A 288,358-nucleotide genomic window follows, 5' to 3' on the forward strand; every position below is an offset into this window, starting at 1 on the left:
CATGTACCCATCCAGATCCTTTTAAATGTTGTAATTGTACCAGCCTCCACTACCACCACCTGTGGCAGCTTATTCCAAACACACACCAACTCTTATCTAAAATGAAGCAGTTGACCATGCTTTCAAAGAACCATAGAATTCCTACAGGTCCTTCGGCCCAACAAGTCCACACCAACCCTCAGAGCATCCCACCCAGACCCATCCCCCTATAAACCCATCTAATCTAAACATCTCTGAACACTAAGGCAACTTAGCATGATCAATCCATCTAGCCTGTGGGAGGAAACTGGAGCACCCAGAGGAAACCCACGCAGACACAAGGAGAATGTGCAAACTGCATACAGACAGTTGCTTGAGGGTGGAATCGAACCCAGGTCACTGGGGCTGTGAGGCTGCAGTGCTAACCACTGAACCACTTTGTTAACTTCAGCAATGCTACTCAGCAAGTATCTGTTCAAAATACATGTGTCTTGGCTCAGTGTGTAGCAATCCTCCCTTAGATTACAAAATTACAGGTTCCAGGGCTCCACTCCAGAATTTTGATCTGTACTGCCGGAGGGCTCACCTTTGGTATGTGATGTTAAACCAAGGCCTTCCAGGGAGATATAAAACACTCCCGGATTGACTCAAAGAGGGGTGATCAGTCCAGGCTCAATATTTATCTCTTAACCAATATTATTCAAAAAACAGATTGCTGTAACATTCCATGTAGGGATAGGTTTGTGTTGCTGTGTGATCGGTATAAATCTGGTGATTCAAGTAAGGAGGGGTGATGACCAAGTGGTATTTTTGCTAGACTATTAATCCAGAGACCTAGGTAAAGTTTTGGAGATTACACAGTATAGAGCTGAATGAGTACAGCAGGCCAAGCAGCGTCTTAGGAGCACAAAAGCTGATGTTTCCGGCCTAGACCCTTCATCAGAAAAGGGGGAGGGGAGAGGGTTCTGAAATAAAAAGGGAGAGAGGGGGAGGTGGATCAAAGATGGATAGAGGAGAAGATAGGTGGAGAGGAGACAGACAAGTTAAAGAGGCAGGGATGGAGCCTGTGAAGGTGAGTATAGGTGAGGAGGTAGGGAGGGCTCCATCTCAGGTAACCACCTAGAAACCGATATCCATTTGAAGCCCACCAACTCCCACAGCTACCTAGAATACATCTCCTCACACCCACATTCCTGCAAAATTGCCATCCCCTATTCCCTCTTCCTTGTCCTCTGTGCATCTGCTCCCAGGATGAGGCATTCCACTCCCATACGTCTCAGATGTCCTCGTTTTTCAAGGACCGCAACTTCCCCACTGCAGTGGTCGAGAACGCCCTCGATCATGTCTCCTGCACTTCCTGCAACTCATCCCTCATACTCCATCCCCGCAATAACTGCCAAAAGAGAATCCCCCTCGTCCTCACATACCACCCCACCAACCTCCGGCTACAACACATCATCACCCGACACTTCAGCCATCTGCAATCCGACTCCACCACCAAAGACAATTTTCCCTCCCCACCCTTGTCTGTTTTCCAGAGGGACCACTCTCTCTGCAACTCCCTTGTCTGCTCTACACTCCCCTCCAACCCCACCACACCCGGCACTTTTCCCTGCAACCCCAGGAAGTGCTACACCTGCCTCCACACCTCCTCCCTCATCCGCATCTCAGGCCCCAAGAAGACTTTCCACATCAAGCAAATGTTCACCTGCACATCTGCCAATGTGGTATACTGCATTCTCTGTACCCGGTGTGGCTTCCTCTACATTGGGGAAACCAAGCGGAGGTTTGGGGACTGCTTTGCAGAACACCTCCACTCGGTTCGTAATTAACATCTGCACCTCCCAGTCGCGAACCATTTTAACTCCCCTCCCATTCCTTAGATGACATGTCCATCCTGGTCCTCCTGCAGTGCCACACAATGCCACCTGAAGGTTGCAGGAACAGCAACTCATATTCTGCTTGGGAACCCTGCAGCCCAATGGTATCAATGTGGATTTCACAAGCTTCAAAATCTCCCCTCCCCCCACTGTATCCCAAAACCAGCCCAGCTCATCCCCACTTCCCTAACCTGTTCTTCCTCTCACCTATCCCATCCTCCCACCTCAAGCCCCACCTTCATCTACCCACCTACTAACCTCATCCCACCCCGTTGACCTGTCAGTCCTCCCTGGACTGACCTATCCCCTCCCTGCCTCCCCACCTACACTCACCTTCACTGGCTCCATCCCCGGCTCTTTAACTTGTCTGTCTCCTCTCCACCTATCCTCTCCTCTATCCAGCTTTGATCCGCCTCCCCCTCTCTCCCTATTTATTTCAGAATGCTCTCCCCATCCCCTTTTTCTGATGAAGGGTCTAGGCCCGAAACGTCAGCTTTTGTGCTCCTAAGATGCTGCTTGGCCTGCTTTGTTCATCTAGCTCTGAACTGTGTCATCTCGGATTCTCCAGCATCTGCAATTCCTGTTATCTCTGATACAAAGTTTTGGGGGACCCAGGTTTGAATCCCATCACGACAGATGGTGGAGTTTGAATTCAATAAAATTTCTGGAATTAAGAGTCGTATGATGGCCAGGAGTCCATTGCTGATTGTTGGGAAAAAAGCCATCTGGTTCACTAATGTCCATGAGGGAAGGAACCTGCCATCCTTTGGAGATAACAAGAAATGCAGATGCTGCATTCAGAGTCAATATAGTGTGGAGATTGAAGAACACAGCAGGTCAGTCAGCAACAAAGGGGCAGGAAAGTCAACGTTTCGGGTTTACGATACGAAAATCTACGTATACTACTCCCAAGGACTCTCAATTTTGATACTAACATCTTCAAAAGACACAATCTTCCATCTGTAAATCTACGCTGACTGTACCTAATCAGAGCATTGTCATCCAGGTATCTGTTTATCCCATCCTTCATAATAAATTCTAGCATTTTTCCTGCTACTGATGTTAAGGCTAACAGGTCTGCTGTTCAATGTTTCTCTCTCTATCACTTCTCAAAGAGTGAGGTACATTTGTTATTTTCCAATCTGCAGATATCATTCCAGAATCTAAAGAATTTTGAGACATCATCACCGGTGCGTCAATAGTCACCTCCCTCGACACTCTGGGATGTGGACTATCAGGTCCTGTGGATTTATTAACTCTCAGCCCCGTGAATTTCTCCAGTACAATCTTCTAATTAACATCAATTTATTAACATTAATAAGGCACTCTGTCTGCCAGAAGGCAGTGGAATAGGGCTCCCATGTCGGACCATGTCTGCTCTGTCCATATTTTTCGCTTTATCTTGCCTTTGAGTATTTTAAACTTTTTAAAACTTCTTCCAAAAACCTTTTAAAATTATGTGGACAGAATCGATTGTGAATGGAGGCGAGGTCGCGCATGGACTGGAGGCCGTCATGGAGAGGCGAGTCTTCATCAGGGACAGAATCGATTGTGAATGGAGGCGAGGTCGTGCATGGACTGGAGGCCGTCGTGGAGAGGCGAGTCTTCATCAGGGTAGGCAAGGCCCCTTGTGGACTGGAAGTGAGGGACAGGAGGCTGTCCCAAGGAGATGAGGCCCCTTTGAGGACTGGAAGCAAGACTTCAAGCTTTGTGGTTTGGAGACTTAGTTCAATGAGGTCTGAAGGCTAGGTGTTAGCACAGAATGGGTTGGAAGGACTGTAAGTTGTGTACTTGTTTTATTTTTCCTTTTTATTCTTAGCCTAAACTTTTTATATATTATTTTTTCTATTTAACACCAAATACTTAAATCTCTGCACCTCAGTACCTTGTGCCTAAGATAACACTGTCAAGTGGCGACTCGTAAACGTTTCACTGGACGCATTCAAGTACACATCATAAAAAAATCAATTCTAAGAATGTTTCCTTCATCTCCTCATTCTCACTAACCACTTTGATCTCTACTGATGAGAGGTTTCTTGTAATGTCCTCAGTGTAAACAGACACAAAGTAATCATTCAGCTTTTCTGCTGTTTTTCTCTTCGAAACTAAAATTTCTCCTGACTCAAGACTGTGAATGATCCACATTGGTTTTATCCCAATACTTTTTCCTATCTACGCATCCATAAATACTTCTGCGGTCTGGGTTTTAATGTGCTTCTGCTAGATTCTACACTTATTCTACTTTCCCGTTCTTATCATTTTCTCAGTTCTCTTTATTGTATTCCATTCCTTGGAATTACTGCTATTTCTAGCAACTTTGTCGGCTTTTTCTTTTAAGCTTGTACAACCCTGAACTTCCTTTGTTAGTCATAGTTGGTTATTTTTGAGTTTTTGCATCTTGATGGAATATACTGTTGCTGTTAGCCATGTAATACTTGTGTAAAGACTGTCCATTACCTATGTACTGTGATATATTTTAAAGTATTTTCCCAATCCAAATCAGCCGCATGCTTTAATAATTTCCCTGAATCAAATGTAACGTCCTTGCTTCAGATTGAAGTTCAAACATAATTTAAAATTCTATTGCTTTGTAGCCATTCATCCCTAACAAGGTTGTTAATTAGCCCTTTTTCATAACACAATACTTGAGTTAAATAGCACATCCTCTCATTATCCCCTCAATGTACTGTTCTAGAAAACCATCCCAAGCACACTGCACAAGCCTGTCCTCGATAACAAAGTGTGGAGCTGGATGAACACAGCAGGACAAGCAGCATCTCAGGAGCACAAAAGCTGACGTTTCGGGCCTAGACCCTTCATCAGCCTGTCCTCTGCAGTTTTAGTGCTCAGTTGTTTTGCCCAATCTGAATGCAGATTGAAATCACCCGTGATAACTCATTCGACATTCTTCTGTCATCTCCCGATTAATATCAGGCCCCACACAATCAGTGATATTTGGTGACTAATAAATAACCAATGCCTGCTGTGCCTTCCAGTTTCTTAGTTCCAACCAAACAGGTTCCACACGCAGTATGCTTCCCATCTGAGACCCTGTCGTCCTGATCCTATTTTGATTATCATTCAAACTCCACCTTCTTTTTCAGACCTTCTCACCAGGACGCCTAATGATATTTCTCACTGGATCTTACCAAATTCTAATTAACTATCTAGACTACCTTTACCTTCATCCAATTCTAACCCTATTCTACCACTTGCTGTTCCCAAAGCAACTTGCCATTCAAAGGATATCTGCTGTAAGACCAGCATCCCTAGCCTTTGTGCACCACTGTCCACCCGGATGGCATTCCCAAACCTGCCCTCCTCGTTGAAGAAGAGGTTCGGAATGTGCTGAAGAAGGAGAAGGGGAAATTGTGATTCTCTGGTAGAGACCTGGAAGAGCTGGTGGAGGTTGTGGTGCAAATGAGGGCCCTCCTCATTCTGGCAGACCAAAAAAGAAGGTCCTGCCAACAGATACTGGCAGAGGCCACCAGCGAGGAGAACAGTCAATAGTACTGTAGGCCAATGGCCTTCTCCCCTCAATCAGGATAACTGTGATGCTCTTCTGCCCGCTATCTGACGCTCTCTCTATCTCTGCTACTGCGGTCACTGCTCACCAAAGCTCATGTCTGCTCCTCTAACTATTGCCGTAAGATTTCCACTTGCCCGCTGTCACTCTCTCTAATCTCCTACACTGTGAACTCTGCATAGACCCTGAACTGTCTGCTCACTCCTTCTGAACATTTCATTACTTTTGTCCACCTATAACAGCGCTAACAGCCATGACACCCACTTTCATCTCCCTCAATCCCTTCCTTTCTCTCATTCCAAGAGACTTGTGCAAAATAGGGTAGGACTGTCCACTGCCCGTTCAGTTATTTTGATGCTGTTTGTGGGAGCATGCAATGTAGCTGTTGAGTTTCCTATGTTTACAATGGTAGCTACAATTCTAAAGTACTTCATTGTCAGTAGACATGGTGACATAGTGTTCTGGGCTAGTCTATAAATTCAAATCCCCTCACCAAAGCTTACCATCTGTGGTAGTTAAGTTACTTGAGAAGATTCTGAGCGATAAGATATACATGCATTTAGAAAGACAGGGGCTGATTCAGAATGTCTCTGGCTTTGTGTGTGGGAGATCATGCGTCATAAATTTTTTAGAGCTCTTTGATGAAGTAACCAGGAAGGTTCATGAGGATATGGAGGTAGGCATAGTCTATATGGATTTTAGTAAGGCTTTTGATTAGGTTCCACATGGTAGGCTGCTCTGCAAGGTTAGATCGCATGGAATCCAAGGAGAGCTGGTGGTTTGGATACAGAATTGGCTGGTTGGTAGAAAGCAGAGAGTAATAGAGGAAGGATGCTTGTCGGACTGGCCTATGACTAGTGGTGTGTTTCAGGGGTTGGTGCTGGGCCCATTGCTGTTTGTTATCGATTTCAATATCAGAAATTGCAGCAGGGTCTCGATCAGCTGGGGAAATGGGCCAAGAAATGGCAAATGGAGTTTAATATAGGTAAGTGTGTGATGTTGCATTTTGGAAAGTCAAATCAAGGTAGGAGTTTCATAGTGAATGGTAGGGCCTTAAGGAGTGTAGTGAAACAGAGGGACCTTGGAGTGTGGGTGCACAGTTCTCTGAACGTGGGGTCACAGGTAGATAGGACAGTGAGGAAGGCATTTGGCACACTGGCCTTTATCAGCCAGGGCATTGAGTACAGAAGTTGTGGAGTTATGTTGCAGTTGTACAGGACATTGGCGAGGTCGCACTTAGAGTATTGTGTTCAGTTTTGGTCACCTTGCTACAGGAAGGATGTTATTAAACTGGAATGAGTGCAGAGGAGATTTACAAGGATGTTGCCAAGACTCGAGGGAGAGGTTGAACAAACTAGGATTTTTTTTTCTTTAGAGCACTGGAGACTAAGGGGGGATCTTACAGAAGTGTATAAGATCATGAGAGGCATGGAAAGGGTGAATGCACTCAGTCTTTTTCCCAGGGTTGGGAATCGAGGACTGGAGGGCATCGGTTTAAGGTAAGAGGGAAAAAAATACATGGGAACCTGAGGGGCAACTGTTTTGCACAGACGGTGGTAAGCAAATGGAATGAGCTGTCAGTGGAAGTGGTTGAGGCAGGCACATTAACAACATTTAAAAGGCATTTGGACAAATACATGGATGGGAAAGGTTTAGAAGGATATGGGCCAAGTGTAGGGAAATGGGGCTAGCATGAATCGACATTTTGGTCAGCATGGTCCAGTTGGGGCTGAAGGCCCTGTCTCTGTCCTGTAGGGCTCAATGACTCTAAAGTTTGAGAATTTAAACAAATTGGGAATTTAAAATAACTTGTTCAGGCTGTGCCCTGTGGTCCTAGCAGGTTCCAGGTTTTATTTCTCTCGTTAAGCATCTTAGAGATCTCCTCTAAATTTGCAGCTCAAGTCATTTTTTACATATCATTGTTTCACCACCTGAACTTGTCACTGGATGGGTCTGTTATCATCACTGTGACCAGTTCTCCGCACAGTACCGTAACTGTGGCATGTTGAAGGCTTTAGACATTGAACATTAAACTGCTGTCTGCCCTTGAAGGATCTTCAACCTATTGATCAGTGTCATGCCTTGTTGTGCTGAACATTGGATTTACTTTCAACGGGAGAAAGCTCCCCTATATTCTGGGGATGACAGCCTCATTGTGACAAGCTCTGTTAGATTGCAAATAGCTAAATTTTCTTTCCATTTAAATGCAAAAACTCCACGTGCCTTACAATGTAGCTTTCTGCACCAAGTGCCATCCTTTCCATGAGGTCCTATACCTATGCCCTCTCTGACTGTTACAGATTCAAATACAGCACCATTTAGCAAAGACTAACAAAGTTTTCTCCAGGATCACCTTCCTCCATCAGTCTCTGGTCAAGACTGACTGCGTGGTTGACCATCTTATTCCTGCAACTAGGATCGCAATCAGTAAAAAAAAAATTGACTACTTCCCAAACAATGCTCACAGCATCTCAGCAAACGAAGTGGACTTTAAGACATTGAAATGTCTGCTTCGAAATTTTCGGGTTTGGTTTAATTCGTTCTCCGAGTGACCTTGAATGTGTTAATAATTCACCCGAGTGAGGAGAATTTGAATAACCCATCTCCTCGTTAACGTCATTGCTGGTTTCTGCAGCTCCAGCAATGAGTGTTTATGCAATGCCGTTTACACAACACAGACCTGGCCCACGTCATCTTACTTCACACTTCCTCCAAGAGTGGTCAGGCAGTCTGCCTGTTGGGAAGAGGTACAGAAATCTGTTTTTTATATTAAAAAAAGCAGAAAAGTCAGGATAAATTGTATAAATGCTGAAATAGAAACACGGTGCTGTAAAAATCCAGGCACCATCTGTGAAGAGAGAAAGAGAGTTAAAATTTTGAGTCAGAAACTACTCCTCCTCATGAACTTGAATTACTTCCTACCTACCCTGTTTTCCACAGTTACTAAAATACCAAGACATGGATTTATATAGTATAGATCAAACAGCCCCATGTCAAAGTAATTCCTGTGCTCATAGAATCCCTACAGTGTGCAACCAGGCCATTCAGCCCATCGAGTGCACACCAACCCTCCAAAGAGCATCCCACCCTATCCCTGTAATCCTGCATTCCCATGGATGACCCACCCAGCCTGCATATCCTTGGACACTACGGGGAAATTTCCTATGGCCAATCCACCTAGCCTGCACATCTTTGGACTGTGGGAGGAAACCGGAGCACCCGGAGGAAACTCATGCAGACACAGGGAGAATGTGCAAACTCCACACCCGAGGAAGTCACCCAAGGCTGGAATCGAACCCGGCTAACCACTGAGCCACTGTGCCACCCCAAAATAATCAGCACATCTCTAACAATGGCTACTTCCCTAGCACATGGTCATCCAACGAGTATTTGAAAGTTTCATCCTTGGACATCTCCTTCACTTCACACCTTGTGTAGCTGTGATAAGTTACATTCTGTGGACAATCTCCCCTTCTTCCAGCACCTCAAGTCTTGGATCATTATCATGCCACTGGATTGCTTGACTGACATCGAGACATGGATTTATCAGGATATTTTCCTATCGAAAGTGAGGAGCACTGAACCCATTCAGTTTCATGTATGCAAAGAAAAATGACTGTGTGCTGAATATTACCTTTTATTTTGGCTAAGAGCTTTGTGTCAAGTTTTTTTGGAGGGATTTCCACATCAAAATCTAGTGAGATTTTTCATCACATCTCACTAAACTCAGCTTAGTAGCTACCTAGCTTATCCCTACGGCATCCCTATCTTCCAATTCTAGCTCCCATTTTAAACACGCGTCATTCCTGGAGCAGCTTACCACTCATCCGATATCCCAGAATTGATTGGCATCTCTGTCTGTTGTGCACCCAGACAGACACTGCCAGTCTAGCACTGCTCTGCACAGCTCCTGACATTTGTACTGGACATGACAAGCAGGGGAAAGTCAGTGCCCCGCTCTATGGGCAAGAACCTGGAGGTCCTAGTGAATGGAGCGATGCAAAGGTGATTTGTTGTCTTTCCCCATGCCAGCAGATGAGGCTATGCCATCCAACCATGCCAGCCCAGCAAGAGCAGTCTCAGTCACCCAGAGGAATGCTCAATGCTGTGAGAAAGAGGTTAATAACCTCCTTTACTCTTCCAGTGAAAATACCACCATCTTCACTTCAACACGTCATATACTCTATCTCTGCTACTGTTGTACTCAGCTCCCAGCAAGAACTATGCTCTGTCACTCTCGCTATTGCCTGCAATATTTCCCTCACTTGCTATCACCCAGCCCAGTGCCTGACAACATTAGCCCTGTATGTCATCTGTGCTGCCTACTCACTTGCTTGAGACACCTTCCCACCAAAGATACTGCTGTGTCACCCAGTTTCAGTTCCTGTCACTCTCACTCTCTCTCAACCCAGGAGGAAAATTGTCCCAAATAGAGCTGAAAGAGTCTGAAAATGGCTCTTCGCTCCTTAAGTGGAGAACATCCTGACTCTGACCACCACAAGTCACTGATTGACTAAGTTCAAGCCCCTGGATTGATACCAAAGGCTGCCCTTGATTCACTGTGCTGGGATTCCCAATCAAAGGCTGACTTGTTTGAGGACTGCTAGCAACCAAGACCAGCTTCCTGGTTTTGTGTTGGCACTAAAGAGCAAGGCTTTACAGTGGTACAGTGAAGGCAGAAGGTGCCCTGAGATGCTGGTGCCAACTGTCCAACATGGAGGTCCCTCGGAGCTGAAAACACTAAATATCTGGCATGTCAAGAATTCTCAATGCCTAGCCAGTTTATTAGGATTGGTCAGATAGGAAACTGCATAATAATGAGCCAAGGCATGTTGTTAGTAATGTCATTAACAAGCAATAATCCCCTTTTACGGGGAATTTGCTGCTACTTGGCAAGAAACTCACCTTGACACCTGGAACTTGCATAAAAATGGAGCAAATTGAACCTATTGTCCAATTCTGACCATAACCCACTTCATTCAGGCCCCTTGAAGATTCTCTCTACACTAATCCTTCATCTAGGGCTGAACCAGATCGTCCCTTTTACTCTTCTACCCTTCCAACTTCACCTGATACCGACTTGAAAACTTCAACACTCAAATGTCCTCATGAGTGCTTTTTTGTCCTTCAACTTTGATCTCTTGTAGAGTTCCCATTTCTCTAATCTACCATCAATAAGGTAGGTAACATAAAGTCACCCTGTTCCCAGAGGACATAGGGCTTCTCTCTCTCTTTAGAGAGAGGGCTAACTGGCTACAGTTTAACTTGAGGGCCACCATGTCTTAGACAGATGGAGAGGATGAGGAGGACAGTCCTTCCTGGTAACCTCAGCTGGTGTGGAAATTGAACCCATGCTGTTGGCATCTCTCTGCATCACAAACCAGCTATGCAGCTAACAGAGTGGCACAGCCCAGTATTCAGTGACGCTTTACAATTTGGTAACTTTCTCACCCTCTTCATAAAAAACTTTCACAAAATTTCTCTTTTACCCATGCCCTTCTGGTTTTGCAATATCTGAAGCTTCTGCTTTTATGAAGTTATGGTTAATAAGGTAAAGGTATCTGAATGCAAGATATTTTCATGTTAAACTGTCCTCGTCTTGTTGCATGTGAGAGAAAGCCATGTCGTGCACCAGTTCCTACGCTGGTAGAACTTTGGACCTCAATCTCATAGGAACAAAAAATGTTGTTAGCCTACTTTCTAAGGCCACAAACTTCAAAAATAAAACATGAGGATTAACTTTTCTTTTGCTTCTGCCAGGTAGCTCATTTAAACCATTTTCGAGATTCCTCCCACAGCTTAAATTCCAGATCCCCTCACAATGAGAAAAAGGACACACATTATTTTTAAACCCAAACAAAATACTGCATATGCTGAAGACCTGGATTAAAAACAGATAATGCCAGCGGCTTAGACAGCATTTGTAGAGAATGGAACAAGTCGTGATTCTGTTTTTCAATAGAATGGGGAGATGCTACAAACAGACAACTTTTAAGTGTTTGTTAAGTTGGGGAAATGGGAGCAGGGAAAAGGCAACATTTGTGAGTGAAGGGTGGAAGTCAATAACTTCCAACAATGACAATGGTGTACAATAAAGGGAGATAATGAGACAACTGAAATAACTCTGTCAACGCCAGTGGTCCGTCACCAAGTCACTCTTTATTTACACATGGAGAGCCCTTAACACTGACCCAGCTCTCTCAGAGCCAGCTCTCAGAAAGAACTGAACCTCTGACACTCCTGTTTAAATCTGTCAGCTAGGGCTCCCTGATTGGACCAGATTAACAGCCCCAACGAGGGAACTCATATTCTGGAATGTCGCAATAATCTCTACAACAAATGTAGGGAATAAAGAGGGTAAAGGGTTAGATGAGCAGAGGCGCAGTGCACAATGGAAATGTTGGCAAAATGAAGAAGGATTCCATGGCACAGGAATGTGGTTGAGAACGGTGGGTAGACACCCTCTCCCCTGCGTACACACCAGTATTTATGATTGGGTAACCTCCAACCAAACAGCAGCCCATATCACCACCAGACATCCTCATGTTTCTGGCACAATCATTCTTCATGACCAGTACCTGCTGGCAAGAGGGGCACAATAGTTCCTGGAAATGAGAAGGGTTTCCTGGGTCGGGGGAAGAGACTTAGCACAGTGGGCCAATATTCACTGGAGTCTGAAGAAATGAGGAGCTATCTCACTGAAATGTGTCACCATCATCAGAGACTGAGATGCAGGTCACTGGATGTACTAAAAGAGTGGCACACATGCATCTAATGTCTTCTGGAATAGGCAGATCAGATGATCAACTGACCTGATGCCAATACTGCCAGTTTAAAGAACTGCCCTCCAGTGTACGTTGTCTCTTTAACCTCACAAATCTGAACACGTCATCAAAGGTGTGATGGGGCCCTCAGTCAACACCTCTTTAAAAAGTCCATTAACAGCCCTCTCTCACATGGTAGGTGCGGGATTATTCGTCAAGTCATAGACCTGTACAGCACCTTTTGGTCCAACTCATCCATGCCAACCAGATATCCCAATCTGACCTGGTCCCATTTGCAAGCATTTGGCCCATATTGCGCCTCAACCCTACCTTTTCATATACCCAGCCAGTGTAATAATTTTACCAGCTTCCACCACTTCCTCTGGGGGCTCATTCCATCACCCTCTGTGTGAAAATGTTGCCCTTAGGTCCTTTTTAAATCTTTCCCTCTCACCTTAAACCTATGCCCTACAGTTTTAGACTCCCCTACCCTGGGAAAAAGACCTTGGCTATTTACCCAATACACGCCCCTCATAACTCTATAATCCTCTATAAGGTCACCCCTTCGCCTCCGACACTCCAGAGAAAAATGCCCCAGTCTATTCAGTCCCTCCCTATCATGTAAACTCTCTATTCTGGCAACAATCCTCGTAAATCTTTTCTACACCATCTTAAGTTTAGCGACATCTTTCCTATAGAAGGGTGACCAGAATAGCATACAGTATTCTAAAAGTAGCCTCACCAATGTTCTGCACATCTGCAACATGATGTCCCAATTTCTATACTCAATGCTCTGACTGATGAAGGCAAGCATGCCAAATTCCTTCTTCACCCCCCTGTCTACTTGTGACTCCACTTTCAAGAAACTCTGTACCTGCACCTTTAGGTCTCTTTGCTCAGCAACACTCCCCAGGACTCTGCCATTAACTGTATAAGTCCTACCTGGTTTGCCAAAGTACAACACCTCACATTTATCTAAATTAAACTCCATCTACGATTCCTCAGGCAATTGGCCATCTGATTAAAGTCCCTTTGTTCTCTGAGATAACCTTCTTCACCATCCACCATACCACTCATTTTGGTGTCATCTGCAAACTTACTAACCATGCTTCCTATATTTGCATCTTGGTTTATTATCTCATCTGAAAGACAATACCTCTGACAGTGCAGTGCTAAAGTATCAGCTTATAATATGCCCTCCAATCGCCTTTTAACTGTTCCTGTACTTTTCATCATTTTGGGTTCTTTTCCATACTTTTTAGAAATTGCAGTAGCCTGTAGGAGTTGGTCTCATTGATGCTGAAGTAGTTTAATTTGTGATTATCAAAGTTTTCTGCAAAACCCAGTTCCTTCCAGGCATTGATAACTTAGTAACCATTCTCTTGACATTGAGCGCAAACTGAGAGAATGAACAGACGAGCTTATGGGACAAGTTGCTAGGAGATGGAGGAGGGGGTTGATTAAGTGGAGGTGAGGGAGAGTGAGCAGAAGTTTTCCCAGCAGGAGGCCATATCTGGGGAAAGACTTAAGACTTGAATGTATGCTATGATACTCGGGAGCCGTTTTGAACACTGGAGTTCGAAGCCATAATAATGGCAGTCCGAGTTACAATTGACAGTGAGCTAAGTGTGCAAGACTGCTGATTTTTCCAATAAAAAAAATCATTCATTCATTCATTCATTCAAGGGGTGTCTAGACCTGCATTTATTGTCCACCAAGGGGCGGTTAAGAGTCAACCACAATCCTTTGGGTCTGGAGTCACATAGAAGCCAGATTGGGTAAGGACAGTAGCTTCCTTGCCTAAAGGGGTATAATGAACCAAATGGGTTTTTCTGACAATCGAAAGCTATTTCAACGTCATCAATGGAGTCTTAAATACAGGTATAGATTCCAGATGGGCTGAATGGCCTCCTTCTACATTGCAACACTTCATTGAATTCCATTTCTGAAGAAGGGTCTAGGCCCGAAATGTCAGCTTTCCTGCTGCTCTGATGCTGCTTGGCCTGCTGTGTTCATCCAGCTCTACACCTGGTTATCTCAAATTCTCCAGCATCTGCAGTTCCTACTATCTCTGAATTGATTTCCAGTGACAGTTTTCTATTTATTTCCAATTTCCAGCATCTGCAGTCTCTTCCTGCACTATACTGTGACCTGCACTGGTTTAAGCAACTCTATGCACAACTTCTCACTGTTTGTTGTTTATCATATGGTCAGTATCTGAGTTGATGCCCATGATTGTGAAATCAAATAATAACTTGTCTTCATTTTCACCTTTATTTTCCCTCTTGCTGCACTGCCGGAGCGAGTCCCATTTTTTAGGCATCTGACTAGGTCATGGCATTATATCATGTGACTCGGCTAGTCTTTCGGAACCCTGGTCTAATGTTCTGGGTAACAGAAACAGAAATTGCTGGAGAAACATGGTGGGTCTGGCAGCATCTGTGGAGAGAAGGCAGAGTTGATGTTTTGAGTCCAGTGACCCTTCTTCAGATGAGCTCCTCCAGCAATTTCTGTTTTTGTTTCAGATCTTCAGCATCCACAGTTCTTTGCTTTATTTTAATGTTCTGGGTACGTGGGTTTGATACTCAGTGGCAGACAGTAAAATTTACATTCATTAAAAGTCTGGAATAAAAGGCATCTGCATCAATTGCCATAAAGCCCCATCTGGATCATTGATATCCTTCAGAGAAGGAAAGCAGCCTTTTTAAAAATCTGGTCTGACTCCACGCCACATCAATGTGATTGATTCTTAACTTCCCTCTGGGCAATCAGGGGTGAACAATAAATGCTGACCTGGCCAGTGACACACATGTCCCATAGATGAAAAAGAAAACTTGGGTGTCTATGTTAGACCTAGATGCCTAGACCCACCTTAACCTCTTATTCAGAAGAGATTGCTCAGTCATACACCATCCTGATTTGGAACTATCTCACTGTTCTTCCATTGCCAATGGATCAAGATCCTGCAGCTCCTTCCCCATAGCATTGAGGACGCATCTACACTAGACAAACAGAACATAGCTGAATTCTGAAGCGCAACTATAAATAGGCAATAAATGCGGTCCTTCTCAGCAATGCTCACATCCCAAAAATAAAGGATCAAACAAGAAAAGTTAGGTATGTAGATTTTTTTAGACACATTCAAGAACTGTGAAGGAAATAGCAAAGCCAGAATTTATTTTTTCACCATTCAGAGCAATACACTTTTATCGTTTTCACATCCAAAGTTGACAACTTCATAATTTCCACATTGAAATCCATTTATCACAGTTTTATTGACTTGTTAATATCCCATCGTAACTCTTGAGTATTAATTTACATCGCCCACAACGCTACTCACTTTATTTTTCTAACAAGATACAAGTGACAATAAATAAATCAAATACAGTGCTGCCCAACTTTGTGCTATCAACAAGTTTGGATATGTATTTGATATTCTGTCCCATCATTTAAATGATTAATCAATATGTTGAATGTTTGAGGGCCTGACACAGATCCTTTTGAAACAGCAGTGGTCACATTCTGCCAACTGCCTACATTGCATCAGTGGCTACACTTTACAAAGTACCATATTGATTCTAAAGTTCTTTGAGACATCTGCTGGTCATTAATAGTGCTGTATAAATGTAAGTTATTCTTTATAACAGTGTATATTATGTCTTCTGCCACATCTCCAACATCTGGGCCAGGCAAACAAACTGCCTTCAAATGAGCAAACTGCAGCTTTACTCAATAGGCTTTCTGGAGGACTTTATCAAATACCATTTACATAAATAATGCTTCCCTCTCCAGCACATTAGTCACCTCGAATTCATTTTGGCCAATAAGGTGTGCTCTGTCTATTGCAAAAAAATGCTACCTCATTGTGATCAGATGAAAATTCTCACTCTTCAGTTGTTATTCTTAATTATAAATTATTGCAATAATTCTTAATAATGAGCCCTTGTGGGGAATTCTCATTGGTAAGGGAATATGAGTGCATATAGGGAGTTAAATACCTGTGGAAAAGGTTCTTCGGCATATTCCATGTATCACGTGGGCAGGTTTGAAATCAAAACACAACGATCAGTGTGACTTAAGTACTCAAATAGGTGATTGCCTGCTGCTTTCACTGGGGATTTTGTACTGAACTGACAGAGGAGCCCATTTCTCAAAGCTGTCAGTGATTGACCAGGGTCATCATAATGGGTCAGGAAAGTTTTAATGAAACTGACTCGCTGAGAAGCCTTTGAACAGTGAAACAGAAGAGCTGCAGCCATGGCCAGTTCAGAGCCTGTCAAACCCTTTCCTTTAGCTCCAGCACAGTGCCTACAGGCTCCAAACTTGTCTGAGGCCAGCCTTGCTCACCATGGCTATTGATATCTGCAGACTCCTGGAATGAACCTGCTTCCCAATGGTGCAGTTCGGCATGTGTTGCTATTGGCTGATAAGGTGCCTGTCACTAGAGGACCACCCCTAGACTTGTGTCTTTCCCTGAGGTTGTGTGCTGTCTCCTGCAAAGAGAGAAAGCTGAGAGTTGTGTATTGCTGAACTGTGGACAGAAGGGTAGGACAACATTGATGCAGGCTAGCTGTGAGGTAAGAGTGTAAGGGGTCAATAAGCTGAGGCTGTTTCAATGTTGTTTGTTCCTGTGGGTATGTGAGGAGGTACAAATGGAAATGGCCAAGGAATTCAGCAGCAGGACTGAAAGAGGCCTGTTTGGAGCTGTAAGATGTGTTGCCTTCAGGAGGACCATGTAGGGGAATGCTCGGGAGATTAGAATTGAAAGTGTTATTAGAATCATAGAATCCCTATAATGCGGAAACAGGACCCTTGGCCCAACAAGTCCACACCGACCCACCCAAACCCATCCCCCTAATCTAAACACCCCTGAACACTATGGGTAATTTCCCATGGCCAATCCACCCTAACCTGCATGGCTTTGGACCGTGGGAGGAAACCGGAGAACCCGGAGGAAACCCACGCAGACATGGGGAGAATGCGCAAACTCCACACAGACACCCGAGCATGGAATTGAACCCAGGTCCCTGGAGCTGTGAGGCAGCAGTACTAACCACTGAGCCACCATGCCACGGTGTTATTGCCCTGACCTTTCCCACCCTCCTTCTCAATCCTCTTGGTGCACTGCCTCCAGTTTGGGAAGAGTACAGTCCTGCTGCCGAATTCCTTGGCCATTTCCACTTGCACCTCCTTGATTGGAGATGATGTCTTCTTTTTCTCATTTTCTTTTTCTTTCAAGAGCTCATCACAATGCATCCACTCTGCTTCCACAGCAGGAGCTACAAGTAAGAGTCCAAGAAGGGGGATCCACTACTGCTCCTTTCTCTCCTCTCTGTTCCTCCTGTAGATGCAACCTCAAAAAAATCAGGTCCGAGACCAATTGAGACTTTGTTACACATGCCATGTCTTGCTGGCTCACTGAGAACCCACTGGTTGTATTTTAATCCAAGTTAGAAACGGGGCAAAGTCCATTAGAGATCCCACTGGATTCTGACCTATTATTTCTGCAGAGGGACCATCAATGTGAAGTTCCACTGTGACAATTTTCTGATAACTGATGCAAACTATTAGTCTGTAGACTCATACAGTCATACAGCATGGAAACACACCCTTTGGTCCAACCAGTCCATGCCAACCACGTTCCCAAACTCAACTAGTTCCACCTGCCGATGCTTGGCCCATATTCCTCTTTCCTTAACAATTTCTTAATCATGTACTCATCCAAATCTATTTTAAATATTGTAACTGTAACTCCATCACTTCCTCTGGCGGTTCATTCCACAATGAACCACTCTCTGTGTAAAAATGTTGCCCCCATGCTCTTTTTAAGTCTTTTCTCCCCTCACCTTAAAAATATGCCCTCTAGTCTTGAAATCCTGCACCCTAGGGAAAAGACACCTCCCATTCACCTTATCTACACCCCTCTTGATTTTGTAAACCTCTAAAAGGTCACCTCTTAATTTCCGATGCTTTGGTGAAAACCGTCCAAGCCTTTTCAGCTTCTCCTATTAACTCAAGCACTTCATTGCCGGTAACATTCTGGAAAATCTCTTCTGAGCCATCTCCAGCTTCACAACATCCTTCCTATAACAGGGAGATCAGAACTGGACGTAGTACTCCAGAAGAGATCTCACCTATGCCCTGCACAACCTCAACATGACATCCCAGTCCCTATAATCAATGGTCTGAGCAATGAAGATAAGCATTCCAAACACCTTCTACATGTGACACAACTTCAATTGTAATGACCCTCTCAACTTGGAGACCAATCTTTTAACCCAAAGGGACAGTTTCTGAATCAAGAGAGAGCTTGGGGAGATTATAGTTAAGGCACCTCAATGTTCTCATTTAAAAGTCTCGGATATGGACTAGGTTTAAGTACTGTTGGAGATATAGGGCACCCTGCTGGAGGCTGCAACCAATGTAAAGTGTGGGTGCTACCGAGCTTGTGCTGAAACTATTACAACGAGTAGATTGCAGGGAGGTGAACACTATCTGCATTCTATTCACGGGGTGTAAATTAATCCTGTATCACAATCCCACATCCATTTTCAGGGGCTAAGCAATTTAACAAAACCCTCCCCGCTAAGTCTCGGGATAAAAAGGATTAGCCAATTAGGACATGGCTAAGGAAAAATTTTTCCTCTGAGAGCCTTGTGGCTCTTTGGAATTCTCTACTCCAGAGGGTTGTGGTGTTCAGATGATGAACACATTCAAGATGGGGAGGAGGAGGAGATGATCAATAGATTTTTGGACCCTGAGGAAATCGAAGCATATGGGAACCAGAAAGGAAGATGAGGTTGAGATCAAAGATCAAGCAGGATCTTAATGAATGGCTGAGGAGGCTCAAGGGGCTTGGAATATGGCCTACACCTGCTCTCCTTTCTTATATCTCCTTTCTTATATCAGGGTATACCATTCGTCCCCTTAAGCCCTTCTCAGCATTGCTCAATTGGTGGTGCAGTCACTTCTGTGCTTAAAGAATGATGTTCAAATCCCAGCCTAAAGCACCAGCAAAACCTTCAAGGCTGGAACACAATGTAGTGGTGAGGGAATGCCATTCTGTTGGAGGTGTTGTCTCTTTGACGAGATGAACAATCAAGGCTCTGTCTGCCCTCTTGACTGAATGTAGAAGATATAATGGTAGAAGAGCAGAAACACATTCTAGCTAATATTCTTCCTCAGCCTGTATCAATAACATGGATTCATCATAGAATCCCTACAGTGTGGAAACAGGCCCTTCAGCCCACCAAACCCATACTGGCCATCAGGACACCCCACCCAGGCCAATCCTGCATAACCCACCTAAACTACACATCTTTGGACAGTGAAAGGAAGCCCACACAGACAAGGGGAGAATGTGTAAACTGCACACAGACAGTCATCCAAGACAGGAATTGAACCCAGGTTCCTGGCGCTGTGAAGCAGCAGTGCTAACCAGAGAGCCACCGTGCCATCCTTATCTGGTCATTATCAGATTGTGCTTTCCGAGACTATGCTGCATGCAAATTAGCTGCAATTTTTCTTCACATTGGTGACTACACTTCAAATTTACTTCATTCAAAGGCAATGCCACCGGGCTAGTACTCCAGAGATTCGGGGTAGATCTATGGGGACATGGGTTCAATTCCCATCATGGCAGCTACTGGAATATAGGCTTTTATTCTGTTGTAAGATGTGGCCTTTTATTGTCCTTCCCTTGTTGCCCTTAAGAAAGTGGTGGTGAGCTGTTTCTTGAACTGCTGCAGTCCATATGCTGTAAGTAAACCTATAATGCCCTTAGGCAGGGAATTCTAGGATATTGACACAGTGACAGTGAAGGAATGGTGATATATTTCCAAGTCAGGCTGGAGAGTGGTTTGGTGAGTTCCCATGTATCTGCTGCTCTTGCCCTTCTAGATAGAAGCTGTTGTGCATTTGGAAGGTTGTGGCCAAGGAATCCTGATGAATTTCTGCAGCGCATCTTGTCGATAGTACACTGAGTGTCAGTGGTAGTGGGGAGTGAATGAGGTACCAGCCAATTGGGTGGCTTTGTCCCAGATAGTGCTAAGCTTCTTGAATGTTGTTTGAGCTCCACCATCCGTGCAAGTGGGAATTATTCCATCACATTCCTGACTTGTGCTTTATAGGTGGCTATCACGTTTTGAGGATTCAGGAGGTGAGTTACTTGTTGTAATATTCCTAGCCTCTGACCTGCTCTTGTAGTCACTGTGTTTATGATGTGAGTCCATTTCAGTTTCTAGTCAATGGTAATCCTCAAGATGTCAATAGTGGAGGGATTCAGTGATGGTAATGTAATTTAATGTCAGGGGGTGATGGTTAGGTATGGGCTTGGGATGGGCAAGAAATGCTAGCCAGCCAGTGACACCCACATCTCATAAATGAATAGAAAACCAGAAGATTGTCCCTTATGGGAGATGGTCCTTGCCTGAGCTTGGTGCGGTCTGAATGTTACTTGCCACGTGTCAGTTCAAACCTGGGTATTGTCCAGGTCTTGATGCATTTGAAGATGGACTACTTCAGTCTTAAATGGTGCTGAACATTGTGTAATTGTCAGTGAACCTCCCCACTTTGACCTTTTGATGGGGAAAAAGTCATTAACGAAAGAGTTGAAGATGTTTGGATCTTGGACACAATCCTGAGAAACTCCTGCAGAGATGTTCTGGAGCTAAAATAGCTGACCTCCAACTACCAGAGCCATTATCTTATGTATCAAGTCTGACTTCAACCAGTGGAGAGTCTGCCCCATGGTTCCCATTGATGCTAGTTTTGCCGGGGCTCCTTGATGCCACATTCGGTTGAATGCAGCCTTGATGTCAAGGGCTGTCACTTTCGCCTCACCTCCGTTGTTTAAGGCATGAAATCTGTTGTTCTTACCCGGTCTAACCTCATTGTGACTCCAGACACACAACAATGTTGGTTGACTCTTAACTGCCCTCTGAAATAGCTGAACAAGCCCCTCAGTTCAAGGACAATTGGGGATAGGCAACAAATGTCAGACTGACTGGTGACATCTAAATTGGATGGAAGTATAAATGAATCAGCTGGAAAATCCTAAAGTTAGAAAACGCAGACATTTTCTTTCTCCCTTTCTTTAAGAATCCTCCTCCCCAGGGGTGGGTAAGTGTGTATAGCTACAAGTTCATTGCTGCTGGGGTAGGTGTGGTTGTTGATGTGAAAGCAAACTGAAATGAGCTGAAAAGTGACTGCTCAATGGTATAGTGAATGATTCAGCACCAGGAAGCTCCAGCTCGAGCTGCAACTCCCACTCACTGCCCTTTGCCCACGCTGTCGGCGTTCCATGTACGCTTGAGCTGCTCTCGAAAGCATTCACTTCCACAGCTGCTTTACCTGTGCATCGCGCTTTGGCGATTGGCTAAGGACCAGAGAAGATAGTCCGCACGTGTAAGCTCTCAAATTAATTTTTTAACTTGAGTAAACTGAGATTATTCACATTTTTTAAGTTGTTTGTATTACTTCTTCGGAATAAGATGGAAAGGCATGTTTTCATAACGGTGCATTATTTTCTCGGTCGCTTCCAGCTTGTTTCAAACGTTTTGTGAGTTGTGAGGCACTGTATTTCAGTGCAGGAAAATGCTTTGAACTAGTCTTAAATTACCAAGTTATTTTAAGTCTGAGCATGGTTTGGCAGGCTATATGAAGAGGACCACAAGAGTGTGCCATGAAATGTAAATATGGGATTTGTGAACTGTGAGGAGTACAGCATGAGTGCCAGTGGTCCTGTAAATATGTTGGTGCCAGAATATTGAGTACTGACAGTGTACTGAACATTGTGTGAGTATGCAGCACACTACATTAATGTGGTGGGTTTGCCTTGAAAACCAAGGGATTTCTCAATGGAGCAGTGGTTCCACACTAACTGCTTATGTACAGCTCCTTAAGAAACACAACATGTTTCTCTTTTGCTGTCAAATTCAGCAACATCAACATTGCATTATGTATTTTTACTCATTTAGGGATGTGGGCGTCACTGGCTAGGCCAGCCTTTAATTGCCCATCCCAAAGGGCAGTTAAGAGTCAACCACATTGCTATGAACACAGAGCAATATTTAGGCTAGACTAGTTAAGGAAGACAGTTTTCTTTCCTAAAGACACTAGTGAACCAATGGCTTTCTCCCAACAATTGGCAATGGTTTCACGGTCATCACTAGACTTTTAATTCCAGAATTCTTTTTCCCTTATTGAATTCGAATTCCATCATCTGCCATGGCGAGATTTGAACCCAAGTACCCAGAACATTTTATCGGTCTCCAGATTAACAGTCTCATGATAATTCCACTAGGCCATTGCCTCCAGTAAACAACACCCATTAGAAGATGAACTGGGAATGATGGAGACTGAAGAACTGTAAGAATGTGAGTACCACAAAAGCATTGAGTGTCTCGTTAGCTGTTCCTGTCCATGGTGCATATGTATCACCATCACAGATATTGTTAACACTGAAGTAGTGAGGAATTGCTGAATGATGGGCATCCACCCATAACTGTAGAAAATAACTTACAAGGAGACCATTATAACTCTTTGAAAGTGATATCTGTTTAGTTCAGTTCCCTCTGCTCTTTCCTCACAACATTGCAATTTTCTTCCATTACCTGTTTATCCAATTTGACAGTCACTGTTTAATTTGTTTCAAAACTTTCAGGTCGTATTTCCCAGGTCTTAAAACTGCCACAGAAAATAATGCTCTCTCTTTATGTTTTAACTTTAAATCCATGTTCTCTGGACCTGCTGATGGAAAGAGTCTCTCCACATTTAACGTTTTCAAAACCACACATCCCATTCCAGAAAAATCTCCTCTGTGTCCTCTCTGAGTTTCTGACACCCTTCCAGAAGTGTGGAGCGTTTAATCCCGTACCACTTTTCATTGCAAAATCACCACTTCTACAGAACAGTCAAGTGTCAAGTCCTGAAATAAAGTTTCTGTTTTCCAAATAGTGCAGACTAAGTTATCGTACAGCAGCGTGAAGTGTCTCAGTCACAAGAAGGAATGTAATAGTCAGGAACTACAACTGGACAGCAATTCATTGCACAATGAGTCTTAGAAGGGAGGGCTGAAGCTGTAAAAAGTCCTGAAGAAGGGTAAAACCTGAAACTTTGACTTCTCGAGATAACAAAGTGTGAAGCTGGATGAATACAGCAGGCCAAGCAGCATCTTAGGAGCACAAAAGCTGACATTTTGGGCCTGGACCCTTCATCAGACAGGGGGATGGGGAGAGGATTCTGAAATAAATAGGGAGAGAGGGGGAGGTAGACCGAAGATGGATAGAGGAGAAGATAGGTGGAGAGGAGAGTATCGGTGGGGAGGTAGGGAGGGGATAGGTCAGTCCGGGGAGGACGGACAGGTCAAGAGGGGGCAGGATGAGGTTAGTAGTTGGAAGTGGAGGAGCAGCTTGAGGTGGGAGGAGGGGATAGGTGAGAGGAAGAACAGGTTAGGCAGGCGGGGATGAGCTGGGCTGGTTTAGGGGTGCAGTGGGGGAAGGGGACGAGCTGGACTGGTTTTGGGCTGCAGTGGGGGAAGGGGAGATTTTGAAGCTGGTGAAGTCCACATTGATACCATTGGGCTGCAGGGTTCCCAAGCGGAATATGAGTTGCTGTTTCTGCAACCTACGGGAGGCATCATTATGGCACTGCAGGAGGCCCATGATGGACATGTCATCTAAAGAATTGGAGGGGGAGTTGAAATGGTTCGCGACTGGGAGGTGCAGTTGTTTATTGCGAGCCAAGCGGAGGTGTTCTGCAAAGCGGTCCCCAAGCCTCTGCTCGGTTTCCCCAATGTAGAGGAAGCCACACTGGGTACAGCGGATGCAGTATACCACATTGGCGGATGTGCAGGTGAACAAGTGCTGGTTGTGGAAAATAATCTTAGGGCCGGGGTTGGTGGTGAGGGAGGAGGTGTGGGGGCAAGTGTAGAACTTCCTGCAGTTGCAGGGGAAAGTGCCAGGTGTGGTGGAGTTAGAGGGGAGTGTGGAGCGGACAGAAGATTCGCGGAGAGAGTGGTCTCAAAGACATTGGGAAAATGTCTTCAGTGGTGGGGTCGGATTGTAGATGGCGGAAGTGTCGGAGGATGATGTTTTGTATCCGGAGGTTGGTGGAGTGGTATGTGAGGACGAGGGGGATCCTCTTTTGGCAGTTATTGCGGGGGCGGGGTGTGAGGGATGAGATGCGGGAAATGTGGGAGACTCGGTCAAGGGCATTCTCGACCACTGCGGGGGGTCGTTGTGGTCCTTGAAGAACGAGGACATCAGGGATGTACGGGAGTGGAATGCCTCATCCTGGGAGCAGATGCGGCGGAGGCGAAGGAATTGGGAATAGGGCATGGCGTTGTTGCAGGAAGGTGGGTGGGAGGAGGTGTATTCCAGGTAGCTGTGAGAGTCAGTGGGCTTGAAATGGACATCGAATTGTAGGTGGTAGCCTGAGATGGAGACAGCAAGGACCGGGAAGGTGAGGGATGTGATGGAGATGGTCCAGGTGAACTTAAGGTTGGGGTGGAAGGTGTTGGTGAAGTGGATGAACTGTTTGAGCTCCTCTTGGGAGCATGAGGCGGCGCCGATACAGCCATCAATGTAGCGGAGGAAGAGGTGGGGTTTAGGGCCTGTGTAGGTGCGGAAGAGGGACTGGTCCACATAAGCTACAAAGAGGCAGGCATAGCTTGGGCCCATGCGGCTACCCATGGCCACCCTCTTTGTCTGTAGGAAGTGGGAGGAATTGAAGGAGAATTTGTTGTGGGTGAGGACGAGTTTGGCTAGGCAGTTGAGGGTGTCAGTGGAGGGGGACTGGTCAGGCCTGCGGGACAGGAAGAAGCAGAGGGCCTTTAGGCCATCTGCATGGGGAATGCAGTGTATAGGGACTGGACGTCCATGGTGAAAATGAGGTGTTGGGGACCAGGGAATTGGAAGTTCTTTATTGGAAGTTTACTTCTCCTTTCCTCCAGATGCTGCCTGGCGTGCTGTGTTCTTTTGGCCTCCTGTCTGACTACAGTAGGTACCTTCTAGTTTATCCTCAGTTCAACAAGCATAACATTCCTATCTTGCCACTGAAAGTGCGAAAAACTTCACAAAATTTAGAGGCTGTTAACTAGAGGAAGAGTGACCCCATTACAATTTGTGTGCAAGCTTGTATGTGGAAGTATTCTAATGATTTTCCATGAAAGCTTCAACTTCTTCTGCACCAAGCAAATCCAAAGTTGCTACCTAGCGCTAGGCGAAATCCCTAACATGAATTGGATTGTTTGATTTGACTTATTGATTGTGAAATGCATTTTGTTACAGTGGAAACTGTTGCATAGGGTTGCCACTCATAGACGCTAACTTCAAACACAGAAAAATAAACCACGACATGGAACATAAAGGGAGAAAAATGAAGGAATAAAGCAGAAATGTCCAACATTACTGTCCTTCTTGTTAAGTGCTCCGTCAATGTCTATGGGGCTTGAGGCCAGGCATGAGTTCCCCTTAACCATATTGCTGCTGCTGATATAAAATTCGCTACTCTTCAGTGCCATCTCGCCTCCAGCGATGCCCGCGCCATCCTCAATGGGCCTTGCCAATGCAAGTATCACCAATGCCACTGGGTAACACACCAGTTATTGATGAAACTAAGAATTTCCCATTGTCAGTTGGATTTGAATACCTGACCGTGTCTGCGTCACTAAGCAGTACAAACCTGAAAGCATTGAAAGCCTCCAAAATCCGTGCCCACGCTTCCCATTAGATCCTGCCCATGGAGCTAATACTTTGTCAGGGATCCCACCTGACACCTGTGGAGAGCCCACTCCTTCACTACGAAGTGACCCAGCAGCCATTTAGCATTAAGTGGTTTTGAGGCAAGACTTTCATCTCCATCTGAGAGGAAGCTCACTCCTAAGAGCTACCAGTCTGTCAGTCTATGGTTTCAGTAGTGCCACATGGATTGGTGGCTGTCAGCGGGACTAGACTTGGGCCCCCCTCAGAAGACCATCGCAGCATCTGGATGGAGAGAAGAGGAAGGAGGACATGGCAGGGCCACAGTAAGAGGTCCCAGTGAGGGACCTTAGGGCTAGGGGGGTGCATGATTGGTGCAACCCTTTGGAGGGAGCTTCGACATGTTCAGGTAGTCAATAAGGAAGTACCATTCCTTTTCCTGCCTCAGGACGGACCTGGCAGGCTTCAAACTGGAACACTACTCAGCCAACCATGGGAGAAACTGAAGTGGCTGGGGAATACTCTTCTGAGGGCCCAATGTCTTCCTTGCCACATATTGAATTGCAATGGACCTGGGGGCAAGTTGCTAAGCATCAGGAAAGGAGTCCATGGCATCACATTTAATCTTAGTATTTCCTGACTCCACCCACTGCCTGCCAGCCATCGCAGAGGAGTGTAGAATTCTGCCACATATTTGTCTCCTCACCCCAGTCATAATCCTATCAGTGCCACACACCTGAACAGCTCTGATCAAAGTTACAAATGACATTGTATATAACTGTAACCATCCTTCTTCTTGACCAATAGTAGTCTGTCACATGACTGATAACCCACTCTTTCCTCCAAAATCTCCTCTCTGACGTACCATGGATGGGATTGTTCACAGCTCATTCCAATTCTCTGCAAGTTTTTAATGCTGGAATCTTGTGGTAGTGTCCTCCTTGAGCCAGGAGTCCCAGGTACAATTCCAACCTGCTCCAGCGGTATTGTAATAACTCAGGAAGCCTGACTGGAAGGGAGCATCATTTCTTGTTGAATACCAAAATAGAGCAAACTAACGAACTAGCTCAGCAAGCGAACCAGCCTATGACCCGAGCTACAAATCTACTCAAGAACCTTAAATAGAGCCACTATTCATGACATACATAGTCTAGTGCCAGATGGGAACAATCAGTTCATGCCTGGGTCTGCTTTTATTTTTTTTTCATTTTTACATCCAGAATAGCTCTTACACACAACTGAATTGTTTTATCCATCACCAAATCACCATGACATCTATTAACTGCCACCAAAAAATACCCATGTAGCCATTTAATATTTACTTGCAAAGCTCTTTAAAAACAATTCTTACCATTAGAAGGTGAGGGAGAGGTAGAGAGAGCTAGAAGGGTCTAATTCAAACTGGAATTTTAAGAGGAGACTGGGTCTGCTTTCTAAAGGGCTCAGGTGATGAGTCCCAACAGGGCAGGCCATTGCCTGTTACCAAGGGAACTCAGTGTCAAAGAATTCCATCAGAAGATTAATTAATAATTCTCCATGGGCCTTGTAGGAATTATCATAGGTGTGTCGTAACATCCCTGAACAGATCAATTAAAAGTATTTATTCCAATATCCAGTTATGAGGAACACTAGGATCCAAAAATATTCACACAATTCCTGGCAGAGGAAAGAAGTTCTAGAACGATGTGGCTGGCCCTTGTAGGGTAATGGTAGTGTCCTACCTCTGAGGCAGGAGGCCTGGGTTCACATCCATCCTGTCCCAGACGTGTGTAATAACATTTCTGAATGGTATAGTTAAAAACTGCTTCATTTTGGCCTCCTCCACTCTCCCAATTTCCATTGATTCCCTCAGCACTCCTCTATTATTGATTGGATGTAGGGAAATTACTGACTCCAACTGGATATTGTTGTACCAAGAAATGTAAAATGTTAACTTCTTCTTAATCAGCCTGGTCATTGTGGTATTGTGTTGTGGCCTGAATAGTATTATGTTTGGATTGGTTCAAATATGGGCCAGAATGTTACATCCCACTGGGAGCGGGTTGCTGGTAGGCAGGAAGGGGGTAATATTCGGGAGGGATGTGGTAGGCATTAGTAAGATTAAACACCATGCTATGGGCTCCCTTTCCTGGTGTCTATCCACCTACCCTGCAAACTCACTGCAATTTGGTATGTACTAAGGAAGACGTTAGGAAGCCCACCTGCCATTGGCCAAATGAGGCTTTGGATTGACCACATAAGATTCTCTTCGTTCGTCCAATATCCCGAAAAGCTGACAGGGTAGGGAGTAGGTTTGACGGTTCCCTCTCCCGGGGTAGGAATGAGGTATTCCTCCTTCACAGGTCACCTGAACATGTCAGAGATTCTTCCAATGTGGGTCCCCAAACTCTCGACCTATGTACCATGGCCCTAACCCTCTTCACTAGGAGCTTCTGACTCCTTCCCAGTTGTTATCTCAGTGGGTGGGATGAGTTACGTTCTTATATATTCCGTTGTGACCAGAGGGTCACTCGCAATGAATTGTCTTCCAACTTCCACGTTGATAAATTTGGAGTCTAGCCAGGATCTACCCTTGGCCCACTCTGCTATTGCTTAATTATGTGTGGCCCCCTCGAGCCACCTTCAGCATCACATCACATTGTAAAGGAATGCCGATAACAGCCCATGGCGGTCTGTTGCATCCAGCAGCTGCCTGCAGGACCTGAGTGTCAGTTGGTATCTGCCTGCCTTGTCAGGTCTGATGCAGCCGAGCTCTGTCAATGCACAAGGAGAGCTTCCTCCATCTCAACATCCCACCCTTCTCCTCAGATGCTTCGTCCCATTCCCTAGCTCCTCAGCATCTATCACATTGCCTCAATGGCCACTCTGCATGGAGCAGAGAACAGCACGCCAATACACTCTGTCCCGTTTGTACGGAGAGGCCCTCCATACTGCTCCAGGCTGTAGAACCATGTCTTCAGCAGTGCCATTGTCCACTCGACCACAGCCATGCTCACAGCATGGACGGCAACTTGGAGAAGCTACCAGCTGAGTGACCAACACATTACAGCAAAATGGGTGCGTCTGCTCCAATCCAGCCCCATCCCAGATCTACCTCAGCCCTGTCATATCACATTCATCACCTACATGACTCTGATGCAGCAATGTTCCTCCCTTTGTCACACAGGAGATAGCAAGAACTGCAGATGTTGGAAATCAGAGTCGATACAGTGTGGGGCTGGAGGAACACAGCAGGATCAGAGAAGCAGGAAGGTTGATGTTTCAGGTCGGGACCGTTTGGGACCAAAAACGTTGACTGTCCTGCTCTTCTTATGCTGCCTGACCTTCTGTGTTCTTCTAGCTCCACTCAGTATCAGCGCTTGTCACACAGCAGTTTCGCAATTGATAGGATGCTTTTGACCAGCATTCCTTCTCTCTTTGGATAGATGCAGGAAACTTTCCCATTTCCCCAGAATTTGTTGCAGCCTGCCCGGTTTGATAAACTTCTTTTCTCATCAGCTCAGAGATCATTTGTATGGAATATTACCAGAAGTGTGGGCTGATAACAGCATGGCAGTGGTTACAGGGCATCAGGAATCTTAGCAAAGAACAGGGCTAGCAATCAATCACCTTAAATAAGCAGATTAGGCGTTGAGAAAGCAGCACAGCAGGAAAAGGAAACGGTGTGAATGTGAGTAAGTAATAGGGAGATAAAGCAGAATGAAGAAGGGGTAAGGAAGATTTAGTTGTAGAAAAAAAAGTGATAGGATAAATAAGGAAACATTTTTAAAATATTAACACTTTGACAACATCTAGAAATGAATTACTCATCACGAGAATGAATCTCCTTCTCTGCCTGGGCCAGCCAGGTGAGTGGCATCTCAGGAACAGGAATTCAGGATTCATTACAAGGTTCCTGGAATACAGGCTTCAAATTAAGTCAACAAACTTAAATGTATAGTCTGTATCTTTTCATTGAGTTCTGTGTTTTTGGTTTAGATTGGGATGAGAAAGGAACTTGTTACAAAGGCAGAAATTTTTAAAATATTACTGCATTTTTAAGAATCAAATGAGCTGATAGCCATTGTCAGTGAAGTTTACACAGATGTGTATTTAAACAGGAGGAAAAGAGCTAGTTGGAGCAAGCTCGAGTTAAGGAGTGTGTATAGGGATTGTGGCTGGCAACAAGTAGCTGATTGGTCTGTAGGCTAATGACCAGTTATCAACAGTTATGTAATAGGCTCCCAGGTAGCTGAACAGCTTGTGGGTGTAAATGTTCAGGTCAGAAGCCATAGGGACCTCAAGAGGGGAAAGAAACTGTTTCTGCTCAGCTGTCAGGCCTGAAGATTATCAGTTTATTTTCCCTCAGCAGTTGCAATAAGCCGTGGCTTCAAATTAAAACATCTGAGACCTTTGTAAGTGTGAAGCAGTCACCCTGTGCCTCCTGTAAAGGAGTGAAAGCATCTGAAGAGGAAAGATAAAAGAGCAGCATTCTGATCATCAAAATGATGGGAGTTGCTGAAAATGCCCGCTTAGTCTTGCCCTCCACCCATGACACTCTGTTTGTTTTGTGTTTATCTGTATAAGTGTATAGAAGGGGAGCTTACAAATTGTTAGTTAGGCTGAGTTATATGACTAAATTTCATAATCATTTATCTGTAACTTCAAACTATTTATTTGCATCATGTTGTAGTTCTTGTTAAGTTCAGAAATCTGTTTTCTGTCAACCTGGTTCAAAAGGAGCAGTAAATTGGGCAATTTTGCAACCTTTTAAAAATCTTTGCTTTTTCTGACGACTCCTGGGATAGCAGAACTTGATTTCAACCATGTTACCCCCAGAGATGCGTACCATTGACAACACAAATGCAGCGATTTCTTGAAGGCTGTGTTTACTGTGAATGCCACCACCAGGGGCGCAAGGAGCAAACATGTGCAGGAAAAACACTACGCCTGGTCTTGAATGTCAGCCATTTTTGTTGGCATCTGGATGAGGAGAGGGAGCTGGGCTGGGGATGTGGGGGGGTGAGGTAGCGGGAAGGGAGAAGGGTGTGGGAACAGTCCCACACCCCGCGCATGATCTCGTGCTCAGGCAGCAGTGTCTGAGGACACCTGATAACATGACACACAGAAGTGCTTCCTGTAACTCATTGTGTCTGACTGACATCATGGGCCATGTTTGCAAATGCAAGCCGCCACATTGGCATTATGGATAAATACTCTGTTCCGTGAAGCGATTGGGGAGCTTGATATCATGTTTTCATGAAGCTACAAGTGGGGAGACACAAAGAATTCAGCAACTCGTGGCAATTCGATGCTTGTATCTATCTCACAAATTACAGGGCTGTTTACACACCACATTACACCTACTGTAATTCTTCCACTGATTCCTCAGAGATGAGCTTTTGCGAAAATAACTGGAACTCCTCATGCAAAATTTTGACCTTTCAGATGTGGGTTTACAGGACACCCTTTCTGCAATTCCCAGAGATACAATCTGTTATGGTTAAAAACATATTTGATGTTTCCTGCTTTAAATAATAAATATTGCCAAATGACATGGAAGAGTGTTTGGAGTGTAACTATGAGTGACACAGCTTCAGGCTATCTCTGCCTTCAGTCTGTCCTTGTAATTAGCCTAATCTAGCTAAGACTCAAATGTGGATAAAGCCAATGGAAATGTGACTACAACCAGTGTGCTTCTCAAATCCTTCACAACTTAATCAGATGGCATAAAATCATTTATCTAAATGATTTGGATGAGAATTTAGGAGGTATGCTTAGTAAGTTTGGTGGTAACACGAAAATTGTTGTTGTAATCGATAGGTGGGAAGAAGGTTATCTAAGATTACAAATGGATGTTGATCCATTATGACAATGGACTGAGAAGTAGCAGATAGAGTTGAATTTAGATAAATGTGAGGTATTGCATTTTGGTAAGACAAACCAGGGCAGGACTTATATAGTCAATGGTAGGGCCCTGGGGAATATTGTTGAACAGAGAGACCTAGGGATTCAGATACATAATTCTTTGAAAGTTGAGTCACAGGTAGACAGGGTGGTTATGAAGACATTTAGCGCACTTGCCTTCATTGCTCAGATCTTTGAGTATAGGAGTTCAGACAGCACGTTGAGGTTGTACAGGATGTTGTTGAGGCCACTTTTGGAGTACAGCGTACAGTTCTGGTCACCCTGCTATAGGAAAAATACGATTAAATTGGAGAGGGTGCAGAAAAGATTTACCAGGATGTTGCCACGACTGGAGGGCGTGAGTTATGAGGAGAGGCTGGGCCTTTTTTACTAGAGTGTAAGACGTTAAGGGGTGACCTTACAGAGGTTTATAAAATCATGAGGGGCATGGATAAGGTGAATAGCCAAGGTCGTTTCCCTAGGGTGGGAGAGTTCAAAACTAGGGTACATATTTATAACATGAGAGGAGAAAGGTTTATAAGAGAATCTGAGGAGAAACTTTTTCACTCAGGGGGTGGTTCATATGTGGAGTGATCCGCCAGAAGGAGTTGTAGATGCAACTACAGTTTACAGCATTTAAAAGGCATTTGGACAGGTATGTGAGTGAAAAAGCTTCAGAGAGATATGGGCCAAATGCGGTGGTACTAGTTTAGCTGAGGAAACTTGGTCAGCATGGACTGAAGGGTATGTTTCTATGCTGCATGATTCTATGACATTGAGACATGGCCATTTGGTTGAAACAGGTGCAGTGTATTTGTTGGATAAGCTGTTGGTACCTGCTGTAGGAATGAGGTTGACGTTTCACAGTTCACGAGAGCAACATGTCCTCCTCCTTGACTGATCACTGCTGCCACCCATGACCAGCTGCTTGGTTCTGTGTCTGTGCTAAACTGTAAGGTACAACAGAAATACTGTGAGTCTTTAAGCTCCACTGCGGGGCAATGCTTGTGAACAATATGTGAACCTGACAGGAGTTAAAAATGCAATTAATAGTGCATATGGGATCCTTAAGCCCTTTAAAAATAGAAGCACAAAGTCAGGAAGTTATGTGAAACTTTTAAAACTTCATGTTAAATTAGCTTGACTCCTCTGCCAAATTGTAACAGTAGCAAGTTCTCCATGAGAATATGAGAGTGTCAACCCCAACATCATAATGAGATTTTGAAGGCGTCTAAAGAAGACAGCTCCTGCAATTAATTCTCACGTATGTTATAAAGGACAAACAGTTTCTAAAGAATGTCAAAAAGGTAAAGACAACACACTGTATTGGCACGAGCTCAAATGTTACAAACTTTTCTGCCCATTTGTTCTTTCCTGGTTTAAGCTAACTCAGCAAATGTCCAATGTATCAGATTTTTAAACTATTTGGTGGATTTTCCTTTTGAAGACCTTAAAGCACTCTATATTATAACAGTGATTTTAGTTGGAATCATTCTGGTTTTTGGGAGGAGGTTCTGATCATGTGACAGTGTCCATGTGAACTTGATCAGATGACACCAGGTCACATGATTTCTCCAGATGTTACTGGATTTGCCTTGTAAAGGTTGTGGTCTTTGCTGTTGAAAGCTTGTATTTGCGTTATCATGGAAGTTATAATGGAAAGTTTCAAGAAATAGAATGGCTCAACCAGTAGTTGAAGAGTGGAAGTAAATTACTGGTAACTCAATTAAAATGCACTGGTATCTTCTTTTTTATTTGTGGGATGTGGCGTCAGTGGCTAGGCTAGTGCTTTTTGCTGATTCCATAATTACTCTGGAGAAGGTGATGCTGAGTTGTCATCTTGATTTGCTGTATTCCTTGGATTGAAGGTAGCCCACAAGGTTGATAGGGAGAGAGTTCCATGAATTTCACAAAACAGCTATGCAGGAACAGCATTGTACTTGTAACTCTGGATGGTGTGTGGCTTGGTGTTCCTTTGCATCTGTTGCCGATTGCCCTCTTGAGGGGGTAGGCATTGCTTGCTTAGATGATGTTGTAGGATTTGCTCTCTGCCGTTTTGTAGATATGATGTTGCTGCTAATATGTGTTGATGGTTTAGGCAGTGAGTGTTAAAGGTGATGGCTGTGGTGTTGAGCTTCTTGAGGGTGTTGAAATTGAACCCATGAAAACAAGTGGGTGTATTCTACCAGACTCCTGACTGGCACCTTGCGGACAGTAGTTACTTACCATAGAATTCCTAGCCACTGAGCAGCTTTTGTAGCCGGTGTATTTACATGGGTAGTCCAGTTCATCTATGGTAGCCTCCAGGATTTTGGTGGCGCAGTATTCAGTAATAGTGATACCATTAAATATCGTGAGGTTTAATTAGATTCTGTCTTGTTACAGATGGTCATTGCCTGGCACTAGTGAATGTACTTGCTTTTATCAGCCGTACCTAGATGCTGTCCAGTTCTTTGCGTTTGAACGTTTGTACTGCTTCAGTATCAGACGAGTAGCGAACGGTGCTGAAGACTATGCAATCTTTGATGAACATCCCCATTTCTGACCTTCATGACAGAGAGAAGGCCATTGATGAAGCATCTGAAGATGCTTCAGCCTAGGATAGTACCCTGAGGAACTCCCCAGAGATGTCCTGAAGCTGAGATTCTTTTGAGCTAGATATGACTCCAATCAGAGGAGTGTGTTGGAGAGAAACCAATAGTCACTCGCCTCACTCCTGGAGTTCAGCTCTTTCATTCAAATTATGATAATGCTCAAAATCAAGTGCATAACCTAAAGTAATGCAATTTAAGGGTCACTTGGGCTGAAATATTTAAATTGGCTTTTCCCCCCAGTGCTCAAATTTGTTTTACTTTCAGATCTCCAGCATCTGCAGTTGTTTATTTTGTTTTAGTAAATCAACATGGTTGTTGTCTTTAAGAAATAAAAGGTCTAATCCTACCAGGTAACTTACAATTTTCTGAAACTGTATTGGGAAACACAGACCAATGAGCTGATATTTGCAGTTTTTCTATCTCTGCCAATGTTTGTGTGTGTGTGTGTGTGTGTGTGTGTGTGTGTGTGTATGTGTGTGGATTTATAAGGCAATTTGAGGGCAGGGATAGAGTGAATAGTCGTATCTTTTTTCCAGGGTAGGCTAGTTTAAAACTAGACAGCATAGGTTTAAGGTGAGATGGGAAAGATTTAAAAGGGATCGAAGGTGTAACTCTTGCCACACAGAGGGTGGTGCATATGTATGGAACAGGCTGCCAGACGAAGTAGTGGAGGTGGGTACAATTAAAACTTCTAAACGGCATCTGGATGGGCCCGTAAAAAGGAAGGGTTGAGAGGAATATGGGCCAAATGCTGGCAAATGGTACTGGATTAATTTAGGATATCAGGTCAGCATAGACAAGTTGGACTGAAGGGACTGTTTCCATGTTGTACATCTCTCTTACCCTGTGTTATATGCCACTATCTGCAGCTAGAGTTTAATCACTAATAATTGATTCATGTTTAATACTGGTCTCCAGTCTTCACTCTCCATCAACCCTGGTCTGAAAGCCAGATAAATTGGTGTACTTGTGTGTGTCTTAATGAAAACATTTAATGTTTGGTATGACGCCAGAAATAGTGAACTCGATGTACAGCATGCTACTTCAGTGAGTTGTAACAGTATCGCTTACTGCCCTCATTAAATCTTTTTCCCCAGTGAAACGACGGAGGGATGGCATCCTTATTCCGAAGTGAGGAGATGTGCCTAACGCAGCTCTTTCTGCAGGTTGAGGCTGCGTATTGCTGCATCTCCGAGCTGGGAGAGCTTGGCTTTATGCAGTTTCGAGATGTAAGTAAGCATTTTACAGACTTGTATCTGAATGCAGACAAGGCCAGCATTTAATGGCCATCCTAAGTTAGCCTTGAGAAATTGTCAGTTGACTATTTTAGATTACTGCAGGCCATGTGGAGAAGGACCTTCCACAGAGTTACTCACTAGTGAGTTCCCAGATACTGACCGAGTGATGATAAAAGTCTAACATGAGTTGTTTAGTGAGTGGGTCCAAGAGTGATCCAGAGGCAGCTGCGTTTTTGAAGTAATTTCCTCCCTAGCTCCTTTGTACATGAGCTGCAGGTCTTTTACCTCCTTTCCTTGCATGATGCTCATACGCGAGATGGGCCGTGACTTCTGATCTTACCCATCACCCCTCTGTGATTGACCTTACCCAGACACCTTAATGCTCCCCCTGTTGCTTAGATTATTTTTCCAGCTTTCTCTCACATTCTTGGTGTTAGAAATAACACTCTAGCATCAATAGAGAGAGAAATTGCACACAAGTAAATACTTAGACATCACATCATTGCAAATCCTCTTCCAATTTCTTCACGTGAAGCTGTAGCCAACTTCTGAGATGAAGGTTGGCCCTAATTTAGGACTGAGTTTAAAGTTCACTTATTCCATCTTTACAGACGCAACAAACTTATCTGTGTTTGAGGAATATCTTATTCAATGTTTTTTGTCTGTGCTTTCTCAGTTTTGTTTCTCTCCCATGTTAATGGAGAGTCATTTTGGAAAATGGGCCTTGCTGGGATGTTCACTTTTTGACCAGATGCTGTTGTTTTGCCTCATGACTACAACATGGAGTGCAATTTGTGGGACAAGAATCCTTTTTCTTCATTCGCTTGGCTTAATTACCCTGAGCGTTTTTGCCTTTCCTCCCATGGGTTTTGACTCCTGCAGGAAAGCGTTAAGTTCTCTCCGACATCTTCCAAAGCTTTACATCTGCTTTTTCTTAAAGCTGTGAGGCTTGAGAATGTGTAAAGCAAGCTGCAGATGTGGGGCCTGTGTGAAATGGTGTGAGCATGTGTGTGAGAGGGAGAGGGAGAAAGACCATTTGCCTAGCCAGTATTCCCATGTAAAGGTTCTTTCCATCTTGTGATGACAAGCTGGAATGTTATCCATTTTACGAGATGCATTACTCACCTTCTCCAAATTCCCTTGCATCCTGGTCTGGTCTTCAGTCTGAAAGAGATTATTCTAGCTAAGATCAAGAATTATTATTTGAATCTGGGATCTTCCTTATCTACATAGCCAAATGAAACTTTAATGGAGTTCCCTATCTAATTAGCATGTGTGCATTTATGTTTATATGAATACATAAATATACATTTTTGTTGTTATTGTCTATGTCTTCAGATGTTTGTTGCCACTCTATCACTTCACATGTTAGAATTGATCTTGATTTGGAATACTTGTTGCATAAGCATAGAAACACCAGAGTGGTGAAATTGAGAAGTTTCTACATTTAGAACCAGCAGTAGTGGGGAGCAATACTATATTGTCTGTCTCTTTTATAGCTGAATGCAAGTGTCAACTCATTCCAGCGGAAATTTGTGAATGAAATCCGACGCTGCGAAGTGATGGAGAGAATTCTTCGTAAGTGTGCAAAAGTATTTTGCTGAAAATAATCAAGATATTTTCTTTTTAGAAAGTTAACATGGTTGAATCTACAGAGATCCTCCTGAATCCTGCATTCCTGATGAAAACAATAACTCAAGCAGATACTTAATCCAAAATTGGGACAAATCCAATCCTATATATTAAAGATTTTTCAGGCTGATGTTTTAAATTTTATTCTCTTTCTGCCCTCATTCAACATCCTAATCATATTCAACTTCTTTGACCTTGGCAAGGAACATATAGGCTATATGTTCAATAACATTCTTCTATTCTGTAAAATCGATTTGGATTTTATGGAGTGTATTTTAAATTTATTTTGCTGTTTGAGCATTGTTACCAATATACACTGTCAGATGACTAAAGCTTGCAATCATTTTTTACAAGTTTGATACCAAATCTATTGATCTGCTGCTGTGCAGTTCCTCTTCCAGTCTCACCAAAAGCAATTGAGAATTGTTCATGAGATTAGAAAGAACTGCAGATACTGGAGTCAGCGATAACAATGTGTGGAGCTGGAAAAAATCTTCTGAAGAAGGGTCCCAACCTGAAATATCAGCTCTCCTGTTCCTCTGATGCTGCCTGGCCTACTATGTTCCTCCAGCTCCACGCTTTGTTATCTGAGAATTGTTCATACCAGCTGAATAAAGGGATAATTCATGTAATGAGAGCCAAGTTATATTGTGTTCCATGTTGTCAAGTTGCAAATCCCACTGAGACTAGCGAAAGGTGTTTGCATAGATTTTAGCATCTGTGATGATTTGGCTTCATTTATCTCATTCACTTTGAGTCAAAGTTGGGAGTTGATGGCAGAATTTGATGCTTCCTCTCGAGGGAGGTTACACATGATTGGTTAATTCCTGTCCACTTGAGGGCCTCATTGCACTGGTGCTTGGACAGGCAGGGAGACTAAAAAGCAAGCTATTTTAGTGCCCGATCTGAGGGAATCGGAAAATGGTAGGGGTTTGACCAGTTAGGAGATCCCACCCCCAATCCTGTGATATCCTCCTACTACTTTACGTGTGGCATTGGTCCCTTGGTAACTCTAAGCATTTCCCTGGGAGCTTGACTAGCAGCAACCATTGCTCCCAGTGACGCTATCAGCTGCAGACAGCTGGAAATCTCTACTGGCTTTGGGTGGGAGAAGGGGTTCTGATTACTTAGTCCTGAGTAAGGCTGGTTTCTGTAAGATCCTCCCCTGAAATGGAGCCATGTGGTTCTCTCACTGAGATGATTGTCACTAGGACTAAATTCCACTGACTTTTACCCAAGGGCCCAAAAGCACCGTGTCTGTGAGTTACTAGAGTTCTGGGTGTCCTGGTCTACCCATGTTTATGCTACAATCAAGAAAGCATGTGAATGTCTCTAATTCCTTAGGATGCTAAGGGAATTCGGCAAGTCCCCAATCACTCTTGCCAATATTTATAGATGTACTATAGAAAGCAATCTACCTGGAGGCATCACAGCCTGGTATGGCAACTGTTCTTCCCAAGACTGTGAGAAATAAGTGAATTATGAACACAGCCCCGTCCATCATGCTAACCAGCCTTCCTTCCATTGACTCTCTTCGCACTTACTGCTCCCTTGGGAAAGCCATCAACGTGATCAAAGATCCCTCCCATACAGGTTACACCCTCTGCAAAAGTTTGAAGACATGTCCCAACAGATTCAAACTCGGCTTCTCCCACGCTGCTATCAACTATATGATAAATCTCTCATTCTAGAGTTCTATCTGCACCTTCTCTGCTGTAATGCTATATTCTGCATTGTGTTCTATTACCCTGATGTATTTATGTATGGTAGGATTTTGTCCAAATGGTTCACAAAACAATACTTTTCACTGTATCTTAGTACATGTGACAATAATAAATCAACTATCATGAAGTGCTGTCCTTCCAGTGAAGTCTTAAACCTGATCTCATTTGAAAAAAGAGCAATGAGGTCTCCAGATGTGTGCTTTTTCTCCCGCGCTTTATTATTCTGTCTAGAAGGGAAAATGCAAGAGATACCAAGAACTGCAGGTCAACCAGCTTAATCTCAGTGGAAGGAAATCTGATTTCTCTACTGAGATAGAATAGAAATACATCCAGATACCAATGATTTCATGGAGATGACGACTCTGGCTTCAAAAAGGAAAATCAACCTTGACGAGCCTTAGATAACAAAGTGTGAAGCTGGATGAACACAGCAGACAGATCAAGGGGGTGGGATGAAGTTAGTAGGTGGGAAATGGAGGTGCGGCTTGAGGTGGGAGGAGGGGATAGGTGAGAGGAAGAACAGGTTAGGGAGGCGGGGATGAGCTGGTGTTGGGATGCAGTGGGGGGAGGTGGAGATTTTGGAGCTTGATACCATTGGGCTGCAGGGTTCCCAAGCGGAATATGAGTTGCTGTTCCTGCAACCTTCAGGTGGCATCGTTGTGGCACTGCAGGAGGCCCATGATGGACATGTTGTCTAAGGAATGGGAGGGTGAGTTGAAATGGCTCGCGGCTGGGAGGTGCAGTTGTTTGTTGCGAACTGAGCGGAGGTGTTCTGCAAAGTGGTCTCCAAGCCTCCACTTGGTTTTCCCAATGTAGAGGAAGCCACACTGGGTACAGCGGATGCAGTATACCACATTGGCAGATGTGCAGGTGAATATCTGCTTAATATGGAAAATCATCTTGGGGTCTGGGATGGGGGTGAGGGAGGAGGTGTGGGGGCAAGTGTAGCACTTCCTGCGGTTGTGGGGGAAGGTGCCGGGTGTGGTGGAGTTGGAGGGGAGTGTGGAGCAGACAAGGGAGTCACAGAGAGAGTGGTCTCTCCGGAAGGCAGACAAGGGTGGGGATGGAAAAGTGTCTTGGGTGTTGGGGTCAGATTGTAGATGGTGGAAGTGTTGGAGGATGATGCGTTGTATCCGGAGGTTGGTGGGGTGGTATGTGAGGATGAGGGGGATTCTCTTTTTTGGCGGTTGGGGCCGGGTGTGAGGGATGTGTTGTGGGATAGGCAGGAGACATGGTCAAGGGCGTTCTCGATCACTGCGGGGGGGGGAAGTTGCGGTCCTTGAAGAATCTCCCCTTGCCCCACTGCATCCCAAAATCAGCCCAGCTCAGCCCTGCCTCCCTAACCTGTTCTTCCTCTCACCTATCCCCTCCTGCCACCTCAAGCTGCACCTCCATTTCCCACCTACTAACCTCATCCCATCTCCTTGACCTGTCCGTCCTCCCCGGACTGACCTATCCCCTCCCCACCTATCTTCTCCTCTATCCATCTTCGGTCCACCTCCCCCTCTCTCCCTATTTATTCCAGTTCCCTCTCCCCATCCCCCTCTCTGATGAAGGGTCTAGGCCCGAAACATCAGCTTTTGTGCTCCTGAGACGCTGCTTGGCCTGCTGTGTTCATCCAGCTTCACACTTTGTTATCTCCGGATTCTCCAGCATCTGCAGCTCCCATTATCTTTGAGCCTGAGAGTTTTTTTGTGCAAGTAACAAACAGTAGATGAGTAATACAGTAAGTTTTTAATACAATATATGTGGACTTTCAAGGGGCCTTCAGCAAGGTTCAATTTAGTACAATCGTGTCGAAGGGCAAGTCACGTGGAGTCAGGGAATAAGTAACAAAATCGAATGATGGTTACAAAAATTGAGAGCTGTTTCAGGGTTAATACTGGATAAAGTGACACAGGAGTTGGTTCTGACATCATCACTATTCACCACTCGAACAATAAACCTAGTCTCTGAAATCCCAATCGCACTTTGAAATTTGGTAATGCCATCAATTTTTGGTGATTTATTTTAATAGACAGTGACAAAACACAAGACGATACGAGTAAAAAGTAGTAAATTAATATCAAGCCTGTAAGTATAGTGGTACAGTTTATTAAAGGCAATGCAAGCTACTGAGGCAATAAAACAACATGCAAACAAAGCACTTCATTCTAGAAGAACAAAACTGACAAACAGAGAGGTTACAAAATCTTGGTTAACCCATACTTGGAAAACCAAGTACAGTATTCCTTCATAGTACAGAATCAGAGGCACTGGAGAAAGTCAAAAATTGATTTGCAAGGATGATGGCAAAATGGAGAGTTCCAAACTATGGAACAGGCTGGGACTCTTAGGGTGTGAGATAATGGAGGTGCTCAAAATTACACATGAACTTAAGTAGTATAGTGTCTCAGCGGTTAGCACTGCTGCCTCACAGCGCCAGGGACCCCTGGTTTCAATTCCACACTTGGGCAGCTGTTGGTGTGGAGTTTGCACATTCTCCCTGTGTCTGTGTGGTTTTCCTCCCACAGTCCAAAGATGTGCAGTTTAGGTGGATTGACCATGTTTAGATTAGATTCCCTAGTGTATAAACAGGCCCTTCGGCCCAACAAGCCCACACTGTCCCTTGAAGAATCCCACCCAGACCCATCCCCCAATATCCCACACACCCCTGAACACGACCGGCAATTTAGCATAGCCAATCCAACTAGCCTGCACACTTTTGGACTGTGGGAGGAAACCGGAGCACCCGGAGGACACGGGGAGAATGTGCAAACTCCACACAGACAGTCGCCCGAGGCTGGAATCGAACACGGGTCCCTGGCGCTGTGAGGTTGCAGTGCTAACCACAGAGCCAACGTGCCACCCTAAATGTTAAATTACCCATAGTGTTCAGGGATGTGTAGATTAGGTGGGTAAGAGGGGGATGGACCTGGGTGGGATGCTCTGAGGGTTGGTGTGGACTTGTTGGGCCAAAGGGCCTGCTTCCACGCTGTAGGGATTCTGTGATAATGTGAAGGAATGAAATGTTACACTTGAGAGGAGTCCAAGGTCAGCTCTTGTAATTGTAAGTTATTCACCAATAAACACAATGAGGAATTTAAGGTCTTATTTGCCCAGAAGGTGATTATAATGTGGAGCTTGCACTGCGTGGTGTAGTCGAGCTGAACAGCAAAGATATCTTTTGTAAGGAGAGGTGAAAGAAGCACGTGAGGGAGAAAGTGGGTATTCAAATAGGTTAACAAGAAAGAGAGGCTGTTCCTGAATCACACTAACATAGCACAAACCAGGGTGAGCTGAATCATTTGTTAGCGCTGTTTTATCTTTGAAGTCAGAATCACTGAGTGGATCAGTCTCCCTGCTGACAGTGTGCAGCTCTCAAATAACTGCTACATTTGCCAAGCATCACTACACTTCAAAACGCATTGGGAGAAATATTTTGTGACGTTCTGACATTTGACATGAACGTAAGATGACTCTTAATTCAATATAAGCTGTTGTAGTATGATTAACTGCAAGAAGCTTATGGAAATAAACATTGAACCGATTGAACTAGGAGACACAAAAATAAATTCACAACCAGGTTTCTTAAAGTAAGAAAGAAATACTTTAATCCTTCGCTGAGTGGAGAAGCTAGTTAAAATTGACAACTAAAGAAATTAATCTTTTAGTAATGAGAATCAGAATTGGTATACAGCGGAATGAGGCCATTCAGCCTGCCAGCTCTGTACCAGAGAAAATTAGTTTCCCATTCCACCCTTTCTTCATAGCTCTGCAATTTCTTTTTTCTTCATGTACTTGTCCAATTCCCTTTTGAGAGCCACAACTGAATCTGCCCTGGAGCAGTACGATTAAGATTCTAGAATTTGCTGTAGTTTATATATTTTTCTTAAAGCTTCTCCTTTATGATAGTGTTTGGATGTGGATTCAGTGCAGAGTCCCTGATTGTGAGAGCAGAACATTAGTCACCAACTTACTTACTGTTAACTTGATTTTGCAGGATTTTTGGAGACTGAGATGGAAAAGGATCAGATTGTTGTCCAAGATGATGGGGAGAATCCCCAGGCTCCTCTTCCAAAAGATATGATTGACCTGGAGGTAAGGAGGGAAATATTGTACAGTCCAAACTATCATTGCATCCTATGGAATGCAGCCACTCTGGATCCAAATGTGAAATCAAATCTCTCATTAGCTGGTTGGAAGTGTTCTATGTAAAACAAATTGGGTGTAACAACCTACATTCTAGGTACTGACTCTGAATGCTTTATGGTAGAGAATAGGATATGGTGGCAGATTGTCCCAGAATGGTGCTGGGTAGCTGTCATAGGTTGTGGAAGGTTCACAGAAATGTGGGCTCAGTCTGTGGCCTGTATGCTCTCACTGTGTGACAGTGGAGGTCCATTCTTCATTATGCTTGATGATGAGCCTGCTACCTTCTTCTGATTTGAATCCTTGCCACCAATGATGATGTGCTTGTGACTCTTCATTTACAAAATGATCTCCTCCTGGTTTATTTTTAACCAAATAAGGAATTTTCCAGTTTCCACTCTCCATTGACTTGGATTTTTATCGTGTGCATGTCAAGACAGACAGATTTTACAATACGCATAAACAGAAATTGCTGGAAAAATTTGGCATGTTCAGCAACACCCATGGAGAGAAAAGATTAATGTATTGAGTCCAGTGTCCCTTTTTCAGAACTGGACTTGAAATGTTCATTCTACTTTCTCCCCACAGATGCTACCGGACCTCTGAGCTTCTCTAGCAATTTCTGCCTTTGCATGTATCAGGTGTCCAGCATCTGCAGCTCTTTGTTTTAGAGTAAATTTTTTTCTTGTCTGGCATTTATGTGCATTCACATTTCATAAGACTGCTGCATAAAAGGAACATTGTTAGATGGAGCTTTACTCAAATTCAGTTCTTGCAGAGGACTAGTCTAAAACTTCACTCAAAGGAAGGTCTTGTGGGTAGATCTTTTATTTCAGGAACCTTTTATTTCAGTTTGCATTTGCTGTGTGCCACGTTCATTGTACACAAGGGCACACTATTTCAGGAGGTTACAGCACGCCCATTGGAAGCAGAAACAAAATGGGTTAATGTCTGGGTAAAGGCCTGTCTGTTACAGTTTAAACTCCTTATCTGACATTAACCCATGTTCACAGGAAAGCTGACCTTTAGCCCTATGAATGGAAACTTTGCAACCTTATGCATGCCATCACAGAGGTACATTCATAAGATGATGAATGATCTATCATCACATACTGCAGTGAAAACTATTCCGATTACTGCTAGTATTCTATCCATAGCATTGAGGATTAGTGTTATTCATTTATTTTTACAAATATAATTATTTCACAAGTGGAAAACGTGTAACAAATAGTTGCACAATTCTTGACTTATCCAGTACTTATTATTCCTCATTGGCCATTGACCAGTTTATTCATTCACCCATCCAAATAAGTCCAAACATCCTTTCCATTATAGTTTCTAACTGGCTCCACTTAAGAAACAATGTTTTTGCTACTTTATATATTCAACTTATTCTACAAATTGATCAATCCTAATATGAAAAGATGTAATTGATTGTAGAATTGCAACCCCCAGTTTATACTCTTAGGTTTGTGGTTCCAACTTAGCTTTTATATCCTTAGTTACCCTAAAAATAACAGCAAAATAACCTCTTGATTCTGTTTCCCTGGATGACAATTCCAAATATATCTAATCTTTTCTCAACATTTAAACTTGTAGCAGAGAATCAGCTTTCTGTCTTTTTCATGAAGTGCCTATTTCACTAGTGTACGTCCTTTGGCTCCTAATGATTAGAAATGGACTCCACATTGAGAAGCAAGCTCTGGTGCTTAAACCTTCCTTTGGTTGACTTGTGTTTTGGTTATGCAGTTCGACATCTTTCTTTGTTTATTGCATTCTTCCCCCATGTCTCTTCTTAGTCTCTGACTGATGTGTATCTCAAAGATATTTGTTTCTACCTGTTGACTTTGTTCTCCCTTATCCTCTGTCTTGCTAGGGATCCTGTACTTGATCATCCTTCCCCCAATCTGTTCAGTTCAAATGATTTCCTCCTCCTGCCTTAATACTTTTCCCAAGACTTTTCTAGCTTACTTTGTTTAAACAGAACTTATTTCTGCTGCACCAGTTCTATTCTGGAATCATTCCCAATTGTTTAAGATGCCATTGTTTTTCTTGTATCTGCCTATACACTCATTTAATTTTTGATTTCTTTTGGCAAAATTCCCTCCTTCAAACACTGGGAATATGTTTGTGCATCCGCTGTTTTTTGAATTGTGAGCCAATTCTCATTTATGGCTTTTAAGGCCTTTATATTTGTTTTTGTGGTTATTTATCCTTTGTGGTGAACAAGTCAAATGAAACAGAAAATTGAAGCCCTCTCTAATGTTAGTTGCATTAAGACACTCCATGGCACCCTTTTAAAGAGTTGGGAAATTCTCCTTGTCAATTATTCGTTCACCAACACCACTTTGTTACGGACCAGATCAGACCCCCTCAAAAATATTTTAAGCAGGTAGCCTAGACCCTAATTTTTTTCTTATTTTAAAGGCAAGTGTAAAGTGTCTGTTCCAAACATAATATGACTGGTCTGAATAATTGACATTAAGCAAAAGACAATTTATTTAAATACTGTTGTTAAAATACAACCAAAGAAAGAGGAATTTAGAATAACGACTCTATTGGAAACTTGCCAGAATAATAGATACAGTAACTATTACTAATTAACTATTCCAATATAGTAACATCCCATAAACTTGGCAAAAAAGGCAAATTTGGAACAGATTCTCGCATGCAGTTCTCCAGTCCAGGAAGGAAAAAAAAATCTAAAGAAAATTGAGAAACACCAGTAGCGAGAAGAAATTCACTGAAGCTTCCAACACTTCAGACCTCAATAGTTTCTGCTGTTACTCGGAAATCCTGATATACAAGAGCTGGCGACACCCAGTCGGGCTGTTCTCTTTAATTAAAAAGCCCAAGGTCTCCCAAGCTGCTTACAGAAGTAGTCCTCAGTAACCAGCTCACTCCCTTTACCTTACAACCTCTCTTCAAAAAAAAGACCACAATAAAATAATCTCTTAAAAGGACAACATTGTCACAACTAAAACAGATCATTTGTTGTTGTTATATTACTATTGGTGGCAACTGTTTTAGATATTTCCTTCCTATATTGTAACATTGACTGTACTTCAAGAAAGTATTTTCTGGGCTTTGGGGTATCCTGGGGCCATCTAAAGTTACGGTCTACTTGTGTCTTTAATGTTAAATTATAACTTGTAATATTGACATCTCTTTTGACCCTAATATCAAATTTTACTGCTGTAGCTCCATGCAGGTAACTATACCAATTTTTGAAAGACTAGAGAACAACTTTCATGGCCTCCAGAGCTTCTCAAATTAGTCTACAGTGAATTAAACATTGCTGGATGTGTTGTCATTGATGTGCTGCAAAGAAACTGTTTTTATGATGCACCTGCTTCCCTATTGAAGGAGTCATCAATGTCTATAGCCTCGCTTGTGATCTTCAATCTGTCTCTGTCCGGCCTGAATTCTTCACTTCTATAACTTTGTAGCTTTTGCAACATTTGATAGTGCCTAGAATAGGTTGTTAATATAATCTCTTGGATAACCTGGTTTTTCATATTTCTTGATTTGAAATATTTCCATTACAAATTGTCACTTGGTGGTATTTAACTTGAGGCTTGCTGAAGAAAGACGTGCTGTTGAAGCTTTTTGCCTTGCAGTCATCAGGACCGATGCATGATTACCAAAGTAGGCATCAATTTATCTTGTGCGAGAAGAGAATGCTGGTTGGTTGGCAAGTTGACATTGGTCAAGCTGCATGGAGACTTTGCCAGGGAACCATTGGTCCTCCAACCTTTTTGGTTCAAAAAAAACAAACTAAACAAATGGTGGTCAAAAACTCCTTGGCGCATTCTTTGTGGTAATGTTTTGATCTGAGTTGACCAATCCAAACACACTTTCTTCTCATGCAGAATAAATGTTGTTCCCTTTGAAATTTTATCTTCTTGTGTGTGTCCTGATTCATGACACAAGTAAAGCTTCAATAGCATGTCTCTTCTTTTCCAGTGTCTCCAGTACCGTAGCTTCTTTAATATTGCTCCCTTGCTGCACTTCCCCCGGATTTTGCCACACTCCATGTCCAGTTCCTGAATTTTCCTCCCCAGTCCAATATTGTTTTTTTATTGCTGGGCTTGGGCAACACCCTTGCAAAATTTAACAGAATCATTTGCCTTCGAAACTTTGTCCATCTCAATGTTCCTTTAGCCTCCATTGTTCCCCAATGTCTTTAAGCTTTTGCTGATTAACCAACTTCCACATCATTTCTCCCCCTTTGTCCACTTCCTTCATGTTATCTCCTTCCTTCACAGATGCTGCCAGACCTGCTGAGATTTTCCAGTAATTGCAGTTTTTGTTCCTGACTTACAGCATCCACAGTTCCTTCGGTTTTTATTTCCTACAAGATTTTTGTTTGGTTTTCATTACTGTTCCAATGCCTAGTTGTACTGGCTGATAGTCAGTGAGAGTTAACTCAAAGTTGCACTTTTTTTTAGTATGTTGCTTTGCCTTTCCCAGGTGGCTCTGGAAAAACTCGAGAATGATTTGAGGGAGGTGAATCAGAACCAACAGACTTTGAAACAGAACTTTCTGGAACTCACTGAACTCAAACACTTGCTGAAAAAAACACAGGACTTCTTTGAGGTAGCCTTAAACAAAAACTGTGGCCTGAAGTGCAAAGAGTATTGGAATTTTGGATTGTAACTGAAAGTTTATGATATTTTCACATCTCGTGTTTGGAGGAATTTTTAACCGAGTCTGATTGAAGCAATTAAATAGACAGGATAGAAAAAAAACACATAAACCCCTTGTTAAAAGGATCTACCATTTCCAATACTGGCTCGCTGACAAATCCAAAGTTGTTCCCGCCTCAAGAATTGAAAGCAGATCCCAAGTCGATGCAGTGTGTCAGTTGGTGGCAAGTCTGATTTTTTTTAAAAACCTACTCCTAATGGCCCTGTAGGTGGTGTTGGAGAGTCACCTTTCTGGGATCTTAAGACATAGGAGCACAAGTTAGGCCATTCGGCCCATTTGTACTGGCTGATAGTCAGTGAGAGTTAACTCAAAGTTGCACTTACCACTCGGCAAGAGTTATCACTGGGGGAAAGGCAATTACAATGAGATTAGGCAAGGTTTAGGGAGCATAGGATGGGGAAGGAAACTGCAGGGGATGGGCACATTAGAAATGTGGAGCTTATTCAAGGAAAAGGACCTGTGTGTCCTAGATAAGTATGTACCTGTCAGGCAGGGAGGAAGCTATAGAGTGCTGGAGCCGTGGTTTATGAAGGAGGTGGAATCTCTGGTCAAGAGGAAGAAGAAGGCTTATGTTAGGATGAGATGTGAAGGCTCAGTTAGGGCACTTGAGGGATACGAGGTAGCCAGGAAAGACCTAAAGAGAGAGCTCAGAAGAGCCAGGAGGAGACATGAGAAGTTGTTGGCAGATAGGATCAGGGTAAACCCTAATGCTTTCTACAGGTATTTAAGGAATAAAAGAATGACGAGAGTAAGGTTAGGGCCAATCAAGGATAGTAGTGGTAAGTTGTGTGTGGAGTCAGAGGAGATAGGAGAAGCACTAAATGAATATTTTTCAACAGTATTAACTCTAGAAAACAACAATCTTGTCAAGGAGAATACTGAGATACCAGCTACTAGACTAGGTGGGATTGAGGTTCACAAGGAAGAGGTATTAGAAATCCTACAGAGTGTGAAGATAGATAAGCCCCCTGGGCCGGATGGGATTTATCCTCGGATCCTCTGGGAAGCCAGGGAGGAGATTGCCGAGCCTTTGGCATTGATCTTTAACTCGTCATTGTCTACAGGAATAGTGCCAGACGACTGGAGGATAGCAAATGTGGTTCCCCTGTTCAAGAAGGGGAGTAGAGACAACCCTGGGAATTATAGACCAGTGAGCCTTACCTCAGTTGTTGGTAAAGTGTTGGAAAAGGTTATAAGGGATAGGATTTATAATCATCTAGAAAAGAATATATTGATTAGGGATAGTCAGCACGGTTTTGTGAAGCGAAGGTGGTGCCTCACAAACCTTATTGAGCTCTTTGAGAAGGTGACCAAACAGGTAGATGAGAGTAAACCGGTTGATGTGGTGTATATGGATTTCAGCAAGGCGTTCGATAAGGTTCCCCACAATAGGCTTTTGTACAAAATGCGGAAGAATGGAATTGTGGGAGATATAGCAGTTTGGATTGGAAATTGCCTTCTGAAAGAAGACAGAGGGTGGTAGTTGATGGGAAATGTTCATCCTGGAGACCAGTTACTATTGGTGTACCACAAGGGTTGGTGTTGGGTCCACTGCTGTTTGCCATTTTTATAAATGACTTGGATGAGGGCGTAGAAGGATGGGTTAGTAAATTTGCAGACGACACTAAGGTCGGTGGAGTTGTGGATAGTGAAGAAGGATGCTGCAGGTTGCAGAGATACATTGATAAGCTGCAGAAATGGGCTGAGAGGTGGCAAATGGAGTTTAATGCAGACAAGTGTGAGGTGATGCACTTTGGTAGGAGTAACCGGAAGGCAACGTACTGGGCTAATGGTAAGATTCTTAGTAGTGTAGATGAGCAGAGAGATCTCAGTGTCCTTGTACACAGATCCTTGAAAGTTGCCGCCCAGGTTGACAGGGCTGTTAAGAAGGTGTACAGTGTTTTAGCTTTTATTAATAGAGGGATCGAGTTCCGGAACCAAGAGGTTATGGTGAAGGTGTACAAAACTCTGGTGCGGCCGCACTTGGAGTATTGTGCACAGTCTGGTCACCGCATTATAAGAAGGATGTGGAAGCTTTGGAAAGGGTGCAGAGGAGATTTACTAGGATGTTGCCTGGTATGGAGGGAAGGTCTTATGAGGAAAGGCTGAGGGACTTGAGGCTGTTTTCATTAGAGAGAAGAGGGTTGAGAGGTGACTTAATTGAGACATATAAAATAATCAGAGGGTTAGATAGGGTGGATAGGGAGAGCCTTTTTCATAGGATGGTGACGGCGAGCACGAGGGGACATAAATTTAAATTGAGTGGTGAAAGATACAGGACAGATGTCAGAGGTAGTTTGTTTCCTCAGAGAGTAGTAAGGGAATGGAACGCTTTGCCTGCAACGGTAGTAGATTCGCCAACTTTAGGTACATTTAAGTCATCATTGTATAAGCATATGGACGTACGTGGAATAGTGTAGGTTAGATGGGCTTGAGGTCGGTATGACAGGTCGGCACAACATCGAGGGCCAAAGGGCCTGTACTGTGCTGTAATGTTCTATGTTCTATGTTCTATCGTGCTGCTCTGCCATTCAGTCATGGCTGATAAGTTCCTCAACACCATTCTCCTGCTTTCTCCCCATAGCCCTTGATAATCAAGAGTCTATCTATCTCAGTCTTAAATGTACTCAATGACCTGGCCTCCACAGCCTTCTGTGGCAGTGAATTCCATTAATTCACCACCCTCTAAATTTCTTCTTATCTCCATTCTAAAAGGCCTTCCCTTTACTCTAAGGCTGTGCCCTCGGATCCTAGTCTCTCCTACAAATGAAAACATCTTCCCAACATCCACTCTGTCCAGGCCATTCAGTATTCTGTAAGTTTCAATTAGATCCCCCCCTCATCCTTCTAAACTCCAATGAGTATAGTCCCAGAGTACTCAAACATTCCTCATTCTTGGGACCATTCTTGTGAACCTCCTGTGAACCTGGTCCAGGGCCAGTACATCCTTCCTGAGATATGGGGACCAAAACTGCACACAATACTCGAAACGTGGCCTGATCAGGGCCATATAAAGCCTCAGTAGTACATCCCTGTTTTTATATTCAGGTCCTCTCAAAATAAATGCCAACAGTGCATTGATATACTGGTATTGTTAGGAAGGATATCCCAGAGTTTTTGACCCAAAGACACTGGAAGAATTATGAATTTCTTCTTTTAAAAAAAAATCATTCCTGGAATGAGGGCATTGCTGGCCAGGCTATAATTTATTACTCATCCCTAATTGCCCAGAGGACAGTTAACAGTCAACTGCATTTCTGTGGGTCTGAAGTCACATGTACCAGGCCAGGTAAAGGTGGCAGATTCCTTCTGGAAAGGGCATTAATGAAGCAGGCGGGAATTCCTGACAAAGAAGAAGTTTCTTCGCTGTCATTAATACCAGATTTTTGTTTCATTCAAATTTCACCATCTGCCGTAGGATTTGAACCTGAGTTTCCAGAAAATGGACTAATAGTCTAGCACTACATGCCTAGTGGCATTGTCCATTCATGTTACTGTTACGTTGCTAAAAGGGTTTGCTGTCGCACAAAAAGAAATATTTCCCAAAGACCTAACTGGACAGAAATTTCCACCAGCCACCGGTCTGAGGTGGGATGTCCTGGCATTCACCAATGCCACAGAGAAAAGTATTAGAGATTTGCCTTGCATCAATCAGATGGTCTTACTAGCTCAGCAGAAAACCATGCTCACCATCTTCAGCATTATTTCAGGACTGCATTAGATTGTAAAAGAATGGAATTTCTTTTTGCAGACTGAAGCGAATTTGACAGATGATTTCTTCAGTGAAGATACAATGCACCTATTGGAATTGCAAACGGCATCTGGGGTGATTGCTCCTGGCAGGCTAGGGTAAGTGAAGTGTGGCAATGACATGGCACAGTTACAGGACATGCGGACAACTCTTGGTCACTCGGCACATTTCATTTGGTTACTGGTATCTTGGCCTTTATAATCGGGTAACAAGTTATTGGAAGTTCTTTAATTACCGCATTGAAAGTACATCCTGTTTGTCGTTGTGCGTGGGGTAGTGCAATGTAATGCTCAGCTCTTCAGACTAAATTAATGTGAAACTCCTAAGCATGAAAGACACACACAGAATCTCTTCATAGGGGTCTATCTTCTTAATTAAACATGCAATGTAGGTTGGTAAGAGTTGAAACCGCTGAACCTCCGACTGAGCACTGGGCCACCTAGTGTTCATGTCGTGAACACCACCTAGTGTTCATGTAGTGCCAAAGTCTGGCATACAGATGCCAACATATAGAGTTCTGGTACAGTTGCCACCTCTGAATTGTCCCTGCTGCCAAATGCCTACCCTCATACTTCTGCCATTGGTTGCCTGGCACTATTCAACCTACCACTTGAATCGAAAGTGCTGTTTCTTACCCGATTGGCAGGCAAGAGTTATTCAATTAAGCAGCCCTTTATCCCATTCAATACTTCCACAGCTAAATAAACAAAGTTCATGCCCCTGTTAACCTTCTGCTGACAGGCTAGCAACTGACTTAAGGAAAAATTAACTATGGAAATGGACATAAGAGCTCACTTTGCCTGTGTGCTTCCATGTGAGAGAAAGGGGTGGGGAGGCTGAAAGGAATATGAATGTTTCCTGGCCTCCCAGTGGCAGTGTAAAAGAAATTAATCTTTAATTACCGGAGGCTCTAGGCTAAACTTGGCAGGTTCCCAGTTCTAGGTGCAGGTTCACTTCCTGTAATTTATTTACCCTTTGGCTTCCTGCCTCTGCTCCAGCGTCTCTACCAGTCAGGACCACAGAACAAGGGCTTGCTAAGGATTGACAGATCAGCCCTCTTCATTCGCCTGATGTGGAGCGACTAACTCCAGAGAACCTGCCCATTATAACATTATTCAGAACAACAAAGACTCACCAACACAGCAGTTGATTGATACATGCCCATTGCCCTGCACAAATTTAGTGGCCTAGGAGCCTTGGCATTGTCATACTGAACCTAAGCTGTACTTCACTTATGGCCAGTTGCAATTATTATGGCCAATCATGTTTAAATTAATGGTATAACCTCAACAAAACTTTGTAGTAGTTCTCTATCGTATCTGAACAAAACTTTCACTAGGCATGACATGCAGAAAAATTGAGTATGATTTGTATTTATCTCAATTGGAAATCTAACGAGTATTGCTGTCGATGAAAATTGGCCTCTTTTCCACTTTTTGATATTTGCTTCGAAGTGGCATGGATGAGATGGAGTGACCTGCTTCTCTGCAAATTACTTTGGGAAGTCCCTTTTTGAGCCCCGCTTTCACCACCATCATTCATTCCTCACCCAACCCCGCACCCCCCGCCACATCCTGCGACATCCCCACATCACCAGACCTTAGCACAGAGGAAAGCTCCAACCATTCTCAACAGCTTCAGCTTCTGTTTGTTGCATTTGTTCCTTTGAGATCTAAGAGCTGTAGGTTAGAACAGGATTGTTCTTTACAACTGTGCGATTTGTGTTTTGAATGCAATCAGACTGTTGGGATGACTGTCTCCTCACTGGCCATAAAAGCTTCAGGTTCAACACATGATACTCATCATAAAATTGTGCACAAAACAACCATGCTGGTTTTCAATGAAAAGATTTGTTGAAAGCAATTATTTGACAACAGTATTTAAAAAAGTGACCAAGGATTTTATTAAGGTCCATTTAGTTAATAATGTTGTGTGTTCCTTTTAAAGACTACGGGCATGTGGGTGTACTTTGATGTAACATTAAGTTGAAGGACATTACAACGTGATTGTGTTGCTCAACACTATTACATCTCATTGGGGTAATGTGTTGGGAATGGAGCCCTGTTTTTTCTGGAGTTGTCATTATCGTAAAAGATTGTTTTAAAGAATGCAGAATTACTCCATTTAGCCCTTAGGTTGACACAAGGACCAGGTTTCTATGCTGAACAAATATTGCCATTCATTATGAATTAATATATTATAACTGTAGAAATCACAATGAACAGTTGGCATAATTCCACTCGAGTTCTAACTCTCTTTTAAACTCATTACATATAGGTATACACAGACACAAAATTGCATGGGTGTTATGGGCAGGCAGACAGACAGATTGAGAAGGCAATTCAATATTCCTTCTTCAGATAGTTTAACTTGTTCACAGGAGGCACAGGATAACTGGTTCATGCTTATAGAAGTCTGTCTTGTTAATTAAAAGTCACAGCTTACAGCAACTGATGAGGGAAAATAAATTGGCTTTCTTCAGACCTGTGATGTTTTCTATTGCTTAGCAGTAACAGTTCCTTTCCTTCCAAAGGTCCAATGGCTTCTTACTCAAATATTTACACCACTCCCATGTCCACTACCAAGCTGTTCAGTTACCTGGGAGCCAGCCATAGCTATTAGCAGGCAGGAGGGTTTTATTCCATTGGTTTGTGAAATGATATCCATTTCTCCAACATCTACTTGTTGCTAGCCAGGTCTCTCTTCGTACACAATCCCCCTGGTTCCAGCTCCGCTGTAACTAGATTTTCCCCCAGTGCTTGAACCAGCAGCTGTGGAAACAACACTTTACAGTGAGCGTAAAGTCACTTGCTTTTGAAAAGTGCAACTGTCCCTGGCTTTTCATACCTTTTCGGATTTCAGCCCACAATGAAAAATGCAGAACAATAAAAAGATACAGTCTTTACAGTTTCTACATGTTTGTTACCCGGTCATTGTTACATGTTGTGGCATCTGCAGTGCACAAGCTGGGCTCGGCATTTCCTGTAACTATCACATGTTGAAGTACAGAGCCATATACCACTCTGGTATATCTGAGAACAAGAAAACATTATCCTTTTCTGACTGCCTGATTTTTATAAAAAAATTTTAATTTCTGTCTCCACTCCCGACCATCTCCCCAGGCTGCCTATCTGGGGTATTAAGACCAGTTAGAAAAGAAAGTGTTATATCAGAACATAGGCCATGCCACTGTGTCAGGATCCTAATATGAGGATCATATGCAGGTGCCAAGCTGTCAGGTCAGGAGCTGTCCTCTGGTCCATGAGCTGGCCAATTGGTGGCTAGATTTCATGCTCTTGCCACCCAGTTCATGGTGTTCGGTGGAATTTGGAAGCTGAAGTTCAAACAGGCATCAGAGCTGCAGCCTACTGCTCTAAGCAAATATCAGAAGCAGATCAGAGGGCATTATCTAGAATGAAAGGATTGGTTTATAAGGATAGTTTTGGACAGGCTGCACTTGTTTCCACTGGGTTTTAGAGTGCAGACTGACTTGGTTGAAGTTTGAAAAATGCCGAATGGCCTTCACAAAGGCAGATATGTGAACGATGTTTCCTGTTGTGGGTGAGTCCAGAGTTAGTAGACACTGGTTTAAAATTAGGAATTGCCCTTTTAGGTCAGAGGTGAGAAGAATATTTTTCAGTGGGTTGTGCAACTTTGGAACACTCTCTTCCCTCAGCAGGCAGTAGAGGAGGGGTCATCGACTACCTCAAAGGCAGAAATAGATTTGTGTTCAGCAAAGGAAAAGGTTTTCGGGTGTCATTGGGAATTTGGAATCCTCAAATCAGCAATGATCTGATTGAATGGCAGAGCAGGCTAAGGGGCCGAATGGTCGTCTCCTATTCCTATTTTGTACGCATGTATTTTTGAGAGAGAGGGTGCCCAACACTGACATTGAAACAAATGCCCACAGCTATTGGGTCCCCAGTGTGAGCCTCCAAGACAACCTGGGTCTTTGTCTGTACAGTCCACCACCAGTATCTATCCTGCCCAATGCTTAGGGGAAATTGGTTGAGAAAGTCCGCTTGCTCTCTGACAATTGGTTTTAAATTTTTGTGAGCCATCTGCTGCTTGAGAGTGGGTAGCCGTTACACCCCATTTCCCATCTGAGTCAAGATAGTGCAGGCGTGCGATGGTGCTGACAAACAAACATGCCCGCTAGCTACGCAAAATTACAGGCACACCCACTCCAGCTGTTGTCTTTATATCGGGGCGAAAACCCTGTCCTACTTATCTCGATACTCTTCTCCCTTGAGTAACTGAGCAGGACTACAGTTAATATGTTGTTTTCTTTCTTTATTGTTTCATGGGATATGGGCATCGTTAGAAAGTTCGGTATTTGGTGCCCAAACCAAACTGCATTTTCCAGGCAATTCCATAAGTCACCAGGTAGTCAATGGCATATTATATAAATATTCTTTATTATTTTATCTGCCAGAAAGAAGGTGTGACTTGAACTTTCCTCCTCCAGACATCAGCCTGGCTCTCGGGATTAATTGTCCAGTGGTATTGTCACCACACTACTGTCTTCCCCAATTTCTGTGACCTTACGCTGTAGTTTAATGACTCTCTGAGATGATTGTATGCCATTTTGTTGTGGTTTTTGGTGACTGATTATTTCAGGTTTATAACTGGCGTGATCCGGAGGGAGCGGATGGCTGCCTTTGAGCGTTTGCTGTGGAGAGCTTGCAGAGGAAATGTCTACATGAAGCAGTCTGAGATGGAAGTCCCCTTGGAGGATCCAAACACTGTAAGGCATTCTTAAAGCAACTCAAGAATGATATCGAGCACCATTTCTTAATCATTCTAATGTCAAGGTCTGATGAGAAAAGTGAATGTTAGGAATCGTAAATGAGAGAATATTCAGCAGGTCCCTGAAACTGAAATTGATACATTGGTTGCTGATACTTCATCAATTTACTCCACTCTTCATTGTAAATTTCTTTACCCAAAACTCCTTAGCAATAATAGGCAGTGTGCTTGCCACTGTCTATCCATGGACAGAAATTGCAAGATTATCTACTCAATGCTCTGTTCAGGGTTTGCTTCTGTTCCTACCAGGGAGGTTGAAAATGCACGGACCACCACCGATCACTTCACCCTCTTATTTTCCTCCACCCGTCCCCAAAAATGACCAGCCTCTCCTGAACACTTACAGGATTTGTCAGGCCCTGAAGATCAGCAAATGTGACTGGCTGTTCAACTAATGGGGCCAGCAGATTACTTTTGCCATTGGATTTGTAGCCATATTGGGCTGCACTGAGATTGAGCCCTAGTTCAAGTACAGAGTTTTTATCCAAAATGCTAATTTACTGGCTTGGTTGGAGAGCGTTACCATGACCAGAACAGCAAAGTGACCAAAGCAGAGTGTTGATGGAGGTTAGGAGGAGCTGATACAAGTCAGAAGTGCAGACAACTTGTCAGAAAGAGGACAATCCTCCTTGGAAACACCAACACGCCTTCGAGCTTTCAGGTGCCCAGTGACATCCAATGTTTCTTTTCTCCAAAGATTTTAATATTAAGGATTATTATGGTTATATGTTTGCATTGTCAGTGATCTGGTTTGTAATGGAGTTAACCTACTATAAGTGCAGACAACACCGTCCCCACCCCCACACCACCCTCTCTTTGGAGTATGTGTTTCACTCAGCTGTCTGACTTTGGGGCGACTCCAATTGGCTGCCCCGTAAACCAATGTCAGCAGTGATTTGTAATTCAAAATAATTGCACGTGGAGCTCTTACGACGCCACTGAAAGGGGAACTGGAATTATAGAATTGTAGAATCCTGACAATGCAAAAGCAGGCCACTCAGCCTGTTGAGTCTACACTGACCCTCTGAAGGGCATCCCACACAGACCCGGCCCCCTACTCTACCCCTGTAATCCTGCATTTCCCATGGCTAATTCACCTGCCCTATGTTTTCCTGGACACTATGGTCAATTTAGCACGGCCAGTCCATCTAAACTGCTCATATAGAACTGTGGGAGGAAACACACACCGACATGTGGAGAATGTGCAAACTCACACGGACAGTCATAGAGGCCTACAGCATAGAAACAAGCCCCTCAGCCCAACGTCCCCATGCTGCCCAGTGTTCATTATTAATGTAATCCCATTTGTTTTCATTTGGTCCACATCCCTCTGTACCTATCCTATCCATGTACCTGCCCAATTGTTTCTTAAGTGACAAAATTGTATTTGCCTCCACCACCATCTCTGGCAGTCGATTCCAGACACTGACTACCCTCTGTGTGGAGGTACAAAAATGCCCCTCTGGACCCTTTTATATTTCTCCTCACTCACCTTAAACCAATGCCCTCTGCTTTTAGACTCCTACCATGGGAAAAGCTGTTGGCTATCTACTTTATCTTTGCCTCTCATGATTTTATACTCCTGTGTAAGATCACTCCTCAGTCTCCTACGCTCCAAGTGAAAAACGTCCCCGTCGATCCACCTCTCCTTATAAACTCAAACCTTCCAGTTGCTCAAGTCAAACCCAGGTCTGTGGTGCTGTCAGGCAGCAGTGCCAACCATTGAGCCCCCGTGCCATCCTAATGAATGAATTCTAGTCCTTCTTGCTGTCTATTTGATGGATTATGTTTTACAGCTTGTGGAGGTCCAGAAGAATGTGTTCATCATCTTCTTTCAAGGGGACCAGTTGAGACACAAAGTCCAAAAGATTTGCGATGGGTGAGGTGATCCTTTTTTACTGCAGTGGATATGAATCACATATCAACACTTTGTGGGCACCTCATTTTCTTTTTAATAAGTTTAAAAACCCAAGACACACCACAGGGCTTCACAGATGGGCCTTCTATTTTTTTTAGGTATTTTCTTTTCCTAGAAACTGGGTGAATAATGTCGGAGATAGTGAAATATTTACAAATTGGAGATCATGCTGAAGATGTCTAAGAGTTGGGATGTTGTGTTGAGGTTGTACAGTGCGATGGTGAGGCATCTTGTGGACTATGATGTCCAGTCCTCGTCGCCCTGTTCTCGGAAGGATGTTATTAAACTGAAGAGGGTTCAGAAGAGATTTACCAGGATGCTGCCTGGAATGGAGGGCTTGAGTTATAAGGAGAAGTGAGATAAGCTGGGAGTTTTTTTCACTGGAATGTAGGAGATTGAGAGGTGACCTCACAGATGTTTCTAAAATCATGAGAGGTTTTGATCAGGTGAAAAGCAAAGGTCTTTTTCCCCTTGGGTGGGGGATTTTAAAAACTAGAGGGCATATTTTTACAGTGAGAGGATAAAGATTTAAAGACCTAAGGGGGAATATTTTTCTTTAAACACGTAGTTTGTGTGTGGAATGAACTTCCAGAGGAAGTGGTGCAGACAGATGCAGTGACAATGTTTAAAAGACTTTTGGAGAATGAATATGAATATGAATAGGAAACATTTGGAGGCATGTGGGACCGGTTTAGTTTGAGATTATGGTTGGCACAGGCTGGTTGCACAAAAAGGTCTGTTTCTGAGCTCTGTGATTCTGTGTGCACTTTGAAGCCTGACGCATTGAGTTCAATTCAGGTCGATGCTCTCCTCTGCACTGCAAAGACTGACAGACAGAGTGGCTATAATCTGTCAGTTAACAATCAGTAACCTCCCTTTAGGAATGATGAGCTGGAGATGGAGGTGAATTTAAACAATTGCCTTTGTCCTCTTATTGAAGTTTTGTTTGCTTGTTAGTCCTCCTCTTTTTTTTTCACGCCTGTCCCTTACTGAGGGTAGAGGTAGAGGAGACCTATATTGTAATGTGCACTCAAATGAGGATGGTGAAAAGTTTATAATGTTGCTTCTCTACACTATCATAGATACTGGGTACCTAGGTATAGATACTTTCACCAAATTGAAATAGTAAAAGAAAATTAGCATGGGATTGCAGAGTTAAAAGCCCAGAATGAAAATTTTTTAAAAAGTCTTTTAAAGTATTCAAGTCCTTTTGCAACATGAGTCTGTGCCTACTGGACTTCAGAACACCATGCTGCGCTGCCTCCCTCATGAGCTGACCTTCTTCCAGGACTCGCTCTGCTTCCCACTTCAGGACCCAGACCATGAACTACTCTGCTCCCTGCTGTCACTGTTGCTGCTCTGGGCTCTGGCTGCGACTTCTTTCCCTTCACTTACCCCTCCATTCTCTGGGTGGGGCAGTTTAAGGAGCTAAATGTTAGGGCGGTGAGGGAGACGGGTAGAGAAACTGCTACAAAGAGGTGGTGGGGGGAAAGAAGAAAGAAACAGGAGCTGGTGAGCAGGGGAGCTCTGACTGGAGCGTCTAACTCTAATCTTGGATTCGGGTCAAAAGGTGTTCTCGGATCCTGTTTTCTTTTTAATTCCAACTAGTGAAATAAACCTACAGCAAAATTCTTTATGATGAAATCGAAGAAAATGTTCAAACGTAGGCATTTGTTTCAGTAGTCCATTCACTTGCACACTTACTCAGGAAATTAAGACAGACGAGACCGGACAGAAGAGGTTACAAATTACAAGTTTTGGTAAAACGGGTAATTTTTAAAAAAAATAAATTAGCTCGCATGAGTCACAACCTCCCATTGGTCAGAGTTCAAAAATAGCTCCTGTGTTGAGCTGGGCTGCATAGCTTCTCCTTCTTGCAGGCAAAGTGTTAGCTTCTTCCCAGCCAGCTATGGGGAGACAAAGGAGAGTCTGAAGCAAGGTGCCAACTCAGCCCAGAGTCCTGCTGTCCCTGTGGAGGTCAGTCAGCAACAAACTCGGCTCCCAGATCGGATGCTTGCTTAATTCATCTAACTCCAATTTCAGTCATGTCAGCTACAGACATTTCAGATGCTGATGGTCTATCTCAGTGGCTAACTAGAAGGTCAGTAAGCTAGAGGGTGTAGCTTTACCTTCCCCATTAGAGTAACAGTAACGCGGACGTGATGGATCCTGATGTTTTACTTTGTTCAGAACTGGTGGGAAGTAGACACTCAATTCCAAGCCCTTTGTGTCAATGTTTTTGAGAAGATTTGGAGCTCGTATTGTTGATGCAGTTGTTGACTGTCTTGCCGAGATGGTAAGTTGGTTTGCATTTTTTTCTATCTTTTCGGTCCTGAATATGTGGAATGCTACGGCGCTGAGTTTCTCTAATCCCGGGATTAAATTTACCAGCTTGGTGAGCAAATCGATAACCTTTTGTGCCAGTTTTAGCTGGAAAACTTAAGAAATGAAGGGGCTTCAAAAGCTTCCAGAAATATGACCTTGTGACTTTGACCATCTTGAGTTCAGCAAGGTTGGCCATTTTTACATGAAGAGCATTTATATCTGAAAACATTGTGGGTAGAATGGTTTTCTGTGGAATTTGTGTCCTCTGACCATGGCACTGTATTAAAGACTGAGCTTTAGCTTCTGAGGTCCTTCTCTATAATACCTCTGTGGCTCAGATGTATACATATACAATAGTGATCACACATGGAACCTTAGTGAATAGGAAACCAACATGGTGGCTGAGGGGGTGGGAATCCAAATAGCAGCTGCATATTTCTTTCAGCAGTTGCTGTTGAGACTAAGCAAGTAAACTGCTGACTATCAATGCAACTGCTTGCATTGTTGGTGTTTTTTTTCACTGCAACCACCAACTTGGAAACACCTCCCAGAAACAGAAAGGAGGTGAATTCTTGAGAAACTGAAGGTTGTGGTCATCTTAGTATTTGTGTGCATCCCTCAGAGGCTCCTCAGAATTTACTACCCCAATGTATTATCACCATTACAGTTAGAAGGCCTTCATCAGTTCAGTGGAGAAATAAAATAGGCAGTGCCAAGCTGCAAATTCTTGCTTAAACTCATGCATCTTGTGTGTGTTGAAAAGGGTGAAGATCTCGAGTGTCCAAAATGCTCTGCTGCATGGTTGCAATGTTCTTGCTATGTCTGGTTGAAAATAAAGGTGTGGCATCTAAGTTTATGTAACAGTCCTAAACAGAACATGTAGCCACCCTGTCTCATTTATAGAAGACTCAAAACTATTCCTAAAATACTAAAATCTATGTATGACTGTGATTTCCCAGTATTCAATTGAGTGACAAGAAAACATTGTCATCCCATTTCAAAACACCAGCAGCAAGTTTCAACTGAGTTTGCAAAGCTGCCAGTCAGTGGCTTTAGGTGTGAAGTTTTCAGTTATTGCACAGTAAGAGAAGAGCAACCGATGCTGAGATGAAAAGTGACAAAAGGCTGGAGATGAACATTCAGTTTCTACAACCCAATTCAACAGCAGCTTCTAGGAGCACTTAATTTCATCACTTCTACATCCTAAGTCAGTGGTCACACAAACAGATGCTTTATTTATTTTAAACTAGTTATGATGAACACCCTATAGATACTGTGGATACCAGTGCATGTCAGACACTAAGAATGCTGCAGCAATTAACTCCATCTACAGGGCACGAGTCAGGAGTGTGATGGCATATTCCCAACTTGCTTGGATGAGTGCAACTCAAATAACACTTAGGGAACTTGACGCCATCCAGGACAAAGCACCTTGATGGGCACCACATTCTCTGACTTCAACATTCACCAAAGCATTGTGGCAGGCTATAATCTACAAGATGCACTGCAGTACTTCAACCCTTTGATGTCACCTTCTGAACATTTGGCCTGTACAATTTAGAAGGCCAGCAGATGCACGGGAACACCACTACCTGCAAGTTTCCCTCCAAATCACTTGGCATCTTGCCTTGGAAGTACATTGCCACTCCTTTTAGTGTTGCTGGGTCCAAGTCCTGATCTCCCTCCCTGAGAGTGTTTGGGCTGCACTGCACCCCCACCCCAAACACTGCAAGCAGCTCCCTGCCAGCTCAAGGGCAATTAAAGATTGGGCAAAGTATATTGGTCCTTTCACCACCCATGAACAAGTAATTATAAGGTGGTGTTTAGATGGGAAGAATCCTGGACTTATTAGCATCATTATTTTTACCTACTAACAGTGTTGCGATTAATATTTCCAAGGAACGTGGCTGTAGATCCAGGCATTGGTGATTATCCTTCAGTTCCTGATAATAGCTTACCTGCAGGAGTTCAATAGTCAGGATATTCACTTGAACAGATAGCCCTTGTGTGGTCTGATTACTCCAGCTACCAGCTTGATTGTTGTATTCAGACACTTCATATGATTGTGTCTGATTCTCTGCATAAATAATCTCATTTCAGCTCCCAGCCTGTTTTAAAAGATCACTTTAAAGGTTGGTTGATTCCTGCAGACATGAAACCCGGCTGATTTCTGACAATTAACCAGTTTGCAATGCCACCTTTTACAGTGCAGTGCTTTAATTTCACTTTACTTTTTAAGCTAAATGCTGCGCGACTGATTACAATATGTGCTTGTGTGAATATTTTGTGTTATTCGCTTTGGGGAAGATGTATGTTTTCAAGTAGGAGGAGAGCAAGGTCCCTTCATGACAATGAGACTGTTACTTTTGCGTTCTTACAAGCACCAGGCCATGCGGTCATAAGGCCTGTGGCTCAGTGGCAACTCTCTTGAATCTGAGTGACAAGGCCTACTTAGGCCCAGGCTCCACAGACACATTTAGGTTACCATTTTATTGATGTACTGAGGGAGTGCTCCATTGTCAAAGCGTGGTCGTTCAGTTCATGGCTTACGACAAGGGTCTCACTGTCCACTTGATGGATTCCCCAGTGATCTTTACCAATGTTTGTGTGTGGGACCTGGACGTGTGAAAATTTGCAGCTAAATGCCTCGTTTACAATACATTACAGTCAATGCATGTCCTGAAGTTAGAAAAGTGTTGTACAAATGCATGTTGTTCATTTTTTTCCTTGTTTTATTCTGAATGCCTCTCTTTGTCTTTGTCGATGGGCTTCTATTCAGGCTGGGTCTCAACAATTCAGTTTTTTAAAGTGATGCCTGCCTGTTTTTGTAGTTCATTTGCAATTGTTGGTCACGATTTCTTTTTTTCAACCAGCATCTATTTATGTATTTTTTTTCTATCTTTCTGGTTATTTATTTACTACTGCTTTTAGTGTTTGTGGTACTCCCTGTATCCCTACTTTTTAAACGCTTCCTTACTATTTTCTATTCGCTTGTGATTATAAAGTACTAGATTGTGCACTTACATAGCACCTTTGACAACCCCATGGCATTCCTGAAATGCCCCATAGTTAATGAATTACATTTGAAGTGAAGGGAGTGCTGCAGTAGAGAAATTACAATGGCAAAGCTATTTGCAAAGGAGGATCCCACAAGCAGCCATGCGATGGCAGCTGGGTAATCTGCTTCAATGATGTTAGTTATGGGACAAATGTTGACCGGAACGCTGTGAGTAACACCACCTACTCTTCAAAATAGTGCTGGAAGAGGACAAATGGGTCCTTCCCGAGCTTTTGATTCCGAGGACCCTGAAAAGGATAGTGATAGAAGAACAATGCAATGAGCAACTCCAAGTGAGAGACTGCTGCAGCAATAAGAGTTCCTGTAGTTCCCACTGTTGCATTGGGTTGCTTGAAAGATGTGACCCATGCTCAAAGAAATAGTTACAGTCCATGTTTATATTGCTGAATTAATAATTTAACTAATAACCTGGAGTATTGTAGGGACATGCCAACTCACCGTTCCATATGGACTACTACCTGAGATGAAGGTGTTGACCACCATTCATTTTACGTTTTCAATCTACAAGGTCTGCTTTGCAGAGGCAAACCACCTCTTGGTTTAACTGAGTGGAGGCAGTGGTGTAGTGGTGATAGTACTGGACTAGTAATCCATGCAACCCCAAACTAATGTTCCGAAGGCATGCTTTCAAATCCCACTATGGCAGATAACAAACTGTGGAGCTGGATGAACACAGCAGGCCAAGCAGCATCTTAGGAGCACAAAAGCTGATGTTTCGGGAAGGATCTCGGCCCAAAATGTCAGCTTTTGTGCTCCTGAGATGCTGCTTGGCCTGCTGTGTTCATCCAGCTCCACACTTTATCTTGGATTCTCTAGCATCTGCAGTTCCTATTATCTCTGACCACTATGGCAGATGAGATTTGAATTCAATAGAAGCCTGGGATACAAAGCTAGTCTAATAATGATGTGGCAGTTACAAACATTGTTGTAAAAACTCATCTTGTTCATGAATGGACCTTTCAGAGAACAAAATCTGCTGTCGACTGACTCTTAGCTGGGACTCGGGGTGGATAATAAGTGCTAGCTAATCACTTCTTTTAAAAGAAAGCCAGAAGTCTTTTGATTTATTTTGTGTTAGTAACTGGTTATAGGTTCTTGAAAATCTAGGACATTAACTGTTTGGACACAGCAATCATCAAAACCCAGAAAATAGCACTAATAATTTCAGCATAGTGTAGAGTTTGAGGAGAAGTAGATTTCAGATTTTGAGCTCTCCTGCCCTTCTAGGTGATGTTACTGTGGTGGGTGGTGCTTATGACACTCCTCAGAATTAACCCTTTCAGACTCATGCATAGCAGCGCTGGGAGTTGATTTAACATCCAGTCATGGCATTTTCGACCATTGCAAATCAGTTAATTCTTGCAATTTAAAAATAAAGATTTGAAATCATGTAAAGTGACCGTGAAGCTGCTTGTAAAGTTCATGAACTGGTTCACTGAGGTTTTCTTCACAAAAGGTCTATCATCAATGCCCAATCTCAGCTATTTGGGACTACAGGATGCATCAAAACATTCATTCCTAATTGAATTCTGAAGTGGCCTCAGAAATAGCCCAGCTGTAAGCAACAGCTAAGCACAAGTGGTTAACTGAAGACTACTTCCATTTCTCCAAGCATGCCAGGATGTAGATAATAAATGTTATTTTTGCCAGTAATGTTGAATCCTCTTTCCTTTTATTTTATCAGAAAGTGGTAATTTTCCTCTGGTTTGCCTCAGGTTCCGTGCCACCATGTACCCATGTCCTGAATCTGCCAACGAACGTCGCGAAATGGCTGCTGGTGTGAAAACACGCATTGAGGATTTAAATACTGTAAGTGAGGAGATCCCAGCAGCAATGGCCTTTATCCAGCTGGAAAATGCCTTCCCTGTACTGTTGTCAGCTGAACACCAAATGCCACGTGTCTCCCTCTATTGCCATCAGTCGGGGTCAAACTAATCACTTATTGTGGGAGAGTGAGCCTGCCAAATCAGGCGGAAACATTTCCTCAACTTGAGAAGGGCACAAGGTTTTTAAGAGAACCTCCTCCTCACAGCCTCATCACCCTCATGTGGAGGAACATTGCCATGCCTGTAGTGGTGCAGAGTGAACATCCAAGAAGTCCCTTCCTCTCAGCAATTTATGGGGACTGTCTTCGCCGAACTGTCTGCAGTAATTCAATGAGAAGCCACCAGTTGGCGACAGTCACTAAATTCCTCATCCTAAAAATGGGCTGTAAAAAACCACAATAAACCTGAGTCATAGACTCGTACAGCACAGAAACAGACTCTTCAGTTCAACCAGTCCATGCCAAATGTAATCCCAAACTAAATTAGTCCCACCTGCCTGCTCCTGGCCCATATCCCTCCAAACATTTCTTATTCATGTATTTATCCAAATGTCTTTTTCAATGTTATAATTGTACCCACATCCATCACTTCTTCTAGCAGTTCATTCCACAAATGAGCACTCTGTGGTGGAGGGAGGTGAGGCATTACCCCTCTTGTCTTAATTAAATCCATCTCCACTCACCTAAAAAATATGCACAGTCTTGAAATCTCCCATCCTAAAGAAAAGACACCTACCATAGATGGGGACAATGCTCATGATTTCATAAATCTCTATAAGGTCACCTCTCAACCTCCTATGCTCTAGTGAAGAAAGCCTCAGCCTATCCAGCCTAACAATATCCTTCCTATAACAAGGCGACCAGAACTGGACATGGTACTCCAGAAGAGGTCTCACCAATGCCCTGTACAACCTCAAAATGACATCCCAACTCCAATGCTCAAAGGACTGAGCAATGTTAAATACATTTTAACCACCCTGTCTATATATGTGAGTTGAATATAAGTTGCGTGCAGAAGTGCTGCTTAAGGCCACAAATCCCAAACTGATGAGTCAAACTCATTGCTTAGTTTCGGGACTGGTGCTCTTGCAAATCTAGGATATTAACTGTTTGGACCCAACAATCAACAAAACCCGGAAAATAGCACTAATAATTTCAGCATAGCTTATAACCTTCTCCTCAACACCATGCACCCCTCTGAAAGAATGTTTCAGAAAAAAATGCAAGACTATGCCACCAAAAGCAAGTGCCCAAGGGGCGGTTCCAAAGTAACCTTTTACAACACAGTAAAGGAAGTTTAGTATTTAGTGGAGTTCTATTCTGTAATTGTAGGTTTGTCTGTGAAGGGTCTAACTTATGGCCTATGAAAAGCAGCTATAGTAGTGGCAGTGCATTTAGACAAGATCTTTTAGCTGAACTGTAGCTGTGCTCAATATCGTATTATCAAGAGGGAAGAAAGCATTTTGTGTTTTGTGGATTTTTGTTTTCAAGAAATGGCTTGCGAACTGCAGGTGAAAATCTCATATCGTAGGTTTCTGTGTCATTCCTCTGTGCCCACAGCCCCCACCTAGCCCTAAATAAGTTTAATGGAGCCAAAAGCATAACAAACTAAAACTTTGCAGCACTTTAATGTTGAGAAAATTCTATTTCTGAAGCCATTAATGTAAGAGATCCCAATGCATGGCTTTCAATTTAACAGCAACACCTGCCATACGTAACACATTTTAGAAATGTACTAAACTAATGGGCTGAAGCTGATTTTAACGATACCATTGGTGAAAACGTTGAGTATAGTTCTTGCTAACTTCACTTATGGTCCTATCCTGTTTCTAAGAGAAATTTTCGTGGAGATTCCATCCTCTCAGTTCTTTGAGCTGGCAGATATCGCCAAGATAAACCCCTAATATGATTGTGTTTTCAAATAGCTTCCTGTTTCGTTGTGGCTGGTGACCAGTTTAGTATTGATTCAAAAGTGAAATGACAGCGTTGCAAGTTGGATCTGAGTACCACTTTAAAGTAAAAGGTGCCCCTACTAGCAGCCCTCTTGTGCCCTTTGTAGGTTTCAAATGTAACTGTATTAACAACCAGAAGGTGCACTATATGAGCCGCTAATGTTCCCTGCATGTGCTCATGCAGATTTTGGGCCATTGTAGATGGATGCTCACACCCAAGTGCTGGAGATAGCAATAGTACTGGAGAAACTTTGTGTCTGTGTGTGTGTGTGTGTGTGTGTTTGTGTGTGTGTCTGTCTGTCTCTCGCTCTCTGCCTCTGCCTTGGTGGAAAATGTATCCTCACTTCAACAGAAACCTACAACTGATTTTAAGACCACTGTCACTGGAGGAGTCAGCAACACTTAAAGTGGCATCCAAGGCAGACTTGATGAAACACTGCTGACAAAATGGGACCATACTTTATGATTCCTGGATCCATATAAAGTGGAGATTAGCGATGATTGTGCCATTTCCATGTGCCATTGCCCTTTCTGCCCCTTCGCCAACGTTGCTGTTTGCTTCAACTAGCCTTTCCATTTCCCTTCGTCACTATCCTGCCCTATTTGCACATCATATTTCCTCTCCTATCACCAGATACATTCATTACTAACTATTCTACCCTTCCTTTCAGTTCCATCCATTTCAGACACTACTCCCTTCTTCTCCATAACAGTGCTGTCCAAAGGCTAAAGTAACTGTGGACCGAGGGCAGGAGACCTCAAATGCAGAATCTGTAGTCCTGGTCAGGGTGTATTGTAATAGCAGAAACTAAATCTTATTCTGAAGCTTTGCCTGTGAAATTTTTGGAGAGATTGATCCAGTTTTTATTAGCAAATACTTACACACTGTCCCAAGTCATTGGGCATTAGCTGTGAAATGTCAGCCAAGTGTAGTCAACAAAGCTGAGTGTAAAATATAAAGTGAATTGTACGCCTCTGAATCTATGCAAATTGTTAAAATGGAGTAAAGGACATCTTTAGACCCTCTGCAAATCCAGCTATTTTAAAAAGTGAACTAGTCTCTGGAAAGACATTGGAGGTATGATGTAGTAAGTTTGCAGGTGACGCCAAAATTGACAGCGTAGTGGACAGTGAAGAAGGTTACCTCGGAGTACAATGGGACCTTGATCAGATGCGTCAATGGACCAAGGAGTGGCAGATGGAGTTTAAATGTGAGGTGCTGCATTTTGGAAAGACAAATCAAGGCAGCACCTGTACACTTATTGGCAAGGCCCTGGGAAGTGTTGCTGAGCAGAGAGACCTTGGAATGCAGATTCATAGTTCAGTGAAAATGGAGTCACAGATAGATATGATAGTGAAGGCAGCGTTTGACATGCTTGCTTTTATTGGTCAGTGTATTGAGTATAGGAGTTGAGAAGTCATGTTGCGGCTGTACAGGACATTGATTAGGGCACTTCTGAGGTATTCTGTGCAATTCTGGTCTCCCTGCTATAGGAAGGACGCTGTGACACTAGAAAAGGGAAAATGAAGATATGGCCAGGGTTGGACGGATGAGCTACAGGGACAGGCTGAATAGTCTGGGGCTATTTTTCCTGGAGTGTCGCAGGCTAAGGGGTGACCTTGTAGAGGTTTAGAAAATCATGAGGGGCATCTATATGGTTAATAGGCAAGGTCTTTTCCTCAGGGTAGGGAATTGCTAGAGGGCATAGGTTTAAGGTGAGAGGCGAAAGATTTAAAAAAGGACCTGACTCTCAACTTTGTCATTGCAGAGGGTGATGTGTGTGTTGAATGAGCTGCCAGAGGAGTGTTGGAGGTGGGTACAATGACAATGTTTAAAAGGCAGCTGGATGGGTATATGAATGGGAACCGTTTAGAGGGATATGAGTCAAATACTGGCTAGAATTGTATAGGATATGTAGTTGGGATGGATGAGTTGGACTGAAGGGTCTGCTTCTGTGCTATCTCTTTCTCTGTGAATGATGACCTGTAATGAGTATTGATGCCAAAAGTTGAGACATTATGCATGTGCATTACCTTGGCCTCAGTGGAAATCAGGTTGGACACTTTTTTTTCCACAAGTATAGACCTTATCCTGATAGGATTTGGTTTTATCTGGTTTCCCTTTGTATTAGAACTTTAGAATGCTATTTGTAGGTTATTGATATCATTTTAATATTGTTGGCCTGTGTTCACTGCTTCTCCTGTAATTGTTTCTATTGATTAGTTATTTTAGAGTCAGTCTATTACAATAGTTGCATTCTTTCACCTATCACAATATTCTCTTACAAGTAGATCTGAGAATGCAATGATTAAAAAGGTGGGGGATCATCCATTTGTTGTTGGTTCCTTTTGAACATGATCTTGTTTTATTCATTTAAGACACAAACTGCATTTTTCTGAGCACTTCTGAGAAGTTGCTTCATTAATTTTTCAGGTACTTAACCAGACTGAAAGCCATCGGCGCCGTGTACTGCAAGAAGCAGCGAAAAGCCTACGAAATTGGCAAGTGAAGGTTGTGAAAATGAAGGCGATCTATCACACGCTGAACCTATGCAACATTGATGTGACCCAACAATGCCTGATCGCAGAAACTTGGTGTCCAGTCGCTGATATGGACAGAATCAAGATGGCACTCCATCACGGCAAGGTGAGCAGTGAACTGTGAGTAATGCTCATAGTATCTCTGGAAGCTGTTAGGAAGGGATTTCCAGAGCAAGTTCCTTGAAAATAGGATTAACCCAGTTGCTAGTCAAATAAACATGTTGCTTATGTCAGCTACACGTGCCTGCTGGTTTTTACTTGCTCAAAATTAAATTTGTGTATACAATGAAGACTTTCTTCCCCACAACCACCGGTACTTAGTCTTGAGTGTATTTGTATGTTCTGAACACAAAAAGACCTGGCTGACCTCGTTGTGGAGGAACTGGTTTGAGCTGCTGTTTTGATTAATTAAGCTCGATTGCTGCTCCAAAGGAGGTCTTGTTAGACATTGCTTAAGGGTGGGAATGTAAATTTTAAATTGTAGGTTTCTATTAAATGCTCAATAGAAATAAAATCAGATTTGTACAAAAAAGACTTTCTTACCCACCAACTGCCAGCATTCAGTTCTGGGTTCAGCCCAAGTTGAGCGAGCAGAACTTTACTCCTTTTTACCTTGGTCACAACATCCTTGCAGGATATTCAATGAAGGAACATGAATTAACAAGAGAACTGTTGTGTCATAAAAGCATTGTGCTGCAGGATTTGATTTGATTTATTATTGTCACATGTACCTAGATATAGTGAAAAGTCTCATTTTTGCATGCAGTACAGGCAGATCGTAACATACAAAGATCGCAGGGTGATTGAACAGAGTGAGGAATGAAAGTTATGGCTGCAAAGAAGGTGCACAAAAAGTAAAATCAACACGAGGTTTGAAATTTGAGAGGTCCATTTGCATGTGCAATAACAATTGGGAAGAAGTTGTTCTTAAATCTGTTGGAATGTATATCTAAGCTTTTGTATCTTCTGCCTGATGGAAGAGGTTGGAAGCAATTATAACGAGGGTGGGAAAGGTCTTTGGCTGCCTTTTTTGAGGCATCCAGAAGCGTAGATGGAGTCAATGGATGGAAGGTTGGCTTGAGTGATGGACTGGACTGTTTGTTTATATGTTCCTGGATGTGACAGTTGCCGTGATGCATCCAGATAGAATGAAGAGAGTTGGGTTGGATTTTGTTGTAAAAGAGGCTCGCTTTTTTTTTCTACTTTATGGTATTAATTCCAGGTGAGAGCAGATGTGGCATTCAAAGTGAAACTCCAGTTGTTACTTTTCTGTAAGCTGCACAAAATTAGCAGCTCATCATCTGGCTTCCTGCTCAAATGAATTAAATGCAGTCTTGTTCCTGTATTGGGATCATCCTGTACAGAGGAAATTCACCAGAGAAGCATAGACAAGTCAGAAATAGGAAGATATTACACCAGGTCTGACTCATCAGCAATTCAAAGCGATCAATGGGAGGTTTACATTGCATTGCCTGTAACAGTATGAGATATGGTCAATAAGCCTAGTGAGTTGCAGATTTAATTAAGCACACAAAAATGTGATGTTGTGTTAATGGAGACTTGGCTCAAAAAAAATGGACAAGTGTACTAAATATTCCTGGGTATGTATTCAATAGAGCTAGGAATGGAAGTGGGGTGGGGTGCGTGGTATTAATTTGGGAGATTATTATACTAACTGGGTCAAGCGCAGAATGTATTTAGTAATTTAGGTGTCACTAAACTACTGAGTGCTCTCCACATGACAGCTGCTATAGGAAAGATATGCGATGCAAATTTGAAGGGAAGTTAGAGAAGTGCAAGAAATATTTTAATTATATTTAAATTTATACTTTCATATATTTAAATGTGCTAGTGAAAATGGAAGAGACGGCAAATCGTTTCCAGGAGTATTCAGTGGAATTTTCTTGGCCACTATGTTTCTGAGGGTCTGGTTCTGGGAAATGAGAGTGATAAGTTAGTTCGTGTGTCAGTATGGGAATATGTAGCAAGCAGTGATGTTAGTGTCATAAGGTTTGCATTGGCTGCAGAGAAAGTCAAGGGCAATTTAATTTTTTTAAATACTGAATTGGGGGTAACAAATTTCAGTGAAGTGAGAATGAACCTGTCCAAGGTAAATTTAGAATGAAGGATCCAATAAGACTGTAACAGAGCAAGGGCTAACCTTTAAAGAGGAGATGCTGTGGATGCAGTTGAGGTACATTTGATAAAGAGCAAAGCCAAAGCCCATGGAGGTACAGAGTCAATGGAAGCATTAATACAATATTTTTTGGAAATTTTTTTGTTTTTTTTTGGTGACGTTGTCATTTTCCAACTCCTGGCCAGGCGGTCCTGGTTCAAGTCCCACCTGCAGGGAAAACACTAACTGTATGATGGAAGAGAGCGAAAACAAGGTGAAGTAGAAAAAGGAGAGATGTCACATTGGTAGTGCATATGAAAACCAGTCTGAGAGCAGCTTAAAAAAGTGAAATGATGAACGAAACAAAGTGTATGAGAATAGACTAAGGGCTAGCCTAAAAGGAAATCCAAAAGTCTTCCAGATGCATAGAAGTGGTAAAAGAAGTCAATTAGAGTTCAAATGCAGACTTGATCAAATGCATTGAGGCAGGGGGCTTGGTTGGGTAACTAAATGAATACCAAGATTGAAGATACTACTGGATTTATACTGAATGAGGAGGCAGATATTGGGGAAGCCAGAAATGACAGTGAAATCAGAACACCTGGCTGTAGTTCAAGTTGGAAGGTCACCAGTCAGGTACTATCCACCTGAAGGTGGTGAAGGTAGTAAGGGATGAAATTGTGGAAGCCATAGTCTCAAAAATCCTGCCACCTCGCATTGTTAATACAAAGGTAGTGCCAGAGGATTGCAGAATTACAAACTTCATACATTTTTTTTCCCAAAAGGGCATAAAGACAAATTCAGCAAGCCTAAGTCTGTAAGTTGAGCTTCTCCATTGGGAAAGCTTTTAGATATGAAAATCTAAAGATGATGATTGTTTGACAACTGGTGATTCATTAAGAAAGTCAGAATTGGACTAGTTAATGGAATTGTATTTGTAAAAACACTTAATTGAGCTTATTAAAAAGGCAGCCACGACAGATGGTGAATTAATGCAGTTGTTGTGGTGCTCATAACCTCTCCCAAAAAAAAAGCCATTTGATAAAGTGACACAAAGCTGTCCAGAAAAGTTACAACCCAAGGAGGCAAAGAGTCAATGGGAGCAATTTGTTTTCTCACAGAGGTCTTGTGGTGCCAGGAGACTTTAGTTCATGTCCCACCTATTCCAGAGATGTGTGGTACCATCTCTGAACAGGATGTTTAGACAATTTTGAGTGAAACAGGGAGCATTGATAAATGTCACAGAGATAGTAGGACATGGAGCAGTTTATCCGCCGCCTCCGCCTCCGTGCTTATTTCTTTAATTGTGAGCCTAACCCTCCCTCTACTGACCCCTTCTCCCGCCTCCGATGCACCCCTCCTCTTCCTCCTAGTCACCACCCCAAGGCCTCCTACCCTCCCTCAACCTCATCCTCCTCCTCTAATTGTCGCCGAGACAACGATGGCCTCAACCTCTCCACCTCTCTCGCCCACTCCAACCTCTCACGTGCAGAACGTGCAGCCCTCTGCTACCTCCGCTCCAATCCCAGCCTCACGAGAAAACCCGTGGACAAGGGAGGTGCAGTGGTAGCATGGCGCATTGATCTCTACATCACTGAGGCCAGGCGCCAACTCTCCGACACCACCTCCTACTGCCCCCTGGATCATGACCCTACCCCCAAGCACCAAATCATCATCTCCCAAACCATTTACAACCTCATCACCTCAGGTGACCTCCCACCCACAGCCTCCAATCTCATTGCTCCCCAACGCTGCACCGCCCACTTCTATCTCCTTCCCAAAATCCACAAACCTGACTGCCCTGGCCATCCCATTGTCTCCGCCTACTCCAGCCCCTCCGAACTCATCTCCACCTATCTGGATTCCATTTTCTCTCCCTTGGTCCAGGAACTCCCTACCTACATCCTTGATGCCACCCACACCCTCCACCTCCTCCAGAACTTCCAATTCCCCGGTCCCCAACACCTCACCTTTACCATAGACTTCCAGTCCCTATACACCTGCATTCCCCATGCAGATGGCCTAAAGGCCCTCCACTTCTCCCTGTCCCGCAGGCTCGACCAGTCCCCCTCCACTGACACTCCCATCCACTTATCCGAACTCGCCCTCGCCCTCAACAACTTCGCCTTTAATTCCTCCCACTTCCTGCATGTGTTCCCACGAGGAGCTCGAACAGTTCATCCACTTCACTAACACCTTCCACCCCAACCTTAGGTTTACCTGGGCCATCTCTGACACCTCTCTCTCCTTCCTGGACCCCTCTGCCTCTATCTCTGGCATCCACCTGGAATCCGATATCCATTTTAAGCCTACCGACTTCCACAACTACTGAGAATATTCCTCCTCTCACCCAACTTCCTGTAAAAAGGCCATCCCCATCCCCAAACCTTCACTTCCACTGCATCGACTCCCGAGATGAGGCATTCCACTCCCGAACATCCCAGATGTCGTTCTCCTTTTTTCAAGAACTGCAACTTCCCCTCCACAGTGCTCAAAAATGCCCTTGACCGTGTCTCCGGCATTTCCCACAATTCATCCCTCACACCCCGTCCCCTCAATAATAACTAAAACAGAATCTCCCTCGTCCTCACGTACCATCCCAACCAACCTCCAAATCCAACGCATTATTCTCTGACATTTCCGTCATCTGCAATCCGACCCTACCACCACAGACATTTTTCCCTTCCCACCCTTATCATCTTTCTGAAGGGACCATTCTCTCCATGAACTCCCTTGTCCGCCCCACACTCCCCTCCAGCCCCACCACCCCCAGCACTTTTCCCTGCAGCCGAAGCAAGTGCTACACCTACCCCTATACCTCCCCCCTCACCCCCATCCCAGGCCCTAGGAAGACTTTCCACATCAAACAGACGTTCACCTGCACATCTGTTAGTGTGATATACTGTATCTGCTGTTCCTGTTGTGGCCTCCTCTATATCAGGGAAACCAAGCAGAGGCTTGGGGACCACTTTGCGGAACACCTACACTCAGTTCGCATGAAACAACTACACTTCCCAGTCGCAAACCATTTCAACTTCTCTCCCCCACCCGCCACGCTCCTCGGACAACATGCCCATCCTGGGCCTCTTGCATTGCCACAATGACACCACCTGAAAGATGCAGGAACAGCATCTCATGTTTTGCTTGGGAACCCTGCAGCCCAACGGTATCAATGTGGACTTCACAAGTTTCAAAATCTCCCCTCCCCCGGCCATGTCCCAAAACCAGCCCAGCTAGTCTCTGCCTCCCTAACCATTGCTCCTACCTCAAGCCCCACCCCCATCTCCTACCCACTAACCTCATCCCGCCTCCTTGACCTGTCCGTCCTCCTTGGATCGAACTAACCCCTCCCTAACTCCCCACCTACATTCACCTTCACTGGCTCTAACCCCGCCTTTTTGACCTGTCTGTCTCCTCTCACCCTATCTTCTCCTTTATCCATCTTCTATCTGCCTCCCCCAACTCCTTTATTTATTTCAGAAACCCCTTCCCCTCCCCCATTTCTGAAGAATGGTCTCGTCCTGAAACGTTAAATTTTCCTGCTCCTCCGCAGCTTGGCCTGCTGTGTTCGTCCAGCTTCACACAATGTTATCTCTGTATTGATAAACGTTTGTTTTTCCAAACTGAAAAGAATTACGTAGTGGGAGTCCCCAAACACTGGTAAAAGGGCCCTGACTTTCTTTGCATTATGATTGGGCTCTGTACTTCATATTCAAGCCAATTCCAAAATTGACAGATGGCACAAAAACAAAGGTTTTGATTTGATAGATTATTATCACATGCCTAGGTACAGCGAAAAGTTTTGTCTTGCATGCAGGAAAAGCAGGCCATACCATACAAAGTGTATTCGGGTAATCGAACAGAGCGAGGAATTCAATGTTACAACTGCAGAGAAAGGTGCACAGACAACGAGAGCAAAATTACGTTTAAAATGTGAGGTGTCTGTTCAGAAGTCTAAAAACGGTAGGGAAGAAACTGTTCCTGACTCCTGTATGTGTCTACAAACTTTTATATCTTCTCTGTCTTCTGCCCAGTGGAAGAGAGGGTGGGGAGGCCTTCAAGAGGACAGACTGGTGGAGTGGCAGTGAGGTGAAGAAATTTTAATTTTGGAGAAATGTGAACAATTTCCTAATGTTAGGGCAGTCTGGAGGAATGCACCATTTCTCTAGTCCCACTACTCCTCCAATCACAACATAAAACAACAATACTGCTTCCAGCTATCAATGTGACCATTTAAATCCTTTATCTATTATCAGGTTTGAAGCATCGAGAGCTTGCAACCGACTTTCTTAATAAACCAATAATTATATAATTATTGTCAAAGCAAAACTTGTGAAGATGCAATAACTGGTTAGCACACACAGTCAGTCAATTAGAAATATAAATGCATATTCTTCTATGCATCTTCAACGCAGTCATTGCACCCACTAGCACACTGTCACTGCGCTTGGTAGCAATGAAGTCTTTATTCTTGTTGACTGATGAATGAAACGTATTGTTCTCCTCTTTTTCAGGAACGCAGTGGTTCCAGTGTTGACCCCATCATGACTGTAGTGCAGACTCAAATGGCTCCACCCACCTTCAATAGGACCAATAAATTCACAGCTGGCTTTCAGAATATTGTGGATGCCTATGGGGTTGGGACATACAGAGAAATGAACCCTGGTAACTAAACTTCAACACTTTTGTTTTGTGTACCCTGAACAGTAAATAGTAACGTGAGCAAAATTAGTTTACTATGAACTTTACTATGAACTGTATGAACTGCCTGCAGTAAATAACAGATATCGACCCAATTCTAAATGCCTTGAAACTGAACATATTATGATGCATGAGATAACCAGGTGTAGAGCTGGATGAACACAGCAGGCCAAACAGCATCAGGGAGCAGGAAGGCTGGCGTTTCAGGCCTAGATCCTTCTTCAGAAATGGGGGAGGGGGAAGGGGGTTTTGACATAAATAGGGAGGGGGGGAGGCAGATAGAAGTTGGTTAGAGGAGAGGATAGGTGGAGAGGAGACAGACAGGTCAAAGATAGGTGGGAGCAAGGACAGTTTAGGGAGGCGGGGCCAAGCTGGGCTGTTTTTGAAATGTGGTGGGGGAGGGGAGAGGAGATTTTGAAGCTTGTGAAGTCCACATTGATACCACTGGGCTGCAGGGCTACCAAGTGGAATATAAGGTGCTGTTTCTGCAACCTTTGGGTGGCATCATTGTGGTACTGCAGGAGGCCAAGGATGGACATGTCATCTGCGGAATGGGAGGGGGAGTTGAAATGATTTGCCACTGGGAGGTGCAGTTGTTTAGTGAGAACCGAGCGGAGGTGTTCTGCAGTGCAGTCCTCCAGCGTCCGCTTGGTTTCCCCGATGTAAAGGAGGCCACAATGGGAACAGTGGATGCAGTATACCACATTGGCAGATGTGCGGGTGAACATCTACTTGATGTGGAAAGTCTTCTTGGGGCCTGGGATGGGGGTGAGCGAGAAGGTATGGGGGCATTTACAGGGAAAAGTGCCGGGTGTGGTGGGTTTGGAGGGGAGTGTGGAGCCGGACAAGTGAGTCACGGAGAGAGTGGTCTCTCCAGAAAGCAGATAAGGGTGGAGAGGGAAAAATGTCTTTGGTGGGGTCGGACTGCAGATAGCGCAAGTGTGGGAGATTGATGCGTTGGATCCGGAGTTTGGTAGGTGGTACGTGAGGATGAGGGGGATTCTGTTTTGGTTATTACTGTGGGAAGGGTGTGTGAGGGTTGAGTTGCCAAAAATGCAGGAGACACAGTTGAAAGTGTCCTTGGCCACTGATGGGGGGGATGTTGTGGTCTTGAAAAACGAGGACATCTGAGATGTTCAGGAGTGGAATGCCTGATCCTTGGAGCAGATGCAGAGGAGACAGGAGAATACGGGATGGCATTTTTGCAGGAAGGTGGGTGGGAGGAAGTGATATGTAAGTAGTTGTGGGAGTCAGTGGGCTTGAAATGGGTATTGGTTTCCAGGTTGTTTCCATCTCTGGTAACAGAGGTCCAGGAAGGAGAGAGAGGTATTAGAGATGGTCCACGTGAACTTAAGTTTGGGGTGGAAGGTGTTGATGAAGTGGATGAACTGTTTGACCTCCCCGGTGCCGACACAGTCATCAATGTAACGGAGGAAGAGGTGGGGTTTAGGCCTAGTGTAGCTATGGAAGATGATGCATATCAGAAATGTCTTTGGTCTTTTCATAGCGAAGCTAACAGAGTGACAGGGCTCAGTTGTACCCCAGAATATTCATTTCCCTCATTCCTATTTCTTTTTTTCCTTCTGGTGATGGCTGATAAGATTTAGGTTTTGACTCTGCATCTATTCATCACTTTTATGAATCAAAGTTGAATGCCTTCAGCAATAATGAGCTTGATTGTTGCTTTTTTCAATATGTTAAATATAGTGTATCAGTCTGAATTTGCCAACATTCTCTTAATACTATCCCATGGTAAGCAATAGTTTTAGAGATGTCCTGCTTTTTTTCTCCAGCTCCCTATACAATCATCACCTTTCCATTTCTGTTTGCTGTCATGTTTGGTGATTGTGGACATGGAGCAGTTCTGTTGGGTTTTGCACTTATCATGATCATCAATGAGAAACAGTTTTCTGCCCAGAAAGGTGGCAATGAGGTGGGTGAAACCTTTTGACGAGTTTGGCATGCACTTTTAGGAGCGGTATAACTGGTGGCACGGTAGCTCAGTGGTTAGCACTGCTGCCTCACAGCGCCAGGGACCTGGGTTCGATCCCAACCTTGGGTGACTGTGCAAACTCTACACCTTCTCCCCGGGTTTCATCTGGGTATTCTGGTTTCCTCTCACAGCCCAAAGATGTGCGGCTTGAGTGGATTGGTCATGCTAAATTATCCCCGTATTGTCCAGAGATGTGCAATTTAGGTGGATTAGACATGGGAAATGCAGGCTTACAGGTAAAGGTTAGAGGTATGGGCCTGGGAGGGGATGCTCTTTGTAGAGCCTGTTGGACCAAATTGCTTGTTCCTACACTGTAGGGATTCTATATCCTATGTATGAATTGCACTAGCCATACAGATACAATGGCTGTGTAAGCAGGTCAGAGGTTTGGAGTACTGCTGTGCGTAACTCTCCTCCCTCACCCCCCTGAAAGCCTGGCCACCATCCATAAGGGACAAGTCAGGAGTGTGATGGAATACTCCCTGCTTGCCTGGACGGATGCAGCTCCGACAACACCCAAATGTGACACCATCTCGGACAAAGCAGCCCACTTGACTGGCACCACGTTCACTCCCTCTGCTGTCAACGTTCGGTCCACGTTGCTGCCACTATCTAACAAGATGCACTGCAAAAATTCAGTCAAGATCCTCTGATCTGGGTACCTTCCAAAGCCATGACCATTTGCATCTAGAAGGACAAGGGCAGCAAATCAAGTAATCTGTTCTATTCCTTTTGTGCTTCCGAATTTTGTTCATTCACAACAATTTTAGATAGGTTGAATGATATAATTTGTCGGAAGTTAATTTCCTCCCTACAGCCATGACATACAACTGAAAAAGAAGCCTAAAACTGCTTTTGTTGCTCCAAATTCAGATCTGGAACACCTTCTTCAGTGGACGTTACCTCATCCTGTTGATGAGTATATTTTCCATTTACACTGGATTCATCTACAACGATTGCTTTTCGAAATCCTTCAACATATTTGGATCCTCGTGGCATGTCGGGGCAATGTTTCACAATGGAAGTTGGAAGTAAGTCTCACAACCAATGCCAGGTGATTAAAATATCATTCTGTCTCTAATCGCTGAGAATCTCAGCGATGTGAGATTGGATGATAATTGTTCGAATTTGGCGAGGTGCAGTAAAACAGTGACACTTGATGTTTGAGTTATTTCCACTTGGATGGGATGCTCTCAATGGTCCACAGTAATTTGAGTGGAAGATTAGTGAACCTGGCGTTTTGTATCCAAGTCCCCGTTAATGTCCGGCTGAAATGAATGAGTGAAATCCCGTAGAATTGCAACTCCTTTTGTTGTTCTTCAGTATTCAAATACTGATTTTATTTTCTAAAGAGGTTAGTAGTTTTGTAGGATTTGAAGCTTTCTCAAAGGCAACTGATGGTCAGCCAGCACCTGCAAATTCCAAATGTTCTCAATGAGAACCTTTCACTGTCACCTTTTGTACCCCAAGTTAGAACAGAAAATGTTCAAAAGTGTTGACTCAGTCCAGCAATCTCCCAATGGACATCATCTGCATCTTCAGTAAGCCTGACTGCTGGTGTGGTTGTTCTCTTTTACATAGCTTATTCATGTCAGACCCTTCAAATAAAGGCAAAATACTGCAGATTCTGGAAATCTGAAACAAACCATGTTGGAGGATCTCCAGAAAAAGACTCATGATGGACTGAAATGTTAATTCTGCTTCTCTGTCCGCAGATACTGCCCAGACTTGCTGAGTTTCTCCAGTACCCTCCATTTGTTACATGTGACTATCTCAGCATTGAAATTGAGGCTGCTTCTTTTTTGTATTAAGGCTGAGTTTGGACCCAGAAGCTATGTTCCCTGTGAACTTAACATCTGAGGTTCTGTCCTCAGTATAAATAATTGCTCCCCTTCCTTCACTTTTGAAGGTGCAGAATGATCCACAACTGTGACCCTGTCTGATACCTTGGGCAAATGTTTCTGTATCAGGTCAGATAATGAATGAAATTTTCATTCAATGCAAATTCGTTTGGGCTGAGTTATAATTGGGGTCTTTAATAGGCTAGTAGGCTATTCAGCTACAGGGTTCTGTTACAACCCATGCCTGAAATGTTGCCTAATCTTCTCTCACTCCCATTTCGAAAAGGAGAGTCATTCAGAGTAGGAGCCAGGGCTAAATTTATATCCGGTCCATTTGAGTTGTTAAAGACCATTGCAACTTTATACTTCCGCATAGCGCTATCTATTGCAAACAAACTCTTTTTATTCAGATGGCTGAACTGCACCCATACAATTGTCAATTGTCCTTTCATGATAATAGCAGTTTTTAATTCTGGTAACAGACATTTAAAACCTGGGTCACTAATGTCTCTGCTTGAATAGTCCATGTTCTCCATTCCTCCATTGCCTCATTGCTTCAGATCTGTGTAAGCTGCCCCTGCCCTTTCATCCATTATCCTGCCTTTGTTCCCTTTGTGCTTTCCCCTGCACTTTACCCAACATTTGATGACTGCACCTTCAACTTTTGTCTCTTCATCTCTCTCTCCCCTCCTTGAGACTGTACTTAAGGCCCAAATCTCTGCTGAAGGCTTTGGCCCCTTTCACAATATCTCTTTAGCTCTCTGCCCCCCCTCAGCTTATGTCAATGTGCAGCATCTTGGCAATTTTCTCTTCAAGGTTCCAAGCTAATAGAAATCTTTGCCATAAGTGTTACACTGGTGGTCATCCTCTGGGCTAATTCCAAGACTTTGAAATCCCCTGTTACGTTTGACATTTTTTTTTGACTGCCTTTAACCCAAAAATGTGATAACTCCTTGTCTTTTTTTTCATTCTTTGTGCAGTAACCATGTTATTGAAAACAATCTATTACTCCAGTTAGATCCTGCAGTGCCTGGAGTGTTCTCTGGCAATCCATACCCATTTGGTATTGACCCGGTGAGGAATAAAGCATAATTACTCCATTCTTTCTGATGTTAATTATGAAATGGTTGCTGCATTACTGCAAGTTTCCTTTTTTTATTGCCCGTTTCTCACTGAGTTTCTCTTAAAGGTAAGTCGTGGGTATGACTCAGTTTGCAAAGGGATATAGACAGATTAAATGGCTGGGTAAAAATTTTGTGGATGGAACATCATGGGGCAAAAGAAAAGATTTGGCAGGAAGAATAAAGGAGTAGAATTTTCCTTTTTACTTTGCAGCAAGACTGCAGAAAGCAAAGGGATTTGGGAGTCTTCATCCATGAATTACAAAAAGCTAAGATACTAGCTCAGCAGATCATAGGGAAGGCGAAAGAGACATTGGCCTTGATTTCAAAAGGGAGCAATATAAAAGTAGGGAGGTTATGCTAAAACTGTACAGGTACTAGTAGAACCACTCCTAGGATACTGTGAAGAGGTTTGGGCCCCTTATCCAAGAAAAGAGGTACTGGCATTGGGTGCAGACCAAAGAGGATTCATTAGGCTGATACCAGTCATGGAGTTCGTTCTCTCTTATGGAGAGAGACAGAGCAGTGGGCCTGTACTTGGGATACAGAAGAATGAGACCTTAGTGAAGCATAGAAGATTCTTAGAGGACTTGACAGGGTAGATGTGAAGAGGTTATTTCCCTGTGGGGGAGAGCCTAGAACCAGAGGACATCATCTCAGATGCAGGGGTTGCGCATTTAGCATGGATATGAGGAGGAATTTCTTCCCTTGGTATTCTGTAGACTTTTTTTAAAAAACTACAGAGGCTGTTAAGTCTTGGTTCTGAAACATATTCAAAGCTGAGAGGTTTTTTTTAAATCAGGAAGGGAATCGAACATTATGTTGGAAAAGTGGAATTGAGGATTATTGGAGCAGAGCAGGCCTGATGGGCTGAATGGCCTACTTCTGCTTTGTGTTGCGGTCTTAACCAAATGACCAAATCATTAACATTAAAGGAAGTGATGAGCTTGGGGCATTTGGCAGGCATTTGGCATGCATTTGACAATCTACTTGAACCAAACCACCAAGTCGATTTAATGAGAGATATAGTCGGAACTGCCAATCCTGGAGAATCTGAGATAACAGTGTGAAGCTGGATGAGCATGGCAGGCCAAGCAGCATCAGAGAAGCAGGAAAGCTGATGTTCTGGGTCTGGACTGAAGAAGGGTCTGGACCCTAAAGGTCAGCTTTCCTGCTCCTCTGATGCTGCTTGGCCTGCTGTGTTCATCCAGCTCTACACTGTGTTATCTCAAAATCGTTCTAATGACCAGTCCATAACTGGATAAGGAACGGTAAAGGGATAAGGTGTGTAGTCACAGTAGATACATCGGTTGAGGACACAGAAAAAGGAATTTAATGCAATGATGCTTGAGTTTACACACACATCAGTGGTGCAAATTATAATCTCCAAATTAATTTTGACCTCACCTCCAACAGCTGGTAATAAATATTCTTTATTATTTTAAAGGTTTGGAATATAGCTTCAAACAAGCTAACCTTCCTCAACTCCTACAAGATGAAGATGTCAGTCATTCTCGGTATTGTACAGATGATCTTCGGTGTGGTCCTCAGTATTTTTAATCACATGTAAGTGCAGGAGATTATTCGAGGTTTGTTTATGTAGAGAGATATTTCTGTATCATTAAAAACCGAAAGAACTGCACATCTTGTAAATATGAAACAAAAGCAGAAATTGCTGGAAAAGCTCAGCAGGTTTGGCAGCATCTGTGGAGAGAAATCCGAGTTATAGTTTTGGTTCGAGTGACCCTTCCTCAACCCAAAACAATAACTCTGATTTCAGTCTACGGCTGCTGTCAGACCTGCTGCACTTTTCCAGCAATTTCTGCATTTATGTAACATGTTCTTTGTGACCACATGTCCCCCAACACATTAGAGTGAGAGTAATATTTTGAGATATAATCACTGGTTACAGATAAACCTCTGTGTCTGACAAAGGTAAAAGCAGGAAATGGGTCATCTTTCAATGGGTTTATTCACAATACTCAATCCAAGACTACTACTTCTACATGCCTAAAGTATTCCTCAAGTAGAAACTGCTCCTTATAAATTATATTTAATCAACATGTCATGTTGCAATTTTATCGAAGTGGATTTCCAGGCAAAAACTTCTCGCTCCACATAGCCATTGACCTACAAGCCCCCTAAATTGATTTTTGTATATGCGCCAAAGATTTTCCCCCAAATAGGATCAGTTATCCTTACTCTGATGAGAGCCTGCACATAGACAGATTCAATCCACACCACAGTACTACTAGTATTAACAATCTCTTGGAATGGAGCTGCCTGTTGCCCCTCATCATCGTCCTCTGATTAGTTAGCAGTGAGGTAAAGGCCACATCTACCCTGGTTATCCGGTTGAAAAATCATTTTTGCGTAGAAATTAGGGTGACTTCCTTTCTCCTGTTTTGATGCAGTCTCATTAGCCTATTAGAAAGACAGGTAGTTTCAAAGGTTAAAGAGGCTGAAAGTTGGCATCTTTGATTCAGCAATGCTGAGGAGACACTGCACTGAGGTGTCAGCTTGAGCTGTTTGAACAGGTTTCTGGAACAGGAATTGATCCCATGATCTACTGACTTGGATGAGTACAGCTGCAACAATGTGAAGGAGGACTGGTGCTATCCAGGATAAAGCAACTTGATTTGATGTGCGCATCTTCCATTGGCCAATTCTTCCTAATCCACGATTTGAACCACAAAGAGCAGGCTTTACACAGGAGTCTTCACCTTCAAGCCGCACACAGCCCTGGTTGGAATTACATTGCTATTCCTTTGCTGTCATTGGGTTAAAATCCTCAGACTCCTTCCCCCAGCAGCACAACTGGTGTACATGCACTGGATGGACAGGAATGGTTTAAGAAGCCAGCTGATTACCAACTTTTTGTGGATGAACAGGAATGATCAATAAATGCTGGCCCTGCCAGCATACTTCTGAATATATAATCATCTCCAGTGTACCATAATCATCATCCCTTTGCTCACTTATAGATAAATTAAGGATATCTTACACTTGTCCTTCATAATCCCTTCTTTTTAACTGATTTTAGCCCATCCAGTATTGCTACTGCCTCCTCATGACTGACAGCGTTATCCTTGGTAACGAGAGTGACAAATACTCCTGTCAAAAAACGTTTGCACCATAAGGCCATTGTTTTTAGTGCTTTATCACACTAAACCTGCGTCTTGCTATCCTTTTACCATTTATTTGCTTGTAGAAAATTACTGAATTTCATTTTATGTTTACCCGCCAATATCCTCTTGTATTATCTTTGTTTCTCTTCTTCCCTTTCCTCACTTACTCATTGACCTTTTTATTGTACGCCTGATTTCACTCGCACCATGCATCATTCCTTAGCTAGGCAGCTCCGGCATTTGTTATCCTACCTGTCCCTCTTTTTGCAAAGTACATCAACCACACCTGTGCCAGCTCCTACAGCCAGTCTCCTTTAAAGATTGAGTCAGTTAATGTTGTTTTGCTTCAATGTCTTTAACAAAATAGTGACAGTATATTGGTTTAACACTGAGGCAAACAACATTTTGAATTTTTTTTCGGATTTCTTTTCTGTCGTCTGCCTGCTCTTTAGACCTGATCTCCCACCCTCAGTCCTGAGGTCCTCTGATTTCTGTCCCTGTCTATAGCCCCTCTTCACTGCAAAACCCCACCATCCTACTGTTGGCTTCCTGTTCCTGCACTCTATAGTCCATTTGAAGTCTTCAGTTTCTGCATCGTTTCTGCTTCACGTTCTGAACTTGCATTGAAGCCAACTTAATGATAGATGAGTTAATGTAGATCATTCAGTTGCACTGATCAGCTTTTTCCACTAGATGGAGTTTGATAAATTCATCAGCTGTGTATTTTAGCATAAATTTACAGAACTTTTATACTGTATTTCTGTTTTAAATGTATTTCATTTATAAGATTATTTTATCCATGAACATGGGCATGCACACCATTTCAATTTAGTAGGTTAATGTTTTTAAACTGTGGACCTAAAGAAACCAACTGTACAGTATTTCTCTTCTGTTTTGCAATTAATCTTATTTTAAGTTATTTTTGCCAGGAAAGCATTGTATTGTACATGTTAAATAAAATATTTCAACCTGTACATGACTTTTCCAATGCAAGAAGTGTGTAAAGGAACCAAACTCCAGTTTTAATGTCAGAAATCAGTGATTCACCTGAGTCAGATTTTAGGAATCACAACTTTGAGAGGACTTATTATATTTGAAGGAAACTAATCATTTGATTCAAGCTTTTCCAATCAATCTGATTCCAGTTTACCCATGACACTTCCATTCTTCAGACAAAAAGTGGGTTCCCTTTCAATTAGGGTATTCTTGCCTTAGAATACTCATAACCTTTTTCCATAACTTAGCTAAACTTCATGACGATATGATCACCGTTTCTGCCCTCCCTACCACCACACCCCCCCTGCCCCCCACCATTGATGCTTCATCTATTTGGCCAACTTGACTCCAGAGCCAGAAAAACATTTTGTTAAAGGCCATTCTTCTGAAGATGTTTCAAATATGTCCAAATGAGTCAGCATTGAGCAAGAATAGAAATGAGCAATCCCTTTTTCATTGGAGAATGATAAATGTGAACATCATCTCGGGCGAATGCTTTGAAATTAACTGACTCTTGATCTGAAAATATGTGTCGAGAAGGGATGTAAATATTGGCCAGGATTCCAGGCAAGGAGTCTTGTTTCTCTTCAAGTAGTACCTAAGAGTATAGGTGAAATCTCTGCTCATAATCCTATCAGAAAGATCATACCTCTGAGAGATCAGCATTTCCTTTGTGCCCTTCTGCTATGTTGGGTAGACGCAGAACATCTCATTGTATTATTTTAAGGAAGAAAACGGGAAATCTCCATGGTGTGGTGTCTAATAATTATTACCCAACCAATATTTCTAAAGCATATTATCTGGACACTATTGCATTGTTGTTTGAAAGTTCCTGTTATGTCCAAATCAGGTGCTGTTTCTGACATTAACTTTATACTGTTTTACATTTTTATAGTTATTACATATTTGGAAAGTGCCTCATCGGCTGAAAAGTGCATTGCATGTCTTAAGGTTGAGTGGTGGTACATTAATGCAAATATTTATACATTCATTAGTGAGACAAAATGTTCTTTACAAGATCTTGATCTGACTATAACTTGTTCCTTCCTTTTTTTCTGTTTTACAGATACTTTAAAAATAAGGTCAACATCATCCTTCAGTTTGTTCCTGAGATGATCTTCATTTTGAGTTTATTTGGTTACCTGATCTTCATGGTTATTTTTAAGTGGTGTTTTTACCATGTTAAGAATTCTCAGATTGCTCCCAGTATTCTAATCCACTTCATCAACATGTTTCTGTTTAGTTACAATGATCCTTCTACCCAGCCTTTATACGGTCATCAGGCAAGTGTTTGTGTGTTTTATTTGAGCTTCGACTAAAATTCAATTGCTGGTCAAATGACAGATTAAAAATCCTCTATTAGTCATATCCACATAGTGTGCTGCAAACATGCATTGGCATTTTCAGTGGAGTTATCAAGCTATTTCTGGGCAAAGGACCTAATCACATGCCAGATGACATAGATTTAGGATAAAAGCCAGAGGTTTTTGAGAGGATTTGAGGAGGTAATCTTTCATTCAGTGTGGTAAGGATTGTGCATACACCACTTGAAAGGACAGTAGAAGCAGAGATGTACAAAGAGTAAAAGACAAGGTAATTGAGGTGTTGTAAACAAGAGCTGGAATGTGTACGTGATGGTTTCCTGGACCAATTCGTTGAGAAACCATCTAGAGATTGACCTGAGGACCAAATAAAAACTGACTGTAGAACTTTACATATATATGTGAAGAGAAAAAGATGGCTGAAGTCAAATGCAGAAACAGAGGGAATTTACAATGGGGAACACAGACGGCTGATCAACTAAATGCATTCTTGGGTTCAGTGTTTGCAAAAGTAGTAGAGTCATAGAATTGCACATCACAGGAACAGACCCTTTTGTTCAACTCATCCATGCAGACTAGCAATCCCAGATTAATCAAGTCCCATTTGCCAACATTTGGCCCATATCCCCTAAACCCTTCCTATTTATGTACCTATCCAGATGTCTGTTAAATGTAATTGTACCAGCTTCTGGCAGCTCGTTCCATACGCCCATCACCCACTGTTCCTAAGGCTTCTTTTTATATGTTTCCCCTTTCACCTTAAACCTTTAGTTTTGGACTCCTCTACCCTGGGGAAAAAGACATTGGCTATTCAGTCTATACATGCCCTCACGATTTTATAAACCTCTAAGGTCACACCTCAGCCTCTGATGCTCCAGGGAAAATAATCCCAGCCTCTTCTGCCTCTCCAGGTGGCTCAAACCATACAACACCTGCAACGTCCTTGTAAATCTTTTCCGCACCCTTTCAAGTTTAATGACATCTTTCCTATAACAGGGAGACTAGAATTGAATGTAGCATTCCAAAAGTGGCCTATTGATATCTTGTACAGCTGCAACATGACATCCCAATTCCTAAATGGAATGCTTTAACCAAAAAAAAATCAAGTGTACCGAATGCTGCCTTCACTATCCTGTCTACCTTTTACTCCACCCTCCAGGAACTGTGACCCTGCACTCTAAGCTCTTTGTTCTGCAACATTCCCCAGGATCCTACCATTTAAGGGTATATGTCCTGCCCAAAATGCAACACTTCACATTTATCTAAAATAAAGTCCACCTGCCACTCCTTGGCCCATCTGATCAAAGTCTTTTCGTACTCTGAGAGAACCTCCTTCACTGTCCCCCTGTGCCAACAATTTTGGTGTCATCTGCAAACTTATTGGCCGTACCTCCGATGTTCACATCCAAATTATTTATATAATGACAAAGTGGCAGACCCAGCACAGATCCTTGCGGCATCCTGCTGGTCACAGGCCTCCAGCCCAAGAGCACAAAGTACATATCAGAAATGTTGGAAATAGAGGAACTGAAGGAAATCTGTGTTAGTAGGAAAGTAGGATTGAATGCTGATCAATCCCCAAATAATCTACATACCAGAATATTTAAGGAAGTGGTCCTAGAAACGTAGGTGGTCATTTGTCAAGATTTTATAGACTCTGTAATAGTTCCTATGGATTGGATAATGTAACCTCACTGATTTAAAAGGAGATGGTGTGAAAACAGAATTATAGACTTGTCTGGCCTGATGTTTTACTAGTGGAGAAAACATTAGCCTCTTATGAAAGGTTTAATAGTAGAATGCTTGGAGAACAGTGGCAGCATCGAACAGATTCAGCATGGATTTACGAAAGGGAATTCAGGCTAGACAAGTCTGCTGGAATACTGCTCAACAGGCACTGACTGGAAATTCAATACCTCTCCCTTTAAATTAACTTCCTGTTTTTACAGCAAGAGATTCAAAGTTTTCTGGTGATAATTGCAATCATTGCTGTACCCTGGATGCTTTTTCTGAAGCCCTTCATTTTGCGATCGAATCATAAAAGAGCTCAACGCATGGTAAGAATAAAGATCATTGGAGCTGATGGTTTGTGTGTCAGGAATTATAATGGGGTGGACAACTCTGGGTATCATTTCTATCTTTCTCTATCCTGATTATCTCTCAAATTGTCCAACTTGACTAGTTCTATTCCTGTAATTGATCACTTTTCTTTGCCCCTCTAAGTACATATCTAATTCTGTTTTGAAAGCTATTATGCTATCTGTCCCCATCACCATCAGGAAGTGCATTTCAGATCCAAACCTTTTGATACATGACTAATTTTTGTTTGCAATCAACTTAAACCTGTGCCCTCTAGTTTTCACTCTTGACTAATGAGAACAGTTTGTCTCTCTGGCTAGTCTGTCTGGACCTTGAGTAATTTGTTCCTTTTTCTTTTCGTTTGTGGGACGTGGGTGTCGACACTGTGTCCATCCCTTGTTGCCCTTGAGAGGGTGGTGGTGAGCTGCAGTCTCTTTGCTGCAGGTGGACCCACAATGCAATTAGGGAGGAAGTTCCTGGATTTTGACCCAGTAGCAGTTAAGGAATGGAGATACTTTCCCAAGCCAGGACAGTGAGTCTGAGATGAACCAGGTAAAGTTGAGAGAAGGAAGATAGATTCTACCTTTTCAATAAATATATTCTGTCTATCTCCATGTTACCTTGTAGATGGTATATGTTTCTATCACTGAGTTTTGGTGGAGGACATGAATGTTTGGGGATGTGCCAATCAATGGAGGCTCTTCTAGACTGTTGATGGAGATGCACTCATCCAGGCAACCGGGGTGCATTCGATCACTGTTCTGACTTGTGCCTTGCAGATGGTGAACAGGCTTTAGGGAATGACAATGTGAGTTACTCGCTGCTAATTATTGAGGCTCTGACCCACTCGTGTAGCCAGAGCGCTTGTGTTGCTCATTCAATTGGCAGTAATCCCCCAGTTGTTGATAGTAGGAGATTCAGTAATGGTAATATCATGAATGTCAAGGGCAATGATTAGAATCTCTCTCTTTTTATGGAGATGATCATTACCTGGTACTTGCATAGAACTTGTTACTTGTCATTTTTCAGCCCAAGCATGAATATTGTCCAGGTCGTGCTGCATCCAGCCTCTGACTGCTTCAATGTGTGAGGAGTCCAGAAAGTTGCTAATCTCACTTTTGAGCTTATGAGGCAGGGATGTTCATTAACAAAACTGAAGTCGATGGGTGGACTTGTGATACTACCCTGAGGTACTCCTGCAGGGATGTCCTGGAGTTGAGATGACTGATCTCCATGACCACAAACATCTTTCTATATGCCAGGTGTGACTTCAGCCATTGCTCACTGATTCCAGTTTTGTTTAATTCCTTGATGCCACACTTGGTTGAACGATATCAAGGGTTGTCACTGTCACTATCGCCTCGCCTCACCTCACCTCTGGAATTCAGCCTTTTGCCCATGCCTGAGCCAAGACTGTAATTAGGTCAGGAACCCAAACTGGGGGGTCACTAAGCAGGTTATTGCTGAGAAAGTGCTGTTTGATAGCATTGTCGATGACACCTTCATCACTTTACTGATAGCAAGTTTTGAGAAGATTTGTAGCTCAGGTTGAGGTTCTGGATGTGAGTTTGCTCGCTGAGCTGGAAGGTTCGTTTTCAGCCGTTTCGTCACCATTCTAGGTAACATCATCAGTGAGCCTCCGGTGAAGCGCTGGTGTTATGTCCCACTTTCTATTTATCTGGTTAGGTTTCCTTGGGTTGGTGATGTCATTTGACGTCACCCAAGGAAACCTAAACAGATAAATAGAAAGCGGGACATAACACCAGCGCTTCACCGGAGGCTTACTGATGATGTTACTTAGAATGGTGACGAAATGTCTGAAAACTAATCTTCCAGCTCAGTGAGCTAACTCACATCCAGATCTTTACTGATGGTTGGGAGTGGACCAATGGGACGGTAATTGGCCAGGTTGGAATTGTCCTGCTTCTTGTGAACAAGACATACCTGGGCAATTTTCCAAATTGTTAGGTAGTGCCAGCATTGTAACTGTACTGGAGCAGCTTGTCTCGGGGCTTGTTTTCTTTCAGTACGTTCAGTGGATGTGAATGCTGTAGACAAGATCAGCACTTAGTGCTTGTTATCGATTTTTGTCATCTGAAACTAGACCACCTTCTTGAACAGAGATAGTAGGAACTACAGAAGCTGGAGAATTTGAGATAACAAGGTGTGGATCTGGATGAACACAGCAGGCCAAGCAGCATCAGAGGAACAGGAAAGCTGACGTTTCAACCAGTTTATGGTATACCCACAATACTGTTAGCACAGGTATTCCAGAATATTGACATAGTAACACGACTGGAATAAACTGACCACCTTCTATAAGATATGGAATTGTAGGTGAGTGGATATATCGCAACCTGTAAATTCCTCTCAAAACCACGCGCCATTCTGACTTTTACTATAGCCTATGATGCAAATGCATCTATTATCTGCATTCCACCAACTGGTGCTGCTCTCAACCATCTGCTGCAATGATCATCCTGAAATTTAAAGTTTTTGCAAGTGACAGAGCTGTGACTATTTCCCCTGGCAATTTGTGGTACGTTCCTTGGGGAATAGAGAATGGAAACACAGTGACTTTAGAACAGCGGGTTTCGTAGATTGTGTGAATGGCTTCCACATGTGTTTTGACATTTGAAATTGCCAGAGACCATCAGGTCAATTCTGTCGATTTCCTGCTGAACCACTTCATGTTTTATAGAGCATGGATACTGCCCATCTGGATTGTGAATACTCAGAAGACAATAGCTTCTGCAGCCTGTAGTTTAGCCTGAATACTCTGGGTTCAAGATAATCTAAAACTAATACTATAGATCCATGCAGAGATGTATCTTTGCTATTTACGTAATTTATTATCGAGTATTATTGAAGAGTATGGCATTAGGCCGGCCCCATTGGTACTGTACCCTGGGATTAAATGGGGACGGACATGTATCCATCATACAGTTGCAAAAATCTCTAGGACTGACAGGTGAAACTTAGTTAACTAAACTTTAAGATAACAAGATGTAGAGTTGGATGAACACAGCAGGCCAAGCAGCGTCAGAAGAGCAGGAAAGCTGACGTTTTGGGCCTAGACCCTTCAGAAAGATTTTCTGAAGAAGGGTCTAGGCCTGAAACATCAGCCTTCCTGCTCCTCTGATGTTGCTTGCCCTGCTGTGTTCATCCAGCTCTACACCTTGTTATCTCAGATTCTCCAGCATCTGCAGTTCCTGCTATCTCCAACTAAACTTTGTCCTTTTTGTTTTGCCTATTAGTCGGAGTCTGTACCAGAGAATGTCTATGATTCACTTGATGTTGAGGCAGATATCCTACAACCTCAACAAAGGAACACCAGTGACCATGGTGATGACCACAGTGAAGAGGCAAGTCCAGCATATTCAACCCAGGGATTAAAGCCCTGTCTTGGCATGTCAAAATAATAACTATTCAGGATGGCAGTATTAAGGATATAGTTTTATGTTTGAATTTCTGTACAATGAAGGATGAATGTCTGTAAAGAAGAGTCAGTTTGTGATCCATAATGTTATAGACCCATATACAATACACTCCTGTTCAATCATGTGCAGTCTGGCTGTGCAGTTGTGAATTGTTCAAGAAAAATCAGACAGTTTAAAAATGATAACCTGACAGGATACTGTAGTGTTTGGATGTCTTAGTACAATCTGGGAAAATGCGGACGCTGCAGTGTTTTAATAGTTTATTCCAGTGACTTTGAACAAGGCAATGTCTGCCTTCATCTCAGTGAAGGTTGAGTACGCTGTCTGAAAATTCTCCAAATGTGAAGCAGATATTAATCTGCTACTTATCAAGATTAAAAAAAAATTACTTGAGTTTTCGATTGTGGAGTCATCAGTTATTGAATTTTTAGCGAGTTCTCCAAACTGCATTGTTATCCGACTTGAACCGTGATCACTTCGTTGTTGGACCTGGTAAGAGATGTTATTCTTTTGAATATCCAGGTTTTCATTCCTCCCTCTCTGCCCTGAAGATACCTTCCCCATCTAGTGGGAGTTTCATTCACACTTAGGATCCAAATGTGACTCAGTTGCTAACTGTTTTCACCAGTTGAGAAGTAGCAAGTTGTGGTGTGAAGGAGGTCCTGTAATTTGAATCTTTGCAAATGGAAAACCAAGTTTTTTTTTGTAATGGTTGAAAGCAGTATTTCTTTTTCTTGTATTATTCCAGTTCAACTTTGGTGATGTTTTTGTGCACCAAGCCATCCACACAATTGAGTACTGCCTTGGCTGCATATCTAACACTGCGTCCTATCTCCGGCTATGGGCTCTAAGCTTGGCTCATGCAGGTAAGCGAATGGTTTGGCCCCACCTGAGGTGACAGAGTGGTGACACTGGAGGGTATGGATGAAACCCTGAGCTGCTGATGTGGAACAGAATCCTGTCTGCAAAACTCACTTTGTTTCAGATGTCAGCCCAGAATTCTGTAAAATCAGAAACTGTCCTGGTTTAGTGCTTCATAAACTCTTTGGTGAAAATCATCTGCAGCTTATGGAGTCATCAGTTATTGAATTTTTAGCGAGTTCTCCAAACTGCATTGTTATCCGACTTGAACCGTGATCACTTCGTTGTTGGACCTGGTAAGAGATGTATCTCTTTTGAATATCCAGGTTTTCATTCCTCCCCCTCTGCCCCGAAGATACCTTCCCCATCTAGTGTGAGTTCCATTCACACTTAGGATCCAAATGTGACTCAGTTCCTAGCTGCACTTTAAGTGTGATTTCCCAGTGAGGAGTGGGATAGAAGGCTGGAGAGAATGAAATCATAAAGTATGAGGGAGAAAAGTACTTTTTTCTTAAAACTTTGTCAATAATTGCAGATGGTTTATATTAATCATTCCCAATTATTCACATTTTCTGTTTAATGAAAACATACTTACATAATATCTGGAAAATATATTGTGACAAAGAAATTCAAAATTCAACTTCTTTTTTTAAAAAAAGCACAATCTGCATTTAATTCTTCAACTGCGTAGTAACAGTGGGAAATGAGGAGAGAGAACAGTCCTTGCTTTAAAGACAGATTGTTGATCCCTTGACAATACTATGTCCTTAGCCCACAGGCAGAGCTAACATTTTTATTTGGCGTTGGATAACACTGGTATACTGGTGACCAAGGGTGAACTGTGTATCTATCTTTGAACATTTAGAAACATGGACTTGGCAAAATAATAAAATGTTAGCCCCTAGAATCCTACAATCCTGTTTGGAAATTGCTGAATCTCTGTATCTTAATACAAACAAATCTCCATGCGTGTCCCATTTTTCTCTAGAGTTATCAGAAGTCCTCTGGACCATGGTGATGCGCATTGGCTTGAGTAGTGCTTCTTGGGCTGGCCTGATTGGTGTCTTCATCATATTTGCAATTTTTGCCGTCTTAACAGTTGCTATTCTGTTGGTAATGGAAGGATTATCTGCTTTCCTACATGCTCTGCGTCTTCACTGGTAAGTCATTCAATGCATATTAGCTGCCCTGGGGTCTGAACCATAGAATAGTTCCTCTCTGTGCCGTGCCAATGGTGACTGTCTGTGAGAACATCTCAGTCACACTCCTGCCAAGCGGGTACAAGGAGGCGCAAAGGAGAGATCACTTTTTTGATCTAACAAAGAAATACTCAGTTAAATGAGATCCGAGGAAACTTCATATTGCTGAGGTAAAAAATTCCTTGGAAATGACTGTGGAACCTTTAGTTTAGGGCTGTGTAAGTTCATATTTACTATACCTGGAGTGAGGTGGAAAATGTAGTGGAATCTAATTTAGTGAATACCTGTCAATTGTTAAATTTAAATGAGTTTGACATCTTCCTACCAAAATGTATCAATTTAAGCAGTGCTTAACACCGCACCTATTTCTTTTTTGTTTTTTCCCTCCTAGGGTTGAGTTCCAGAACAAGTTCTATGGTGGAGCTGGCTACAAGTTTAATCCATTTTCATTCAAATCCATTCTGGACGGAAATCCAGATGAATAAAGCTGATTTCAACATTGTTTTCAACAATGAATGTTTCAACTACGGATTGAATGATAGTGACATTCAAAAACTATGACTGATCTCAATTAAAATGATACAATAGATTGATTTACAGCTAAAATTAAGGTTTTGAATCTTAGCTGTGCAAATTTTAGTACGTAACATTTAAGCTGGAGTACTCCTCCTAAGTGCTATCTAGCAAATTTGATAAGATTAAAATCAGTGGAGAAATGGCTGTTATGATCGAGAACTGACTGTTCTATCATGTTAAGTATATCTGTTAATATGCGCACAATTTGAGTTGAGGTTTTCAATGAAGATAAAAATTAACTTTAAATGAGTTTGCATTTTCTTCAGGCTGGTAGTGAAATTTGGTGAATCACGTGCCATGTTTTGACCAGGAGTTACAAGACTGACACTTTCTAGCATTGTTGACACCTTAGAAAAAGGAACTGGGAGAAGTGAGAGCCACTGTATTTAATGAGCAAGCTACAACGCCTTAGCCTTCAAACCGTCATAAAATGATGCATTGTTTATCTATCACTAGTGAACATGATTGCTGAGTCATGAGAAATCTTGAGTAACGTTAAGAAATTTTACTTGTCAATGTCAGCCAAAGTCACGGTCAACATGATTTGTTAAAAACCCATTTTAGGGTCACACCCCCTAGGAAATTAGCCCAAACAGGGCTCATGTTACGAACTCACCATGATGGCTTAATGTGTAAATTTTCCTTTCCTGGCTGCAGGCGTATGTAAATAAAAGTCTCTTCTGAATACTTGTTTGGCATTGCTTCAAAGTAGAACAATGAAAAGAGGTGTTACAGAGTTGTCTGTAAATGATTTGGTGTACATTCCAGTCATGTTTAAATCAACAATTATCACCAGAATAAAAACGTTTGTGATTAAAGCAATTTTGAATACAACAAATACTGACTGAGCTGTATCTTTGTAAACAAAAACAAGTGTTGATATTTATTTAAGATTGCCCTCTCCAGTGGAGAGGAGAGGATAAAAATCCATTGATCAAAGTACTTTTAAAGATAGCCTAACATGCAGTCAAAGGAAATTCAGTGAACCCAGTTTGAAACACTTTCTATCCACCTTCAATCCCACTCCTAGGTCTGATCAGAAGATGTGCCATTACGTATATTACAATTTTGTCTAATTGTATTAAATCAACTTTTCCTCTGATTCTTAGAATGTCCAGAATGAATGGTTGAACTTCCTATCAGATTTTCATCCCTACAACAGCAGTGCAAGAACCTTAAAGGAACTGAGATCCTCTGTCACTGACCACAGTGCACGATTCCTCCTCATTCTTCTGCAGCATATCTGCTGCCTTTAAATGGTTGGCTCAATCATTCCCTACTGACACTTGTTCTCCACTTGTTCTTGGGGAGGTGATGGCCTAGTGCTATTATCACTCGGCTGTTAATCCAGAGACCCAGATAATCTTCTGGGGACCCAGGTTTGAATCCCACCATGGCAGATGGTGCCATTTGAACTCAATAACTATCTGGAATTAAGAATCTAATGGTGACCATGAATCCATTGTCGATTTGTTGGGAGAAAGCCTATCTGGTCCACTCATGTCCTTTTAGGGAAGGAAATTGCCCTCCTTACCCTGCCTGGCTTACATGTGACTCTAGAACCATAGCAATATGGGTGACTCTTAAGTGCCCTCTGGGCAATAAATGCTGTCTAGCCAGCGACAGCCTCATCCCACGAATGAAGTGGGGGGGAAAATAAATCCAGTCGTGTGGAACTGATCTCTCCTAATTTCAGTTTTAACCTAATCAGTTGTAGCTGGGGAATTGCCCAACAACATTTACTTTGTTGCCAGCATGGACTTCCTAGAGTCACTTGAATCCTCTTATATTCCTGTATTTTAAATGCTGCTTCACCAGAATTATTTTGCCATTATATCTCTGCCTGAATATTCTATGCTTGTTCGCCCCTCTCTACTTCACTCGATGAAGGACCAGTGCGCCAAAAGCTTGTGATTTTAAATAAATCTGTTGGGACCCTAAACTAGTGTTGTGTGACGTTCTGACTTCCTTCACCAGGAAATGGGTTTGTCTTCCACATGGATAAAGATGGGACCCAGTTCTACATCACCACCATCCCCTTGAGTTACTAACCTACCTGCCTGTGGCTCCTTCATTGCCATTTTTTAAATTTTGAAACATGTCAGCTGCAGTCTTTCCCCAACAAATTCCATTTTACCTCCATTCCTAGCTATTGTCTCAGCTGGAATCAGACTCTTGGAAGGAGCCTTTTTGAAGAATCCATACATTCAGTAATGCAAATTAACTTGATAAATCACACTTGATATCTGACACAATGGCACTTTGTTTTGGGAAATGCCCAGAGCTCAATTCTGTCCTTATTAATAACATCGCTAAATAGAGACAATCAATGTGTCTGTTATGACTGCAGATTAAAATTTGGCTTGATGGAACGTATTTTGTTCTATTTGATTTAACAAGATGGTTTAACTCTGAAATACACATGCATATTGTTGCAGATTTGGTTTTAACAATATAGCATATGTTTATTACACACAAATTAAGATGGAACAAACTGAACTGCAGACATGCCATGCAAGTTTAAATATTTGCAAATGCACTGCAAAATGCAATCGCATTAATCCCAAATGCACTATTTTACAATGGTAAGAGTTCTCTTCTTTACTGTACTGAGGATTTTAATTAGCTTTGGATTAAAATTTCTGGTTTAGAGAGTATGATTACCTTTTCCTTGAGACCACATGCAACTGATTGCAGAGTTTGAGTTCAAATAACCACTTTGGGCTTCTAACCTTTACTCCATGTCTGTAGCTTTTAAGTAAGGTGCTTACACTGCGGTAAACTTCTCATAACAGTTCTAAACCAGTTCCCTTCTTTAGAGAAACTGTTTACAAGTCCCACTTCTGCAAAACTGCCAAACTGAAACTACATATTTTCTCCAAATCAAAAAAAAATCCAGACACATTTATCCACACCTGATGTACAATTATTTACTCTATTCATTCTTAAAACTCACCCAAGGCAAACAAAATACCAAAGCTCTTCAGGGAGTCTCTCTCTAATATTGTTTTATAAAAGAATCCACCATGGCTACAAGTTAATCATTAAACCCTTCATAGACACAGATCAAATGCACATTCTGCTAATTTACACCCGAAAATAAGTAATATTAAAATGTATTTAAATGTTATTCTTTGCATCACATAATAATTGAATCCTACAACATAAGAGCAGAGGAGAATTTCATTTTACCTCATTGGCTCTATATTGGATCTGTTCATTTCACCCCGCTGTCCTGTTTTTGCTCCAAAGCTTTGTGTTTTTTCTCCTCAATTCTTTATTCAATTGATTTTAAAACGTATTGTTGAATTTGCTTCAATCACCATTTTGGGTGGTACATTCAAGGTCTTAATTGGTTTTGGTTATAAATCACATGTTGGTTATGGTTCTATTACCTTAGCTCTTTTACCCTGTTGCTGAACTCACTCTACTGGAAAGGGTTTCCTTTTATTTGGGCTCAAAGCTGGTCATGAGTTGTAATGCTTCCACCAACTCTTTTTCTGTCATTCTCTCTAGGAAGAGCAACCCCAGTGTGTCTCCTCTCGCTGCATAACTGAAGTCCTACAGCCCGAGTGTCAATCTCGTAAATTCCTTCTGCATAAGCCTCTCCTCTGTATTAACCCTTTCAGATCTGTTCACTCTGGCACATCTTTATCACAAGCGTTTTCTCACCGTGTACACAAATGTAGAATGATAGTTACATATGCCATTACCTTGTTATTGCACAAATCACTGATTCCAATCGTAGGGGGTTGGCAGAAATGCTATCCACTTCAGCCATTTCTTGGTTCGACTGTGTTCTCTTCAGGCTTGGAAGGAGCAGGACCAGTGGACAGGGCAGTTAACAAAGCATAAAGTGTCTTCTGTTATATTAATAGGAATATAGGGTACAAGAGCGAGGAAGTGACATTAAACTTGTAAAAATGTTTTAGACCTCAGCCGGACTACTGGGTACAGTTATTGGTGCCACATCATAGGTAAGCTGTGAATTCATTGGAGAGAGTGCACCTACTTTCGTGTGCAGTTACTGTTGTAATGGAGAAATAAAATACAGTGATCAGAGATAATGGGAACTGCAGATGCTGGAGAATCTGAGATAACAAAGTGTGGAACTGGATGAACACAGCAGGCCAAGCAGCATCTTAGGAGCACAAAATATAGTAATGTCGTTTTCATGTCTCTGCTATCGTGTTTTGGAAGATCTGTGTAAATGATCCCTGGGTCTCTCTGTTCGAACTTCTATATCACTAACTAGTGCTCCAAGGCACTTTCCAGATTGGTTGCAAGGTGTAACTGGTTCTGCTTTGCTGCAAGTAACTTACAACATTGTTGGTTTTCTGAAGGTTTCTTAGAGAAGAAAGAGAAGCTGTGTGGTTTGGAGAGAGAATTCTACATAACAGGGCTAACATCATATGATATAGGAGCAGAATTAGACTATTTGGCCCATTAAATCTGCTCCACCATTTGATCATGGCTGATAAGTTTCTCAATCCCATTCTCCTGCCTTGCCTCCATAACCCTTGATCCTCTTACTTATCAAGATCCTATTTCTCTGTCTCTCTTAAAAACACTTAATGGTTTGGCCTCCATGGCCTTTGCAGCAATAAGTTCCTCAGATTCACCACCCTCTGGCTGAAGTAATTCCTCTTCATCTCAGTTCTAAAGGGTTGTCCCTTTACTCTGAGGCTGTGCCCTCTGGTTCCAGTCTTTCCTAATGGAAACACCTTCTCCTCACTCCCGCATCTAAGCTTCTCAGTATTCTGAAAGTTTCAATCACAGCACCCCCCATCCTTCTAAATGTCATAGAATATAGACCCAGAGTCCTTAGTCACTCCTCATACGATAAGCTCTTCATTCCCAGGATCATTCCTGTATATTTTCTCTGGACTCCTTTTTTCTGCAGAACTGATGCCAATGTCCTGCTGCAAGTTTCTCTGCAGCCCAGATGAGATAGCTTGAACTCGGGCAACAGACTGTCAATACAGCCTTCGGGGCCCTCGATCCTGGCCGCAGAGAACAGTGTCTATTCCCCTAATTATACTATCCCTGATTTCAACTCCACTTCTGTTTCCCTCCCTCTTGAATGGCTCACTTTATCATGGTGCTACAGTGAATTTGCTCATCCTCTGTACAGCCTCCACACTCACCCAAACAGGGAGAAAGAATCTCAAACCTGTTTGATAAGCTCAAGGGCCGATGCTCCTTCATCATTACCTCCTGGATCCCTCTACCTGCCTGGTTTGTACTCACACCCTGCTGTCCCTGACCACTGACTGAATTTAAGTTGTGGCTGCCTTCTGAAACATGGTATCCAGGTACCTCTCCCCACTTCCTGAGTGTTTGAAATTCAGATTCTGGCCCATCAACTGAGTTGGAGTTCCTCAAGCAACCAATGCTTGCTAAAGATGTGGTTACCATGATCCCAAACATGATCCTTCAGTCCTCACATCATGCAGGAACAACACATCACCTGGCCGAGCATTTCTATTTCTACTCTGAGGGCACAGCCTCAGAGTAAAGCGACAACCCTTTAGAATTGAGATGAAGAGGAATTACTTCAGCCAGAGGGTGATGAATCTGAGGAACTTATTATTGCAAAGGCCGTGGAGGCAAAACCATTAAGTGTTTTTAATTACTTAGTTCTTAATTTGATTTTTGAAAATTTTGTACTCAACTTTTAGTTTGTTGCCTGTAAATACTTCCCCCTTTTATCTTCAAATTGAAAGTAACTTATAATAGATAGTCAAATTAGTAGCTATCATTAGCAGAGCTTATGGTTTGCTTGTGATGTCATTCAGTTGTGCTAGGTCCCTGCTCGTGGGCTTCAATTTTTCCAATTTAAACAAGAACCTTAAAAACTATGAACAAAAATAAGCAAGTGAAACTCACCTCTTCCCCTCTGCACTGAATTCTCACATTTCCTCCAAATTCCCCAAATAATTTGTCATCTGGGGTTGTGTCTCACTCTGGAAGTGCTCACTCCTTCTTGACTGTTGGAAGCATACTGAGACAATGGAACACTGTAGTATTTGTTGCTTTGTGGATCTGAAATTCTGACAAAATAGAATTAGGTTAGTAAGTTTGCAGATGACACTAAAGTTGATGGAGTGGTGGACAGTGTGGAAGAATGTTGCAGGTTGCAGGGAGTCTTGGATAAACTGCAGAATTGGGCCAAAAGGTGGCAAATGGAGTTTAATATGGATAAATGTGAGGTGATTCACTTTGGGAGGAATAATAGGAAGACAGAATACCGTGTCAATGGAAAGATTCTTGGTCGTGTGGATGTGCAGAGGGATCTTGGTGTCCATGTAGATAGATCCCTGAAAGTCCATGTACATAGATCCCTGGAAGATCAACCCAGGTTGATAGTGCAGTTAAGAAGGCTTATGGTGTGTTAGGTCTTATTGGTAGAGGGATTGAGTTCCGGAGTCGTGATGTCATGCTGCAACTGTACAGAATAGTAGTGCGGCCTCACTTGGAATATTGCGTGCAGTTCTGGTCGCCCCATTACAGGAAGGATGTGGAAGCATTGGAAAAGGTGCAGAGGAGATTTGCCAGGATGTTGCCTGGTATGGAGCGCAGGCCCTATGAAGAAAGGCTGAGGGACTTGGGTCTGTTCTCATCAGAGAAGGGAGCTAAGAGGGGATTTAATAGAGACATACAAGATGATCAGAGGATTAGACGGGGTGGACAGTGAGAGTCTTTTTCCAAGGATGATGACTTCAGCTTGTACAAGGGGGCATAGCTACAAATTGAGGGGTGATAGATTTAAGACAGATGTCAGAGGCAGGTGCTTTACTCAGAGAGTGGTAAGGGCATGGAACACCCTGCCTGCCAATGTCGTTAACTCAGCCACATTAGCGGCATTTAAACAGTCCTTGGATAAGGATATGGATAATGATGGGATAGTTTAGGGGGAGGGGCTTAGATTAGTTCACAGGTCGGCGCAACATCGAGGGCCGAAGGGCCAGTTCTGTGCTGTATCGTTCTATGTCCTATGTTCTAAAAGACTGAAGGACGTGTGAGGGAGAAGGAGTTGGAGAAAGCTTGCAGAAATCGGACGTACCAGATATTCAAAGGCTTTAAAGAGAAGGAAAAATATTTTACATCTGAAAGGCTAGGGAGCAGGGGGTCAGTTTATTCTGTGATGGATAAACAAGGCTTCCTGTGGGAAAGGACATTAACAGTAGTGGTTTTGACAAGTCTGAGTCTATGGAGATCAGCAAGGACAGTATTGAATATGTTGGGTACTGAGGAGAAAATGAATGAGGGCTTCAGTAACAGGGGACAATGTTAGGGTTGGAGGTGAAGATAAATGGAGAAAATGTGCATTCTGATTAAATTTGAGCATATAGAACATAGAACATAGAACAGTACAGCACAGAACAGGCCCTTCAGCCCACAATGTTGCGCCAAACATTGATCCTCATGTATGCACCCTCAAATTTCTCGTGAGCAAATTGTCTACATCCTTGTTTTATGATAGGCCAGAGTATGGTGGAGTCAGTATTAAGTTAGAGGAGCTTATTATGAGCATTGAGGTAGCATCTTTAGCTTTCCTAGTGTTCTATTGAAGAGATTTGCCCCTTGTCCAAATCTTAGTATCACACTTACAGACCAACAGCACAAAGATATATAGGGTTTGAGAGAGAGTCTGCACAGTTCAGGCTGGGAATCGTCAACATTTGTATGGAATCTTATGAATGATGTTCTTGAGGAGCCAATTTCTGAGTCAAAAAAATACCGGAAGTCTCTCCCCAACACCACTGTGGATGTACCTATATCACAAGGACTGTATTAGTTCAAGCAGGGACTCGCTCAGCTTGAGGACAATTTAGACATAGGCAATTAATGATGACTAACACTGTTGGCATCCCACGAACAGATAAAAAGGAATGCTGTTAGGTAATTAGCCAGCATAAGTAATTTCATAAAATTGGGCAACATAGAAAGAGGAATGACACCGGAGGATGGCAGCATAATGATCCAGAGGAAGAGGTGGAGTCAGCGAAGGAGGAAAAATGCACAATGGTCAGTATGACGGGAAATGTCATCTCAACAGAATGGACTTAACCCTGTAATGTGGCTAAACATTGTGGTAGATTAATTTTCACTTCGAGTTTGACGTGAATTGTACCTCTGAAACAATTACACAATTCACAACCTTAAGTGTAAAAGGGATGGGGAATTTCAGAGGATGGATCAAATTAATGTAGATTTTTGGCCTAAAGAAGTTATGCTTGTATTTTTGAAGGAAATGGGGTTGTGTAAGTTGACGAGTCACTTTATAGAGTTGTACAGCGTGGAAACAGACCCTTTGTTCCAGCTCGTACATGCTGACCAGATATCTTAAATTAATCCAGTCCCATTTGCCAACATTTGACTCATATTTCTCTAAGCCCTTCCTGTTCATGTACCTATCCAGATGCCTTTTAAATGTTGTAATTGTACAAGGCTCCACCACTCCCTCTGGCAGCTCATTCCATAAATGCACCACGCTCTCTGTGAAAAATTTCCCCTTGGGTCCCTTTCAAATCTTTCCCCCCTTGCCTTAAATCTATGCTCTTTACTTTTGGACTCACCCACCCTGGGGAAAGGCCTTCACTATTTACCCTGTCCACACCCCTCATGATTTTATAAGCTCCTATGAGCTCACTCCTCAGCGTCCGACATTCCAGGGAAAATAGCTCCATGCTACTCAGCCTCTCTCATAATGAGATGAAGTGATGATCTGGAAATATCAAACTGTGATAGTTATATTAGCTTCCAATGACATAAATATGAATAAGATGGAGCTCTGAGAAACTCAATGGACTTATATTACAGATCTTGATATCTATCTATCTATTACCCATCTATTTTATTTATATATACATACACATACATTACAATGACAGGGACTTGTGTGTCTGGGCACAAGCTATTTGGATATAGTATAGTGTGCTTCCCCCTAATATGTCATACTGCAGGAGGACAGAGATCAGTACGTTAGAGACTGAGAGCTGTATACCGGTAGGTAGCATGCTATGACACGATGATGATGACATCATAAGCATGTCTCTTCAAGGTATATCACACATCCGTTATAAGACATAATGTAACGTCCTCCTTTCATTCTAAAGACATGAAATCCTAGGCAGATATACATCGTTGTACATAAGCAAGTGTTGTCAATTCAATAATTGTACAGACAAGCGTAAATGGTTTACAAGATTGACACCGTGTCTACATAGCAAGAACTATATTTAAAACAATGACTCTCAGTCCTACATACCTCCATGTAATCCGATACCCGTCAACAGGCAAATGATTCTATTTGTTCAGGGCTGTAAGAGAAAAGTGAGAACTGAAAATCTAATTCACGAACAAAGGAATGCAAGTCAATCATCAAGGTCATTGACTAGTAATAGTCACAGAATTCAGCTGACGTCACAATTTTGTTGTGGCAAAAAACTTTTCAACAAAACAACTGCACATATATTTGGAATAAAGTTTGCAGAACTTTTGGAAAGAATCAGGGTTATATAATTAATCAGATAATAATAACCACAATAATTTCTATTCATATAGCACCTATAATGTGTTAAAAGGGCCCAAGTTTCTTCACAGAAGCATTAGAAAATTAACCCATGGTACGGTGGCTCAGTGGTTGGCACTGATGCCTCATAGTGCCAGGGACCCAGGTTCAATTCCACCCTTGGGCAACTGTCCGTCTGAAGTTCATGCATTCCCCCTATGTCAGCATGGGTTTCCTCCCACAGTCCAAAGATGTTCAGGTTCGGTGGATTGGACGTGCTAAATTGCCTGTAGTGTTCAGGGATATATAGACTAGGCAGGTTATAGGGGGATGGGTCTGGGTGGGATGCTCTGTGGATTGGTGTGGACTTGTTGGGCTGAAGGGCCTGTTTCCACACTTTAGGGATACTATGATTGATTTTGGCCACTTGACAAGATATTATGACCCACAAACATCATCAAAGCAGGAAATTTTAATGAGTAACTCAAAGGAAGAAAGCTAAGCAGAGAAACAAAGTTGTGTTTAGGTCCCTTGGCAACTGAAGATATGGAGGTCACAAAGACCTCAAACGAGCTGGGGTCAGGGCAGGAATGTCTGAGGAAGTGGGAATCAACCTTTTTAATGTTGCTTCAGAAATCTAATTGAAAGCTGATTTCCGGTTCAAATATGGCATTGAGTTTGTGAAGAGTCTGGTTCAGCCTCAGAAAGTCACTAAGGAAAAGGGATGAAACTGGGGACTGGCATTGAAGACAATGGCTCCAATCCCACAAATATTTAGCTGGAAGAAATTTCCGCTCATCCAGTGTTGGAAGTTAGATTGAGCGTTTAGAGACTGCGATGAAATTGAATGAGATGAGAGGAAGTTAAGTTGGCTGCCATCAGTGACCAAATAAAATCTATTTATTTTACCTGAGGGAGAGCATGTGGATGAAAAACTGAAAGAAGTAGACAAGGATAGATACTAAGGGGAAAGAATGTTGGGAGTAGGAAGAGAAGCCATTGTTAGTGAGACCCTGGCTCCAGTTAGAGAAATAAGAATAGAGCTGGGTGAGTAGGGCTGTTGCAATGTAGTGATAGTGTCCCCACCCTTGAGCTGGAGGGCCTGGATTCACATCCCAACCCATCTAGAGGCACTCAATATCATCTCTGAACAGACTGGTTAGGACAATTTCTGGAATGTAGTGGATACCAGTGGGGAGGTGTGACCAATCATTCTGGGGACAGGATAAAGAGAATATTGTCACAACCTTTGTCACAGTCAAACATAGGATGGGACTTTGTAAAGAACTGAACCATTAACACTTGTAAAGAGTTGGCATGAGCAGGATGGGCTGACATGTGTGCACTAAGATTCTATGCTTCCATCTGACGGAGTTAAATTACAAAGTTTAAACACAGCAATTAAGGAATTATTGTTATTGTTGGATTATCTAAAATTAAACCAACAAGGCATTTAAATCATATGGATTAGAGCATCTCAGTTGAGGTGCAGATCAGATACTGACCTCAGCAAAACATTGCTTCTTCATTCAATTTGAAAAAAGGAACAAAAAATATAGAAAGTGTGACGTGCTAGCTGGCACAGTCCCTCGCTCATTACAGAGATGCAACTCTTGGTGATTTAACCTGAGGGTCACAATGTCCCAGGTCAGGGCTAAGATTGAAATAGCTCACAGTGGCCTCAATTAGAACTTGTAGTTCCAGTGTTATTGTGTATTGCAAACCAGCCCTCCAACCAACTGAGCTACCAAATAACCGTGAAAGGATTAGTAACACAAGTGAATGTTAATGATTTTTTAAAAAGCGTTGTGAGCCATGTTTATCATGTTGGGACTGTGACCTCATTTCGGTTGTTTGACACTCATGTTCCCCGCCTTTAAAAGGGATGTGCATTGATTTATGTTTAGATCAGTGCCAGCATTCGCTGCTTTGCTAGTTATTACTTCAATGGAACTATTTTGTGGTATGGTCTCTTTAAGAAGTGGGAGGTGGAGGTAGCACCTGTTTGACTGGTGTAACCTGTTTACTGATTCTACACCTGAGGAGAGAAGGGCCCATGAGCCCTGTGCAATCACGGAATATATACCCTTAGCAACGGCAAGTTTCCACTCTCTATATTTGAAAGAACAAATGCAGTGATGTCCCTTTCTTGGGACAACTGAAAGGTAGGTTTGAGCAAAACTTGTACAGATTGAGCCTGGTTTGTTAGTACTTGTGACAATAAATCAGGTGGGGAGGCTGAGGCAACCATTTACTAATGAAAGCTGAAATGAGTAAAGGCAGTGTAAGTGTATTTCCCGTGTGTTTTGCTGAGGGAATGAATAATCAACGTGTAACTTTTCTTTCCCTGAGAAAGAGGAACTCTATTTATCGTTCAACAAATCTAGGTTCCTTCCTCTTCAATAAAAAGCTATGCAGGTGCAGCTTGGCTGAAATTACTTGCAAAACGCTACCCTGCAAACACGACCAGCTTTAATGTGCCTGACCAGGAAAAGAAGCAGACAGTGATTTTTTGACAGTTGAGGGTAGCAGTCTGTGTCATAATCTGATTGAAGGCTGAATCTGCCAGGAGCCAGACTGTGAGCAGAGACTAAGATAAACTGCTGTGGCGTGTGAAATCCCTGTTGTGACTTGTGAGTGACTGTCTTGTTGTTATTTAAGATTTGCCAATCTCAATCCTGTTCTTCCTCCTCGTCTCTTGTTATCACTTTAGCTTTTTGCATTTCAGGAAAAATTGAAGCCTAATGTGTAATTCACATTTTCCAACAAGAGCCAGCCGGCTTCCTTTGGGCTGTTGAGGCGTTCCTCTGATGCAGTGGCAGTGTCCCTACCTCTGGGCCAGGAGGCGAGGGTTCAAATTCTATCTGCTCCTGAGGTGTATCATAACATTGGAGTCACACAGCTGGAAATAGACCCTTTGCCCACCTCGCCCACGCTGATCGGGTTTCCTAAACTGAACTCATCTCATTTGCCTGCATTTGGCCCATATCTCTCTTAAATCCTTCCTAATCATTTACTCATCCAGATGCCTTTTAAATGTTGTAACTGTACCCACCTCCACCCACTTCCTCTAGCAGTTCATTCCATGTATGTATCATCATCTGTGTGAAAAACGTGCCCCTCAGGTCCCTTTTAAATCTTTCCACTCATCTTAAACCTATGCCGTCTAGATTTGGGCTCCGCTATCCTGTGAAAAAAGACCTCAGTTATTCACCTTACCTGCACCCCAAACAATTTTATAAACTTCTATAAAGTCACCCCTTAGCTTCTTACGCTTCAGTGAAAAAAAACTCCCAGCCCATCCAGCGTCTCCTTATAACTCAAATCCTCCAGTCTCTGTAACATCCAGGTAAATCTTTTCTGAGCCCTCTTCAGTTTAGGAATATCCTTCCTCTAGCTGGGGGTCCAGAACTGTACAATGTACTGCAAACCAGTGTTGAGTGAGTACAGGAATTGGAATGTCATGTTGTATCTGTACAGGACAGGGATGATGTCATTTTTAGACTATTGCATTCAATTCTGGTCTCCCTGCCAAAAGAAGAATGTTGTTGAACTTGAAAGGGTGCAGAAAAGATTTACGAGGATGTTGCCAGGATTGGAGGTTTTGAGTTCCAAGGATAGGCTGATAGTCTGGGGCGTTTCCTCTAAAGCACAGGAAGCTGAGGCATGACCTTATAAAAGTTGATAAAATCATGAGAGCCATGGATATGGTGAATAGCCAGGGTCTTTGTCCCAGGGAAGGGGAGTCCAACACTAGAGGGCATAGTTTTAAGATGATAGGGCACAGATATAAATGGGACCTAAGGGGCAACTTTATCATGCAGAGGGTGTTGCGTATATGGAACGAGCTGCCAGAGGAGGTGGTAGAGGCTGGTATGATTGCAACATCTGAAAGACATCTGGATGGGCCTATGAATAGAAAGGGTTTAGAGGGATACATACCTAATGCTGGCAAATGGGACTGATCAATTTATATCTGGTCAGCAGATGATTTGGACCAAAGGGTCTATTTCCGAGCTGTATAACACTTATGATCCTGTAAATGTGACCTTACCAATGTCTTGTACAGCTGTAACATGATGTCCTGACTCCTGAATTCAATGGTCTGACTGATGAAGACAAACGTACCAAATGCCTTTTTCACCACCACGTCTACTTGTGATGCCACTTTCAAGGAATCATGTCCCCATACCCTGAGGCCTCTCTGTTCAACAACACTCCCCAGGACCCTAACTTAAACTGTGGAAGTCCTGCCCTGGTTTATCTTACCAAGACGCAACATGTTGCATTTATCAGAATTAAACTCTATCTGCCATTCCTTGTTCGACTGGCCCAGTTGATCAAGATCCCCTTGTATACTCAGATAACCTTCTTCACTACCCACTATTCCATCATTTTAGGTGTGTCCATAAACTTAGCAACCACACCTCCTATGTTCTCATCCAATTTGTTTATATAAATGACAAAAAATAGTGGACCCAGCCCTGATCCCTGTGGCACTCTGCTGTCACAGAGCTCCAGTCTCAATGACAACTCTGTACCACCATCTGCTGTCTTCTACCATCAAGCCAATTTCGTAGTCGATTGGTATGCTCATCCTGAATCCTGTGTGCTTGAGCCTTACTAAGCAATCTACCGTGAAGAATCTTGTCGAAGGTAGACCACGTAACCCGCTCTGCTTTCATCTACCACCTTGGTCATCTCTGCACAAAGCTTAATCTAGTTTGTGAGACACAATTTCCCATGCACAAAGCCATCCTGACTATCCACATTCAGTCGTTGCCTTTCCAAATGCCTGTAGTCTCTGAACAGATATCCACTAGCATGGGCTGCTGAGACACAAAATACTCAGGTCTGGCAGTATCTGTAGAATGAGAAACAAAGGTAATATTCACATTAATGATTTACTTTAATTCAGCATTAATGAAGGTAGAAATCTAATAGGCTTTGTGTAAGGGGGGGGTGAGGGTTTGGAGAAGGGCAGGAAAAAAGCCAAAAGGTGGGGTAAGTAATAGAGCGAATGGCAGGGGAGACGATATCACAAATGGTTTTACAATACTAAAGGAAAGGGGGTGATCATGGTTTTAATAAAGAATCAAATTATTTGGTTACAGTGGGTATAATTAGAGTCATGTGCATGCAAACAAGGTGAAGAATATGTTATACACACAACTGAAGAAGAAACAGCATTTACAATCTGAAACCGCTGAATTCAATGTTGAGTCCAGGAGGCCGCGAAATCAAAGGATCAGTTGATGCTCCTTGATTGCATTGTTCATTACTGGGACACTTCAATAGGTCAAGTTCACAGGTGTCCATGTGACAGCAAAGGAATAAGGTGATAGATAGTCCAGAAGCTGGGGCTGGGGGGGAATGTGGGTGGGGTCATAGTTGCAGACTGTAGTGTATGCATCGCACAGAGAAGTCACCCCATTTGCATGTGGTCTCCCTACTGCACAGGGGGCTGCATTGTGAACAGCAATTACTGCATGCGTTGTTGAAATAAGTGCAGATTATCTGTTGCTGAATTGGGAGGGAATGCTTGTGGCCTTGGGCGGTGAGCAAAGTGAAGAGAAAAGGGCAACTGTTGCATCTGTTAGGGCAGACAGATTGAGGAGGGGATTTTGGTGTTTCAGAAGAAGTGGTGCCTTTAGAATCTGACAGGGAATGGCGATTTGTTTGATGATGGCATCACCATTGATCTGGTGAACTAACTCTCTGACCATGCTAAATTGCCTTTATTGTCCAGAAATGTGCAGGCCAGATGGATTAGACATGGCAAATGCAGGGTAGGGGGCTGGGTGTGGGTGGGATGCCCTTTGGAGGGTTGGTGTGAACTTGATGGGCAGAATGGCCTTCTTCCACACCATAGGGATTCTATGATTCTTGGGATCCTATGATTTTAGATGTAGAGGACTGTATTGGTTTCCACAGAGATCTGACTGAAGGCTGCATATTAGTTGCCTCTCCTTCTGGCTACATTTGCACCATTTTCTTTGACCATTTGTGGCTGTTATCACCCAGTCGCATTTTGATTTGCTTCCTATTCCCTTCCATTGAGTATCTCATCATCAACTGCTCCTTTTGTTTTAAATTTAAAATCCTTGCCCTCCATCCAAAAGCCAAAGAATGCTCTCACTGAGATATTTTCATTGTTTCACTCCTTTACCTTCATTGAGTGACATCCCCTTCCACTGATTTAAATCTACGTCTCATCATTGTCTAAATTCACTTCCCACTCAACTTGTTCGAATCTCTCCATCCGTGCAAAATCCTCAACCCCTTCTTACAGTCACCCTGTTGATCTTCATAAGATAATAGGGAGTAAATATACTCATAATGACGATGATGCTATTCTGAAATGAGAAGACAAAGAGATCACACGAGCTAAACTTGAATAGGAGCAGTAAAGAGACACTTAACTACAGAGCTTTATTCAATACGAAGTGAATTGGATTTACAGGACTACAGAGAGTAAGTCTCTGTCAACAGAAGTGGGGAAGGACCTAACTGAGGGGCACAGAGTTGTAGGAGGCATGAATAGTCAGCATGTATTTTAATAGGGACAATCTTGCATTATAAACAGGAAGTAATACAGGATACAGGATGTAGTAGATATAGCTCTCTCAGATAGTAAGAACTGCAGTTGTTGCAGTCAGAGATAACACAGTGTAGAGCTGGAGGAACACAGCAGGCCAGGCAGCATCAGAGGAGCAGGAAGGATGACAGTTCGGGTCAGCACCCTTCTTCAGAAATGGGGGTGGTGATGGGGGAGCGGAGCTCAGAAGTAAATAGAGAGAGGAGGGGTGGGGCTGGGGAAGGTAGGTGGGACGGTGATAGGTGAGTGCAGGTAGGGAGTGGTGGGGATTGGTCAGTGAGGTAGGAGGAGCGGATAGGTGGGAGAGAAGATGGACAGGTTGTGTCGTGTCAAGGAGGCGAAGAAGAGAGGGAGGGTTTGTCATGGGATGAGGCTGGGCAGGGGCAGATTTTGAAATTGTTAAAATACACATTTTGGCCATTGGGCTGTAGGCTTACAAGGCAGAATAGGAGGTGTCACTTCTCTGGTTTGCTGGTGGCATCATTGTGGCACTGGAGGAAGCCCAGGATGGACATGTCACCCAGGGAGTGAGATGGGGGAGGTGAAATGGTTTGTGACCGGAAGGTGGTGTTGTTAGTTGCAAACAGAGTGCAGGTGCTTTACAAAGCAGTCTCTGAGCCTCTGCTTTGCCTCATCGATGTGGAGGATGCCACGTCGGGTGCAACAGATGCAGTAAACCATATTGATGGATGTGCAGGTGAATCCCTGTCCAATGTGGAAGGTTTTTTTGGTGCCTGGGATGGAGGTGGTGGGGGGGGAGGTGTAGGGGCAGGTATTAGCAATTCCTGCTGTTGCAGGGAAAGGTGCTGGGGTTGGCGGGGCTGGAGGGGAGTGTGGAGTGGACAACAGAGTTGTGGAGAGAGTGGTCCCTCTGAAAGGCAGATAGGGGTGGGGAGGAAAATGTATCTTTGGTGTGGGGTACATTGCATCCGCTGCTCTCACTGTAGATGAGGCCACATTGGTGAGACCAAGCGGAGGCTGGGAGACCATTTATAGAGCACCTGTGCGCTGGTCGTGATGAACAACAACACCTCCTGGTCACAAACCATTTCAGCTCCCCCTCCCACTCCCTGGGCGACATGTCCATCCTAGGCTTCCTCCAGCAATGAAACCACTTGCAAGCTGGAGGAGCAGCACCTCATATTCTGCCTCAGGACCCTATAGCCCAAAGGCCTAAACGTGGAAATCGCCAGTTTCAAAATCTCCCCACCCTCATCCCATGTCCAACCCTGTCTCTTATCCCCGGCTCCTTGACCTGACACAACCTGTCCATCTTCTCTCTCATCTATCTACTCCTCCCACCTCACTGACCAATCCCCACCACTCCCCACCTGCACTCACCTGTCACCATGCCACCCACCTTCCTGAGCCACACCCCTCCTCTCATAGGGATGGAGGAGATCACTGGGAATGTTGGTTAGACTCTCTCAATGAAAACGATCCCTGCCTGAAACTTGTGAGACCTGAAATTAACTTGCCAATTGTTAATTGCCATTTGTGGTCCACATCTCACTGCATGTGGATGTGGACTCTTCATTATCTTAGGAATAGTGAAAAAAATGGAAAGAAGCTCTATCATCAATAAATACCAGAAATTATGATCTTTTGACAGAGGCAAGGTCATTGTTGAAGCAACTGAACATTGTTCGGTTGTACATGTACATTCATGGTATCCACTACCCCTCTAGCTGCTCCACTCTTTCTTGCTTGCTTGATATCCATCATGAGTAAGCAGAAATTTCATTCAATTAAATATTGTCCAGTCAGAAACCATCGTTTTTGACCCCTGCTGTACACTTTGTTTCACCGCCTAGCCTATTCCTTCTGCCCCGTGGCAACTATCTGATGCTGAGTCAAAATATTTGAACCTCACTGTCATCTTTGAAGTCCTGAGATAAGTACCCGATCACCCCTTCACTGAGGTTGCCTATTCCCACTTCTAGAATATCTCCTTCCTTGGCTCAGTTCAGTTGCTGCTGAAACCCCATTTCAATATTTATTGCCTATGGACACGATTATTCCAAATCACTCTTGGCTGGATTTTAAATTTAGGAATTTCCAATCACCCCTCCCAACAGAAAGCTACCTTTTGCACAGCTTGCTTGTGTTTTGCCCTTCTGGCAGTGTACAAAAGCATTAACTGACTATAACGCTGGCCCGTATGTGCCAGTTGGAGAAAGTGTGCTAGATTTGTGTACACTAGCAGGGTTTTCAGCGTGAGAGCTTAGAAGGTCACACTGGAAGAAGCACCTCTAATCACCCTAGCAATTTGTAGGTAAATGTGTCTTCAGTGTACTAGGAGCCAGGTAGTTAACAAACTAGTCAAAAGGAAACACAACAACATAAAGACCTTGGGATGCTGCCATCAAGCCACCATCAAAAGGAAACAAGCTAAAAGGATTTCAACTAACCTGCAAAATCCAAGAATCCTGAAATTAACTGTTCAGCTCTCAATGTTCCACTGTTTTCTTTTTGAATTTAGAGAGTCTGATCCATCTTATGTTTTTTCATCTTCTTCAAGCTCACTTCTTATTCCTTATCTGCATGTTAGGTCTTCTTTTCCCTTCTCGCATTCAGCAATTAATAAACTCACGCTTTCATTAATTCAAAATCTGCTTAAAACACAAGTTCAAGAGAAATGTCGATACCTTTTTTGAAAGAACCTAATTACGACCAGCTAAGGGAGCGGGTTACTAAAGAAGAAGAGACAGTTCATCCCCCCCCCCCCCATAGCTGGAAGCCAGATCATTTGGGGCATCCATCGGGAATCATAATCACTTAGGGAACTTAGCCCCAGGGCCTGGTCATAACTATAAGAAGGATTGATGGCAATGAATCACCTCAAGTCATTCAAACTTGTTTAGTTACATCATATCATAGACAGTGACTGAGATGGGGATTTTGCCAAATATAATTTATTTGGGGGCTTTGGAACCCAAGATTATAGTACATGGAACATTTTATTATGACAAATGCACTATATAAATAATAATTGTTGCTGTCACTATCATCCATAAAGGCCACCCATGGCGGTTAATGTCCTTGTTAAAAAATTAGCTGTTTGCAAAATTCAATTGAAATATTTGAGAATCTTAATAAATGAGTCTGTCTTTCTTATCTGATTTGGAAAGTGGCCAACAGTGTTGTGATTGGATAAAAAAGGACTTGATTCAGTGAGCTGAATGAACTCAGTACTGTGGATTGTGAGCAAAATTGCAATCACGACAACAAATCTAAGCAACTGTATACAGTTGTCTCTTTATTGGTACTTTTATGCGGTGACTCATACAGACAAATTAATGGACATCAAAGAATTAGATGCTTTACTGATGTTGCTCTATTGACTAAGCACCATGACTTGAGACTTTCTCTCCAAATCATCCTATTACAATCATGAATCCACTGAGAATTGAAAATTCCTTGGGTACTTGAGACAAAAACAAAGTAACATGCACTCAAATACCTTAAACTACAGGGCTACAGACTAAGCTTGAAAGTGGGGTAAATGTGAAAGCCTCTTCTAGGCCAGGGTAGCCACAATGGAGCAAGTTTTGCTGTAAATCTTTGTCCTGTCCTGGACCTGATTAGCAGCTGATATCTTCTCCACGTCTTAAGGTGAGAAACCAGAAATGGAAACAAAGTCCACAATAGATCAGGCAGCTCCTGGGTGAAGAAAGGGCTGGTTAAAGTTTTGCTACGTCCAGCACTGCGAGGAGTGGTAGCCTGTTTGTGGAGGTGACCAAAAGGAAGGAGGAGCAGTCAGGGAGCTTTATTGTCTCAAGAGAAGGTGATGTAAGCAATGATGTAAAGTGACATCAGCAGTCATGTGCAAGAGACTGTGAAAAAGGACGGAATAGTCTGTCCTTGTGAGAGATGTACTTACAGAGAACTGTATTACTGACAATGATATTGATAAAAGAGTTTTCAACACCGACTAGAGTCAGGCTGCAGTCCCTCAGAGGTAAAGGGCAATCATTACAAGCTACCAGCAGAGACCAGGAGAACTATCTCACCAATGCGTAGGACAACACATTGTGAGACAACATCAGAGCAACACAAACCAAAGATGATATGACTACATTAAGCAAAAGTCAAGTATCAAAGACTTGCCCAAAGGCAGGTTTATGGAGTGGGCCATAGATCATCAATGATCTCACTGAATGACAGAATAGGCTCAAGGGTCTGAATGACCTATGATAAAAAATGAAATAAAAAGAGGTGGAAAAGGTATAGGTTATCTGAACACATATCACAGGTTTGGAATGCAACATACCTCTGTGGTTTACCTGACAATGACAACAACAATGATATGCAATTTACATAAATGTGGAGACCCTCATTGTTCATTTTATTTTTGGTGGAATAGATTGGGATAGTTGGACTTTGAAAAGCTGTGCGTTTCAAACAAAAACGGGGGGAAGAAAAGAACAAATGCTGATCTTTGTTGTGATGAGTGGTCTGGGAGGTATCACAACCCACTTTTTAATCTAAGGAGGTTGTGGACTATTTGACAATAGGTGTTACCATGCCCAGGGCGAGCAGCTGCTTGGATGTTGAGTTAGCCAATCAAGGGAGTACCAAGCTAACCAACCAATCACCGACAATATTGACTTTTTTGAAAGGGGAGAATGGGAGTAAACCAGTTCCGACTGGCTTTGCCTGATGTAGTGTATTTGCTGGAAATGGGATTGGGTGTGATGTTTTACGCTCTCCTGTTTGCGTCCAGTTGAAGAATTGTTGAATATTTTGAACAAAAGAATCCGAATCTGTAACAAATATAAGCTCCCTGAAAGTTTAGTGAGCTGTTTGTGACTTCCAGATTAGCTGTGCGTTCACTGTCAGGGAACAACTTATTATTCAAAGATTGCATGAAGGTATGGTATAAAACTGAAACTCTTTTCAACGCGGTAAAGTGTCCTAAGATGATTCCATCTTTATTTATGGCCTGTTTGCCTCTGCTCTCCTTTGGATGATAAGACTGGGCCTGGAATTTTATTTTTATGGGTCAAAGTTACCGCTGGCTTAATGGCCCTGTTAAGTACTTCAGAAGTTTTGTACTACTCAGGGTGTTTTGTAAATTATGTTTGCTGGTCCGTCCTCACAACAAACCTCTCCATGTCAGTGCTTCTTCTGGGTTTGCAGAGCATTATCATTGAGCTGATGAAAAAAAGAACATTGATGCAACACCAAGAACCAATGATGTTAACACGATAGAAGATTCCAGAAGCTTGAAATAGGAGTTTCACTGACATTCAAAGTTGAGGCCATGGATTCTAATACTGGATGCCAGAGTGGAATGAGAGAAACTGCTACATGGCCTTATCTTTGCAAGGAGATTTGATCAAATAATGTGGACAACAGGAGAGCAATTTATTGCTGCTCACCATGTAGAATCATAGAATCTCTACAATGCAGGTTGTGGCCATTCGACCCATTGAGTCAGCACTGACCCTCGGAAAACCATCTTACTCAAACCCACAACCCTACACTATCCCCACAGCCCTGCATTTCCCATTGCTAACCCATCTAGCCTGGACACTTTGGGCTATTTAGCATGGCCAAGCCATCTAACCTGCCCATCTTTGGACTCTGGTAGGGGGAAACCGGAGCTCTGGGGGGACACCCATGGGGGAGAATGTGCAAGCTCCACATAGACAGTCAAACAAGGCAGGAACTGAACCTTGTGCTGTGAAGCAGCAGGGATCTTGACTACAAATAGGCATATTAATGATTACGTTAATAGCCACGAGTTCAATCCCACTTTGAGGGGTCCTATTGACAGCTTGAGTTTAGTCTTTAAAAATCTGAAAAGAAAATACAAAGAACCCAATTTGTTTACTGAGTCCTTCTACACAAGAAAATCCTCTCTGCTTCCCTGGTTCAGGATATATGTGACCCTAATCTCACACTAATGTGATTTACTCCTAACTGCCCTGAAATATAGCATGTCAAGTTACTCAGTTAGGCAAAAAGGAATGGGTAATAAAGATTGACCTCGCAGCGGCACACACATTCCAAAATAATATAGTTCTTTAAACAACTAGCTGCTATGTGAACTGTGATACAAAGATTGGAATTACACCAGAGATTCTGATCCATTTAGTTTTCTGCTGCACTTAACTGGTGTAGTAATTCCAAAAAGTTCAATTTCACACAGGACAAAGCAATCCACTTAACCAATATTAGTCACTTGGTGATTTTTTTTGTGAAAGATGCAGTTTACGGAAAGTTTTTTGTTAAGAAGGATTCAATAAGGATAGCCAGAAATGACAATATAAATACATGTCAAATCGACATCCCAAAAAGAATTGCAAAATCATTCAACAGCTGGCTTTGATATAGAAAGCCTCTCAAATTGATTTCCATTCCCTACGCACTTTAAGTTGTCTCATCACAGTCACTCCATGGTGAAATGAAAGGAATGCAACCACCCTGCAAGGTGTACAAGAGTGAGTCATCAGTTCCTTTCCTGTGGTTTCTCTTTTTAAAACATCAAGTATTTAGCCTCCTTTCAAATGTTGTAATGTTTATCAAATATTCACTACAAGAATTTGTTTTAAAGTGTTAAAGAAATCCAGGTTTACAAGTTGATAAATGGAATTCAAAACGTGTAGGGTACATATTTGCTGCACGTAAGGAAGAGATAAATCTGTCTCTTCCCAGCCCTGATAAGTTTTCTACTGACTGGTGGCTGCAATTATTAAAGTTCTGTTATTGTAGAAGCCTTAAAGAGGAATTCACTAGGCAGTTTGTTTCGGATACTTTTTACGCCATGTGGTTTGTTTTCATAGCAAACGGACAATTTCACTTGAAAGGAATTTTGTTGTCTTTATTTCTGTTAAAGTTCTGATCAGATCTGGAAGGGGTGTGGAAGCAAGAGAGTTATGTTGAGTCTAACACTGAGAGTATGTGCTGTCTGATCAAAGTGGGAGAGGAAGTTAGGTCAAGTCTCATTGAGCAGGTTGGGAGTTCACATGATGGAGGTCAGTGTGATTGAGTGGTCATTTTGGTCATATTTTAGAGATCGTTTGGGTGAGAGCAAATTTTAACCCCTCACCCCTTCTTCGCAAACGATTCATAGAGTCATAGAGATATACAGCACTCAAACAGACCCTTCGGCCCAACTCGTCCATGCCGACCAGATATCCTAAATTAATCTAGTCCTTTCTGCAAGCATTTGGCCAATATCCCTCTAAACCCTTCTTAGTCAGATGCCTTTTAAATGTTGTAATTGTACCAGCCTCCACCACTTCCTCTGGCAACTCATTCCATGCACACACCACCCTCTGTGTGACAAAGTTGCCCCTTAGTTGCCTTTTAAATCCGCGATAACGAGGTGTAGAGCTGGACGAACACGGCAGGCCAAGCAGCATCAGAAGAGCAGGAAGGCTGACATTTCGAGCCTAGACCCTTCCTCAGAGCTTCTTCTTTCTAAAGAAGGGTCTAGGCCCAAAACGTCAGCTTTCCTGCTCCTCTGATGCTGCTTGGCCTGCTGTGTTCATCCAGCTCAATACCTTGTGATTTCAGATTCTTCAGCATCTGCAGTTCCTACCATCCCTTTTAAATCTTTCCCCTCTCACCTTAAACCCTATGCACTCCAGTTTTGGAGGCCCCGTCCCTGGGAAAAAAGAACTTTGACTATTCACTCTATCCATACCCCACATGACTTGATAAACCTCTGTAATGTCACCCCTCAGCCTCTGACGTTGCAGGGAAAATAATCCCAGCCTTTTCAGCCTCTCCCTATAACTCAAACCCTCCAAACCTCGCAACATCCTTATAAATCTTTTCTACACCATTTCAAGTTTAACAACATCTTCCCTGTAGCAGGGAGACCAGAATTGAGTGCAGCATTCCAAAGGTGGCCTCACCAATGTCCTGTGCAGCCTGAGGAAGTCAGTCAGAAACCTCTGAGGTCCCTGACTGCAAGTCAAAGTTAGGGACTCCTTCAGATATTACCAGACAGTTGCCCATCTCTATGACACTAATGATAAATCAGAAAAGCGCCTACAGTCAAGAAAAAGATAAAAACTGTGTCTTTAGTAAAATGTGTGTTTGGGGGTTCAGCTCAAAAATAAAACTGTGTGAAATAGTAATCGTTGTGTGTACCAATCTCAACTTCTTCTCTTTCTTTTAGATCCCTGTCTTGTCGGGAGTGTTGAACGCTCATTCACTTATTTCTCAAACGGAGCCTGCGATTCTATTCTTCAAAAGCAAAATGACAGCGAGGAAATCAGCAGTGATCAATTACATTCACATGGATGACTCCTGCACGGTCTCATTTCGAAAAGGTATGGGTTGAACAGACATCTATTTATTTTAATGGAAGGGCAGTTCTAAAGTGGGAACAAGGTATTTATTCCTTTGACTCTGTCTTTGCCTAGCACTAACATCCTCTCCCTCTTCCTTTACACCACTCTCTTTCTCCTTTTTACACCTTCCGGCTTCTGGTTTTGAACAGTATGGAGTGGACCAAGTACAGTTAGGCCTGGACTTTGAAGAGGAGGATGCCAATAACTTTACACATCTCCAGGACTTTGAAGTGTTTGCACCTTCAGTCTTAGCATTGTTTGTAGACTCAAGTGAGCCACATTTGCAAGAGATTCCCTTTCTTCTCCTGGAACAAAATCATTACTCCACTCAGAAAGCTGATTATTTGTTACAAAAATATTTGTGCTGTGTATTCAAACTATGCAACACACCAATGTCCCTTCCATGCCTCAACAAAAAACTTGGCAAATTGGAAAGTGACAGTATGGGGATGGAAAACTTGTGAATGAAACAGTGCATGAAGTACTTGTTCTGAAGGGGTTAATGTTCATGCACCATTGACCTAGGCCATTGTACTGATGTCATATTCAGTCTGTGGGTAGGAAACTGGAGTTGTACTCTTGCTTTCATTTGGAGCCAATGTGTCTATGCCAATGCTCTAGGGTTCCAGTGACTATTCCAGAATTTATTGCTAGCATGCAATAAACTTCTGGTTATTTGAGGACAGCGCCCCCTTCCTTAGAACCATCGTAGTGGTGCATCCTGGAGCGGGACTTGAGCCCATGAGCATCTGATTCAGAGGCAAGTGAATTATGAGACCAATGCCTGGAACTGTGGGGATAGCAGATGATTCATTGCTGTTTCTTGGCAGACACAGGCACATCCCACACACATTGGAAATGTCTTCAAATAAAGGTCAGCATGGGACCACCAACACTTTTGACTCAGCTCGGTACTAGACTCCAGACTGGCTACTTTCCAATTGAGCTGATTAATTCTATCAACAGCACATTTTGCTTTGTGTACAGATGTGCTGACAACCCCAATATGACATACATTCACCTGTGAATGCTCTGTGACGACACTGCACATGAACTCCACCATACAGATAGATTTAATGGAGGAGCTTGGACTATGGGCACCCAGTGGGCTCACTGAGATGCTCTTCAGAGGTTGGGTGTGGACCTGATGGGCCAAATGGCCTTCTTTTATTCTGCAGGATTCTATGATAAGACACAGGAGGAGAAGTAGGTCATTCGGCCCATCAAAAATGTTGGTCATTTAATAAGATCATGGCTGATCTCAACCTACCTTCCTGCCTTTTCCCCATAATGCTTCCTTCCCTTACTGATGGACAGATTTTCAATCTCAGCCTTAAACATATCTAATGGTCCAACCTCAACAGCCTGTGTGGTAAAGAATTCCACAGATTAATGACCCTCTGAGAAAAGATATTCCTCCACATTGCCGTCTTAAATGTGCAACAACTTGTCCTGATATTTAATGTTTTAAAGAAAAGATTTGCAAGAAGAATTGGTGATAATATGGTAACAGGGTGGGAGGATGTGTTTAAGACTACTAATCACGAGGGGTTATATATAAACATAAATGGTTGAACTGGAAAGTCTATTTCCGTGTGCGGCAGAATCTTCTGCTCCTAGTTGCAGGGGGAGGTGGAGATGGGGAGAGCGCTACATTAGTGGGTTGGCGTGAAACAAGATATATCATCTCCCTACCTGTACCTGAACCAAATTGGGGCAGAGGAAAGGCTCGTAATTGACTTCCTATCCCACTCTCAATTGAGGCCCTTAAGTGAAGAACAACTTTAGTTTCATTTTAGAGTTTTGTGAGTGATGGTGAGGTTTCTGGGAACGTGTTCGCTTTCCTTAAGATAAAAATAAACTCTTGAGATGAATAATTCAGTGCATTTGAGAAACAAAGGTAGAAGAGATGAAAAGATATTGGACTGTTGCCTAGAAAAAAGGTGGCATGTGACGCATGAGACCAACCTTCCGAGAAAATTTCTACTCATCACTGTTCTATGTGGATAACCATTACCAGTGAGCCTTAGCTCTTGACTCATAAATAATGTTACTCTTCTGAGCATTGTCCACCTTCTTAAAACCTTTCAGGATCTTAAAAGTCATCCTTCATTCTCCCAAGCCACAGTGGGAACAAGTCAGGCTGGTCCAAACTCACTTCATAAGGCAACCCATGTATTCTAAAAGCCTGTGAATCACCTTTATACAGTGCCTTCCAAACTCATGACCACTCATACCTGGAAGGACAAGTGCAGCAGATATATGTGAACGCCACCACCTGCAAGTTCCCCTCCAAGCCACTCACCATTTTGATTTGGAAATATATTGCCGTTCCTTCACTGTTGCTGGGTCAACATCCTGGAATTCCCTCCCTAAGGGTATTGTGGGTCAACTCACTTCATGTGGACTGCAGTGATTCAAGAAGGCAGCTCACCTCCAACCTTCTCAAGGGGCAACTAGGGACAAACAGCAAAACATTGCCAGTCAGCAATGTCCGTACCCTAGAAGACAATTTTAAGAATAACATTTAACAGATGATAATAGATTATGTAGGATCCCATCCTACAGCCAGGATTGGGAATCAGTGTCTTTTAAGAAGCCATGAATATTTTAACAAGATTTCAGGAGGCAGTGACTTTTTGGGGAAATTGCAACAGAAATGATATTGGAAGAGGTGCTTCAATTTTCCGTAAGATATGAATTACTCAAAAAAGATACAATTGGGTTAAGAATCAAACTTTGACTATTTCAACACTGTGATACAATGAATAGTTTCAAAATGAAACAATTTACATCTTCAGCTTATCACCCACAATCATGAGGGACCTTAGAAAGATGGCACCAAACTTTAAAGATCCTGAATGGGGCTTATTGTCAGGAATGTCTTAACGATTGGAATAAAGGAATCCCCTTGTTAGACTCATTGGTGAGCACTATCAGAATTCAGTCCAATTGAACTGATGTATAGACATGAAGCGAGAGGACTTCCAAAATTAATTGAAGAGAATGTGGTAAACTAAACCCTAGAGAATACATTTTCAACCCTCGTGTCAAGTTTCCGCGAAATACTAAACAAAGCATGCAAGTTGGCTGAAAAGCATGTGAGTGCTCAATAAACAAGGAAAATTAAAGTAAGCCAACCTCAGAATTTTCTATTTGGGGAACTCAAGGTTCACTGGCTCTTTTTCATATTAGAAAGAAAATCAACGATGTATATTATGCAGTGTATACTCCTGACAGCAGAAAATTTCAGCCAAGTTAATACGCTATGATACATTAAACGAGAAGGGTTGTCAAGAGAGAAATATACTTACAATGGTGAAAGGAGTAGGGAGATAAATAAAAATATCAGAATGATTCGAGGATGACTGGAAATAAAATTTCTAATGTTGACCCTTCAGTAATCCGATTGAATAATGTGGAGGTTCTTGAAAACTTGGATGAAATATTGTACTGTCTCTCAAAATGACTTCTGAAGGCTGTTACAAACTGAGAAATGTAACATATTGTTTATATATTATAGATAAACCAGGAAAAATATCTTTTGCTGTACATGATGCTAATGTAGGGAAAGCATTATCTATAAAACAACATCTTTACAGACCAAATCCAGAGAAGTTTCTCAGACTAACAAAGGAATCAAGTTCATGGTGTTTAATGACATTGAATTTTGTTATTGAATTGAATGTTAGTCGCGGGAGCTCATCTGCTGTGGTGGTATCAAAACCAAATGGATCATAATGATTGGAAATAAATTGTCAAAGTCAACCCGGTAAGAAAAGCAGATTCATGTTCAATTCAGCAGATCGAGGATTGTGTTGAGAGGAATGGATAACGCAGTTTCTTACAAAAATTGATTTGTTAAAAGGGTCTCGGCAATAACATAAGAAAGAGGAATGTGAGTAGCGATTGAGCCCCTCAAGCTGCTTCTGAATCTGCATGATGATGGTTGATTTGCCGAGGAATTCACCTTTTTTTTGTGCCAGCTCCTCATGGCACTCAATTCCTTGGTATTTCAAAAGTCTATCTTCTTTAAATACTTTCATTGATTCAGATTCTACAATTCTCTGGGCCAGAGAATTCTAAACATTCACTACCCCGAGAGAAGAAATTCCTTTGCATCTCGGTTTGAAATGAGTGTTTCCTTATTCTGTAATTTACGTCCTCTGCTTCAAGTTTTCACATCAGTTTTAACATCTGCTCTGTTCAGCTACCTCAGGATCTTGAATATTTCAGTAAGATGGTTCCTTTTTCTTTTAAACTCCAGTGAGTACAGTCCATCCTTGATAAGTCAACCTCTTCATCCCAGGAGTCAGCCTATCTTTTGAATGTTTTGAACTGCTTCCAGAGCCAGTATATCCTTTATTAAACATGGGGACCAAACTGTATGCAGTATTTTTGGTGAGTTCTCACTAAAACTCCGTACAGTCGTAAAAAGACTTCCTTGCTTTTAAATTTCACCCCGCCAGCAACAAAGGATAAAATTTATTTTCTCTCTTTAATTACTTATTCTTTTTTTGCTTCATGAACAAGAATACACAGATCCCCCTGTGTTGCACTTTTTTGGAGTTTCTCTCCATTTAAATAAAGGTGTGTCTTTTGATTATTCCTGTCAAAGTGCATGATCTCAAATATTCCTACATTAAACTCCATCTGTCATGGTTTTACCCACTCCCTCAACGGTATTTCTGCTATAATGCATGTTTCATTAATGCAAATTGGCTGTAATGCGATTGATGAATGGTCCAGATCTGAAACATCAGCTTTCCTGCTCCTCTGATGCTGCTTGGCCTGCTGTATTCATCCAGCTCTACACCTTGTTATCTCCGATGAAAGGTGTACGCTGTTTGTATAATATGAACTTTCTGCTGCATAGTATAGTGATTTTCTATAGCAATTTCACTATTACGCGACTTTCTTATAGTACTATCATGTTATAAGAAAACTTGCCTTTGCAGACTTCTTATACCCTCATCACAACATGGCCTCCCATCTAATATTATATCATCAGAAAATTTGCACTTTTCTCACCCTCTAAGCCATTAATGCAGGATAATAATTGATTGTGGCACGCCAATAGTTTATTTTCCTACGTGAAAAGGACCCATTTATCCCAACTCACTGTCTTCTGTGTTAACCAATCCTCAATCTATGAAACTACATTACCGCTACACCCCTGCCCCCCCCAACACTGCAAGTCCTTACATTGTACAATAACATTTTACGTGGCACTCTATCAAATATCTACCGGACATACAAATACATTCCATCTGCTGGTTCTCTTTTATCAATTCAGCTTGCTATATCCTCAAAGAACTCCAGCAAATTTGTCAAACAGGATTTTTCTTTCTCAAAACTATTTGACTCTCTTTGATTAAGCTTTTCTAAATGCCCCATTATTTCTTACTTAATAATGGACTCTAGCATTTTGTCAATGACAAATTTAAGGCTTACACGTGTACAGGTTCCTGCTTTCTGTCTCCCTCCGTTCTTGGATAGGGTTGTCACATTAGCAGCTTCCCAATTTAATGGAACCCCCTTGAAATCTGGTGAGTTCTGGAATATTTGACCCATGCTTTCACTACCTCTGCTGCAACTTCTTTTAACACCCTTGGATGTAGACCATCAAGTCTGGTGGCATGAATACCTTTTTTCCTATTAGTTTGTTAAATATTTTGTGCCTCATGATAGATATTGATATAAGAGCTTCTCCTGCCATCCCCCATTATTAATATCATGTATATCTATTACCTTTGAAATGTATATAATGTCCTCCAGTATGAAGGCTTTACAAAAATATTGGTTTACATAATTTGCTATTTCTCTGTTCCCAATTATTAATTCCCCAGTCACATCCTGCAAGAGTGCCACACTCACTGTAGCTACTGTTTTTCTTTATATAACTTGTAGAAGCTCTTGCTGTTTGTTTTTATTTTTCTTGTCAATTTGCTTTCATAATCAATTTTCTCTCTTTTTATTAGTTTTCTTTCAAGCCATCTACTGCTGATTCCTAAAATAATTCCTAATCCCATAGTCTCCCACTTATTTATGCTTTGTTTTAAGTGGATAATCTCCCTGACTACCTTTGTTAACCATGGGTGTTTCATTTATCTCACTGAGTCCTTTTTAATGTGAATACATTTTCACTGAACATTGATATATCTGGCTACTGCTCATCCACTGCTCTTCCCTTTAGTCGAATTTCTCATCCTGTTTTACATGACTTTTTCTTAGTGCCTCTGCAATTACCCTTAATTATGTTAAGGGCAATGGTTTGAGAGTATCCTCCCTCATATTGATTGTGAAATTCTACCCTGTTGTGATACTGACCCCTTAACTATGAGATCCATTATTAATTCTACCTTATTACATATGAATAGATCTGAAATGGCCTGTTCCGGTCGATTACGCAAAGAACTGATCTAAGAAACAGTTCCTGAAGCATTCTCCAAATTCATCTTCCATATTACCCTTGTCCATCTGCTGTGTCCATTCAAATGCAAAGTAAAATCACGCCTAACAATCCCTTTTTACGTACCTCCTTTATTTCCTGATTTAGAGTTTGTACCATGGTGAGGCAATTCTTCAGGGACCTATCGATGACTCCTACCTGTGACTTCTTTCTATTGTCATTTCTTATTTCCACCCAGCGTGATTTCATGTCTGAATCTATTGCATTGATATCATTACTCATCACTGCGCTGACACCTTTGTTTATTAACAACACTGCCCTGCCTCCTTTTCCTTTGTCTTTTGTTTGGAATGTTGAATACGTTTGAATATTGACCTCCTGGTCCTGGTCATAACTCGGTAATAGCAATCAAGTTATATTTGTTTGTTTCTATTTGTGTTGTCAACTCATTTATCTTACTATTGATGCTGTGTGCACCACTGCTCTCTCATTTCTTCCTGAACTTGTAGATTTCTCTTCAACTGAGCCCTTTCCCATATCAATTAATTTGAAGCCCTATCTACAACCCTAGTTATGATTCACTGGGACATTGATCCCAGCATGGCTCAAATGAAGCCCATACTGGTGGAATAGTTCTCCTCTCCCCAGTGCTAATATCAATGAATCAGAACCCCTTTCTTCTGTGCCAATATTTGTGTCACACATTTGTCTCTCTCATTTTATTTATTGTATGCCAATTTGCGCGTGACACAGTTAGTAATCTGTAGATTATTGCCTTTGGCTCTGTTTTTAAATTTAGCCCTGAGTTGCTTGTAATCCCCCAGCAGAATCTTTTTCATGATCCTACCAATCATTGGCTTTATGTGAGCCACAGCAAGTGGAGCCTTCTCAGTCCACTCCAAGCTCCTTTCCAGCCCTTAACCTTGGCACCAGCATGCAATACAGTCTTTGAAGCTCTGTCTTTGCTGCAAAGAACAGTTTCTGATCCCCTAACTGCTCTGCCCCCATTACTACTATTCTCTTTTGTCTCCTCCTGTGTGCCACAGTGCCATGTCTGGTTCACTCATCCTCCCTGTGCCTTTGCCCCATATCAGGTTCAAAAATATCATCCCTATTGGGCAAAGGGTTTGGCTGGAGCTAAGTTCTGGATCACAATACCTGCCTCACTCGCCATCACACCTTCCTGTCTCTAACTACAGACCAAACTTGATGTAATTAATCTAAGTGATGTGACTTCCTCCTGAACAGCTCTCTGCCCCAATGTTTACCTCCCACTGTTGTTATTCTCAGGCAGGTGCACTCTCCCAGGCTCCTTCACACTGGTGCTGACTTGCTGCAAACTCTCTGAATTATGCAATTTGTTACGGATGTAAAATGATTTCTTCCAATGTGGGAGGATCATTTACAACACCTGAAGGAATTGTTTGATTACACAAGAGCCAATTTAGTCCCAAATGCAGTTGCGAATTTGTCAGAGTGAAGGTGGCTTATTTGGGCCACACTGTAGTACAAGGCCAAGTAGATCTAGGGAAGTAAATTTGTGGGCTACCTTGGATGTGCCAATGCTTAAGATCAAGAACAAAAGTTTGCAATATATTGGTGTGAGCAGTTATATCAGAAATGTGATGTAAATTCCAGCATTTTGGTGTCCCCTTAGGCCAATTTTAACGTAGCAAATTGTATTGTTTAAACTGTCTGTTGATACTTGCAAAGTTGGTATCGGTACAGTGTTATCACATAAGGACAAGGTGAGTATCAAACAGCCAGTCAGTTAATTTTTTTCAAGCCAATTTTATGTTGACAGAAAGATTCACTAATTTTGGAAACTGTGAGCTTAACATTAGCCCTACAATATTTTTAAATTTACATATCTAACAAGGATACAAATACTGTTGCTTATGTAGATCTTAATCCTCTTACTTTTCTAGAAAGATTCTGTAACAAGAATTAGAGAATGTTGATTTGTTTGATGGAGTTTAATGCTAAAACCATACAGTTTGATAAGCATTTATACTGCATGAAAAGGCAATATCGTAGTGGATAAATTATTAAGACCAAACCTGGAAGAAAATGAATACAGTGATCAAATTAGACTTGAGTAGAAAATAGCTTTATGGAAAGTTCTTGTACAATTCTTGCACAATTAATGTGAATATTGTTGCTGGTCAAAGGGAAATCTAGAACACAGCAATAAGGGGAAACGTAATATAACATTGAAGGCATCTTTTACAGTTATCTCTTTCAGTTTTTTCTGGTAGGTACATGTAATGAAGGTCCATATTGCTATTTGGAAACTTGGTTTCTCATGAGAAAATGACTATGTGGCTTGAATTTTCATTTGGATTTCTATATCATATGGATTCAAAAGGAAAATACTTTCATTTTTGAGTTCTGTGGGTGGTGGTGGGCTGTCTGTAATTGTTTCCATGTATTTCAGTGAAGCCTATTAAAGAAAACCTTGAGGCCATTAGTTCAGTGTTTTAGAAAAACCAGGGTAGGAGAGACGATACAAAAAATTGGGCTATTGCTTAGCAGCAAGGTTTGGATATGACACCTGGTAACAAAGGCAGAAACAGCTTCCTGTTAGAAAGAAAGAACAATCCAGAAGGTTACTGAGTATACATGTTTCTTTCAGATAAAAGCAGATCATTAAGGGAGGAAAGAAATGTTTCAAGAGTAGCATTATAGAGTAAAAGTCTCCAGAATAGTCAGGGCAAGAGAAAAAAATTCCCAAATGGTTTAATACAGGTAAGAGAGAGGCCCAGAAAGAAAATACTGTGAAAGAGGAGTTCAAGGAAACCATGTTAAGAAATAAGTGAGGACTGTTAGCAGTTGAATGATCTCATGAAAACATGTTAATTAAAGAAGCAAACATCAAGTAAATGCAGAGATTTATCACAAAGGAACAAATACAGCCATCCCAATTGAAGAAGTAACTTTTAAAGTAGAAACAGGGTGACATTTCACTAAGGTTTGAGTGCCTGTAAGGTTGTTATTGAGGATGAAAGTGTTGAATCTTTATTTATACTAAGACTTCTTCAAAAGCTTTATATAGTGTCATAGTGTGTGAATTTTCCATCAGTGTGTAATGAACTTTAATATTTTTAAAGGCACATTGGCTGCCTCTTGTGACTTTGATCATTCTGGTAGCAAAAGAATAGCATACCAAGCCAGGTTTTACTCTGGGATGTGCTAGTCAAGTATTACCGTTAGCTGGGATCATAACAGTATTAGTGCCATGAAAAGTTGATGTGTCCTGTCTTCTCCTGTTTCTACTCTTTCATGATGAAACGTCACAATGAATGGTAGCTCCACATTTCTGGTAAATGCAGGCTTGGAAGTTCTACCAAGAAATGGGCTGCTGTGTAAAAACAAGAAGAATTCTCCTTGTTTCTTTTGCCAGCCACTTTTACATCTGTAAGTGTCTCTTAATCAGCTGGAACCCCTGCAGCATAGCAACCTCCCCATGTTAAAAGAACTCCATGAGCTGGTCCTTACTATGGGCTGCACTCCATAGCAGATGTCTTCCTCACTTCAAGGACAGCCAGGGAAGAAGATATTGGTGAACTTCGGATGGTTTCAGTGGACAGCTTCTCTTTATTTACACTCATCATTTTGAATACCTCACATAAAATCTCCCTTCTTTTTTCTAAGATGACCTACCCCAGCTTCCCCAGCCTCCATGCATCGCAGTTTCCTCGACACTCTTACCTTCCCTTCTTTACACCTTTTTCCAGACTTCTATATCTTTTCAAGTGTGCGGTGCCTGAAACTGTTACCCACATTCCAACTGAGGCCCAACTAATGGTTTATAGAAGTTCAGTATCACTTACTTTGTTTTAAATTCCCTGTCTCTACTTCTGATGCTCATTGTTGTTCTTGCCAGTTTCCTGTAACTTGCTGCTATGTTGGAGTTGAGTTCTTTCTGGAGGTTCATTAAAACCTGTTTATTTGGTTCTGCAAGGCCAGGAGAATGGAAAATTCACTTCACCGTTGTATTGCAATCCTCGCTGTTTCTGTCACAATGCAGTCATTTGAAGCACAGCAAAGACTGGACCAATAAAGTTATTGGTTTGAGGTGAGGAATATTGTATTCATTCTTGCCATTACTGTCAAAGCCCAAATTTATCTGCTCACGCCTTCACATGGTGGTTGGATCTAGGAGAGAGAGGTAGATACCTATTGCTTCTGATGTAGGGTCAAATATTGTCCTTTTATTCAAATAGTGTGAAGACTAAATCATAAATAAGTTGTATTTTCACCTCTGCCACAAAGATGCTAGAGAGAAAGAGCTTCTCGTGGTCACATGATCTTGCATTACTTCACAATGATTTAAACTTTGATTTGCGAATTCACAGTAACCCTTCGCACAACATCCCTCCCACAGTTTCTGATCGCACACATTAATCTTATAATCTACATCTTCTAATGATGCACCCAGTTCCACCTATGTGGGCAAGAGTCTAGTTTCTTTTAACACTGCGGTTATCCCCACACCACAATATTTATTCCTCTGAATGCCTTCAACCCTGGCATTCGCTGTTTTGAACACACCAGGCTTTCAGCTGTCAAATACTATGACCACTTCAGCATCGTTGAGCTGGAGTAGATGTTCCAATCTCCTCTCCATTATAAGTGATCCACTTTCCCACCACCCCCTCTATCTTTACTTAATCAGTTCTTACCACTATGCCTCATGACAATGGCAAAGTTAGTCAATTCCGCCTCATTTCCCCTTTCCCTGCCTGCTCCAACCTGACATTCCACTAAACATTTGTCCTTGGCCCTCTTCTATCTCCTGCCTACAAATGATTGCCCTCAGCAACGTTGTCCAAAAGCATGGTGTTGGACCCCTTGCATCCACTGATAGCAGGCAACTCTAATTTGTGACCAACTCTCTCGAATTCGCCACCGCTGCTAAATAACCAGACTTCTTCAACATCTAGTACTGGATGACCTGTCTTCAGAGAGCTTCAGCCTATCTGTCTGCCCATGACCTCTACGCACAAAGGCCTTCTCCAACAAGCTGCTGGTGGGTCCCTCACTCTTACAGACCGTCCAGTCAGCAGATATAACAACTGCCTGTTATCAACCATTGTACAGTATTAATATCATCCAGTGACCTGCGCTATTCCCTAGTGCTAGTCCATGAATCAGGGCACATTCTGACTGTAGCCTCTGTGAAGAGTTCACCATTTGTCTCAAGCTGATGTGGACAAAGAAAGCAGCTTTTCTTGCTTTGGTGGATGAGCTGGCCCTGATCCGATGCCACGAACCCTGCTGTGACCTGGGTCATTCTGGCCCACCTTTGCCTATGTGGGTGAGAGGAGGATCCATTCATTCCCAGTCTGAAAGGGGCAGCCACGCAATCCTGGCTGCAGTGCTCCATTGTTTGCACGTAGGGATTTGCTGCCTCTGGGAACTTGACAGATCTTCACATGTTTGAGGCTTCAGCTGGAGCAACAGCTGCCATACATGTGACTGCAAGGCTCAATATCTGCATGGATAGTGCAGATATTTATGCATGTGGTCACTGCCCTTGCTATCCCCCTGTTGTGGATCTAAATGTTAAGCGGATAGCCAATTCTACATGTGCAACAGCTCATCAGTGATGTGTGCTGATGGTGGGTGTGTGCAAAAACCAAATGATGCAGTGTTTCTGGATGGTGCTGAAACCTGTGAGCTTTCAAGGATTGCTAGTCTGCTGCTTATCTGCTCCCTGAGCTGATGCAGCTAAACTATCCAAGTCCTTGAAACCAGAGATTCTTGGCTTCCCTTGGCAAGGGGTTTGTGGAGCTGGTGAAGGTCCATAGAATAGCCTCATGCCAAATATGGTGCATGGAATTTTGGATGCAACCAAATCTCCAACCACTTCCAATATCGTCTGCCCCTCACTCTCCCCTAGTGGTGGCAGCTCCGCAAAGCTCCATCTGATCTGCATTCTTCTTCATTCAATACTCTCATAATATCAACACCAACTGTAGTCAGTTACCATTCACTGATCTTCTTAATGCACTTCTGTTTGTCCTGTCTCCCAGCACTGATGTACTTGTCTCTCTGACACTGTCAATGTGCATCACTGTGATGCTGCTCCAGCTTGGTGAAGTAGTCATTCAGCTATCTTATTTTCTTTATTCAATTATAGATTCAAGGCATCACTGGCTGGCAATCCCTAGTCACCCTTGAAAAGATGCTGGGGAGTTGCATTTTTGAACTGCTGCAGTCCATTTGGTGTGGAGACACCCACAATGCTGTTAGGAAGGGAACTTCAGAAATTTAACCCAATGACATAGAAGGAACAATGATATACTTCCAAGTCATGATGGTGAATAACTTGGAATGGAGCTTAAAGCTGCTGATGTTCCCATCTAGCAGCTGCCCTTATCCTTCATGCAAGTGGTCATGAGTTAGGAAGGTGCTGTCTAAGGAATCTTTGATGAATTTCTCATCTTGGTAGATAGCCCATGCTGCTGCTCCTGATCCAACTCTGTATCCTTTCACAGACTGTTCTGTAGGTGGTGGAGGGCATTGGTGCTTGCAGATGTGATGCCAGTCAAACGGGCTGCTTTGACCTGGATGGTGTCAAGCTTCTTGAGTGTTGTTGGAGCTCCTGCCATCCAGGACAGTGGGGAATTTTCCATCACACTCCTGATTAGTGCCTTGTCAATACAGGGCAGGTTTAGGGGAGGCAGGGGTTGAGGTATTCACCACAAGATTTCTGGCCATTGCCCTACTCTTGCAGTCACAACAATTATATGAGTAGTCTGGACTAGTTTCTGGTCAATGGCAAGTCCCAGGATGTTGATAGGAATCTCTTAATGCTTATGGCAGCATTCACGCTGACTGAACAAGGCCAAGTAATCTTGCTTCAGGATATATATGAGGATATTTTCCCTGCTTCAATAACTAACTCAGAGCCTTACAATTCTCTACGTAATAAAAAGACACTCTGTTCTCAGCCTTTACCATTAATCTTGTCTCTGGCCAATCACTGCTGATGTGTAAGTATAATAGTTCTACTTTGTTTGTGCCATTGACTGCAGTTCTAAATGAACCATGTCTCAAAGTAGTAGGATGTATCTGCATCACAGAGTGCTAATGGTTACAATTGGCTTAAGGTTAATGAACCTTTCTCCTTTTCAATTAAACAGTAGCACATAAATACAGCCGTGAGATTGCAACATTTAGTCAATTTTATTTCTTATTTGTCACCCAATTCACAACTTTCAATGGCAATTTACTACTTACTTTCATTTGAGGCCTAGTTACAATAAAACAGCCATCTTCTCCAGACAATTGAGTGCATTTTATCCATTGATAAAGTTCAGTCACTGTTGTGAGACAGACAAATGCACCAGCCTCAAATAAGGAACAGACAGATTTCACAAAGATCAGTCATCCGTTCTCCAGTTTCAATATTGTTTTGGGTTCCTTCTCAACGTAGGTCATGATGGAAGTATCCACAAACTGACCACTTCATTCATCTTCCCAAATCTGTCCAGTCACATTCTGTCCTGCCTAGATGAATAATTGAACCAACCATATTCGTGAGCATGAAAAGTGTGCCAGGCATACCAATTCCTATTGAAATGTGACAGTATGTCAGCTTGACCCAAGAGATAGTAAAGGGGGCGGGGCAGCTTAAACAGGCAGGGACAGAGAGAACTAGTTTGGACAAGGGAGTAGTGAAAGGAGAGAGCTGGGCAAGAGGTGGGTAAGTTTGCCAGTTTATTGGCACCATGCTTAATATATCCGTACAAATAAAAAGGGTGTGAGTGGGTGTGTGTGCTGGGCACCATCTGATTTTCAATCACATACACCTACTGTCTTCTGACACTGGTCATCTGACTCCCCAACCTCTCTCACACACTGTACCCCATCCAATTCCCCAGCCCCCTCGCACTCTGATTCTCTCTAAGGCACACCCATTTAAACAGTACTGTAACCACCTGGCTGCTCTCTGCCATGTGCTGTAACTTATGTTTGACACACACTCATTGAAACACTAACTCTCTTGTCTATATTTACACACACACACACAACTCTTGCTCACTCACTGATACACACGCTCACCACTCACACACTTTCCCTCTCCCCTTCCCTCATGTGCCCTCTCCCTCTCCTTGCCCACTCCCTCACGTGCTCTCATTCATATGCATACACTCTCTCTCTGTCACACGCATGGACATTACACAATCACACACATGCCTGTACAGACACACTCTCACGTGTGCACACACGCAAAACTACTACATTCCATCCCAACCCTTCTCTTTCTCACTGTCTTTCTCTCTCTCTCGCTCTCTCTCATACACTCACAGTCACACTCATGCACTCACGCTCACACATGCACAAACTTTGTGCACCATCTAACATGTACACACTGTTCTCCATCCAGTTGCACCTCCTCTACAGACTCTACGTCATTCAACTCCCAGATCCTGACTCACATTCTGCACTCCATGCTAATTCCACACAATACCTGACCCAACTCCCCACCCATAATGGCTTCATAGACAACAGGTTGCCCGACCCCCGATGGACTGCTCCCACCAGCAGTAGGCATCGGATAGCAATCACTGCCACTGTCACGACTGGAGGCGAGGGAACCTCTCGGTCTGCAGCACTCCTTGCTGACTAAAACAGTCATTCCGTCTGTCCTCGTCTCCTTTTTACAAATGTGACAGTCTCACATTCCACCCTTTTGAATTCCCCTCTTTGGTCACACACCAGGCGAGGAAAGGAGCTGCAGCAGACGGCCAATCAGCATTCGCTTTTGGGTGCTCGTTCTCAGCTGACTCTGCAGTGGCACCGAGGGGAATCATGGAGATGTCGAGGAAGCAATATCGGGAGTTCACCAACAAAGAGACTCGAGGTATTGTGAGCGCGAAGCAAGATCAGCAGTGATGTTCCCTCGCACCTTACACACTGGGTCTTGGGAACTGTGTGAGAGAGCAAAGGGAGGAGGGCACGGCTGGCATTGTGCTGCGTCGGGACCAGAGACAGTCTGTCAGGGAGTAAATGTTTTGTGAGGGGGATTCACTGGCAGCAGCAGAGAGGGCTGGTGTAAACTGAGCACCTACCTGCATCTTGTAAAGAAATAGAAGGAGGCGATTAAACTTTGTGGAGCAGGTATCACGTCGCAACAAGCTTTGGAACCGCTGAAAGTGCTCCCGGTATCACTGACTCTGCCTTGTGTTTGTTTCGAAAGCAGTGCAGGTGTTCCTGGAAGCTGGAAGGAAGGTCGACTTGATTCTTGCAACCTGAAAGGGCACAGTAATATTTCAAGGCTTGGAACATTTTGAAGGGATTGCTTAGCTGCTCCATTGCCTCCATTCCAGCAGTGCGAAGCAACAATATGCTTTAAAACTGCAGAGCTAGTTGAGGAGTTCGGATTTCTCTGCCCGTGTGGCTAAAATAAATCACCGACTCTCGACAGCTTGCACTGTTAACCTAACCCAAAGGCCCAGAAAGCTTTGCTCGGAAGCTCATACAGTTTGGAAGAGAGCAACACATGACACTGCTTTTAAATCTTTCAGAAAGTTGTGTAATTATTTACCTGTAATCTGGCACCCATGCTCTCCTGATGCTCGGTTGTTCAGGTGCTCCCCAGACAGGGCCTCTCTCTCTCTCTCTCTCTCTCACTTTGAAATTTCTCTTCATCCTGTTGGAGGGTGACCAGCTTTCTCCCTTCACCTGACGTGGACGAGACCGTGAGCCGAGAGGCGCAGGAAATCAGATCTGGCACCTTCTGCGGTTGGCGTGACCTAATTTTCTAATGATTGCAGTAATCCATCAGTGGTGTTGGATGTGTAACAGTGCACGCTTTGTTTGCTAAACACTCTGCACCTTCCATGATAGAGCATTAGTTGAGGCATCAGTCGCCACGATTTACTTCTTGTGTTGCTCCCACAGACAATTTGCAGCCACTGCTCCATTCCTTTGTGAAAACATTTTTAATTAAGCCGTTCACCCCACCCCCAGGAATTCATTCACAGGCAGTGGGCACAGGGCTGTCGCTTATTGTCCATCCCTAATTGCCCCTTGGTAAGAGGCGAGGCAGCCTCTTGAAAGGCTGTAGCACATGTAGGGTTCAGCAGGGAGGAATTTAATCCAGTGACAGTAAAGAAACAAAAAAAAAATTCCGTTCACACCGTGTGCATGACTTGGAGTGGTAGCACACTTCCTTGAGGTGGCGCCGTTTGAGAGTTTGGACATTGCTGAGACAGTAACCTTGGTGAACTGCTACAGTGCATTTTGTAGACGGATAACAAAGTGTGGAGCTGGATGAGCACAAAAGCTGACGTTTCGGGCTGAGACCCTTCATCAGAGAGGGGGATGGGGAGAGGGCCCTGAAATAAATAGGGAGAGAGGGGGAGGACAAGAGAGTTGCAGTGGGAGAGAGATTCCCTGAGTTTGGTACAGAGGGTAACTTCTTCAGGTTAGGCATTCCTGGAAGAGGCTTCGCAGTGAGGTTAAAATTGTGATCAGAGATAATGGGAACTGCAGATACTGGAGAATCCAAGATAACAAATTTGTAGATGGCGTGCCCTGCAATCACAGTACACTGCTGGAGGAGGAGGGTGAACATTGAAGTCCTTATTATTTACAACTCTGACCATTAATACTTTTGACTTGCAGTTGTTAGTCTCATACCCCTCTTTAACTTTCTGAAGCTCAGAGCTCCCCGAATGCAAAGCCACTTACAAATGGCAGACCTTCACCCCCATAGTTAGCAAAATGAACTGAATCTACCACAGCTTTCGAAGTTAGTGAAGGGGTGAGCTAATCCCTGGACGTTGGCCAGTATCTTCACGGATGAATTCATTGCAACAATGAGGCTGAGGCCAGTCGGTGAAGTCCTGGTTGACATGCCACAGAGGGCTGTTTGATTCATCATCCAACAGCGAACAGCAATGCAAGTTGTTGTTGCTATTTCTCAAGATTGAGGCGCTCTGCACAAAAAGTGAGACTTGCATCTCTGCAGCACCTTTCCCAATGTCAGGAGGTTCCAAAACACTTCATAGTCAATCAAGTATGTTGAAGTTCAGTCATTGAAGAGGACTGGACTTGAACAAACAGGTCGGGCTCTGCAACATCTGTTTTTCAGAGTTCACCTTTTTTTCAAAAGTTGCTTCCTATACACATGTACACTTTCAATGTAAAGTGTGCTGCTGCTATCTTGGTAGAATAATTAGCATGTATACATTTAACGACCATTAGCAGCATATAGATGAGCTGAATGACGATACCTGTCAGTGTGTGATGCTAATGTTGCAGTTTGGAAAACTACACCCCTCTGAATACCCTCTCTTAGCCTCAAACAGCTGTAAATCTGGCCCTCCCCTCCCACCAGGACCTCTTAATGGACTTGTGATCTACTTGAATGGTCGTTGCTAATTTATCTTCCTGGCTGTTGCTGAATTTTAATGTACTTTCAGTGTTTTCTATATTTGCTAACATTTATATAGTGTACTTGGAATTATCTGTAAGGTGCTGAATGTTAAAAATACTATTTGGTACGACACCAGGCATCGTAGAACATCTGCTGGTTAATGTAGTTCTTAGAGGCTTCTGTTCCATTGAATAGAGAGACCGAAGGATGGAGGTACATAGTTCCTTGAAAGTGGCATCACAGGTACACAGGAAGAAGGTATTTGGCATGCTTGCATTCATTGGTCAGAGCATTGAGTGCAGGAGTTGATACATCATCATACAGCTCCACGAGACATTGTAAGACCATATTTGGCAGACTACGTATAATTCTGGTCGCTGTGCTACTGGAAGGATGTTATTAAACTGGAAACTGCAAAAAAGATTTACCAGGAAGTTGCCGGGACTGCAGGATTTGAGCTGTAGGGAGAGCTTTTTCCCTTGGAGCATCGGAGGCTGAAGGGTGACCACATAGAAGTTTATAAAATCATGAGGGACAGAGATAAGGTGATTAGTCAAGGTGTCCCCAAAGTAAAGGAGTCCAGAACTAGAGGGCATAGGTTTAAGGTAAGGGGGGAAAGATTTGAAAGCGACCTGAGGGGCAATATTTTCGCATGGATGGTTGTGTGTAGGTGGGGTGAACTGCCAGAGGAAGTGATAGAGGTACAAATACAAAATTTAAAAGACACCTGGATAGGATAGGAAAGGTTTGGAGGAATAGAGCCAAATGCAGGCAAATGGGACTAGTTTAGTTGAGAAAACCTGGTTGGTGTTGACAAATTGAGGCAAAGGGTCTGTTTCTGTGCTGTATGACTCTAAGATTCCAAGTTGGATTTGGCTTTTCCATTTTTTTGGATAAGGTACAGGGACTAATATCACACCCCCATTGCTGAAATAACTTGACCTGTTGTATGCCAATCAGGTTCATTCAGAGCTGACAGGCAAGCAAGAGTGAGCTCTCTGCCCTATCATAGACCTCGACACCGGCAACCCAGGTGACCAGAATCTCCTGGCCAATCGGAGACTGAAAACTCCTCGATCCTAAAGTTCACCAGTCAAGGCCTATTACTTAGGTCTCATGTTGTGAGAAAGTAAGTCATTTTTATTTTGCTAATCCAGGATAGGAAGGTGACAGTCAACAGGGGTAAGAGCGAGGCCATGTTCTTCGGGAACTGGGACGACCGCTCCTTCACCCCCTTCACCATCAGGACAGACTACCTGAAGGAGCTAGGTGTTTAGTTCAGTGGAGCTGGGGTGTGCATTAAGACTTGGGAGGAGCGTATCACCAAACTGAAGCAGAAGCTGGGCAGGTGGACGCTCCGGTCCCTCTCCATCGCGGGTAAGAACCTGGTTGTCAGGTGCGAGGGGCTTTCGGTACTGTTGTATGTGGCGCAGGCCTGGACTATTCCCTGGACCTGCGCCGCTGCAGTCACCCGGGCCATCTTCCACGTCATTCGGGGGTCGAGGATGGACCGGGTGCGCAGGGACAGCATGTACAAAGACCTGGAAAATGGGGGAAAGGACGTACCGAACGCCACCCTCGCCCTGACGGCTACCTTTGTGTGTGGCTGCATCAAGCTGTGCGTAGATCCTCAGTACGCAAACACCAAGTGTCACTACGTACTGAGGTTCTACCTGTTCCTGGTGTTGCGAAGGATGGGCCTGGCCTCATTGCCGCGGAACGCTCCGAGTAGTTGGACTGTCCCGTACCACCTGTCCTTCGTGGAGAAATTTTTGAAGGGAAACACCTTTGACCACAAGGCCGTCAGGCAGTGGTCAGCACGTAGTATCCTCGAGACCCTTCGGGAAAAGGAGAGGGTGGATCCCATCGTGTGGTTCCCCACGCAGACTGCCAAAGTCGTTTGGCAGAATGCCTCATCGCCAGAACTTTCAAACAAGCACAAGGACATTGCTTGGCTGGCGGTGAGAGGGGCTCTGCCAGTGAGATCCTTGTTGCACGCCCAGAATCTCTGCGCCACTGCACGCTGCCCTTGAGGTGGCTCCGGGGGGGGACGAGACTGTCGATCACCTCCTTCTGGAGTGTGCCTCTGCGCAGGAGGTCTGCAGGGGGATGCAGTGGTATTTGTCGAGGTTCGTCCCGAGCAGCTCCGTGACATGGGACTCCGTGCTCTACAGGCTGTTTCCTGGGATGCACACCGAGACCAACATCAACTGTGCCTAGAGGACCATCAATGTGATGAAAGACGCTCTTTGGTCTGCCTGCAACTTGCTGGTCTGCCAGCTGAAAGAACTGACCCCGAACAAGTGTTGCAGACTGGCGCACTCCAAGGTCCAGGACTACGTGCTGAGGGACGCGCTAAAGCTTGGGGCAGCTGCAGCCAAGGCGCGGTGGGGAAAGATCACTGTATGAAACCCCTCGTCCAGAATAGAAAGAAGGGCCCTATCTGGTAACTGGGCCCAGCTGGCGCCTTCCCCAACTGGTCAGGGGGCCAACGGGGACTGTACGGGGAGACGACTGCCGGGGTATTTTCTTTGCTTTATTTTTTTTTCTTTGTTGTTTTGTTTTTGCCTTTAGTTGGTGTACGTACCCCCTGGGTAACCCAGAGCGGCAAGCATGACTGGGGAGGTGTTTAAATGTTTTATTTCTTTTGTACATACTATGAATAAAGTATATTTTTTCAAATGAAAAAAAGTGACAAAACGACTGAAAGCTAACCTTCCAGCTCAGCGAGCAAACTCACATCCAGACACTTTGGGAAGGTTGGGGATAGAAATTAAGGAGAGAAAGACATAGCATCACAAGCTTCCACTCCTGTTCAGAGGAAGGTACGTGTGTACTCTCATTGTTACCAAACAGATCTGCAGCACTGCTGATTCACTACAATAGAGTCAGATTCCAGCGGCTTGGTAACTATTCTACGCAGGAGAAGTTAATATTCAAGACTACTGAATGTGTGCAGTCAAAATGTCTCTTCACCAGGTAGCAGCCTGTAATCTAATCAACCTTCCTTCCTGCCTGCCTCTGGGAAATTGAAATGAAATGAAGATCTCTCTTGATGTGAGGTAGCTCTGGGAAGAAACAAAATCTCACATCCTTCTCATCCCATCAGAGATTGAGTACTGAGTGAGAAAGCCAATGGATGACCTTCTTAACCCACCAGTGATTAAAGCCTTTAAGAGGTCAATTAATGACCATTGAACTGTCTCAACCCACCACACACTAAAATACCTTGCAAGAACTGTGACAAACACTACATTGGACAAACAGGCAGAAAGCTCACCACCAGGATACATGAACGTCAACTAGCCACAAAACGACACGACCCACTATCACTTGTATCCTTACATACAGATGAGGAAGGACACCACTTTGATTGGGACAACACATCCATCCTAGGACAAGCCAAACAGAGACACGCACAAGAATTCCTAGAAGCATGGCATTCCAACTGGAACTCCATCAACAAACACATTGATTTGGAGCCAATCTCCCATCCTCTGAGAGAAAGAACAGGAAATGACATCACCAATGCTGGAAATGACATCATCAACCCAAGGAAACCTAAACCCATAAATAGAAAGCGGGACATAACACCAGCGCTTCGTCGGAGGCTCACTGATGATGTTACCTAGAATGGTGACGAAACATCTGGGAACAAACCTTACAGCTCAGTGAACCAGCTTACATCTCGAACACAATAAAGACCCACTCTCTTGTGGACCGAGAGGAGGAGAGTGCTATCTTGGAGGTGAAAGGAGGACGTCGGGTTGGCTGTGCACCCTTGTGACAAGTGGATCTTAATGCTGGCTTCGGCCTAACGCTGGTTCAGGGGAGCAGCCAACCTGCAACGATGGCTGCGGCAAGTGCTCGTGCCCCAGGTCAGGGGGTCCGGAACACCATCCGTGTTTCTGTAAAGAAGATGGATGAAGGTGCACCTGTGGACCGCACCTTCTTTGTGAAGAGGGTCCTGTTGGACTGTTGTGGGTTCGCTGCTGCGGACATTTACTGCCTGCAGGATTTCCCCGGAGGAGGTTTTTACGACGTGACCTTCCGGAGTGCCAAGCTTTGCGAGCGCTTCCTGGAGGTTTTCAAGGAGAAAGGAGGTGAGGGCCCCCTCTCTGTATTGACCGCTGTCCCACTGTTTGTGATGCCAGCACAGAGGAGCCGTATGGTGACTGTACACATGTACAACCCGCATGTGCCAGCAGTTGATGTCCTGACCTTCCTCGGAAGGTACGTGAAGGTGGAAGGGGACCTAACTGACATCGTGGACCCCTTTGGCATCTGGACGAGTAAGAGGCAGGTCAAGGTGACGCTGAGGATGGGCGCAGACGGGAATGTCGCACACCCACCGTCCAGCTTCGCGATCGGCGGGAGCAGGGGCTACCTGACCTATGCAGGGCAACCTAAAGTCTGCCATGCCTGTGGTAGGTCAGGTCACATGGCGGCCGACTGCAAAGCCACCATCTGCAGGGAGGAGGGACACCTTGCAAAGGATTGCCCACGAGAGAGAAGCTGCAACCTTTGCGGGGAAGCGGGCCACTTCTATAGGGCATGCCCGCGGCGGGGTACCACCTACGCCCAGGTCGCCGGCAGGGGAAATGCGGGGCCAGCCCCCCCGGAGGAGAGGAAGGCACCAGGGCCCAGCAAGGACCCCACTAATGTGCAGGAGGGCCAGGCCTGCAGCAGGGCCCAGCCCTGCAGGATGGGCCCGAGGCCAGCAAAGCACCCCTGCAGGCTCCGATCCCCCCCCGACAACCCGGAGCCAATGGAGGCGGCGACGGTGACCCAGGGGAGTGGACAACAGTCCGGAAAGCGAGGAGGAAGGTGCGTCAACGGGCCCAGGAACCGCAACAATCAGGCGGGAAGAGGCAGCTACAGGGGGGCAAAAAGAGCTCCTCTGATGAGGAGGATTCGAAGAGGGCCCACCCGAAGCAGACGTTAAATGTCTCGAGGGGGAAGGAAAGCAGCACCCCGCTTCCAGGTGATGGGAGGCGTCCTGAGGCTCCCTCCGACACCCAGTCAAGTGCCGCTGGAGCACTGGAGGGCCCCCCGGAACTTCCAGGCGGGAAGGAGGAAACAGCCCGTCCCCAGCCTGACCCGGAGCCGGACCCTCCTGCCTCCGCACCCCTGACGGGGGGATGCCACCCGGAAGGCAGCACGGACGGTTTCCTGAGCCCAGAGAGCGTCCAGCAGTTAGCCCGGGCAATGGGCATGAAGGGACAGATGGAGGGGCTGGACCTTGGACTTGGGGAGGGTACTGCGGTCACTGCCCACAATGGGGGTATGAATTGCGAGCATTAATGTGCGCAGCGTCAAGTCAACCACGAGATGTGTGCCCACGTTGGCCTACCTGACCACCATCAAGGCGGACCTCCTGTTTCTGCAGGAGTGCGGGATACCGCACCTCGGCAGGTATGGGAAATGGTCTGGTGCCTGGACCTGTGGGCCTTCGATCTGGTCGGGGGGTAACGACTGTCGCTCCTCAGGCCTGGCTATTCTGCTGCGGGGGCACAACTTCACCATCTCTCAAGTTCAGGAGGTGGTGGGAGGGGCGCCTCCTAGTGGCTGACATCACCTACAGGAATGCTCCCCTGAGGCTGATCAACGTGTACGCCCCAGCGGTACGGAGTGAGCGGTTGGCCATCCTGCAGCGGCTTCCACCCCTGCTGGCTACGTCCAGGCCGGTCATCCTAGGCGGAGACTTCAACTGCATCATTGATGCAGATGGAAGATCCGGCATGGGGACAGCGGGTGGGGGGATTCAACTGGACGTCACGTCCAGATTCCTGATGGGCACGGTGAAGGACGCCAAGCTGCTCGACGTCTTCAGCACCCCTGCAGACGGAGCGCAGCAGAGGTACACCTGGTCGCGGCCAGACGGGTCTATCCACTCAAGGATAGACTTCCTGTTTGTGTCACGGACGTTCTCGGTCAGATCCACCGGTGTCGAGCCGGTGTTCTTCTCTGACCACTGCCTCCTGTTGGCCGACTGTCACTTACAGGACGACCAGCCGGCCGGCAAGGGGACGTGGAAGCTCAACACGACTCTGTTGACCCCAGAGAACGTCGAGGAGCTTAAGAGGGAGTACACCGGTTGGAGAACCGTGAAACCCCTCTTTGAGTCTCCAGGCGACTGGTGGGAGACGGTGAAGGAGAACATCAAGAGGTTCTTTGTCCTCAAGGGTGTTCAGAAGGCAAGAGAGAGGCGGGAAAAGCTGTCACGACTCCAGAAAAGGGTGCGGAACCTGCTCCTTCTGCAGTTGATGGGGGTCGATGTCACAGAGGACCTCCGCGAGGTGAGCGGCCAGCAAGCCTCGCTCTTCGCCGCGGAGGCCTCCAGGATAATCTTCCGGTCCAGGGTCCGCTCCGTGGAGCAGGACGAGACATGCTCGCGTTTCTTCTTTCAGAAGGTGCACAAAGAGAGCTCTGTGCTTAGCCGGCTGAAGGAGGACGACGGCTCGGTGACGTCGTCTCGGCCCAACGTTTTGAGGATCAGCAGATCCTTCTATGCCGGACTGTACGACACGAAGCCCATGGACAGCACGGCCTCCGAGTCGTTCTTGTCGTCTATCACGGAGGTCTTAGACGACGGCACGAGGGAGTGGCTGGACCGGCCGATATCCCTGGACGAGCTGGCCAGAGCCCTCAAGTCCTTGCAGAGGAATAGGACTCCCGGAAGTGACGGCTTACCGAACGAGCTGTATTCTGCTCTGTGGGGCCTGGTCGGCCAGGACCTGCTGGAGGTGTATGATAGTGCGCTTCGGGCAGGGGAAATGTGCAAGTCCATGAGGAAGGGCATCATCACCCTCATTTACAAGAGGAAGGGGGAGAGGGAAGAAATTAAGAATTGGCGTCCCATTTCACTTTTGAACGTGGACTACAAAATCTTGGCCAAGGTCATTGCCAACCGGGTCAGGTCTGTCCTGGAGTCAGTGATTCACCCTGACCAAACCTGTGCTGTGCCGGGCAGGAAGATCGCTGAGAGCCTCGCGCTCATCAGGGATACGATCGCCTACGTACAGGACAGGCGGGTGGACACCTGCCTCGTCAGCCTGGACCAGGAGAAGGCCTTCGACAGGGTCTCTCATGCTTACATGAGGGACGTCCTTTCCAAATTGGGGTTCGGGGAGGGCATCCACAATTGGATCCGGCTGCTCTACGCTAACATCGTTAGCGCAGTCTCGATCAACGGGTGGGAATCAGACAGTTTTCCTGTTAGATCTGGAGTCAGGCAGGGCTGCCCGCTCTCTCCTGCCTTGTTCGTGTGCTGTGTGGAGCCCTTCGCCGCCTCCATCAGGAAGGACGTGAGCCTGAAGGGCGTGACTATCCCAGGCAGCGGAGGCCTTCAGGTCAAGACCTCCCTGTACATGGACGATGTCGCCGTCTTCTGCACCGATCGTCGGTCGGTGAGTAGGCTGTTGGACATCTGTGGCCAGTTTGAACTGGCCTCGGGTGCCAAAGTCAATAGGGGTAAGAGCGAGGTCATGTTCTTCGGGAACTGGGACGACCGCTCCTTCATCCCCTTCACCGTCAGGACAGACTACCTGAAGGTGCTGGGTGTTTGGTTTGGTGGAGCTGGGGCATGCACTAAGACTTGGGAGGAGCGTATCGCCAAATTAAAGCAGAAGCTGGGCAGGTGGACGTGCCGGTCCCTCTCCATCGCGGGTAAGAACCTGGTTGTCAGGTGCGAGGGGCTTTCGGTACTGTTGTATGTGGCGCAGGCCTGGCCTATTACCTGGACCTGCGCCGCTGCGGTCACCCGGGCCATCTTCCACTTCATTTGGGGGTCGAGGATGGACCGGGTCCGCAGAGATACCATGTACAAAGACCTGGGAAATGGGGGAAAGGGCGTACCGAACGCCACCCTCGCCCTGACGGCTACCTTTGTGTGTGGCTGCATCAAGCTGTGCATAGATCCTCAGTACGCAAACACCAAGTGTCACTACTTACTGAGGTTCTACCTGTCCCCGGTGTTGCGAAGGATGGGCCTGGCCTCGTTGCCGCGGAACGCTCCGAGTAGTTGGACCGTTCCGTACCACCTGTCCTTCGTGGAGAAATTTTTGAAAGGAAACACCTTTGACCACAAGGCCGTCAGGCAGTGGTCAGCACGTAGTATCCTCAGGACCCTTTGGGAAAAGGAGAGGGTGGATCCCGTCGTGTGGTTCCCCACGCAGACTGCCAAAGTCATTTGGCAGAATGCCTCATCGCCAGAACTTTCAAACAAGCACAAGGACATTGCTTGGCTGGCGGTGAGAGGGGCTCTGCCAGTTAGATCCTTTATGCATGCCCGGAATCTCTGCACCACCGCACGCTGCCCTCGAGGTGGCTGCGGGGGGGACGAGACTGTTGATCACCTCCTTCTGGAGTGTGCCTATGCGCAAGAGGTCTGGAGGGGGATGCAGTGGTATTTGTCGAGGTTCGTCCCGAGCAGCTCCGTGACGTGGGACTCCGTGCTCTACGGGCTGTTTCCGGGGACGCACACCGAGACCAACATCAACTGCGCCTGGAGGACCATCAATGCGGTGAAAGACGCCCTTTGGTCTGCCTGCAACTTGCTGGTCTGCCAGCTGAAAGAACTGCCCCCGACCGAGTGTTGCAGACTGGCGCACTCCAAGGTCCAGGGCTACGTGCTGAGGGACGCGCTAAAGCTTGGGGCAGCCGCCGCCAAGGCGTGGTGGCGAAAGACCACCGTATGAGCCCCCTCGTCCAGAAAAGGGAAAAGAATCCTATCTGGTAACTGGGCCCAGCTGGCGCCTTCCCCAACTGGTCAGGGGGCCAACTGGGACTGTGCGGGGTGACGACTGCCGGGGCGGTTTCTTTGCTTTGTTTTTTTTTCTCTGTTTTGTTTTTTTTCCTTTCGTTGGCGTACGTACCCCCGGGTAACCCGGAGTGGCTTGCATGACTGGGTAGGTGTATAAATGTTTCATTTTTTGTACATTCTATGAATAAAGTATATTTTTTCAAATAAAAGAAAAGGTGATGAAACATCTGAAAACTAACCTTCCAGCTCAGCGAGCAAACTCACATCCAGAAACTCAACATGAGCTACAAATCTTCTCAAAACTCGCTTCCCAAAGTGTGTTTTAGATTTAAAACTTGATTTGAAGTGCAGCAAAAGAAAACAAGTGTGTTCTAATTTTCAGCGTGTGCAAAGCCAGTGGAATGGTTTGAGTACATTAATTTTATCAAAAAGCCTCATGATTTCGATCACTTTTCCTGAACTGAGGAAGAGGTCCACTTTCTCGTTGTGCACCTGATGTGTGACCACAGTGGGTGTGTCGTGTGGGCGACTAGAGTCATAAGTTATAGAGATGTACAGCACAGACACAGACCTATCGGTCCAACTCATCCATGCCGGCATGATATTCTAAATTAGTCTAGCTCCTTTTGCCAATATTTAGTCCATATCCCTCTCAACCCTTTTCTATTCATATCCCCATCCAGATGCCTTTTAAATGGTCTAATTGTACCAGCCTCCACCACTTCCTCTGGAGCTCATTTCATACACACACCACCTTCAGCATGAAAAAATTGCCGCTCAAATCCTTTTAAGTCTTTCCCCTCTCACCTTAAACCTATGCTCTCTATTTTTGGACTCCCGTACCCTGGGGAAAAGACCTTGACTATTCACCCTGTCCATGCCCCTCATGATTTTATAAGCTTCTATAATGTCACCCCCTCAGCCTCCGACGCTCCAGGGAAAATAGCCCCAACCTAGTCAACTTCTCCCAGTAGCTTAAACCCTCCAATCCCAGCAACATGCCTGTAAATTTTTTCTGAACCTTTCAAGCTTCACGACACTCTACCTGTAGCAGGGAGACCAGAATTTAACACGGTATTCCAAAAGTGGCCTAACCAATGTCCTGTACAGCTGCAACATGTCTAGCTTATTGGAATTCCCTCACTCAGCAGCTATGCTGTATGCTGGCTAGATCTCACATACGTGAATGAAATAGTTCCTTGGGTCACTTACAGGGCCTGGCACACAACTCTGCTCCAGACCACAGGCCACCGGTGAGAGTCTTGCTGTCCCACACAATTTAGCCAAGTTAAGCCCCTGGGTTGGTCTTCTTTCATTGCAAGCTACACAATGTAAACCATTGTGAAAGAATTTGGGTAAGGTGGAGCCCTCGCTGTAATGTCTATGGATTGGCATTCCACATCCCGAGGCTGATGCTGTAAGATCATTGGTTTGCATCCCACCCTGCCATGTAAAAATAAAACTGATCACGGTCCTATGGTAGCCATTGTGGCCAAAACCCTGCTGTATCAGAATAAACTTAATGAATAGCTGTAGCTGAAGAGGAAGTGGTGCAGAAGGAAAGGCTAAAATGTAGACCTGGCTTTTCTGCCCAGGGCCTAAGTGACTAATTATTGTATGAACATTAAAACGGTGCTCAGATTCACCAGTTATCCCACACTTTACATCTGCAGCCTCTCACTCACCATAGATTGATGGATGAAGACAAAGTGTGATAGGAGATGAAGAATCCTAATGTGCAGACATCCCCACCATCAATCTCTGGTGCAGCTACACCCTCAGTAATACCTCGTTGTACAAGAGTCAGCTCCTCTCTGACATCGTCTCCCTACAAAAATGAACGGTGTGTTGACACAATGTGTTTGGATAATGTGGCAGTCCATGGCTGAGTAGCCATCACTTATGACCGAGTTGTGGGCGTAAGCCTGTAAGGTTGAGAGAAATAGTATGATATGAAGGTTTAAGTATTGTTTGCTGGATTGAAATCATAAGATGAGTGTTACGGAGTGTGGTAAACTTATAGATGAGGCTTGTGGTGCAGTTCTGGATGTGACATTGGAAAATTAAAGTTTTCGGTAATATGTTGTGTTTGGCCATGTGTTAGGTCTCAGTCAGTGTGTCAATGTAGCTTTAAAAGACACGCATGTGATTTCATCACAATATCATAGCAGATGACTTGAGGGTCTAAAGGTCTCCAGCCCCTTCTTAACTGGGGCCATTTGAAGCAAAACTTGTTGAAAGTGTGATACTATTTACAATTGAAAAGCCTAACACCAGCCCAGAACAGGAGCTGAAATTAGCATCTGTCAAATCTTTCAATATCATGTTACCTTGTTATTTTGTTATGGAAGCTAGGCATTACTCAAAAATGTGATAAAGACAGTTCAGAGGAATTATGTTCCTGTTAAAGTGAAAAGTAAGGTTGGTAAGATAAGGGAATAATGATTGAATAAAGGTATTGAGGCTGTAGTCAAGAATAAAAATGAATCAATAATTAGATGTAGACGACCGGGACCAATTGAATCTCTTGAAGTATATAAAGAGTGTATTCTCAAGAAGGAAATCAGGAAGGCAAAGAGGAGATAGATAGTCTAGGAAGATGACATTGAAGATAATCCAAAAACATTCTATGAATACATTAAGAGCAAGAGGGCAACCAGAGAGAGAGTAGGACCCCGTGGAGATAAAAAAGATGGAGAAAAACTGGAGTCAACAGGTATTAGGGTGCAAACTCTCTGGTGGTTGGAAACATACCTGGCATATAGGAAGATGGTTGTGGTTGTTAGATGTTAGTCATCTCAACTCTAGGATATCTCTGTCAGAGTTCCTCAGGGTAGTGTCCTAGGTCCAACCATCTTCAGCTGCTTCATCAATATCACCCCCTCCTGGATGTGTCTCCCTAAAGGAATTTTGGGTCAACCTACGGCATGTGAACAGGCAGCTCGCAATGAGCAATGAATGCTGGCCAGCCAGTGATGTCCACATCCCAGGAATAAAAAATAAGCACCATGGGATCTTTTGATCCTCACTCGAGAGAACAGAGTGGTCCTCTGCAGAGCATCTCATCTGAAAGACAACAATCCTGACATTTCTCTAGTGTTTTGGTACCTTCCAATCTGGGAATATTTTCTCCCGAAAAAGTGCTGAAACATATTGGTAACAACTGATCTCACTTGAATCAGAAATATTTACCAGTCACTGTTGCTCTCTGAACAAATAAAACTGAATGCCATATGATGCTCGTGCCTCAAGGGGGCAATAGTTGGGCATTGCTGAGGAAGCAGTACTTCAGATTTTACAAAAGTGTGGCACCACAGACAGAAGCATTCTCACAAACACAACTGAATTTGTAGTTGGCCTTTGACTGTGCAAAATGGCAGTAGAGAATTGGCATCATATTTCATGTTTAGCTGCGGCAGTGCTAATGCCACCTGAATGGTAATCGGAAGCTCAGGCTAATGCTCTAGAATTACATGTTCAAATCTCACCATGACAATTGATTGAATTCCAATTTGATTAATAAGTAAGTCTGAAATTAGTCTCAGTGATAGTGACCATGACAACTGTTGTCAATGGTAAACAAGCATGTGATTCACTATTGTCCTTTAGGGAAGAAAGTCTGCTATCCTAACCTGTTCTGGCCTTAGTATGAGATAACAAAGTGTGGAGCTGGATGAACACAGCAGGCCAAGCAGCATCTTAGGGACACAAGAGCTGACGTTTCGGGCCTAGACCCTTCATCAGAAAAGGGGGATGGGGAGAGGATTCCGAAATAAATAGGGAGAGAGGGGGAGTCGGTCCGGCAGCAGGAAGTCTAGATGGGGTCAATGGATTGTAGGCTGGTTTGTGTGATGGCCTGAGATAGGTTCAGGACTCTGTAGTTTATTGCAGTCTTGGGATGAGCTGATACAACGCCATGCTATGATACATCCAGATAGGTTGCTGTCTGTGGGGCATCAATAAAAATTGGTAGGAGTCCTTGTGGACATGCTGAATTTCCTTCGTCTCTTAGACATGAAGTTGTGCTTTCTTGACTGTTGCATCGATGTGGGAAGACCGCCTCCCCGTCTCTCCCTATTTATTCCAGAACCCTTTCCCCATCCCCCTTTTCTGATGAAGGGTCTAGGCCCGAAACGTCAGCTTTTGTGCTCCTGAGATGCTGCTTGGCCTGCTGTGTTCATCCAGCTCCACACTTTGTTATCTTGGATTCTCCAGCATCTGCAGTTCCCATTATCTCTGGCCTTAGTATGACTTTGGTTCCACAGTACTATGTTTTGACTTGCAAATGGCTTCTGAAATGATAATCAGGAAGTCAGTTCATTGAGGAGAAATTAGTGATGGACGGCAAATGCTGGCCCATGAGTCCTGTCTTAAAAAAAATAAAATCTTGTCTGAAATGTTTGGTTAAATTTCTCCCAACACTGTGTTGCAATGCACTGACACCTGACGTTGTACAGGACGAAGAAGTGCTGTAGATCATAGATGAAGCATTGCATGTCCTTTGGGTAGATTGATTTATTTACTGATTGATTGATTAATTGTTGTCACATACCAAGATACAGTGAATGTGTTGTTTTGAGTGCTATACAGGCAGACTGTACCATACAAGTACATTGGGCTAGCTGAACACAGTGTAACAGCCACAGAGGAGGTGCAGAGAGAGATCAGAATTAATATTTGAGAGATCCATTAAAAATTCTGATAACAGCGGTGAAGCAGCTGTTTTTGAGTCTATTTGTCTGTGTATTTATACTTTTATACCTTCTGCCCGATGGAAGAGAGTATAATCAGGGTGGGTTGGGTCTTTGATTATGTCAGTTACTTTCCTGAGGCAGCAGGAAGTCTAGATGGGGTCAATGGATTGTAGGCTAGTTTGTGTGATGGTCTGGGATAGGTTCAGGACTCTGTAGTTTCTTGCAGTCTTGGGATGCAACACCATGCTATGATACATCCAGATAGGATGCTCTCTATGGGGCATCAATAAAAATTGGTAAGAGTCCTTGTGGACATGCTGAATTTCCTTCATCTCTTGGGGAAGCAGACATGAAGTTGTGCTTTCTTGTCTGTTGCATCGATGTGGGAGGACTAGGACAGATTGTTAGTGATCATCGCTCCCAGGAACTTGTGCTCTTGACCATTTCCACTTCAAGTGATTCCAATCGATCAGATCTAAGCTCTGCAGTCCTGCCCTTTCCAGTTGTGAATGGTGGTGGACAATTAAACAACTCACTGGAGGAGGAAGCTCCACACATAACCTCATCCTCAATGATGGAAGAGCAAAAGATGCAAAATATAAGGCTGAAGTATTCTTCAGCTAGAAATGCCAAGTGGATGATCCATCATCGGCCTCCTCCAGTGTTCCTCAGCATTACAGATGCCCACATTCCATGAGTGAGTAAAAGTAATCTACACTCTGGTGGTTCCTGATTCCTCAGCCATTTATTTACTCCATCTTAATGTTCATGGTATTAAACATTTCTCTCAATTCTCCTTTTCAGCTTTTTTTGATCTGAGGAGAATCATCCCAGCTTCCCCCAATATTCTCCACATAGTTGTAATTCCTCATCTGTGGAACCATTGTGTTAAACTCTCCAAAGCTTTCTCATCCTTTGTAAAATGTCTGTGTCAGGGTTGATGATTCATCATCATAATCTTTAATAACAGAGACACTCTTTAAACACAATAAGCTGCATTGTACGGTCACGGACCTGGCTGTTGTTGGTGTTAGTGAGATTTCCCCAGTGGAGCAGACTACTCCACTTCCAACCTCGGTCCTTGGGGTGCCTCGGTCCCCTGAATTTGTGGTAATCCTTTCTTGCCAGCTTGTTGCAAATGGCAAGCTGGCACTCGAGGGGCCATTTTATGATATGTCATCCATGTTTGTCAACCATTAGCTCTGGGAGCTGGTCCAACACCTGCTCTGTAAAGGCTGGAAGTGCCAATTTCAGTACTGTCTGGAGGATTGACGCTTACACAGAGCTGGTAACTCTGTTTAGATCATTTCATTTCATATTTACTCCACCTTGCCTCTGTTGACTTTCTGTCTTGCTCTGTTCCTCCAGCCGTTGTCAACAGCGGGCCAATTGTGCTAGTGTCAGGGTTTTCGGAAGTGTAATTTGACATTTTTTTGAAGGCCTTGAGTGAGGATTGCCTTTGGGTCTGATAGCTGTGACAGTGAAACGGTATGCCTAGTGACGCTGTTCGAACAGAAGATGACCTTTCAGCTTGTTGAACCTCATCCAACTTCAGCATCACAATACTGTGATTTACTCTTGCTCTGCACCCTTAAATATCTTTCACTGGGCATCTATCTCATATGACGTCAACTAAGACTGAACATTTGAGCAATGTCTGGAGCTGAACCATTCAGTTTGCAGCCTCAGTATGACATATGGCACCCAGGTGAGCACCAGACCACATGTCTATGGCCATCACTAAGATTGTCTACATTCATCTCCATGGCATTATCTGTTTTCACCCCACCTCAGCTCATGAGCTGCTGCAACCCTTATCCATACTTTGACACATGTAGGTATACCTATCTCAGTATTCATCAGATAGACTTTCTATCTTCTAAGCTCCATAAATTTGGGCTCCTCCAAAACCCCTAGCTGTATCCCAACTGGCACCAAGGTACCGATCACCCCTTACCCTCCAGCTGTTGATCTACTTTGGTCCTCTGTCTGGTAACAGCTCAATATTAAAATTGTCCTTCTGCTTTTAAGGGCCTCCATAGCAACAACCCTCTCTCCCAGTAACCTGCTGCGGTCCCAGCATATCATATTTATTGGGCTCCTTGAATTGAGACTTGTTGAGTATCCCAATTTAAATTTCTCCACCATAGGTAACTACGCCTTCAGATATTGAGGCCTTAAGCTCGGGAATTCTCTTCCCAAACCCCATTACCGCTTCTCTCCCTTTGGCACCCTTAAACAACTACTTCTCCTTCAAACTTATTGTGGTTTGAAATAAGACCTCTTTAGATAGCTCAGTGTTCAATACTGACTGACAAGTGTCCTGTGAAGCATTTTGGGACTTTTTAAAAATTTATTAGAAGCATGGTATAAATTTGTGTTAAAACAGAAATAGTGCAGATGCCTGAGATCTGAAATAAAACACAAGTGCTGGAGAAACTCAGCAAAGTTTGACAGCATCTGTGGAGAGTTAGAATGGAGTTAACATTTCAAGTCCAGTACGACTCTTCTCCAGATATTCGTTGTTGTTGCACCCATTAATGATGGCATGGTTTGTGTTGCCTTCGCTGAGGAGAAATCCCAGCACAATTTGTGACAAAAAAAGTGTTTTCTTGAAACTTGAAAAGTAGCTGCAGGCTGAGTATCATGCAGCGTGAGTGGTAAAGAGTCACTGGTCATCTCCAATACATGCTAAGAGACTCAAACTCATTTAAACATAGCGGAATTTTGTCTTGAGATGCTGGTGAGAGCTGAGTATGTTAACTCACTGACATGAATTCATGTCTTCTGTGTAGCTATCTTACAGCCAAATGGAAAGGTTTATTTACTGAATTGTGCTCCATTTCAAATTCAAAATGTGACTCTCTTTGTTCTTCAGCCCCCAGCAAAACATACACAGTGGAGGAAGCAGTGGAAAACATTGGATTTGGGCGATTCCATGTTTTGCTGGTATCAATCATGGGGAGCACCAGTGTAAGTATTGGTAGAAGAGAAACTGGTAGATCATGATAGCATATATTGTCAAAGCATTGACTGTCATTAATAAAGTATAGCTTTCAACAGATGACTAGCACTTGCCAGTGTCAGAAATTATAACGTAACAAAACAAAAGGCTGGAAATAATTTGCAAGTCTACTATGTGTAGAGAGAAACTGTGTTAAGCTCTTGTTAAAACAGGAAGATAGGAGCATGATGGGTTTTAAGCAAGTGATACAGAGTGGACATTAGGAAAAAGAACAAGTGGAAGCCATGGAGATGGAAGACATTGAGTGGCAATAAAGCTTGCTGAGCAGAACTGATAATGTAAACGAGAAAGAAAGAAACATAATGGATGTCCTGGGGAGAAAGCAAGAACTGCCGATGCTGGAGTCAGAGATAACACAGTGTGGAGCTGGAGGAACACGGCAGGCCAGGCAGCATCAAAGGAGCAGGAAAAAAGCTGACATTTCGTGTCAGGACCCTTCTTCAGAATAGACATTTCTGAAGAAGGGTCCCGACCGGAAACGTCAACTTTCCTGCTCCTCTGATTCTGCCCGGCCTGTTATAGAAGTCCAGGGGAGATGTAAATGGCAGAATAATTATTTGCTGCTAAAACTGGAGAAAAGATAGATTAATATTAAATCCTGGAAAGAAAAGGATACAAAATGGCATCAAAGGTTACCGTCAGAAAGTGATAGACTCAGTGTTGAGTCCGAAAGTGATAATATGTCGATGGAAAAGTGAGATGCTGTTCCTCAAGCTGCACCTCAGGACAGTCCAAGTACAAAGTAATGCCTTGTCCTTTGAAAATTGCTGAGTTATTGTGATTTCATCCACCCAGTACAAAAAAGGTTAAGAGCCTTGAAGAAAAAAGAAGGCTAATGTTACAATCACAACAAATATGGCAACAAGAGTGAAGAATTACATTCGAAGGAGCTTCCACCCTTAAATACCAAATCAAAGCCACGAGGTTTTACATTTTATCAAATCCCCATACTTTCTGAATACTGCTTGCAATTCAGGTCTCCCTGCTGTAGGAAGGATGTTGTGAAACTTGAAAGGGTTCAGAAAAGATTCACAAGGATAATGCCAGGGTTGGAGAGTTTGGGTGAGAGGAAGAAGCCGAATAGGCTGGGGTTATTTCCCCTGGAGTGTTGTAGGCTGAGGGATGACTGTATGAAAGTTTATAAAATCGTGAGGGGCACGGCTAGGGTGAATAGTCAAGGATGGGAAAGTTCAAAACTAGGGGGCATAGGTTTAAAGTGGGAGGGGAAAGATATAAAAAGGATCTAACGGTCAAATTTTTTCACACAGTGGGTGGTGTGTGTATGGAATGATCTGCCAGAGGAAGTGGTGAAGGCTAGTACAATTACAACATTTAAAAGGCATCTGGATGGGCCTATGAACAGGAAGGTTTTAGACGGATATGGGCCAAATGTTAGCATGTGGGCCTAGATTTATATCAGATATCTGGTCGGCATGGATGAGTTGGACTGAAGGGTCGATTTCTGTGCTGTACATCTCTGACTCAGTTCTCTTGAAAAACCAGTTCTTCAACATCTGACCGACAAAGGGCTGAAGTTAATTCCAGATAGTGGTGATTTTGGAGGCAGAGTGTATTAAATTAATTTAAATTTAAAGGGTACCCCGCACTTTTGTGCCTTTTTCTAATTAACCCTGGGCAAAAAGGTTTGTAGACATTCTTCCAGCGGGGTGTCAATTGAACTCCTTCAGTGGGCACTTACTCCCATCAGAATTCATATCTACCAGCAGCAGGTGAGGGTTTTTCCATCAGGGAAAAGTGAAATGCTTTTGGGTTCTTCGTGATATGATGTTAGAATTAGACTCAGATTTTGTTGTCACGTGTACTCCAATGCAGACTGTACAAAATCGCCCTTCTCTGACGCCATCCTGAGGCGGGATGTGAAGTAGTATCAATTTGTACTTTGAGAACCGTAGACGTACAGTGTTACATTCTACTAAAGAACACACACATTGTTTTACCAACTGTCTTTCTCTCTCTTTGGGCTCTATCCTATCGTTTATTCCCTACCCCACCCACCTCCCTATTTTCTGCATATAAACTGACGTTTTCCCAGCCACCATCAGTTCTGAGGAAGGGTCATTAAGTCCCTTTCACAGATGCTGCCAGGCCTGCTGAGCTTTTCCAGAAATTTTGTTTTTATTCTTTCTTTTGTTGCCTTTTAACTGTAGCATATGAATAAAGTGTGTTTTGGTTCAAGATTGGCAGTTTGACCAATCAAATTGCACCTGGAATGCAACATCTGGAACTTGCCTTTAAAATGAGTGATTAGGGTCCAGGCTATCTCCTTAAGGTAGCTTTAGGGAGTTTGGTTTGGTCTATAACGATACGGGGTTGAAGATGTAACTTTGTAACTGATACACTTGTGTATAATTAGAAAAGTGTTTCCTGAACTGCAGGCAGCCAATCAGGAAAATGTGAACTCATCCTGAGTACAAACCACCAGTCCCAGACGCCCACGGCACCCCAACAGCGGAAATGGGAGAACAGTAGGTATGACAGCTGGTGGTAATGGACATCCATGTGATGCAAGGCCCCATTAGGAATCCAGGGCAACTGTGTGCAATGCAAGTGCAGGGATTGCTGAGAATCGTGAACTGCTAATACACGATATCATTTGCAAACACCGTGGCTCACTTGGCTGACTCAAAATATGCATAGCAATTCTTGCAAATACTTGTTTGTTGTTTTTGTACGAAAGGAGTATATTTGAGACAAAAACGAGTGATTGTGCAAACCTGTATCCTGGCTTGCAACCCGTTTCAATAAAGTGACAGCATAGGCCAGACTTGAAAATGAGAAAAATGGGAAAAAAGAAGTCAGGCCTGAGAGCTCATAACGCTGTCACTGAGCCGGTGACTATTCTGGGAGTATCACTCCAATCTCAATGTTCTAGCTTCTGCTCACGAGGGATGATTGGTAAAGGGCTGGAACTCTCCATCTTCTAACCCTGAGCACAACAGTATAGGACGACAGGTGACATTATGAGGAGATGTCCAACTTTCCAAATAAGATTGAGCCTTGATGTTATTGTTTCCTTGGTTGTTTCTTCAGGTGGCCGAAGCCATGGAGATCATGCTTTTGGCAGTCATTTCCCCAGTCATTCGTTGTGAATGGCGCCTGGAAGAATGGCAGGTTGCCATGGTTACAACGGTAAGTTAATTCCTTTGTTCATTCCAGCCCTGTTTAGTGTATTATATTTCAGTGCTGGAGCACCTTAACTCAGCTCCTGTGGTCCAAGAACAATCTTGTACTACACTGGACTTATTGTTCAGAAACCAAATTCAATACAAGGCTCAGCTATATAAAGTGGGAGTCAGTGCAGTTAGCCTCTAGCTCCAATTACTGAGAATAATTTAAACTTTTTATAGTCTTCAGACTTTTAAAACTGAAGCTTGGAGGTGTTTGGCTGCTGTTTTCTGATTCACGCATTCTCTCTCCTGTTTGAGGGTCTTTTGCTCTTTGGGGTTTTGCGATAAAGTGATTTTTCACTCGGGGATATTATTTTTGAACTGCCTCCAAGGTGTGGGCTTGGGCCCCCCACCATCAGGGTATCTATACCTAATACAGCAATGCTTGCGTTACCTCCTGCTAGGTAAGAACAAAACATTGTCCATGCCATACTGAAAGATTCAATGGACATTTATTCCAGCTCTGGCTAAATATAAAGACTGCAGACTTCTTATTTTAGGCACCTATGGGACCAGAAGTGTACCGGCTGATCAAATATTCTGGTTGTTCACGAGGTCCACGGAATCAAGTTTAAGAACAGGGGAGGCAATGGCCTAGTGGTATTATTACTGGACTGTTAACCCAGAGACCCAGATAACGTTCTGAGGACCCTGGTTCAAATCCTGCCTTGGCAGATGGTGGAATCTGAATACAATAAAATATCTGGAATTAACGCCATGAATCCGTTGTCGATTGCTGGTAAAAACCCATCTGGTTCATCAATATCCTTGAGGGAAGGAAACTGCCATCCTTACCTGGTCTGGCCAACATGTGACTCCAGACCCACAGCAATGTGGTTGACTCTTAACTGCCATCTTGGCAATTAGGGATGGGCAATAAATGCTGCCCAGCCAACAATGCCCTCATCCCTTGAATGAATAAAAAACAAACTCTCTAAGTAATAGAAACATAATGCATGGGTATGCACATCACTGTTACACTTTATTCATAGGCTAAAAGACTTAAATAATGATGCAACCTTGCCTTAAATAAAACTTACCAGCAGAGAGCCTTCTCAGTCGTACCTTCAAATCTGACATCACGGAAATTGCAATAACATAGTAAATGCCTAAGTTATTTTTGCCGATTTATCAAGCGTGCCAGTTCAATAAGGTACCATTTAAAACAAAGCTTGCTGCATTACAGTCACAGGCACTCCAGTGTCTGGGCTAAATGAAGTTATTTGGTTGCAAAGAGTAACATTTAATGAACACTTTCACAAATGTGATGTATTTCAAGTGATCCTGTTTAAGACGAACCCTGAGAACTTTCTAACCTCGGGTTATATGCTTGACAATGATGCTATCACAAGCATGTTTCTTAGAGGTATACTACATACCAAGTCGTGAGATGTCATAAGTCAATTGTTCATGCTTTATCTTAAATTCAGAAAGAAAGTTCTGACATTTATATTTCAGCTTTCACAACCTCAAGATGTCCCAAAATTCTGAGTTATGTGGAATCCAGCAACTGCTTTTGGAAGTTCATATAAACTACATTTATCGACATGCTCCTAATAAAATGTGCACTCCTAAAAGTCAATTAAGTTGAATGACCAATTGGCCAAGGCTTTATAAATCCATGTTTCTGTGATGAGGTTTTCAATTATTCTGCTCTGACTTATAGATTTCCACTCAGCATATGCTTGACACTATCAGGTATATAAATCTAATTTTTCTGTCTGTCTATCTCTAAGTCTCTCTGTCTCTTAAATAATTTCCAGTCTCAAGTTACATTTTCTGAATTGTGATAGCCTTAGAAGGTTATGGCCATATCTTTAACAAGTGTTATTTAAACTCCAGGATTAAAACCCATCTGACTCTGGAGGTTTGTCAATCTTCAATAGGTTGAGTCAGAGAGTAATACAGCATACAACAACAGTCCCTTCGGCCCAAACTGGTCCATGCTGACCATGGGCCCACACAGCTAGTTCCAGTTACCTGCATTTGGTTCATATCCCTCTCAACCCCTCCCATCCATGTACCTATCCTAATTTTGTTACAAATGTCACTATTGTATGTGCCTCAACTACTTACTCTGGCAGCCCCTTTCATATATGCACCACTGTCTGTGTGAAGAAGTTGCCCCTCAGGTCCTTCTTAAATCTTCCCCTCTCATCTTAAACCCATGCCCTCTAGTTTTCAATTCTCCATCCCTGGGAAAAAGATTGTATGCATTGTCTTGATTTTGTTTGCCTCAATAAAGTCGCCCCTAAATTTCCTACGTTCCAAGAAATAAAGTCCTATCCTGGCCAACCTCCCTCTTTAACTCAGACCTACTAATCCTGGCAACATCCTCGTAAATCATCTTTGCACACTTTCCAGTTGATATTTATTCAGTTAGCTCTGACTTTGATTCGTGATTTATTTGCTTGAAACACATAATATATTATCCCTTTTCCTGTACCTTAAGGTGGAAGCAGAAAAAAAAACTCAACAAGTCTGCCATTTCTTCATTATTTTATGCAATAGTCCTTGTGTCTGTTTCTAAATGGCCTATATTACCCCTTTGCTTCTAAAATATTTGTAATATTCTGTTTATCTTTATATCCCTCATGTATGTTTTGTTTTCACATGTTAGTGGTATCATAATGGCCTGGCGATATTGTCACTAATTAGTAGTCCTGAGACTGACAATGTTCTGGAGACCAGGATTTATCCCACCACAGCATGTGGTGAAACTTGAATTCAATGAAGCGGAATTAAAAGTCTCATAAAACCATTTCATGAAAACTCAACTGGCTCATTAAAGTGTCTTATACCAAAGAAGTCTGATGCCCTCACCTGGTCTGGCCTGCATGTGATTCTAGGCCCAAACGAACATGGTTAGCTCTCAACTTCCCCCTAAAATGGTCCAGCAAGCCTCAGAAAAGCAATGACATAATGGAACCGACAATGTCAAACTCATTCTGGTTGACCCCTCAGTGTTATATTTATTGACGTTTGGGAGCTAGTGCCAAAATTGGAGGCTGGATGAAACAACCAACAATCCTGAAATGGTCACACCTCATGGAATCCTGCCACACCACATCTCAGAAAACACCATCAATACTGTTTCTGGATATGTCCTCTCCCACCAGTGGCAGAGTTAATGGCAAGGTAATATGAATTTGTTAGAGAGTTGCACTGGGAGCCTTCAATCTTGGTTCTGGAGCCCTAGAAGTCTCATGGTTTCAGTTTAAGCAAGAAAATAGCCAAACGATTACAATTCACTATCTTGCTTTGGCTCATGAATCAGCACTTCTCTATTTTGAACATCACTGAGAGGAAGGATCTGAAAATGGAAAGGGTGCAGAATGCACTGTGGGTGGAGTCTTCGATGCCCTTCAGTAAAAGTGGCTTGGCAGCAGTACCACTGAATGAGCTTGTTGGGTCCTAAAGGACATAGAGCTGCTATTGGGTCTGTGGCAAGGGATAAGGGAACCACCAAGAAGGGCAAATGCACTTGGCTTCGTCCTTACCAATCTGCTGGTGGCATCTGTCAATGACAGTATTGGTAAGAGTGACCACTGCACAGTTGTTGTTGAAATACCTTCACACTGAGGATACCTTCCATAACATTATGTGATATTGCTGCACCTGCCTCACAATGTGTTTTAACCCTTCTATTCAACAAAGAAACTGAGTCAACTCTTAATAGTAGTAAGAAATGATCTTTATCTACTTCAACACAATTAATGCCATAATTACAAAATAGGCTACAAACTAACAATTAACACTATAAATCTAATTAAGTATCTTACACTTTAACTTAACTTTGAATGATCAAATGCCACCACACTTGATCTTGGTTTTGAGCCATGTGGCAATGATCGTCTGGTCTTCTGCTCTTGTTGGCCCCAGGGTTGCCGCCTACTCATGGTGTTGGTCTCGAGTTGCGACTCCTGAGGGTGGTGTTGTAGCGATTCTTATACCTGGAAGCGTTCACACCCAGTTGCGGGGATCTTCAATTCCTACTAATGGATCAGTCAGGGCTCGATCACCCTGAATGATCAGACCCAATCGGGCGTTGGTGTGTTAGTCCTTGGGCCTCCATTCCTGAAGGCACATAGGTCAGGTAGCCCTTCCCAAAATAGCTTACGAAGTGCCCCTTTGTCCTGAAAAACAACTCAGCATTTCCTATTGTCCTGGGAATGAGCTGGGTCAATTGTATATTGTGCTGTCTGCATCTGTAGCCTGTCTGGGTCTGCAGCTTAGTTTTTTTTTAGCACAGATTATTTTGGCCACTCTTGGGTCAAAACTTCCCAGCATGCTTTATTTATTGTCTTTTGTTTTTGTAAGTCAGCTATTTTTAGTGGCCTGTCTGGCTACAGTATTATCACCATGCTAAATGGGACAGATTTCAAATCAATATCCAAACCGATGACTGGGCATCCAATAGGTGCCCTGGGCCATCAACATCAGCAAAATTGTCCTTAAGCACAACCTGCAACCTCATGGCCCCGCATATCCCCCAGTCAACCATTGCCATCAAGCCTGGTTCAATGGAGAGTGCAGGAGAGCTTGCCAGGAGCAGCACCAGGTATAACCTAGTGAAGCTATACCATTAGATTACTTCCATGCCAAACAGCGTAAGCAGCAAATGATAGACAGAGCCAAGTGATCCCGCAACCAATGAATCAGAGCTCTGCAGTCTTTCCGCATCTGGTCGTGAATGGTGGTGGACAATTAAACAACTCACTGGAGGAAGATGCTCCACAAATATCCCCATCCTCAATGATGGAAGAGCCCTGAACATCATCCAAAAGATAAGGCTGAAGAATTCGCTGCAATCTTTAGCTGCATGTGTCAATTAGATGATCCATTTTGTCCTCCTGCAGTGGGCCCTAGCATTACAGATACTAGTCTTCAGCCAATTTGATTCACTCCAAATGATGCGAAGCAAATGCTGGAGGTAATGCATGCTGAAAAGTCTGTAGGCCATTGATCAGATTGCAGTAATAATGCTGAAGACTTGTGTTCCAAAACTATCCACACTATTAGCCAAGCTGTTCTCCCAATACAGTTACAACACTGGCATCTACCTGATAATGTAGAAAATTGCCCAGATATGTCCTTATACAAAAAGCATGGCAAATTTAACCTGGCCAATTATCTCCCCATCAGTCTACTCTTGATCATCAGTAAAGTGATGGAAGGTGTCAATAACAGCGCTATCAAGCAGCATCTGCTCAGCAATAACCTGCTCAGTGATGCCCAGTTTGGGTTCTGCCAGGGCCACTCAGCTCCTCACCTCATTACAGCCAAAAGAACTGAACTCCAGAGGTGAGGTGAGAGTGATGGCCCTTGACATTAAGGCTGCTTTCAACTGAGTGTGGCATCAAGGTGCCCGAGCAAAATTGGAATCAATAGGAATCAGGAGACAAATTTTCTTTTGGTTGGAGTCATACCTGGCACATTGGAAGATGGTTGTGGTTGTTGGAAATCAGTCATCTCAGCTCCAGGACATCTCTGCAGGAGTTCCTCAGGGCAGTGCCCTCGGCCCAATTATGTTCAGCTGCATCATCAGTGACCTTTCCTCCATCATAAGGTCAGAAGTGGGAATGTTCACTCATGATTGCACAATGTTCAACACCATTCATTACTCCTTAGATAAAGAAGAAGTCCATTTCAAATGCAACAAGACCTGAACAATATCCAGGTTTGGACTGATAAGTGGCAAGGAGGATTCATTTCATGTAAATGCCAGGTATTGACCACCTCCAATAAAAGTCAATCTAAGAATCTCCCCTTGATTTTCAATGGTGTTATCATCTTCACTGAAACCCCTACTATCAACGTTCTGAAGGTTCCATTAACCATAAACTGAACTAGACTCACCATTTTTGTACAGTGATTACAAAAGCAAGTCAGAGGCCGGGAATACTGCAACGAGTAATTCGCCTTCTGAATCCCCAAAACCATTCTAGTATTTGCAAGGCACAAGTCAGGAGTGCGATAGAATATTAAATAAAAACCAATAAAGCAGTAAATCACACACAAAAACAGAAATTGCTGGAAGAACTAAGCTATAAGTGAAGAGAAATCAGAGTTAATATTTTGGGTCTGGACACACTTCAGCAGAACTGATGGTAGCTAGGAAAATGTCAATTTATATGCAGAAAATAGGCTGGGCAAAGGGGGTAAGGAGTAAACGATAGGTGGGGATGGAGCCCAAAGACAGAAGAGAACTGTTGGAGAGTCAGAGGAGTAGATAACAATCAGGCTAGGAGAGCGAATGGCTGTTGATAGACTGTTAGTGGCTGATAATGGGTTGCATGTAATAGCAGGCTGCGTCATCACAAGGTGTAGTACGTGAGGGTGGGAGCTGGGACATAGGGGAGTTCAAGCCCTGAAGTTATTGAACTCGATTTTGAAGGCTGCAGGGTCCCCAAACGGAAAATGAGATGTTGTTCTTTGAGTTTCCGCTGAACTTTGTTGAAGAACTGCAGCAAACCTGAGACAGGGATAGTGGCCAGGGAACAGGGTGAGATGTTGAAATGACAGGCAACAGGAAGCTCAGGGACAATAATGCAAGCAGAATGTAGATGTTCTACGAAGCTGTCACCCAGCCTTCGCTTCGCTTCCCCAGTGTAGAGGAGACCACAATGTGAGCAGTGAATGCAGTAGACTAGATTATGTGATGTACAGATAAAGTGCTGCTTCATCTGGAAGGTATGTTTGGGCTGTTGGATACTGAGGAGAGAGGAGCTAACTAGGCAAGTGGTACACCTTTGGCGATTGCAGGGGATGTTGCAGTGGGGCTGTGGCGTGTTGTTCGGAATGAAGGGTGGAGCAAGGTGCCCTGAAGAGACAAGTGAGGGGAGGGGTGGGATATGTGTTTGGTGCTGGCATCTCGCTGGAGGTGACAGAAATAGTGGGTAATGAGTTTCTGGATGTGGATCCTGGTGGCATAATAGGTGAGGGCTAGGGGAACCCTATCGCTGTCGTGGAAGGGAAGAGATGGGGTGAGAGCCCAAGTGTGGGAGATGGGTCGGGCGTGGTTGAGGGCTCTGATGTGGAGATCCTTGAGACCATCCTGGCAGGGGAGGGACTGCTGCTTCCAGGAGCCGAGGCCTGAACCATCAAACCCCCCACCCTCCTCGGCTTGGCTGAGCTCTTCGTCACCCTCAGCAACTTCTCTTTTAACTCCTATCATTTTTGTCAGGTCAGAGGTGAGGCCATGGGTATACTCATGGGCCCCAGTTATGCCTGTCTCTTCGTGGGGCACGAGGAACATTCCTTGTTCCAGTCCTATTCTGGCTTCCAAACCACTACTCTTTCTCCGATATATCGATGATATCATTGATGCTGCTTCCCTTTCTCATCCAGAATTGGAAATGTTATCAATTTCGTTCCCAGTTTCCAACCTGCCCTCACTTTCATCTCGTCCATCTTGGACTCCTCCATTCCCTTCCTTGACATTTGTTTCTAGTTCTGGGGATAGACTGGCCACTAATATCCACTTTAAACCTGCCGACTCCCACAGTTATCTGGATTATACATTATAAAGACTCTATTCCATTCTCCCAGTTTGTCTGTCTCAGTTGCATATGTTCCGATGCTCCAATGATACCAACTTTGACAAGAGAGCCTCCAAAATGTCCACCTTCTTCCACAATCGGGGATTCCCCAGCACCGCTGTCAACAGGGCCCTCAACTAGGTCTGACTCATCTCCCGCACTTTGACCCTCACATCCTCTCCCACCTTCTCCCACAGCAATAGGGATCCCCTTGTCCTTACCTACCATTCCACCAGCATCCACATCCAGAAGATCATCAGTAGACCACGCCTGCCTCCCACCATACCCCAATGGCACCCCTGCAATCACTGAAGGCATAACACCTGCCCACTTACCTCCTCCCTCCTCAGTATCCAAGGGCCCAAACATACCTTCTAAGTGAAGCAGTGCTTTGTCTGCACATCGCACAATCTAATCTACTGTATTCGCTGCTCACAATGTGGTCTCCTCTACATCGGAGAAATGAAGCGTAGACTGGGTGACTGCTTTAAAGAACATCTACATTCTGCCAGCATTAATGACCCTGAGCTTCCCATTGCCTGTCATTTCAACACACCGCCCCTGTTCCCTGGCCACTATCCCTGTCTCAGGCTTGCTGCAGTTCTTCAACGAAGCTCAGCATAAGCTGGAAGGACAACGCCTCATTTCCGTTCGGGAACCCTGCAGCCTTCAGGACAAAAAGTCGAGTTCAATAACTTCAGGGCTTGAACTCCCCAATATCCCAGCTCCCACCCTCACACACCACATCATGATCACATAGTCTGCTATTACATACAACCCATTGTCAGGCACTAACAGTCTCCATCAACAGCTATTCACTCTCCTAGCCAGATCATTATATATTCCTTTTCTGTCCAACTGTTCCTTTCTGCCTTTGGGCTCCATCCCCACCTATCGCCTACTCTTTATCCCCTCCTCCTACCCTATCTTCTGCATAAAAACTGACATTTTCCTAGGTATCATCAGTTCTGATGAAGTGTCACTGGACCCTACAAGTTAACTCTGATTTTTTTTTCACAGAACCTGCCAGACCTACTCAGCTTTGCCAGCAATTTCTGTTTTTAATGGAATATGCCCCATTTTCCTGGATGAGTGCAGCCCCAACAACACACAAGCTTGACACCACCCAGGAGAAAGCAACCCTGCCTGATTAGCACTAAACCCACAAACATCCACTCCCTCCACCGCCGATGCTCGGTAGAAACAGTGTGTCCTGTCTACAAGATGCACTGCAGAAATTCACACAAGATCCCCAGACAGCACCTTCCAAACCCACGACCACTTCTATCTAGAAGGACAAGAGCGGCAAATGCCAAGGGAAGACCACTATATGCAAGTTCCCTCCAAGCCACTCAGCAGCCTGAATTAAAAATGTATCTCATTCCTGCAGTGTCACTGGGTCAAAATCCTGGAACACTTCCCCGAACGACACTGCTGTATGTTTACAGAAATAGAATGTAGGAGTTCAAGAAGGCAGCTCGTCTCCAATGTTCTCAAAGGCAGCAATGCATAGGCAATTAATACTTACCCAGCCTGTGATACCCAGGTCACGTGAATGAATAAAAATTCTGTTTGCCGTTGTTAATGTAGATTTTTCCTTACTTTGTCCACCTTTATATCCTCCAGTTTACTGGATTGACCCAATGCTTTGTGTTTTTTCCATTTAATGTTATACCAATAAATTATTTGTAGCACGCTGCATTAAGAACACAAGGTGCACAACACACAATCAGACAAAATTCTTTATAATATGCTTGTAAAAGTGGGGCGGAGGAATTGTTCGCTGATGGAGTCATGATGGGTCTCCAAGAAGTTATTCCAAAACATTGAATTCCATTTTCAACAGCGATACCCAATTCTTAACCAAGAGCTGGCACTGTAGATTTCAAAACTCCCTACCAGGGCTCTGCACTCGACCAAAATGAGATCTCTCTTATAGTTTTATATTGTGTTGTCGTCTCTTTTGTTAAATGCGGCTGTTGATCTGGTAAAAGTTTTAGAGTTGCTTCACATTCTGTGGTTGGAGGATAAATGTGATGATTGCTTTCTGAATGTACATTTTTGATCTTTGAAAAAGGGCTTTGAGGAGTTAGAGTGGTTGCCGTGAGCACAGTGCACTATGATGGGGTCTCTCACTTTTTAAAAAGTTGTAATAAGTTAGGAGGACTGAATGAAATTAAGGCCAAGCTCTGACTAATTTCTGCCATTAACAAAATGATTTCAGATGGTGTTTCTAGGCTTCATGTCGTGCAGTTGGGTTTGGGGTTACCTGGCTGACAGGTATGGCCGTTGGAAGGTAAGCTTAAAAATTATTCTTTAAACACGTTGCAATTTTAAAAAGTTAATGTCAACAACGACATTGCACCCAGGCAATATAAAAGAATATATGAACACTGGGCCAAGTAAAATGACCAAAATCTTAGTTGTAGTTTCAAACTGTGCCTCAAAATATAAAAGCAAAGTAGAGCTATGAAGAGAACTAGGGAAGGAATTCTCGAGATTAAAGTCTATGTAACTGAAGAATGTAGCTATAGCCATGACAGTGCTGGTGATATTGGAACTGGTGGTGTTCAAAAGGCTGTAATTAAAGGTGTAGAAGTTTCTAGGAAAACTGAAGGGCTGGAGGAGTTTCCAAGAGGTGCTGAGTGGCCAGATTGTGGAAGGATTTGAAAATAAGGACGGGAATTTTAAAACTGAGGTCTTGTTTGTGATGATATTATGGCTTTAAGAGGTGTATTTTGGTCCTTGTTCTGTTATGAAGAATGAATGAGAAAGAGTGCTAATGAGTGGTCTACTCAGAACCATTGAAGTGAACAATTTGTGAAGTGTTGGGGTTTAGTTTTAATGTTGGAGCAGTAGAAGCAGCCTGAACGAGTGGGGTCAAGCACCCACAAAACCAGGATTTTTAGGTTTAGTTTCTTCAGTAGCAGTTGCTGGGGTCTTGAAGCTGTAGTACACCTCTCCCTGTCATACCTTCTGTCATAATTTTCTCTTCAGATCAGAAGTGGGGATGTTCGTCAATGATTACACAATGTTCAGCACCATTTGCGACTCTTCAGGTACTGAGCAGGTCCGAGGCTAGGAATACTGCGGTGAGTAACTCACCTTCTGACTCCCCAAAGCCTGTCCTCCATCTACAAGGCACAAGTCAGGAGTGTGATGGAATGCTCCCCATTTGCTTGGATGGGGCAGCTCCAACAACACTCAAACTTTAAAGAATTAGAGAAGATTTGTAGTTCAGGTTGTGGATGAAGTTGTAGACTTGCTCGCCGAGCAATTGGGCTTGGTTGCAAACGTTTCGTCACCCTGCTCTGTAACATTGTCAGTACGTCTCCGTGAAGTGTTGGTGTTCTGTCCTGCTTGTTGCTGTTCTTTTCTTCTTTTGTGAAGTTTATCCTGGTGAGTATGTTGTTCATGTGTCAGTGAGTTTCGTCCAGTTTTGTGCATTTTGATAATTGCAAAGTTTGGTGTGTATAGTGGGAGCGCTGTCTGTTCTAACCTTTGCAATTCTGCTTCTGCAATCAGTCCTGATATTGATGTTGCATTAATTTGTTTGTATCTGCCGTTGTTGAAGATGAGGTGGGTTGTGAGGCACAGATCTAGTAGTTTCACAATGATGTTCTTTTTGATGTTGTTGATGTCCTAAGGTGCCTGCCTACTTAATTTGTCCAGCAGTGTGGCAATTGTCTCTTTGGTTAGTTCAATATTTATGGATGTAAGTAGTGCCATTATGTTGAAGGGTACCATTATCTCGTCGTCTTCTATTCTGGTGTCCTTGATAATGTTGAGGAATTCTTGAATGGATGGAGTGGGTAGTGTTGTCAGCTCAATATTTCAATATTTGCTGTAGTTCTTTAGCATGCCTATATGTCGGTGTGCCTAGTAGTGAGACAATGGGTCTGATGGGGGCCCCCCAGCTTGTGTACCTTTGGGAGTCCATAGAAACGGGGTGCATTGGATACTTCTGGTTTCTATTTTTTGGTAATTTGCCTTGCTGATGTCTCCCGAGTTGTGTAATTTCTTCAGGGTTGTTTTAATCCGGTTTCCTAACTGTGGTGTTGGGTCTATCGCCATCTGTTGGTAGGTGTCAGTATCTGCCAGTGGTGCATTGGCTTTCTCAATGTTTTGGGCTCCATTGAGGATTACTGTCACACATCCTTTTCCCACTGGTACAATTGCAACATTCCTTTATTTCTCAAGTCTTTCTAGAGCTGTCCTCTGTGTTGAATGTGTTTCAACTTTCTTTTTTTCCTCCATGATGGGATTATTGTCTGTCTGATGATCTGTTGTATTACTTCCGTGAGTCCGTTGCTCTTCAATGTCAATTCCTGGGAAGCTGGGAAGTTAGCTTTTTTCGTGCCTCTGTAGTTATAAATCCATCAGCATATTAGGATGCTCTTCCCAGTGACTGTAAGTGGACTGTCTGAGATGTTCTTGGTCCATGTTTCCGCATTGTCCATGTTGTTGCTGAGAGTGAGCTTGGACAGTTTATCTTTTAGAGTTATTCTTTTCTTTGTTCTGGCCCCCTGTTGTGGTGTGTTGGTGGACGTCCATCCTTGCATTGGAGAACAAAGTTTTTTGGTGCTAAATTTCTGCTTGTGTTTGTAGAGGCAGTTGTGGGCATTGTTGATCATAACCCCTATCATTCTGTGCAGCTGTTCTCCATGCCCATGGGTTGTTGATAGGTGGTTTGTATTTTACGCTTTGTGGCAGTACCTGTTTTCTGAGGCTTTCGTGCAGGAAGTATAGTTGTCGTGGTTGCACTCAGTCGGATGTTATTTGTTTCCCATCTACAGGCCGGTTTGAGGGTGTTGCACCTGTAAGTGTTTAAAGTTTTCGCGAAGATTTGTAGCTTGGGCTGTGGACGAGGTTGTAGACCTGCTCGCCGAGCCCCTGAGTTTAGTTGCAAATGTTTTGTCACCCTGCTCGGTAACATCGTCACTGCGTCTCCGCTGAAGTGTCAGTGTTCTTCCCCGCTTATAGCTAAGCTTAGTTTGTTGGGATGTTTGGTACCACTTCCAGTTCTGTTTTTCAGTGGTTTGTCCACAGGGTCTAATTCAATGTGTTTGTTGATGGAGTTCCAGTTGGAATACCAGGTCTCCAGGAATTCCTTGGCATGGCTCTGTTTGGCTTGTGCGATGATGCATGTGTTGTCCCACGTTGTCCATGTGTCGTGAGACAAGTGAGAATTGGTCGTGTCTCTTGGTGGCTAGCTGGTGTTCCCCAACAATCCAACCCAAACTTTGGGTCCAACATGTAACAAAGAAACAAAGAAACAAAGAAACCTACAGCACAGGAACAGGCCCTTCGGCCCTCCAAGCCTGCGTCGATCAAGATCCTCTGTCTAACCTGTCATCTATTTTCTAATGGTCTGTGTCCATTTGCTCCCTGCCCATCCATGTACCTGTCCAAATATATCTTAAAAGACGCTAACGTGTCTGCGTCTACCACCTCCGCTGGCAACGCGTTCCAGGCACCCACAACCCTCTGTGTAAAGAACTTTCCACGCATATCTCCCTTAAACTTTCCTCCTCTCACTTTGAACTCATGACCCCTAGTAATTGAGTCCCCCACTCTGGGAAAAAGCTTTTTGCTATCCACCCCGTCTATACCCCTCATGTAGATGACACCTTCCTAATTGTCAAACACACAAAACTAGAAGAACTGCACTGACAAATAAATTAAATCCTTACCAGGGTAAAATTCACAAAGGAAGAGGACAACCGACTACCCTTCCTGGACATAATGGTAGAATGCAAAAGCAACAGGGAACTCTGCACTAGCATTATATGGAAAGACCACATATACAGACCAGATACTCAATTACACTAGCAACCACCCCAATTTCCACAAATGGAGCCTCATCAGGGCACTGTTTAAACGAGCCACAACACACTGCAGCAATCCGGAACTACCCAAAGCAGAACAGGAATGCCTCCACAGAGTCTTCAAAAGGAATAGATGCCCAAAAAGCACAAACCACTGTTACCTCCATGACAGACCACAACAAGACAACATAACATGGCCAGACGCACTAATCACCCTCCCATACATCAAGGATTGTTCAGAGATGATCACAAGACTACTCCGACCCCTAGGTATCAGGGAAGCCCACAAACCAACTACCACCCTGCGACAGCCACTGACGAGCATAAAGGACCCCATCCCCACAAGTAGCAAAACTGTGGTAATATACAAAAGGCCATGAAAGGACTGTGAGAAACACGACGTAGGCCAAACTGGAAGAAAACTGATAATAAGGATACATGAACACCAGCTAGCCACCAAGAGACACGACCAATTCTCACTTGTCTCATGACACACGGGCAACAAGGGACACGAATTTGACTGGGACAACACAGCAGTAATTGCACAAGCCAAACAGAGACATGCCAGAGAATTCCTGGAGGCCTGGTATTCTAAACAGATTTCCATCAATAAATACATTGAATTAGACCCAGTTTACAAACCACTGAGAAACAGAACCGGAAGCAGTACCAAACACCCCAGCAAACTGAAGCACATTCAGGGTTTGAGTGCGGATTTGTAGCTCAAGTGCTAGCTGTAGATGTTGGTGTGTTTGCTGAGTTGGGAGGTTTGATGGCAGACGTTTTGTCCCTTACCAGCACCTACTGGAAGCAGCAAAAGCCAGACCATACAAGTTCGAACCAGCACAAGATAACAGCGCTTTACAGGAGGCTCCACTGCACTGAGGATGTCACCCAGCAAGGGGACACAGCGTCTGCTATCAAACCTCCCAGCTCAGCAAACACACCAGCATCTACAACTGAAGCATATAAATAGCAAGCAGGACAGAACACTGATGCTTCATGGAGGCACACTGACAATGTTACCTAGTAGTGTGGCAAAATGTTTGCAACCAAACCCACCTCTTCAGCGAACATCTCTACAGCCTCAACACTCAAACTTGACACCATCCACGACAAAACAGCCTGCTTGATTGGCACCACACCCACAAACTTCCACCCTCTCTATCACTGAGACTCCGTAGCAGCAGTGTGTACTGTCTACAGGATGCACTGCTGAAATCCACCTAAGATGCTCAGACAGCGGCTTCCAAACCCACGACCACTTCTATCTCCAGCCTCTTCCATCTAGAAGGACAAGAGCAACAGATATATGGGAACATCACCACCTTCAAGTCCCTCTCCAAACCACTCACCATTCTGACTTGGAAATGCATCACCGTTCCTTCATTGTTGCTGGGTCAAAATCCTGGAATTCCATCCCCAATGGCATTGTGGGGGCAACCCACAGCAGGTGGGCAGCAGTGGTTCAAGGGCAACTAGGGACGGGCAATCAATGCTAGCCTAGCCAACGACACCCACATACCACAAATGAGTAAAAACAAACAGCTTTGGGATAATGGGCAAATGGCATTTGGTGAAAAGTAGGAAATGGGTAGCACTTTTGGAAGACTTCAAGGCTACCAAGGGTAGAATGTGAGATGCCTATCGGGGGTGTGCAAGAATAGTCAAGTCAGTAAGTGGCAAAAGTATGAATGAAGCTTTCAGTAGCAACAGAGCTGAGGTAGCAGCAGAGACGGGTAATGTTATAGTTGTAGTAACAGGTTATCTTAGTGGCGATGTGACCGTGCCGTTGGAAGCTCATCTCGGTGTCAGGCCAACCATTGAGGTGGAGACAGTCAGGGTCAACCTCACGTTATTGAAAGAGAGAGGGTGATTAGGGAATAGAGATTTTGGCAGGAGCAAAATGCATCGGTTTCAGGCTTATCAATGCTTAATTGGAGCAAATTTCTGTTCATCCATTATCCGAAATCAGATAGGCAACATGGCCATTAAAGAAATTGGAAGGCTGGAGAGAGAAGCTTGAAATACCTTTTCTCACAAGGTGAAACAAAATGTATCTTTGTGCAATCAAAATTCTTTCATTTTTGAACTTAGCAAATACCAAATAGAATATTGGTGCCTGAATATCATATTCCCCTTGGTTTACTGACTAACTGACTGATGAATTACTGACTTCCAGAAATATTTTGTGGGCTTACGGACCTCATTTCATTTGCGAAGCCAACAGGAAGTTGAGACAATCACTGATTACATTTCACGCATATTACTTAATTTCCTTGTGTACTTCACTGCCCTGATTATTGGCCTCCTCACCTTGTTCAGGGAGTTATCAGGAATAAAAAATGATACAAATAAAAGCAACATATCACAGACGTGGGATATCTGAAATACAACTCAAAGTAATGGAGAGACTTTGGCAGCATGTGGAGAGTAACACATTTAATGTTTCAAGTGTGCTGGAGGATATAGTATGTTTGCTTTTATTACAAAGGAGTTGACATATAAAAGTTAGAAGGCTTTGCTACATAAGGATTGTGTTCAGTCTTGGTCTCATTACTCAGTATGGGATTTATTTACTCCCAGATGCCAAAATATTACTACATACAAAGCAAAGAGGAGTGGTTGGTAGTGACGGATGTAAATCTTTGGAATTCTCTGCCACAGGTCTTCAGTTGTTGAGTATATTCAAGGAGAGGTTGATGAATTCTTGAGCACTGAGGGGATTAATGGATCGGAGAAGGTGAAGTTGAGGTAGAAAGTCAATGTTAACCTTATTGAATGACAAACAATCTCAAAGACCCAAATCCCCCTCCCTGCTTCTACGCCTTGTGTTTCATCATCTGTGAAACAGAGAGAGATTGGGTCTTGTGGGTGAAATGAATGCAGACATTACTTCAGTTTGCAGAGGGAGGCTTAATTATTTATTGAATTTTAAGAGAACAGCAGCTAACTAGTTTATTACTGCAGCGTAGATAGTCTATGCTACGCACAAAGCTTTACTATGTATATAGGCAAAGTGACCATTCTGCTGGGGCAATCATTTATGCCCTGGACCAGTTATTTAGAGAATGCAAGTTTGTAGATCTCCAGAAGTTTGACAGTTTGAGTTCAGTCAACAAAATATTTCTTTTGGCGAAAGACAATCGTCTGTGAAGTTATTGAATTGTTGTAAAGTCTCAACTGAATCCCTGAGGTCTTTGAGGTGAAAACAATTTGCTGCTGTTCCCCTGCCTGGCCCGCATATTGCTCTAATTCTACCCTTCCTTGTTTTAGAAAAACAAATGACGTAAATGTTTTGAAATTGGCTCTCTTGCTTTTCTTCAAATATTTTTGGCAAGTATCCAAGAGTTCAAAACTTGAATAATATTTTGCCACCAGGTGTATCTGGAAAGCGCTCTCAGACTGTAACACCTGCCTTCAGGTGTTAGCCTTGGGCAAAAGTTCCAAAGTTTTTGTTTCGTCTTTCGGAGCAGCGTGCCCAGAGTGAGTAACACTTGAGGTTTTTGGGAAATTGATCGTTTTTGGAACCTTGGTTTCTGACTTTGCTTTCTGTTCCAGATTCTTCTACTGGTCACTGTCTGGAGTTCCTATTACTCAGGCTTGACTTCCTTTGCACACACCTATGGCTGGTTTGTCTTCCTCCGCTCCATGGTTGGATGTGGAGTGGCTGGTCATTCACAAGGGTAAGGAATGTTTTGTTGTCAAAGAACGTTGAATGTAGAATGTAAAAAATGCGAGTAGGCCTCTGACCCTGCTGCGCCAATCAAATTGGCCACGGCTGATCATCCAACTCTGTGCCCTGTTCCTGCTTTCTCCCCATCTCCTTTCATCCCCTCAGCTCTAAAAACTGTACCTAACTCCATTTCGAAAACATCGGATGTTTTGGCTTCACCCATTCTCTGGGTGAAGAAATTTCTCTCACTTCAGTCCTAAACATCCTACCCCATATCTTTAAACTGTGACCTCTGATTCCGGACTCGCTGGGAACATCCTTCCAGCATTTACCCTGTCTAGTCTTTTAGAATTTTATAGGTTTCCATGAGAACCCCTTCATTCTTCCAAATTCCAGTGAATATATTCCTAATGGATCCAGTCTCTCTTCATTTATCAGTCCTGCCATCCAAGAAATCAGTCTGGTAAACTATTGCTGCACTTTCTCTATAATCAGCAGGTCTTTCTCCAGATAGAGAGACCAAAACAGCACACAACACTCCAAGGCCCTGTATACTCGCAGCATGATATCCCTGCTCCTGGACTCCATTCCTTTTGAAAGGAAGGCTAATATATCATTTGCCTTCTTTACTGCCTGCTGCACCTGGATGCTTCTCTTCAGTGATAACACAGTATGGAGCTGGAGGAACACAGCAGGCCAGGCAGCATCAGAGGAGCAGGAAAGTTGACGTTTCAGGGCGGGACCCTTCTTCAGAAATGTGGGTGGGGGAAGGGAGCTCAGAATTAAATAGAGAGAGGAGGGATGGGGCTGGGGAAGGTAGGTAGGATAGTGACCCTGAAGAAGGATCCCGACCCGAAACGTCAGCTTTTCTGCTCCTCCGATGCTGCCTGGCCTGCTGTGTTCCCCAGCTCCATGCTGTGTTATCGCTGAACAACATCTGCAGTTCTTGCTATCTCTGCTTCCCTTCAGTGACTGGTGTATGAGGACACCCAGGTTTTGCTGCACGTTCCCCTCTCTCAATTTATAGCTACTCAGGTAATAAGCTGCCTTCCTGTTCTTTGCTCCCAAAGCAGACAGCCTCCCATTGTACCTCACCTACCATGCATTTTCCCACTCATTCAACTTGTCCTACTCTGTCTCTGTGTCAAAATTCTGGGAACTGTTTATTATGATTCGTATTGCTGGTCATCCAGCATTTATTATCCATCCTAAATGCATAGGCTCCACCACATTGCTGTGGGATTACCAGCTATGGCCCTCCTTTAATCGATGTATCAATTGCCCATCTTTTCATCTCCCTGACCATTTGGAGTGTTGCTTCCTACCTTCCTAGCTCCCAATTGCTTTTCAGCCATTGCTGGAAATTACATGGCTCAGAGTTTCCAGTGAGTTATTTGTTGGACTATCTCAGAATACTGGTGAGACCCAAAACAGCATCATCAAAAATAACTGTTCTCGGATGAAAAGGACAGGATAGATCAAGGATTTGTTTTGCTGTCTCCGGTGTTTGCTGAAATGTACAATGCTCTTACAGTATTTACTATGTGGCAAAATGTCTTAGAAACATTATTGAATAAATAAAACTGCAAGTAAAGCAATAAATTTAACTTCAGTTGAAAGCAGTATCTTTTTCTCTAGGAAATGGCAAGGAATATGTGGCTAGTGCAGGAAAATGGCTTTGAGGTTGAAGATCAGCCGTGATCTGGTTGAACAGCTGAACAACCTGGAGGGGCCGAATGGCCTGTTCCTGCTTTCTGTGTTCCAAAGTCTTTCCTCCGAGTCAGAAGGTTGAGGGCTCATGGGCTGCAGAGGCTGGAGTGTAAACAACTAGGCTGGCACTTCAGTGCAGTACACAGTGGGTGCACCTTTTAAATGAAAGGTGAGCTCCTGTATGCTCTCTTTGGTGGGTATGGAAGCTCCCTGTCACTACTTTGAGGAAGATCACGGGCTGTTATCTCCAGTGTCCTGATCAATGTTTTCTCTCCAGTGATCATCACAGAACGTCATAGGTAATCTAGTCATTGCTGTTTTATCCAACATTTCAGCTTAGCCTACACTTCAAAGATACTTATTCGGCTGTAACGCACTTTGAGACACTTGTAAAAAAGTGTGCAATAAATTCAAACCTTTTTCTCTCAAACCGTATTCAATGTTTAGAAGAGACTATCTGCCTTGCATTCCAGATGATTAGATGGGTTTAACAACACTAAGGCAAGAGTACAATGATGCGATTATACAGAAGCAAAACAGTCTAGATGCTGGAAATGTGGAACAGACCAGGCAGAATCTGTGGGGAGAAAAACAGGGCTTTGGGCTGGGATTTAAATTTCTGTTGGCTGTGGAATTGAAGAAACTGGAAAATAAAAATGGAACTTCCTTCACAGAATCACAGATATGTTAGGGTGCAGAAGGCAACCATTTGGTAAATTCTGTCTGTACCAGCTCTCCGAATGACCACAATGTCTTAATGCCCTTCTCCTGCCTTTATCCCGTAAGCCTGTACATTGTTTCTGTGCTTCAACCGAACCTGCCTGTACCACATTGCCAGGCAGTGCCTTCCATATCCTAACTATCACCTCTCCTTTGCTCCTTTTGTAAAATCACTTAAGATCTGTGCCCATTTCATTCTGGATCACTTTACAAGTGGGGAAAGTTTCTCCCCATCCATAATGTTAAGACCCATCATAATTTTGAAACCTGCCATTTCCTCCCAAAGCTGCCTTCTCTCCAAGCAAAACAATCTCATCCTGTACAATTTATACTCATAATTGAAGTTCTTCATCCTAGGAACCATTTCTGGAAATCTTTTGTTGTGTTTTCTCCAATGTATTCACAAGCTTGCTAAAATGTGGCACCCAGAACCATACACAATACATCAGCTGAGTTTGAACATAATGCTGCTGTTAATAAAGCCTAGGATATTGTGTGCTTTAATAAATGCTGTCTCCGCTGTCCTGCCACTGTAGAACTACACATGCGTACTCCTTAGAATGGTATGTTTCATGTTGTACTATCTGTCTATGTTCTTTACAGCAAAATGTACCACCTCACACTTCATCTTCACATTGAACTTCATCTTTCACCTATTCTTCCACTCCAGCAACTTGTCCGTGACCTCTCCACAGTTTATAATTGTTCCATGTTTTGTATCGTTTGCAAAATTGGAAATATTACCCCTACACCAAGATCTAGCTTATTAATATGCGTCAGGACAAGCAAGGGTCCCAACGTTAACCCCTGAGTAGCTCTGCAATGAACTTTTCTCCAGCCTGAAAACTATTCACTAATCATTATTTCTGCATACTATTCCTCAGGCAGTTTTGTATTCACACTGCTGCTGTACCTTTTATTGCATGAGCTCTGTACCTGCTCACAAATCTCTTCTCCAACACTGTGTCAAACACCTATTGGAGAACCATGTGCAGCCCACCAACAGCTTTGCCATCATTAGCCCTCTCTGTTATCTCTTCAGAACATGTGAGCAAATTTAATTAAGGGCGGCATAGTGGCTCAGTGGTTAGCACTGCAGCCTCACAGCACCAATTCCAGCCTCGGGCAACTGTCTGTGTGGAGTTTGCATGTTCTTCCCGTGTCTGCGTGGGTTTCCTCCGGGTGCTCCGGTTTCCTCCCACAGTCCAAAGATGTGCAGGTTAGGTGGATTGGCCATGCTAAATTGCCCGTAGTGTTCAGGAGTGTGTGGGTTATAGGGGGATGGGTCTGGGTGGGATGCTTCAAGGGGCAGTGTGGACTTGTTGGTCCAAAGGGCCTGTTTCTACTTTGTAGGGAATCTAATCTTATTACTCCGTGCGACTTTTAATTCTAAAACAAATGATTGTTTCTAGAAGTTTCTGTGACACTACTGAAGTTACACTGACTGGTGTGTAATTGCTGAGATTCTCCTGACACACTTCTTAAACAAGGGTAATTTCTCAGTCCACGTCAGCACCCTGAGTCTAGGGTAAACTGAGAAACTATGGTCAGTATCTCTGCAACTTCCCCTCTCACTTCTTACGGTCTCTGGATTCAGATTCAGTGCCTTGCCATCTGTAAGTAGACAGCTTACTGAATATTCTTATTCTTAACAATTCAGCGACTGAATTTCTCCTTTTATCACCATGGCCTGGACAGCATCTGCTCCCTTGGGAAAAACAAAAGAAAAATATTCATTTAATATGTCATCCATATCCCTTACCTCTATATGTAAATCCACTTTTCAGGCTCTTATCACTTACACTTCTCACTCTTTTACCATTTATGGGCCTACAAGAAACTGTAGGATTCTCCTTGATGTCTGCTTGCCTCTGACAAGGTGTTCCACACTACCTTGGATCAATTTCTTTTTAGGGTAGTTGAGTTCAGAGGGAGTCTGGCTGAGTTTAAGTGAATATTGAGGCCTGCTAAAGGAACATGTAGTGTGTTTCTGAAGTCTGGATACCTCTGACTTAAAAATATAAATAAAAATGGTGATGACTCTGAATGTCAAAAAGGTTGCTGGTGTACGCAACAGGCTGGAGCTACGCATGTGCTACTGATGTTGTCACATTGCAGGCTTCGTGACATCAACACCAGCACATGAGAAGATTGTCCCACCTTTGATCCATGACACTTGGTTTGTAAAAGTGGTGATCAGTGTGCCGTTTCTGCCTCGGCCTTGTCCTGCACCCCCGAGGAAAACTGACGTGCCCTATCCTCACTCCACGGGCTCAGGTAATTTTATGGCTATTGGGCGGAACACGTACATGGAAAGTATGACTGGCACATGCTCAATGCGATGCTGTGGGCACAGGGATAGCAGTCAGTTTCAGACTGCCGTCAGTGATGACAGGGTGAACACAACAGGGCAGTGGAGGAGTTTTCGTACAGTGGGGTTTTCAGGCCCTGACTAAGAAACTGCTGGTCTCAGGTTAGCCTGGAATGAGGTAGCTCCTTCCTTTTTTTATGAATCACATCAGGTTGAAGTCTGCACATTTGTCTTCCTTGCACCGGCCAGTTGATGGGTGAAAATACACACTCCACATCCAAACTTGGAATAGACACTCACTTATATTGGCAATTAGCGATGAATGTTAAACATTTGTACAATTTCAAAGTTGCTGGTTTACCGTCTTGAGTGCCATTTTAGGGAGAAACAGTTGCATTTATTCACCAGCACCTCATTATGGTGTTGGCTGCTTCTTATCTTGTAGGACAATGCTTTGGGCCGTGTTGCTGAACTCTGGGTTAACTCTGTTCATCCTGGTGTGACTGAGCAGACCCATTCTAGAGCATGGTAGCCTTTGCTGCACTTATAAAAATTTTATTCAATTTATGTAAGTGAATGTTGTTGGCTAGGGAAGCACATATTGCCTACCCCCAATTGCTCAGAGGATAGTGAAGAGTCAACTACAATGCTGTGGGTCTGGCGTCACGTGTAGAGCAGACTAGGTAAGGAAGGCAAATTTCCTTCCCTAATTATGTTACTGGACCAGATGGGTTTTTACGAGGGAGGTAGTAATAACACCACAGGGCTAGTAATCCGGAATCCCCAGGTTAATGTTCTGGGCACGTGGATTCAAATCCCACCATGGCAGATAGTGAAATTTGAATTCATTTTTTAAAAAAAGGAATAACACAAAAAAGGTTAGCCTAATGGTGACCATTGCAAACACAGTCCATTGCAAACCAGTTTCTTTGGCCATTCTAAGAGTTACATTGGGAGCACAGGATAAAGTCTCCAATGGTCCTCAATGTCAGAGATCTCAGCTGCTGTATTGCCTGCAAGTGGAGGGCAGCACTCCCGAGATTCAGGCTCAATCAGGGAGTGCCACTCTGTCTGAAATTTTGCCTGAAAAGGCATTGCGTCAAACTGTTCCATGAAGTAGGCCTGTAAAAAACTTTGTAACACTGTTTTGCAGAGCTGAGGAATTTTCCCTGGTTTCCAGGCAAATATTCCTTGATAAGCATCACAAAAGCAGATTACCTGGTCAGTGTTATCTTGCTGTTTGTGGGAGCTTCGTGTGAACTAATTGATGTCCAAGTTTCCTATAATATCAGCAGTAACTGCATTTCAGAAAAAAAACTTTGTTGGTTAATGAGTGCTTTGAAACATTTTGAGGTGATGAAAGTTTCTGTACAAATATAATCCAACTTTCAATCTCAAATATAATAAATGGCAACTTGTTATGGCCCAAATCCCATGGCTGTAATCCCATAAATGGGGTGAAATTACAGATTGTCTGCAACATTCGTTGTAGTTTAAATAAAGTTAGTTATGACGCATGCAGTTTCGTTTACTTTATTCAATCAGGTACCTGGTACCAAGCCACTAGAACAGGCTGCCTCAGATACCCTCGCTGTGCACTCACACTGCGCTGTATCAGAACCAGATGTCATGTGCCCATTGTAGCTGCTTGTCCTTCTTTGCTCCTTTCTCCTGTCTCCTTGAAACCCAGTTCTCCATACCCTCCACCCCAGCTCCCAGCCCCTGCACTCCTCTCCCCTCATTGAGCCCTCACAGCCCCTTGCTGACCCTGGGGTGTGAACAATACAAGGTACATCGCATCTCCTCCTGCAGCCAATCTTCATCATTGCAACACTTTTTTTTAAAGAATTCTGAATAGTTGGATTCATGGATCTGTTGCCTGAATGCCTTTTGCAATACAGTTTTTCTGTTAACAGATTTTCCTACAAGCTATCACAAAGTTCCTCATGGGATGCATTGACTTTACAGAAACACCAACTGTATGTGCAGTGAGAGCACCCCCTGCAGTTGCTTTGGTGACAAACATGGCCTGATTCAATATTGACCTAAATGTTCATGTTATATAGATGAATACAGAACAGATAGTGGTAGTCTAATCGGTCATGGTGTGCAGCATGCAAATAATATTCATCCCAAACCAGGCACTGTGAATAGTGTGGTCTGAGCTTTTAGTCTTCAATTGATCTTTGGAAACACAGGACAGAATCTTACGGAAGTCTAAGCCATATGGGATTTGTGGCAGAATGGAATGAAAAGTTCAACAAGGCCCATTTTGTTCCATCTTTTATGCATTTACACAAGCAGCAAGGCGTGTTTCTCACTGGGGAGAGGCAATTTTCCCATTAAGGGGAATTATGGCTTGTTAAATGCCTCATTAATGACCCAACTCACCTCATTAATAATCAACTTCCGCTCTTCCCAAAACACACAGAACAAACTGGACATTGAGAATTCTTGATGTGGAATTCAGCGCGGGTACCAGGCGAATTCAGCTCACTGCTGACTGTGAGGCGTCTCCATGTTACTCAGAGCATGATGCATGGGAAACAGATGCATGCCACCCCTAGTCCAGGCCAACCCTGAACGATCATCAGGCCACCTTGGCAGGGTGCTCTGGAATGAACAGACTGGCATTGCAGGGCACACTGGCAAGTAGCATTGGAAGACTACAGCAAAGATATTTTGTGAGTACGGACAGCTGCCAGGCTCACACATTGAGGAAGCTTGCAGCTCTCTTAGCATCTACATGCATACTCACAGCAAACATTGCCTTTTCTTGCCTTGTCGTACTGTGCCAGTTTGTTTTTATTTATTCATAGGGTGAAGGCATTCATTGCCCATCCCTAACTGCCCAGAGGGCAGTTAAGAGTCAACCACATTGCTGTGGGTCTGGAGCCACATGTAGGCTAAACCAGGTGAAGATGGCAGTTTCCTCCCCTAAAGGACATTAGTGAACCAGATGGGTTTTTCCGACCATCAACAATGGATTCACGGTCATCGTTAGATTCTTAATTCCAGATAGTTTATTGAATTCAAATTCCAACATCTGCCATGGCAGGAATCCCACCCAGATTCCCAGAACGTTATCTGGGTCTCTGGATTAGCAGCACTACCACTAGGCCATTGTCTCCCCTGGTAGCACTTTGGCACCTCAGCCAGAAAGGTTATCAATGCTGCAGGACTGATGTGCTCCTTTGCTCAGACACACCATACGGAGCTGATCGGGTGCGTGTTGGGGGAGTCAGTGAACAGAATTATCTTGCTATACGACAATGCAAGACATCAGTTTGATACCTACAACATGCACCAGCCGCCTGCACAAATGCATTGCATTGTCACTCAACCAAAACAGCAATGTTGGAAAGTGGATGGTTGAGTCCTCAGGCCAAAGCAGCTATCGGCCTGGGGTACTGGTACCGACACTCAGGGGTACTGTTTGACCACAGTCCAGGCACTAGGACACTGTCAGTTGCCAGTTCCTGCAGATACTGCAGCAGCTGTCAGGGCACTTGTTCATTGTCAGGCTGGGAGCAGGCCAGGGGTCTGGTCTGTCATGTTCAAAGACAGCCAGTCAAATTCAGTCAGAGGCGTGGGGTAACTGCAGTTCTCGGGGTGTGTCTGTTGATTGTTGAGGAGAGTGCAAAGAGGGGCGTGTAGAGGCAGCAAGGAGTTCACTGCTGACATGGGAGTCGTGGTATGTACAACAGCGTGGTAAGCTGCAGGAGAGACCACCGTGCTCTGCCCATGTGGAGGAGTCAAGGAGGTAATGCGATAGATACTGAGGGGGCATCTGAGGAGAAGGGTGAGGATTTTGAGCTGGAGGAAGCTCTCCTTGTGCATTGACAGAGCTCAGCTACATCAGACCCGACAAGGTAGGCAGATACCGACTGACACCCAGTTCCTGCAGGCAGCAGCTGGGTGCAACAGACCACCATGGGCTGGCAAGGACAAGATGCCAGCATAGGGTTCACATTATGGGGTTGAACTGCAGACATCCCCTTCATGTTTCTCTTTGCTGGCTTTCAGTAAGTGCTCGTGTTTGGAATTGTCCTATTGCTTCCCTGTCGATGATACTCATTCCCCAACTGGACAAACTGGGCATTGGGAACGGAGTAGGAGGGGCCCAGGGAAGGTGCTTGGATAGCATTTAGCTGAGGACGGGTAAACTAAAGCCTGGTGGTTACATAACGACCTGGGTGAGAGAATGGTGTCTATGTTGAGGGAGAGTTACCCATGCCAGCTATACGCTGTGTACAATGTGACTTTGTAGCTGCTGTATCATTACTTTGCTCCTGAGGAGCGAGCCCAGATGGCCAACATTTGTCCACATGCACAGTAGCCTTCCAACCATGATGCCAGCTATGCTCCCCATCTTTTCCTGCATGGATTGCTGAGGTCTCAAATATGGACTGCCGAAGTGGCTGCGCAGAGGAAATGTTGGATGGCAGTCTTTTCATATATATCCCATGAATGGAACTTATTCCGAAAGCACATGGTTGGGCTAGAATTAAATGTGAGGGACAGTTTGCTGCTGGGAAAGCTAGTTAATGAAGTGAGTTTGGTAAGATGCAGTCAGTAACTTCACTGGATCTTACAGTGAGAATCCCTGTAACAAACTCAGTACAATTTGCACTGAGCCAAAAGAGTGTAAGATTCGGCTCAAAATGTATCATTTTTAAGTCGATTAGATTTGTACCAAAGCCTGCACACTTTCTCAGGTCATGTCAGATAGAAGGTGCCATGCCAAGCCACCCTAGCAGCTGGTGGAAGTTATACTCAATTGATACACTTGGAATTCCAAACTCATCTCCATGATAGTGACGATGAAAACTTGCTGCACTGGGTAAAACCCACCTGGTTCACCAATGTCCTTTAGGGAAGGAATTCGCCATCCTTACCTGGTCTCACACGCATGTGACTCCAGACCCACAGCAATGTGGCTGACTCTTAACTGCCCTCTGAAAGAGGCTAGTTCCACGGTTGTTAGTATAAAAATAGTAAGTGGTATATTACAGGTGATGCAATATTTTCACACCCGTTCCCAAAAGAGATCTTGTTCAATTCTGCACATTTGGAAAAGGATTTTCATTAACTGTTTTACTTGTTGCTGATGAAGTCTAGACTGTATGTTTTCGAATGGGGCTCCATTATGAATTGGGATTATGTTGTTCTTTGCTGCCTCTGTGTTACATGTATTTCAGTCTGTTCTGTTTATGTTCCTCGTGTACCATGAACTGCAAAGGTACAAGGACTGAATGACCACTATCTGTGCTGCAGCATTCAATGATAGTTTGAAATAGTGACATCAATTTTATCTTCTTCTGTGCAGATTTATTATCATGACTGAATTCATGCCCTCCAAATATCGAGGTCGTATTTTGCCTCTGGGACAGGTGAGAAATTGTGAGCACTCAGAAAAGCTAAGCAAGTGGTCAGATTTCAAACGTTGATGCCTTGATGCGGGAGAAATTTTGTTTCTCATCCCAAAATTGGATGATCGTCTTAATGGTCACTTGTGTCTCTTCTCTGAAGTGATATTTTTTCTCTTCTTCAAAAACGAATGGTGAAATTAGGCCTGTTTGTGATCAAGAGAGAGGTTTAATGGGCAGCTAATCTCATGCCAGTTCCTCACCCGTACCCAAAATCCAGATTAACCCCAATGTCCAGTTCTGATCAAGATCTCCTCATGATTGGATCACTGAGCTCAATATATAGTGTGGGAGGAGATAGGGGGGACAGTGAAATCAAGTGGGTAGTAGTTACTTGGAGTGGGACTATCTGGTGGATTATCAAAGCAGACCAAACAGTTAACCTGTGGTCAGCAAGCTGCAGTCCAAGGTAAGCCCGGTAGCCTGCCGATCTGGAGGTGAGATTTGGAGATGCGCTGAGGCTAAAAGGGACAGTGCCTTTTACATTCCAGTCAAAAAGAGCAGCACCCATGGAGTGGGAAACAGCATGTGCACTGAGATACAGCATCACCTGTGTGTAGAGTGTGGGTGATCATGAAGACGGTAACGAAAACCGTAATCAACAGGAGGGGAGAAAAAGAGTTTTATGAAAGTGCCAACATTGATCTGCCCATTGGTTTCTTTAATTATGAAGGGGAATGGCCACTTATAACTCTGGAGCCTCAATCAATTAGTGATGAAGCCACGTATGGGGCACCTTGCTTACCCACTCCACAATAACCTGTTTAATCCACCTACTGCCCATTTCCACTGTGGTGCCCCATATGAAATAACCTTCCTGCTCAGCATCTAGCAGCAGCCATCCTTCAGGAGGTTGCTGTTGAGTTTCTTATGAAGATCCCTATCAGTCGCAAGGTAGGCTTTGACCTACCACCGCAAAACGAATTGGTCCTTGCAAAACAGCTTCAGGACAAGGCAGGACCCCTGTGTTGCCACTGCTGGGGCCTCAGTAAAAGCCCTTTTGCGCTTGCAAAAAGACACAGACTATGTTATGTGCTCCCTTTCCCCCAACCCCACCCAAACAAAAATGGTAGAAGTTTCACTTCAAACTCAGCAAATCTGCATGCTTTTGCTTGATTCTGGGAATTTGGATATTCACTGAATAAATAAAACTAGTGAGCAGCGGCTGGACAAAATTTAATCAGTGAACTCCCACATCTAGTTTGCTAATGTAGCGTTTTTTTATCAACCTGCTTAGAGTTGGTATAGCACACGTCAAGTGAACTTGGGTCTCTGGCTCAGAGGAAAGGACACTACCACTGTGCTACTACAGCCCCAAACAAATTGTGACGAAGCTAGAGTTGTTACATTGGCCAGAACAGGGAATTAACCCTCATACGCACTTGCTAATATACACGAGGCCTCCTCTCCTGTTTCTGATTGAGATTTTGGTCACCAGAGTTCAGATTTGCCAAAAATGAAAAAGTAGTAGGGATTTCATCATTGTGGCAAGCCAGCGTGACCACACAGCGTTTAATTTTGTTTTGGTTATTAGTCCTTATTTTAAGTACAAACAGTGCACAAGTGAGATGAGAATTGTCCTCATGGAACCACAGTGGTTTACAGAATAGAAAAAAACCACTTGGAACCATTATATCTGCGCTGTGTTGGCACACATCTAAAGCACTATGGATGGGCTGAAGAGAATACTGTTAGCAGAAGAGGATGATTGGATTGAGTTGTTTCCTTACTGTTCAAGGTTTAGTTTGGACTTTGCATTATCTTGACTGTGACAGCAAGGAAATTCTGAGAATTTCTATCTTAGCCATTTCAATGAGTCATCAACAGTTGTTTTAAACAGCATCATGTCAAGAGCTAACCTTTTATCTACTTTCCCTGTGGACCAGTTTTTCTCTCCCATCCTTTCAATGTTCTCCACCATCTGACTGGTGTGTATCATTCTTCCAAATCTTGTGCATTTTTCACCATGAACAGCTTTTGTTGTTCTCAATATCTGTGTTGGATTGGTGTTATTTTAAAATGTTATGCTGCATGGTATTCTAACCTTTTCACAACAATGTTACACTATCTTTACATTCCACTTTTGTATTGTATCCTCCTCTCTGTGTATTTTTATACAACCTTTACCCTACTTTTACCAATAGTTATAACTTCCTCTCTTTTATTCAGTCTGATTCAGGGGTTATCCAGCCTCTTTCTCCATGCCAGATGTAGGATCTTCAATCAAAATGTTAACCCTATTTTCATTCTCTCCACAGTCTGCCAGACCATCATGTGATGTGGCTTACATTACACATACGACAGAGAGCCAGCTTCGTATTGAGACAGATACCTGGAAGTTTTTTTTCAACAGCTAATTATTCACAAATCACCTCAGATTACATGCACACATATATTATAGTTACTCTAATCAACCTCTTAGATAAGTCATACCACACCTCCCTAGCAGGTGAGGATTGAACATGCACCTTTTAGTCCAAAGGCAGGAACACTACCATTGGGTTATTTAGAACTCCATTCTAAAGGCGGTCACTGGACTCAAAATGTTGACTGTTTTCTCTCCACAGATGCCAGACCTGCTGAGTTTTTCCAGCAATTTCTGCTTTTGTTTCTAATGTTATTGAGCAGTGTGCTGTCTATCACTGTGGTGGCATGTGCATCATGTGTTATAGATGTATGGCTGCTGCCTGCTGTGATTTTTTCAGCATTAGTCATCAGCTGTATGACAAATGGATGATCCTTTTCATTGTAAATTCTGACCATTATTTGTGTTAGTGGTGTATGACCTGAGATGGACAGAATGCTGTAGTGTCTTTCCATGGACCTATGTATTCAGTTGAAGATCTTGAGCTCTGATGCTTTGTCCTGGCTCAAGTTGGGCTAATAGTCTGCATGTTTGTTGGATCATTTTCTTCCTTCTTTGTAACAATGCATTGTGTACACGTGATCAGCTGGTGGATTATGTGAGGGAAATTCTGATTAGATCTGTCTTCCAAACGTTAGAGCTACCGGTGAGAGAGAACCATTGCCTCCAGGAATAGCATGTGGATTTAACATGGCTTTTTGAAAATCTTGGCATTTTATCATCATGAACTTTATCATAAAGACATGGCATTTTGCAAGACTGTTGGACTCAGGGTGGTCCGGAGGAGAGATAATGAATTGAATGGCAAAAATGTTGAAGGAACTTTTTAAAATCACGTTTGTCTTGTGGTTGGCATCCTTTATACGTCTTCTATTTTAATATGATTATATCCAACATAGTAGATTGATTTGAAGTTTGACATTTTTGGCTGTTGATAATGCCTGTACATGGTTTGAAGAGGTATACTGGAGTATTGCAGTCGGTTATTGGACACACTTTGTTGAAGAGTATCAAGCATATAATTGTCAATGTGTCAACAACTTTGATTTGTCACAGAAAAGGGAACTTGATATAACAGTCAGTCGTGAGGGTGTAAATATAATCTTGGACATGGAAAATGGCTGTTGCAATCGTGCACAGAGACTCAGAAAGAATCTTGCCTGAAAGGCGAGATCCTCTCAATTGTTGATAGAATTGATATGTTTCGCACTGATTCATTCCATTGCTTGTGTCCTTATCAATGCTTGGCTAATAGATTTCCATGATTTCTTGGGGTTTCCTTTCAGCACCTATGTGACCTATGTGTTAGTGATTAATCTTATCTCACTGTAGAACTCCTTGTGGAGTAATCACTCCACAATTCTTTGAGTTTTGAAATCAACTGATTGTTGACTTTGGAAAATTCCATTTCAGGAAAAGTCTAGTTCATCTCTGAATGAGCAGATAGAGCGTTCTTGCTCAGGGATCCGTTGAATGTATTCATGCCAGCTACCAATGATGATCCTTTAGAGTTGCAACAACAGGCCATCACCAGGCCTGGTTTGTTTTATCTGCTAAGCTTGACCATTGCCAAAATGAATGAGATTTGGTATGAGCAATATCTTCAAACTCTGCTTTGATAATATCCACTTGTAGGTTCAGGAGAGTATCTTTGTTCTGGGTGGGATTTAAGAGCCAGCTAAGAGCATTGGGAATGCTCAGTGTTTGAGGCTAGTTTGTGTTGTGTTTCAAAATCATACCCATGGGTCTTCCACAGCAGATGTTGTAGCCATGGAGGTACACTGCCAGAGGCTTTCAGCCAATTGTTTCCAACAGTTTATTGTCAGAATGAACAGTGAAATTTTGCTGAATAGGTACATGTCGAACCTTTCTCATTCCATTTTTCAGAAAACTGTTTCCCTTTCTATTTTGGAAGTTCACATGAGCTGTCACAAGGAGTTTCAAGCCAAGCACAATAGGTTTGTCATCCTGTAACAGACACGTTCTGAGACTGTTCTAGGATGCACCTGTTTCCATCGTGATGAAGCTTGGAGGGACCTGAGAATGCTGTAGTGTAGAATGGACCTGAATAATACACTTGATGGGAGAAAATATGTTCTTGAGGGGATGGAAATTACATTGGTGATCAGTCTGCCAGATATCTGGTGAATCTTTGTGAAGCAAATCTAAAATTGTTTTGGTCACGACGTTAGGGATGTACCGAAATTTTAAAACAAAATGATAATCCAAATGATAATCTGAGAAACCAGAATCTACGGAAAGGTATTCTGAAAGTTGTCAGCTCCGGTGAGGCCTAGGGCAAGAAATGCAGGCCAATGTGAATTCTTGGTCTGGAGCTCGGAAAAATCTTTGCCACCTGAAAACTTGGGAATAAGCCTGCCCATGATAAGAGTCTTGTGTAGGAATCCTATAAGCGTAATGTTGAGTTGCCTTCAGATCTAAATATACTTGTAGAGTTCCAGCTTTCTTGGAAACGTAAATAATGGAATTATATCAATCAGTGTGATGCCCAACCTTGCCAAATGATTTTTGAGAAAATTTGTGGCTCAGGTTGAATTTCTGGATATGAGATTGCTCGCTGAGCTGGAAGGTTCATTTTCAGACGTTTCGTCTCCATTCTAGGTAACATCATCCGTGAGCCTCCGATGAAGCGCTGGTGTTATGTCCCGCTTTCTATTTATCTGGTTAGGTTTCCTTGGGTTGGTGATGTCATTTCCTGCATTGGTGATGTCATTTCCTGTTCTTTTTCTCAGAGGATGGGAGATTGGCTCCAAATCAATGTGTTTGTTGATGGAGTTCCGGTTGGAATGCCATGCTTCTAGGAATTCTCGTGCGTGTCTCTGTTTGGCTTGTCCTAGGATGGATGCGTTGTCCCAAACCACTTTGATTGGGACAACGCATCCATTCTAGGACAAGCCAAACAGAGACACGCACGAGAGTTCCTAGAAGCATGGCATTCCAACCGGACTTCCATCAACAAACACATTGGTTTGGAGCCAATCTACCATGCACTGAGAAAAAGAACAGGAAATGACATCACCAATGCAGGAAATGACATCACCAACCCAAGGAAACCTAACCAGATAAATAGAAAGCGGGACATAACACCAGCGCTTCATGGGAGGATCACTGATGATGTTACCTGGAATGGTGACGAAACGTCTGGGAACAAACCAGCAAGCTCAGTGAACTAGCTTACATCTCGAACACAATAAAGACCCACTCTCTTGTGGACCGAGAGGAGGAGAGTGCTGTCTTGGAGGTGAAAGGAGGACGTCGGGTTGGCTGTGCATCCTTGCGACCAGTGGATCTTAATGCTGGCTTCGGCCTAATGCTGGTTCAGGGGAGCAGCCAACCTGCAACGATGGCAGCGGCAAGTGCTCGTGCCCCAGGTCAGGGGGTCCAGAACACCATCCGTGTTTCTGTAAAGAAGGTGGATGAAGGTGCACCTGTGGACCGCACCTTCTTCGTGAAGAGGGTCCTGTTGGACTGTTGTGGGTTTGCTGCTGCGGACATTTACTGCCTGCAGGATTTCCCCGGAGGAGGTTTTTACGACGTGACCTTCCGGAGTGCCAAGCTTTGCGAGCGCTTCCTGGAGGTTTTCAAGGAGAAAGGAGGTGAGGGCCCCCTCTCTGTATTGACCGCTGTCCCACTGTTTGTGATGCCAGCACAGAGGAGCCGTATGGTGACTGTACACATGGACAACCCGCATGTGCCAGCAGTTGATGTCCTGACCTTCCTCGGAAGGTACGTGAAGGTGGAAGGGGACCTAACTGACATCGTGGACCCCTTTGGCATCTGGACGAGTAAGAGGCAGGTCAAGGTGACGCTGAGGATGGGCGAGGACGGGAATATCGTACACCCACCGTCCAGCTTCGCGATCGGCGGGAGCAGGGGCTACCTGACCTATGCAGGGCAACCTAAAGTCTGCCATGCGTGTGGTAGGTCAGGTCACGTGGCGGCCGACTGCAAAGCCACCATCTGCAGGGAGGAGGGACACCTTGCAAAGGATTGCCCACGAGAGAGAAGCTGCAACCTTTGCGGGGAAGCGGGCCACTTCTATAGGGCATGCCCGCGGCGGGGTACCACCTATGCCCAGGTCGCCGGCAGGGGAAATGCGGGGCCAGCCCCGCCGGAGGAGAGGAAGGCACCAGGGCCAAGCAAGGACCCCACTAATGTGCAGGAGGGCCCAGCCCTGCAGGATGGGCCCGAGGCCAGCAAAGCACCCCTGCAGGCTCCGATCCCCCCCGACAACCCGGTGCCAATGGAGGCGGCGACAGGCGAGCCAGGGGAGTGGACAACAGTCCGGAAAGCGAGGAGGAAGGTGCGTCGATGGGCCCAGGAACCGCAATCATCAGGCGGGAAGAGGCAGCTACAGGGGGGCTATAAGAGCTCCTCTGACGAGGAGGATTCGGAGAGGGCCCACCCGAAGCAGAAGTTAAAGGTCTCGAGGGGGAAGGAAAGCAGCACCCCGCTTCCAGGTGATGGGAGGCGTCCTGAGGCTCCCTCCGACACCCAGTCAAGTGCCGCTGGAGCACTGGAGGGCCCCCCGGAACTTCCATGCGGGAAGGAGGAAACAGCGCGTCCCCAGCCTGACCCGGAGCTGGACCCTCTGCCTCCGCACCCCTGACGGGGGGATGCCACCCGGAAGGCAGCACGGACGGTTTCCTGAGCCCGGAGAGCGTCCAGCAGTTAGCCCGGGCAATGGGCATGAAGGGACAGATGGAGGGGCTGGACCTTGGACTTGGGGAGGGTACTGCGGTCACTGCCCACAATGGGGGTACGAGTTGCGAGCATTAATGTGCGCAGCGTCAAGTCAACCGCGAGATGTGTGCCCACATTGGCCTACCTGACCACCATCAAGGCGGACCTCCTGTTTCTGCAGGAGTGCGGGATACCGCACCTCGGCAGGTACGGGAAATGGTCCGGCGCCTGGACCTGTGGGCCTTCGATCTGGTCAGGGGGTAACGACTGTCGCTCCTCGGGCCTGGCTATTCTGCTGCGGGGGCGCAACTTCACCATCTCTCAAGTTCAGGAGGTGGTGGGGGGGTGCCTCCTAGTGGCTGACATCACCTACAGGAATGCTCCCCTGAGGCTGATCAACGTGTACGCCCCAGCGGTACAAAGTGAGCGGTTGGCCGTCCTGCAACGGCTTCCACCCCTGCTGGCCATGTCCAGGCCGGTCATCCTAGGCGGAGACTTCAACTGCATCATTGATGCAGATGGAAGATCCGGCGTGGGGACAGCGGGTGGGGGGATTCAACTGGACGTCACGTCCAGATTCCTGATGGGCACGGTGAAGGACGCCAAGCTGCTCGACGTCTTCAGCACCCCTGCAGACGGAGCACAGCAGAGGTACACCTGGTCGCGGCAAGACGGGTCTATCCGCTCAAGGATAGACTTCCTGTTTGTGTCACGGACGTTCTCGGTCAGGTCCACCGGTGTCGAGCCGGTGTTCTTCTCTGACCACTGCCTCCTGTTGGCCGACTGTCACTTACAGGACGACCAGCCGGCCGGCAAGGGGACGTGGTAGCTCAACACGACTCTGTTGACCCCAGAGAACGTCGAGGAGCTTAAGAGGGAGTACGCCGGTTGGAGAACCGTGAAACCCCTCTTTGAGTCTCCAGGCGACTGGTGGGAGACGGTGAAGGAGAACATCAAGAGGTTCTTTGTCCTCAAGGGTGTTCAGAAGGCAAGAGAGAGGCGGGGAAAGCTGTCGCGACTCCAGAAAAGGGTGCAGAACCTGCTTCTTCTGCAGTTGATGGGGGTCGATGTCACGGAGGACCTCCGCGAGGTGAGGGGCCAGCAAGCCTCACTCTTCGCCGCGGAGGCCTCCAGGATAATCTTCCGGTCCAGGGTCCGCTCCGTGGAGCAGGACGAGACGTGCTCGCGTTTCTTCTTTCAGAAGGTGCACAAAGAGAGCTCTGTGCTTAGCCGGCTGAAGGAGGACGACGGCTCGGTGACGTCGTCTCGGCCCGACGTTTTGAGGATCAGCAGATCCTTCTATGCCGGACTGTACGACACGAAGCCCACGGACAGCACGGCCTCCAAGTCGTTCCTGTCGTCCTTCACGGAGGTCTTAGACGACGGCACGAGGGAGTGGCTGGACCCGCCGATATCCCTGGACGAGCTGGCCAGAGCCCTCAAGTCCTTGCAGAGGAATAGGACTCCCGGAAGCGACGGCTTACCGGTCGAGCTGTATTCTGCTCTGTGGGGCCTGGTCGGCCAGGACCTGCTGGAGGTGTACGATAGTGCGCTTCGGGCAGGGGAAATGTGCAAGTCCATGAGGAAGGGCATCATCACCCTCATTTACAAGAGGAAGGGGGAGAGGGAAGAAATTAAGAATTGGCGTCCCATTTCACTTTTGAACGTGGACTACAAAATCCTGGCCAAGGTCATTGCCAACCGGGTCAGGTCTGTCCTGGAGTCAGTGATTCACCCTGACCAAACCTGTGCTGTGCCGGGCAGGAAGATCGCTGAGAGCCTCGCGCTCATCAGGGATACGATCGCCTACGTACAGGACAGGCGGGTGGACACCTGCCTCGTCAGCCTGGACCAGGAGAAGGCCTTCGACAGGGTCTCTCATGCTTACATGAGGGACGTCCTGTCCAAATTGGGGTTCGGGGAGGGCATCCGCAATTGGATCCGGCTGCTCTATGCTAACATCGTTAGCGCAGTCTCGATCAACGGGTGGGAATCAGACAGTTTTCCTGTTAGATCTGGAGTCAGGCAGGGCTGCCCGCTCTCTCCTGCCTTGCTCGTGTGCTGTGTGGAGCCCTTTGCCGCCTCCATCAGGAAGAACGTGAGCCTGAAGGGCGTGACTATCCCAGGCAGCGGAGGCCTTCAGGTCAAGACCTCCCTGTACATGGACGATGTCGCCGTCTTCTGCACCGATCGTCGGTCGGTGAGTAGGCTGTTGGACATCTGCGGCCAGTTTGAACTGGCCTCGGGTGCCAAAGTCAATAGGGGTAAGAGCGAGGTCATGTTCTTCGGGAACTGGGAAATGACTTCAGGTGCGAGGGGCTTTCGGTACTGTTGTATGTGGCGCAGGCCTGGCCTATTACCTGGACCTGCGCCGCTGCGGTCACCCGGGCCATCTTCCACTTCATTTGGGAGTCGAGGATGGACCGGGTCCGCAGAGACACCATGTACAAAGACCTGGGAAATGGGGGAAAGGACGTACCGAACGCCACCCTCGCCCTGAGGGCTACCTTTGTGTGCGGCTGCATCAAGCTGTGCATAGATCCTCAGTACGCAAACACCAAGTGTCACTACTTACTGAGGTTCTACCTGTCCCCGGTGTTGCGAAGGATGGGCCTGGCCTCATTGCCGCGGAACGCTCCGAGTAGTTGGACCGTTCCGTACCACCTGTCCTTCGTGGAGAAATTTTTGAAAGGAAACACCTTTGACCACAAGGCCGTCAGGCAGTGGTCAGCACGTAGTATCCTCAGGACCCTTCGGGAAAAGGAGAGGGTGGATCCCGTCGTGTGGTTCCCCACGCAGACTGCCAAAGTCATTTGGCAGAATGCCTCATCGCCAGAACTTTCAAACAAGCACAAGGACATTGCTTGGCTGGCGGTGAGAGGTGCTCTGCCAGTTAGATCCTTTCTGCATGCCCGGAATCTCTGCACCACTGCACGCTGCCCTCGAGGTGGCTGCGGGGGGGACGAGACTGTTGATCACCTCCTTCTGGAGTGTGCCTATGCGCAGGAGGTCTGGAGGGGGATGCAGTGGTATTTGTCGAGGTTCGTCCCGAGCAGCTCCGTGACGCGGGACTCCATGCTCTACGGGCTGTTTCCGGGGTCGCACACCGAGACCAACATCAACTGCGCCTGGAGGATCATCAATGCGGTGAAAGACGCTCTTTGGTCTGCCCGCAACTTGCTGGTCTGCCAGCTGAAAGAACTGACCCCGACCGAGTGTTGCAGACTGGCGCACTCCAAGGTCCAGGGCTACGTGCTGAGGGACGCGCTAACGCTTGGGGCAGCCGCCGCCAAGGCGCGGTGGGGAAAGACCACCGTATGAGCCCCCTCATCCAGAAAAGGGAAAAGAATCCTATCTGGTAACTGGGCCCAGCTGGCGCCTTCCCCAACTGGTCAGGGGGCCAACTGGGACTGTGCGGGGTGGCGGCTGCCGGGGCGGTTTCTTTGCTTTGTTTTTTTTTTCTCTGTTTTGTTTTTTTTCCTTTAGTTGGTGTACGTACCCCCGGGTAACCCGGAGTGGCTTGCATGACTGGGTAGGTGTATAAATGTTTTATTTTTTGTACATTCTATGAATAAAGTATATTTTTTTCAAATAAAAAAAAGGTGACGAAACGTCTGAAAATGAACCTTCCAGCTCAGTGAGCAATCTCACATCCAGATATTGCGAAATGATGTTGTTTGTACCGAGGAATCCAATTCCAGTTTGAGCTAATCCTGAATGCTGCACTTCTGAGGAAAGTGGGTGCTGGGCTGGCCATCATCTTTCAGATGCACCATTGCAATATCTTCAATGTTGTCATTGGGATCAAACTGGTCTGGGTAGAGGCCTTGGAGGCAACTTGATGTTGCAGTCTGGAATCTGAGATGTTGGAGTTGGTGTTTTGGTTACCTTGAGGATTATGCATTGATCTGTGCATGCTAGTAAAAGGTTTCAGGTATCCACTTCAAAGCGTTGTATCGATATTTAAGACAGATTAAGCCCATTGCAAAGGATGTCACTCCCATTGTAAGCAGTTAATTGTTTGTGGGTTGCATTGCATTGTACCAGTTTCCCGAATATAACTCCTGTAAGGTGCATAAAGGGATGTAATTTGTACTTGCACCAGTGTCACCCTTGGTCTGTGGTTCAATCCTAGAATTCCTACTGTGTGAAAACAGGCTATTCGGCCCAAGTCCACACCGCCCCTCTGAAGAGCATCCTAGACCCATTCCCCGACTCTTGCATTTCTTCCTATGTCACATAACCTAAACATCCCTGGGAACTAAGGGCAATATAGCATGGCCAATCCACCTAACTTGCACAACTTGGGACTGTAGGAGGAAACCGGAGCACCTGGAGGAATCCCACACAGGCACAGGGAGAATGTGCAGACTGCACACAGACAGTCGCCTGAAAGTGGAATTGAACCCGAGTTCCTGGCACTGTGAGGCAGCAGTGCTAACCACTGAGGCACCATGCTGCCCAAATAAGGAATGGTGGACATAAAGTGCAGGCACGGCTGGGACCTCATGTGTTTATCACATGGATAGAGGTAATAGTTTCAGCTGTTCTGATGGGGCATGGCAAATCAGTCTCATGTACTAATGGACTGATGTCTGTAAGTTGTAACATTGCAGTTACCTCATTGACATGCCTTCAGACCATGGATAGGAATCTGGAAACTTTTTTTGATGCAGTTCCTTAATTGCCCCCATGCTGCTGTAGAGAATCAAGCTGCACTTGGTGTCTATTTTAACCCATTGTCCTCTTGTGTAATATAGCTCGGATATGTCATGAAAGGCTGAACACTGTTCTGGTTGATGAGACAATTCATTTCTGCTACTTGATTAGGTGATCCTGCTGATGGCTGCAGTTACAAGTCAAGCACTTTCAGATATTGTTGTCCTGCTGCCATTGGTGTGCATGGTCCATTTCACCAAATGTTAATGCTATCCACTTTACAGTTGTCCAGAAGCTCCTTTTGGAAACATCTGATAGTTACAGGCAATGGCTAGTTTTATAAGTCTTTAAGCTGAGTTAACTTGAGTGAAATCACATTCCATGTCTTTGCATTAGCATCTGCATACAAATCAGTCTTATTTTTAACTGGCTGTTGCTGGTATGAAATGAACTCCATCTAACGCATCATGATGTTGACTCAGACTTAAAGCCAAGCTTCTAAGAATTGAAAGATTTTATCTGGCTCTTTGCGATTATCATTAGCAAAATTGCAGAATTTTATTCTGCCCAATCCTTCAGTTCCCAAAGTGAAAAGATATTTTACTGTTTGTTTTTCTTTATCAGATATCCATTGATTCTGAAGTGATCTCTCTGAATAACTGAAATTAGCCACAGAGAAGGTGCAAAGATAGAGAGATCAGAATAAACATTTGGCAGGTCCATTCAAAAGCCTGATAACAGGCGTTCTTGAATCTACTTGTATGTGTATTCAAACCTTTATATCTTCTGCCCGATGGAATAGGATGGAAGAGATATTACTGGGGTGGGAGGGGTTTTTAATTCTGTTGGTTGCTTTCCTAGAGGAAGTGGGAAGTGTAGATAGGGTCAACAGATGGAAGGCTGGTTTGTGTGATGGACTGGGCTGTGTCACTATGTTCTGTTATTTCTTTTGTTCTTGGGAAGAGCAGTCGCTATTCCAAGCTGTGATGCATCCAGATAGAATGCTTTCTCTGGTCTAATATATAAATATCACATGTCCTGTGATGGGCAGAAACAGGCCATTCATTTTTTTTGAAAAAAATGTCTATAATTACTTCACTCTCTTCATTTTTTTTTCTGTAGCTCTTCTGGCTGTTGGGCTCAATAATAGAGATCTTGTTGGCATACCTAATTATCCCGACATTGGGCTGGCGTTGGCTTGTGCGTATCTCCACTGTACCAAGTATCATCCTGCTGGTGGTATTTAAGGTGAGACGAAACAATCTTTCCATTCTTAACCCATAGTTTTAACAAACCTTTGATCCACACATTTTTAATTGACATCAGTGTAACTACTGAAGGTTCTGCTCAAAAGGTAAAAATCCTATATTACAGGATACAGGTAGTACACAGAGGCTGACATCCTCCTTCTTCCTGTGTCAGCTCAGTTTTACTGTTCATTCTCCCCACCCGCTCATCTGTTCAAACTTGCATATTGAATATCTTGCCTTGTTACAACTAATGTTGATTCTTTGCATTTTAACATCCCTAGTGTTCTTATTGAAAGACGTTAGTGACAGCGTCAGCATTGGAAGGATCTGACCAGAGATTTGAACACACAGCCTATGGCCATCTTCCCAATGCAGTACAAAGGAGTGCTGTATGGTCAGGTGTGCCATCTCTGAGAGGTGACATTGTATTTTTATCCTTGACGTAGACAGTGGGAGCTGGGAGAATTCCTGGCTTTGCACCCCTGCATTGGGAAATACTGGCTCCAGAGGAGACATCTTCATTACCACAGAATTGGAGCGTACCAACAATACGTCAGGTTAGCCAACCTTGGAAAACATACAGAGAGAGCCACTGTGGGCAACTTGCTGTGGAGATCAGCTGTTTAAAAGGGCCAAATGTAAAAAACAAGATGAAGGGCCTACAGGTCTCGCATTCACATCCTTTCTCCTCTCAAGACTGAGCTGAAAAAGAAATCCTTCATCCAAAGGGTTGTGAATCTGTGGACATCCCTGTCCTGTGAAGCAACTGAGGCTACCTTATTTAATGTTTTTAAGGCAAAGGTAGATTTTTGAACAATAATGAAACTAAGAGTAATGGGGAGTGGGTGGGTAAGTGGAGCTGAGACCGTGCAAAGATCAGCCACGTTCTTATTGAATGGAGGAACAGGCTCAATGGGCCAGATAGACTACTCCTGCTCCTATTTCTTATATTCTTGTGTTCTCCCCTCACACACTTTGCATTCTTCACCTAAACATCTTCTTGGTCTGGCATACCTTCCCCCTGTATCAAGGAATGTCATTTTGATGCTCATTTATCCATTCTACACTGTATGGAAGCAGTGAACCCTACAGTGACAGTTGAATTTATTAAAAAATAATTGAAAAAATCTCCATTCACTGCTGAACAGTAAAAGTTTTGATCATCCAGGCCCTTTCAGGTATGGATGGAGCATCAGAGGAGCAGGAAATTTGATGTTTCAGGTCAGGACCCTTCTTCAGAAATGAAGAATGCAACTTTCCTGCATCTCTGATGCTGCCTGACCTGCTGTCTTCCTCCAGCTCCACCCCTTGTTATCTCAGACTCCAGCATCTGCAGTTCTTACTACCCAGTCTTAATCATTGTTATGTTAACTATTTATAAAGGAAAAGAACAGTGATCAAGCAAGTGAGCAGGGAACTGATATTAGTACTTGTAGCAACAGTGCAATTGAAAGAGGCATAATCCTTTGGTGAATTTAAATTGTGGCTTTTTGTATTTTGTTTGAGTCTCCATGAAGAACATTCATTGGCGAGTTCCTCAGCATTTGGATGTATTGGAAAATATAAACAAGTGCAAACCACTCTACTGGAGCGGCACAGTGGCTCGGTGGTTAGCACTGCTGCCTCACAGAGCCAGGGACCTGGGTTTGGCCTCACCCTCAGACAAAAGTGTCTGTGGACATTCTCTACATGTCTGCCTGGGTTTCCTCTGAGTGCTCCGGTTTCCACCCTCAAGTCCAAACATGTGCAAGTTCAGTGGATTGGCAGCAGTATATTTGCCATCGTGTCCAGGGACATGCAGGCTAGGTGGATTAGCCAATGGAAATGCAGGGTTACAGGGTTAGGGTAAGGGGGTGGGTCTGGGCAGGATGCTGTTCGGAAGGTCACTGTGGATCAGATGGACAGAATGGCCTGCTTCCACACTGTATGGATTCTATGAGTAGTTCACCACAGAATTCAAACGGGAATACCCAGTGAATTATCTGAAATTTCACAGAAATTTCTAGTCATTACAGAAATAGCTGGAACTCACCAAATGAATCCAAAATTATGCCTCCGTTTAGGGAACAAAGAATGAGTGTGTTTGCAGCCTGGGTGTAGCATTTCTTTGATATTTCTGTTGGAAATGAAATAAGATAATCAGTTGTAACAGTAGAAGGGATTGACGCGAACTGATTAAAACATACTTTATATTTTAGGTGTGTTCAATTGCTTTTTAACAAAAACTGCTGCAAGCAAACGCAAGGTGTTATGTACAAAATACTATCGCAGTTGCACAACAGACGGTAAATTTTTGTCAAAATATTCATGAAAAGTAGTGACATGATTTTGAGTGGGAATTAATCTGCAGTGACCTGTTAGTGAACGGAGAATTACTGACATTAGTTGGATGTGTCTGTATTAATTTCTGTTACAAAGTAGTCCTCTCCTGATCTGGCATTTCCACGCCAGCTCCATCCATACCTGCTTCACCTTTGCCTTTGTGTTTCTGTTTTTGTCAAAATTCAATCACAGTCTCCTTGATTGATGACCAACAATCTCATCTCATACCTTGGCTCTCTGTAGTACTATTTCTTGGCATGTTTTCTGTTTCCCTCCTCATGATTTGCTCCCCCTTCAGAGTTGCTAAAAGTGTTCATACACTATCTTGTTGGCCAAAGAAATATCTATATACACTTTAAGTTCCGTAATAGATTGTTGCCCTCATTTATTTCATATTTCACCCCATTGATTGTTACACTTGCTGCCATCTATCTCATTGTCCATCCATTAAGCCAGCAATTATGCATCATCTCATCAACACACCATTCGTTCTCCCAGTGGCTACCCATTCATTGCATATCTGTTGTGCTGAAATTCCATCATCTCTCTCTTTTCCCAGTGTATTCCAGAATCAGCCCGATACAATGTGTCTGTGGGGAACTCTCAGTTTGCCACCAAGACCCTGAATTACATTGCAAGAATGAATCGATCCTCCCTCCCTCAGGGCTCTTTGATGGAGTCTGAAACAGTAAGTCGAAAAGAAACATTCATTTTCATGGCAAGTAAATTCAAATTAGTTGAAGAAGGCTGCACTGATACATCATCCAGAATTATATGTTAAAATCAGAGCTTTAAGGGGGAAATCCTTTTTAGGATGCATCAAAAGTTAGCAGTTTCCCACTTTTTAAAAGGGTAGTCTCCATGTTTCATTTCTCTTCAAGTTCAGGCTGATAATATGGTGTCTGGTCCAAATAGACTTGGCATAAATTGCAGCCAGGAAGTCAGTGGATTAGTGGGACATCTTATGAAATGTGTGTGTAGTAGAAAAACAATTAATGATTCCACAAGATCAAAAGGTAAAAATGGATAATCTTAGACTATTCTAGCAAAGAGCTGACGTTGTTATGCTCTAGGAGCCTCCCACAATGATTGAATCTCTATACTCGAGTTAAAGTTAGTGGGTTCAATAGAAATACTCGGTGAGATAATTTTCTTGGGATTCTGTTTTGTTGTATACTCAATTCCTAAAGGCTGCTAATGAAGATTGGTTAAAGTTGTTACATTATTCATTGCAGCGATTATAAATATCATTTTCAAACTGGATTTCCTTCTATCTGAGCTTCTGAGGAATTAGTAACATTTACATTTAGCAAATTGCTGAAAAGTTTTTGATCATGACCAACTTGGTATTGTCTTCTCTAACTGATTTGGGGGTGAGTGTGTCTATGTTTAGTTTCAGTACCCTGAGCTGAAGCCGTATGTAGCTGATGATCTTGAAATTCTGCACAAGAGGCATGGATTTCTACTGTTCAGAAGATGTGTCTGCCTGCAAAAAGTTGTCACTAATTTCAACGAGAAGGAAGGAAATATTTCTGATATAGTTAAAATGGAACTGTTTTGCACTCAGTGAACTCTTGCAAAGCAATCAGTTGCATATCAGTTCATCGGGTTTTAATATTGTTGCTTAAGGGAGTGCTATTACACAGAATAATTGTAATGACAAAAACTTTGTGGGCTTGAGCTGTAGGGAAAGGTTGAATAGGCTGGGGCTATTTTCCCTGGGGTGTTGGAGGGCGAGGGGTGACCTAAGCGAGGTTTATAAAATCATGAGGGGCATGGATAGGGTGAATAGCCATGTTTTTTTTTGCAGGGTGGGGGAGTCCAATACCAGAGGGCATAGGTTTAAAGTGAGAGGGGAAAGATTTAAGATGCCCCTAAGGGACAACTTTTTCATGCAGAGCATGGCGCGGATATGGAATGAGCTGCCAGAGGAAGTGGTGGAGTCTGGCACAGTTACACCATTTAAAAGGCATCTGGATGGGTCTGTGAACTTTATGGAGATAACTGATGACTTTGCCAAATTACTGACTTGATTTCTTTCTTTGTCCATAGCAAATCAGGGGAAGAATGTCTGACTTGCTGGGTGCAGAATTCAGACGCACAACCCTGCAGTCCTGGTTCATCTGGTAAATGCTGTCTACCTACAAACTACAACCAAATATTTAAACAAACACGTAAATATTCTTCTAACACATTGTGTAGATGTTTTTTTTCTTTCCTGCCCTAACTTTCCTATTTTTTAAAAAACCCAATGGCAAGTTTTTCTAGTTAATCTTTTCTCTCTGCTCCTAAATATTTCTGAGCTACAGGTTCCCCTGAAAATATCTGATATTCTTCCCCTACCTCACTTTGGCAATGACTAATCAACATAGTCAGATTTGGATCTTTGAACTGAGAAAGACAGGATACCTTAGCTCAATTCTGTCTTCCACCTGACCTTTGACTCGGTTTCCCAGTTTCCTATAAACAGTTAGCAAGTCCGGCAAATTGTTGTTTAAAACATAGATTCAGCTGTAAAAATGGGAAGAATTTAGTCCAGGAGACTCGGGGTCCCTCTGATGAGCCCAGAGGTCAGTGGGGTTCTTGAGCAAGTGGAAAGAGTTCAGTCAACTGTAATCACCCAGTACCCAGTCAATTGGAGGAAGTGATGAGAGGGGTCCACCCAGTTACTTCCCCAATGGTGGGGATGGGTCCTGCTTCTGATATCTCTGGTGTCAGCAGACATCTCCCATGGTGCTCCTCCTCTCGTGCCTTCAAAACTGGGCTCTCCGCTGAATGTTAACCTGGCAACAAAGTGTTTCTGTCCGCTGCCCCTGGAAATTCTTATCCAATTCTGTTCCCCTCAGTCTGTTCCATTAGCCCAGCCTACTCTGAACTGTGCCCCTCACGTTGTTCGCTTAGCTCCTTCCCCTCTGATCTAGGCCTCTTGGTGTATTCCATTTGTTCCTGCTCCCTCAGATTGTAACTTTGCAGACTCTTTCAATCCTGCTCTTGAGGGGTGATCTGAAAAGACCATAATATCTCCTGGCTTCCTAATTGGTACATGTAATTACATTTCAGCATCGAGCAAATGAATGCTGCCATCTTGATGATCAGAGTTGCTTTCTAGCCCCATTGAGGTGATTTCATTAACTTGTTGCCTCTCTTGCTGAACATTTATTTCAACCATTGTCTTCCACCATGGCCACTCCTGCTTATCCAGTCACTTGTGTTTGGATGATATCATACCATCAATAGGGAGAACAGGCCCAACCTTCTCAATGTCACCCTTGGAAGAAAATCCCCCCACATCCATTGTCAACCTAGTGAGCCTCCTCTGGGAAAATGTGTAGTTATGCACTTTATCAGAAAGAACAGAGGCACTGAATATTATTTAAATGGAGAAAGACTGCAGAAAGCAGCAGTACAGTGGGATTTTGAGGTCTTCGTGCATGAATCAGAAAAGGCTCGCAGATGAGGAAAGGAGTATAAAAATAGGGAAATCTTGTCAAAACTGTGCAAAGCAGTAGTTAGACTATTTTTAGAATGCTGTGAATAGTTTTGAACCCCTTATCGAAGGAAAGATATACTGTCATTGGGGGTAGTCCAGAGAAGGCTCACTAGGTAGATCATGGTGTGGGGGGATGATCTAACAAGGTGAAATTGAGGAAGTTGGGCCTGTTCTCCCTATTGATGGCATGACATCCTCCAAACACAAGTCCTGCTCAAAAGGCCCATGGGGTAACGGATATGCCTGCTTTTTGCCAAGTTTTAGCAATAATGTGTGTTTTGCTGGAACATAGCAACATGTATTGCTGGTTATATTGGTTAATGTTAAAATTAGGAACAGCACTAGGCCATTCAGCCTTTTAAGCCTGTTCACCATTCAATGAGATAATGGTTGATATTCTACTTCAACCCTGATTTCCTGTCCTTATTTGTGTTTCTGTGAGTTTTTTAAGAGTAAAAATCTATCGATCTCCATCTTCAACGCACTTAGCGATTGAACCTCCATGGCCCCGTGAGCAGAGAATCCCGAAGGTTCAGCATCTTTTAAGTGAAGAAATTGCTTCTGATGGACTGATTTGCTTTATCGTACATGTACCTAAGTACAGTGAAAGGCTTTGCTTGTGAGCTATACAGGCAGATCATAGTAAGGAAGGGCCTACAGATCTGAGGGTGAAAAATAACTTGGACAAAGTAAGGCATACAGGTTATACCGCACAGATGTGCGCTGGGTAAGATCAACATTAACAAGATCAGCATTAATTGAAGTTAGAGTGTCTATTCATCACTCTCATAATGGCAGGGAAGAAGCATTTCTTGAGCACGTCTAAGTGAATGTTCAGGCTTTGGTATCTTCTGCCTGGCAGAAGAGGTTGTAGGAGATCATTACCAGGGTACAATTGGTCTTTGATTTTGGCCGCCTTTCCACGGCAGCAAGCTGTGTAAATAGATTCCACAGATGGAAGGTTGACTTCTGTGATGGTCTAGACTGTGCACACAACCTTCTGTAGTGTTTTACGGCCCCGGCTGGGGCAGTTGCCATACCAGGCTGATAGGCACCCGGACAGTACACTTTCAATGGTGCATCTGTGGAAATTGGTGAGGGATGTTATTGACATGCCAAATTTCCTGCCCTGCCTGAGGCATTGCTGTGCCTTCTTGACTGATGCATCAATGTGGGAAGTCTAGGACAGATCATCAATTATCGTCACTCTTCGGAACTTGATTCTCTCAACCTTCGCTCTGTTGATGTAGTTGGGGGTGTGTTCTCCTTCTTTCTTTATGAAGTCTGCAATCAGTTCTTCAGTTTAGCTAACATTGAGAGACAGATTGTTTTCATTGCCCCATGTCACCAAACCCTTTATCTCCTTTCTGTATTCTGACTCATTGTTACTTGATACCGGTCCTGTTTACAGTGATGTCGTCAGTTTGTTTAGAATTTGGCAATACAGTCATGGGTTTACCGAAAGTACAGTAGGGGGCTGAGTACATATTCTTTAGGGGGCTCCAGTGTTGTGTGGTTGAGGTGCAGTTGTCTATCTTCACTGTAGTGCGTGGGTCAGGACGCTGAGGATCCAGTTGCAGAGGGCAGAGCTGGGACTTAGGTCTCGGAGTTTTGAGATCAGTCTGGAGGGGAGAATAGTATTGAAGGTGGAGCTGTAGTCAGTCCCAAATGACCTGCAGTTTATTTTGAGATTCGGGTTCTGGACCCTCCAGCCAAAAGAAACACCCTTCTGCATCCTCCCTGTCGAGTCCTGTAGAAATTTTGTAAGTTTGAATGAAATCATCTTCTAAACTCCAGAGAATGTAAACCCAGTCTATTTAATCTTTCCTCACAGGACATTCCTTCCATTCCCGCAATTAATTTGTTACAATTTTAGTGCACCCCCTCTGAGGCAAGTATGTCACAATACACAGTATGGTCATATCAATGCTCAATTGCAGTAACACCTTGACTCAAATCATCTTGTAATAAATTTTTATTTGCCGACTTAATTGCTTGCTTACCTACATGTTAACCTTCAGTGACACATAAACAAGAACACCCAATTCCTCTTGAAGTTCAATACCTCCTGGCCTCTCGTGACTTAAGAATTGTGCTGCTTTTCTTTTCAAATGCCAAAATATATATCCTCATATTTCTCTACATTGCATTCCATCTGTGTTTTCTTTTTGACCATTCACTTAATCTCAATATTTTAAGCTTTTAATCTATTTAGTCTGTGCCATTACTGTAAGTTTGAATTGATAATGGTGTAATGAGGGTAACAGGGCATCTGAGACCTAGGTGAACAATAATATGTCTCATTAACCAACATGATCACCAGATTCAGACAGAATCAGAGGGGAGATTGAGAAGGAGGGTGAATTCAATGTAAAATTGGGGAAAAGAGAGAATCAAATAGAGGGAATGAAAGATGGAAATAACAGAAAGAAACTGCCAGCAACAAAAAGTAAGGAGTATTTTTAAAATTTGACACTTTAAATCCGAGAACAACACTCCATCTGAGATCACATTTTTTTCTTTGCTGTTTAGACGGGAATGTTTTATTGAAGTGATCAACACACTTAACAGGGTGTTTGTGTTGTGAATGATTAGAGTTAGCTTTCAATGAGCCTTGAGTAGGGCTTCTTGTGTCACGGTGGAAGTATCCCTACCTCTGGACTGGGAGGCCCAGGTTCAAGTCCCACCTGCTCTGGAGGCATGTAATAACATCCCTGAACAGGTTGTTTAGGAAAAATGAATAGTTAAAGGTAGCAACTTCATGAAAATTGTGGAGAGGCTGAGGGTGAGATCCCATGTTTGAGAAGCTCATGGTGGAATGTTATCTATAGGCTATAATGTGTAACAATTCATAATTTATGGGTTGTATCACCCTTGCTACAAGATTTGGCTAATTTAGGTATGAATAACAGAGTGTATCATCAAATGACTGTTTCAACAAAGTTTGGACCAAAAATAATATTTGGTATCTTTGGCCACTCTGTTTGAAGAAAGCCTGAATGGACTCACAAAAGCAGTGGATCAACAGTATGAGATCATACGTCTTGACCTAGTTCACTTGAATCAGGCCTGTGATGATTGCTATTTTGTAAAGATTTTCTGAAATACCATGCTGAAGTCTATTTGGTGAAATAACTTGAACTGCAGCCAGATGAAAGAAGGTACCTGTTTGAAGTAATCGACCTTCGTGGTTCTTCTAGGTTGGGAACAGCATTTGCATACTATGGACTGGTTCTAACCAGCTCAGAGTTATTGGAAAACAACCCAGTCTGTGGCAGTGAGGGAGCTAACAAAGGATCCGATGCGGTTAATACTTTGGAAACTTGCCATTGTAAGATGTTCGAATCTGCAGACTACCAGACCATGGTCATCAGCACTTTAGGAGAATTCATGTGTAAGTAAAATCACTCCATTTAAAATGTTAATTGTTATTCATCCTTTTTGTTACATTTAATTTGTTGGATTTCATGATCTTAAAGTGCTATCATCTGAACACGATCAACTCAAGAATTGCCGTTTCCTGCCTCTTTCAAATGCCTTCAGCATAGACTGTGACATGTAATTAAAAAGAGAACTATCTCACAGCCAAGTAAAAAAAATTCTGAAAAATGTTACCACCAGAATTGGCTGATGAAAAACAAATCACAATGTGTACCCACAGGACGTCAATGCCACATGACTTCTACAACCAAGGTTATCGCTTCATGTCTTTCCTATTCTGCTCCTCTTGTGAGAAGAGCCTGTTTCATAAAGAAACATTGAGCAATTTAGGCCTATGCTTGCGACAGTTTAGAGGAATGAGGGGAAGTCTAATTGTGTTATATAAGATGCTAAACAGGATTGACAAAGTAGATAGAACTTTTCTCCTTCTGCGGCAATCTAGAGTGAGATGTCATACTCTTAGACTAAGGGGTAGCAGATTTAAAACACAGCTGAGGAGGAATTCTTTCTGAGAGTTGTGAATCTATAGTGGATGCTGGAACAGAAAATACATTTAAGGAGGTGATAGACAGATGTTTAATGAATGAATTAGTATTTTTAATGAGTAAGGATGAAATGGAAGTATAGCAATAAATGGGAATGCAGGATGACAAATGAAACTGAAAGTTCAGTCAGAAGGAAAAAGGAAACATATGTAATGTTTAGGAAACTGAAATTAGGCAAGGACCTTGAGGAATATAAAGGTAACAGGAATGAGCTTAAACAAGAAATTAAGAAGTCTAAAAGATGCCATGAAATGTCCTTGGCAATTAGGATTAAGGAGAATCATTTGGAGCAAGACAGCAGGTGAGAGAAAGGGCAGGGACAGGATTTACTCATATTTGGAAAACAATGGACCTAGCAGGTTAGTCAGCATGACTTTGTGCAGGGGAGGTCTTATCTCACAAATGTGATTGAGTTTTTTAAGGAAGCAACAAAGATGATGAGGGTAGGGCACTGGCTGTGGCCTACATGGACTTTACTAAAGCATTTGACAAGGTCCCTACCAACAATGTCAACTGGTTCAGGGGATTAAGTCACATGGGATCCACAGTGAGTTGGTAAAATGGATACAAAATTGACTTGATCATAGAAGACAGAGGGAAGTTGTAGAGGGGTGTTTTTCTGCCTGAAGGTCTGTGACTAGTGGTGTTCCACAGGATTCCAGAGGGACCTCTGACGTTTGTAATATATACGTGATTCGGATGAAAATGCAGGTGGTCTGATTTCAGATGTCACAAAAACTAGTGGTGTTGTGAATACTGAGGCAGGATATCAGGTGATGTAGCAGTATACAGATCAGATGGAAGGTGGGGCAGAACAGTCAAATACTTGGGGACATAGGTTTAAGGTGAAATGGGGTAAGTTCAAGGAAATATGTGAGGCAGGTTTTTACACGCAAGGTAGTAGGTGCCTGGAACACACTGCCAGGAGAAAGTGGAAAAAGCAGAAACAATTGCAATGTTTAAGAGGCATTTAGACACATGAACAGACAGAGAGTAGAGGGACACAGACCATGTGCATTCTAGCTGGGATTATTTTAGAATGGCATTGTGGTCAGCACCGACATGGTGAGCCAAAGGGCCTGTTCAAGTTGTAAGTCGATAATGACAAATAATGTTGTCTCAGCCATAAGCAGAACTCTGTCACTCTCAAGAGAAGAGAGGAGATGACAAGCCAGCTCCTGGTACAAGAACAAAATGTGGAGATCTTCCTCTGGTGATGGGGTTAAAAAGGCCATGTGGAATTCTTGGTGTTTTAAAAAAATAGACTATAGATTGTCTAAGCAAAATGTTCACTCAAACCTACATTATAACATAAGGAATGGGAGCAGCGCAGGCTATTTGCCTCTTGAAATCTGCTTCACTATTCAACAAGATCATGGGCAGACTTCAACCTCAATGCTAGCTTCTCCCACCATCCTTCTAACCCTTCATTCTATTAGTATCCAAAATGCTATTCATCCCTCCCTTTAGTATTCTCAATGAGTGGGAAGCTGTAGCCTTATGGGTTGGAGTATTTAGCATTTCAATGCTTTGAGCAAAGAGATTCCTTCTCAGCTGAATCCTAAATAATTGACACTTCATTCTGAAATTGTGACACATGCCTCAATTTTGACCTTCCTGGTTAAGGGAAAACAACCTCCCTGCATCTGCTCTGGAAACTCTGCTATCCATTTTCTATGCTTCAATTAGATCACTCCAACTGTACTGTACTCCAGGGAGTGTAGGTCTCACCCCATCCATCACAGGGAGGTGGATGAGTGACCACAGGTGCAGGGTAATACGCGAGACAGTGGTTTGGATTCTGCAATGGCGGTTGGTAGAATTTAAATAAAATTAATAAAATCTGAATTTGAAAGCTCGTGACCGAGGACCCAACATCAACTCTTCACTAATGTTCTTTTAGGGATAGAGATCTGCCATCCTTAGCTGGTCTGGCCTATTTGTGATCAGCAGCAAAGTGGTGGACTCTTCAGTTCCCTCTGAAATGGCCCATCAAACCCTTCAGTTCAACAATAATTAGGGCTGGACAACAAATGTTGATCTTTCCAGCGATGCTTACATCCCGTGAAAGAATGTTAAAATAAATCTAATCTCCTAGGACAATTTCCTTATCTCAAGCATCAATGAACTGCATTCCCACATTTAAGTATGCAAGCTCAGGTGATGAGTGACATCTGATAGTACTCCTCGAGAGTGAAGGGGTGGCTTGATTTCATGCAGAAAGGGAATTCTGCCCCTCAGAAACGGGATCTGCATTGACAAGCAGCCCTATAGTCCTACCAGCGCCAGGAGAGAATATTGGCCACTGCTGGGATTACAAGCAGTCACCACAAAGTAGTGAAAGTCTTCAGGTTCATATTGGGAATTTTCACTGAAACACCAGGAAGATCCCGGCCAGGGCAGGTTGGGTGTGGTTTGGAGGGGTTTACATTTAGAGAGGCCAGGTGAACAGGAAAATACCAGGGTACCATTTTGAGTGAGTGGAGGGGGGTGTACCAATAGAATGCAGTGGACTATCCCCTAAAGTACGTTGTCCCCCCTTTCCTGTTGCCATAGCCTTCACACTATATAATTTTGGTGGATGTGGAATGAGGTCCTTTGGTGGGGATTGGTTGTTGACTAAAAGTTCTTCGTAGGCCTGAGGGCAGACATGATGTGTGATGCCTTTCCCATCTTTAATATGGGTCAGTGCAATGGGGGCTATTCTAGTGCAGTGATAGTATCCATACCAATGAGCTGGGAGGTCTGGTTTCAAGTCCCATCTGCTGCAAAGGCGTCTTTGAACAAGTTGTTTGGAAAAATATCAATAGACCAGAGCAAAAGTAGATGATACTGACTCAAGAATCTACTCTGTCAGTCAATATATTCGTGGCTGATTGCCTGTCTCAATTTGATTTTTGTTTGCACACCCTATTATTCCTTGATGCACAGTTCAGTAGATCCTAGGTTCTACACTAAAATTAGCTAAACAGTCAGATCATAGCTGGATAATGCCACAATTTCTTTTAGAGCTTTGCTTTAAAAGGAAAGACAAGATCAGCCAAAGTTCCCATTTCTGACTGTTGCCCAGTGACCTGTGTCTCTCTGTTTCGTATCTGATGAGAGCAAGGTTTGAATTGGACTTGTTGCCCCATGTGTCAAACAGATCGCTTGATTTGGGGTAAAAGACAGTCCCTCATAAATTAACAGTACTATTAACTAATTATAAATGATACATTTATCCTTCCAGAGATGCTACTTAATTTTGTAAGGACTAGTTTATGAAAGCAATATGACTGGAATTCAGCCATGTCCATTGAACGAGAATAGAATTATTACACTTAAGGTACTTAATTGAGGATTGCATTTGAAAACAGGTTCTGTGTATAATGACAAGGGTTACGAGATGACAGCAGCAGCAATCCAGGTCTTACGTTAGCTGTAAATAGGCATCCGAGGTTTGTGAAGAACACTTATAAGCATACGTTTCTTCTTTGTATCTCAGTGAGATTTCCTGATCAAATGAGTTTCATTAAAATATTGTCATATTTTTAATTTATCTCCTGCTCAGAACCATAGGCACTTTATTAAAAGAAAGCTTTGTGTGTTCCTCATGACTAATTCTGGCATTGAGCAAATCCAGGCCTGACTGTACACTGATTACATGGTAAGAATCAGATTCAACTTGCAGGTGCTTGTGGCCTGTGTGAGTAAAATTAATAAAAAGGCTCCTGTTATAATGAACGAAATCACTTTCTTCTGATATATGAGACCCAACAGTTGGCGTTAGCAGTGTACACCCAGGCTGTCCCTCACACCCGATCATTGCCATAGTAAGATTGCAGAGCCATGTACCTGTGATACAGTACTGGCCTAACTACAAGAGTGTTCTCACCTTGCAAAGCCTTGGTTTTATTCACTGTCTCCAACACACAGACTAGTGTTTACTGCAATGAACTGAATTCATATAATATGCAAAAGCACACATTCATAACCCAACATCAAAATTGATATGACACCATAGGTGAGATACCATTCGGCCTTTCTTGCCTGTGCTGGATCCTTGAGCAAACTGTTCAATTGGTCCCTTTTCTCCATCTGTGCTCCATCTAAATAGTTTAAAATATTTGTATTGTGTTCCCTTTTTAAAAACTATGAAAGTAGATTTTCAACCAACCACTGCCACCCAATTATAAAGCTGGCATTACCATTATGGACCCGGCAATCACTGTACTTTCTAGTGTGCCTACTAGCCACCCGTGTTTTATTGGTCATGTTCTTTTGCTTATAGCCACTACACAGCAACTCATTGAGTTGCATAACCCTTTATCTACCTCACTAGTCAGACTAAGTAACAGATAGTGACTTGGGTTAAATAGATGGCCATTGATCAAAGACCACTTAGAATTTCCTGGTAGTTTTGAATTTGCTGAAAACTCCGGGATGCATTGAGATTCTCAGAAACAAAGACCTATTCAGTATCATTTCACGGTGCCCACGCTCTTGGACTTGGCTCTATAAGGACTGATACAACCTCCCTTGGAGAAAATCTGGAACAAGAACATGTTCTTAATCGGAAAAGTTGTGAGTAGTATTTTCCATGATGTTGCAAAATGGCTGCATTCTTTCATCAGGGATTTAAGGTGTCGGCCTTAATGTTGTGGTGACACCTATGCCTCTGAGGCTGAAGAGTGTAGTCTTAAGTTACACTCTGGGAACTTGGGCAGGAGATCTAAACCACAGTATTGAAGGAGTACTACACCATCAGAGGTGTTGTCTCCTGGATGAAACTTTATAAGGTGGATGACACTCACTTCCATAAGACAACTTCCCTTGTGTCCTGGTTAATGGTCACATTTACCCCTCAAGCAACACTTAGCACAAGTGCTACTGAATTACCATTTGTAAGGTCTCCCTTAGACTTTGAGAATACTTCATTATTGTCAAGTGATTTTTGATGCCCTGATGTCTCGACATTGACATGTATAATTACTTTCTTAAGGTCCTAAATCCACTATGCCTTGCTCTCAGAAAAATCATTTTGCCATGTTAAACTCTTAGGCAGGCTTTAAACAGATCGTGGCACAGTGGTTCAGTGGTTAGCATTGCTGACTCACAGCACCAGAGACCCAGGTTCAATTCTAGCCTTAGGTGATGGTCTATGTGGAGTTTGCACATTCTCCCCTTGTCTGCATGGCTCTCCTCCCACAGTCCAAATGTAGGCAGGTTGGCTATGCTAAGTTACCCACAACAAAAGGAAAATGCAGGGTTACAGGGAGAGGATAGTGGATGGGTCTGAGTGGGATGCTGTTCAGAGGGTTGGTGTGTGCTGAATAGCCTGCTTCCAGTCTGTTGAGATTCTCTAATGCTCAGCTGATCATAGTAAATGGATCAATGCAACACCAGGCTGAAAATTTTGGCTTTATTAAATTGTTCTTGTAAGAGTGAAAATTGCTTTTTTTAAAAAAAAAGCTTTTTGTTCAAGGTAATTGGCAGTGAATGGTCGTTTTCAGTGAGACAGATGATGTCTTCGGTCTTAAGTAGTCTCACACCAATACTGTCCATGCAATGACTGGCAAAATGGGTGAGAAGCTGGACGCCTGTCTCATGGACAAAGTGAAGGAAGACCATAATTTGCATTTAGTTAATTCCTCAATTAAACAATGTAAAGCCAACATCAAATGTTAGTTGTTTTTAATCAGGAGTTTTGTTTATTTGCTTATAAATATCACAAGGAAGATACGGTAGGAAGATGGCACTGTCACCAAATAATATTCTGGAGAAAAACTGAAAAATGCTGGAAATCAGAAACAAGAATAAAATTTGCTGGTAAAGCTCAGCAGGTCTGGCAGCATCTGTGGAGAGAGATTGGAGTTAATGTTTCAGATCATTCCTCAGAGGATCACTGGACGTGAAACGTTAACTTTGTTTTCTCTCCCCAGTAATCTAGAGATTTAAGCTAATACTCTGTAGTTTGTTTCTCATTGCAGCTGATAGTGACATTTTAACTAAATTAAGAAAGCCTACTCAAATGGAAAGGGCGGGCCAATTGTTGTAAAATGCACCTGATTCACTAACGCCTTTTAGAGAAGGAAAACCTGATACCCTCACCTTGTCTGGCCTACATGCGATTCCAGAATCACAGCAATGTGGCTGATGTCAGATGAGCTGGCCAGCCATTCAGTTCAGGGGGAAATTAAGGATGGACACCAAATGTTGCCCTTGCCAATGACACCCATATCCTTTGGCAGAATTAAAATAGAAAACAAATCTCGCAGGCAATTGTGCTGAATTATTCCTGTCCATGTCTTATTGTTCAAACTCTTTTCTTTCAGTTATTCCATTTAGCCCATTTATTATTGAGTCTTTGGGAAGACGTCGCAGTTTGGCAGCCACCATGGCAGCCTCTGGGATTTTCTTCCTCCTCCTCAACATCTGCAGCAGCAGGTAAGGTGACTATTGGCTACTGGCTCTGAGCCATCATCTCTTGGCTGTTGTGAGAAAACTCTTCCTACGACATCCATTGAGCTCCACAGTCAAGAAAAAAAGTACTGCAAAATGATTTCATGTGCCATGGATCTTCCAGTCAATCCTCCATCATCCCTTCATCTACTTAGATCTGTTTCACTCTTGCCAGATTTTCCACCTTCATGTTCTCCATTATCCAGCTGTCCCTACCATTTCAGCCCCCCTTATCCTGAATCTAGTCCTTCACCAGTCCTCGTAATCTCGAGTACTTTCTTCACTGTAATTGCCCCCCAACCTCTCCAACTATTACACCTGTCTTTTACTCATATTTCTTACTTTCACTGAGCTATCATTTGAACATACTCCCTTCCTTCTGTGTACCCCTCCTTTACCCACAATCACCATCTTTTAGAGTCATGTTTCACCTCCAATTCTTTTCTTCACCATACCTGTCCCTTTGTTACTCCTGGAGCTATCTCTTCTTCAAAACCTAATCTGCTTGATATTGAAATCTCTGCTGCAGGCTGAAAGGTTAATTTGTAACTCTCGCGCTGTTTAGTTTAAGACCTGCTTAATTGTTGTTGTGACAGATTTTGCCAAAACACAGGGCACGTAGCAAACTGCGACTGTGACAGTACTTTTGGTTCACTCCCCCTCCTGTGATTTACAAACTCAAGATCCAGCTTGTGAACCACTTAATAGGATAATAGCCATCCTTCAGAAAGACAGGAGGCACGTCATTGACCGTATCTCGTCTGAGAATGCACACTCAGAAACAGTGTGTGCATGCTGGTCTGCAAACCAATATGGTTTTTGCAGAAGTGAGCCATAATCAGAGTTTATTTGTGATTTTTGCTGCTTGCAAATCCAGCCTCTAGGATTAGTACTGTGACAGGAGAAATGAAATCCCAACAACATTCTTCCGACACATGCTTCATTCCCCAAGCAAATCATGTTCCTGTAATTTAAGATTTTTGTCAGATTTGCCTTCCCAGTTCAGAATTTCTCTTTCCATAAACGGCACCAAGCAAAGGCATTAACTCCTCTGTAGCTGCAGATAGTTTATGTGCTGTTGGTTGATGTAAATCATTGCCTGATGTGTCATTGTCAGCCATGGTTCAGTGGCGAAAACTCTCACCAACTGACTGTGAGTACAAGGCATGCTCAAGCGCTTTGTGCCCACAATCTCGGGTGACACTACAGTGTTGCATTTTTGCAGGCGTTTTCTTTCTGAGAGGCTGCCAATTCTGATATTTAAGCCCGTGCAATGCAGCAAGAATTAGATTACATCCCCTGAAACATCCAAAGTACTTGTGGAAAATCAGATCGCATCCACTTCAAACCAGCAAATTATGCACTTGGCTTTGTGTTCGTTCATGTTCTGAATTGCAGGATCCATCGATTCAAAGATCGAACACATGTTGATACTTAATTGCACAATATTGAAGGAGCAAGAGGTACCCTCTTTCAAATGGAAGATTAAGATAAGGACCTTTCAGCTGGACGTAAAGGATTCCATGACAAGTGCTCACAGGTGAACAGTTACCTCTGACATTCATCCTGAAGTTTCACTTCCCCAGCCGGCATCATTTAAAATGGATGATATGGTCATTACCACATTGCTGGTTGTGAGGCTTGGCTATGTGTAAGTTAGCACGTTACACAAGTTGCTGTATGGTAAAGGTACTTTGCTGCCAAAAGAAGATCACTTTGAGGCATCTTGAAAATTTGAAAGACGACATATAAATGCAAACATTCCTTTCTTTCCTAGGTCTGTGTTAACCACCTTACTTTTTGTTCTCCGAGCCCTTGTGTCTGCAAATTTCACCATCATCTACATCTACACTGCAGAGGTAGGTAGGATAAAGGGAACGTCATTGCAAATATAATGGGAAATTGGACCCTACCACGCAAGGCAACACTGTTACCTCTTGTTAAATTTAAGAAGTTGTTTTGGGAGAATATTTTTTTGCCCCAAGCAGTTCTTTCATTGTACTCTTGCTATAAGAATAAGCTTAATTACGCAGTTCAATTAAATCTGCAGTCTCTCGAGTGCAGTAATGTTCTGTGTTAGCCCTGATGCTGAAGCAAGCTTGGAGTGACTTTAGTGCAAGTAACTGGGGTGTGGGTGTGATAATCCCAAAGCCGAGCTGAAACCAATCATCAGATATTGGCAGCCCAACGGTTCTTGCCCCTGATCAGCAGATCTGGCGACGGCATTCTCCAGAACTGAACTCAAAATGTTTTCATTGTTGGGCAAGCATCACAAATAGTCTTCAGAAAAAAAAGCCTTCCACCCCCTCAAATGTATTTGGATTTTAATTCCCAACAGGCAACAAAGACCTTCCTTGCTATAGACCTGAAAAGTAAATGACTGCAGGGCTTTGGAGAAAGAATGGGCAAGTCAGATTAATTAGATTGCTCTCTTCAAAAGTCCAGGCTGCTTTTGCCTCATGTTCATTGGGATTCTGCCTTGTATGAACAAATGCAAAAAAACTCTTGGTAGGTTGGAACATAACTAAAACAGGCTAGGGGGTGATAAGTTTAAACTGTATAATACTATAGAAGGGTGTGACAGGATCAATAGATACAGAATGCTTCCTGCAGTTGAATATAATGCGGGAACCTAGCTAACTGTATGAAATTTCAGATTTAGAGTAGAGAGCAAGGAAGATGTCTTTACACGAGGAGCTTTGAGGTGGTTGAATTTATTTTCTAGGGTTAGGAATTGAGGTGAAAGACCAGATTAGACAGGTGGATGAAAATTGATAAAGGGTATATGAACCAAGAGAGTAAATGTGATCAGTCCTATTTGCTCATTTATAAAGAAGAAACCAAATGATCTCTCCTTATTTTGGAACATCAATGATTTTCCATATTCCAAAACCCTGAAATGGTTGCTGAAATCTGCTCCCTCATGGATACTTCCCCGTCACATTCCTGCAGTCAGCTTAATGTTACCGTACTTCCTAATTTACTTTGGTACTTGGAGTTCAGCAAGGGAAATAAAATTCTATATTGAATGGGGAAGAGGAGGCAGAGCACATCTGAAGATTATCATTTCATATTTGAGATAATAATTTGGCCTTTGTGAGTTTGCCGTTGGTGTACTGCTTCTACAAAGTGCTCATTAGGGACTCAGAGTATTGGCAATGCCAATTCAGTTTAGAGACCAGTGTCTTGTGAGGAGGCTACAGAACTAGAGAAAGAACCTCGCTGAATGTACCCCTGATCATTCTGAGTACTTTATTGCATGCCATCACATCATTTTGGTTGGTTTCTGCAACAATTCTTGGCTCTTTAAAACCAGATTAATTATTTAGTTTTTGTGCGGTTCTAAATGAAAGCAAATTCATTATAAATTCTCAGCAGCGTGGGCCAGTGAAGGGAGCCCAGATCAGGAGATGTGACTACAAATTATACAGTTTCCCTACTTTACAATCAAAGTTGTTAACCCTGCTGGGGAAATGGAACGGCCAAACTTGTCCTCAAGCCCATGTTGCAATGTTTAACTGATCGCGAGGTGACTGGACCTGATCATGTTCCATGCAATTTGAGAGTTATCTGCCATCATTCATTTTTCTGCCAAGTTAAATGGCAGGAAAAGGTTCTCCTTGTGTATATTTTTAGTATATTTCACCTTCATTTAAATACCAAGAGTCTGGTAGTTGTAAGGGAGCTTTTGGATTAATGATCTGAACCCAAGCCCTGGGCAAAACCTAATAAACAATTGTGTATTAAACTTAATTAAGTTCTTCTTGCAGACGCTCCCTTTTGCTCTGGGTCTAACAGAGTTTGTGAGGTTGGCATGAGTACCATTTCACCTTGTTCCTGGTTGAGAATTTAATATAGGTGTAGTTTGTTAGGAAATAAGAGGAAACCATATGATTCTATAAGATGACTGTTTCGTTTTCATAACCGACTAATTTACAATCGAACCCTTTGTTTTAAAGCCAAGTAGAAAGTGACTGTTCAACACTGATGCAAAGGCTGACTAAAACTTGAAATAAACTAGATACTATCTGATCAGAGAGAAACAGAAGCACTTGATGACAGATCAACAGCCTGCAATTTTAACTCTGTTTTTCTCTCACAGATTCAACCAAACCTTCTGAGTATCTCCAGTGTGTTCCATTTTAATTTCAGACTGTCGACATGGGCAGCATATTCCTCCTGTAATTTACAGGAGAGTAATCGCCTGTCTACTCCTAAAACTAGAGCCTTCCCTTATACTCACAATCAAATAGTGGGACCTGGCAGAGATTTGAGAACACAGTTTATGCTGATCAACCTGTTCAGAGATGGTATTACCCAACCCCGGACTAAATAGGACTTGAACCCAGGCCTCCTGGTCCATAGATAGGGAACACTAATACTGCGCTACAAGAGTCCTGGCAAGTTATCTAATTTTGCCTTGTCCATTACTAGGCATACTGTAAGCTGCCAATGTGGTGGTCTTGACTTTTAAGGGACGATGGGTGCAGGTACTGAGCGGTTGAGCCCTGAAATGCTGCTTGTTCAGAATCCAACTATTTTTGGAAAATTACAACCAATGCATCCACTAACTTGTACCCACCTCTTTTAGAATCCTAAGATGCAGCCATCAGGGCCAGGAGACTTCTTTGCCATTAGCCCCATTAGTTTGTCTAATGGTGATATGTTAGTGATGGTGATAGTACTTAATTCCTCCCCTATATTCTTTAGCATTAATGGGATGTTTGAAGTATCTTCCACTGTAAAGAATGATGCAAAATATGTGCTTAACTCCTCTGGCACTTGTTCGTAACCTATAAGCCTCCACCCAAATTAATTTTCTAAGGGGCCTATGTTCACTTTGACCTCTTTCTTCCTTTTATTGTATTTAAAGAAGCTTTTATTGTCAGTTTTTATATTCCTTGCTAGTTTTCCCTCAATTACATTTTCTCTGTTTTTATTATATTTTTAGTTCTCCAATACTGGACTCTGAATTTTTCTCAGTCTTTGGGGCTATCACTGAACATTGCCTCCTTATATACATTTTCTTTCAAGAGAATACACTCCTTAGCTTCCTTGCTTAGCCATGTTTGGTTTATCCCTCTCTTAGAATCTTGTCTCCCTTACTAGGATATATTTTTGCTGAGAGTCATGAATTAATTCCTTAAATATCTGCCACTGTTTGCTAAGTGCCATTCCTGCTGATCTTTTGGGCCAGTTCACTTTAGCTAAGGTTTTCCTCATGTCATTATAAGTTTATTTAAGTTAAACACAGTTGTTTCCAATCCAGGTTTCTCACTCTCAATCTCAATATTAAACTCCTTCACATTATGATCACTGTTTCGTAGGGGATCTTTCACTCTGAGGTTATTTCATTAAATGTGCCTCATTACCCACTACCTTATCCAGAATAACCTGTTTCCTGGTTGGTTCCATAATATATTGCTCTAGGAAGCAATCCCTAATTCAATCTATGGATTTGTTGTCTTAGCTACCTGTTCCAATTAGATTAACCTAATGAACATGAAAATGAGAGTCATCCATAATTATTGCTCTATTCTTTTTACATACTTCTATTATTTGGTGATGTATATCTTTTCCCACAGAACGGCTCCTGTTTGGGGGTCAGTGCACTTCAACCAATGCCCTTTCTCCCTTGCTATTTTTTTTTTGCCTCTGCCCAAATGGATTCTACACCATCCAAGCCTAGATTATTTCTCACAATGGTCCTCTTTTTCATTTCTTATTAATAATGGTACACCACCACCTTTCCCACCCCTCCTGTCTCTGCAAAAGGCCAAAAACGTATCTCTGAATATTAAGTTCCCAGTTTTGTAACCACGTTTCCGCAATGCCTATTACATCATATTAATTTTCCTTGATTTGTGCCATCTGTTCTTCTATCTTCTGAATGCTTCTTGCATTAAGGTGCAAAGCCTTTCATTTTGTTTTAGTATTGAATTTCACTACTGTTTTATGGTTCCTTTATACAACTTTTGCACATTCTGTACTATCTCTTTCTTTCCTTCTGGTAAAAATCAGCTGCATCACTAACCTGCATTTCCTAACTCCTCTTTTGATTTTATCATTTTCCATGCAACTGAAAACCATTCCCCACCCCCATACTATTTAGTTTAAAGCTCTACCTCCAGCCCTAGTTATGCAATTCACCAGGACTCTGATCGCAGCATTACTCAGGTGGACCCTGTCCCAGTAGAACGGTTCCCTCTGTATCCAGTACTGGTGCAAATGTTCCATGAATGCGAACCTGTTTCTCCCACGCCTATCTTTGAGCCACATGTTTACCTCTAAAATCTTGTTGATCCTGAACCAATTAACTCATTTTTCAGGTGGTAATCCAGAGATTTTTGGTCTCCTTTTTAATTATTGCTAATTATTAATAATTTAGCCCGTAGCTGCTCATGTTCTGTCAACAGATCTTCTTTCTACCTTTTTATTTGGTACCTACATGGACCACGACAACTGTATCTTTCCCCTCCCACTCCAAGTTCCTTGGCAGCCCAGATGAGATATCCTGAACCCATGCACCAGGCAGGCAACACAGCCTTTGCGACTGTTGATCCTGACCACAAAGAGCAGTCTCTATTTCCCTGACAATACTATCCCGAACTACAGCTCCATTTCTCTTTTTTCCCTCTCTCTTGAGTGGCTCCCTGTACCATGGCGCTAAGACCAGATTGCTCATCATCTTTCCTGAAACATGGCATGCAGGTAATTCTCCCCCTCCCAAATATGTCACAGTGTTTGAAGCTCAGACTCCAGCTCATCTACTCTGAGCCTGAGTTCCTAAACTAACGTTTACTACAGATGTGGTCACCATGAACTACAATGGGGCCCACCAGCTTCCGCACCGTGTAGTTACAACACACTGTCTGACCCTGCATCTCTAATTTGTTTACTTATGTCTTAAATTATTTATTAAACATTTCCTACTAAGTCCTTTAGTTTATAATCTGCAAATATTTTTCCTGTTTACCTTCAATCTGAAAGATAGTCAAATTAGCAACTATTTACAACCAATGAATGTATTATAATTTCATCTGTTTTGTGCTGGCCCCCTGATCCTGAGCTTCAATGTATCCTGTTTTTAAATAGTAGCTTACAAACTATGAGCTGCCAGAGCAAGAAAAGAGCACATCTTCCCCTCTGCGCCGAATTCCTACACTGCTCCAAATTCCCTGAAGTATTTACTCACTCCGGCTGTGTCTCACTCCGGATGTGATCTCTCCTTCCTGTCCATGCAAAGCTGACTCATGTAATCTTTTAAACTACTGATGCCACTAGCAGTAGCAGCAGACATTGGGGTCTGGAAGAGATCAGCAGCCGTGTGCCCAGAATTGAGATGAGAGCCCAGAGCAGGGAGGCTGAAGGACTCTTGATGGGTGCTCAGGGGAGCACTGCTGATACTCCTGGCCAACGCAGAGTCCCAATAAGATTATTTGTTTGAGTTACTTAGGCCAGTTGACTCCACCTGCTATGGTTTTGATGTCAGGTTCGATTGCCCCGCTGTGTGGATGTTAAGGCCTGGATTTGGATTTTTAAGCTTCAGACCACATTGGAACAGAGGAGGGAGGCATTAAAATTATTGGCAGGATCTAGTTCCAGGACTCCCTCCTCCATTCCCATCTTGAGGTATTTTTATGGCTCCAAGATAAGGGTGAATGTCATGAGCTGCAGTCAGCAATCCCATCTGTGTGCATTTCAGGCCCCATGCTGTTTTCGTGGTATCAGATCCATGTTTTATTTTGAAGGCAATCTAGCTCACAGCAGCACAAAACAATCAAGAATCATGTGTCAACCCCCAAACCCTTCCCCCAGAAATAAACTGCCACCCACTTCTAGAATTCTTCGATCAACGGCTTTTAAAATGCAAAATATGCTGTTTTGAAGTTTCAGGAACTAGATGCTGGCTCTTAAGTTGATAAGTTTGCACTAATGGATTATAGGGCTCTGTGTTGCAAAGGTAGTTTGGTTATTGTATTAATCAGCATTGTGTAAGTTTTGGCATGCATTGGAGTGCTTTATCCAAGGAACAAATGCCGTGATGCATACACAACTCTACTGTTGTCATGTTTTAGATTAGGATTTAAATGTCCAGCGAACTTTATCTTTGAAATAAATGGGCCTGCAATTAATCAATAAAAAAAAGGAGCAAGCCCCTGCGACACTTTATTGTTTGACAGGCAATCTGCTTTGAAATGGAAAGGAAACAACAATTGCAGTTTTGTAAAAAGGCCGTGTGATGCTTCAGTTGCAATTTGCACAGATATCAAGAACTATTAAGAATGCATTGCTGAGTATCAAAAGACACCAAACCACTTTCGCACTGGAGTGTGGGAGCGGTGGTGCAGGTTTTCCAACATTACAATAGTTTAAAGGAATTATGAAACAATTATTCATCTTTGAAGTTGTATACGGGCTAAATATTTGGTTTTTATTAACTGATTGACTTCTTTTGGCAATTTATGTTTTGGATTTTATGGTTGCGAGTATTTTTTTCAGTAAGGAATACATTTGAAAATTTCAGCTCTTTAAGCCACCTGTATTTTAAACTAAATTGACAAAGTCAACTTTGAATGCGCACACACCCGGTAATTGTAAGTGGTGAAATGGCATCTGTTGTGTGACTAGTTGCTAGCTGTTTAAAATTATATTGTTAATATCTTCAGCATTGTTAGCCTTTGTCACTCTGCATTGTTGTTTTGAAGCTAATCAAAATTGAATCTCTTCCAAAACTAAATTTTAGGTAATTTATTCTTTTATGTAATTTTTTATTAAGTTACCAGTGGTCTAAACTCACAGGTTAAGCGTATGAAAATACCTTTTGGTTTAAGATTGCATACATTGGTATTTGTTGTTATTTTCTAGGTATATCCTACGACTATCCGTTCCTTAGGATTAGGCTCTTGTAGTTCAATGGCTCGTATTGGGGCAATGATCGCACCCTTTGTAGCGCAGGTGAGTGAAGCAGTTTTCTGTCTCCTGGAATGGGATGGCTTACATTGACAAGCGGACGTGAGGGTACAATGATTTCTGAGGTTTAATACAGCCAGCAATTAATCATATTTTCAGCTGGGAACACTTAGAATTCTACTTGATATTTATCAAAGTGTCGGCTGGTGTATCATTGTTTCTAATTGCTTAAGCTAACTCCCAACGAGGAAAAAGGGTATTGCTCAGCACGCTCTGACGTCCCTGCTTTGATAGAGCTGCAGTAGGGTGATTTTGAACAGCTTGAAGAAAACGTTCATGTTAAACTGACTTCGCCTGCTTTCCTTCGAAAGAAAGTTGGTGTCAGCAAGTATTTTAAAGATACCAAGTAAATGCCCTGATTAGCCATTTCAATCTATCTTCAACAGCCACCCAATTCAAAAGTCATCAACTTTCATGACTTTTTGCTGCGAACAATTAGCTATTATTGCAACTTGAATGCAGAAGCTGCTAACTCATTCTATTTACTCTATTCACTCTATCCAGGTCCTGCTGGGCACATGGCCTATAACAGCTCTATGTCTCTTCAGTGCTGTGTGCATCATTTGTTCTGTTTTGGCCTTTACTCTTCCTATTGAGACTCAGGGACGTGCAATGCAGGTGAGGAAGGAATCACATTCCGGAAATATCCTTGAGGCTCCTTGTTGATAGAACCTGTTACTATTTGTGTGTTTCAAAGGGCTACACCCTGTGCCCTGACACTTCGAAGTAGAAAATCATAGGACCTATGACTTGGTGTTGCACTGCTGAGGCGTTGGGTGTTAAAGTGGGACCCACCTAGTCTCCCGGATGAATGATCCTGTTGGGCTATTGGAGGAACAGCAAAAATGTTCTGGTCAAAACACTTGCTCGAAAAACATAATCAAATTAGGTTATTATGTGGCTTTTATCTTCAGCTGCTTTTGAGCTCTTGCTGTGTACACTTCGCAAGTACAAAACAACTGGGAAGTGGTAATCGATCCGCACTAATTTTCTGAACCAGTATCCTGAGATCTTTTATAATGCACCTTAAAAAACACAGATGCAACCTTGTTTTAATATCTCATCTGAAAGTTGCATCTCTAACACTCACATACTCGCTCAGTATTGCAATGGACTGTCAACCTAGTCTGTTGTGCCCAAGTTCTAAAGTAGGACTTGGATTGAGAGGCAAGTGTGCCCTGAAAATGTCATTGGGATTGACTACAATTTTACTGGAGGCCTGAGTGAGAAGGTTATGGCTTTGTCAAAAGGTTGAACAGACTCAGAAGTATATCAGGATGCAATGAGGTGCTGGGTGTTAAAATTGCATCTTCAACAATGTCAACAGTTGGTGCTTATATAGTGGTTTCAATGTTGAAAAATCCCCAGAGACTTCACAGTGTAATTTAAAAAAAACACAATGAGCCGAATTGGTTTTAGAATGTGTGGCTAAAACTTGGTAAAAAATGTAACGTAAAGATGAAAAGAAGTTTAGGGAAGTAGAGCTCAGACAGCTGATGGCTTGAGCTGCCAGGGGTGGAGTGGTGAAGATCAGGGATTGGAGGAGAGCAGAGATTTTGAAGGGTTGTAGGGCTGGACAAAGTTACAAAAATGTGGAGGAGGTGGTGACAATTAACGTAAAGGAATGTGCAATCTGAGATGAGAGATGTTTAAATCAAGATGTTGCAGAAGTACTAACCAGTGAAGGTCAGTGAGCACCAGTGCGAAAGCTGAATGAAATTTGGTTCAAGCTGGTACATACGGAACAGGGCTTTGGTCGAGGTTGAGTTTACGAAGGGTGGAATGTGAAAGGTGTTGAGGTAAGCATTGTAACTGCTGAAGTTAAAAGGAACACAGGCATTGACCTGGATTTCAGCAGCAGATGAACTGAGCTGGGACAGAGTTGAATCAGAAACTCAAAGGTTCGTGTGCTGGGATAATCCTGTAATAATATGATGAACAAATGCATCTGATAAGAGTTCTTCAAGTGTGTGTATCATCATTCTGGGAAATGGTTTGCAACCTCCTTTAAATCTTCACCTTCGTTAATAACCATTTTGATTTACTTTACAGGAGATCAATCCATCCACCTCCAGTGTTTAAAATTCAGTCATGGACTTAATATTTAACCAAGCAGAGGGAACCTAATGTGATATCAAGGTGTCTGTTGGTCTCCCTGCATCATGATATTATTTCCATTCCACTGAGGATCATAACTTGCTTTCCTCATGCATTACTTCTTCTGCAAGTGCATCTCATTGTCTCGTGTCCATCAAACATCCACCACATGTGGCCTTTGACTGAGAAAGAAGGTTTAGAAAGGTTGAACTTTGAGGAGATGTTGTTCTACTGTTTGCACTCAGGAATAAACTTTGTAGCACAAAATGTAATATGAAATAATAGAACAAAAAAATTGCCAATTTTTAAAAGATTTCCACCACAAGTGCACCAGTACTTTCCTGCTGACTAAAGACAAGCATCTTTTGAAGCATTCAATACCACTTAAAATAAAAGACCCCCTGTCCCTGCAAGAAGCCTGTTGTGCTATGATCTGACATAGCTTTCTGGTTCTGGCAGCACCTTGTCCAATAAATGAGAATTTCTCTTATCCCAAAGCAGGTTGAATCAGCAAACCAGCTCCCTGCGCCTGGACTTTGTTGACATTATGAAAATAACCTTTGCTTGATCTGTTGTCAAAAATAGGATGATCTTCATCGTAGTCTTCAACACAGTGAATCTGGTGCCAGTCAGCTTGCCATGCTGTGCATATCTGTTCTTGAATACTTTGTCATAACCTTTACTGTGCAAACATATTCCATTTTATTGATAATGTTATGCTGCCTTTCTGTTATCTGTAATGTTCCTCCCAAGCTCCAGATACTTTGTCTTACTTGTTCTGCTACTTGAATCCTTGTTAAGTTGAATTCCAGATGTTATTTCAACAATCCTTTCAACTGACCCGAAAACTGTACAAACACCTTACTTTCTTGAGACTGTTGTTCCTCTGAACAAGCTCTTTAACTCAAACATGGAGTCACAAATCGCTACTTGCATTGATTCAATTCGACTTCTTGAGACTGCTTTTAGACTCAATGTCACCTTACAAACAGACTCAGTTCTTCCCTGGGAGTTCTTCTTTATGAAAAGGACTTGTACACACCCAAGCTGAGCCAAGTTACCAAAGCGATAAATCACTACTTTAGTCAGGCTGTCTGAGATTAGTACAATGATTTTGTATGCTAAGCTTAAACTGGTACTGTCAGAATTCGACATCAACGGTGTACAATAAAGCTATCATTGGGCTGATTCACTTCTGTTGTGGAATAGCACTCGCAGGGAACACTAACCCAAATTCACAGGCACCCACGCCTTCATATTACAACACCGACGGCAACTGGTCTGAAAGTTAACAGAAAATGCAGAGCCTAAGAGCCCACAACATAACTCATGGGAGCATCCTTTGAGAAATCAACTCTTAACTTCAGCACGCAAGCGTTAATGGACAAAAGAAATTTTGAGGTCAGCTTATTTTGCCTTCTACCTTCTGGTAGCCATGTGACAGAATGATAATGCAGTTGTTCACTAATTGTGACGTCAACTTCTATCAATCAGACTACAGTAGACTTGGACAAAGGTCGGGCTGGGAGGGGAAGTGGGATTTCCAGCAGTGCAGGGATAGTGTCCTTACCTCTGAGCTCGGAGGCCTGAGCTCAAGACCCACCTGCATGTCGAAGTGTGTGATTATATCACTGAGCAGAGTTGCTTAGAAAATATCTAGAGCTGGACAGGAGGTGAGGAAAATACCATTTCTTGTTCTAAACTTACTTGTTCCTCCCAAACAAGATATACTTACCACAAGGTGAGAGAAATCAACAGTTGCTGACAAGTAACTGGAAGTTAAAAGTTGCACCTGCTTTTACTTTGAAGAATGTTTTGCTAATTTGATCATTTTGAAGGCTATTTGGATCTGTTTTGTGATTGTGTTATAATAAACTTTTGATATTTGCAGACAAACATTGTAGACAATTATTATTTACTGATATGAAATTGACGTGCATTTGGAATACCTCTCAGAGTTTTTACTTCCTGATTTATCAATTAAGTTTATTACAGATTATTATTGAGGTAAGGCTCGGGTTTCTCTATTGCCGCAAACCTGTTGTTCCAAGTATCTCTTAGCCTATAAATCTCCGCTTGGTCATGCTTTCATGAAGCTTAAATCATGAAATGTAAGTCCAAATCTCTCACACCACAGAGATACTTGTGTTGTTTTTGTTTGAAGGAAACATTTAATTAGTCCCATTCTACCTTTTGTTCCAATAGGTTTACGTTTAAGCTTTATTAACACATGCACTCAAGTACAGGAGTACAGTGAAAAGTGTACAATGGCTTAGATACAAAGGTACCTCGGTACAAAATCTTAGGCGCAAAAATAGAAAAATGAAGAAATAAGTTGAAAAGTTTCCTTTCAATTTCCTTTCTTGAAGTTCCTTTTCAAGCATTTATCCAATTCCTCTTTAAAATTTGCTATTGTTAAGGACAGGGGACAGAGATAAATTGAACTCTTTCCCGTCTTCTGGTGAGACCTACAAGCTTTAAATACAGGTGCCTTATTTAGAGCCCAGTTGTAGATAACTTGCTGTCCAACTATAATTCTCTACCCTGAAAGTGTCTCCAGGGAGAGAGCCAGCTCACTTCCTGCTTCCAGGTCAGGGACTGGAAGATACAAGTGGACAGAGCACTGGAGACAGCGAAAGTGCCTCAGAATGAGGCCACTTGATCCACCAAGCCTGCACTGGATCATTACATGAGCATCTATACCCAGTGCCAACCTCCCACTTTCTCCCCGTCCAATTACCCTTCGAGTTACTTACATCACCACATGCTTCAGCTTTGATGTTGATGTGTCACGCTGCCATACAGCGGCAAGTCTACTCGCCAGCAGACTGAAAGACCACCACAGGACACTACCCTGAGGAACTCCTGCAGAGATGTTCTGGAGCTGAGATGACCGACCTCCAACAACCACAACCATCTTTCTAAGTGCCAGGTATGGCTCTAACCAGTGGAGAGTTTGCTCCAATTCTCATTGAGATAGTCACCAATGAGACATTGAGATATTTATTGGACTTCCTGCATCATGTGATCTTATTTCTATTCCATTGAGAGCTTCACATAATCATGAAAGAAAAATCACATTCGGAGTGAGACACTGCCGAGGGAATATATAATCTGGGGACGTTGGAGGAAGTGTGGGAATTTGGTGCACATCGGGACAAGTCCTTTTTTCTTTCCCCACAATTTATAAGGTGTTTCTTTAAAAAAAAACAGGATAAATTGAAGTCCAGAATCAGGGACTCAGCTCAAATCAAAGTGACATCTCAGGAAACTGTAAATTCATTGGTTGGTAATAGCTGCAAATTTGTCTAATTTTTCTACATTATTTTCAGATTGAAAGTAAGTAGGAAATATATTTACAGGTTACAAATGAAATGACCAATAGGATATTAAACAAAAACAAATTAAAAGCTAATTAAATAAAATAAAGATACAGGGCCAGGAGATGCTTGAGATTGTTGTTCCCTGTGTGGGTGAGATTGGGGCTGTAGGGAGGATGAGCAAACTGACCACAGCACCATGGTACAGGGAGGCATTCAAGAGGACGGGACAGAGAAATGCAGTTAGAATCGGGGATGGTATAATTAGCGGAATAGACATGGTCCTCTGCGGCCAGGATTAAGAGTCCTGAACGCTGTGTTGCCTGCCTAGTGCACGGGTTCAGGATATCTCATCTGCGCTGCAGAGGAACTTAGAGTGGGAGGGGGAAGATCCAGTTGTCATGGTCCACATCAGGAAACTGCATCAGAGGACAAACTTGAAGACTCTGTGTCTTAATGCACAAAGTATTTGGAATAAGGTAGATAAACTGGCGCAAATCAAGGGCATAAGGTTAGAAGGGTAGGGGAGAGCTCGACAGAGGTTATTAAAGTTTCCAGAAGAAGTAATGGGGACAGAGGGTATGGAAAGGGTCAGAAATATAACTTCAGGCACAGTGGATAAGGAGCCAAGTATGAGAAGGGGACAGTCATTACATGCGGTATTCAAAACAAGATAAATGAGCTTGTAGCACAGATTGAAATTAGCAGATACAATGTGAATGTCAAAGAGACATGGCTACATGGGGATTAGGGCTTGGAATGGACTATTCAAGAATATGTGTCCTATCAAAAGGGCAGGGAGATGGCCAGATGGATGGGGTTGCCTTGTTGGTACAAAATGAAATTAAATCGATAGCAAGAAGTGATATAGAGTCGGCAGGGTGTAGAATCAATGGGGGTAGAGTTGAGGAAGCACAAAGGAGAGAGGAATTGTGAGAGTTACATGCAGGCTGTATAGTAATAATCAGGATACAGGGCAGAATATAAATCCGGAGATAGAAATGGCATATTATCATATCATATCATGCAGTGTGGAAACAGGACCTTTGGCACAACAAGCCCACACTGATGTAAGGAGGCACTGTTACGATAATTGTGGGAAGCTTCAAATGTGGACTGGAAAATCGGATTAGTAGCAGAGCTCCAAGAACAAGTATTTGTGCAATGTCCATGAGATGGTTATTTTTGGAGCAGCTTGTAGTACATCCCACTTGTGAACACACAATTCTGGATTTAGGAATGTGAAATGAGGCAGACTTGATTAGGGGGCTCAAGTTAAAGGAGCCCGTAGTGGGCAGTGACCGCATCATGATAGAATTTACCCTGCAGTTTGAGAGAAAGAAACTGGCATCAGATATAACTGCATTACAATTGAGAAAAGGCAACTACAATGGCACAACAGGAGAGCTGGCCAGAGTTGATTAGAAGGGGAGCCTAGCAAGGAAGAGGGTGGAGCAGCAGAGGCTGGATTTTCTGGGGGTAATGTGGGAGGCAGAGCAGAAACTTATCCAGAGGAATAAGATATATACTAATGGGAAGAGGGAACAACCATGGATTCCAAGGGAAGTCATAAGGGACAGCATAAAAACAAAAGAAAAATCATACAATGTGGTGAAGAATAGTGGGAAGGCAGAGAATTTGGAAACCTTTAAAAACCAGCAGATGATATCTTTTAAAAAAGCACAATGAGGAGGAGAAGATGAAAAATGAGAGTAAGCTAACTAGTAAAATCAAAGAAGATTATGAAAGTTTTTTTTAGAAATGTAAGAAGTAAGAGAGAGGCAACAGTAGACATTGGACCACTGGAAAATGAAGCTGGAGAAGTAGTAATGGGGAGAAAAAAATGGTGGTGAGACTGAGCAGGTACTTTGCATTATAACAAAGTGTGGAGCTGGATGAATGCAGCAGGCCAAGCAGCATCTCAGGAGCACAAAAGCTGATGTTTCGGGCCTGGACCCTTCATCAGAGGGTCTCTGATTAAGGGTCCAGGCCCGAAACATCAGCTTTTGTGCTCCTGAGATGCTGCTGGGCCTGCTGTGTTCATCCAGCTCCACACTTTGTTATCTTGGATTCTCCAGCACCTGCAGTTCCCATTATCACAGGTACTTTGCATTAATCTTTGTGGTGGAAGACACCAGTTGCATAGCTGAACTTGAAGGGCATTGAGGGCAGAGATAAATGCAGGGGGCATCACTTAAGGAGAAGGTACAGAGGAAGCAAGGACATCTAAAGGTGGATAAATCACCCAAACCAGGACTACAAACCAGGGTTCTGAAGGAAATAGCTCTGGAGATTGGGGAGGCATTTGGGATGGCGTTTCAGGAATCATTGGAGTTAGGGAGTCTCCCAGACAATTGGGAAATGGTTATCTACTACCCATATTTCAGAAGGGAGGGAGGCAGAAAATGGGAAATTATAGGCCAGTTAGCTTAACCTCAGTCGTTGGTAAGACTTTACAGTCTATTACGAAGGATGAGATTGTGGAAGTGCATAGTAAAACAGCACGGCTTCATCAAGGGGAGATCACGCCTGAAAAATCTGTTAGAATCCTTTGAGGACGTAACAAGCAAGTGAGACAAAGGAGAGCCAGTGGACATGAGCTACTTGGATTTCCAGAAGGCCTTTCACAAGGTGCTGCACAGGAAGCTGCTAAGTAAATAACAGCTCACAGTGTTAGGGGCAAGTTATCGGTGTGGATAGAGGATTGGCTGACTGGAAGAGAGTAGGGATAAAGGCGTCTTTTTCAGGATCGCATCTGGTGCTTAGTGGAGTTCCACAGGTGCAATATTGTGGCCACAACTATTCACAGTATGCATTAACAACCTGGATGAAGGAACTGAGGGTATTGTTGCTAGGTCTGCAAGCAACACAGGTAGGTGAAGACACAGGTAGTGTTGAGGAAGCAGGGAAGCTGTAGAAGGGCCTCAACAGGATCGGAGAGCAGAAAAAGTGGCAGATGGAATACAATGTGGGCAAGTGTTAGGTTATGCGTATTAGTAGGAGGAACAGAGACGTGACAGGGAAAAATTTCAGAAATTTGAAGCTCAATGGGACTTAGGAGTCCTAGTTCAGAATTCTGTTAAGGTTAACGCAAATACAATGTTGACATTTATTTCAAGATGGCCAGAAACAAGAGCAGGAATGTGCTGCTGAGGCTGTATGAGGCTCTGGTCAGACGTTATTTAGAATATTGTGAGCAGTTCGGGCCCTTCTCTATGGAAGAATGTGCTGGCATTGGAGGCAGTCCAGAGGAAGTTTACAAGAATGATCTCGGAGATGAAGGGCTTGTCATATGAGTGGCAGTGGAGGTCTCTAGGTGTGTGTTCAATGGAGCTTAGAAGGATAAGGGGGACCTGATTGAAACTCTCAAAATAATGACAGGCCTGGATAGAGTCGATGTGGAGAAGATGGTTCCACTAGCAGGTGAGACAAGGACCCGAGGACACAGACTCAGAGTGAAAGGATGACCTTTAGAATTGAGTTGAAGAGGAATTTCTTCCGCCAGAGTGTGATAGCTCTGTGGAACTCATTTCTGCAGATGGCTGTGGAAGCCAAGTCATTGAGCCTATTTAAGGTAGAGGTAGTTCCTTTATTAGTGAAGGGATCAAAGGTTATGGGGAGAAGGCAGAAAAATAGTGTTGAGAAACATAGTAGCCACAATTGAATGGTGGAGCAATTGATAATTCTGCTCCTACGTCTTATGGTATTACGGTTTATATCTTACTTTTCACATGCCCCTACCTGTATCATATCCTTCTCCATTCACATATTTCCAGAACCAGGGTTTGGGACGTACCACCAGGATGGAATTACCCTCCTGAGGTCAGAGGTCAGACTCTGACACTGGAAACTGGCCTCATAAAATCACAAAATACTTGCTTCTGAGTATTCATGACAGCTTATTTTAGAGTGCCTTAAATTCCCATTTTTGTGCTATTTTACAGAAGCTCTGCCATTTATTTTTAAGTCACCAGCCCTGCTGAGAAAAAGAAATGTAGAGTGATGGACCCAACGGCCTATTGCTGTGGTGTAACTTGCAAAAATAATGTGCTTGGTCATTGATATTCCTTCAATGGTTTGTCTCTCAATGAGGATTATGTGAACATACAAATTAGAGCAACAACAGACAGTGCAACCCCTATCCCTGCTCTGCTGTTTAATAAGATTATGGCTGAATTAATTCTAAACTTAAATTCATTTTTCACCCTTTCCCTGTGGGAGCAGACTCCTTGTGTATATTTAAGACTGAGCTAGATAGATTCTTGATCGGTCAGGAAATCATAGGGTTAAGGGGAAAGGGCAGGAGAGTGGACATGAGAAATGTGGATCAGACGTCCTATTGAACGTTGGAGCACGAGGCGTTCATTGGCCCACTTCTGTTACTACTTCTTATGTTCTTAACCTTTCAGCTCCATCTTAAGAAGAATCTGCCCACTTATGCCTTAAAGTATTCAAGGACTCTTCTTCCACCAACCTTTCGGGAATGGAGATTCATGGAGGAAAAGTCAGACGTCAAATATTCTATACTTCAAACTTGTTCCATAATGTTTGTGTTTCTAAGAAATGGAGAGTTTGGATAAAAGACACATTATGATCGGTGGACATGATAGATTGTATTTCTTGTGGATTTGCACTGAGATAGATGATTATCCAGTTTATAAAAAAAGACTTGATTGAAGGAGTAGATATTGTTTATCAAAATTTACCAGTGACACACAGGGGCATAATGGAGGTGTAGATAGTGTCTGTAACTTATGAAGGGTCATGGACCAGTGATGTAAATAGAGAAATCTATGGCAAATAAAGTTCAAATGCAAGAAAGAATGAGGCCACATTCTCTGATATCTGATAAAGATGAATTGGATTTTTTTTCCAAATACTAAGAATGTTAGCACCAATGGAGGAATAATGAGATTTGCGTATCTATCTACATAAGTTACTAACAGCTACTACACATGTACTAAAAGGCTGAAGGAATCAGGACAGGACCTATACCTCAGTGATAGACCCCTGAGGAGTGCTGCCAAACAAAGTGACTTTGGGTGCAGGTGCATAGTTGCTTGAAAGTGGAGCTATAGGTAGACAGGGTGGTGAAGAAGGCGTTTGGTACACTTGCCTTTATTGGTCAGTGCATGGAGTAGAGGAGTTGGGAGGTCATGTTGCAGCTGTAGAAGATGTTGATTATACTACTTGTGGAGTACCGCATTCAATTCTGGTCTCCCTGCTATAGGAAAGAGGTTGCAAAACTTGAAAACAATGACAAGGATGTTGCTGGGACTGGAGGGTAAGTGTTATAGGGAGAGGCTTAATAGGCAGGGGTTGTTTTCCCTGGAGGCTGAGGGGTGATCTTACAGAGCTTTATAAAATCATGAGGGTCCTGGGTAGGGTAAATAGCCAACGTGTTTTTTCCCAGGCCAAGGGAGTCTAAAACTAGAGGGCATAGTCTTAAGGTGAGAGGGGAAAGATTTAAAAGTGACTTAAGGGGCACCATTTTCATACAGAAGGTGGTGTGTGAATGGAAATGAGCTGCCTGGGGAGGTGGTGGAGGCTGGTACAATTACAATTTAAAAGGCATCAGGATGGGTATATGAATAGGAAAGGTTTGAGGGATATGGGCCTAATGCTGACAAGTGGATCTAGATTATTTTATGATACCTGGTCAGCATGGACAAGTTGGATCATAGGGTCTCTTTCCATGCTGTACACCTCTGATTCTATGACTGTATGAATGCTCACCCTTATCTGAAGGGAACAGGAATACGAAGAGAGTATGTTGGGTTTCAATTACCGGAGCACCCCATTCAGTTGGTAGGATGCCATATTGCTGGAGATAATGCTACAGAACTTGTAATCCTAAAGGCCCGGCCTATAGTTCTGGTGACACAGGTTCAAGCCTCACCAGGAATTTAAATTTGATCCATGAAAGTAACTTGGCCTTGAATCACCAGCAATTAGAAAAAGAAAATCCTATTTTTTCCACTAATTTCCTTCAGAGAAAAAAAGGTTGTATCCTTACCTGGTCTAAGCTATGTGAGACCCCAGATCCAAAGTAATGTGATTCTTAATTGCCTTCTGCAATGATTTAGCGAGGCACTCGAATCAAAGGCAATTCAGGGTGGGAACAAAGACTACGTTTTTTCAGCAATTCTCACAGGAGTGGGAGAGGAAAGAGTGAGGGCATAAATGGAGCTGGAGCCCAGAAACAGAGAATGACAGTTTGGAAGACAAAGGAATGGGATAATAGTATGCTCAGGAGAAAGAACAGCTAATAATCGGGTTCATAAATAGATAAAAATGGGACAGTTGCACTGAAAGCTGGCCAAGTGATATCAGGCCCTGTGATGTGGGGGTGTATAAAGCATATGGAAGGAAGTGTTCAGGCCCTCGAATTATTGATCTCAGTATTGAGTCCTGAAGGCTGCGGGGTCCCCACATGGAAAATGAGATGCTACACTCTAGCATACCCACACAAATAAAAGCCTAGATAAAAGACCAAGAGATAACAAAGTGTGGAGCTTGAGGAACACAGCAGGCCAGGCAGCATCAGAGGAACAGGAAAGCTGACGTTTCTGAAGAAGGGTCCCAACTTGAAACATCAGCTCTCCTGTTCCTCTCATGCTGCCTGGCCTGCTGTGTTTGTCAAGCCTCGCACTTTTTTTATCTCTGATTCCAGCATCTGCAGTTCTTGCTATCTCAGATAAAAGACCACCTTATTTTCCCTACCTTCTTTAATGACTGAGCTTTTAACACCCCTTTGTACTTGAAGGTTACAAAGCCTCATTAAAATACATTACCCAAAAAGGTTGCTAGGCTCCATGATCAAGCTCCCAACATACCTGTTCAAACAGAAGCTAAATTCAGCCTCCGCCTCAACACACAAAATTACACAGTTGAAATGAAACTTAGTCTCAGTTTTATCCTTTGAATGCATTTCTTGAACAAAATGCCATTATTATTAGTATTGTCATAGTTGAGGTACAGATCAGCCACATTTTAATGAATGGATGAACAGGTGCAAGAAGCTGGGTGGTCTTTTTCTCTTCCTGAGAACTATTTTAGCTTTTTGCTTTGAAAAGGAAGGAATTCCAAGTTCGGCTCAGTCTATTCTCTTGCAGAAGGTTCTGTTTTAGGGTCCGTAGCATGGACTTTCCACAGGAGAGTGATAAGCATCTGAGTGTCGATTGCTTAATGTGACCTAATGCAATGTGTGTTGACCGGCTGGGCGTAATTGCCCACTCTATCCAACAGGGAACATTGAGACATAACAAAGTTGCCTGTCCACATCTTATGGATGGATCAACAAATTGTGGCATCCCCAGTTATCATCCCCCTTGCTGAGATTAACTCACTCAACACAGATCGGGAATTAAACCTGGCATTTTCTTGACCTTGATTGCTGAACTAAAGATTGGTGGCTCGGTTGATTTGAAACGATCATATTTCAATGAAAATAATGATCCATTTATGCCTACTATCAGTTTCCTGTTAGCTAACCAATCTTCTAACTGTTCTACAGTGTGCCATGAAATCTTATTTTCTGCACTAACCTTTGATTTGGACACTTTACCAAATATCTTTTGGAAATTAAGCACACCACATCTTTAATCCTCAGCACTACTTTGCAAAAGTAAACCTTTGGTGTAAGGAGTTTTGGAATTGTGAAAGGTGCAAGGCATTTAGGGACTTCTGAGCATTGTGAAAGGTGCTTTCTGAATTGAAGCCTATCTTCTTGTAGCATGACGATGGGAATGTTTGAAAAGATTGCCTTTTCTCAATTAGTGGTAAAACTGAAACTCTCACTTTGCATTCATTTAAGATTTTATTGATGAATAGTCAGTTGAAATCTGGCCTTCAGAATACTGGGTCGGAGATGTTTGAGCTGACAATTTGATTTGGTTTACTGTATAGTGTCACCACTCCCTGGCACCATCTCAATATACAGAAAAATAAACTAAAACATAGAATATAGCGGTAAAAAGATGAAGAAATAAAGAAAGTGTCCAACTTTACCGTCCCTGTTGAGTGCTCTAGTAACTTCTGGTAAGACGTTGATGGAGTAGGGCTTCTGGGCCCGGGGCTGGTCTGCTTTTCTTTCTGTTTTTTTTTCAAATCTTTTTTTCTCTCTTCTGTTTTATTTTACTTACTTCTTGGTGAAGAGCTTAGTTGTGGTGTGGCAAGTGGGCCCAGTACCATGGACTCAGGTGGGCCCACCCGGGTCTATTTGTTTTGGTGTTTGCATCAACTGGAAGTGACAAAATCCATCCTTTTTCTTAATGACACAATTGGGTCAGCAGTTTATAATAATGTACCTTTTTCAAATGATGGAGATTTTTACGTATGATTACTGCAGAATGGCTGTTTATGCAATTGAGGTTTCCATGATTGCCACTAGAATGACTATTTACAACACAAGGACCACCATGAATCCTGAAATGACTTAACTCTCAGCATAAGCTGGCTTGCCTTGAATGAAGAGTGGAAGCAAGACAGTTTGAAGGCAAAAGAACAGGCTTTTTAAACTGCTTCAGTTACTAGTAAAGATGAAGTTCATTCGCTTTTTTACGTTGATAATTACAATCTAGCATTTCATTTTAACTTTTTTGTTTGTGTCAGGTGCAGTGAGAAGACCCACCCTTTCTCTCGATGACACGTCGAATATCAAAATGTAAGGGTGTGACAAACAGGAATAAATAGTTACATTTATAAAAAAGCAAGCCTGCATTCAAAACAAGATCAGTACTTTGCGAGCAGCGTTCGGAGGGAGATCGAATGGCCGGAGGGCTGTTCATAAGTGTTGAGGTCTGTTTACTGTCCTTGTGCTGGATACTGGCAGATGTGGCTGATACTTGTGGTAAGAAGGCAAACCATTTGATGTCCATTTCTATGTATTCAATAACTCCAAGAAGTGGGATGGTGTCAGTGCTGAGGCTCAGTGGTAGCACTTCTTGTGTCTCTCTTGTTGTGAGTTTAAACTCCAACGCAGAGATTTGAATGCAGAACTTAGGCTGACACTCCATTGCAATGCGAAGAGAAAGCTGTACTGTTGAAGATGCTGTATTTCAGGTGGACTGGAGAGTCCAGGCTGTGTTTAAGCTCCTAAGTGAAAAAATTTGGACAATAGTTAGGAGAGTTCTCCCTGATATCATTAACAGTACTTAAAATCACCTAAAACAGATTGTCTGGTCATTATAAAAAGAACCATAAGAACTTCAGGTGCTGTAAATCCAGAACAAAAACAAGTTGCTGGAAAAGCTCAGCAGGAAAAACTAACGAGCTACCTTCTAAAGTGATGGCACAATTATAATTTTTAAACTTCAGCAAGATCCGACAAAATACACTGAGACAAATGACCAGACAGCAAAAACAGAAGTTGCTGGAAAAGCTCAGCAGGTCTGGCAGCATCTGCGAAGAAACAATCAGAGTTAACATTTTGGGTCCAGTAATCTGAGGAAGGGGCACTAAGTTTGCATCTGAAATGAGAAAAAGGACGGTTTAGTCTCTGAGAATACAAACTGCTCACTGACTGTTCTGTAGTTTCAGCAGTGTCATTTTAATTTTGAGATCTTCAGGTCTTTATCAACTTTAATTATACAATGCAGCATTGCATGTTGTTCTGCTTATGCCTATTGTTGTACGATTTGCTATTTGCAACTTTGCATTAGAGGCAGGCTGAGTGTTAATCAACAGATCTGAGAACACTCTCCCTACACATGATAAAAATACAGATGGATGGGAAAAATGCAGATGCATTTAAGAGGGAGCTGGATGTGTTCATGTGGGAGAAAGGAATATATTGATAGGATGATATGAAATAAATGTGGATCGTGGAGGATCAAATGAAGCCTCAGCACCAATGCTAAGCTGTAGAACTGAAGGTCTGGTTCTGTGCTGTACAACTCTGTGTGAAAGACTGTTTGAATAGGGGAGCCTGGAAAGAGGATCATTATTTTGTACCATTTTTTGCATCATTATTTTGTACTATTTAAGTTCCATATAAGGCCCCACATGTGAGTTTTGTAAGAATTATGTCATTGTGAATTGTTAAATAACAATTTCTTAAACTTCACTCCAAAGCAGTTTCCAGACAACAACAGTAAATTGTATTCATATAGCACCTTTAACATTCCAAGATGCTCCTCAGGCCAGTCATTGGACAAAGATTGACATGAAAACAAGGTAGGAGACATTAGGACAGGAGTTCAAAATGTTGGTGAGAGATGTGGTTTTTAAGGACAAGAGAGACAGAGAGACTGAAATACTATTGTAATCAATCGTTCAGTTAGGCAATGTGCTTGGGATAATATTCCCAAAAACTGTGTTAGAGCTGCTATCAGTGATACAGTATATCACCTGCAAGTAATCAGTTTTTCTGGACCCATTGGTAATGCTAACACCCAGTGAATCATGACAACAGATGAGACTCTGGTTTATAAAATTTACTGCACAAAAAAAATGTTATTAAAGATATGGTATGTGGTGAATGAATAGATTAGTACTGAAATAGCTGTGTTTAGTTGAATTACCCATCACTAACACCTCGAGAGCAACACCGAGTGTATACAAGCACAAACAATGTATCACAGCTATGACATATTGGTAATTTTCATACACTTGGTTCTTTGTGTGTTATTAGTCATTTTAATCAACCTTGTATGGTACACCTCCGAGGCAGATGAGACTTGAACATAGATCTTCTGGTCCACAGGTAAGGAAATAGGGATAATCCAGGAAGCTATAGGGGCAGCATAGTGGCTCAGTGGTTAGCACTGCAGCCTCACAGCACCAGGGAGCCAGGTTCGATTCCAGCCTCAGGCGACTGTCTGTGTGGAGTTTGCACATTCTCCCCGTGTCTGCGTGAGTTTCCTCCGGGTGCTCCGGTTTCCTCCCACAGTCCAAAAATGTGCAGGCTAGGTGGATCGGCCATGCTAAATTGCCCATAGTGTTCAGGCGTGTGTGGACTATAGGGGAATGGGTCTAGGTCTGGGTGGGAAGTTTCAAGGGTCGGTGTGGACTCATTGGGCCAAAGGGCCTGTTTCGGCACTGTAGGGAATCTAATCTAATCTATAGACCAGTGAGTCTCACATCAGTGGTCGGGAAGCTATTGGAGAGAATTCTTAGGTAGGATTTATGTGCATTTGGAAAAGCCTGGCCTGATTAGGGACAGTCACCATGGCTTTGAGCAGGGCAGGTCATGTCTTACAAACTTGATTAAAGTTTTCAAGGAGGTGACAAAGGTGATCGATGAGGGTACAGCAATGGACGTTGTCTACAAGGATTTTACTAAGGCTTTCAACAAGGTTCCTCATTGGCAGTCTCATCCAGAAGATTAAGATGCATGGGATCCATTGTGACTCGCTGCTTAGATTCAGAATTGGCTTATCCATAGAAGGTAGAGGGTAGTGGTGGAAGGTTGTCTTTCAGGCTGGAGGTCTGTGACCAGTGGTGTTGCGCAGGATCTGTACCAGGACCTCTGCCATTTGTGATTTGTAGAAATCACTTGGATGAAAATATAGATTGGTGTGTTGGTAAATTTTCAGACAATGCAAAGATCGTTGGAGTTGTGGATAGTATAGAAGATTGTCAAAGCATACAGTGGGATATAGATCAATTGCAGATATGGGCAGGGAAATGGCAGAGTGGTTTAATCCCGATAAGTGTGAGACGCTGCACTTTGGTAGATCAAATATTAAGGCAAAGTATACAATTAATGGCAGGTCCCCAAACCGATGTACAGAGGCATCTTAGGGTACAAGTTGATATCTCCCTCAAAGTAGCCACTTGGGTAGATATGATAGTGAAGAAGGTGTACCGCATGCTTGCCTTTATTGGTCGGGGAATTGAGTACAAGCATCATGATGTATTGTTGCAGCTTTAAAAGACTTTTGTTAGGCCACATTTAGAGTATTGCATTCAACTCTGGTCGCACATTCCCGGAAGGATATGGAGGCTTTGGAGAGGGTATAGAAGAGGTTTACCAGGATGCTGCCTGGATTGAGGACATGAGCTATAAGGAGAGGCTTGAAAAACTCGATTCATTTTCTCTGGAGCAGCAGAGGCTGAGGGGAGACTTAATAGAAGTCCCTAAAATTATGAAATGCATGGATAGGGTTGATGGTCAGATTCTTTAGAGGTGAAATGTCTAAAACAAGGGGACATACATTTAAGATGAGAGGGGACACTTCAAAGGAGATGTGAGGGGCAAGATTATTATCCAGAGAGTGGTAGGAATCTAAAGCGTGCTGCCGGTGTGGTGGTGGAGGTGGATACGATAGGAGCGATTAAGGGACTTCTAGATAAGCACATGAACATGCAAGGAATGGGGGAATGTGGACCAACGGCAGGCAGGAGGGATTAGTTTAATATGATGTCATATTCAACACAACATTGTGGGCTGAAGGGCCCATTCCTGTGCTGTACGGTTCTATGTTCCATGTTTTATGAGCTCCTTTTTCAATTACAGTACAATCCAGTATGGCTACTTGGTCACCTCCACTTTTACAAGGAAGAGGTGGTTAGCTAATTTAGTTTTCTTCTTTTTCACTGCTGAGAAATTTCGGGGAAATAACTTAGGTTGTAATTGTAGAGACAGAAAGTCCAATACTCAATTTACACTCATGGCAATAGAGACCAGTACCCAATGCTGTCAGTAGAAGAGAATTATTGCTTCTTTTTGACACTATTGAGATATGGACATTTGGCTGTTGACCACAGATAAAATGAGGAAAAATCTTTTCCCATAAATGAGTAGTTTGGTTTTGGAATTCATGGCCTGCTAAGGTGGTGGAAAATGGAATTAAGCAGATACTTGAAGGAGATTTTTTTTTTAAAATGCAGGAATAGACAAAAGATTGGGAATAGTAGGATTTCTCTTGCTCCTCTGTGCTGTACCATGCCAGTGTTCAATACAATGAATGTCATAACTTCTGTTGAAAGAAATGGAAATTGTGTTGCCTTTAGAATTGTACTGGGAACGTTAACATGAGTGTCAAATGATGGGCTGCCAAGGAATAGTGAAAAGAATTTGAAAGTTCACCTGATGAGTTGGTTTTCCCATTCTGTTTCACAGCCGTATGGAAGAGTGGATTTTTTATGGTATAAGGTTCAGAGCGTTATTTAGTGAATAAAAGACACCGTTCCTGGATATCAGCAAACTCATGAATCCTGCACTCCCAGTGGGGAACTAATTAATGAGGAAGAATGGATCAATGAATCAGCACTGTTGTCCCGATTCTGATTAATAGTCTTTTTGATGAAGAGGGATGAGGACCAATGGATTCACTTTCTGACATAGCTATCAGCAATACATGGTGCTGAAAAATAACTAGACAAGGAATTGTACATCTTCACAACTAATCACTGAGAAGGCAACATAGAATACTGTTCACCAATACTTCCTTTCTTTCTCTGTAAACATTGACCCCTTGCAGGCCTACAGCCTGATAGCTTCCCAGTATCCCCTAATAACTCATTCAACTGACTGTTCTTCGCCTTTGTATCTTTTAGTTGAGTGCTAATGGGAGGTATTCCAAGCCACGTCTATTATCACTTTACATTCACATATGTAAGACAGATGCTCATTGGAAGTAAAACCTGATTTTTGTGCTTCGCCCCTTCTGTAATCTCTTACCCTATAACTATCAAAGTGCTCTGTCGTCTTCCAACTTTAGACTTCTATATGCCCTTCACTTCATTCTACCACTGATTTCCTTTCTAGGCTCTTAAGTTCTGAAATCTGCCTCCGAAAACTGAGTTCTGTTTCAATTTTCTTTCTTCATTTAGGACACATCTTAAAGCATACTTCTTGACCAAGCATTTAATTTGACCCTTTTAATCTCTCCACAGTTAAATCAATGCCAGTATTTGTTTGTTTATGCCCTTATGGAGTGTCTTGGGTCATTTTATTGTTGAAGGCACAATCTAACCATAGGTCATCATTGTCACATACCTTCCAACAAAGGCTGCAAGCTACCATGTCTAGATCTGCCCATGCTGAATACTTGACACCTTAAAAATTACATGTATCCAGCAAGGACAATGGCAGTCAAGCAGAAATATGCCACAGAAACAGAGCAAATCCACTAAACCCAACCCTGTTAAAAAATACTTTGTTATAATAAGATTGATATATTAAAAAGGTATATACTTACAAATAGTTGGACACTGCTCTTTAGAAGGGTCTTCTTTGTCTTCATCTGGCTGTCCTCCACAATGCAATCTTTCTTGTGGATTTATTTTTATTTTAGGTTCTTTTTCCTTTCCAGCTAATAACTCTGCAGTGATAGGAGGGAGAGCTCTGGCTGAGATTCTCTTCCCTTACTACCCATGAGAACAAAGGCAGGACATCTACTGTCAATTCTTCCAAACCACCTTCAGCTGAGACCAGCACAGATCAGGAATCAATGTGGATATATCTGGCCCAATATATGTTCAAAATCATGTCGTTTTTGAAACTGGTATCATAATGGATGTATTACATACATAGAAATCTCAGCACAAAGCAGGTCATTCAGCCCAAATGATCATTACTGGCATTTATAGTGCACATTAGTCTTTCCCCCAACCTATCTTCCCATATTTCTTCATTCCTTTCTCCCTCCTTCATGTACCAAACTTCCTGAAAAGTATTGTTGACATCTGTTCCCAGCACTTCATGTGTTCCACATTCTCATCAGCAACAGTGCAAAGAAAATACTTCCAGATTCTTTAATAGACCTGTAAGAGATTAATAGCCCCTTCATTCTAGATTCATTCACAAATAGAAACCATTGCACTCTTCACTTTGTTGCAACGTACCAATCTCACAACAAAGACTGCTTCTTTAATTGAAGGTAAGGTGAAATGCAATAGGAAGCCTTGAGACACATCTGATGTGGATGATTTAACAAGGTGCAGAGCTGGATGAACACGCCAGGCCAAGCCGCATCAGAGGAGCAGGAAGGCTGATGTTTCAGGTCTGGATCCTTCTCCTGTTTTCTGAAGAAGGGTCCAGATCTGAAACGTCAGCCTTCCTGCTCCTCTGATGCTGCTTGGCCTGCCGTGTTCATCCAGCTCTGCACCTTGTTATCTCAGACTCCAGCATTGGCAGTTCCTACTATCTCTGATGTAGATGATTGTTGTTTTGGCCTGTCCACAAAGTATTGGGATTATACATGTCTCTGTTTTTCATGGCAGTTAACGGAGGACTGCATTTTAAGATAAGCCCCATAAAACAATACCGATGCAGCATATCACAACAGAAATAGCTCCATTTCCATCTGTTGAATTATTTCATGATCTTAAAGGCTTTTATTGAACCATCTGTTAATCAGTTTTACAGGAACAGAGCCCTAAAAGCTGCTCCATTAACCATTTATATGTTCAGGCACTTAAAACACCTCAATCCTTGAAAATCTCCCATTTGTTCTCTCTCACAGATCCCTGTACTCCACACACCTATCGTGTGGTGAATGAAGGCTGGAGGAAAGATGACGCTTGCAACATTTTGCCCGGGATGAACTCCTCCTTTAACAGCGACAATGAGCTAAAATCCGACTGGATCCGTTTTGCTGGCAGTTCAGGAACAAAGCTGAGAGATCGCTGTGTGCCACTGCTACACTGCGGGACCAGGAGACCTGTGTGGATCAATGGATCCCATCCTACTCCAGAGGCCAAGCTTGTGGACCGAGTCGCGTGCGTTCCGGATCTACTGTCTGGAGACTGCTGCAAAGAGACACTGCCACTCAAAATCGCTTTCTGTCAGGTTCCTGGGTCAAGACAAGTTTTCTACGTGTATAAACTTCCCCCCACTCCGATTGGTGCAGCTTACTGTACAGGTAAACACAGGACTGCAAAACCAATGGAGCCAGCTGCATCCATTGCCTCACAAGTTGCACACTCTGTCGTGGTTTTATTATATGACGTGGATGTGCCGCTGTTGGGCTGGGGTGGACAAAGTCAGAAGTCACACATGGCACCAAGTTATAGTCCAACAGGTTTATTTGAAATCACACAAGTTTTCCAAGCGCTGCTCCTTCATCAAGTCAATCTCACCAGGTGAAGGAGCAGTGCTTGGAAAACTTGTGTGATTTCAAATAAACCTGTTTGACTAAAACCTGGTGTCATGTGTGACTTCTGACTCAGTTTTGTTCGAGCCCTCACTCAATTCCTGACATTGCATTCATACATCCTGTGCTGCAACAGTATCCATTCTCTGTGCCATGTTACACATACTGGCCCCATTCCACTCTACCTCCTATTCTGTGACCATCTGTCGTATTCCTTGACCCAGCCCCACTATAGTTCCCATTCCTCACTCTGTAACGCTCAGTGACTCTGTTCTACTATAGGCCCAGTTCTTCACTCTGTGTGACACTCTGACCCTGCCCTACTATAGCCCCCATTCTAAACATGTGTAACACTCGCTGACTCTGCCCTACTATAGCCCCCATTCCCAACCTGTGTAACACTCACTGACCCTGCCCTACTATAGCTCCCATTCCCAAACTGTGTAACACTCACTGACTCTGCCCTACTATAGCCCCCAGCCCCAACCTGTGTAACACTCACTGACCCTGCCCCACTATAGCCCCCATTCCCCGCTCTGTGTAACATTCACTGACCCTGTCCTACTATAGCCCCCATTACCAACCTGTGTAACACTCATTGACCCTGTCCTATTACAGCCCCCATTACCAACCTGTGTAACATTCACTGACCCTGTCCTATTACAGCCCCCATTACCAACCTGTGTAACACTCACTGACTCTGCCCTACTGTAGCCCCCATTCCCCGCTCTGTGTAACACTCACTGACCCTGTCCTACTATAGCCCCCATTCCCCAACCTGTGTGACACTCACTGGACCTGTCCCATTACAGTTCCCGTTCCCTGCTCTGTGTAACACTCACAGATTCCATCCCATCATTGCTTAAATCCCCTGACCTGCATCTCACTTACTGACGCTATCCCACAATTCCTTTCATTCCCTGATCCTAGCCCACTGGACCCCCATTGCCTGACCCATGCTACTCTCATTAACTCGATCCCAGAAATGCAGGAATTCCTGTGGCCTATCTCAGTCACCAAGTACATTGTTAACAATTCCTTCTTAGAATTAATTTTAGTCACATTTTTAAGAGGAATATGTTTAGATTTCCACATGAATCAGGAGAGGAGCCACCGGTGTGTTTTCATTACACGCAGAAACTAGGGCATATTTAACTTTAACATGTAGATTGATCATGCACCTTGTTCCCTAATGATTATCCCCTAATTTATCACTGTTTCTTTTGCCCAACAGAAGATTTTTGGGATCACTGTGCTGATGGGACCCATAATTGTGATCCAAAACTGGCTACTTGTGTGCGGACATCATACAATGCACAGAATGGGCCTGGATACTATTGCACTTGTATCGCAGGATACAAAGGGAGTGGATCAAGAGGAAACTGCACAGGTGAAACCTTGAATGTTGAAGACAGGAATAGGCAAAAACAGGCCAAAGAATTGCGGATGCTGGCAATCTGAAATAAAAAGCAGAAATTGCTGGAGAAACTCAGCAGGACAGCAGCATCTGGGGAGAGAAAAGCAGAGTGAACATTTTGGGTCCAGTGACAATTTTTCAGTTCTGGAAACCCAATGAGTTTGTTTAAATGAATAATCTTGGTAGTATATTGCAAAGATTCATTACCCAGGTGAATCTCTGATATTCAAAACTCTGTAACTTCTAAACAATCTCAAACCACTCCTGACTTCCCTGGTATTTAAAAACTTCAACATGCCAAATAATTAATAGGAAATAATTGTCTTGTTCTCTTATTTTGACTTTATACCGCTGTGTGCAAAGGAACAAGGGGAGGCCATTCAGCCTGTCAAACCTGCTCCACTGTTTAATTGGATCATGGCTGATCATCGACCTCAAACGATGTTCCCACACCATCCATACATGTGGATCAGATTTAGTCACTGAATGCTCATTGCTCTAGCTGCAATGATGTGACCTGAACCCATGTCCCTAGAGTATTAGCTTGGCTTTCTGGATTACTGGTCCGGTGACATTGGCATTGTGTATCACTACCTTCAATGTGATCACCTTTCATTCCTCAAAACTCTATTGAATACAGGCTTAGATAACGAAGTGTGGAGCTGGATGAACACAGCAGGCCAAGCAGCATCTTAGGAGCACAAAAGCTGATGTTTCAGGCCTAGACCCTTCATCAGAAAAGGGGGATGGGGAGAGGGTTCTGAAATAAACAGGGAGAGAGGGGGAGGCAGACTGAAGATAGAGAAGAAGATAGGTGGAGAGGAGAGTATAGGTGGGGAGGTAGGGAGGGGATAGATCAGTCGAGGGAAGACAGACAGGTCAAGGAGGTGGGATGAGGTTAGTAGGTAGGAAATGGAGGTGCAGATTGAAGTGGGAGGATGGGATCGGTGAGAGGAAGATCAGGTTAGGGAGGCAGGGACAAGCTGGGCTGGTTTTGGGATGCAGTGGGGGAAGGGGAGATTTCCATTTCAAGCCCACCGACTCCCACAGCTACCTAGAATACCTCCTCCCACCAACTCTCCTGCAAAAATTCCATCCCCTATTCCCAATTCCTTCGCCTCCGCTGCATCTGCTCCCAGGATGAGGCATTCCACTCCCGCACATCCCAGATGCCCACGTTCTTCGAGGATCACAGCCTCCCCTGCGCAATGGTCGAGAACACCCTTGACCCTGTCTCCCGCAACACATCCCTCACACCCCGCCCCCGCAATAACAGCCCAAAGAGAATCCGCCTAGTCCTCACAGACCACCCCACCAACCTCCGGAGACAACGCATCATCCTCCGACACTTCCACCATCTATAATCCGACCCCACCACCCAAAACATTTTTCCATCCCCACCCTTGTCTGCCTTCCGGAGAGTCCACTCTCTCCGGGACTCCCTTGTCCACTCCACACTCCCCTCCAACCCCACCACACCCGGCACCTTCCCCTGCAACCGCAGGAAGTGCTACACTTGCCCCCACACCTCCGCCCTCGCCCCCATCCCAGGCCCCAAGATGACATTCCATATTAAGCAGATGTTCACCTGCCCATCTGCCAATGTGGTATACCGTATCCACTGTACCCAGTGTGGCTTCCTCTACATTGGGGAAACCAAGCAGGGGCTTGGGGATCGCTTTGCAGAACACCTCCGCTCGGTTTGCAATAAACAACTTGACCTCCCAGTCGCGAACCATTTTAACTCCCCCTCCCATTCCTTAGATGGCAGGTCCATCCTGGGCCTCATGCAGTGCTATAATGATGCCACCCAAAGGTTGCAGGAACAGCAACTCATATTCCGCTTGGGAACCCTGCAGCCCAATGGTATCAATGTGGACTTCACAAACTTCATAATCTCCCCTTCCCCCACTGCATCCCAAAACCAGTCCAGGTCGTCCCTGCCTCCCTAACCTGTTCTTCCTCTCACCTATCCCATCCTCCCACTTCAAGCCACACCTCCATTTCCTACTACTAACCTCATCCCGCCTCCTTGTCCTGTCCGTCCTACCCGGACTGGCCTATCCCCTCCCTACCTCCCCACCTATACTCTCCTCTCCACCTATCTTCTCCTCTATCAATCTTCGGTCCGCCTCCCCCTCTCTCTCCATTTATTTCAGAACCGTCTCCCCATCCCCCTCTCTGATGAAGGGTCTAGGCCCGAAACGCCGGCTTTTGTGCTCCTGAGATGCTGCTTGGCCTGCTGTGTTCATCCAGCTCCACACTTTGTTATCTCGGATTCTCTAGCATCTGCAGTTCCCATTATCTTTGAATACAGGCTTAGTTTCCCAAATCCTTCCTCGAAAGAAAACCATGCCAGCCCAGGGATTAGTCTGGTGAACATGTGCCATCCTCCCACAATGACAAGCCGAAACATTTTTTCAAAATAACTGACAGACCATTCTACACAAGAAAGGCCTACGGTGTGTTAGTAATATCTCTAACTGATAATCCAAAAATCCATAGCTAATATTCTGCAGCATACGTTCATATCACCCGTTGGCCAACAGTGAAATGTAAACTTAAAAATCTGCAGTGTCAATTGTTGTTAACAAAAAAGAGTTTGGTTTATTTTAAGCAGGCAAATCTGCAGTTTTGATCCTGTCTGGCTTAACGTGACTTTAGACTCTGAAATGGTCCAGCAAGCCAGTTAAAGGATGAGCAATAATTGGAGGTGTAATGCCCACATTCCATGCAGAATAAAATGAAGAAATATATTACCTGCATTTCTGATCTTCATTCCATTTGACATCTGACAGTGTTTATGACAATAGCATCCATTACATTTTCTCATTAGTAGCAGCTCCTGATCAGTTGCTGTACAAGGTGATGTTGCTCTGATTGGTCACAGAGCTCCAGTACCATTCAAGCCTGGGCCCAAGTAAAGTCAGTGGCTCCAATATTAGCACATAGGCTGGGATAACAAGGTGTAGAGCTGGATGGACACAGCAGGCCAAGCAGCATCATAGAAGCTGGAAAACTGACGCTTCGGGCCTAGACCCTTCTTCAAAAGAAGGGTCTAGGCCTGAAGCGTCAGCTTTCCTCCTCCTATGATGCTGCTTGGCCTGCTGTGTTCATCAGCTCTACACTTTGTTATCTCAGATTCTTCAGCATCTGCAGTTCCTACTATCTCTCAGCACATGAGTTGCCCACTCTTCCAACACTGTCAGGGTCTCTGTTCTGCAAAAGTTATGTGGATCACACCTAAATCTGCGTATGTCAGTTGAAAATGTCAGATTCACAAACTTGGGATCCCCCAACGAACTCTTCCTTTCTTCCTAACCCCCAGATGTGGATGAGTGTGAAAGTGGAAGCCACGACTGTCACAGCTCGGCCTCCTGTTTGAACAGCCCCGGCTCTTTCCAATGTGTGTGTGAGGCTGGTTACACTGGAGATGGCAGGAACTGTACAGGTAAAAAACACTAAATGTTTATTGTTTAAATCAGCTTTAAGATATAAATTCCATGGACACTTTTCATTACCTTGTTTTCGTTAACTCAATGATTCTTAATTTTCGTGGCCCCATATAATTGAATATTCCCTTGAAAGGTTCATAACTATTTTATCAATTTTGCAGTCGCCATCTGCACCCACTCCTGTTCAGCCCCTTTTATCTCTTCTCTTGCACATTGAGCCTCCTCCTTGACCCCCAGCCTCCTTCCCCACTAGCAACCTTCAGCCCTCACTTCCACCCTGAACTTTGCAGCTTTGTTTTCCTCCTCCACCTCGGACCGTCATTCTTTTCAATGCTGCCTCCATATTCGTCAATGCTCTGTGCTTGAAACAAACTCCAATCCCCATGAGACCTGATCAACACTTAGCAACGTCATGAGACATGTTCAGCGTTTAGCAACCTCTTGAGGACTGATCAGCGCTTAGCAATCTCTTGAGGCCCGATCAGTGCTTAGCAACCTCTCGAGGCCTGCTCAGTGCTTAGCAATCTCCTGAGGCCTGATCAGCGCTTACCAACCTCTTGAGGCCTGACCAACAGCAGTACCAGCAGCTCAATCACTGCAGCCACATAATTTCTAAGCTGCTCCTCCAATCACAGTCTCACTCACTCCCATGCTGGCTGCTGATAGGTTCAACCGTGAGTGCATTAGCAGCAAATGCACAGAGAGGCATAACGATTGGAGGAGCAGTTCTTCACAGGCCTTTCTCCCTTGTGAACAAGGTGATGTTGCTCTGATTAGTTGCAAGACTCCAGTACTGTTCAGGCCTGGGCCCAATTAAAGTCAGTGGCCTCAATATTAGCACATATGTTGTCTACTCTTCAGACTCTGTCAGGGTCTCTGTGGAATCCTCAACGTTTACATGGGTCAAGCCTATATCAGGGTGTGTAGCAGAAGGAAGAAACAGGTTCACAAAGCTGGGAATCCGCCAATGACTCTTCCATCCTTCCTCCCTAAACCCCAGATGTGGATGAGTGTGAAAGTGGAAGGCACGACTGTCACAGCTAGGCCTCCTGTTTCAACAGCCCCGGCTCTTTCCAATGTGTGTGTGAGGTTGGTTACACTGGAGATGGGAGGGACTGTACAGGTAACTGGTACTAACTACTCATGGTTTAAATCCGAACGTTCCCACTTTTATTGTTCAGGTTGTCTTTTTTTTTGGTGTATTTTTCCAATATTTTCAGTTTCAACTTGGAAGGGGAACCATGTCCAGATATTTGTTGGTCTACAGGACATGATTCCTCATTGTCTGTTTCAATGGATTCATGATGAGGATCCTTTGGTGATAATTATGAAATGCTGGGGAAGAGGGAATATGTTTAGACTCTCACATTAGTGTGACTGCCTCAAAACTGGTTCTGCTCAAAACAAAACCTTGTGCTGAATCAGGAGGTGGGAAAACTATACATTAAATTGAGACCGACACATCATATTTTGAAGCAATAAAAGTGGGAAGCCAGATTTCTCATTTCGGCCGAAGACGCCAACCCAAATCCATCATATGAGAATGCTGTTACGCATCTGGATCTGGTGGAATTCCTGACATAGGGATATACTTGGGATTTTCCCAAATCAATTGAAGTTTCCATGTGATTACTCCATGCTGCCTAGGATTCCGGAGAAGTGATTGTTTTTGTTGGGGAATTGGTCTGGATGTTCATAATTGGGAAGTTACCCAGATGTTGCCATGATCCGTTTAAAACCTGGTTCAACAGCTGGCCATTCCATAATCCAACTTAGAACATAGAACATAGAACAGCACAGCACAGAACAGGCCCTTCAGTCCATGATGATGTGCCGACTTCTCGCCTAAAGATGCTGCTGGACACAAGCTTCAGTACGTTTCCCGGTTGACTGCAGGAAGAGGCCTGGTGGGGATAGCAGTAATGGGTTAGTGCAGTCAAAAGGGATGCTAAGTGCTGCAGGATTGTGAATGATCTGCTGCTCTCCAGAATGTTAAGTGCCACTTTCCTTTCTCTGGTACCTGGCGGTCAGACAGCCAACGGTTACTCTGACACTGTCACTGTATCTCCCCAAGGGTCTGATAGGTTACAGCCCTAGATATTGCATGTATCATGTCCAATCAAGGGCACTGACACAGCTCATGCTCCCAAACTTCAACCCCTTCCTGTCCTCTGCATGTCCTACACTCTCACTGGAGGCACTTCAACTCCTCTCCTGTCTTTGCCTCCAATTTCATTAGATTCAACCTTTCCCCTCTCAAATGTTCATTCTGACCTCTAACCTGGCCACAAAGGAGCTATCTGATGTTGAGATGAGCATTTTAGGAATCATTATTGGATGAAGGGCAGCCAGAAGATGTAATTCTGAGTGCAATTTTGTTTTCGCTGAAGCAGGAAGCCGGGAAATGAGCAATATATTCACAAGCAATGTACGAAGCATTGCTAGTTCAGTGTTAGTAAATAAACAGCACAACATAGCTGTGGCTGTCTGAGGAGAGTACTCTGTGTATTTTAATCCTCCACTGTTCAGCAACTCTTTAGAAGATTTTTCACTCTGAGCCATTCGGTTCAAGCCTTAAACTGGATGTGTAACAGTAGGAAGTATCAGATTCACAAACTTGGGATCCTCCAATAAAATCTTCCCTTCTTCCTGATATCAGATGTGAATGAGTGTGAAAGTGGAATCCACGACTGTCACAGCTCGGCCTCCTGTTTGAACAGCCCCGGCTCTTTCCAATGTGTGTGTGAGGCTGGTTACACTGGAGATGGGAGGAACTGTACAGGTGAATGACACAAACCATTCATTCTTTAAATCAAAGTGTTTCCACTTTTATTGTTTGGATAGTTTTTTGTTAAATGTGTTTTCTCAATATAGTCTGTTCCAAACTGGAATGGGAATCGTATTCAAATATGCCTTGGGCTACGGGACATGATGTCTCAGTGTTATTTCAGTTGATTCTTTACGAGGATCTGTCTGGAGAGAATTATAAAATGCCGGAGAAAAGGGAGTATGTTTGATCCCTCACGTTTGTATGACTGCCTCAAAAGTCTCTTTAAACAAACAGAATCTTTAGCTCAATCATGAGCTGGGAAAACAAAGCAACAAATTCACCCACAAGTCATATTTTTAAGCAAATATACATTGAAAACTGGATTACCCAATTTGGCACAATGTTTGGGCCCAAATCCTTCAGATGGAGAATGCTGATATGCATCAGCTACAGCCCTAGGTATTGCATATATCATGTTCGATCAAGGGCACTCACCCTCCTCATCGTCCCAAACTACACACCTTTTCTGTCCTCTGCATGTCCTGATCTCTCACTGGGGAGCTTCACCACATCTGTTTTTGCCTCTAATTCAATCAGATTTGACCTCTCTGCCTCACAAATGTTAATTCTGGTCTCTGTCTCTCTGTGCACCTTCTCTGTGGCTATAACATGATATTCGGCACTCCATTCGGCTACCCTATTGCACTTTGTATGGTAATGATCTGCCTGTTGAACACACAAAACAACACTTTTCACTGTATCTCAGTATATGTGACAATAATAAATCAAATTTGAAACGAAATCAAATCAACTTTATCTCATCACAGGAGAAACTAATCCACAACTGGCTGAAAGGCCCATAATGGGCAGGCTGGAGTGTGCCTGTTAGTAGCTAAAAATTCAAGCTCCTCACTTGATGAGGAACAGAGTGTGGAGCTGTAGGGAAGGCGAGATCCATTGACATGGTGAATGGGGAAACCAAGGGACAGCCAGTCCAATAAGACCCATTGTGTGTTGCTGCTGTCCCATTACCAGCAGTATCAAGCCATCCTCACCAGCTTTCACTCACCTCCTGCAGCTCATTCCCTCTCTTTGTGTTATGGACAAATTTGGTGTGACCTATGTTGCAGCCCCAGTGAGCTTCTTCCAGATTACAATGTAAATCATAGACTTCTTGGTCCACGTGACAAATTTGCCCACAACGGAACAAACTGAATAGTTGAGATGATACTTTGAAATATGTGTCAGGGCAACAAGTTAATTCAGAATAGAATTACTTTGGCTAGTGCAATAAATTCACAAACAACATAAACAGCATTGCCAGTTCAGTGTTAGTAAGTAAACGGCACAACATAGCTGTGGCTGTCTTCAGAGAGCACTCTGTCTATTTTATTCCTCTGCTAGTCAGCATTTCTTTTGAATATTTTTCACGCTGAGACATTTGGCTCAAGCCTTAAACTGGGTGTGTAACACTAGAATGTATCAGATTCACAAACTAGTGATCCTCCAATAAACGCTTCGTTCCTTCCTGACCCCCAGATGTGAATGAGTGTGAAAGTGGAAGCCACGACTGTCACAGCTCGGCCTCCTGTTTGAACAGCCCCGGCTCTTTCCAATGTGTGTGTGAGGCTGGTTACGCTGGAGATGGAAGGAGCTGTACAGGTAAATGACATTAAAACCGATGTGATTAAATCAATTTTATTCGATATTTATTCTTCAGATAGCCATTCCCCTTGCTGTACAAAATCCATAGATAAACCTTTGTTTCAGACTTGAATGGGAATCATTTCCAGGCATTTCTTGTTCTACAAGACATGGCTTCTCACTGCTTTGTTAACTTGTTCCTTATGAGGATCCCTTTAACATTAATTATGAAATACTGGGGACCAGGGAGTGTGTTTCATTCCTTACATGTGTTTGACTACCTCAAAACCAATTCTAGATACAAAATGGGAATTTTTGTTGAAGCAGGAAGTGGGAGAGCTGAAGAACAAATAAATGCACAATTTACATGTTGGGTAATTAACTCCCAGTGTCGGTGCTCACACCTGCCCTAACCAATCAGACTCACAGTGGGTGAAATGTGTCAGGACTGTGTGAATCTCCTGACAGACAAACATACTTGGGGATTGAAGGAGAGATTTAAATTTCAGAAAGGCTAATACCCAGCTCCTGGGACCCATGCAAATATTTACAATGCTCGGTCAAGGAGCTGTTTGGGTCATTTAATATAGACTGTCACCTTCCCCACCTACTGTCCTTCCTGAAGCTGGACACCATTACTCAGTTACAACTGATCTCAGCCCATCATTGAACTCTCATTCTTCACAGGACAGTTCTGACAGTGGGTGAGAACAAACTGGAATTCCTCAGCTGCCATAACAACTGCCATGGTCCTTGGTCATACAATTCACAAGAGCAAATATTGAGGTGGATTGTCTCAGTGAGAAGTGGGCATTCTGTAGCTTTCAGCCTAATGAACCTGTGAGTTCTGCAGAGAATTGGAGACTTTCCAGTGATCAGAAAATTCCACTGAGCAGGGAACCGCAGGGACTTAGTTTGTAAGACTTGTTCTTACAACAACATTTGGCTACACTTGGACTTGGACTGAAACATTTGTATCTGTCATTGTGTCTGCAGTGATTGACGTGTGCCTGAGCAATCCGTGTGGAGCCAATGCCTCCTGTATCCAGCAGGACGGAAGCTTCCAATGTTCCTGTGGGCCTGGCTACACCTGGAATGGAGCTGTCTGTACAGGTGTGTGATGGGGATCAGGGAACCCAGAGCGGAATGAATTGAACACACTGCTTCCAGATCAGACTGAAGACTGTATCACGCTCTAAACTAAATGGGGGGATGTAGGGTCTTTGTGAGCTTCTTCCAGTCTGGAATATAAATCATACACTTCTTGAGCCATGTGACATACCTGCCCACAATGGAACTAACTGAGCAGTCGAGGTGAGCCTTTTAGGGATCATTATCGGATGAAATGAAGTGAAAAAGTATGATGTGTGTGCCAAGGCATAAAATTAACTCTGAATGCAAACCTTTCTTTCGCTATGGCAGGAGATGGGAAAGAACATAAATTCACAAACAACTTGAACAGCGTTGGCAGTCCAGTGTTGGAAAATAAATTGCATAACAAGGCTGTCTGAGAAGAGCACTTTGTCTGTTTTATTCTTAAACTGTTGTAGAGATATACAGCACAAAAACAGACTCTTGAATCCAACTTGTCCAATCCGACCAGATGTTCGGAGCTAATCTAGTCATTTTCGTCAGCATTTGGTCCATACCCCCCTAACCCTTCCAGGTCATTTACCCATCCAGATGCCTTTTAAATGTAATAATTGTACCAGCTTCCACCACCTCCCATGGTGGCTCATTCCATACGCGGACTACCCTCTGCAAGTAGCAGTTGCCCATTTGTCCTCCTTTAATCTTTCCTGTCTCACCTTAAACCTAAGCCTTCTAGTTTTGGATCCCACCCCCCCCCCCCCCGCCCCCCCACCGCCCCGGGAAAAGTTCCTGTCTATTTACGCCATCGATGCCCCTCATGATTTTATAAGGTCACCCCTCAGCCTCTCACATTCCAGGAAAAATAACCCCAGCCTATTCAGCTTCTCTCTATAGCTCAAACCCTCTGACCCTGGCAATATTATTGTTAATCCCTTCTGAACCCTTTCAAGTTTTACAAAATCCTTCTTATAGCAGGGAGACCAGAATTGCAAGCAATATTCCAATGTCCTGTCCGGCCACAACATGACCTCCCAACTCCAATACTCTGACCAATAAAGACACGCGTACCAAACACCTTCTTCACCACCCTGTCTACCTGTCACTCCACTTTCAAGGGACTATGAACCTGCACCCTATGGTGTCTTTGTTGAGCAACACTCCGCACGACCTTACCATTAAGTGTATCCTGCCCTGATTTACCTTTCTAAAGTGCAGTAATTTTTATGAAGATTGTTCACCCAGGGCCATTCGGTTCAAGCATTGTTCTGTGTGTGTGACAACAGAAAGTTACAGATTGACAAAGCTGGGGAACCGCCAGTGATTTCTTCCTTTCTTCATAATCCTCAGATGTGGATGAGTGTGAAACTGGAAGCCACGACTGTCACAGCTCAGCCTCCTGTTTGAACAGCCCCGGCTCTTTCCAATGTGTGTGTGAGGCTGGTTACTCTGGAGATGGGAGGAACTGTACAGGTAACTGACACTAAACATTCATTGTTTAGATAAGAAACAAGCAAGAGGCAAAAGTAGATATTGGGCTGCTCCAAATTGATGCTGGAAGGCTAGTGATGGGAGATAAGGAAGTAGCTGAAGAACATAATAAGTACTTTGTGTCAGTCTTCACAGTGGAAGAAATGCGTAGTATGCCAACAATTAGTGAGCGCCAGGGGGCAGAGTTGAGTTCGGTAGGCATTACAAAAGAGAAAGTGCTCGAAAAGCTAAAGGGTCTAAAAATTGATAAATCTCCTGGCCCCGATGGGCTACATCCTAGAGTTCTGAGGGAGGTGGCTGAGGAAATAGCAGAGGCTTTGGTGGTGATCTTTCAAAAGTCATTGGAGTCAGGGAAAGTCCCAGATGATTGGAAAATTGCTGTTGTAACTCCCTTGTTTAAGAAAGGATCAAGGCAAAAGATTGAAAATTATAGGGCGATTAGCCTAACCTCGGTAGTTGGTAAAATTCTAGAATCCATTGTCAAGGATGAGATTTCTAAATTCCTGGAAGTGCAGGGTCAGATTAAAACAAGTCAGCATGGTTTTAGTAAGGGGAGGTCGTGCCTGACAAACCTGTTAGAATTCTTTGAAGAGGTAACAAGTATGTTAGACCAGGGAGACGCAGTAGATGTTATCTATCTAGACTTCCAAAAGGCCTTTGATACAGTGCCTCACAGGAGGCTGCTGAGCAAGGTGAGGGCCCATGGTGTTCGAGGTGAGCTACTGGCTTGGACTGAGGATTGGCTGTCTGACAGAAGGCAGAGAGTTGGGATAAAAGGCTCTTTTTCGGAATGGCAACCGGTGACGAGTGGTGTCCCGCAGGGTTCAGTTTTGGGGCCGCAGCTGTTCACCTTATATATTAATGATCTGGATGAAGGGACTGGGGGCATTCTGCTGAAGTTTGCCGATGATATGAAGATAGCTGGACAGGCAGGTAGTAATGAGGAGGTGGGGAAGCTGCAGAAAGGTTGAGACAGTTCAGGAGAGTGGTCCAGGAAATGGCTGATGAAATTCAATGTGAGTAACTGTGAGGTTTTACACTTTGGAAAAAAGAATACAGGCATGGACTATTTTCTAAACGGTGAGAAAATTCGCAAATCAGAAGTGCAAAGGGATCTGGGAGTGTTGGTCCAGGATTCTCTTAAGGTTAACTTGCAGGTAGAGTCTGTAATTAGGAAAGCGAATGTAATAGAACATAGAACATAGAACAGTACAGCACAGAACAGGCCCTTCAGTCCACGATGTTGTGTAATGTTGTCGTTTATCTCAAGAGAGTTGGAATATAAAAGCAGTGATGTGCTTCTGAGGCTTTATAAGGCTCTAGTTAGGCCCCATTTAGAATGCTGTGTCCAATTTTGGGCTCCACACCTCAGGAAGGACATACTAGCCCCGGAGCGTGTCCAGCGGAAATTCACACGGATGATTCCTGGAATGGTAGGTTTAACGTATGATGAACGGCTAAGGATCCTGTGATTATACTCATTAGAGTTTAGAAGGTTGAGGGGAGATCTAATAGAAACTTACAAGATAATGTATGGTTTAGAAGGGGTGGACGCTAGGAAATTGTTTCCGTTAGGCAGGGAGACTAGGACCCGTGGGCACAGCCTTAGAATTAGAGGGGGTAAATTTAAAACTGAAATGAGATGACATTTCTTCAGCCAGAGAGTGGTGGGCTTGTGGAATTCATTGCCGCAGAGTGATTTCTTCCTTTCTTCATAATCCTCAGATGTGGATGAGTGTGAAACTGGAAGCCACGACTGTCACAGCTCAGCCTCCTGTTTGAACAGCCCCGGCTCTTTCCAATGTGTGTGTGAGGCTGGTTACGCTGGAGATGGGAGGGACTGTACGGGTAAGTCCACTTTATTCCATTTTGATCCTTCAGACAGCCTTTGCCAATAGTATCCCAAAAAGACAAGATCTGCTGCAGATTGGAATGGGAATCAGATCTTGGCATTTCTTATTCTAGCAGATACAGCTTCCCACACCTTTTTTTTGATCTTGTTTCTTACGGTAGTCCCTTTCATGTAAATTTTAAAATGTTGGGCATCAGGGAGTGTGTTTGATTCCTCACATGTGTGACTACCTCAGTGTAGATTATGAATATGAAATAGAACCTTTTAATGAATGAGGAAGTGGGAATGCTGAACATTAAACGAGAGCACAATTTACATGTTGGGAAAAATAACTCCCAATATCCATGGTCAAACTTGCTGCAGTAAATTAGATCACAGAGGGCGACGTGTTGCAGGTGTCTGTGAATGCCCCAATAGTGAAACATATTTGGGAATGGAATGAACTGTTTAAGTTTCAAAAGGGCTAACATCCAACTGCTGGGACCCAGTACAAACATTTGTAACTCTGAGCCAAGGCAGTGTCTGAGTCAGAGACTATTGGCTGTCACCTTTCCCTAATCCTGAAGCTGGACTCTGTTACTGAGTTCCAGTTTAAGAAAATATTAACACATTTAGCGAAGGACAATGATTCCATTGGTGATGAGAAAACTAACTGAAAATGTTTGTTGAGAATAAGACACGGAAAAGGATTGTATTGCAGCGGTGCTGGAGAGAGGGTACATATTGCTGTACTGTACTTCAAGGACGTTGTAACTTGTGCAGAATGGATTAGCAGCAGACAAAGTGCGGATACACTAACACATGTGACAGTGCAGCCTACCCAAGGGCATGACCTGCGAATTTCAGAAGAGAATACTCTGAATTTCCTGCATTCAAGTTCAGGATTGAATGAGATTATTCTCCAGTAAACAGGTGGTTCATGGTGAAGAAAACTAAATACACACAAAGCTGGGGAATCTCCAAACGAACTTTTCCTTCCTAATTTCAGATGTGAATGAGTGTGAAAGTGGAAGCCACGACTGTCACAGCTCGGCCTACTGTTTGAACAGCCCCGGCTCTTTCCAATGTGTGTGTGAAGCTGGTTACACTGGAGATGGGAGGGACTGTACAGGTAACTGACACTATGTGTTCATTGTTTAAATCTGACTGTATCCAAATTTATTATTCACAAATAGATACAACACAGTATGGTGCTGGAGGAGGACAGCAGTCCAGTCCTGATGTGTTCCTCCAGCTCTGTATTATGTTGTCTTTGACCTCAGCATCTGCAGTTCTTGTGATTTCTTAATGTTCACAAAGTCTTGTTTGATGTGTGTTTGCAACATAGTCTGTTCCAACTTGAAATGGGAAACATATCCAGATGTTTCTTGGTCTGTGCGACATGGTTTCTCACTGTCTGCCTTAACTGATTCATTGTGAGGACCCTTTGGTGACAATTACAAAATGCTGGGGAACAGGGAGTACATATAATCCCTCACATTTGTGTGACTGCCTCAAAACTGAACCTAACAAAATATGCGCAGTAATGACCAGTTTAAAACCGGGCTTAACATCTTGCTATTCCGTAATCCAGCTTGCCGTCTGCTGGACAACAGCTCCAGTATGTTTCCCAGTCGACTGCAGGAAGAGGCCATGTTATTGGATAGAGCCAGCCTGGCAGGGATAGCAGCAATGGGTTGGTGCGAAGGGGTGCGAAGTGCTGCAGGGTAGACAATGACCTGCTGCTCTCCCCAGCGTTAAGTGTCACCATCCTCTCTCTGGTACCTGGCGGTCAGACAGCCAGTGGTTACTCTGACACTGTGTCACTGTATCTCCCCAAGGCTGATAGGCTGCTGCCCTAGGTATTGCACATATCGTGTCCAATCAAGGGCTCTCACCCAGCTCATCCTACCAATCTTCACACCCTTCCTGATCTCTGCACACCCTACTCTCTCACTGGGGGCACACTCCACCACCCCTCCTGCTTTTGCATCATCACAATTGCTCTTATATCCAAATCCATCAAATTAGACCCCTCACTTTTTCTCAGTGTCAGAGAAACAGGTCCACAGCTAGCCAAAAGGTTCATGATGGGCAGGCTAGGGTGTGCCTGTTGGTAGCTAAAATCAAGCTCCTCGCTTGATGTGGAGCAGAGAGGAGAGCTGTAGGGAAGGCCAGATCCATTGAGGTCGTGACGGGAGAAGCCAAGGGACAACTAATCGAATAAGCTCCATTGTGCCTTGCTGCTGTCCCATTACCACAAACACTATCTCGTCTTTCACCCTCACCAGCTTTTACTCACCTCACCAGCTAATGCATTCTCTTCTCTTATGGGAGAACTAGTGTGACCTTTGTTGCAGCCCCAGCGTTTGCAAGCTTCGCCCAGACTGGAATGTAAATCATGCATTTCTTTGGGCATGTGACTTTCCTCCCCATAATGGAATTAACTGAGTGTTTGAGATGAACCTTTAAAAAATCATTATTAGATGAAGGGCAGTGAGAGGTTGTGTAGTGTGAGTCAGAGCTGAAAATTAACTCTGCAGGAAGATGGGCAATGAGTAAAAAAATTCACAAACAACTTAAACATCACTGCAAACTCCATGTTGGAAAATATGGCTATGACCATCTGAGGAGGCTGCTTGTCAGCATCTCTTTTGAAGATTTGTCACCCAGAGCCATTTGGTTCAAGCCTTAATCCGGGTGTTGAACAGTAGAACATTTCAGATTCACAAACTTGGGATCTTTCAATAATATTTCCTTTCCTCCTGACCCCCAGATGTGGATGAATGTGAAAGTGGAAGCCACGACTGTCACAGCTCGGCCTCCTGTTTGAACAGCCCCGGCTCTTTCCAATGTGTGTGTGAGGCTGGTTACACTGGAGACGGGAGGAATTGCACAGGTAAATGACATTGAATCTTTATCTTTGGTCTTTAAATGTTCCTTGTAACTCATATGCCCACTCCCTTGGAATCTAGTTCAGCCTGGGATGGAGCTCATTATGGTGTCTCCTGGATGCTGTGGCTTATTTGGGTGATTTTAACTGTCTGATTTCAATAACCCCTGTCATACTGATGATTAAAGAATGTTGGATAGTCAGGATGTTTGTCAAATCTCTAAGAAATGTGTGAAAAGAGATTCCTGCATCCTGATAGAATGAAAGCGAGCAATTAGTTCATGTAAAATTCAGACTTTTGTGTTAAATCAAAGTGAGAAAGTCATTTAACTCAAAGTTAGTAAATCCACGGTGTTCCCCGCTGTGCCATCTTATCTTCCACTGTAGTTTTAGTTGGAACTTGCCACAGTGTGAGTAAGTGAGAAATCCAGCCAGGGTTTCTCACTAAATTATCCTTTATTCATGGCTTAGCTCTGGCAGTGAGTGACCTTCGGCTGGTATTATATGGGGCTATTAGGACACGGACCAGTTTTGTTCTCCCACAACCCTCAAGTATGAATGAAATGTGTGTTCACCTGTGACTAGAAATAGAGTTTCTGCTGTTGTTACTCTCTGGGGCAGACTGTCTGTCAGACACTGGAGCATTTCCTGTGATAAGCAAATTCCGTTGTCCAGTATGGAATTTGATGAAATATACTGGAGTTGAAAAAGGCAAAAATTTGAGTATTTTGGACTAATTTTGGATCGAACTTGAATGAACCAGAAAAATCCACATTCATTTCCATCTGCTGTGATTGATGTGTACCTGAGCAGCCTGGGTGGAGCCAATGGATGCTGTGTCCAGCAGGACGGAAGCTTCCGATGTTCCTGTGGGACTGGCTACACCTGGAATGAATCTGTCTGTACAGGTGTGTGATGGGCATCAGGGAATCCAGTGTGGAATGAACAGAACACACTGCTTCCAGATCAGGCTGGAGGCTTTGTCCAACCCAAGCCAGACTGGGAGAGAAGAGGGATCGGGGAATGTATTGTGGTATTTGCTTTGGCAAAAGTCAATGATTAATAAAGTCATCAAAAGGCAATGATTCCATGCACAATGAGACAATCTGTTCATAATTATTGTTGAGAATACGAGAAGGAGTGTGACTTTCTGAGTGAGATGCTGAATGAGGTCCACGTATTGTTGGTTTGTACTCCACATGGACTCAGAAAGAGGGGGCAATGTAATGACTTCTGTTGCCCAATTCCCAAGAATTCTGCGTTCTCATAAATTGGTGACTGTGAAATGTGCATCCCACAAAAGGCAGGGACAGTTCCTGCCCAATGGTTCACCTCATCATTTCAGTCCATCCTAGTCCAGGATGTATTAATGTCATTCTCTCGTAATCAGATTGTTCAGGGAAGTTTGAAGAAAGTCTCAGTTTCACAAAGCTGGTGAACATCCATGAAGCAAGTCCGCGAACATTTTACACCTTCCTATTCCAGAATAAACATGAAGGTACTTTTCCATGAGCCCGGCAGTTCAATCCGAGATCTAGGTCTGTAACAGTAGAAAGGCTAATATTCACAAAGCTGACAATACCCCAATGAATTCCACCTTTCGTTCCCTATCCCCAGATGCGAATGAATGTGAAAGTGGAAGTGGAAATGAGCAATAAATTCACCGACAACTTAATCGTCATTGCATGTTTACTGTTAAACAAGACGTCGGTGTCTGTCTGAGGAGTCCACTTCAGAGGCCAACATCTTTTCCAAACTTTTTTATCTACGTTCATTTGTTCCATCCTTAAACTGGATGTGTAATAGTTGAACATATTAGATCAACAGAACTGAGGATCCTTCAGTGAAATCTTCCTTTTTCCCTATCCCCAGATGTGAATGAATGTGGAAGCGGAAAACATGACTGTCACAGCTCGGCTTCCTGTTTGAACAGCCCCGGCTCTTTCCAATGTGTGTGTGAGGCCGGTTACACTGGAGATGGGAGGAACTGCACAGGTAATTGATAATGTAAACGTTTAATGAAAAAAACAGCCAAATACTTACTTTTTTCTTTGGGCTTTCTTTATATCTCAAGGGTATTCGACGATTGTGTTAGACTGAAATGCACAGTCTTTGGTCCATACTACAGAAGTGTTCACAAAGGGAGGAACTGAGACACTGTGGGGGAGTGATTAGTGATAATTAGAAAATGTTGGTGAGTGAGGAGCTGTTGAATTCCAACGAGTCACACTGCAGAAGGGAGATCGAGGACTTGGTGATGTGGTGCAGGGAAAACCAATCTGTTTCACAACGTCGGCAAAACTGAAGAACTGATCATTAACTTCAGAAAGAAAGGAGGAGAACACAGCCCCATCTACATCAGCAGAACTGAGGTTGAGAGGGTGAAGACCGTCATGTTCCTTGGAGTGATGACAACTGACAATTATCCTGGACTTCTCATGTTGATGCAAAAGTCACAAAGGCACAACGACATCTCTTCTTCTTCAGGCAGCTCAAGAAATTTGGCATCTCCACAAGGTCCCTCACCAACTTCTACAGATGCACCATTGAAAGCGTACTGTCCGGGTGCATAACAGCCTGGTAGAGTAACTGCTTTGCCCAGGACCATAAGAAGCTACAGGAGGTGGTGTGCACATCCCAGTCCATCATGGAAACCAACCCTCCATCAGTAGGCTCCATTTAAACAGCTCACCGCTGTAGAAAGGTGGCCAATATCATCAAAGATCCCTGGAAATGATGTCCGACAATCTCTTCTGCCAGTCAGTAGGGACAGAAATCTGAACCCATGCTCGAGCAGGTTCAGGAACAGCTTCTTCCCAGCCATTATCGGACTGTTTAATGGACTCTCTAGCTTCAAATAATGCTGATCTTTCTAACATTGATCTCACTCCACACTCAGCCTGTGCAAAGTCAGCTGTGCACGAATATCTAAATCTTTTTGATCTGTACATCCTTTGCATCCTACTATCCACCTGTACCACTCATAAACAAGGCTTTTCACTGTATTTTGGGACACATGACAATACATCAATCAATCAGTCAATCAATTATGTTTGAGCACATCAAAAGTGATGCCAGATACAAAATGTAAACTTTGTCCGAAACACAAAGCTGGGAAATTGAGCCATTAGTTTATTAACAATTGAAACTGTTCTACAAGTTCAAGAAATAAATTGACAAAGTGGCTGATACTGTCCGAAGAAAGTTCCAGAACATTTTACAGCATAGGATTCCAGACTATGCTTTGAGGGATTTCTCAATAGTCTGGTGTTTCAATCCAGGAATTGTGTGTGTGACAGCAGAGAGCTTAATATTCACAAAGCTGGGAAACCCCCAATAAACTCTTCCTTTCTTCCTAACCCTCAGATGTGAATGAGTGTGAAAGTGGAAGTCACGACTGTCACAGCTCGGCCTCCTGTTTGAACAGCCCCGGCTCTTTCCAATGTGTGTGTGAGGCTGGTTACACTGGAGATGGGAGGAACTGTACAGGTGAATGACACAAACCATTCATTCTTTAAATCAAAGTGTTTCCACTTTTATTGTTTGGATAGTTTTTTGTTAAATGTGTTTTCTCAATATAGTCTGTTCCAAACTGGAATGGGAATCATATTCAAATATGCCTTGGGCTACGGGACATGATGTCTCAGTGTTATTTCAGTTGATTCTTTACGAGGATCTGTCTGGAGAGAATTATAAAATGCTGGAGAAAAGGGAGTATGTTTGATCCCTCACGTTTGTATGACTGCCTCAAAAGTGACTTTAAACAAACAGAACCTTTAGCTCAATCATGAGCTGGGAAAACAAAGCAACAAATTCACCCACAAGTCATATTTTTAAGCAAATATACATTGAAAACTAGATTACCCAATTTGGCACAATGTTTGGGCCCAAATCCTTCAGATGGAGAATGCTGATATGCATCAGCTACAGCCCTAGGTATTGCATGTATCATGTTCGATCAAGGGCACTCACCCTCCTCATCGTCCCAAACTACACACCTTTTCTGTCCTCTGCATGTCCTGATCTCTCACTGGGGAACTACACCACATCTGTTTTTGCCTCTACTTCAATCAGATTTGACCTCTCTGCCTCACAAATGTTAATTCTGGTCTCTGTCTCTCTGTGCACCTTCTCTGTGGCTATAACATGATATTCTGCACTCCATTCGGCTACCCTATTGCACTTTGTATGGTAATGATCTGCCTGTTGAACACACAAAACAACACTTTTCACTGTATCTCAGTATATGTGACAATAATAAATCAAATTTGAAACGAAATCAAATCAACTTTATCTCATCACAGGAGAAACTAATCCACAACTGGCTGAAAGGCCCATAATGGGCAGGCTGGAGTGTGCCTGTTAGTAGCTAAAAATTCAAGCTCCTCACTTGATGAGGAACAGAGTGTGGAGCTATAGGGAAGGCGAGATCCATTGACATGGTGAATGGGGAAACCAAGGGACAGCCAGTCCAATAAGACCCATTGTGCGTTGCTGCTGTCCCATTACCAGCAGTACCAAGCCATCCTCACCAGCTTTCACTCACCTCCTGCAGCTCATTCCCTCTCTTTGTGTTATGGACAAATTTGGTGTGACCTATGTTGCAGCCCCAGTCTTTGTGAGCTTCTTCCAGATTGCAATGTAAATCATAGACTTCTTGGTCCATGTGACAAATTTGCCCACAACGGAACAAACTGAATAGTTGAGATGATACTTTGAAATATGTGTCAGGGCAACAAGTTAATTCAGAATAGAATTACTTTGGCTAGTGCAATAAATTCACAAACAACATAAACAGCATTGCCAGTTCAGTGTTAGTAAGTAAACGGCACAACATAGCTGTGGCTGTCTTCAGAGAGCACTCTGTCTATTTTATTCCTCTGCTAGTCAGCATTTCTTTTGAATATTTTTCACGCTGAGACATTTGGCTCAAGCCTTAAACTGGGTGTGTAACACTAGAATGTATCAGATTCACAAACTAGTGATCCTCCAATAAACGCTTCGTTCCTTCCTGACCCCCAGATGTGAATGAGTGTGAAAGTGGAAGCCACGACTGTCACAGCTCGGCCTCCTGTTTGAACAGCCCCGGCTCTTTCCAATGTGTGTGTGAGGCTGGTTACGCTGGAGATGGAAGGAGCTGTACAGGTAAATGACATTAAAACCGATGTGATTAAATCAATTTTATTCGATATTTATTCTTCAGATAGCCATTCCCCTTGCTGTACAAAATCCATAGATAAACCTTTGTTTCAGACTGGAATGGGAATCATTTCCAGGCATTTCTTGTTCTACAAGACATGGCTTCCCACTGCTTTGTTAACTTGTTCCTTATGAGGATCCCTTTAACATTAATTATGAAATACTGGGGACCAGGGAGTGTGTTTCATTCCTTACATGTGTTTGACTACCTCAAAACCAATTCTAGATACAAAATGGACTTGGACTGAAACATTTGTATCTGTCATTGTGTCTGCAGTGATTGACGTGTGCCTGAGCAATCCGTGTGGAGCCAATGCCTCCTGTATCCAGCAGGACGGAAGCTTCCAATGTTCCTGTGGGCCTGGCTACACCTGGAATGGAGCTGTCTGTACAGGTGTGTGATGGGGATCAGGGAACCCAGAGCGGAATGAATTGAACACACTGCTTCCAGATCAGACTGAAGACTGTATCACACTCTAAACTAAATGGGGGGGATGTAGGGTCTTTGTGAGCTTCTTCCAGTCTGGAATATAAATCATACACTTCTTGAGCCATGTGACATACCTGCCCACAATGGAACTAACTGAGCAGTCGAGGTGAGCCTTTTAGGGATCATTATCGGATGAAATGAAGTGAAAAAGTATGATGTGTGTGCCAAGGCATAAAATTAACTCTGAATGCAAACCTTTCTTTCGCTATGGCAGGAGATGGGAAAGAACATAAATTCACAAACAACTTGAACAGCGTTGGCAGTCCAGTGTTGGAAAATAAATTGCATAACAAGGCTGTCTGAGAAGAGCACTTTGTCTGTTTTATTCTTAAACTGTTGTCGAGATATACAGCACAAAAACAGACTCTTGAATCCAACTTGTCCAATCCGACCAGATGTTCGGAGCTAATCTAGTCATTTTCGCCAGCATTTGGTCCATATCCCTCGAACCCTTCCAGGTCATTTACCCATCCAGATGCCTTTTAAATGTAATAATTGTACCAGCTTCCACCACCTCCCATGGTGGCTCATTCCATACGCGGACTACCCTCTGCAAGTATAAGTTGACCATTTGTCCTCTTTAAATCTTTCCTGTCTCACCTTAAACCTAAGCCTTCTAGTTTTCGATCCCCACCCCCCCCACCCCCCCGCCGCCCCAGGAAAAGATCCTGTCTATTTACGCCATCGATGCCCCTCATGATTTTATAAGGTCACCCCTCAGCCTCTCACGTTCCAGGAAGAATAACCCCAGCCTATTCAGCTTCTCTCTATAGCTCAAACCCTCTGACCCTGGCAATATTATTGTTAATCCCTTCTGAACCCTTTCAAGTTTTACAAAATCCTTCTTATAGCAGGGAGACCAGAATTGCAAGCAATATTCCAATGTCCTGTCTGGCCACAACATGACCTCCCAACTCCAATACTCTGACCAATAAAGACACGCGTACCAAACACCTTCCCTTCTTCCCAAAATCTTCCCTTCTTCCTGATATCAGATGTGAATGAGTGTGAAACTGGAAGCCACGACTGTCACAGCTCAGCCTCCTGTTTGAACAGCCCCGGCTCTTTCCAATGTGTGTGTGAGGCCGGTTACACTGGAGATGGGAGGAACTGCACAGGTAATTGATAATGTAAACGTTTAATGAAAAAAACAGCCAAATACTTACTTTTTTCTTTGGGCTAACTTTATATCTCAAGGGTATTCAACGATTGTGTTAGACTGAAATGCACAGTCTTTGGTCCATACTACATAGGTGTTCACAAAGGGAGGAACTGAGACACTGTGGGGGAGTGATTAGTGATAATTAGAAAATGTTGGTGAGTGAGGAGCTGTTGAATTCCAACGAGTCACACTGCAGAAGGGAGATCGAGGACTTGGTGATGTGGTGCAGGGAAAACCAATCTGTTTCACAACGTCGGCAAAACTGAAGAACTGATCATTAACTTCAGAAAGAAAGGAGGAGAACACAGCCCCATCTACATCAGCAGAACTGAGGTTGAGAGGGTGAAGACCGTCATGTTCCTTGGAGTGATGACAACTGACAATTATCCTGGACTTCTCATGTTGATGCAAAAGTCACAAAGGCACAACGACATCTCTTCTTCTTCAGGCAGCTCAAGAAATTTGGCATCTCCACAAGGTCCCTCACCAACTTCTACAGATGCACCATTGAAAGCGTACTGTCCGGGTGCATAACAGCCTGGTAGAGTAACTGCTTTGCCCAGGACCATAAGAAGCTACAGGAGGTGGTGTGCACATCCCAGTCCATCATGGAAACCAACCCTCCATCAGTAGGCTCCATTTAAACAGCTCACCGCTGTAGAAAGGTGGCCAATATCATCAAAGATCCCTGGAAATGATGTCCGACAATCTCTTCTGCCAGTCAGTAGGGACAGAAATCTGAACCCATGCTCGAGCAGGTTCAGGAACAGCTTCTTCCCAGCCATTATCGGACTGTTTAATGGACTCTCTAGCTTCAAATAATGCTGATCTTTCTAACATTGATCTCACTCCACACTCAGCCTGTGCAAAGTCAGCTGTGCACGAATATCTAAATCTTTTTGATCTGTACATCCTTTGCATCCTACTATCCACCTGTACCACTCATAAACAAGGCTTTTCACTGTATTTTGGGACACATGACAATACATCAATCAATCAGTCAATCAATTATGTTTGAGCACATCAAAAGTGATGCCAGATACAAAATGTAAACTTTGTCCGAAACACAAAGCTGGGAAATTGAGCCATTAGTTTATTAACAATTGAAACTGTTCTACAAGTTCAAGAAATAAATTGACAAAGTGGCTGATACTGTCCGAAGAAAGTTCCAGAACATTTTACAGCATAGGATTCCAGACTATGCTTTGAGGGATTTCTCAATAGTCTGGTGTTTCAATCCAGGAATTGTGTGTGTGACAGCAGAGAGCTTAATATTCACAAAGCTGGGAAACCCCCAATAAACTCTTCCTTTCTTCCTAACCCTCAGATGTGAATGAGTGTGAAAGTGGAAGTCACGACTGTCACAGCTCGGCCTCCTGTTTGAACAGCCCCGGCTCTTTCCAATGTGTGTGTGAGGCTGGTTACACTGGAGATGGGAGGAACTGTACAGGTGAATGACACAAACCATTCATTCTTTAAATCAAAGTGTTTCCACTTTTATTGTTTGGATAGTTTTTTGTTAAATGTGTTTTCTCAATATAGTCTGTTCCAAACTGGAATGGGAATCATATTCAAATATGCCTTGGGCTACGGGACATGATGTCTCAGTGTTATTTCAGTTGATTCTTTACGAGGATCTGTCTGGAGAGAATTATAAAATGCTGGAGAAAAGGGAGTATGTTTGATCCCTCACGTTTGTATGACTGCCTCAAAAGTGACTTTAAACAAACAGAACCTTTAGCTCAATCATGAGCTGGGAAAACAAAGCAACAAATTCACCCACAAGTCATATTTTTAAGCAAATATACATTGAAAACTAGATTACCCAATTTGGCACAATGTTTGGGCCCAAATCCTTCAGATGGAGAATGCTGATATGCATCAGCTACAGCCCTAGGTATTGCATGTATCATGTTCGATCAAGGGCACTCACCCTCCTCATCGTCCCAAACTACACACCTTTTCTGTCCTCTGCATGTCCTGATCTCTCACTGGGGAACTACACCACATCTGTTTTTGCCTCTACTTCAATCAGATTTGACCTCTCTGCCTCACAAATGTTAATTCTGGTCTCTGTCTCTCTGTGCACCTTCTCTGTGGCTATAACATGATATTCTGCACTCCATTCGGCTACCCTATTGCACTTTGTATGGTAATGATCTGCCTGTTGAACACACAAAACAACACTTTTCACTGTATCTCAGTATATGTGACAATAATAAATCAAATTTGAAACGAAATCAAATCAACTTTATCTCATCACAGGAGAAACTAATCCACAACTGGCTGAAAGGCCCATAATGGGCAGGCTGGAGTGTGCCTGTTAGTAGCTAAAAATTCAAGCTCCTCACTTGATGAGGAACAGAGTGTGGAGCTATAGGGAAGGCGAGATCCATTGACATGGTGAATGGGGAAACCAAGGGACAGCCAGTCCAATAAGACCCATTGTGCGTTGCTGCTGTCCCATTACCAGCAGTACCAAGCCATCCTCACCAGCTTTCACTCACCTCCTGCAGCTCATTCCCTCTCTTTGTGTTATGGACAAATTTGGTGTGACCTATGTTGCAGCCCCAGTCTTTGTGAGCTTCTTCCAGATTGCAATGTAAATCATAGACTTCTTGGTCCATGTGACAAATTTGCCCACAACGGAACAAACTGAATAGTTGAGATGATACTTTGAAATATGTGTCAGGGCAACAAGTTAATTCAGAATAGAATTACTTTGGCTAGTGCAATAAATTCACAAACAACATAAACAGCATTGCCAGTTCAGTGTTAGTAAGTAAACGGCACAACATAGCTGTGGCTGTCTTCAGAGAGCACTCTGTCTATTTTATTCCTCTGCTAGTCAGCATTTCTTTTGAATATTTTTCACGCTGAGACATTTGGCTCAAGCCTTAAACTGGGTGTGTAACACTAGAATGTATCAGATTCACAAACTAGTGATCCTCCAATAAACGCTTCGTTCCTTCCTGACCCCCAGATGTGAATGAGTGTGAAAGTGGAAGCCACGACTGTCACAGCTCGGCCTCCTGTTTGAACAGCCCCGGCTCTTTCCAATGTGTGTGTGAGGCTGGTTACGCTGGAGATGGAAGGAGCTGTACAGGTAAATGACATTAAAACCGATGTGATTAAATCAATTTTATTCGATATTTATTCTTCAGATAGCCATTCCCCTTGCTGTACAAAATCCATAGATAAACCTTTGTTTCAGACTGGAATGGGAATCATTTCCAGGCATTTCTTGTTCTACAAGACATGGCTTCCCACTGCTTTGTTAACTTGTTCCTTATGAGGATCCCTTTAACATTAATTATGAAATACTGGGGACCAGGGAGTGTGTTTCATTCCTTACATGTGTTTGACTACCTCAAAACCAATTCTAGATACAAAATGGACTTGGACTGAAACATTTGTATCTGTCATTGTGTCTGCAGTGATTGACGTGTGCCTGAGCAATCCGTGTGGAGCCAATGCCTCCTGTATCCAGCAGGACGGAAGCTTCCAATGTTCCTGTGGGCCTGGCTACACCTGGAATGGAGCTGTCTGTACAGGTGTGTGATGGGGATCAGGGAACCCAGAGCGGAATGAATTGAACACACTGCTTCCAGATCAGACTGAAGACTGTATCACACTCTAAACTAAATGGGGGGGATGGAGGGTCTTTGTGAGCTTCTTCCAGTCTGGAATATAAATCATACACTTCTTGAGCCATGTGACATACCTGCCCACAATGGAACTAACTGAGCAGTCGAGGTGAGCCTTTTAGGGATCATTATCAGATGAAATGAAGTGAAAAAGTATGATGTGTGTGCCAAGGCATAAAATTAACTCTGAATGCAAACCTTTCTTTCGCTATGGCAGGAGATGGGAAAGAACATAAATTCACAAACAACTTGAACAGCGTTGGCAGTCCAGTGTTGGAAAATAAATTGCATAACAAGGCTGTCTGAGAAGAGCACTTTGTCTGTTTTATTCTTAAACTGTTGTCGAGATATACAGCACAAAAACAGACTCTTGAATCCAACTTGTCCAATCCGACCAGATGTTCGGAGCTAATCTAGTCATTTTCGCCAGCATTTGGTCCATATCCCTCGAACCCTTCCAGGTCATTTACCCATCCAGATGCCTTTTAAATGTAATAATTGTACCAGCTTCCACCACCTCCCATGGTGGCTCATTCCATACGCGGACTACCCTCTGCAAGTATAAGTTGACCATTTGTCCTCTTTAAATCTTTCCTGTCTCACCTTAAACCTAAGCCTTCTAGTTTTCGATCCCCACCCCCCCCACCCCCCCGCCGCCCCAGGAAAAGATCCTGTCTATTTACGCCATCGATGCCCCTCATGATTTTATAAGGTCACCCCTCAGCCTCTCACGTTCCAGGAAGAATAACCCCAGCCTATTCAGCTTCTCTCTATAGCTCAAACCCTCTGACCCTGGCAATATTATTGTTAATCCCTTCTGAACCCTTTCAAGTTTTACAAAATCCTTCTTATAGCAGGGAGACCAGAATTGCAAGCAATATTCCAATGTCCTGTCTGGCCACAACATGACCTCCCAACTCCAATACTCTGACCAATAAAGACACGCGTACCAAACACCTTCCCTTCTTCCCAAAATCTTCCCTTCTTCCTGATATCAGATGTGAATGAGTGTGAAACTGGAAGCCACGACTGTCACAGCTCAGCCTCCTGTTTGAACAGCCCCGGCTCTTTCCAATGTGTGTGTGAGGCTGGTTACTCTGGAGATGGGAGGAACTGTACAGGTAACTGACACTAAACATTCGTTGTTTAGATAAGAAACAAGCAAGAGGCAAAAGTAGATATTGGGCTGCTCCAAATTGATGCTGGAAGGCTAGTGATGGGAGATAAGGAAGTAGCTGAAGAACGTAATAAGTACTTTGTGTCAGTTTTCACAGTGGAAGAAATGCGTAGTATGCCAACAATTAGTGAGCGCCAGGGGGCAGAGTTGAGTTCGGTAGGCATTACAAAAGAGAAAGTGCTCGAAAAGCTAAAGGGTCTAAAAATTGATAAATCTCCTGGCCCCGATGGGCTACATCCTAGAGTTCTGAGGGAGGTGGCTGAGGAAATAGCAGAGGCTTTGGTGGTGATCTTTCAAAAGTCATTGGAGTCAGGGAAAGTCCCAGATGATTGGAAAATTGCTGTTGTAACTCCCTTGTTTAAGAAAGGATCAAGGCAAAAGATTGAAAATTATAGGGCGATTAGCCTAACCTCGGTAGTTGGTAAAATTCTAGAATCCATTGTCAAGGATGAGATTTCTAAATTCCTGGAAGTGCAGGGTCAGATTAAAACAAGTCAGCATGGTTTTAGTAAGGGGAGGTCGTGCCTGACAAACCTGTTAGAATTCTTTGAGGAGGTAACAAGTATGTTAGACCAGGGAGACGCAGTAGATGTTATCTATCTAGACTTCCAAAAGGCCTTTGATACAGTGCCTCACAGGAGGCTGCTGAGCAAGGTGAGGGCCCATGGTGTTCGAGGTGAGCTACTGGCTTGGACTGAGGATTGGCTGTCTGACAGAAGGCAGAGAGTTGGGATAAAAGGCTCTTTTTCGGAATGGCAACCGGTGACGAGTGGTGTCCCGCAGGGTTCAGTTTTGGGGCCGCAGCTGTTCACCTTATATATTAATGATCTGGATGAAGGGACTGGGGGCATTCTGCTGAAGTTTGCCGATGATATGAAGATAGCTGGACAGGCAGGTAGTCATGAGGAGGTGGGGAAGCTGCAGAAAGGTTGAGACAGTTCAGGAGAGTGGTCCAGAAAATGGCTGATGAAATTCAATGTGAGTAACTATGAGGTTTTGCACTTTGGAAAAAAGAATACAGGCATGGACTATTTTCTAAACGGTGAGAAAATTCGCAAATCAGAAGTGCAAAGGGATCTGGGAATGTTGGTCCAGGATTCTCTTAAGGTTAACTTGCAGGTAGAGTCTGTAATTAGGAAAGCGAATGTAATAGAACATAGAACATAGAACATAGAACAGTACAGCACAGAACAGGCCCTTCAGTCCACGATGTTGTGTAATGTTGTCGTTTATCTCAAGAGAGTTGGAATATAAAAGCAGTGATGTGCTTCTGAGGCTTTATAAGGCTCTAGTTAGGCCCCATTTAGAATGCTGTGTCCAATTTTGGGCTCCACACCTCAGGAAGGACATACTAGCCCCGGAGCGTGTCCAGCGGAAATTCACACGGATGATTCCTGGAATGGTAAGTTTAACGTATGATGAACGGCTAAGAATCCTGTGATTATACTCATTAGAGTTTAGAAGGTTGAGGGGAGATCTAATAGAAACTTACAAGATAATGTATGGTTTAGAAGGGGTGGACGCTAGGAAATTGTTTCCGTTAGGCAGGGAGACTAGGACCCGTGGGCACAGCCTTAGAATTAGAGGGGGTAAATTTAAAACTGAAATGAGATGACATTTCTTCAGCCAGAGAGTGGTGGGCTTGTGGAATTCATTGCCGCAGAGTGCAGTGGAGGCCGGGGCGTTGGATGCCTTCAAGGCAGAGATCGACAAATTCTTGATCTCAAAAGGAATCAAGGGCTATGGGGAAAGTGCAGGGAAGTGGAGTTGAAATGCCCATCAGCCATGATTTAAATGGCGGAGTGGACTTGATGGGCCGAATGGCCTTACTTCCACTCCTATGTCTTATGGTCTAAATCAGACCGCTGTTCAGATAGTCACTTATTAGTGCCAATTCTCAGTATTGACTCTTCTGACTTGGAATGGGAATCATATCCAGATGTTTTGGTGATAATTATAAAATACTACACAACAGAGAATATGTATGATATCTGATGTTCGTGTCACCGCCTCAAAACTTAACCTATGCAAGATATTCACAGCAATGAGTTGTTTAAATCCCGGTTTCACAACTGGCTATTCCATAATCCAACGTCCCGCCTAGAGACACCGGTGGACAGAAATGCATGTTTCCCAGTCAACAGCAGGAAAAGGCCTTGCTTGGGGTGCTAAGTGCTGCAGGGTAGACAATGACCTGCTGCTCTCCACAAGGTTAAGTGTCACCATCCTCTCTCCGGTACCTGGTGGTCAGAGAGCCAGTAGTTACTCTGACACTGTGTCACTGTATCTCCCCAAGGCTGACAGGCTACAGCCCTCGATATTGCACATATCATGGCCCATTAATGGCATTCACCCAGCTCGTCCTCCCAAATAACGTACACTTCCTGTCCTCTGCACATGCTGCTCTCTCATGAGAGGGGCAATTCACCACATCTTGTACTTTTGTAACGCCCCTAACTTTTTGTTGAAACTAATTCATCAAATTTGACCCCTCCCTTTATCTAATTAATGAACAAGCTGGTCCACAATTGGCTGAAAAGTCCAAGATGGGCCTGTTGTGATGCATTAGTGTGTTGCTAAAATCAAGCTCCTCAGTTCAATTCAGTAAGCCCCATTGTGCCTTGCTGATATCCCAATACCACCAGTACCATCTCATTATTCATCCTCACCAGCTTACACTCATCCCCTCCAGCTAATTCCCTCTCCTGTCTTATGGAGAACGTGGTGTAACCTATGTTGCAGCCCCAGTTTTTGTGAGCTTCTTTCAGACTGCAATGGAAATCATAAGCTTCTTGGTCCACATGACATACTTGCCCACAATGGAACTAAGTGAGTAGTTGAGATGAACTTTTTCGGAAACTGAAATAACGACACACAGGCTGGTATCCTTGCACCAAGACGCCCTTTATTTACATGTGCAGCCAGCTCAGATCCAGTGAAGTGAGGAGATTCTGAATCCCCTGTTTAACCCCTAATCATTCCCTTCCTAACTGGACCAGGTCAACAATCCCAATCAAAGATCTCATAGTGAATAAGATCCACCTGGTTCCAATCACTACAGTGACATTATTGGATGAAGGACAGTTCAAAGTGTGTGTCAGCCGAAAAAAAAAATTAACTGTGCAATTTTTGCAAGAAATGCAATTGTTTGGCTGCTGCTGGAAGCTGGGAAATGAGCAATAAATTCACTGACAACTTAAACATCATTGCTTGTTCAGTGTTAAACAACATGTCTGTGTCTGTCTGAGGAGTCCACTTCAGTGACCAACATCTCTTTTGAAGATTCTTCTCCTACAGTCATTTGTTTGATCCTTATACTGGGTGCATAATGGTAGAACATATTGGGTTCACAAAACTGAGGATCCTGCAGTGAACTCTTCCTTTTTCCCTATCCCCAGATGAGAATGAGTGTGAAAGTGGAAGCCACGACTGTCACAGCTCAGCCTCCTGTTTGAACAGCCCCGGCTCTTTCCAATGTGTGTGTGAGGCTGGTTACGCTGGAGATGGGAGGGACTGTACGGGTAAGTCCACTTTATTCCATTTTGATCCTTCAGACAGCCTTTGCCAATAGTATCCCAAAAAGACAAGATCTGCTGCAGATTGGAATGGGAATCAGATCTTGGCATTTCTTATTCTAGCAGATACAGCTTCCCACACCTTTTTTTTGATCTTGTTTCTTACGGTAGTCCCTTTCATGTAAATTTTAAAATGTTGGGCATCAGGGAGTGTGTTTGATTCCTCACATGTGTGACTACCTCAGTGTAGATTATGAATATGAAATAGAACCTTTTCATGAATGAGGAAGTGGGAATGCTGAACATTAAACGAGAGCACAATTTACATGTTGGGAAAAATAACTCCCAATATCCATGGTCAAACTTGCTGCAGTAAATTAGATCACAGAGGGCGACGTGTTGCAGGTGTCTGTGAATGCCCCAATAGTGAAACATATTTGGGAATGGAATGAACTGTTTAAGTTTCAAAAGGGCTAACATCCAACTGCTGGGACCCAGTACAAACATTTGTAACTCTGAGCCAAGGCAGTGTCTGAGTCAGAGACTATTGGCTGTCACCTTTCCCTAATCCTGAAGCTGGACTCTGTTACTGAGTTCCAGTTTAAGAAAATATTAACACATTTAGCGAAGGACAATGATTCCATTGGTGATGAGAAAACTAACTGAAAATGTTTGTTGAGAATAAGACACGGAAAAGGATTGTATTGCAGCGGTGCTGGAGAGAGGGTACATATTGCTGTACTGTACTTCAAGGACGTTGTAACTTGTGCAGAATGGATTAGCAGCAGACGAAGTGCGGATACACTAACACATGTGACAGTGCAGCCTACCCAAGGGCATGACCTGTGAATTTCAGAAGAGAATACTCTGAATTTCCTGCATTCAAGTTCAGGATTGAATGAGATTATTCTCCAGTAAACAGGTGGTTCATGGTGAAGAAAACTAAATACACACAAAGCTGGGGAATCTCCAAACGAACTTTTCCTTCCTAATTTCAGATGTGAATGAGTGTGAAAGTGGAAGCCACGACTGTCACAGCTCGGCCTACTGTTTGAACAGCCCCGGCTCTTTCCAATGTGTGTGTGAAGCTGGTTACACTGGAGATGGGAGGGACTGTACAGGTAACTGACACTATGTGTTCATTGTTTAAATCTGACTGTATCCAAATTTATTATTCACAAATAGATACAACACAGTATGGTGCTGGAGGAGGACAGCAGTCCAGTCCTGATGTGTTCCTCCAGCTCTGTATTATGTTGTCTTTGACCCCAGCATCTGCAGTTCTTGTGATTTCTTAATGTTCACAAAGTCTTGTTTGATGTGTGTTTGCAACATAGTCTGTTCCAACTTGAAATGGGAAACATATCCAGATGTTTCTTGGTCTGTGCGACATGGTTTCTCACTGTCTGCCTTAACTGATTCATTGTGAGGACCCTTTGGTGACAATTACAAAATGCTGGGGAACAGGGAGTACATATAATCCCTCACATTTGTGTGACTGCCTCAAAACTGAACCTAACAAAATATGCGCAGTAATGACCAGTTTAAAACCGGGCTTAACATCTTGCTATTCCGTAATCCAGCTTGCCGTCTGCTGGACAACAGCTCCAGTATGTTTCCCAGTCGACTGCAGGAAGAGGCCATGTTATTGGATAGAGCCAGCCTGGCAGGGATAGCAGCAATGGGTTGGTGCGAAGGGGTGCGAAGTGCTGCAGGGTAGACAATGACCTGCTGCTCTCCCCAGCGTTAAGTGTCACCATCCTCTCTCTGGTACCTGGCGGTCAGACAGCCAGTGGTTACTCTGACACTGTGTCACTGTATCTCCCCAAGGCTGATAGGCTGCTGCCCTAGGTATTGCACATATCGTGTCCAATCAAGGGCTCTCACCCAGCTCATCCTACCAATCTTCACACCCTTCCTGATCTCTGCACACCCTACTCTCTCACTGGGGGCACACTCCACCACCTCTCCTGCTTTTGCATCATCACAATTGCTCTTATATCTAAATCCATCAAATTAGACCCCTCACTTTTTCTCAGTGTTGGAGAAACAGGTCCACAGCTAGCCAAAAGGTTCATGATGGGCAGGCTAGGGTGTGCCTGTTGGTAGCTAAAATCAAGCTCCTCGCTTGATGTGGAGCAGAGAGGAGAGCTGTAGGGAAGGCCAGACCCATTGAGGTCGTGACGGGAGAAGCCAAGGGACAACTAATCGAATAAGCTCCATTGTGCCTTGCTGCTGTCCCATTACCACAAACACTATCTTGTCTTTCACCCTCACCAGCTTTTACTCACCTCACCAGCTAACGCATTCTCTTCTCTTATGGGAGAACTAGTGTGACCTTTGTTGCAGCCCCAGCGTTTGCAAGCTTCGCCCAGACTGGAATGTAAATCATGCATTTCTTTGGGCATGTGACTTTCCTCCCCATAATGGAATTAACTGAGTGTTTGAGATGAACCTTTAAAAAATCATTATTAGATGAAGGGCAGTGAGAGGTTGTGTAGTGTGAGTCAGAGCTGAAAATTAACTCTGCAGGAAGATGGGCAATGAGTAAAAAAATTCACAAACAACTTAAACATCACTGCAAACTCCATGTTGGAAAATATGGCTATGACCATCTGAGGAGGCTGCTTGTCAGCATCTCTTTTGAAGATTTGTCACCCAGAGCCATTTTGTTCAAGCCTTAATCCGGGTGTGTAACAGTAGAACATATCAGATTCACAAACTTGGGATCTTTCAATAATATTTCCTTTCCTCCTGACCCCCAGATGTGGATGAATGTGAAAGTGGAAGCCACGACTGTCACAGCTCGGCCTCCTGTTTGAACAGCCCCGGCTCTTTCCAATGTGTGTGTGAGGCTGGTTACACTGGAGATGGGAGGGACTGTACAGGTGACTGATGCTGAGACTCAGTTGATAAAATCAACTTTATTCCATTTTTATCCTTCCCATAGCTTTTGCTATTTGTGCACCATTTGGATATGCTTTGTTTCCAGATTGGGATAGGAATCATGTCCAGATATTTCTTATTCTAGGAGACATGACGTCACACTGTTTTTTTACCTTGCACTTTATGGCAATCCCTTTAATGTTAATTATAAAATGTTGGGGACCAAGGAGTATCTTTGATTCCTCACATATCTGTGACTGCCTCAAAACTGAGTCTGGATACAAAATAGAAATGTTTGTTGAACCAAGAAGTGGGAGTTCTGAAGGGTAAATAAATGCACAGTTTACATAGAGGAAAATTAATTTGCAATTCCCAATTTTGGTGTTCACACTTGCCCTCATCATTTCATCTCACAGAAGGTGATGCGTGAGAGGTATTTGTGAGTGTCCTGAGAGGGAAACATATTTGAGAATTGAAAGAGAAGTTTAAATTTCAGAAGGGGTCTAATACCGAGCTGCTGGAACTCACTGCAAGTATTTACAATGCTGTGCCAAGGTAGTGTTCAGGTCATATACTATCTTCCCCTCACAGTGTCCATCCTGAAGTTGGACACCATTACTGTGTTACAGTTTATGAAATGATTAGCAAGTTTAGCAACAGGCACTAATTCCATTGGCGATGAGAAAACCCGCTGACAATTATAGTTGAGACTAAGACACAGAAAGTGACTCCCTGGTTGCGGTGTTGGAGATTGGCCCCACGTTGTTGAACTGTTTCTGAAGAAAGTGGTGACTTCTACAGAATGGTTTAGCAACAGACAGAGTGCAGACACAATAATAATAACCAGAAGTTTTGACAGTGCAGCCCACTCAGAGGCATGGCCTGTGGCTGTCAGAAAAGAGCATTCTTGTGAATTTACAGCTCCCTAGGTCAGGATTGAATAAGGTTCATTCTCCAGGGATCAGGTGGTTCTCAGTGAAGAAAGTTAAATACTCATAAAGCTGGGGAACCTCTCAGTGACCTTTTCCTTCTTTATTTCAGATGTGGATGAGTGTGAAAGTGGAAGCCACGACTGTCACAGCTCGGCCTCCTGTTTGAACAGCCCCGGCTCTTTCCAATGTGTGTGTGAAGTTGGACTTACTGGAGATGGAAGAACATGCATTGGTAATTGGCACTGTATAAGTCCAGTCATATATAAATCTGTCCAATTCTTGCTTTATTCTTGATATTTTCCTTTTAGTTCCTGGATATTTAGTAGTTCAGTCAGACTGAAATTCCAATTAAATTCACAGTGATTGTTCCATATAACACAACTGTTCACAGACAAAGCAACAATGTCATTGGAAGGATGTAATGAGTGATAATTGTAAAAAGTCAGAGAGTGTATGTCTAATCTCTGCTGATACATAATATAAACTTCTGCTTAAACAGCAAGTTATGAAACTGAGCAAGGAACTCACTCATAACTCAAACTTCATACAAGTGCAAAATTGCAGAATGAATTCCAATATGACTGTGGCTTTCCAAAGAGGAGTCTCTATGCTTTTGCCCCTTCTCAGTCCAGGATCTCTTCAGAATATTTTTATTTAAGTTTCTTATCATTCAAGCCTACCGAAGAGCTTGTACCAGCAGAAAACTGGAGATTCACAAAGTCTGGAAATTTCCAATGAACTCTTCTTTGCTTCTAACCCTCAGATGTGAATGAATGTCAATGGGGAAGCCACGACTGTCACAGCTCAGCCATCTGTTTCAATACTCCTGGCTCTTTCCAATGTGTGTGTAAGACTGGCTACACTGGAAATGGAAGGGCGTGTAATGGTAATTGACAATTAACCTTCTCAGCCATGAACCATCACAATTCCATCTTTAATCTTTCCATGTTCCATGAAATTTGGATCCCTGGTCTCTGAGAGTCTGCTCCATCCTTGAATGGGGATCGTATCCAAAGACTCTTTGTTTGTGACATTTCCTGCAGCTACCAATTTAGAGTCAGAATCACTTTGTAAATAACTTCATATTTTTCTTTATGCGACTATAATTTCAAATGGAAATTGGACTTTACTCTTCAGTTACAATACCAGGAGAGTTTTAGAAGTCAGAAAAATCAAGTGGTGCACAGTTTTACCAAGGAATGAACTGATTTTACTGCATCCATATTTGCTTGGAGATTCTGTCATGTTCAGGTTGGAGGAAAGGTGAGATCAGAATGAGAGCTCATACAGTCATAGAGTTAAACAGCCCAGAAACAGACCGTTCAGACGAACTCACAAACATCGACCAGATATCCCAATCTGACCTCCTCCCATTAGCCAGCATTTGGCCCATATCCCTCTAGACCTTTCCTATTGGTGTAGCTATCCAGATGCATTTTAAGTATTCTAATTATACCCTCCTCTAATACTTCCTCTGGCAATGAGGAAATGATTAATAAGGTGAGCAACAGACTATGATTCCCTGACAAACTGAGACGTGACACTGGCACTTAATGTAGTGAGCAAGACTCACTGGTTACTGATGATGTGTTAACTCAGTGTTGAACTGCAGCCAGCATGGATTGGGGATTGGGCGTAGGAATTTAATAACTGCCTTTTTGCAGTGCCAGGAATCCTGGATTCCCAGAGCTGACTATGATTCAAACACAGCACAAATGGTAGGGAAAGGACAATGGATGTGATCACAAGGAGCTGCTATAGGATGGTTATAGGGAGCATTCCTGTGTTATACTGTCGACTGTTAGTCAGTCTGTAAGCCATTCCACTCATGCACACCATGATAGGCGACTGATTCAAATGCACCAACACACACAAGGGAAGAGCTGCTGAATGTTAGAAGAGGTCACTTTAATCCAGTCTATTCTCTGATCACAAGTGAAGATTGTTCTCAAATACTCAGGTCTTACAAGCCTTCAGCTTGGTGTGTGGCACTATAAAGTTTAAGACTGACAAAGCTGGAGATCCTCCAATGAATGCTTCCTTTCTCCCTACTCCACAGATGTGGATGAGTGTGAAAGTGGAAGCCATGACTGTCACAGCTCGGCCTCCTGTTTGAACAGCCCCGGCTCTTTCCAATGTGTGTGTGAGGCTGGTTACACTGGAGATGGGAGGAATTGCACAGGTAAATGACACTGAATCTTTATCTTTGGTCTTTAAATGTTCCTTGTAACTCATGCCCACTCCCTTGGAATCTGGTTCAGCCTGGGATGGAGCTCATTATGGTGTCTCCTGGATGCTGTGGCTTATTTGGGTGATTTTAACTGTCTGATTTCAATAACCCCTTTCATACTGATGATTAAAGAATGTTGGATAGTCAGGATGTTTGTCAAATTTCCAAGAAATGTGTGAAAAGAGATTCCTGCATCCTGATAGAATGAAAGCGAGCAATTAGTTCATGTAAAATTCAGACTTTTGTGTTAAATCAAAGTGAGAAAGTCATTTAACTCAAAGTTAGTAAGTCCACGGTGTTCCCCCCTGTGCCATCTTATCTCCCACTGTAGTTCCAGTTGGAACTTGCCACAGTGTGAGTCAGTGAGAAATGCAGCCCGTGTTTCTCACTAAATTATCCTTTATTCATGGCTTAGCTCTGGCAGTTAGTGACCTTCGGCTGGTATTATATGGGGCTATTAGGACACGGACCAGTTTTGTTCTCCCACAACCCTCAAGTATGAATGAAATGTGTGTTCACCTGTGACTAGAAATAGAGTTTCTGCTGTTGTTACTCTCTGGGGCAGACTGTCTGTCAGACACTGGAGCATTTCCTGTGATCAGCAAATTCCGTTGTCCAGTATGGAATTTGATGAAATATACTGGAGTTGAAAAAGGCAAAAAATTGAGTATTTTGAACTAATTTTGGATCAAATGTGAATGAACCAGAAAAATCCACATTCATTTCCATCTGCTGTGATTGATGTGTACCTGAGCAGCCTGGGTGGAGCCAATGGGTCCTGTATCCAGCAGGACGGAAGCTTCCGATGTTCCTGTGGGACTGGCTACACCTGGAATGGATCTGTCTGTACAGGTGTGTGATGGGGATCAGGGAATCCAGTGTGGAATGAACAGAACACACTGCTTCCAGATCAGGCTGGAGGCTTTGTCCAACCCAAGCCAGACTGGGAGAGAAGAGGGATCGGGGAAAGTATTGTGGTATTTGCTTTGGCAAAAAGTCAATGATTAATAAAGTCATCAAAAGGCAATGATTCCATGCACAATGAGACAATCTGTTCATAATTATTGTTGAGAATACGAGAAGGAGTGTGACTTTCTGAGTGAGATGCTGAATGAGGTCCACGTATTGTTGGTTTGTACTCCACATGGACTCAGAAAGAGGGGGCAATGTAATGACTTCTGTTGCCCAAATCCCAAGAATTCTGCGTTCTCATAAATTGGTGACTGTGAAATGTGCATCCCACAAAAGGCAGGGACAGTTCCTGCCCAATGGTTCACCTCATCATTTCAGTCCTTCCTAGTCCAGGATGTATTAATGTCATTCTCTCATAATCAGATTGTTCAGGGAAGTTTGAAGAAAGTCTCAGTTTCACAAAGCTGGTGAACATCCATGAAGCAAGTCCGCTAACATTTTACACCTTCCTATTCCCGAATAAACATGAAGGTACTTTTCCATGAGCCCGGCAGTTCAATCCGAGATCTAGGTCTGTAACAGTAGAAAGGTGAATATTCACAAAGCTGACAATCCACCAATGAATTCTTCCTTTCGTTCCCGATTCCAGATGTGAATGAATGTGAAAGTGGAAGCCATGAGTGTCACAGCTCGGCCTCCTGTTTCAACAGCCCTGGCTCTTTCCAATGTGTGTGTGAGGCTGGTTACACTGGAGATGGGAGGGACTGTACAGGTAACTGACGCTGAAGTCTGTTGATTAAATCAACTTTATTCCATTTTTATCGTTTCAATAGCCTTTTCTATTTGTTGGACCATATGAACAAACTCAATCAAGGAGATCATAGTGAATAATATCCACCTGATTCCAATCACTACAGGAACATTATTTGATGAAGTGCAGTGCAAAGTCTGTGTCAAGGCAAAAACATTAACTGCGCAATTTTTGCCAGAAATGCAATTGTTTTGGCTGCTGCAGGAAGCTGGGAAATGAGCAATAAATTCACCGACAACTTAATCGTCATTGCATGTTTACTGTTAAACAACACGTCGGTGTCCGTCTGAGGGGTCCACTTCAGAGACCAACATCTTTTTCAAAGTTTTTTATCTACGTTCATTTGTTCCATCCTTAAACTGGATGTGTAATAGTAGAACATATTAGATCAACAGAACTGAGGATCCTTCAGTGAAATCTTCCTTTTTCCCTATCCCCAGATGTGAATGAATGTGAAAGTGGAAGCCATGACTGTCACAGCTCGGCTTCCTGTTTGAACAGCCCCGGCTCTTTCCAATGTGTGTGTGAGGCCGGTTACACTGGAGATGGGAGGAACTGCACAGGTAATTGATAATGTAAACGTTTAATGAAAAAAACAGCCAAATACTTACTTTTTTCTTTGGGCTAACTTTATATCTCAAGGGTATTCAACGATTGTGTTAGACTGAAATGCACAGTCTTTGGTCCATACTACATAGGTGTTCACAAAGGGAGGAACTGAGACACTGTGGGGGAGTGATTAGTGATAATTAGAAAATGTTGGTGAGTGAGGAGCTGTTGAATTCCAACGAGTCACACTGCAGAAGGGAGATCGAGGGCTTGGTGATGTGGTGCGGGAAAACCAATCTGGTTCACAACGTCGGCAAAACTGAAGAACTGACCATTAACTTCAGAAAGAAAGGAGGAGAACACAGCCCCATCTACATCAGCAGAACTGAGGTTGAGAGGGTGAAGACCATCATGTTCCTTGGAGTGATGACAACTGACAATTATCCTGGACTTCTCATGTTGATGCAAAAGTCACAACGACATCTCTTCTTCCTCAGGCAGCTCAAGAAATTTGGCATTTCCACAAGGTCCCTCACCAACTTCTACAGGTGCACCATTGAAAGCGTACTGTCCGGGTGCATAACAGCCTGGTAGAGTAACTGCTTTGCCCAGGACCATAAGAAGCTACAGGAGGTGGTGTGCACATCCCAGTCCATCACGGAAACCAACCCTCCATCAGTAGGCTCCATTTAAACAGCTCACCGCTGTAGAAAGGTGGCCAATATCATCAAAGATCCCTGGAAATGATGTCCGACAATCTCTTCTGCCAGTCAGTAGAGACAGAAATCTCAACCCATGCTCGATCAGGTTCAGGAACAGCTTCTTCCCAGCCATTATCAGACTGTTTAATGGACTCTTTAGATTCAAATAATGCTGATCTTTCTAACATTGGTCTCACTCTACACTCAACCTGTGCAAAGTCAGCTGTGCACACCTATCTAAGTATGTTTCATCTGTACATCCTTTGCATCCTACTATTCACCTGTATCACTCGTAAACAAATCTTTTCACCGTATTTTGGTACACATGACAATATCTCAATCAATCAGTCAATCAATTATGTTTGAGCACATCAAAAGTGATGCCAGATACAAAATGTAAACTTTGTCTGAAACAAGAAGCTGGGAAATTGAGCCATCAGTTTATTAACAATTGAAACTGTTCTACAAGTTCAAGAAATAAATTGACAAAGTGGCTGATACTGTCCGCAGAAAGTTCCAGAACATTTTACAGCATAGGATTCCAGAATATGCTTTGAGGGATTTCTCAATAGTCTGGTGTTTCAATCCAAGAATTGTGTGTGTGACAGCAGAGAGCTTAATATTCACAAAGCTGGGAATCCCCCAATAAACTCCTCCTTTCTTCCTAACCCCCAGATGCGAATGAGTGTGAAAGTGGAAGTCACGACTGTCACAGCTCGGCCTCCTGTTTGAACAGCCCCGGCTCTTTCCAATGTGTGTGTGAGGCTGGTTACACTGGAGATGGGAGGGACTGTACAGGTAACTGTTATTAAAATTTTACCCTTGTTCTTTAGATGTTCCCTGTAACCTATATTCCTCCTGTCTGGGAATCTGGCCCAGCCAGGGATGCAGATCATGACGGAATCTCCTGATGATGCGGCATGATTTTAACTGCCTGAGCCAGCTGGATGACAGGGACAATCCCTTTTATAGTGATCCTTACAGAATGTTGGATACTCAGGATGTTTGTCAAATCTCTCAGAAATGTGTGAATGTGTGAAAACTGATTCTCAATTCAGATCACAAGATGGTCCCACTTCCTGATATTGTGACACAGAACAATTAATTGAGATAAAATTCAGACATCTGTGTTCTATCAAAGTTGGCAAATAAATTAGCTCCAGTTTGGTAAATCCACTGTGTCCTCACTGTGCCAAATGATCTCCTGCTGTTGTTCCAGTTCGTACCTGCAACAGTTTGGCTCAGAGGGAAATTCTGCCACGTTGCCTCATCAAATTGTTCTTTCTGCAATGCTCAGCTCTGACAGTGAGTGACATTGGGCGGGTATTATATGGGGCCATTTGGACAGAGACCAGTTCTGTTCTCCCACAACCATCACATATAAATGAAATGAGTGTTCACCCATGACTAGAAACGGACTTTGTGCATTTATCAGTCCCTGGTCCAGTCTGCCTGTCAGACACTGGAGCATTTTGTGTGATCAGCAAATTCCATAGGCAGTGTGAAATTGATGAAATATCCTGCTGTTGAAAAAGGCAAAAAATTGAGAATTTTGGAATAATTTTGTATCGGCTGGGAAAGAGCCAGAAATATCCACATTAACTTTCATCTGCAGTGATTGACGTGTGCCTGAGCATTCCGTGCGAAGCCAATGCCTCCTGTATCCAGCAGGATGGAAGCTTCAGATGTTCCTGTGGGACTGGCTACACCTGGAATGGATCTGTCTGTACAGGTGTGTGATGTGGATCAGGGAACCCAGTGGGGAATGAACTGAACACACTGCTTCCAGATCAGGCTGGAGGATTTGTCACATTCCAAGCCAGAGTGGGAGAGAAGAGGGATCGGGGAAAGTATTGTGGTATTTGCTTTGGCAAAAAGTCAATGATTAATAAAGTCCACTTATTGCTGGTTTGTACTCCACATGGACTCAGAAAGAGGGGGCAACGTAATGACTTCAGTTGCCCAATTCCCAAGAATTCTGCGTTCTCATAAATGGGTGTCTGTGAAATGCAGGCACGACAAGTGTGTAAAAAGGAATGGACATTCTCACTGTGACAGATACAAGATGATCAATGCCTTGCTGGATACATTCCCATTCCAGCCCATTCAGACAGTTCAGCAGAGTGTGTGTCACTCCGTTTCTACACACAAATCTCTGCAGCAGGAGTTACCGGCTGTTTTGAAAGTGCATCCCACAAAAGGCAGGGACAGTGCCTGCCCGATATTTTACCCCATCATTTCAGTCCTTCCTAGTCCAGGATGTATTCATGTCATTCTGTAATAATCAGATTGTTCAGGGAAGTTTGAAGAAAGTCTGTTTCACAAAGCTGGTGAACTTCCATGAAGCAAGTCCGCTAACATTTTACACCTTCCTATTCCAGAATAAACATGAATGTATTTTTCCATGAGAGAGGCAGTTTAATCCGAGATCTAGGTCTGTAACAGTAGAAAGGTTAATATTCACAAAGCTGACAGTCCCCCAATGAATTCTTCCTTTTGTTCCTAACCCCCAGATGTGAATGAATGTGAAAGTGGAAGCCACGACTGTCACAGCTCGGCCTCTTGTTTGAACAGCCCCGGCTCTTTCCAATGTGTGTGTGAGTCTGGTTACACCGGAGATGGGAGGAACTGTACAGGTAAATCAAACACCGTGGTGTGTAAAGTCACGTCAAGTCCATGTCCTTTCATTGTTTGAAACCCTGATATCTCAAAGTTTATCCCAATATGGAAATGAAATCAGTTTGTGATCTCTTCATCAATGTGATGTGACTTATCACCGATGGGATCACCGGAAACATTTTTTCAGAAATCTTCAGGGATAACAGTAAATTTTGTTGAATGAGGGGGTTTGTGGATTCCTAATGTTTGTGAAACTGTGTCAGAATTGAAACTACACAGAAACGGCTGTTGAACTGGGATCTTGGGATCTGAGTGCAAAATTGCAAGGAAGTTTACGTTCGTGTCAGTTCACAAATGGAAAATAACTTGCTCCATGTATGTATCTCCATTGTGAAATTCATCAATGTGAATAAATCAGATCTGTGTGCCTGCTCAGATATCTAACACTGTCCATTTCTGAGGCAGCTCTTCCTCACTCCATTACAGCTCCCTTCCTTGTCCAACACTGAGTTGCCGATTCTTGATGGGACTGCTTTAACAGTGAGAGAAAGATGGACTGATATTCCAAGGGAACATTATGACACGAGTCCAGTTTGTCTCTGTGACGGTTCACATTGCAAACTTTCAATCAGATCATCATGGTTGGAAGACATCGATTTCTCATTTGTCCCGTCTTCCTATCCTAGGACTTCTGAACAAAATTGTAGTCTTTCAATCAATTAGCAAATTCCACGAAAGGAGGAAGAATGTTGGGAAAAACAAGTGGGAGAAAAATCCAACAGTTACGGGAGTTTTGATTATTATTTTACCTGCGATTTTGTCCAATGGACA

At 43.5% G+C, this 288,358-nt stretch overlaps 2 protein-coding genes and 2 long non-coding RNA genes across 7 annotated transcripts; 2 read left to right on the forward strand and 2 right to left on the reverse strand.

Annotated features, from left to right (window-relative positions):
* The first annotated feature begins 21,384 nt into the window (after positions 1-21,384).
* On the forward strand, positions 21,385-96,166 carry LOC125460728 (V-type proton ATPase 116 kDa subunit a 4-like). The gene is made up of 21 exons (XM_048548532.2): positions 21,385-21,554; positions 35,427-35,558; positions 37,067-37,145; positions 42,906-43,003; positions 47,528-47,653; positions 51,516-51,613; positions 56,136-56,262; positions 58,121-58,203; positions 65,362-65,455; positions 69,858-70,070; positions 76,595-76,745; positions 78,575-78,714; positions 79,648-79,805; positions 81,596-81,689; positions 83,184-83,302; positions 86,927-87,143; positions 89,132-89,239; positions 92,519-92,626; positions 93,450-93,567; positions 94,551-94,722; positions 95,153-96,166. The coding sequence occupies exons 2-21, from the start codon at positions 35,442-35,444 to the stop codon at positions 95,244-95,246; spliced, it is 2,514 nt and encodes an 837-aa protein (XP_048404489.2). The 5' UTR covers positions 21,385-21,554; positions 35,427-35,441; the 3' UTR covers positions 95,247-96,166.
* Positions 93,890-122,251, reverse strand: LOC125460732 (uncharacterized). The gene is made up of 6 exons (XR_007249330.2): positions 122,070-122,251; positions 113,864-114,064; positions 104,612-104,663; positions 101,227-101,390; positions 95,954-96,038; positions 93,890-94,025 (listed from the first exon to the last, which is right to left on the reverse strand). It is a non-coding gene; the product is annotated as an uncharacterized LOC125460732 (long non-coding RNA).
* svopl (SVOP-like) lies at positions 106,888-226,603 on the forward strand. Of its 4 annotated transcripts, none has more exons than XM_048548535.2 (16): positions 106,888-107,019; positions 119,590-119,743; positions 153,908-154,002; positions 157,106-157,204; positions 167,008-167,079; positions 174,173-174,297; positions 184,358-184,421; positions 197,308-197,433; positions 200,317-200,445; positions 201,810-201,883; positions 206,448-206,641; positions 213,548-213,659; positions 215,452-215,533; positions 222,543-222,632; positions 223,152-223,265; positions 224,700-226,603. In XM_048548535.2, the coding sequence occupies exons 2-16, from the start codon at positions 119,671-119,673 to the stop codon at positions 224,727-224,729; spliced, it is 1,479 nt and encodes a 492-aa protein (XP_048404492.1). In that variant the 5' UTR covers positions 106,888-107,019; positions 119,590-119,670; the 3' UTR covers positions 224,730-226,603. The 4 variants fall into 4 exon arrangements, with proteins under 4 accessions (XP_048404492.1, XP_048404493.1, XP_048404494.1 ...); XM_048548536.1 differs by lacking the exon at positions 106,888-107,019 and adding an exon at positions 107,392-107,487; XM_048548537.1 differs by lacking the exons at positions 106,888-107,019; positions 119,590-119,743 and adding an exon at positions 134,932-135,051.
* Positions 133,394-135,878, reverse strand: LOC125460731 (uncharacterized). Its single transcript, XR_007249329.2, has 3 exons — positions 135,736-135,878; positions 135,260-135,439; positions 133,394-133,694 (listed from the first exon to the last, which is right to left on the reverse strand). It is a non-coding gene; the product is annotated as an uncharacterized LOC125460731 (long non-coding RNA).
* Positions 226,604-288,358: the final 61,755 nt, after the last annotated feature.

This window comes from Stegostoma tigrinum, chromosome 18 (genome assembly GCF_030684315.1).
Source record: "Stegostoma tigrinum isolate sSteTig4 chromosome 18, sSteTig4.hap1, whole genome shotgun sequence".
In the NCBI taxonomy this organism is placed as follows: Eukaryota; Metazoa; Chordata; class Chondrichthyes; order Orectolobiformes; family Stegostomatidae; genus Stegostoma; species Stegostoma tigrinum.

Bases quoted from the DNA above. Each gene is read 5' to 3' on its own strand.
- LOC125460728 (XM_048548532.2), top strand. From the start codon at position 35,442: ATGGCATCCTTATTCCGAAGTGAGGAGATGTGCCTAACGCAGCTCTTT. The intron at 56,263-58,120 runs GTAAGGCATTCT...TATGTTTTACAG, and splicing joins CCTTGGAGGATCCAAACACT to CTTGTGGAGGTCCAGAAGAA. The intron at 89,240-92,518 runs GTAAGAATAAAG...TTTGCCTATTAG, and splicing joins ATAAAAGAGCTCAACGCATG to TCGGAGTCTGTACCAGAGAA.
- svopl (XM_048548535.2), top strand. From the start codon at position 119,671: ATGACAGCGAGGAAATCAGCAGTGATCAATTACATTCACATGGATGAC. The intron at 174,298-184,357 runs GTAAGGAATGTT...TCTTCTGTGCAG, and splicing joins GTGGCTGGTCATTCACAAGG to ATTTATTATCATGACTGAAT. The intron at 215,534-222,542 runs GTAGGTAGGATA...GTTATTTTCTAG, and splicing joins TCTACATCTACACTGCAGAG to GTATATCCTACGACTATCCG.